Genomic DNA, 282,470 nt, shown 5'->3' on the forward strand with positions numbered 1-282,470 from the left:
TCTTCTCATCCCGTTCTCCCCCCACCCCCATCTGCAAACTTTCTGAAGTACTCTTGTGTAGCTTGGTTACCCTACGCCAATCATGGCAACTTGATTTTCCTGTGGCAAGTCGCTGGGAGGTGCACAGGCGACCCCACTCTGAAGGCTAAGAGTTAAGGGAAATCTTGCAAAGAATTCTGGGAAGCCATTCCGTGCTGGTAAGAGGAGTCTTACTTGTCTGCCTCCGTGCACTTTCAGCATGGAGACTCATGTCTGACTGTGAGGACAAACCCCCGCAGTGGGCCAAGAGCAGCTGAGTTGAGGTCATAGTGAACCATCAAATGTCCCTGGGGAACGCCTGCCTGGGCCTCTTCCTGCACTGTCCGTGTTCTCAGGTGCAGACCACGCGTCGGCCTGTTTAGTGCCATCCTGACCAGCGGGGCACGTGTGCACCAAGCATCGCTGGCTTGGCCTGTTTTCCAAGGAGCTCTGTTGGTGACCGGCCTGCACGGGGCTTGGAAGTAGTAGTTCTTTAACAAGTGACAACGCAAGTCCGAGCAGTCTGGGGGTTTGGCTGTCCTGGATGATCCAAGCTCAGGAGCGTGGTCCAGTCCTCGTTTGTGCGTGCCCGAGTGGTGCTCTCAGCTCCCTGGGGCCGTTGTCACAGTGGGGTCTGGTGTCTGCAGGGGGCCCCTGGAGCTACCTAGGTCTGGACTTCCCTCCAGGTCTCCACCAGCACCCCAGGGTGTGGTTTCTCCAATGACAGTGCAGCCAGCAAAGCTGCAGCCACGGCCTGCAGCTCCCGCTCCTCTTCCTGACTGCAACCATGTGAGCAGAGGGGGCTTCGGGCAGAAGTCCCAAAGAGGCCAGGAAGCCCCCGGCCCCATCACGGGCAGCAGCCCCCACCAGGTAAGCCAGGGCCCCGGCTCGGAGGCCTGCGTCTCGGGGCTACCTGTGCGTTTGCTTCCCTCGCGCTCTCCGGAGCAGTCGTTACGATTTCCAGATGGGCCTTGTTTTTCTTCTGGTTTTGGATTTCGCAAACCGTGTTTTGTTCCTTTTATGTCTGTGGGCTCCAGAAAAGGCCTCAGGAATGCGGTCTGCAGTTTTCCTTGGCCTCCTCTCTCCTTGTCGGGGAGTGCAGTGTCTTGACATCGTATAAGTGCAGGTTTCTTGGAGATGTATTAAGAAATATCACAATTATTGTGGCACTTCTCTGGTTGTTAGAAAATCTGTTCACATAATTTCACTAGAGCCAAACATGCTATTTGGATCGGTGCTGTCCTTTTGTGCTCCCTGGACTGTGTGTGTGTGTGTGTGTTTTGTTTTTGTTTTTTGTTTTTGTTTTTGTGTGTGTGTGTGTTTTTTTTTGTTTTGTTTTGTTTTTTACCTTGTTAAGAAGAGACAAATACACAAAACTTGGCTCCTGCAATTACCTAATTTGGTCCCGGTAGCTGCTTTAAACATTGCCACTAAAAGCAGTTCCGCTGCTTGTTAGCCAAATACAAGTTTTTCCCTAAATGGTCCAAATGAATCTTGATCAAAATAACTTCCTATCTTTAACGTGTGTGATCCTGTTCTAATTTGCTTGGTAGGATTTGGGTAGTGACTGGCACGAGGTGTTCGCGGCTTTGCTCCGCCTTCTAGTCTACAGTCAGATAGTTAGGCTGCCGCTACGACGAGTTCTGTTGCGATCCAGCACTGTGAGTTCTTCGCATTCTTTCTTAGATTTATGCCTTGAGCTAGGAGAGAGTGAACAACCACAGCAAAAGAAAAATAAATCCGTCTGCTGCTGCCCATCGTCCCGTAAACCGACTAACGACCCACGCTCTCACAGTAGAATGACGACCCCACTGTTGGATTGATTGTGGCTTTTCTTTGTTGTTGGAGCATCGCTCTTCTTCCAACCCTGGAAACACCTGTGGGGGGGGGGGTGGGCAGGGGAGGGTGGCCACGTGGGAGTGAGCAGCTCCCTGAACTACTTGGTTGCTCCGTGTCTTGTGCAAACCCTCACTTGCTTTGTTGCTGCGAGGCTTGGGGTAAATGAAGGCCCTCGGCCAGGGTGTGCCGGGCGGCCAGCGGTGCACCCGTGGCTGTCTTCTCCCGGTGTGCCTCCGCACTGCTCCCTGGAAGTGCACTTCCCCATGGAAACCAGGCGAAGAGAAGCTCCCGGGCTTCCAGGTGAAGTCATAAAAGCCAACTCACCCAGAACGTAACCGCAACTCGGCGCTGCGGTGAGTAAGAGCAGTGTCCCGTGGTCATCCTGCTAACGCACGGAGCCAGGAGGGCAACGCAACAGAGCGAGAAAGCAGCTTGGGCAAGCAAGTGCTGACTGCCAAAGACAAATGGCTTAGATGAGGAAGCGGAGACAGACACGGGGACAGGGGACAGCCAATGACACTACTCGCGTTTACTGTCTTCTCTCTAAAGGAAAGATACACAGCTTGGCGTAGTCTCAAAATACTCTTCAGCAAGCAATTTGTGAAATTGGTAAAAGATGGTAATTTTGTAAAATGCAAAGGAGTAAGATGTCCTGGTGTTGTTGCTTGAGACTTGGATTCTCCACGTGGCTCCCCATCTCACAGCCCTTGGGCTCTTGACTGACTGCACAGGTGAGTCAGGACTGTCTGCTGGGTGAGGGTGCTGCTCCAGCTCTGGGGAGCAGGTGTCCGACCTCGCGTCCCACAGCGCGGGGCCTGGGCTCAGTGCCCGGCCTTGGCTCCTGACTCCAGCTTCCTGCCCCTGTGGCTCTGCGAGGCAGCTCTTGGCTTCCTGCCGCCACCTGGGGGACCTGCATTGCGTTCCCAGCCCGGCTCCTGCCCTGGCCCTAGCCAGCCGCCGCCATTGTAGGCATGTGGGGAGAGAACCAGCAGATGGGAGTCCCTTATTCCTTCTATGCCTCTCAGATAAATTACATAGTTATCAAAAGTTCTGGTGAAAATGGAATGGAAAGATAGATTTGTAGACTTGGGGGAGGTATCTCGGTTGGTTTATAGATGAATGAACCTTAGGGCAGATGTCTGGTGCAGTGGGTTAAGATGCCTTTGGGGCGCCTGCATCCTGTATTGGAGAGCCTAGGGTGCCATCCTGCCTCTGCTTCCAATCCAGCTCCTTGCTGATGGACCCAGGAGGCAGCAGATGATGGTCCAATTTCTTGGGTCCCTACTATGCATGTTTGAGACCTGGATAGGGTTCAGACTTTCGGGTTTGGGCTCGATCAAGTGCTGGCTGTTGGGGGCATTTAGGAGAATGAGAGTGTGGAAGATCTCTATTTCAAATAAATGAAAATAAATTTTTAAAAAGGAATGAACAGTGTCCACAGGGGAGGTGGACGAGGGTGGGGAAGGAGTGGGTATCACTAAAGACGTGGCTGGGAGGAAGCACTGGGCATGGGAGGGGGGAGGGGTCGGCAGGCAGCTTGGGTGCTCACTGGGGAAGAGAGGAGAGTGCGGGTGGGACGGAGGTTGGGTCAGACTGCAGCTGTCCAGACCTGGAGGCCACCCTGCAGGGGTGTGCAGGGCTGGGGGTGATGTCAGCCCAGGAACAGGAAGGGGCAGCACTGCCTCAGAACCATGGGAAGTGAAGCCGGGGGGAGAGGGGCACGTCTCTTACAGTGTGACAGTGTGGTGCTGTGTGGTTACACTGCGTTGGGTGCTGGGGCTCTTGGGGAGAGAGAGGCACCCTGCAGGTCGTGGGGGGTGCAGCTCCCAGACCCCCTCCTGTCCCTGCTCCCTTGACTTGCACGCATGTGAGGGCGGGTCCTCGTCCTCTCCGTGAAGAGCTCGTGACACGGGTCCTGAGTGCATTGCAGGGAGCGCAGTTTCTCCCGGCTGGACTTGGATGCTGTCCGCACACCGCTGGGAGAGGACCTGGTCAGGTGTAATTCGCTTAGAAGGCCAGAGGGGCACAGAGAGGAGAATCAGAATTGAGCCAGGACACGTGGACTGCAGTCCGGACTCAAGTTACACAGCGTTTTCCTGTATGTGTTACTAAATTGACCAATTGTAGAGCAACAGTGCAGAGATGGCTTACGTGTGCTTATTTCAGAGACAGAGCCACTGGTTCACTCTCCAAATGTCCATGATGGTCAGGACTGGGCCAGGTGGAAGCTGGGAGTTGGGCAGTCAATCTGAGTTGGCCCCATAGGTGGAAACTATTTAGGGGGGAGAATCACGGGTAGCATGGTGGACATCGAAGAGATCCCCCCATCAAATTTAGGGGAGGGGGGGCGGTCGGGGAAAGCAGAAACTACTCTGCAGCAAAGGGACCGGAGAGGGGAGGAAGCAAGCGGGCTGGACGCCGGGGGTGGGGGTGGGAGTGGCCGCTGGTGCGGGCGGGGTCCACGGAGCGAGTGGAGCAGGCGAGGACTTGGGAAGTCAGCAGGGAGAGTTACTAAAATCCGTCAGCCGGGGTTGGTGCTGTGGCAGAGCAGGCAAAGCTGCCTCCTATGACATCGGCATCCCACATGGGCGCAGATTCGTGTCCTGGCTGCTCTGCTTCCGATCCAGCTCCCTGCTAATGCACCTGGGAAAGCAGTGGAAGATGGCCCAAGTGCTTGGGCCCTGCACCTACGGGCTCCTGGCTCCTGGTTTTGTCCTGGCTCAGCCTTGGCCATTGAAGCCATCTGGGGAGTGAACCAGTGGTTGGAAGATTTCTCCTTCTCTCCCCTCCCCCTCCCCCCTCGCCTCCCCCCCGCCTCGCTTCCCCCCCCGCCTTGCCTCCCCCCCCGCCTCGCCTCCCCCCTCTCTCCTCCTCTCCCCTCTCTCTTCTCCTCTCCCTCTCTCTGTAACTCTGACTTTGAAATAAAAAAATCCTAAGAAGAAACAGCCAGCAGCTGCACTGAGGGGCAGTGTGCTCCAGCAGACTGGGAGTGGGGCAGAGCCAGGAAAGCAGAACCGGGTGCGGCACACACACGCACCAGGCAGGCTCCGGCTGCTGCCCAGGTGGCCGCGGGTCAGCACCATGGATAGTCCCGGCGGTGCTTCCTGTGCAGACTCCCAGAGAAGCAGGTAGGCTCAGGTTTGGTTTTCATCTGTGCCCCTGAGGCAAGGCCTTCTGGGCTCTGTATTCAGAAAGAACACTTATGGAGCACCTACTGTGTGCAGGCACACAGGAGAACGATGAAGGGAATGGGACAGATCTTTCTGCCCTCAGGAAGCTGGCTGCCTTCCGGGGAAGCTGGGGCTGTTGGGAGAGAACAGGTGCAGCGGCTGAGGTTTGCTGCGTGCCGGGTGCACGGTGCCAGCTGCCACACGTAAGTGACCTCACTAAGTAAGTTTTCCCCACAACTTCACGAAAGGGGTTTTACAATCCTTACGTGATAGATGCTGAACCCGAGAAACTCCTTCACTCCCCAAGTGGCTCAAGCCAGGAGCCCAGAACTCCCCCTGGGTCTCCCAAGCACTTGGGCCATCTTCCACTGCTCTCACAGGCGCATGAGCAGGGAGCTGGATTAGAAGTGGAGCAGCTGGGGCTGAAACCATTGCTCCAGCCAGGGACGCTAGCATACGTGCAGTGGCTTGACCCACTGTTCCACAGTGCCAGCCCCAGAAAGCCGGACACTGACTCGGATGTCCACGCTCTCCATGACTGCGTGGCACCGCCTGCACATCACAGCACTGCCATAGAGCAGGGGTCATCTGGGACGGATAACACAAAGCTGAGAAGGAGCAAAGCAGGAGACGAACTGAGTCGGAGCTGGGTTGGGCACAGGGGAGTGTGCAGGGGTGTTGAACAGCGACGTTGGGACTCTGATCCGAGTAGGACATGGAGAACACTCAGCAGGACGCCCCCTGCTCCCTCAAGGAACTCGGTGAGAACCTGAGAACCATGGTGTGAGCCATGGCTGGCTCCTCCCAGAGCATGGGGCCCCTTGCTGGAACTTTGGGAATACAGCCTCGAGATGGCCAGGAGCCCTAGCCCTAGCCCTAGCCCGAGCCCGAGCCCTAAGCCATGCTGCTGTTGCTTTCCTGTACCTCAGACAAGAAAGAATCGATCAGTGCCGTTTCTGGATAGCAGGTCAATATTCAATAAGCAAGACCTCTTAGACCTTCTGTTTGCCTGTCGGGCCTGCAGCCTTCATTAGGCATCTTCTGTCTGTGTGTGCCAGCAGCACCGGTGGCCTTCCCTGGGTTTAAACACGACCTTCTACATCTTGCACTGTCCCTCTTCCAGCTTGGAGGAAATAAAGTTTCCTTTATTATTATTGTTATTATTTCTCCTTCTCCTCCCCTCCGTTGTTTTTTTGGTTCCCTGACTGCCATGCAAGTGCTGTTGGAACAGAGTCCTCCAGGCATGGGGGAGGGGGAGGGGACTGGCAGTGCAGGTGCGCCCGCTACCTGAGACCGGCGACAGTGACCCATTACTGGGAAACATCACTGATGCTTTCACTTGGCTCCCTCTCCCCCTCAAACACCAATGGGGCTCAAACAAAAGCAACACGGTGGCTGAAGGAAAAGCTTCCCAAGGGAGTTAGTGTCGCTGAGGGATCCCGTGCCACTACCATAGCACAGAGAAGTGCATTATTTTAAAGGATCCTTTTTAGTATCTATCACGTATTCCTAGGTAGAAGATTTTTTTCCCCCAAAGAAACCTTTTATTTAAGGAGTACAAATTTCATAAGTATAACTTTAGGAATACAGTGATTCTTCCCACCACCCCCGCCCTCCCACCCACACTCTCACCCCTCCTCCTCCTCCCTCTCCCATTCCCACTCCCGTTCTCCATTAAGAAAAAATAGACTGTTCAACAGTGAAGACAGGGGCTGTTCAAGTCATTGCTTCTCAATATCAAGTTCACTTCTACAGATTACCTTTAGGTGCTCCAGATAGAAGATGATGAGTGATGTTTTTATTCTGTCCTTTATATCTGTGGGACTGTCTGATTTTTTTTGTTTGCTTATTTTTACAATGAAGATCTACTTTTTGGTGATTGTGTTGAAGTATACTGAACACCAGCTTTGGTAACTGGATACATTAAACCATTTCTATTTTGGAATAATTGAAGGGAGAATCTTTTTTTTCTAATATTTATTTATTTGAAAGTCAAAGTTACACAGAGTAGGAGAGGCAGAGAGAGAGAGAGAGAGAGAGAGGTCTTCCATCTGCTTGTTGACTCCCCAGTTGAATGCAATGGCTAGAGCTGTGCAATCTGAAGCCAGGAGCTTCTTCCAGGTCTCCCATGTGGGTGCAGGGGCCTAAGGACTTGGGCCATCTTCCACTGCTTTCCCATAGCAGAGAGCTGGATCAGAAGTGGAGCAGCTGGGATTCGAACCGGCACCCATATAAGATGCCAGCACTGCAGTTGGCAGCTTTATCCACTATGCCACAGCACTACCCCCTCTTTTTTTTTTTTTTTTAAGACTTAGAGAATCTTTAGGCAAAATGGATTAAACATAAACTAACTTAAGATGCCATGACTTGGAGGTTATTGTTTTTAAGATTTATTTATTTGAAAGAGTTTTAGGGAGGGAGAGGCAGAGGCAGGGGAGGGGATGGTCTTCTATCCACTGGTTCACCCCCAAATGGCTGCATTGGCCAAGGCGGGGCCAGGCCAAAGCTCGAGAGCTTCATCCGCATCTCCTGGGGTGCCGGGGCCCAGGGACTTGAGCCATTTTCTACCTTTTTTCCCAGGCCATCAGCAGGGATCTGGACTGGAAGTGGAGCAGCTGGGACTCGAACCAGTGCCCATATGGGATGCCAGCATCACCAGCGGTGGCTTTCCCTCTGTGCCCCGGCACCGGCCCAGCTGTTGTGGACGAGCATCCCTGCTGGGCGCTCATGGGCTCTCTCCCTGCGCACCGGAGTCGCCCTCAGGGGTTCGCCCACTCCCTGGGGGTCAGTGTCCTAGTCTGCAGGATGGAGCGATCCCTGCTGTGTTGGGAGGTCTGAAGCACACGGTGGGGGCGAGGGCTGTCCTAGTGGACACAGGGAAGGGAGCAATGAACTTCTCACCGCATGCGCCCAGCTCTCTTGCTCACCTACCTCTGTGGCCCTGATGCGGAATTCTCTCTGCGATGTTGGATGCCAGGCATTGCTCCTTCCTGTACCGAGTGTTGCTAAAAGCTCCCAGTTTGCCTAGAGAACCTCTTTGGAGGGTCATCACAGCCGCGGTGTTAAAACAAGGAAGTCAGTGTGGGATCCGGATGACAGGGGAGCGACTCCCTCAGTGGAGACACACGGGCGTGGCTGGGCTCTGTGCCAGTGGGGACTGAGGGACCTCAGAGCCCGAGCGACAGACAGCTTTGGTTGTCCCCGGGCTGCACAGTGCCTGGGCTTCCTGGTCCCGACGAGGGCTTGCTGGTCCCAGTGTCACGTGGTCCAGGGCCAGGCAGGTGACCTCTGGCAAAAGTCGAGTAACGAGGGGGGGTGCTGCAGGCCTTGTGGGAAGAGGGGGCACAGTGTACATGGGAGGAAGCCAGGCGAGGACAAAGCACGTGCACCAACCCCCACGCGCTGACTGGTGCTGGCGGCTTAGAGACCTACAAAGGAAGGATCGAGACAACGTCCTATTTGAAGAAGGTCATCAGGTGGGCACCGAGGACCAGGCGGGAATCAGAACCAGAGCTTGGGCAGCTGGGGTGTGCGGTGGCCGCCACTGTGTGCCCATGAGGAAAGAGCGATCCTTGCGCTGGTGGCGGGAAGAGCAAAGCTGGGAGGGGGTGGCGCAGAGCTGGCAGGAGAGCAGTGGCTCTGCTGGAGGTTGGGGCCTGTCCTTTTCCTTGGTGCTGACCTGCGGGTGACACCTCGCCCTCAAGAGGGGGTCTGTGAGCCTGGGAGGGCGAGCAGGGAAGATGTGTGCCCTCCTGGGCCTCCACCTGGAAAGGCTAAGCCCGCGGACGGCTCCCTGACTGCCAGGGCTCCCTCCGCCCCTCCTGCTGCCTGCGGGCTTCCTTGTGGTCCTCCTGGCAGCAACACCCCTGCCTGCCAGGGTTCCGGGGTGGAAGTGTGTGGAGCGGAGTCGGGTGCAGAGAGAGGATTTCAGACAGGTAGGTGCCGGTCTTGCCTCTGCCCAGCCCCCTCCCTCGAGGGACGCTGCCACCTCCCGGCTTCCACTGGATGGGCAGAGAGGGGTTACCAGGTCCACACACCCCCTTCAGGACCCAGCCCTGCAGCTCAGAGGCTGGCCCTGCATCCCAGGCAGAGAGCATGCTGGGAGCTGGGGGGACGGCCTGGCACACACCAGCCCCGTTGCTGAGGCTGTGCCATGTCCCATGGCTTGTGGGTGAAGAATCCAAGCTCCCCTAGACTTCAGAGCTTCGTGTACAAACGACAGAGCCAGGAACTCCCCCTGACTCGCTGCTCCATATCTCTTTCCACGCCGTGTCACTGTGAGAACCAAAGCTCGTGGAGTGTGTTACCGTGGAAAACCCAGCGCCTTACACCTCCTGGGAGATGTTCTTATGGTGAGTGGACTTTGCTTCTCAGGCACTGAACAAGCACTCATTTTTCACCTGCCGTCTTCCAAGTGCCAAACACTGTCGAGAAAATCGAAGGACAAAGTTGAGGGAGGCGTGGCTGTGCCCACGAGTGAGCGGCCGGCACAGCAGAGGAGCGTGCGTGCCCTGACGTAGCTGCACACAAGGCAGCTTGCAGCGAGCACACAGCAAAGGAGACTGGAGTTCACTTTTAAAGATTTATTTATTTACTTGAAAAGTGGACTTAGAGGGAGAGTTGGTGAGAGTGAGCTTGATCTTCCTCCTGATGGTTCACTCCCCAAATGGCTGTGATGATGGGTGCTGGGCCAGCGGAAGCCAGGAGCCTGGAACTCTATGTGGGTCTCCTTCAAGGGTGCAGGGGCCTGAGCACTTGAGCCATCCTCCACTGCTTTCCCAGGCACGCCAGCAGAGAGCTGGATCGGAAGTGGAACAGCCGGGACTCAAACTGGTGCCCACGATGAATGCTGGCGTTGCAGGCGGCGGCCTTGCCCGCTGCACCACTGCACCAGCCCCTGGGATTCTGTTTTGTTTTGGGAGTTGAGGAGTAGAGGACTTGGGGTGCCCATTCTTCATTTTGCTGAGGACATTTTTTGAAACCCTGTGGTCTTCAATCACCATCATTTCATGTAAAAATATTATTTTAGCTCATGAAACAGGGAAGGCAGCAATTTGAGAGCAAAAGAGGGTCCTTTAAGTCTTGGCCAATGTGGTTATATAATACTTGTCCTTATTTCTTCACTTCACAGAAGAGCAGTGAAACTGTTTGGAAGCCAGTGTTCTGAGAACCGCGGCCTGAGCGACTTCCCGCAGGTCATCCCTGTGGGAGTGCATTCGGCCCCCCATTGCGCTGCTCTGGGAAAGGAGGCCCCAGGCACTCGGGGAGCACCCTGGGCCCTTGCTGGGTCCCGGCAGGCACCGTCTCATGCGCCAGGCTTCTGAGTGCCGTGGCTCTTGGGGAGGGGCTGGGAATGGTGCCAGGGAGGAAGTTGGGCGTGGCCCGGAGCCGGCAAGCTGCTCCCTGCAGGGCCAGGTTGAAGGTGACCAGGGCGGTGCCTTGATGAAGGACATCTAGGGGTTGGGGTTGTGGCCCAGCGCATGAAGCCTCTGCTGGCGACACCAGCATCCCATATCTGAGCTGTTGGAGTCCCGGCTGCCTTGGTCCTGATGCTGCTCCTTGTTAATGTGTCTGGGAAGGCAGCTGACAAGAGCCCAAGTACCAAGGCCCTGCTGCCCATCTGGGAGACCTGGGAGGAGTTCCCGGCCCAGCCCTGCCCATTTCGGCCATTTGGGGAGTGGATGGAGGTCTGATATCTCTCTGTCTCTCCCCTACACCCCTGCCAACACTGTCTTTTAAATAAATAAATATTTTATTTTATAGTTTTTTACAAAAAGGACTTTTTTTTTTTTTTTTGACAGGCAGAGTGGACAGAGAGAGAGACAGAGAGAAAGGTCTTCCTTTACCGTTGGTTCACCCTCCAATGGCTGCTGCGGCTGGCACACTGCGCTGATCCAAAGCCAGGAGCCAGGTGCTTCTCCTGGTCTCCCATGGGGTGCAGGGCCCAAGCACTTGGGCCATCCTCCACTGCCCTCCCGGGCCACAGCAGAGAGCTGGACTGGAAGAGGGGCAACTGGGACAGAATCTGGTGCCCTGACCAGGACTAGAACCCAGTGTGCCGGCGCTGCAAGGCGGAGGATTAGCCTAGTGAGCCACGGCACTGGCCTACAAAAAGGACTTTCAAAACTAGCATTTTTCACCCTTTTTCTTGATCACTACAGCAATTTAGAAAGGAAAACGCTCTAGAGGATATGCTTACGTCATGGCAGAAGATGGGTGGAGGGTCTCCCAGGGGGTCCCAGTAGAGATCCCCAGGTTCCCAACACGCGCCCTCGGGGCTGGCAAGGCCCAGGGCACCCCGTGGGGCCCTGCACCGTGCAGCCTTTCCTCTGTGTTGGTTTCAAGGTCATTATGATATTCATTTTGATTCTCTGAAAAAAGCGCATTCCTCACCACTAAGGCAAGTTCCCTTGAGCCTTCAGGTTGGTCCCACAGTGACCTGACAAACCATGGCAACAGCCCAGGTGACAGGAACGGCAGGTCAAGAGCCCAGAGTCGGCTCCCGGTGGGGGCGGGTGGCAGCGCTGTCCCAGTCCCGACTGGGCGGCCCATAAAAACCCCGGGTTCGTTCTGCCAGCCCTGGAGGCCACACGTTGGAGTGCCAGTGTTCTGGTGGTGGCCGGACAGACGGCGACCCTGTCACCCCGCTCACAGGGCAGGTCCCATGTGGCCTGGTCACGCCCCAGAGCTGGTGCCAGGCGCTCGCGGTTTTGCGCTGCGCCTGGTGAATTCGGAACGTCTCCGTTTTCCTCCGATGCTATTAAAAGCACAGGATGCGAGCGTTCCCGGGACGTTTGGTTTTCCGCAGTGGCAATCTGGACTCCAGCTTCCTTCCACAGTCACGACGCTTGCCAATTTGTGTTTGAGAGAAAAATCGCATAAACATAGACGGACTCTGCGAGCGAAAGCCTGCTAGGCTTACCCACGGGAGAGAATCTTGCCATCGGTTCTGTCACGGCGGTAGGTATCAGCAGCTACAACCCTGGGAGAGTTGTGCAAATAGACGCACTGACAGCTCACTTCACATGAGCCACGCGTGCACAGGCAGAGCCCGGGAGATGCAATGCACGCCGCTGGCCAGTGCCCGGCTCTGGGCGTGACCTCTCTGGAGTCGGTTCTCGGCTCTGCCGGGCACACAGGTGCAGCTGAGGCTCCTCTCTGACCACTCGGCTCCTCGGTGCCTTCTCAGTGCGTTATCAGCGTTTACGTGCCGAATCAAGACCGACAGGCTGCGGCCACGTGGAGAGCACAGTTTTGGAAAGAGAACGTGCACTTTCGCGTTGGAGGCCAGCACGGGAGGGGAGCAGAGGTGTGACTTGAACGTGGTCTGACTGTTCACTCCTCCAGGAGAAAACGAGCCGGACTCCAGGAGCTTGCACACGTCCATCTTCACAGTGCCCTTGTGAGGTTATCATCACCATCATCACCATCACCATAGTTACGGTGCGGAAACCAAGGGACCAGCTCAGAGAACTGCCCGCAGTCTTTGGATGGGTGGCAGTTGGGCTGGGTGCCTGTTGGTGGGTCTGGGATCCCTCTCCCCCAGCCCAGCACCGCGACGGCATTCATGGAAAGCGAGGCTGCCCCAGATGTGCCGTCTTGGGTGACGGGCAGCTGCTGTGGTCTGACAGTGCTCAGGGCCTGCCCGGGGGCATCCCTGGCCGGCTGACGGTGACTCTGGTGTGTCATCCTGACTGTGCGGCTGTCCGAGTGCCCTGCCCCCTTTCCTGAATACCCAGTGAGGAGCACTGTCAGGAGAGCAAGGGCCCGGCGTGACCAGCCGCACGGCGGTCTGTACGTTGTCTCTTGAGTGAGAGCCGAGGATACGTGGAGCCAGGGCAAGCGGCCAGGCCCGGGGTCTGCTCGGCCCCTCGGCCTCAGGACGCTCCCTTCCTGCTGCTGGCCTGGGCCCTCGGGTGCACCTTGTTCCTGCCACGCTGGCGGTGACCCCGGGGCTCAGGCACCGAGGCTCTGGGCAGCTGAGCCACGGCCACACTTTGGCCACCTGCATGTCCCCACGGGGACCAGGCACGACTGTGGAGTTATTCCTTCCGGAGAAGTGCGAGTCACCTGCGACCCACTGTCGTTAGAAGGAGCTTGTCACAAAGCGTGCAGCCAGGGAGTTGCTGAGCAGGAAGGCGCCCCGGAGACTTGACCTCCCTCTCTTCTTGCCCTCCACCTCCCCTTGAACTCGCGTCCCAGAGCTTACGTCCGTCCAGGATCCTTGGATCCCATGACACACGCTCCGGTCTCTGCTGACACCAGGCTCACGCCCCTCCGTCAGCACTGCCAAGTGGCGGCGCTGGCATCCGCTTCTCCTCCATGGAAACAGCCTTTTCACTTTCAAGCTGCCATAGATGGGCCGCGGCTAAGCTCTGTTGTTCAGACGACTGAATTCCTGCACAAACTCAGGGGTGAGAGGCGGGATGCGACTTGGAGTGCTCAGTGCAGGGCCTGGAGGGGCAGACGGACTCAGTGGAGCCACAGCCCCTTGCCCTTGACCCTTCCCCTGGCTAAGTTCTCCTCCCATGTCCAAAGTCCGGCTCCCCGTCTTTCTGGTCTGAAACCAGTGCTGAATGCTTACTAAGTGCTCCCAAGTACAATCCAGGAACAGGAGAACACCGCCTGTGGCCTGGTGTGCTGAGGCAGGAGCGTGCGAGTTGCCCTGAGCAGTGGAGCTTCTCCCTGTACTTCATAGCTGGCAAGTGGCAGAGGTGGGATTTGAACTTGGAGCCTTGAACATGAACCTGCTGCTTGAGTCTAAAAGCAGCCACAGGCTGTCTCCTTGGGGCAGGAAGCTGCTGGGACTGTTAGGATCGCTCGAAAAAGGTCCCGTGTGGCTGAAGACGTAGAACATAAACACAGAGCAGTGACTGGCCGCAGAAGAGCTGCCACCTTGGCGTCTCCAGGTGCGTCTCACCCTGATTGCAGCGGGAGTTCAGAGGGGCAGGGCAGGTGAGCACAGCTGTGGGGTTGGGGCGGGACTGGGGCGTCTCTTGCAGGGCAGGTGACAGGGCTCCGTTACTACCTCAGTCCATTTCTGTGGCTGAGACAGAGTACCTGGGCCCAGGTCAGCTGTAATGGAGAGCAGCCTCCTTGGCTCACTGTTCTGGTGGCTGAAGTCCAAGATCCAGTGACCACTTGCAGGGAGAGCCTCGTGCAGCACTGTAGCACGTGGATAGGCGGAGAGGAGAGCAGGTGTGGACGGGAGAGGGGAAGCCCTGGGGACCCCTCTCAGCCCCAGGAGAGCAGGGCGTCCTCCTTGGAAATCAGCCCTCATTCCCACAGGAGGCAGAGCCGCAGGGACCCAGGCACTCCCTACAGCTCCCTGCGCCGTTCCCTGCGGGGCCCCCTTCCCACATGAGTACGGGAAGGGCCGCAGAGGAGCAGGCGTGTCTCCAGCTCACCGAGAAGTGCTGGTGCTTTTGAGCAGGAGGGGAGCATGAGCAGAGGGAGTTATTTGCCATCGGGCCAGGCTGAGGCCAGGAGTCGGGTGTGCAATAGAAGTCTCCCATCAGGGTAGCAGGGACCCGAGTGCCTGAGCCAATCAGCTCTGCCTCCCAGGGTGCACGTTAGCAGAAAGCTGGAATTGGAACCAGAGCTGGGCCTCGGGCTCTGATAAAGAGTAGGGGGTCCAAGTGGCATTGTAACAGCTGCCCCGACCAGCAGGTCTTACGTCTGTGAACTCGGATGCTCGACCAGCCCAGCTGAGTGACAGCCCTGAGTTCCTGAGCCCAGTTGTGCAGGGGCCAGGACTGTCAAAGATGCCCGCAGCCCAGGTACACCCTGGGGGGGATTCATACCCCGAGGAGGGGGTTGGAGAAGCAGGCCAGGAGCTGCGGTGCAAAGTGGAGGCAGCGAGCGCTGGGCCTGGGCCGGACGTGTCTCGCCCACACCTGAGCACTGGGTGGCTTCTGTAGTGCTGACCTCACGCTTAATTCCAGAGATATAGCTCTTCCCTCCTGTGTCACCTGCACCCACTGGAGGCTGCCGTCCACCATGCTGGCTTGTCCCGGGTGTGCAGCACTGTCTTCCCAGCACTGTCCTCCCCCCTGGACAACTTCTCCCCGTGGGGACCAGATGGCTGCCGAGTTCCGGAGGCTTCTTGGTTTTCATCCACATCTCAGAGGAGGAAGGAAGCCGCAGAACTCGGAGCCAGAGTCCCCAGTCCCTGGGACTGCCCTGGCTGAGCTCATGTGTCTGTTCTGGGCAGGAGGAATGGGATGTGTGGCTGGCTTGAGCAAAGGGAGCCGCTCCTGGAAACATGGCCCTTAGGGTGTGGTTGAGAAGCGAAGAGAAGGAAGCGGAGCAGCAGGGAGCCCGGTTGCTATTGGCCAGGTTCAGCGGTGCAGCCGAACGGGGCCCTCGGCTGGCCGCGGGAGCAGACGGTCCATCCTCAGTGGCAGATGTGTCAACAGTGCCTTAAGCAGTGAGAGAAATGAGCTAACCCAGGGATAATAGAATCAGAGCCCCTAGAGAGACTCAACGCACAGAAGCTCAGCAGAGTGTCCCGGGAGGCACTGCTGGCCACACCACGCTTGCGCTGGCCAGGGAGACGACTCCTTGCACAGGAAGAGCTAGAACTAGAAGCACAAAGCATCCACTCCCTCCGCAGACCCTTTTGGGTGGAGTGCAGGTTGAGATGCGCCAGCAGCCTGGGGTGTGGGGAACTCAGCGTGAGCAGTAGCTGGTGGTGGCGATGAGACGCATCTGAAGAGAGGCAGACCCCAGGCCCTGTGCCTGGCAGGGAGCCCGGTGCCCTCCCCTTGGAGGGGTGGTGTTTGTACCAGGACTGCTGCTGTGCACGACGCCAGAGAACCTCGCACGGTCAGCTTCCACACATGTCTTCCCTGGTCCATCTGACCACATCTCAGCAGCGTAAGGAGCACCGACTACAGACTGTGGCTTGGCGCCCTGGTCTCCTGGTTGGTTGTCCGGCTCAACCACGTGGCTGTTGCGCAGGCATTCTGTGTCACCTGGCGCATACCTGTGTGTGCATGTGAGCCCCTCCCACCGCACAGGGCTCGCGCAGGCACTGGGGTTTCCTAACGTTCGTTCCCAGCATTGCCGCCATCATTAGAAGGAATTCGTTATCTGTTTGTGGATCCAGGCGACAGCAGGAATTCCGCCAGCTCGCAGCAGTTCCTTTTGCTTTCTCAGAAGCCACCCGAGTGCTTCCTTGCAGCGCAGACACATGCCTGCTGCACCAGCCTGCTCCGCGGGTTCCCAGGCCCAGGGGTCTCTGTCATCGCCCTGCGGCTGGGGCAGCATCTGTGTAGCTCACGGCTGGCAGAGCACGTGCCGAAGCTCCCCGTGGATGCCAACTCGGGTTGCCTGCTGCTGGCAAGAGTGACTCCCTTCATGCCAAGACTTTCTTTTGCAGCTCTTAGACGCCACCTGCCCTTAGGGAGGATGGGTTTCTCTCATCAGGGAGCCAGTCCCTGCCCCTGGGGCTGTGAGCCTGCGAGGGGCTTCCTAGTCCAACCGGCGCCTCCTGTGGTCCTCGGTGCTGAGTAACCACAGGTAGGGGCCAGCGCTGTGGTGCAGTAGGTAAGGTCATGGCCTATGAAGCCAGCATCTCATATGGGCGCTGGTTCGAGTCCTGGCTGCTCCACTTCTGATCCAGCTCCTTGCTGGATGTGCCTGGGAAAACCAGCAGAGCACAGCCCAGGTACTTGGGCCCCTGCCACCCACATGGGAGATCTGGACGAAGCTCCCTACTTCTGGCTTTGACCTGGCCGAGCCCTGTGCACAAGGAGCCAGGGGCCTGGAACTCCATCAGGTCACCCATGTGGGTGCCTGGGGTGCAAGTGCTTGAGCCATGTTCGGCTTTCCTGGGTGCGTGGGCGGGGAGCTGGATCAGAAGTGGAGCAGCAGAACTGGAGCTGGCACTTACGTGGGATGTGTGTCACAGGTGTTGGCTCAATCCCCTGAGCCACGCTGCTGGGCCCCATGCTTCCCCTTCCAGGAGCAGTTATCAAATAACCTCTCCAGACCACAGACACAGCTCCTGCTCCTTGTTGTAAGCAATTAAAAAGCAAGACAAAATCTATGAAGCAGTGGCTTCCAGATGAGGGACAATGGCAGCCAAGCACTGTGGCCCTCGAGTGAGGCGGCAGAGGACCTGAGCCCCAGCTCACCTGTACAGAGAGTGGCCAGGCAGCAGCACTGGGCCCCAGCACCACCAGGCCCTGCTGGCCTCCAGGGCTGGAGAGTCAGAGGTCAGAGTTCATGGAGGCGGGGCCTGGATGCTGCAGAGGAGAGCGCTCCAGGTCTTTGGAAGGTCTAGATTTCAGCGCGTGAGAAACGCACTAAGGCCAGAGAGAGGCCGGAGGCCGGAGCTCCAGAGTTCACTCCGCTTCTGATGGAAGGCAAAGGCCCCCTCCCATGGCGTGTCTCATGCGTGGACCAAGTTGACCTCGACCAAGGCTACTGTGGGGCTGCCTAGAAATGCTTAGGAGCAAGCATCAAGTGGATCAAACCCCCTCCAAGTTAGAGGGCTCAGAATCCCTCCCAGGAACTGGCTTGCTCCATATTTCTGCTCAAAAGAGCCTGCGCCAGGGGAGGCAGTGGGAGACAGCCCAATGCTAGGAGCCCTGCACCCACGTGGGAGACTAGGCGGGGGCTCCTGGCTTCAGCCTGGCTCAACCCCCCGCTGTTTGTGGCCATTTAAGAAGTCAACCAGTAGTGGATGGAAGATCTCTGTCTTTCCCTCTCTCTAACTCTGCTTTTCAAATAAATAAAACAAATCTTTTTTTTTATTTTTATTTTTTGACAGAGTGGACAGTGAGAGAGAGAGACAGAGAGAAAGGTCTTCCTTTGCCATTGATTCACCCTCCAATGGCCGCCGTGGCCGGCGCACTGCGCTGATCCGATGGCAGGAGCCAGGTGCTTCTCCTGGTCTCCCATGCGGCTGCAGGGCCCAAGTACTTGGGCCATCCTCCACTGCACTCCCTGGCCACAGCAAAGAGCTGGACTGGAAGAGGGGCAACCGGGACAGAATCCGGCGCCCAGACCGGGACTAGAACCCGGTGTGCAGGCGCTGCAAGGCGGAGGATTAACCTAGTGAGCCGCGGCTACAATTCTTAAAAAGCCGGTGTCAGAGTGGCTCCTCCTGGAGGGTGCAGCTTCTGCATTGGTGGGGACGCCTTGGACACAGTGAGTGGCGACAGCTTCCCAACCACACCCACTGCCTCCCCCTCCCTGTCCTCTTCCACTCCCAGGTTTCCAAAGTGACAGGGCCCATTGTGAGCTAAGGCTTCCAGCTCTGCACCTCTGGGGGCTGCATCTCCGTGTGCAGCCCGAGGGGAAGCCAAGTCCGGCACCGTGGCCTCCTGGGTGCATAGTAGCAGGTTGGAGGGCCTCGCTGCGGCCAGCTGGCCTGGGGAGCAGGCAGCGACGGGGAGAAGCGGATCCTGGCACTCGGCCGCCAGTTGTGTCACCCTGGGCAGAAGTCCTTCTGGCTTTGTGTCTTCCTTGAGTCCAGACAAGGGAGGGTTACAAAGTATCAAAGTCGGTTAGATACAGTCACTGACTGCAGGGAGAAATAAGAATGATTTATCAGAAAACTGTGGCTCTGGGGCTCCCCAGCCTGAGCCCCTGGAGCGACTCACCCAGATGCCTGGGTCTGATCCGATCCGCCTCAGGGGGCAGCTGCGAGGTCCGATAGCACTGGGCTCAGACTGACCACCGAGTGCTGCCCTCCCCCGACTACAGCGTGCGTGAGATGTGGATGTTTCTAGATTGCCCATGTCTTCCTGGGTGTCTGGCGTCAGTCTCCTCTGGCTTGTGGTTCTCACGCTTCCATGGATCAGAATAATTACCACATTTAAAGGGAGACACAATTTAATGATCCGTTCTCCTTAGTGGTATTACTGATGGCGGGCTTCGAAATACTCCGGAAAAGAATCTGTGTTTCACGGGAAGCCACAAAGCCAGGGGAAAGGATTGACCTAGGTCTAGGATTCTGTGCAGGAAGGGCACTGTTGTTCAGAGATTTATTGTAGAACTAGAAGAGAAGGCGGCCAGCGCGGTGAAGGAGCTGATGCCCGGTCTCTCCCCCTGCGGCAGCCCCATTGAGCGCCTACACCTGCACCTGCTGCGCCCAGCCACACCCATGTTTGCCGTCATCCATTTTCTTTTTTTTTTTTTTTTTTTTTAAATTTTTGACAGGCAGAGTGGACAGTGAGAGAGAGAGACAGAGAGAGAAAGGTCTTCCTTTGCCGTTGGTTCACCCTCCAATGGCCGCCGCTGCAGCCGGCGCACCGCGCTGATCCGATGGCAGGAGCCAGGATCCAGGTGCTTTTCCTGGTCTCCCATGGGGTGCAGGGCCCAAGCACCTGGGCCATCCTCCACTGCACTCCCTGGCCATAGCAGAGAGCTGGCCTGGAAGAGGGGCAACCGGGACAGAATCCGGCGCCCCAACCGGGACTAGAACCCGGTGTGCCGGCGCCGCAAGGTGGAGGATTAGCCTATTGAGCCACGGCGCCGGCCCCGCCGTCATCCATTTTCATTCTCGTGGTTTGCGTTCCCTGGTCTCCCTTTCTGTCTGTCACTTAACTCCGCACCCTCAGGACCCTTTATTGGAAAGAAGCCTTTGTGGGCCTGGCAGGAAGTGGTCCTCTCCCCCAGGCTGCGGGGATGTCCTGAGTTGGGGTGACGGGCCTGGGCTCTTTACAGTCAGGAAGGAGCGTGACGTAGCCGAGGTGGCATCTTTTGCCTGGGTGGCGCCAGAGACAGCTGAGGCCGGTGGAGCTCCTAGCAGCGGGATTGCGCTGATGGGGCAGGCGGGGAGCAGGAGTCACGCAGAGTGGAAGGAGGAGGCAGCCTGTGCTGCCCTTCAGCCTCCATCACACCCAGGAGTCACAGGGACTCCAAGGAAAGTTCTGGATTTCTTCAGAGGCTGAACTTGGCAGAGGGTGTGTTGAAATCCCACAAGGAAAGGGACGGCAGGAAGTCCAGGGGTAGGGTGGACAGGATGGGAGCCGGTCCCAGAAAGACCACGGCTAAGGTATGCAGAGAAACTACTTCAGTTGAGGGGGAATGAGCTATCCCTGTGACGTCATTCCTTCCTGGTATTCATTCAGCAGACGGTCAGTGCTGCCAGTCAGGAATGTTCTAGGTGCTGGCAAGGCAGGAAAACAAGCTGAGCCGTGCGTGCACTGGGATATCAGCAAGTGGTAAATGCTACAGAGAGAAGGCTGGTCACCAAAGCGGGGTCTCAGCGGGGCGGTGCAGATGCCAGGGGAGGCTGGGGGGCGCAGGAGGTGGGGCCATGGTTGGAGTTCATGCCTCCAAGGCTGCTGCTGCCCCTCCACAACACCAGCCAGGTGAACAAGACAAAGGCTCAGCACGTGTGTTAATTCCAAGTTTATTGTGACCCCGCTGCCTTCAGAAGTGAGGACCCACAGCCGGGGGCCCAAGGAGGAGCGGCCAGCCACGGTGAAGTTGATTGGATGCGAGGGCCTCATGGTTACAGAGCTGGGGCACCAGAGCTGGGGCACTCTCTGGCGGGTTCTTCCTGGCCGGTGGGGATGGGGGCGGTGGGGAGGGGCCTCCAGGGATGAGCTCTGCAGAGAGGAGGGGAGGGTGACTGTGCCAGCGTCTGTGACTGGCTTTGGGAGAGAAAGAGGGTGGGAGCAGGAAGACAGAGTCAGGACCTGACCTCTGCGGCCTTTCCGGACACACAGAAACACCAAGGCACCCCACATCAGGGTGCGGGGTTCCGGGCCCCGACAGTACGTTTGAACAGAAGTAACTTTAGTCTTTCTGACGGTTTCATTCTAGCTTTCTTAACCTGACAGCAGTCAGTGGGGTCCCTCACACTCTCTGCATTCCCCACCCCACAGCTCCCCTGCAGGAGGCTGGGGCTGGGAGGCCACTCCGCCCTGTGAGCGCCTCTGTGGTGGGGTGCAGTTGTGTGCCTTTTCTCCAGCGACTCTGTCTTTGTCAGTTTGTTCCTGCGGGGTCTGGGCATGCTTCCCATCACCCCATCTCGAACCCTGTTCAGGGGGCCTGTGCTGAGGCACTTCTGAATTCTGGAAATGGAGGGAAACTGAGGCAGCCCATTCGGATGCAGGTGGAACAGCATTTCGGGAAGGGATGAAAAAATGAAAACCTACCTTGTGTCTGTAAGATAAGGCAGGGGGTTGGCATCTGCTTTCAAAACGGCAAATTCCCTGTTAGTTTTTAATAGTGAGGGTTGTGTGTGTGTGTGTGTGTGTGTGTACCCCATGACCCCACAGACTGTGGGCAGCCCAGACAAAATGCCCCCTCCCTCCTCTTCTCACCCCCTCCCCTCCTCTTCTGTTGCAGAGTAATCCCCCTAGCCCGAAAGCCAACCACTGAGCCCATGCAGGCGGCAGAATGTTGGTGTTCATTTGAAAAGCACAGAGCAAGGAGCCAGGCAGCTATGGCTTCATTCCTGGCTCCCCAAGGGGCTAGGGCTTGAACCTGGGGCTGAGAGCTGGCAGCCAAGTTCCTCGCTGGTCGGGGACTCATGACCTTCCTGGGATTGGGTGTCGATCTTATGCTCTCTAGGGAGTTTTTATAGTGGCCAAATGGGCTTCCGTGTGTATGTGTGTGTGTGTGTGTGTGTGTGTGAGTGTGTGATTACATGCTCTCAGGCACACCTGAGTAGGGGTTCAGTTCTGAAAAATCGACCAAAATGTCCTCCAGGAAGGAATGCATGATTGCAAGAGGGACAAAGCATTCACAGAAGTGCTCCTGCCCACTCACGGGAGCACAGTCCCTTTTGCCAACCTGTTTGCTCACCTGCGGGGAACACCCGCATTTGCATAACCCTCACCTCTTTCTTGTTTGGGTCCAGGGACACGGCTGCTGGCTCCCCAAGGTAGCCCCTCTGGATTACCCCGGGATTTCTGGTTGCCTTCCCTAATGATCCCTCTAATGATCTAAGGATCAAGTGTTTGCAAACGTCTCTGCCACACCGCTGTTCATGTACGAAGTCCTTGTGACTCACCTGTGTGCCCGCGGCAGATGGGCTCCCCTGCGGCATGCTGGGCGGGGCGTGGAGGGGCTGGTGGACCAGGAACCAGAGCAGAGGCTGCTGTCTCAGTCACCCAACAGTGGGAGGCCAGGAAGTCACAACCCCTGACCGCTCCCAGCGGGGACTTTCCATAAGTAAAGCCCACAGTTGTCACCAGGCAGGGTTTGGAGAAATGGAGAGCTCTAAGGGCCATACCACCTTCCTGGGGAGAGGGGTCGGGCGGGAGGTGTGTGGCTCTGTGACAAGGACAGCTAAGGTAGTCCCAAAGGACAGGCAAGCACAGGTGACATACCAGGGACTTTGCCCATGGGAGAAGAGGACGCTTCATACCTGCAGAGCCTCAGATGGAAGAGGACATTCAGATAGGCACTGCCAAATGGTTCTTTTTCTGGTTTCACACTCGGCAGCGGTTTCTTCTGTACAATGAAGCTCACGGGCTACGCGAGTGTCTAGCGGCCGGCGGCTCGCAGGCTGGGGCCGGACCACAAAGATGTTCGAGGCCTCCGCAGGCAGTGGCTGTCTGCCGTGCCTCCGGGATCTGGCTCAGGAAGCGCTGTCCACAGCTCTGCCTGCTCTCCACGCTTGGACCTCTCTGCGGAGCCGTGCAAGCCTCTGCTTGCAGAGTTCAACCCCGCTGAGCCAGCGCTGTCCTGTGACTCTCCGGGGACTTGTAAGAGACGTGACCTCTGTTCTCACGCTGTGCTTTCAAAATGGCAAATTCCCTGTTAGTTTTTAATAGTGAGGGTTGTGTGTGTGTGTGTGTGTGTGAGTTTTAAGTGGAGAAAACCTCAGCTGCTCAGTGAGGTGGAATCAAAATATTCCGCAAAAGCAGCACTCACAGGCAGGCAGCACCCCCGGAGCTACAGATCCGTGCACACGCCACTGGCGCTAGCTACAAGGCAGGTGGACTGGCGCCCGTTCGCTGCCCAGAAAGCATCCTCTTATTTGTCATTTTTAACAGCCTATGTTTCATGGCAAGCCACCTCCGTGGAGTGGCTAAGGTGCACTGAGAAATGGGTGCTGCGGGTGAGACGCCCGCCGGTGTCCCTGACTCCCGGGGCCACCGCTGGTGCTGCGGCTGAGTCCTTCCTTTCTGCCTGTGTTTTACAGGGTGGGGGGCCCTCCGGGCTCTGGCTATACCCAGAGATTTGCTAACCAAATGAACCCCACTCCAGGACAAGGCTCTCTGGAGAGCCTGGGGCAGCCTGGCCGCTGGGGATCGCCGTGCTCCGGGACGCACGCCTCCCTGTGGGTACTTTTCCCAGATGGAAAACTCCAGGCTTGAAGTGACTTTCTTTTACCTTGATCTTGTGAAATGATTGGCAGCCGGAAGAAAGCCACAGCCCCCAGGGAACACAGGGCGACTCTCACTAAGCTTCACTGCCCGTTTGAAACAGCACCAGTGAGGCTCTGCAGAGCCACCCTGAGGCTCCACCCTCTGCCACAGGCTGTGAGTGTGTGTGAGTGTGTATGACTCGGTCTGTGGAAGTGTGTGGGTTTCTGTGCATAAGGATCTGTGTGGGGTGCTTGTGTCTGGTTCATGTGTCTCTGGGGTGAATGCGTTTGTATATTTGTATGTGAGTGTGTGTGTGTATCAGTGTGGGACCGTGCAAGCTGATATGTGTATGTGTGCATGCATGAATGAGTACCCGTTGTGTGAGTTGCCTAGGACTGTGTGTGTGTGAGTGTGCCAGTGTCGTGGCCCGTGCATTTGTGTCTGCGTGCGGGAAGGTGCCTTGTGAAGGGAGCTGTCTGTAGGCGAGTGTCTCCTGTGTGACAGTATCTGCGCGCTCTGGATCAGAGTGCGCGTGGTGTGTCTGCCTGTGTGCGTGTGTAGGCTGCGTGCATGCGGATGCGTACTTTGGGGCGCGGTGTAAGTGTGTGCATCTGCGCGCGCCTGTGTGAGGTGCGCGCCTCGCGCCGTGGGGGCCGCGCGCCTGCACTGCACCGCGACCCGCCCGTTTCCCCCAGCGCCAGAGCGGCGGCGGCCGCCGGGAGGGCGGGCGCGGGAGGGCGGCGCGCCGGGCTGAGCTGGTGCGCCGCACCGCGCCGCCTGCGCCCTTTAAACAGTCTCCAAGCCGATTACAGCTGATCTCCCACGTGACGTTTACCTTCTGTCTCCCGGAGCGCGTGGCCCGAGGACGGCGCTGCTCCGGCGGCCGCGCGTCTGCCGCCCCAGCCCGCCGCGGGCGCTGCACTGCCCAACTTTGGGCACCGAGGCTGCGGTCGACGCCGGCGCCCTCGCGGGGCCACTCTCCCAGCGGGCGTCCGGGGCTCGGGTCGGGGGGCATCCGCTCGGCCCTGGGGTGGTGGTGGGGTGCGGCGATCGGGGCAGACAACACGCTCAGTCCGTGCCCGGCGCCCTTGGACCCGCGCACGGCGGGGCCGGGGTGCCCTTCGCGCCGCAGCGGCAAAGGGGGCGCCCTTGGCCAGCGGCGCCGGAGCGGGCGCGCCCTCGGGGAGCCGGCCGGCCGATGGCGGCGGGGCGGGGGTGAGGCGGCGGCCAGCAGAGCACCCGGGGGCCCTCGCCATGCAGAAGAGCGTGCGCTACAACGAGGGGCACGCGCTGTACCTCGCTTTCCTGGCGCGCAAGGAGGGCACCAAGCGTGGCTTCCTCAGCAAGAAGGCGGCCGAGGCGAGCCGCTGGCACGAGAAGTGGTTCGCGCTCTACCAGAATGTGCTCTTCTACTTCGAGGGCGAGCAGAGCGGCCGCCCGGCGGGCATGTACCTCCTGGAAGGCTGCAGCTGCGAGCGCACGCCCGCGCCCCCCAGAGCCGGCGCGGGGCCCGGAGGCGCCCGGGACGCGCTGGACAAGCAGGTACCGTGCGCCCTTCCTCTGCGGCTGCGCGCCTGGCGGGGCTGACCCGGGGCGGGGGGAAGGGGGTCTGCGGCGGGGCTTGACTGAGCGCGGGGCCGGGGCTGCGAGACCGGCTGCGGTGTCCTCCACGCGCCTACCCGTGCGTGCCCCGGGTCCGCAGCTCCAGTCCCTGCCGCCCCAGTGGCCTAGGGGCACAGCGTCCCTGCCTCCGCCGCCCGGATGGAGGCCCCTCTGCTCTCGGTCCACCCTACGGAGGCCTCGCCGGGCAGGATCTGTACGCGGACGCGGGCTGACACCTGTTGGCTGTCGGTCGGGAAGACGAAGCAAACTTATTTTGGGAAAGTTCGGCTTCTCTCGGGTGTGCATTTCTGTGCCCGCTACTGTGTGGCCCGGGCTGGGCAGGGGCTGGGCGGGCCGGGCGCTGTCTGCGCGTCCTTTCCAGCCTTTTAGGGCCGAGCGGGTTTGCCTTGCCAGCCCCTGACCTGCGGGGTCTGACTGGCGTGAGTGCGCGTGTGTCCCTGCGCCTGGGGATTAAGGCTCGGCACACCTTCTTGCTATGTTTAAATATGTGGGCTTCTGGACTTTTTAATGAATGCTTTGCAGATGAATGCGCCCTTTTAATTCAGGGGGACAGTTGTGTGAGTTTTGCTGTGTGCACACAGGGGCGGGGTCAGGAGAAAACCCCTGTAGGTTTTTTTTCTGCAAACCTCGCCCCACCCCCCCGCCCTCCGCACCACCACCATTGCTGCAAATAGGAAATTTGTATTTTTCCCCCAAGCACTGTTTGGTTGTTCAAGTGAAAGCAGATTCGTGTGTGCTCCCAAATGCCTTCCCTGTGCGTCCCGATTCCCGCCTTGAGAAAAAACAAGCAAACAGAAAGCGAGGCTTCTCTGTGCCCCTGCGTGAGAATAGCTGACAGCTGAATTCTGCAGCCGCACAGGCTGCGGGGGGCCAGCGATGGCACCGGCACAAGATGCGCCTGGCCCCCTCGAGGCTCCTAAAACAAGTGTAAAATGGAGAGGAGTTAAAACTGGATCAGCCAGAACCGTTTTTTTTTTTTTTTTTTTCCCTCTTTGATTTCTCTAAGTCATTAACAGCCTTGACTGACTGGACTTGCTGTAAGGTGCAGAATCTGAAATTGAAAGCTAAGCCCCGTGCGTCCAGAGTTGTTCGAAATGTGGTTTCTTATGTGGTAGACACGGGCCCTGGAGGTGCAGACACACGTGTCAAGGCATGCGCTTGACAGCTTGAATTGGGAGAAGAATTTCAAGGAAATTGGTTTTCCAGGATAGATAGGCGTGCATATTTTCTATTGGGATTAAAAGAATGATTTATAAGTTCCAGGGCTGCACAGGAACTCAAATGAATAGGCTTTTATTTTTATTTTACAAGATCTGTTTCATTTTTTGAAAAGCAGAGTTAGAGCGTGAGAGAGAGAGAGCTGTCTTCCATCTGCTGGTTCACTCCCCAAATGGCTACAACAGCCAGGACTGGGCCAAACCAAAGCCAGGAGCCAGGAGCTTCTTCAAGGTCTCCCATATGGGTGGCAGAGGCCCAAACCCTTGGGCCAACTTCCGCTGCTCTCCCAGGCCATTAGCAGGGAGCTGGGTTGGAAGTGGAGCAGCCAGGACTCGAACTGGTGCCCATATGGGATGCCTGTGCCGCAGGTGGTGGCTTAGTCTGCTATACCACATTGCAGGCCCCAAATGAATAGTTTTTTTAAGTGCAATAAATAGAATATTTTAAATTTGACTATATAATGGGATCAATCCCAAATGACTTGCGTTCTTTGTCTTTACATTAATGCCATGAGCCAACCACATTTTTGTGTGTAGGGGAAGGGAATTGAGGGTGGGGACTTGTCACCTGCTATGCGTTCTGTGGCTGTCTGACCTGCTAACGTTATATGGAAAGTGGTTGCACCTAGAAAACATCTGGATTTCACGACAGTTTTGTATCCCACTTTAATCAGGAAATGTAACTCCAAGTAGTTTGACTTTTATGCTCTTTCTGATGGAGTCCTTTTACGAAATATTTTTCCCTGCGGGGGTTGTACACGTTGCAGGTAGTTCTTGGTCACTTTATGCCCAGATGCAGAGAAGCAAGCATTGCGGAGTGGAGAGGCCCCCAGCGGTGGCCCGAGGTCACACACGGGTCTGTGACTTACGGGAGTAGCAGGTGGGCTTTTCTCTGCTCCCGCCTGTGTGGGTGTGGGAGGAAGGTAGGGAAGATTGGGCAGCGTTCTGCGGGAACTCTGCAGTTCATGCATCTGATTAGTGTTAACGCCCCAACACCAAGACCAGTGAGCCTGTGAGACCCCTGGTGGGGGAGGGGGAGGCGCGGGGTTGGGGGGCAGCCTGCGGAGCTTCCTGCAAATGTCTCCCAGGACAGCATCCTTTGTCTCTGAGGTCCTAACAGGTGCTGTGAGCTTTCTGCCTGCAGGGGGTGGGAGAGACAATTCCACAAGGCTCCATGGTGGCCAGGGGCTGAGGAGGATGTGGGCATTCTGATGAGTCAGGTCCGCAGACCCCCTCACTGACTGCAACCTGTGGCCTGAGGCAGGGACATGCTCACCACACTCCCCCAGCGACCACGGATTGCACGGCTCAATCTCTCGGTCCGGTCCCCGGATTGCTGGCTGTCCACCGCCTCTGTTCCTTCCCGAGAGTTTAAATTCCGCCTCTCCCCGCACACAACTTTCCCTTCCAATTATTTTTAACTCTATTGCAAGAAGACAACGCCCACTGGCTGGCTTCATCTAAATAATAATTGGATGTCGGTTGGGTGACAACAGAAAGAAGTGACTTCTTGCAGCACTGTGTCTTCAGCGGTTCCCAGCTGAGCTGGAGAGAAGGGTGCCCCTCGGCCCACTTTCCCAGGGGGCCCCAGAATCTTCAACGCCCCCTTGACCATGCTCAGTGGCTGCTGCCTTGGGTTTGCAGTGGTGGAAAAACGCAGTTGAGCGCAATTTATATTTTGATACAAGGTTTTGAATCCCATGCCTGGTTATTTTATATACATTTTCCGTGAACTTCTCGAAGACCCCTCCTTTACTAATGAAAACGAGTCTGGGGGCCGGCGCCATGGCTCACTTGGGTAATCCTCCGCCTGCGGCGCCAGCATCCCATATGGGCCCTGGGTTCTAGTCCCGGTTGCTCCTCTTCCAGTCCAGCTCTCTGCTGTGGCCCAAGTGCTTGGGCCCTGCACCTGCGTGGGAGACCAGGAGGAAGCACCTGGCTCCTGGCTTCAGATCAGCATATTTCCGGCCGTGGCAGCCATTTGGGGGGGTGAACCAATGGAAGGAAGGCCTTTCTCTCTGTCTCTCTCTCTCACTGTCTAACTCTGTCAAATAAATTTAAAAAAAATAAAAATTTTAAAAAATAATAATAATAAAAAGGATAGTAAAAAAGAAAAAAAAAAAAACCCGAGTCTGGTGAATCTTTTTTTTTTCCCCAAAAGCCTTTTTTTTCCCCCAAAAGCGTCTTTGGTTTCCTTGGAAATGTTTTCTGGGGCACGTTTCCCGCCACGGCTCCTTCTGTGGAAAATGCAGTTTCCCTTTCCTGCAAATGGGGCGTCCTGGGGTCCTCGCCCGACGCGTGCCAACTGGTCGCCAAGCCCAGGGTGGACAGGGGAAGGAGTGTAGCTTGCAGTGCACCGAGCCAGGGGCGCGGCTGTCACTCCGTTCCCCGACTCCCTGACGGATTAGGGAGCTTGCAGATTAAAGCTGGGGCTGAGCCGTGCGGGGTCAGCTCGAGGGCCGTCTCTGGTTGGTCCCCTGTGCTCAGGGCCTTCCTGCGATTGGTCAGCGGCCAGACGGCGTGTTCTGAAGATACAGTGATGGCCAGGTGTGCTCTGGGCTGTGGGGTGTGTGTGGGGGGTGGGTTGTCTCTGTTAAATATCTCAGACCGGAGTCCGGCGTTAGGAAGTGAGCCGTGGGGGTGAGCGTGGACCTCTGAGTCTCACCACCTGGGGATACCTGCTCCCGTCCGTCCGCGGGGAGTTGACCCTGGCAGTGAAGGCGGAGGTGTGCGAGGCCCAGAGGGGAGACCTGAGAGAGCCTGCGTCCAGGGTGCGGGCTGGGACTGGGCTTTGGCAGTGTGGAAGCGGAGCGAGCAGCAGCCTCCCTGCATTGCCTCGTCGGCTTTGAACTGCACGGGGACCTGTGTCTTCGTTTCCCCTGTGCACGCGCAGGCGCCAGGAGCGTGAAGACCCGGGAACGGGACACCTGCCTTGCCTGGGTTCGGGGCCTTGAGGATCTGGGGGGCTGGGCTGGGAGGCGGAGCCGTAAGAGGCGCTGCTTTGCTGATCTTAGTGCCTTTAAGAACCGTGCACGTGGCTGCTGTAATTCTAGACAAACAGCTGCAGACCACGTGTGTTCAGCGGAAAACCGGATTGCTTATCACACAAGCGGTTTTCCCGGCCTCCCTTCCCTTCCGTGGGGGACCCTTAGCCCTCTCGGCACTTGGGGTGCCAGTCCCCTGCTCTGTGGGGGTGGCCGCGCCTGGTCGCCTGCAGCAGCAGAGGTGTGTGGCCACCAGGCGTCTCTATCTTATTTTCCTGGAAACGTTAAGGGTCCCGTTCGGCCTGATTTCAGCTGTTAGGAGGAGGGGTGTGTTTCCGGATACTTTCTGGAGGTTTAGAGCAGATATTTGTTGTATTTTTGCCAAATCAAATACATTGATTTGGTATTAAGGGGTCCAAGTCCCTTTAATTGGATTATTGCTTATGACTGCACAGCATTTTAGCGTCCCGACCTGACCATCATTCCTCAAAGGGCGGAGCTGTTTGCGGTCCCTAAGAGTGGAAAGGGTGGGCGGGGCTTCGTTCTCGCTCATGTTGCTTAATTGATGCATCAAGGATAACTCGAGCTCTGCTTGCTAAACACAAATAAAAGAAAAATGGAAGAAAAAATATTTGCTAAAACTTTTTTTTAAAAAAAGATTTATTTGGAAGGTAGAGTTAGAGAAAGAAGGAGAGGGAGAGTGATCTTCCATCCGCTGGTTCACTCTCCAAATGGCTGCAATGGCCAGGGCTGGGCCAGGCTGAAACCAGGAGCTTTTTCTGGGTCTCCCACATGGGTGCAGGGGCTCAGGGACTTGGGTCATCTGCGGCTGCTTTCCCAGGTGCATTAGGAGGGAGCTGAATCAGAGGTGGAGCAGCTAGGACTCGAACTGGCTCCGATATGGGATGCCGGCACTGCAGACAGTGGCTTAACCCACAGTGCCACAGCACCGGCCCCTTGCTAAGTCTTTTAAAACATTAAGAAATACAGTTTAGGGAGCAGAAGTGACTTATTACTTGAACTCTATAATCATTCTTCCATTTAAAGTTAAAGGAAGGAAAGTAACTGATGGATTAGCAAAATACAGTTTGCTTTAATTTTGGTTGGACTGAACCATACTATTTAGATGATTGTACTGTTGAGAATTAATCGCAGGGGCTGGCCCTGTGGCATAGTGGCTAAGCCTCCACCTGCAGCGGTGGCATCCCACATGGGCGCTGGTTCATGTCCTGGCTGCTCCTCTTCTGATCCAGATCTGCTATGGCCTGGGAAAGCCATAGAAGAGGTAGAAGATGGCCCAAACTCTTCGGCCCCTGTACCCACGTGGGAGACCTGGAAGAAGCTCATGGCTTTGTGGCTTCCGATGGGCTTAGCTCTGGCCGTTGCAGCCATTTGGGGAGTGAATCAGCTGGTAGAAGACCTTCTCTCTGTTTCTGCCTCTGTCTGTAACTCTGCCTCTCAACTAAATTTAAAAAAAAACTTAAAGAAGATTCATAGAAAGATCCATTTTTTATGTGACCAGTGCACAGAAAAGTGAGTCTTTCTGTGACAAATATTCTGTGGGTTTTAATAAGGATCAGTTGAGTGCACTTTTGAGTGGTGAGAAATACTTGTAGTGTGATAGCACAGTTTTCCCTTTCTTCTGCGGATTAAAAAATAGCCCCCTTCCCCCTTACACAGGTGATGGTAAGAAGCACGCGATGGACAAACGTTTCTGGTTTTGTTAAAGCCGCTGTCGACATTGCTGTCTGTTTAGTGCCGGCGACACTTGTCCATGTTTTCCAGAACCACATAAACATGGATGCCACAGTCCATGCAGCTCTTATCTTGTGGAATGGAAAAGCCTTCTCTTTAAGGTTATTGTGTAAGTTGGAAGTCGGAGTGACAACCAGTACGGGTTTACTGAGGTCTGAATTCCTGATTTTCACAATTTTAAAGTGGTCTTGTGTTTTTGTGCCTGTTCACTCATCCCACAGGAAAGAAACATGTGTGTGATGTGTGTATTAAGTTTGTTATTTTTAGCACTGCATATTCAGTATTTGTTACACAGTTATATGAGCAGTCTTCAAAGAGTTCATGGAAAATAAAGATAAGGGAAAAATATGTACTTGGATTTAAAATTGTTATACCAAAATAAACTTACCTTTTTTGTTTGTTTGTTTTGAGATTTACTTATTTTATTTGAAAGGCAGAGTTACAGAGAGAGAGATTGAGAGAGCAATCTTCTATCTACTGGTTCACTCCCCAAATGCCCGTAACAGCTGAGGCTGGGCCAGGCCAAAGCCAGGAGTCTTAAAGTCCATCCGGGTTTCCCACGTGGATGCAGAGGCCTGAGAACTAGGCCGTCTTCCACTTCCTTCCCAGGTACATAGGCAGACAGTTGGATCTGAAATAGCGTATCCAGGACTCAAACTTGGCACCCATATTGGGATGCCAGCATTGCAGGTGGTGGCTTAATCTGCTACGCCATGATGCTGGCCCCAAACTCACCTCTTCCCTTTTCTATGAACTTCTGGGAGCAATGCCTGACTGACCAGTAAACTCCTAGTTAATATTTAAATCAAAATGGAAATAATACTGAACTGTCAACATAGCACTGTGGTACATGTCTAATTATTTTACTACACTTGGCCCTTCTAAAAAGGAACCATCACCCCACGTTATTAATGATATTTTCATTGGTGTGACTTTCAAATTTTAGCTGACTGAGAACTGATGACTACGTTAATTTGACTTCAGCACATGGTATACGTTAGCGTTTTTGCCCGAGGAGTTCAGATGAGATGGTTGGGTTTTACTCTAAATAGCCACACGGCAACAGGAGCAGGGTTTGCTGTTGGTGTTGCAGACACATGGGTGTTAGGTGTTGCAGAGGGGCAGTTGCCCTTCCGACTGATCCTTGAAAAACAGGATTCGATGAAAAATGAGGACTCGGGTCATTTTCCCTGAAACCCCTGAGAGGGACTGCAAAGCACTGCTAATGTGCTCTTGGGGAACAGCCTGCAAGTCTGAGTTGATCTGCGTGTATTTAAATAATACGTGCGCACTACCGCATTTACTTTTTGGACCACAAAGGAGGAAAGGAGACGGAAAGTTGGGAGGCCGAGATCAGAGCCGCTCACAGCGCAGAGGCCGTGATGCGTCACAGTTCTCTGAGACCTGAGCAGATGCAAGCAAACGTGTATAAAAAAGAAAAGAAAAAAGCTATGCTCGAAAGTAAAAGGTACTGACCCTCCTGTGCCTGACTGTCAGCAGTGGAGCCTGTTGCCAGGCCCCTGGGGTATTTTGTCATCGTCTGATTGGCTTCAGACAGTGCCTGATTGATTTCCTGGCCTGGGGGCCCGCTTGTAGACACAGGGTTAGTCCTCTCCCACGGAGGAACTCTGACAGTCATGGCTCTCCCGGGTGAGCCGCGTGGGAATGGGAGTGACAGCGGGGTGCTGGGCTCAGGACCCTTTGCCAGGGAAACTGTGATTGGCGGACACAGGGGCCTGCTCTCACCCACTGAGCACTTGTGGGTTTCATGGGGGCGACCAGACAGTGTGGCTGAGGCCTCGGCGTCGGGATGGCTCAGTTCCCGCATGCTGGGGCTCCGTCTCACTCGCTCTGAGCCTGGATCCCTGCCTGGCCAGGGGTTTCAGGGCAGCGCCTGCTTCACGGGGCCATCGGGACGCTCCTGGTGACGAGCCAGGCGTGCACCTCGCACAGGGCCTGGCTCCGGGCGAGCCTCAATGTGCCTGTCACGGGCACTTTGCCTACTCCCTCCTGACAGTCTCCTCGGATGCTCCTCTCTTCACTGTGGGGACCCCGAGGAGGCTCCCCCTTCTCTTTAGCACACACAAGTAGGATAGTTTGGGGGACCCCCCCATCTACCCATCATCCGGCACCGACAGCTCCCTCCGGAGTGCTGTCTCCCACCTCTGTGCCGCTCCGTGCACACATTGTATTTTTCCCCCTCTTAGGCTACTTTAAAACAAGTCCCAGAGGTGGCATTGTTGCCCTTACGGCTCAGGAGGATTTTTCCCCAGGCACAGCCTTGGTTTGGCACCGAGGATCGCGCTCACTGTAGCTCCGGAAGGAGCCGTCTCGGGGAGCGCGCATGGCTTGTGGCTGAGGGAGTGCGGGCTGTGAACATGACAGTCAACTCGCCGCGTGTCTTTGCTGTGCTCACAGGGGGACAGGCTGTGAAGGCGGGTGGTGGTGGGGGCGGCTGTTGACGTTCCAGCGCAGACCCTGGAGAAGAACGGGTGTGAGGTCAGCAGATTGGCTGTGGTCAGGGTGGCGGGATGGTTTCGTGGTTGGCCCCAGTCTGGGGGAAGTGATTGCCACGAGGGAGCTCCCTGCGGTGGGTGGTGACCTATGGAGTCCAGGGTGGGTGCTTTCTGTCATGTGTCTTTTTTTTTTTTAAGATTTATTTATTTATTTGAAAGTCAGAGTTACACACAGAGAGAAGGAAAGGCAGAGAGAGAGAGAGAGGTCTTGCATCCACTGGTTCACTCCCCAATTTGCCACAATGGCCAGAGCTGTGCCCATCTGAAGTCAGGAGCCAGGAGCTTGTTTGAGGTCTGGCATGCGGGTGCAGGGACCCAAGGACTTGGGCCATCTTCTTCTGCTTTCCCAAGACATGGTAGAGAGCTGGATTGGAAGTGGAGCAGCAGGACTCGAACCGGTACCCACATGGGATGCCGGCACTGCAGGCGGCAGCTTTACGGGCTCCGCCACAGCGCCGGCCCCACCATGTGTCCCTTTGGACAGCAAGGGAGGGAGAGGAGTTCAAGCTGTCCTGAAGCCTGGCTGCGTCTGACCGCGGAGGGCGAGCAGTGCCCTGCCGGGTCTCCGCCGCTGGCTGGGATTTCGGCTGCTCACTGCTGCTCCCCCTCGGAGCGTCCCTGTGCCTCTCTTGGGCTCTCCTTGCCCGCTGTGGGCCTGACTCACTGCGCTGGTGCCAGCCTTTCTGCGTCCGTTCTCACCGCCTTGCCTCCCCCTCCCCCTCCCTCACACCCAGGAGTGAGTCTGCGCTCAGATTCTTGTGCGACAGGGACGCTGGTCTCAGTTCATATCTGGGGCCCGGATCGTTGGTCTCTCAGGGCAGTCTGTCTGTGCATCGGCTGCCAGCCAGCAGGGCCTGTGCACAAGAGAGTGTTCTGGGAAGTTTGAGGTGGGGGGGAGGGGCAGGTGACAGACGCATTCTTAGGGACCCATTTCATGCGTTCGTCACGCTGGTTACTATTTCCCCCGACTTCTGTGTGTTTGCTACCCTAAGCTGCATTCCCTTCCTTGAGTATCCATTTCACACCTTGCTTTATCCATATGACCTCTCCGTTAGAGCAGTCTCTCTGCTCCGCTCCTACTGCCCAGGGCTCCTGTTCACAATTTTCTGCTGCTTTTTAACGAACTTAAAAGTCACAGACATGCTGTTCTGTAACAGTAACAAACCTCTCTTCGGAAGCGTGGCCTGCGTGCCCGTGGCCCCTGGTGAGTGAATACGCCTGGGTTCAGCAGGGAGATCAAGCGGATGACACCATCAGCCCACCTGAGACCATCCTTGCGTGTGCCTCCTCGCTGCCCTGGCCGTGGGCGGCCACGCCCTTCCTGATGCCACTAGTGGCTCGTGCCTCTTGTGACCCTCCCACCGTGGACTCCCTCTGTCAGCACTTGTCCGGCTGCGCTTCCTTCTCACTCCTGTGAGGCTGCCACCTGCTGTTGCATGCTGTGGCTCACTGCTTGCCACGACTTCCTAGGCTCCACTCCCAGTGTACACACTTTGTATCCATTTGACTGTGGGGCAACAGCTGGGTTGTTTCCCTTGTGCAGCTGTTACAAACAATACTGGAAGTTCTTACCCCATTCTTTTGATGCAAATACAAGTGTGCATTTCTGTTGGGGACACTCAGGATTGAGATTGCGTATAGGGCCAGCAAGAATTCTAATCTCTCCACCACAACTTGTCAGCTGTTGGTGTTACCTGTCTGCCTAGTTTCGGGCATTTTATTTTATTTACAATTTTTGCTTAAATGAGAAAGAGAGAAAGGGAGGGAGGGAGAGAGGCAGGGAGGTACCATCTACAGGTTCATTTCCAAAATGCCTGCAATAGCTGGGGCTGGCCAGGGCTGAAGCCAGGAGCCAGGAACTCAGTGCAGGCCTCCCATGTGGGTGGCAGGAACCCAAGTACCAAGTCATGGCTGGTGACCCCCAAGGGCGTGCACTAGCAGGAAGCTGGAGTCAGGCACGGAGCCAGGCCTGGAACCCAAGCTCTGCATACCCAGGTACTCCGATATGAGCACAGGCATCGGCTTCACCAGCACCTTAAACACTGGGTCAGACATGTGCCCAAGTGCCAAGCGTCTTGCTGCGTGTAGTGGTGCCTCATCTTGTCTTTGTTTTCATTTCCCTGGTAAGTAACGAGGTGAAGCACTCTTTCAGGTTCTTATTGACCATCTGATGGTTCGTTGTTTTGGAATAGTTGCTCAATCTTTACCATTTTGAGTTGTAGACATTATAAATATTAAGTTAAACTCTATGAATCATCATTGCTATACCTCAAAGTTGGCTGCATATCAGGACTTCATGTTGCTCATCTTAACACTGATGAAAATAGGGATTGTCACTTACATTTTCTTCTGTGGCTTATCTCTCATCCTCTTTTTTTTTTTTTTTTAAGATTTTATTTATTTATCTGAGAGACAGAGGGAGGTCTTCCATCTGCTGGTTCACGCCCCAGATGGCCACAACAGCCAGAGTTGGGCTGATCTGAAGCCAGGAGCCCAAAGCTTCTGCTGGGCCTCCCATGCGAGTGCAGGGGCCCAAGCCCTTGGGCCATCCTCTGCTGCTTTCCCAGACCATTAGCAGAGAGCCGGATCAGAAGAGGAGCAGCTGGGACTTGAGCCGATGCCCATATAGGATGCTGGTGCTGCAGTCAGAAGCTTGGCCCCATCTTTCAGTCTCTTAATGGTGTCGGGGTGAACAGGAATTACACACTTCCGTCTTCCTGGGTCTGATGGCTCTCTGTCTGGCCAGCCATCATTTGTTTTAGCTGGTGAGCACTTAATTTTAAGCAACTGCTTTTCTGCAGGCGCGAGTGGGCTCTTTTATTGTTGAAAAGCAAGTGGAAAGGAGATGTTCAAGATGAGGCTCTCATTGAGGATGCGATGCTGCTGGCTATCTGCGAGTGCCGCTTCGGATCAGGCAGCTGGCAGAGCGGCTGACTCCTGGCAGCCCGCGCTGAGCCGTGCCCTCTCTGTCCAGTCTCACTGAGTCCTCACACCACCTCGCGATGGCCACATCCTGGTGACTTTGCAGCCCAGGGTACTGTGGTCTAGACTGCTGTGTCATTTACCCATGGCAAACCCTTACCAAAGACCAAGCTGGTTACTAGAACCAGGCTTAGTGACTTAGCATGGTTGACTCTGGCCTTTAGCTCGGAGCTAGAAACACGTGACCGGAAGGGAAGACTGTTTAGTCTCGTTCTCCATCTGAACTCGGCATGTGTACAGGCTGAGTGGAAAGCAGTCTGCCGTGGACACTTCCTTAAAGACCCACGGGGCAGGTGTCTTTCTCATACTCCAAGGAGTGTGTGCGTGATGGGCAAGGAGAGGCTGGGAGAGCGCAGGGTGTGGGAGCAGGGTGTGTGGCTGTACCCTGTGCCTTGGCCTGTGGCTCTGGCCTTCAGGACAGTGGAGAAGGGTGCTCACTCCCTGCCCCACCCACCTACACGCGCATACTTGAGAAGCGGCTGTCATACCGGCATAGTCCTTCTGTGTGGGCCCAAAGCATCCTTCCGTGCCTGCTTTTTGTCTGGAATTGTGCAGGGAGACCGTGAGCGGCCGCAGCCTGTGGTTTTCACCCATGAACATTCTCACGTGAAGTCATGGGAAGTGTGGCAGTCTGAGTGCAGCTGACCCTCCCTCCTGCTGCCCTGTCCCATCCTTGTGCTACACCGGGAAGAGGCAGTGGCGTTCCTTCTGGGTGCAAGGTGCCCAATGCCCAGTTTCTGCAGGCCGGGCCCTCAGGTTCCAGTTCTGGATCCACACTGAGCCAGTTGTTGCTCCTGAAGCTTCCATATTTCTTCCTCTGGAAATGGGCGTGATACTCCCGACATGTAAAGTGGGGTTCTTCCATGGACTGAAGAATATGTGGAAAGAGCTTTGTAGACTGTAAAATGCTATGAAAATGTTTTTTTTTAAAGATTTATTTATTATTTATTTGAAAGTCAGAGTTACACAGAGAGGAGAGGCAGAGAGAGAGAGAGAGAGAGAGGTCTTCTATCCGAGGGTTCACCCCCTAATTGGCCCCAGTGGCTGGAGCTGAGCTGATCTGAAGCCAGGAGCCAGGAGCTTCTTGTGGGTCTCCCACGTGGATGCAGAGGTCCAAGGACTTGGGCCATCTTCTATTGCTATCCCAGGCCATAGAAGAGAGCTGGAGTGGAAGCGGAGCTGCTGGGTCTCGAACCGGCACCCATATGGGATGCCAGTGCTTCAGGCCAGGGTGTTAACCCACCGCGCCACAGCACCAGCCCCCAAAAATCTTATTTTAATGCTTCCCAAATTACATTTTTGGTTGCTGTTTAGGCAAGGGCAGTTGAAACAGTTGAAAGTTTGCTTACTATAAACGTGTTCTCTTCGCTCTGTGGTCCATTTTGGAAATCAAAGGCTCATCTGTCTCGTTTGTAGGCTTCTTTGGGTATCCGAGCTTTCTACATGCTGTGCAGATTATTGAGTACATGGTAAATTGCTCAAGAAATGGTCGCAAGATTACTTTTGCTAACCACAGGAAAATGTTCTTTAAAGGATAGGCCAGTGGGGGTTGGGTTTTGTTTTGTTTTGGTTTTTTTTTTTTTTTTGCATGTAAATTCTTTCTGGTATGCACACCCTTCTGACTATCATAAATACAGTAAAGTAAGAATAATAACTATTTTTGAAGAAAATTAGCATTTGTGCTCTAAAAGTACAGCATTTTATTTGTCTAAAAGTTTTATTTATTTGAAAGAGATGCAGACAGAGAGGAAGAGAGAGAGAGAGAGAGAGAGATCTTCCATCCATGGGTTCATTACTCAAATGGCTGGAGCCAGGAGCCCGAGACTCCATCCGGGTCTTCCGCATGGGTAGCAGGGGTCCAAGCACTTGAGCCAACTTCTGCTGCCTTCCCAGGCCATCAGCAGGGAGCTGGATTGAAACTGGAGCAGCTGGGACTCAAACTGGTGTCCATATGGGGTGCTGGCATCATGGGTGGTGGCTGCACTGCTGTGCCACAACGCTGGCCCAAAGCTTTTATGTTTTCACAGAGAACACATGGAGAGTGTACCAGCGGGGACACTCTGCAAGTCCACGATTTACTCATTTTTCTTCCTTGGTAATGTAAAAGGACCATCTTAACATTTTTTAAAGCAACAGTTTACGTATCAAAATAATGTGTATTGGGTAAAAGAAGAAAATTAAAAGGTCCTGAAGTCTCACGCCCAGGGACAGCTGTGTGTTGAGTTGAGGGATGACGTCTTACGGTCGTTTTGTCTCTAAGAGTGCACAGGTCATAGATGTTTGGAAAGGTGACATCGTGGGGGTTGTATTGTATGAGTCTGTAGAATTTGGATGCTGATTCTTTTATTTTTTTTTTTTTTACTGCATATAGTATTGTGAGCATTTTGCTTACCAGTAAAATAGTCTTTACAATTTTGTTCCTAACATTGTGGAGCGTTGTTTGTGTCACCCAGACTTGCAAGCCCCATTCCCCTTCTGTTGGACATCTAGGTAGCTTTACTTTTCTGTTGTAAGACGAGAACCTCAGGGTGGCAGCCGGGGGTGGGCAGGTGGGGCCCACGCAAAGCATGGAAGGAGGGAGGGAGAGTCTCTCTGGCTGCCACAGGAATGGCAGTTTCTCTACTTCTTCACCTTAATGACAAGCTATTTTCTTTAACAGACACTCCCCTTGCATATCGAAGTAATCGTGCAAATGGTTGGACATCCAACATGAAGTCTGAATTTCTGGAATGACAATCCAAGCTCATCTGACAGTACACAGAAAGAAGCATGACCACATATTGAATGATAATTTCTAGAAGTAAAAGTCAGCTACGAATGCTTTTTGGTGGAATTTATCCTTTCTGGGTCGGGCATTTACTATGATTAGTTAGAATGCCCAAGACTAGTATCAGTGAGCTCCATTTGAAGGCACAAAGTGGGAATGATTATAATTATGCCATATGCATTGTTTCTAAGAATACTTGCATTTGAATATGTTTTCTGAAATTAGGTTATGCAATTATCATATACATTTGACTGTTGTGTTAAAACACTTTTGAAGATTAAAACCTTTTTAAAAGATTTATTTTATTTATTTGAAAGTCAGGTTTACAGAGAGGGAGGGAGGAAGGGACCGGGGAGAGAGGGAGGGAGAGAGAGAGATAGATCTTCCACCTGCTAATTCACTCCCTTCGTAAACCACAATGGCTGGGCCAGACTGAATCCAGGAGCTTACTCCAGGTCTCCCATGAGGGTGCAGGAGCCCAAGGACTTGGGCCATCTTCTTCTGCTTTTCCCAGGCCACAGCAGGGAGCTGGGTTGGAAGTGGAGCAGCCGGGACATGAACCGGCATCCATACAGGCTGTTGGCTCCACAGGCTGCAGCTTTACCTACTATACCACAGTGCCGGCCCTCCTAATATCTTTTACTAATTTATGTTGCATTTTACAATATCATCTTAGAAACAATGAGATGTGGGGGTGAACAGGGTTAGGACACCACTAGGGGTCCCCCATCCTGTATCAGGGTGCCTGGTTCCGGTCTTGGTTCATCTGCTTCTGGTGCAGCTTCCTGCTAACGCACACCCTGGGAGGCAGCAGGTGATGGCTCAAGTCCTTGGGTCCCTGCCACCCACCTGGGAGGCCCAGATGATGTTCAGGCTCCTGGCTTCCACCTGGCCCAGCCCTGGCTGTTGTGGGGCATCTGGGGAGTGAACCAGTGGATGGAAGATCTCTATTTGCCTTTCAGATAAAATGAAAATAAATAAAAGCTAGAGGAAAAAAAGAAGCAATGAAGCAGGCCGCCTTCTAGACAAGAGGTGACTTGGCGACTGGGTGTGTTTTCTAGAATGCTTACTGCACCTGCCCTGGAGGGCATACACATGTGAGGACGTGCCTGTGATACCCTGCGTGCTGAGCTTTGGCCTTCCATAATGAGGACCAGATCTCAGAGGAGGGCAGTAGTCAGAAAGGGAAAACCAGCACATGGCACCTGAGGTGTCGGTACCAGCCCACCTGGACTGCCCCCCACCCCAGGGGCGGCCACAAGTCTTCTGCCCCCTTGAGGGTGCGAGATCCCTCTGTGGCTGCAGTGTTGTTTGCTAAGCAGGCATTGGGCCCTCCTTCCTTTCCTCTTCTTCGCCTGTGGTTTGACGGTTGGGTGGTTTTAGATCATTCTTTCAAACTTGACCGCGTTTGTGATTTTTGCGTAGAGCTCCGAGGAAGCCGGGTGCAGGCCAGCCGCTGCGCCTGGGGGCGTGGCAGAGAGAGCCAGTGCCTGCCCTGCGGAGGGACTAAGCCGCTGCAGCTCGCGGATTACGGGGAGGGGGGGGGGCCTGTGGGCTCGGCTCGTGGCCAGTCTCTGGTTGGTCCACGGTGCTCAGGGCCTTCCTTGGATTGGTCGGCCACCGAGGCCGTGTGTTCTCCCGGGGGTGTGGCGACGGCCAAGTAGGCTACAGCTCAGCTGGGGTGTCCGGGGAGGTCGGTTATTGCTTTATTTGGCCAGGGGCTGGCGTTTCTGCAACAGAGCTCAGAGCAGCGTCCAGCTCTAGGTATACTAAATCTCGTGACCCAGGTCTAGCCAAGCGCCCGCCCCGCCTGCAGAGCGCTCCCTCAAGTCAGTGGGTTAATCTTCAGTAATCCCCACGGTGAACACGGGGCCCGCACGGGAGGGGGCCGGGCCCTGACAGAGTCCACGTCAGCGGTGTCAGCGGCAGGGCCTCTGTCACGTGATTTAGCAAGACCCGTGTGAAACCATGAATGCCTCCGCGCTTCGGGCACTCCTTCTTTGCCACCTTTAACGCTGATGACAGCCGTCCCGGGCTCACCGGTTCTGAAATGACTTTGGGGTCCTGGAAGGAGGTGCATTTCTGTCATGTTGGGTACAGGAGGTCAGCCCAGGGGCTTTGCACCTGCTACGGCGAAGGATGGGACTCCTCGTGAGCCCGCCCACCACCCCTCCTGTGTGCTCCCTTTCCCCGCTCCTCAGGGTGGCTGCCAAGACTTCAGCATTTTCTAGGTACTAGGTACTTTGAAAACTGCTGAGTGTTCTGGAGCTGTGTACCTGTTGCCAGTGTGTCTGTAGTCCCAGTAAAATGATGCTCATTGCAGAGTGGCTGGGAGCTGTGGCAGCCCTCTGCTTTAGGTTTTCGTATGAGTTTGTGCTTGTCACTGTTCATGCCGTTGGCCCTTCATTGCTTAGCTGACACCACAGCATGGGGTCTACATTTTCCGGGGCAGACTCGCTGAAAAATACTCCATCTCTATCATCCCATGCGTGCGTGTGGGTTTTCAGGTCAGATCGTCGTGCCCTGTACCGCTTGGTAGCTCAGATCCGTGGCTGGAATCCCAAGTGGCGTTTGCAGCGTCGGTGCAACACAGCTGAGATGGAAAGAGGCTGTCCATCTGCAAGGCTGTGTTTGCTGTTGCTGAGGTCTGGGAGCACTCACATGTGAGCGTGAGCAAGTGCAAGCGTGTGCACACATGTATGCATGCGTGCGTGCTTGCACAAGTGCACGTGTGTGTGAGAGAGCACACGCACACACTATGGATGCATGCGTGTGTGTGTGTGCATGTATGCATGCTTTTGTGGCATGCAGAGTAGTGCGTTAGTGACTGGTGTTCCAGATATTTGCTTTACAAGCGGAGCATCTCGTTTTTTTTTTTTTTTTTTGACAGGCAGAGTGGACAGTGAGAGAGAGAGACAGAGAGAAAGGTCTTCCTTTGCCGTTGGTTCACCCTCCAATGGCCACCGCGGCTGGCGCACTGCGGCCGGCGCACCGCGCTGATCCGATGGCAGGAGCCAGGTGCTTCTCCTGGTCTCCCATGGGGTGCAGGGCCCAGGCACTTGGGCCATCCTCCACTGCACTCCCTGGCCACAGCAGAGAGCTGGCCTGGAAGAGGGGCAACCGGGACAGAATCCGGCGCCCTGACCGGGACTAGAACCCGGTGTACCGGCGCCACAAGGCGGAGGATTAGCCTGGTGAGCCGCGGTGCCGGCCCAGGGCATCTCGTTCTAATGGGGAAAATTGCAGTGTGTTAATTTACCTTTAAAGAAACATGAAATAAAAGATTAAGTGTGTTGCAAAGGGAATGCGACTTTAACCTCAATGCAGGTCCATAATGGGGACCCACTGCAGTTTTAGGGCTGGTGTCCTGGAACCTCCACTCAGGATGGGGTTCGCAGACCCTCAGCCCGGGAAGGCTGGGATGCGCGCCCTCCCAGGCTCTGCCTTGTTGGTCGGCTTGGCAGAGCTGAGAGATGCTCTACTGAGGGCGAGCATGGCAGCCCCAAGGCCTCTGCTCTGCAGCCCAAGGGGCCCCAGCCACGGAGGAGGCAGGCTGGGCACCTGAAGGCCCGGGCTCTTGGCTTTGTGGCCGGGCAGGGCTTCAGGATCGTGTCAGGTCAGCCTGGACAGGGGAAGCAGACATAGCTCGTAGTAGGAAGGGAGAGCTGGATCATTTTGGCTTAATAGGAGCTCTTGGTTCATGCTGGATGATACTGTTGGGGCCAGGCCGGAGGGCAGGTGGGGCTGGGGATACAGGGTGGGACGGGCCCTGGGCCCCATTGCCAAGGTGGTGCACTGTGGGGGACTTTGCCGACATCAAGTAGGGCTGCAGGGCTCTCTGTGAGCTTGGCGCCATCTCCCTCAAAGTGAGCCACGTGTCAGGGGGAGTGTCCACCCGCGTGCAGGCTCTGGTACCACTGCTACAGGTGGAAGGAGAGGGGGACACTGTCTTGTTGAGGACAGGCTTTCACAGACCTTCCTGTTTGTTAACGTTCCCTCTCTGCCTGCACCGGGCTGGGCTGGAGGTGGGGGCAGCAGAGCAGAGCTGTGGCCTCCCCTTTGCCCTGCTTGCTGGGCCTCCAGCCCCCGTCTCTCTGGCCAGTGGCCTGCTCTGGTCTCCAGCAACACCTGGGGGTTTCTGCTGGCGCTGAATGCTGGAGTCTCCATGTACCTGGGAGACTCTGCCTACACTGCGATGACCTTGGCTTTCAGGGCTTGCTGGGATCCAGGTGGAACTGACAGCTGTGCTGCTACCCATCCCTGGGCCTGTGGCTCTCCATCCCGGGATGGTCTCCATCTGAGGACCCCTGGGCACACAGCTGCCCTGCACCCTGGATGGCCCACCCCAAGCCAACAGTGCTATGTAAGTACCTGCAGAAAAGCCTAGATTTTGCCCCTGGGTTTGTCAAGCCTAAAATATTTTCGATCTGGTTCTTTACTGAAAAAAAAAATGGCCAGGCACTGCCCTACACCTGCCCTGTACATTGCGGTAGCCATCAGCCACGTGTGGCTTTTCAGCACTTAGAGTGTGGCCATTTCAAAAGGAGGTGTGCCATAGTGTTTATACTTACCCAGGCTGGAATCTGAAGACCCGATCTCTCCCCCACCTCCCAAAAAAGGGAGCATATAAGATCTCAGTACATTGTTAATTTGGTTACATGTTGAAAGGGTATTTTTGGCATACTGAGTGACGGATGATGTGTAATATGTAATTAAAGTTAATGTTGCCTGTTTCTCTCTATTTTTTCATGTGGCTGTTAGCTGATTAAAAGTTACACATGTGGCTTGCAGTGTGGGTGCATGTCATACATACAGCACATCCATTTATTATGTGTGGAATAAATCATTTAGCTTTTCAGGGGCACACGTTTAGCATACGTGAGCCTTCAGCATATTCTGTTTTGGAGCTTATGTTTGGTTGACAGCTAAGCTATACATCATAGATGAATGAGCTAATAGACATAAGTAGCTAAGCCAAAGGGTAGCAGATGGAAACTCGTATTTAAATAGATATATCCTTTCCTTTGTGGTTGTCATACACAGGTGCAATTATTATCTAGTTTAAGTTTTAGGTGCTCCTTCACTATTCTTCTGTTGTGCGTGTTTTAAACAGTCTGTGAGCTCTGCTTCCCAGATGCTGTCCTCAGGGAGGCCCTGGAGGTGTGTAAGTGCGCTCATCATGGCCTTGTCACTGACAAGGAGAAACTGATGTCCAGTTGTAAAGACCAAGGGCTTCTGGAGCTTCTATGTCACGTTTGCATTTCTGAATGAATGGTGACAGTGCGTTGTTGAAGAGTGTTTACAGAACAGATGTTTGGCTCAGTGGCAAAGTTACTGCTTGGGATGCCCGTACCTCATTACCATAGCCTCTAGGACCAAGACCTGGCTCTGCTTCCAACCTGTTCTCCTGCTAATACACATCCGGGGAAGCAGCAGGTGCTGGCTCACGTGCCTGGGTCTCTGCCATGAACATGGGAGGCGCTGGTTGTTTTGGGCACCTGACTTTGGACAGGCCCAGCTCTGGCTACTGGAAGAATTTTGGGAATGAGCCAGCAGATGGAAGACTTTTTTCCTCTCTCTCTCTCTCTCCCTCCCTCCCTCCTTCTCCTCAAAGGATTTTATTTTATTTATTTGAGAGGTAGAATTACAGACAAAGGGAGGGAGAGACAGAGGGAAAGGTCTTCCATCTGCTGGTTCACTCCCCAAACGCCCACAATGGTCAAAGCTGAGCCAACCTGAAGCCAGGAACCAGGAGCCTCTTTCAGTTCTCCCACGCGGGTACAGGGACCCAAGCACGTGGGCCATCTTCTACTGCTTTCCCAGGCCATAACAGAGAGCTGGATGGCAAGAGGAGCAGCCGGGACTCCAACTGGTGCCCACATGGGATGCCGGCACTGCAGGTGGCGTGCACCTGTTGCACCACAGTGCTGGTCTCCACTCCCTGAACTTCAAAAACAAACAAATGAATAACAATTATAGAAAGAACTAGAATTGTTTGTGAAACACATTTTAAAAAGAGTATTTACAGGGGCTGGCACCGTGGTGCACTTGGTTAATCCTCCGCCTGCGGCGCCGGCCTCCCATATGGGTGCCGGGTTCTAGTCCCGGTTGCTCCTCTTCCAGTCCAGCTCTCTGCTGTGGCCCGGGAAGGCAATGGAGGATGGCCCAAGTGCTTGGGCTCCTGTATCCATGTGGGAGACCAGGAGGAAGCACCTGGCCCCTGGCTTCAGATTGGCGCAGCTCCGACTGAGGCGGTCATTTGGGGGATGAACCAACGGAAGGAAGACCTTTCTCTGTCTCTCATTCTCATTGTCTATAACTCTACCTGTCAAAATAAAATAAATAAATACATTAATTAAAAAAGAGTATTTACAAATAATCAGTATTTTAAAGAGAAATATGTGAATTTATAGTTTAAACGTTGCAAAGAAACAGATTCTAACAGTTCATACTGATTGTTATGTGGAAATTTGGGGTTATTTTAATTTTCTTCATGCTTATATACAAGTATAGGATCTAACTTTCTGTAATAGGCTTGTATAGTTGAATAAAATAATTATTTAACCACTTAGAAACTGACATGAAGTAGCTACATGAAAAGTTCAAAATCCTAAGTGCAGACAGTTTTGACATGGGAAGTCACAGAAACATATATTTTTTTTTGACAGGCAGAGTAGACAGTGAGAGAGAGAGACAGAGAGAAAGGTCTTCCTTTGCCGTTGGTTCACCCCCTAAATGGCCGCTATGGCCGGCGCACCGCGCTGATCCGAAGGCAGGAGCCAGGTGCTTCCTCCTGGTCTCCCATGGGGTGCAGGGCCCAAGCACTTGGGCCATCCTCCACTGCCTTCCTGGGCCACAGCAGAGAGCTGGACTGGAAGAGGGGCAACCGGGACAGAACCCAGCGCCCCGACCGGGACTAGAACCCGGTGTGCCGGCGCCACAGGCGGAGGATTAGCCTAGTGAGCCGCGGCGCCGGCCAGAAACATATTTTATCGTCACATAATCGGGGATGTTAGGTGGGGACTGTTTTCCTCAGGTTGGTCACAGTTTGCAAACGAGTTGTTCTGGAGGTAAAGAGTCCTCGGCACGAGTCGTGGTGTCTGCACCATCTCGAAGTTCTTCTCTGACAGCCGTGCAGGGTGATCTCACCCCAGACGCTCCACAGTTGTGATGCCCAGTGATTTTCTCCTCTGAAACACTTTCCTGAAGTTTCCGATACTTCACGGCTGGTTATTTTTAAGCGAGCCAGCACAGGAAGGATGTGGAGGGTGGGGAACCGTGGGAACACCGCCAGTTAGTGGGAAAATTGTTTGAGAATGTTCTGAAGAGAGCGTGATGTGTGAGGCTGGGTTTTTATCGTGGCAGTAAACACCTGTGCCCTCAGGTCACTGTGGGGCTTTGCATACATTTTTGCTTTTTTTTCTTTTGTTTCTGTGATAAAATTCATTACTAAGAATCAGTCTAACAGTTGAAAATATAAAACAAATGGCTTTGATCATAGTAGTTAACAGGAGATCTCCAGCATACAAACACAGCTCTACGATGGACTGACCGTTAAGATTCATAATATTAAATAAAATTTAAGCAAAATTTCATGGAACCCATTACACAGTGTATCTCTGAAACTTGTGTTTTGTACATTCTATGTACAGCTCCAGCTAAGTCTCTGGGAAACTTCCCTGGTGCAAAATAACCCATCACCGCTTCTGTGACTTCAAGTGCTGTGCGACCCATGTTCTGTTCCCACCTGCCACCTCCATCTCCATGAACTTCTGCCCTTTTGCCTCCTTTATGTTCACAAAGGATAAATAGTGATTATTTGCCAGTACTCTTTTTATGTTATTTTATTTTTAAAGATGTGTTTATTTATTTATTTGAAAGGCAGAGAGAGGCAGAGACAGAAAGAAAGGTCTTCCATCCACTGGCTCACTCCCCAAATGGCCACAATGGCCGGAGCTGGGCTGATCCGAAGCCAGGAGCCAGGAGCTTCCTCCAGGTCTCCCACATGGGTGCAGGGGCCCAAAGACTTGGGCCATCTTCTACTGCTTTCCCAGGCCACAGCAGAGAGCTGGATCAGAAGTGGAGCAGCTGGGACTCGAAGCAGCATCCATAAGGGATGCTGGCACTACAGGTGGCGGCTTTACCTGCTATGCCACAGCAGTGGCTCCAAGTATTCTTTTTAAATAACTGAAACTTGTCACAGATAATATATTTAATTTTACTAAGTAACTTTTTTTTTGTTTTAAAAATAAAAACATTCTCATGGAAGAAAGCTCAGAATACATATGAAGAAAAGATATATACTTTATTTGAGAAGTTCGGGTGCTTTGAAACAAACACACAGCTGCCGTCCTCTGGGTCACTCCCCAAATGGCTACACTGGCTGGGGCTCTGCTGAGGCTGGAGCTAGGTGCTAAGAACACAGTCCAGGTCTCCCACAGGGATGGCAAGGACCCAGGAACTTGAGCCTTTACTTGCTGCCCCCAGGGTCTGCATTAGGGGGATGGAGTCAGGGACTGGAGCTGGGCGATGGACCCAGGCGCTCTGGTATGGGGCGCAGGGTTCTTAGCCACTGAGCTATCTGTGATCACGGTGGCCCTCCTGCCGTCATCTTGCAGGTCCACGCTGTGGGTCACCTCAGGGTTCCGCCTCCAGTGTTTCCTGGGGCAGCTGTTATCTTTCCCTTTAAGCTTACCACATTATCATCTGTCCTTACATGTAACTTTATTTTAGGTATGTACTCTTGTCTTTGTAATTCGTCTGTAAAGTCCTTGTAGCCAAGGACTGTATCCTGCCTTTCTTCTAATTTACCCAGAGTCCTTCATACCATTCTCCCAAGGTTGTTAGCAAGTGTTGGTCTGAAATAAGTCAGGGTGAAACGTTTGCAATCTCAGTGAATGCTTAGGGTCAGGGGTCTGATGGAAACATTTTAGTCCTTGGCTAGTAGCATTCAAGGGAGACACATAGTGTCTTGCTTCAGAAACGGAGCTTGCCACATAGTAGCGGCTCAACCTTTGTGCGCTTCTGTTTTGCATCTCTTGATGAGGCCAAAGTAACATCTGCCTCCAAGGGCTGATGCACCATGATGTCGGGAGAGGCATATGTAAAATGTCTAACAATTCTGGTTCAAATAAATGCTTGATAAATAACAGCCATCATATATACTTGGCACATACAAACAAGCACAGAAAAATAAGGCATAATAAAATATGGATAGTATAAAAATACAATACACAATTTACTGTAATGATTGTAAAATTTACTTATGGCAGACATTAAAAACATTTAAGGCGCAGCAGACACAAGAAAAATGCTCAGGATAACTAATTATCATGTACATGCAAATGAAAACCTCAATGAGGTCATATACCACTCCAGTTAGATTGGGTATTACCCCCCCCCCCAAAATTAAAAATGCTACTGAGGTTGTGGAGAAAAAGGGTACGTTATGGGTGGGAATGCAAATTAGTACAACCATTATGAAAAACAAAATGCAAATTCCTCAAAACACTACAATCGGATCTGCTGTATGACCCAGCTGGCCCACTCCCGGGAACATCTTCCAAGGAAGTAGAATCAGCGTGTGGAAGAGATGTCTGCACCCATGTTTAGAGCAGCCCAGCTCACAACAGCAAAGCTATGAAATCAGCCTGGTTGTCCGTCCGCTGAAGGCTGGATACAGAGAACGTGGGATAGATCCAGGATGGAGTATGAATCAGCCGTGGAGAGAACGAAGTCCTGACGTCTGCAGCAAAACGGGAGGAACTGGAAATCATTTTCTTAAGTGAAATAAGTGAGTCCCAGAGAGACAGAGACCACGTGTTCTCCCTCACATGGGGAAGTTAATATAGAGAGCAAAAAAATTGCATGGGTGACATTGTATTTGGTGCATAGTTATAAATACTGTCTTCATGAATTACACCACATAGAACACACTATACTCTTCTCTATTCTCTTCATGATCATTGTCATGAGTCCCACAGCTGTGATAGAAAAGATAGAATAGAAGTATATGGATATAATACCTATGTATGAAGTGAATATGACAAATTAAAAAAAATTGCTGAGTCTTAAAAAATTCCAAAATTACAAATATCGCTGAAAACAAGGCACAAGAGCAAAAGGTAACATTTGAGATAAAACCATTCAAGTCCTATATTGTACATATTATTAAAAAAAAGCATAAGGTGACCTTGTAAATCAGAAGGTTGAACAGCATTCCTGTTGCTTTTTAAGAACTCTTCTGTGTTCAGAGTCTGGTGTTCAGAGTCATATTGTCATGCTAAGTCTGTTGTATGTGGGCACCTCAAGAAGTTCAGAGAAAAAAGTGAAATTGGAAGGTTTCTTGGGGACCGGCGCTGTGCTGTAGTGGGTAAAGATGCTGCCTGCAGTGCTGGCATCCCATGTGGGTGCTGGTTCATGTCCCGGCTGCTCCTCTTCCGATCCAGCTCTCTGCTGTGGCCTAGGAAAGCAGAAGATGGCCCAAGATCGTGGGAGACCCAGAAGAAGCTCCTGGCTCCTGGCTTTGGATTGGCACAGCTCCGGTTGCTGTGGCCATTTGGGGAGTGAACCAGTGGATGGAAGACCTCTCTTTCTCTCTCTCTCTCTCTCTCTCTCTCTGCCTCTCTGTAACTCTGCCTTTCAAAAAAATAAATACATAAATAAATCTTAAAAAAATGAAAAAGGTTTCTTTTGGAGCAAAATTTTGAAACCCATGAGTATTTTTTTCGTAGTATGTACCCCTTCCATGGGCGTTCTGACGACCTGCTCATCTGCATAGATGTCTACATTTTTTTTTTGCACCAAAATAAACCTGTGTTTGAATCCCAGCTTTCACGAGCTTCTTGAAGGAGCCGAGGCTAGAGGCTAGAGGCTAGCCTGGAGATGCCAGATGTGGGCAGAGCTGAGCTCGCACGCGCTTAGGGCAATGCTGGTGGGGATTCTGCTGCTTCTGTGCAGTCATTTTTAGACCTGACATTCTGCGCCAGTGGGGCTGCTACAGGCTCCTCTGTGTGAAATTCTATCTTGGAACAACCTTTATCTCTGGAACAACTAATAATGTTGTGGCAACGTCTGGATGCGACCGCAGAGTGAGGGAAACGTGTTTTCATAAAGCAGTGCCTGCCTGTAGCAGAGGGAGCCTGTGAGATGGAGCGGGGTCCAAGCACGTGGGGGGTCCCGCTCCCCGCTCCTGCTGCAGTCTGCAGCTCTGGCCTTGAAATGTGGGCTCTCACATGGCCTTGGCTTTGGAAATGCATCCTGCTTCAGCCAGTGCAATGCAGTAAGTTCCACCGCAGTTAATCAGCCTGCAGTCGATTTATACCTGCAATATGATCTTTCCGTGGTAAAACGCGATTATGATGAGAGTTGTAATGAGAGGAGAGCCACGGGAGACCCCGCGGGGAGCTATTTCTCCACTTCTGGAAAACCTGTTGATTGGATTCTGCATTCCCGGGGCTTCTGCCCCGTTTCCTGTTCTCTGCCACCCTCCCCAGAGGCTGTCCACATGGGCTGGGCGATGGCTTTTGCACACAGTTAGTGCTGGGAAACATTGGCACACAGCTGCCTTAGCTCTGCGCTCCCTTAGCCAAAGGAAGGGCGTCTGGCTAGCTGGACTGCCAGAGGGTTCTCTCCTTTTTGTTGGGGAGAACACCCTGGGGCGTCTTTGTCAAAAGTGCACAGAGGCACAGCCAGACCGGTGCTTCGTCTGCTGGCGCACGGTCCAGGTTCTGCAGGAAGTAGGTCACAGTTGCGTGGCTGATTCAGAGCAGACCGCTGGCACGCTGAGCGTCCCCTCCCCCACCTCCACCCACACCCCACGGCTCTTGCGTCGTGTTGCCAGTGCACCGTGTTGGGGGTGGGGCGCAGCTCTGGCAGAAGCAGCCGGGGTTCCCACGGCTGGGCCAAAGGCGTTCTGAGGTGGGAGCTTTCTGTCTGCTGGGGCATCGGCCTTCCCCAGCTGGCTTCTCTTAGCAGCTCTTGGTGGCAGTGGCGCATTCCAGTGAGCAGGGCTCTGTCCATGCCGGGCCTTCTCCATCCTCAGCGCCTCCCCACGTGCCCTCCGAGCACCCAGACCCTGTGGGCTCCCCGTGGGCTGTCGCCGTGTACCTGCCTGCCCTGGCTGGAATCGCTGGCTGGCCCAAGTCCGCCTTGTTCTGGTGTCTTCTCTACTCTGCAGGAGTCCCCTGAGACAGATGTAGGTGAGAGTGGAGGGTGGGGTGTTCAGTCCGCGTTGTCCGTTGCAGTACAGATGAGGGTCTAACGTGGTGAACCGTAGGAGCTCAGGCTGGTGGTTGAGCTTTTGTGGGCCACCAGCGCCTGGTAACTGGAGTTCACTGGAGTTCTAAGTTGCGCTCCTGCAGGAGAGCGTTTGCCCTTAGGATTGGCTCAGATGCATTTGTGCTTTGCTATAGATGTCCAGGCCCCTTGTGTCTCTCAGCTCTTAGCTTGCTTTCTTCTTCTTCTTCTTCTTCTTCTTCTTCTTCTTCTTCTTCTTCTTTTTTTTTTTTGGATTTATTTATTTATTGGAAAGACAATGTTAGAGAGAGAGAGAGAGAGAGAGAGATCTTTCATCCACTGGTTCACTCCCCCAAATGGCTGCAAAGGCCAGGGCTGGGCTGGGCTGAAGCCAGGAGCCAGGAGCTTCCTCTGGGTCTCCCACGTGGGTACTGGGGCCCAAGCACTGGGGCCATCCTGCACAGCTTTCCAAGGCCATCAGCAAGGAGCTGGATCAGAAGTGGAGCAGCTGGGACTCAAACCAATGCCCATATGGGATGCCGGCGCCCCAGGTTACCTCCTAGGCCACAGCACCAGCCCTTCTTCTTGGTTTCTGTGTTCACTGTCAGAATATCTCATCTTCGGGCTCCTAAGAGCAAGGCCTCTCAAACCTTACAGAGCTCGACAGCTCACCTGGCAGGGCGTGAGGCCTCCTGTTTCCAGAAAGCCCCAGAAGACTCCTGTGACCTTCTCTGTCTCTGTGGGACCCTGGCCTTTCCCGCCGTTTCCCCGTTTTTCCTGAGTCCAACCTCTCACACTCCTTTTCATATTTGTTGTATTTTGTGAGCAGCGCCTTGTCTGGTGGGCCTGTTGGTTTGCTATCACTGAGATGCAGATGGACACACACTAGCATTTTTCTAAACAGTTGCTGTGTGTCCAAGATCATACAGGACAAACATTCAGCGCTTTTATCATGCAGTGACTTCTTCTTTAAGCTCTGTCTGCATGTTCACAGTTTGCAGACATGTCCCGAGCACGTGCACATCACACAGGTCTGTTGCCAGAGAAGGTGACTTGTAACCCAGCTGACAATATGGATGTGAATTCTGCAGGAGGCGGCTGAGCCCCGCCCAGGGACATGAGTGACATCCACCTGCAGGTGCCTGCGTGGACACATGACATCCACCTGCAGGTGCACGCGTGGACATGTGACATCCACAGGTGCACGCGTGAGCTTCCGCAGGTCTGCGGTATACCGAGTGTGGTCTAGTTCTGCTGCTCTTTGTTTCTGATTAACAGAGTGAAAAGCGAGTGTGGTCCAGGAAGGAAATGGGTCTAGTACAAGCATCAGAGTAACTGGGGAGGCCGTCGTTCCGGCTGGCGTATGGTTTTAAGTTTAAGTTTTATTTGCTTGCTTTGCATTTTATTTGACAGAGACAGAGAGAGGCAGGAGGTGGGGGAGGGAGAGAGAGAGAGAAATGTCAGGATCTTCCATCCGTTGGTTCACTCCCCAGATGCCCACAGCAGCCCGGGCTGTCAGGCTGGAAGTCAGCATCCTGAAACTCCAGCCAAGTGTCTCCCATTGGCGGCAGTGACCCGACTGCTTGGACCATCACCTGCTGCCTCCTACTGTGTGAGCAGGAAGCTGGAGTCAGGGCGGAGCCACGACTTGAACCAGGTACTTCGAGGTGGGATGCCGGTGTCCCAGGCAGTGTGTTAAATGCTACTCCGGTTTTCTGGCCCTGCTGGTGGTTTTAATGACATTTAAAGTGTAGCTGAAGTTTCATGTCACCATTCTCAGCCTTTTTTTAAAGATCTGTACTGAATTAGCTCCATCTCTGCCTCATTTTAAGAGGAGTTGACACAGCCCACAAAGAGACACCCACAAAGACTAAAAAATAAAACACAACACACGGGGAAGGTAGCTGGCGTACGGCCCACACATGGCACCTTTTCAGAACCTGCTGCTTGCTCGTGAGAGGTGAGCCACTGCGGATCCAGCTGGGAGCTTCCAGACTCCTGGAGCTGTGACAGGACTCACGGTGTCCCAGAGCTCAGGGTGGCTCCGTTTTCCTGTGCTGAGACTTGACAGCAACAGCCAGTAATGGGAGAATTGTGTGCAGAGAGCGTGATTCCTCAGTGCCGTTCCTGGGGGGAGTGGGGTTGAGCATTCAACGAGCTGGTGATCACAAGGTCATCATTCAGTATGCCTGCCCCTGGGCCCCAGGTGAGGCAGCCTCCAGTGACCACATCTCTCGGGATGGACAGGCCCCGGGCTGTCACATGGTTCTCCGTGGGAATTGTCATCTCTTCCAAGCTGTGTTTTGCAATATCTTACAACTGGGCAACAGCTCAGATAAAGAAGGGTTTCAAACTCCTCCATGGAAAATGCATGCTTTCCTTAGTAGACAGTCGTCAGTTGTCCCCTGACGTCCTCTGTGGTCGCCAGGGCCTTGGCAGGTGCGAGCTGACATTCTCCAACAAGGTCAGCGTGGGACTCTCACTGCTCATAAAGGTGTCACCAGGGCAAGAGTGGAGGGAGAGGGAGTGGCTGTTGGAGCTCTCAGTGTGACAAGAGCTAGGGAGGATGCAAGGACCCTGGTGTGGAGTGGCACTGGAGCTCCTCTCCCTCCGCCGGTCATCTCCTGGTGGCCCCCTTGGGACACAGCCTGTCGCAGCCAGAGGGCTCCCCCCTCCTCAGCCTCCAGGGCAGCAGTGAGGTGAAGAGAGAGAGGGGCACTGAGGTCATGGAAGTCATCAGCACCTTCCCGAACTTCGTGTTCCTGACCCATTGCTTTGAGCGTTCCTCCAGGTGGGAAAATTCTGACTTCCTGATGGCTCCCGAGGGCTGCATCCCTGCGGCTTACAGTGGGAGCCCCAGGCTCATCTCTGCTGGAGTCCATGGGGTAAGGGGCTGCTGGGCAGCAGGGGGTGCCTTGAGACGAAGGCCATGGGTCAAGGCTGGAGCCGTCAAATGGGAGTGCTGCACTTTGACAGGTTCCTTCCAGTTGTTGTGGTCTTTGTCCCAACAAAATCTGTGCAAGAGCCACTTTGAGACTGTGGGACAAAAAGGAAACCTGAGGTGTCCATCTTTGTGGTGTTGGAGAAACCCCCATTTCCTAAGCCACGAATCTTGCAGATGCGTGATAAGATGTCCCACGTGACAGCCTCTGTGGCTGGGAATGACCCTCTTAGCTGCTGTTCATTGCTGTGACAGCGACAACAGGATTCACTGTGCTTGAAATCCAGCATGGGCCCCTCCCCTTTGGAGAGAAGAACACTGCATTTCCCCTCGGCTTCTCAAGCAATCGGTGTGCTTTTTTTCAAGATGTTGAACTGGGGTATAGCCTCCATGCAGCAAAACGAGTCTATTTCCCGTATGCATTTCCAGGAAATGGCATGCACGTGTATGCCGCTGTGCCGTCACCACCACAACCGAAGTACAGCACATTTCTCCACTCCCCACAGATGTTCCTTGGTCTCCTTTCCGGTCCCCTGCCTCACTCCTGGCTCTACTCCAGGCTAGCTCTCGCCTGATCTTTTTGCTCAGGTTAGGATTTCATACAAATGCAGTGGCATATACCTGTTGTGGTATTTACACTTTTAGACGTGACTTGGGTAGAAGGTTCTATTTATCCAAGAATCTGCACGTGGTAAAAGTGATCTGGAGGGTCTGGAGGTGAAGATGGGTCTACTCCACTCCCCCTCACTGCTGAGCCCTCTCCTCACAGCCAACAGCGCCTCACGGGCTGGGTCTTCTGGGACCTTCAGTTAACAGCCAAATCTCGGCTGTGCCCTGCCGTGAGAGCCCCCGTTTTGCCCATTCCATCCCTCCCACTCCCCACCTCCTCTCTGCCTCCACAGTGTGGTTTCGCTTACGTCACCATTGTTGGTGCCTCTGTTTCTCACCTTTGAGCCTTAAATGTTTATTCTTGATTGCGTACTTTCTCTTGAACCAGCGCCTTGCGGAGGCACAGAATCACAGAGTATTCTCTGTATGAAATAACCACATAAGGTGTAGCTTTCAGGAGTGGGGATCGGGCCGTTTGGTGTGTTTGGTAATTTTTTATGCGCTTGCATTTCTCTCCTGTAAGTTTCAGAACAGTTAAGTTAGACCTCTGCTGTTAAAACTTCATTTGTTTTGTTGTTGTGCTGTGTGGTCGAGTGACGTCAGCAAGAGTGACGTCAGCAAGCTTCTAAAAGCTTGAGGCACGGGATAAAAATTAGCGTCCAATGAAGACTTCAGCGCTACAGGACTCACTCGGCACTTAACCGAGTTAAAACACCCTCAACGAGACGAAAATAAACTTTGAGAGGCCTGTTTAGGAACGCAGCCCGCTTTCTGCGCATGCGTTTCCATAAACAGGCGTGTAGCACCCGAGCCTGCTTTCCCAGGGAGGCCTTCCCGCCGGCTGCGGATGACGTCAGTGTGTGGCGTCATCACTGGGCGCCGGGCGCCCGCCGGCCCTGCCATCTTGGAGGCGGTGGAGAGGCCTGGCGGCTCTGGCGGCGCTCGCGGGCACGGGTGCCCTCCATGCTTTTGCCTGAGGCCCGTGCGAGAAGAGGCCTCTCGTGCCATGACGACAGTCACAAGGAGCTGGTGTAGGGAAATCCAGCACGAGAGAGCACTGGTGTTATGACGGTGACGTGTTCTGTAATAATTAATAATAATAATAATAATAATAATAATACTGTGTTCTTCCTGGGCCCGACGCCGTGTGTCGCTCTTGGTGCGTTGATGCAGGCCAGCAGGCGGAAGCCGGATTCGCTGACTGCCGCAGGTTCAGGGTTCCGTTACAGGTGCAGCAGGTTCTGACGTTTGTGCAAAAGCGAGACCAAAGCATAGACCGGAGGGGTCCCCTTGGATGTCGTCAAGGCTTTGCTCCCTTGGCGACAGCTGCGTCTTCGATTGCTACTTCTCTTTCTCCGTCTGCTGGTTCACTCCCCGATGGCTGCAGTGGCTGAGGCCGGGCTGTGGCCGAATCCACCAGCGAGGAACTTGGTCCAGGGCTCCAACATGGGTGGCAGGGACCCAACTACATGAGCCATTACTGCTGCCCCCGGGCCTGCACTGGAGGAAGGGGGAGTCGGGAAGAGGAGACGGAAACCAGAGCCGAGCACTCTGAGGGGGCACACAGATGCTAGGCTCCATGCCCCTCCCCCGTCCCCAAGCCTAGTCTTTAAAGTGGGGGGAAGAAAGGGACAGGGGGACACAGGACAGGCGCTGGAGGAGGGCTGGGCGCAGCCAGCACCGTGTTCACTGAGCTGTTCTGTCGGGTGCTCAGGCAGGGCTGAAGGGCCCTCCACGGGGCTCCCACTTCCCAGTTCCACAGCTCCTCGTGATCCTTGCATATTTCTCTTTTTTTCCTTCCTTCCTTCCTTCCTTCCTTCCTTCCTTCCTTCCTTCCTTTTTTTTTTTTTTTTTTGACAGGCAGAGTGGACAGTGAGAGAGAGAGACAGAGAGAAAGGTCTTCCTTTGCTGTTAGTTCACTCTCCAATGGCTGCCGCGGCCAGTGCACTGCGGCCAGCGCACTGTGCTGATCTGAAGGCAGGAGCCAGGTACTTCTCCTGGTCTCCCATGTGGGTGCAGGGCCCAAGGACTTGGGCCATCCTCCACTGCACTCCCTGGCCACAGCAAAGAGCTGGCCTGGAAGAGGGGCAACCGGGACAGAATCCGGCACCCCGACCGGGACTAGAACCCGGTGTGCCGGCGCCGCAGGTGGAGGATTAGCCTAGTGAGTCGCGGTGCCGGCCCTACCCTCCTCTTCCCCCAGTGTCTGCTGTGTAAGGGTTATGATTGGTACCTACTTAAGTGACCAACTGTGGTTGAGTTTTGAAAGACCCAAGTTGAAAGTAGGCTTCCTTGCTGCCACCGGGGTACCCTCTGACTAGACTTCTCTGTGGTCCTGGTGACCTGGCTTCTTTATTTCAGGAAGTCTGTTCGGCTAAACTTCTCTTTCCGAGGGCTCACTTTGTGTGCGGCCACATTGTGCGGGCTTCGCATCCGCCCTGTGACTTTGTTCTGTGTTTTCGTTATTGCCTTTGGGTTTTCTCAGAGATACATAGCCTGTCTTCCATGCCTGTCTGTGCCCATCCTACATCCGCTTTGCACCTGCTGTCTGCCCCGTAGGGTGTGTCAGCAGGCTGTCCTGTGGCTTTTGGTGGGGTTCAGCCAAAAAGGATCCCGTGGGAGAGGAGGAGGAGCCAGTCTGCCTCCACCAGGAGGTAGATGTTGCTGAAGGCCGCTTCCCCCCTCAGGTAGCACTTGGCAGACTGGTGGCCACTCCCCTTTGCCCTTCAGGCTTGGAGGGGTGACCATTCCTCTGCTGCAAGTCCCCAGTACTGCATTATTGTTTTTCCTCACACTTGTGTAAGTAGATCCTGAATTATGCTAACACAAGGGTGCTCCTGCTTTCCTGTTGGGAACTTGACTGAATAAGGGGTTTGAGGAGACAGCAGGATTTACCCAGAGATGGAGTTTGGTTCACCTGTTCCTTTGCAGATGGGAACCAGGAGTGGTGATGTGGTAGGGGTGGTTTTCGCTGTGGAGCCATTGGGAGAGGGGTCTCTACCATGCACTTTTCTTGCCACCCCGCAGTTCTCACTCCCCAAAGCCAGAGTGGCAACAGTCCTCAAGCTGGGGTGACCGTGCAGGGGGCTCTTCAAGTGTATCTTGGCCACATATCCGTGTCCGTGTCAGCTGCTTCAGTTCTCAGTTCAGTGCCTCTCCAGAGGAGCCTTCTGTGTTTTGCTTTGCTTTGCTAGGTGTGCTGATGGACTGCTAGTGCTGCGTGTCTTGGGGGGAGGAGCAGAGGGTGTTGTTTTCTAACAGCACAGACCCACTCTCCATGCCCCAAATCCTGGCAGCGTGAAAACACCCGTCATTTTCTTAGGCTCACAGATGCCGTGGCTACAGAAGTCAGAAAGGCACGACGGGGGAGGCTCGTCTCTGTTCTTGATGTATGTGGGCTCCCCTGGGACGGCCAGGCTGGAGGAGCTGGGCATGGCGTGGCTGGGATTGTAGCAGGGGCTGCGGGGGCCACAGGGGGCTGGAGGAAGGCCCTGGACACTGAGCCACCCTGTACGAACTCCACCTGCCCTGCTGACTCCGTGCTTGAGAGCTCTGACCTTGGCTTTCCGTGCTCGATGGAAAAGCAGAATGCTGCTCGCTCTTCTGAACAATTTACTTAAAACCAGTAATTTCAGTCACTTAGGCTCTCCCGTTAAGTCATTGCCAATGGCCTGTGACTGCTTCCCCCCAGTAAACACCCAAGCATCACGGGCTCAGCTGACTTGAGCCAGTGCTGCTGCAGCCAGCTCTGGGGGTGGTGCTGATGTCCAGAGACAGCAAGTTTGAGGGTGCACACTGCCGCTATTGTGTTCTGTGCCTCTGCAGGCCAAGGGTGCTGGCAGAGAAAGGCCGCGTTCAGGGCCAGTGTCCTTAGAGGGCTGTGTGTGACTGGCCTGGCGGCTTTGCTACTGCTCGGAGCCTCCTTAACTCTGGAGCTGCGTTCTTCAGAAACGAGAATCTGAGTTCTGGGGGTGTTGAATCGCTGCCCACCTGAGCTAGCACCTGCCGTGCTGGCTCGGTTACTTTATGTTTCCTTATTTGCTGTTGAGTGGATGCGTGTGTCTCCCCAACTCCATGGTGCGTGCAGCCTTGGTGGAGGAAGGGAAGGGGCACCGTTGCAGAGCGATGGAGGTGGTGTTGGCGATCTTGTGGGTTGCCCCTTTCCTTCCCAGACAGCAGCCTTCCTGCAGCCCTCTGTCCTGTTAGATTTAGGGACGACTGGGTACTCCTGAGGGCAGTTTTCCCCAAGGCTGAGGTGCTGTGGGCTGGTGATGGGCTAGGGCTGCGAGGTACCTGCCTTGCACTCTCCACTGGGCTTCACTGCCAAGGCCCTGGGTTCCCACAGACTCGGGTGCACGATTTGGGATCCCTGTGTGGTTTTTGCACTTCATCATTTTGTCTGTGAGCATCTCAAGTCCACTGCCACCGTGGGGCCTTTGGTTCCTATCACTTTTCCCTTGGGAGCGTGCTGTTTTGAACACAGATCCAACTCTTGGGCCACTGGAAGGGCCTGCTATGAAGTTCTCAGGCCCAGAGAGCTGACTCACAGATAGGCACCGTGCTCTTCTCTCTGGAAAGCCCACACACTCAGTAGTATGTGCCTTGTATCTACTTCACTAGTGTCTTGGCTGAGCTTTGCTGCAGGGTTGTGACCCCGTAAGGGCTTGGAGGAAGGCATTTCTCGCCGTGGTAGGCAGACTGCCCAGCGTGGTCTCCGTGTGGGACAGCACTCCGTGGGGTGCTTCTCGTGCACCTGCTCCAACAAGGTCATCGTCTGTGCCTGTGGTCGGTGACAGGAGGGTGGCCTCTGGGGACTGTGGAGATGGTTCCTTAGGCGATGTCTTCATCCACCGGTCTGACTATGAAGTGGTATCTGTGTAGAGAATGCGATACTTTGGTTGTCACTGTCGTTTTTCAGCAAATGGCTTTGCATCCGTAGTCTAGTTGGTTAAGTTCTGTGTTTATTCGGCGAAAAGCCTGTTTTGAAATGAATGTCAGAACATTGCCTTCCTCTGGGTTTGCTTTGCTGGAGGAAGTCAAGATGGCATTTTTAGCATCAACATCCATTCTCGTTTATAGAGGGAGCAGTTACCTAATCTGTCAGCCTTATTTTCGCGTCTTTTTTCTTCCCGATAGAACATGTAATTACTTATTTGCTTTTGTTCCCGCACTGTGTTCTGGATATCAGGTTTAGTGTTGTGTTTTGATCAAAGTATTTACTAGACTGTCTAGATGCCGATTAGGATGTCGTTCCTTTTCTACCTGTTTTATTTTTTAAGTTTTTATTTATTTGTTTCTCTGATCTACTGGGGGGAGGAAGGGGGAGGGAGGGAGGGTAGGAGGAAGAGAGAGAGAAGCGTGCCAGTGTTCCCTCTGCTGGTTGACACCTCAGATGCCCGTAAGAGTCTTGGCTGGGCAGACCGAGGTTGAGGGCTGGGAACTCCATCCAGGTCTCCCGTGCTAGGCAGAAATCCGGTTCCATGGGCCATGACCACTGCCTCTCAGGGTCTGCATTAGTAGGAAATTGGAATCCAGAGCTGAAGCTACTCATCTGGTAATTGTTTTAAAGATTAGTGGTGAATTAAAGAAATGACACGACTGTAAACCTTGCTCAGAGGCAGTCTGTCTGTTCTTAGTGTTTTCTGTGGCTCGGAGGATGTGGATTCTGTCATTGTGGAGAAGTGACCATTCTATTAAAGTGAAGGACCTAGATTACTCTGGGCGAATTTACATCTCTGCAAGAAACAGAACAGGAAAGACACCTGTACTGTATCTTCACTTGGTACTGGTCTGGGCTTTAAAACGCATCTGTACTTGCTGAGTATCATCTGTGTTGAGTGGATCTGGAAGCTTTGTTATGAAGCCGTCTCCTCGGACAGAGTGAAGTGGGATACCTGGCAAGAGGACTGTCATTTTCCCTGACAGTAAGATGCCAGCATGACACTGTGTTTGTTTGGACAGGTTTGGCAAGCAGAATGGCTTTGGTCATTGGGCAGCTTATGGAGAAAAATGCCTTTTTTGGATGTCTTCAGACTGATAGAGCTGTCACTGAGGGCCTTGAACTCCTTTATCAAGTTGACATGAACTTGAGCAGAGTAATTGACTGTTTGCCAGAGCAGAGTGGCTATGGAGTCTCAGTATTGTTTTTTTTTTTTTTTTTTTTTTTTTTTTGACAGGCAGAGTGGACAGTGAGAGAGAGAGACAGAGAGAAAGGTCTTCCTTTGCCGTTGGTTCACCCTCCAATGGCCGCCGCGGCCGGCGCGCTGCGCTGATCCGATGGCAGGAGCCAGGAGCCAGGTGCTTTTCCTGGTCTCCCATGGGGTGCAGGGCCCAAGCACCTGGGCCATCCTCCACTGCACTCCCGGGCCACAGCAGAGGGCTGGCCTGGAAGAGGGGCAACCGGGACAGAATCCGGCGCCCCGACCGGGACTAGAACCCCAGTGTGCCGGCGCCGCTAGGCGGAGGATTAGCCTAGTGAGCCGCGGCGCCGGCCAGTATTGTTATTTTTTAATATCACAAAGAGGAAAGAGTTGGGGCTGGTGCCGTGGCTCACTAGGCTAATCCTCTGCCTATGGCACTGGCACCCCAGGTTCTAGTCCCGATTGGGGCACCGGATTCTGTCCCGGTTGCTCCTCTTCCAGTCCAGCTCTCTACTGTGGCTCAGGAAGGCAGTGGAGGGTGGCCCAAGTGCTTGTGCCCTGCACCCACATGGGAGACCAGGAGGAAGCACCTGGCTCCTGGCTTTGGATTGGTGTAGTTCCAGCTGCAGCGGCCATTTTGGGGGTGAACCAACGGAAGGAAGACCTTTCTCTCTGTCTCTCTCTCTCACTGTCTAACTCTTAAAAAAAAAAAAAAAAGGAGCAAAGAGTCAGACAATTTGGGAATAATAAAGGGAAAGTAAGTTGGTTTGAATTTTAAGGTTTATTCTTTTTTCATTTTTTAAGATTTATTTTGTTTGAAAGGGAGAAATAGAGAGATTGAGATTTTTCATCATCTGATTCACTTGCCACAATGGCTGCAACTGCCAGGGTTGGGTCAGGCCGAAGCCAGGAGCCTGGAACTTCATCCAGGTCTCCCGTGTGGGGCACTTGGGCCATCCTCTGCTGCTTACCCAGGCACATTAGCAGGGAACTGGATGGGAAGTGAACTGGCTGGGACTCAAAGCAGCAGTCATATGGGATGCCAGGGTCAAAGGCTGTGGCTTAACCCTCTGGGCCTTGATACCGGCCCCAAGTTTATTCTTAAAAAACAAAAAGCCGAAGGCCCCAAAGATACAGAATGGTGACTTTGCATTATTTAGGGACCAGGAACCATGCAGGGGTCCCCAGACTGGCGACCTGAGCTGTCTGGGACTTTACCCGTGAACATCACAATCGGGCTCTGACCCTAGGGCTCATTTCACTTCACACTGGTGGTGCCCGCCCTGCCCGGAAGCAGGGTGCCTGTCCCAGAGCCGGTGGGGGAGTGTGAGTGGGGCTTGGCGTGCCTGTGGGTGTTGGCAGGTGCGTCTGATCCCAGCCAGAGCATTGTGGTTCTCGGGAGTGCTTGGGCCCTGCAGCCAGAACAGAGTTCTCGCCTGCTGCTGACCTCCGAGCACAGGCAGCAGCTTCCTGTCACTGACCAGGGGAGAAAAGAAAGCCCGCTGCTGACCTCTGCTGCACTTAGGGTGTCCGTCTGGGCCAGGGTTTGAGTGGGAGAGGAGGGGGCACGCACTGTTGCCCTCCTCCTCCTCTCTGGGCAGCGGCTGGTCCAGATGGAAGCTTGCCTGGAGGCCCCAGGGCTGCCCGTCCAGCAGCAGCACGCCCTGGCTTGCTCATGAGAGGCAGTCCCTGTGTACCAGGTTCCCGGGTTGGACTTGCTCGGCAGCATTTACTGCCTGTGCCTTAACAACGCACCATTCTTCCCAGCGTGCGCACTCTCTCTGCCAGTCCGGCTTGTTCTGTGACAGGTGCACGACTGACTGATCTGACAGTCTCGTCCGTGGTGATGGCTCTGGGCAGGTTCCCAACCAGACTGAAGCAGGGAGAGAGTGGGCAGCTTGCCCAGGGACCTCTGGCCTCATCAGGGCCGTTCCGGGGACTTGAACCCAGGGAGGCTGGTGTTAGCATCAGAAAATTAATCATTCCAGGACAGAAGCAGGAGACCTGTAGCCTGCATCACACAACCAGATGCACGGCGGCAGGCATGGGATGGGCGGAGAGGCTCTGGCTGACGCTGCCGTCTGTGTGGCTGCTGGTGACGTCATTGGTATTGTTCTTTTCTGAAAACAGAGGTGTGCTGTGTGCTGATACGTTAGTGCTACTTGTTTACTGCTGTTAGTCTTCATTACCCCAAGAAAGAAACCCTTTGTGCCTCACCCATCACCCCGTTACCTTCCGACCTTGCCTTAGCCAACCACCGAGCCGCCTTGTGTAGGATTTGTCTGCTCTCTCGTTTCACGTCAGTGGCATCACACAGCGTGCGGTCCTTGTGGCTGACTTCGGTTCTGCACTCATCATGCACAGTGGCCCCCATAGCCCTTTCCACGGCCACGGCCATCCGTGCCTCAGCCAGTGGACATCAGCAGGGTCTGTACTGTCTGGCCACTGTGAGCGCTCCGAGTTTGTGCATGGACGTGGCTCTGCCTGTCTCGGGAGTGGACAGAGGTTCTGTTGCAGCCCCTTTCCCTTCCCATCTGGAAACGGAAGGGGTGCTTCCCTTGGTGGTGCGGGTGGGGAAGCCCGAGGGAGGCGGGATCGGGGGCTGGAGGACACTTGCCGCGTGTCGGGGAGGTCACTCGGTCTCCCCCACTGCAGGATGGCACGTTCACGTCCTGCCCGGGTGAGAATGTCCTCGAGGGCAAGTGAAAGGCTTTGAGGGAATGAAGGGGAGCGCTTCACAGACCACCCGCCCCGCCAAGGCCTGGAAACGCGTGGACCCCATTGCTTGCTTATTTTGTTGAATTTGCTGTGTTTCGTTAGTGAAAATTGATAAATGCTCTAAGAAACTGAATGACTGCAGTGTGTGGTACCCCGAGGCCTGTGGGCTGACACCTTGGAGTATTTCCTACCTTCGGGTTGTGCGGGGTCTCCCAAGCCGGCGCCTCACTCCCTGGGTGGGTTTCCTTGTCCAAGCTGTTTTGTTTGCCCCACAGTGGGTCTTGATTTCCCTCGAAAGCTTCTCTTTCTCACTGAAGGCCTTTGGCAGTGGAAAGACCTTTGGTTTTGGTGGCTTTGGGGAAGCCACGGCGGTTTCACAGGTGTCAAGGTGTTTCCACAAGGATGTTACCGCCTAAGGCCGTCAGTTTGGACAGCAGAGATGGGGCTGTAAATGAGCTAAAATCCACTAAGCCATTTCCTTCTCCTGTACTTGAAGCGACTTAGAGACATCAGAATCCTTATTTATTCATAACATAATCGATTCAACATTCCTGACTGTGGCTCCACACGGACCACGCCTTCCCAGGAAACTCGCTCCCAAGACTGTCTTGTGTCGGGAGATAGGCTGGCCTTGGCTTTCCTCTGGCGAGTTGCTGCTTTTCCCACAGCCTGAGAATTTACAGGAATGCTTTTGGGATCCCAGGGAGCTCTCTGAAGGGCAGCAGGCTTCCGGCCCTGGGGACAGGGTCCACTCCTTCTCGGGGCCTCTCCCAGCGCGACCCTGAGCTGGTGCATCTGCAGAGGCCCTCGAGGGAGCTCCACAGTCAAGTCTCCTGGGATGTCACTGCTACCTTCTGTGGCGGGAGTCGGCTGGTCATACGCTCCCTCACTTTTCTTTGACTCGTGCCCCTAGCTTCCCCTGTCGTCGTGGAGAGGTGGTTTCGTGGTTATTCAGTCAGCAGTATGAACGCTCACTATGTGTTAGGCACTGCCACACACGGGGATTAGAGATGCAGTGTTGGTCTTGCTTTAATGACACTCAGTGCTATGTGCAGGAGTCCTTGAAAATCCGGCTGGAGGGTTGGTGGTGTGGTGCAGTGGTTAGAAGCTGCGTGGCACACTGGCATCCCGTACCAGAGTGCCAGGGTTTGCGTCCTCCCTCTGCTTCCAATCTAGCTTCTTGCTAATGTGCATCCGGGGAGGCAGCAGGTGATGGCCCAAGTGCCGGGGTCCCTACACCCCTGTGGCAGGCCCAGGTGGAATTCCTGGCTCCTGGCTTAGCCTGACCCAGTCCTGGCTATTGTGGGCATTTAGAGAGGGAACCAGAGGATGAAAGATTTCAGTCTCTCTCTGTCTCTTTCTTTTTTTTTCCTTCTGCCTTTAATATCAAGAAAATTTTTTAAATGGCTGGAAAATGTGAAAGAATACATAAATGCTAGGGTATTTTTTGTTTTTTAAGCTTAGAAATCCCGGGTTTGAAAGAACATGGAGATTTCCTGCAGAGGGTGGGGTACGGCTGTCAGACCAGGCCTCTGGGACACACCTTTCCTTATCTCGTGCGCCCAGCTCAAGAAAATAATGTCACTCTTGCCTGTAGGAGAACATTTATTTATTTCCAGTGATTTTTTTGCAACTCTTTAAAGTCAGATAAATGAGGCAGACCTGGGTTGTTCTCTTAGGGGTTCGGGCCCATTTTCTCCTCTGGGGCTCTGAGCTTTGGGCTCTGTGTAAGAGGTGCATCCTGGTTACCCCGTGTCTGGAGCTACACCTGTCCCCTGAGGCCTGTGGGCACAGGAGGAGGCTGGGGCAGACCCACGGGGACAGAAGGCTTCACGAGCAAGGGTGGACCCAGTCCTCACGGGCACTCTGGAGTCGGTGTGACCGTTGCTTACATTGCGTGATGAGAAGACTGGAGCAGGGAGAGAGTAGGCCGCTGGCCCAGGGACCTCTGGCCTAATCATGGCTGTTCCGGGGACTTCAACCCAGGGAGGCTGGTGTTAGCATCAGAAAATTAGCCATTCGTATCAGCTGCCTTTCCACGATGCGTACTTTCCTTCCTCAGTTCATAGCATGTGCACTAGAGAGAGGAGGTGGGCCAGAGTGTGTTCTCTAGCAGAGACCCCGCCCAGGGGAGACTCACCCAGTGAATGCGGAACATGAGCAGCAGATGCAGCTCCTCGTTCGGGAGGAAGTGAGCAGAGGGTGAGGTGGGAGTGGGGAGGCAGTGGCGGTGGTGGCCATGGAGAGAGCTCCAACCTTCCCAGCTCCAAGAGACCCCTGCCTCAGAGATGCCAGTCTTCCCACTGCGCCCACCCTGGGCCGCACCAGCCTTTATGTAGGGTGCTCCGGTGCCCTGGGACCCAGCCGTCTGATCTGCGTGTGCATTGGACTCCGATAGCACTTACTGTCACCCTCGATAACAGACTCTGTCTGATGGGCCAGAATCGGGGTGCGTGGTCTGATACACAGAACCAGCTCTCAGTGTGTGATGACTGGAGAAAAATGAACAATGAGGGCTACAATTTTTCTTTATTTCTTTTTTTAAATTATTTATTTGACAGATAGAGTGAGACAGTGAGAGAGAGAGAGACAGAGAGAAAGGTCTTCCTTCTGTTGGTTCACCCCCCAAATGGCTGCCATGGCCAGAGCTACACTGATGTGAAGCCAGTAGCCAGGTGCTTCCTCCTGGTCTCCCAAGCGGATGCAGGGCCCAAGCACTTGGGCCATCCTCCACTGCCTTCCTGAGCCAGAGCAGAGAGCTGGACTGGAAGAGGAGCAACCAGGACTAGAACCCAGTGCACATATGGGATGCCAGCACCACAGGTGGAGAATTAACTGAGTGAGCCACAGCACCGGCCTTTCTTTCTTTCTTTCTTTCTTTCTTTCTTTCTTTCTTTCTTTCTTTCTTTCTTTCTTTCTTTCTTTCTTTCTTTCTTTCTTTTTTTCTTTTTCTTTTTTCTTTTTTCTTTTTTCTTTTTTCTTTTTTCTCTTTCTTTTTCTTTCTTCCTTTCTTCCTTTTAGGTTTATTTATTTATCTTTCTTTCTTTCTTTTTTTAAGGTTTATTTATTTATTTGAAAGGCAGAGTTACAGAGAGGCAGAGGCATGGAGAGAGAGAAAGAGAGAGAGAGATCAGCTTTCCATCTGCTGGTTCACTCCCCAGATGGCTACAATGGCCAGAGTTGAGCCAATCCGAAGCCAGGAGCCAGGAGCTTCTTTCAGGTCTCCCATGTGGGTGTAGGGGCCCAAGGACTTGGGCCGTCTTCTACTGCTTTCCCAGGCCATGGCAGAGAGCTGGATCAGAAGTGGAGCAGCCAAGACTTGACTTGGCACCCATATGGGATGCAGCACTGCCGCCACCGGCTTTACCTGCTGTGCCACAGCACCGGCCCCAGCTACATTTTTCGTATAGTTTATTTTAGCACTGTGACACATCTTGCACTGTTATTTAACTCATATGAGTATCTTACTTAGCTCTTAAATTACAATATCTTTAATATCTGTGTGTTGTGTATGAAACACACATATAGGCATGATGCTCTTAAAAATAAGGTAATTGATAAATATTGAGTGAATTTTTCTTTTTGCTCTCTCTCCCTCCTTTCCTCTTTCTAGTACTTCCTGTGTCTTAGGCTGCTGATGGGAAGATCGGAGATGAGGGGAGAGATGACCACTGTGGCGTCTGGGCAGAAGAGAGCTGTGCAGGACTGATGGTTGTGGACATTTATTTGCTGGACATACGTGACTGTTGAGGTTCCCGTCCAACTGTGCCTCTCTGTGTGGTCCATCCACTTGTGGTTGGTTGGGTCAGCAGAGTAGATTTCTATGTCAGAGTCCTGAGTCTTGGACCCGGATGACCTGTTGGCTGGTGCACATGCATTCACAAGGGAGACCAGGGAACAGAGCGTGGGTGGACCACTGAGAGTCCACTTACTCTTGGGCGGCAGCTTAGTGCCCTGGAGGAGGACTGCTGTGGCTGTGTGAGCTAGTTTCCTCGTCTGTAAAATGGGCATGAATGTCATTATTTTCATGCCTAGATGTGTTCATATGGACACTGTAATAGGCCCCCCAGGCTAATGGTGCACTCCTGGGTAGGGTGTGGACCACTCAGTGGTTGTGGTGCTGGGTGGGGTGCTAGTCAGTTGCTGGCTCTGTGATCTGAGTGTTCTTTGGGAGCCAGTGGGCACAGCTGCCAGAGGCAGCATCTCGGCAACACTGAGAAACAGGAGGAGCCGGGGTCCCTGGGGAACTGCAGTAGGCGCTCCCGTCACACCCAGCTGTTCGTGCCCTCAGCTTCTCCTGAGAATCTGCACTGACACAGTAGCCTGGAAGTCAAGGAAGCATCTTCCTGTTCTAGCAGGTTATGAGGAATGGTTGAACACTTTCGGAATTTTTCCAAAACAAGCAGGGACATTTTAAGTGGACATTGAAGTTGTAGTTCTTCACGCAGTGTTTCACAGGCTTTATAAATGCTTATTGCATTTTAAGACACATGGGAAATCCTTAGGTTATCATACAGCCTGTAAAACCCTGCGATGACATCGCGTGTGTGGTGTGACCTCAGTATATTAAAGTGGTTTGAGGGGCCGGCACCGTGGCACAGTAGGTTAATCTTCCGCCTGCGGTGCCGGCATCCCATGTGGGCACCAGTTCTAGTCCCAGCTGCCCCTCATCCAATCCAGCTCTCTGCTTGGCCCAGGAGGGCAGTGGAGGATGGCCCAAGTCTTTGGGCCCCTGCACCCATGTCAGAGACCAGGAAGAAGCTCCTGGCTCCTGGCTTCAGATCGGCACAGCTCTGGTGGTTGCGGCCAATTGGGGAGTGAACCAGTGAATGGAAGACCTCTCTCTCTCTCTGCCTCTCCTTCTCTCTGTGTGTAACTGACTTTCAATTAAAATAAATAAATCTTAAGAGAAAGTAGATGGGATTGATAGGCATCAAAATTTAACAGCGGCTTTCTTTGGTTGATGATGGAACAAAGGTGAATTTCCCCTTTAATTTTGTTTTTCTGTATTTTATACACTTATATATATGTGTACTATTTTCTTGGACAGTAAAAATAAGCTCTCTCCTAACAGGTAAATAAAAAGCCATGGGATTTGGTTTGTGCTTTTACAATAGAAAAACCAGTCAGACGCAGGAGGCCCAGCACTGAATCGTGTTAGGCATTCCCGGGAGAGGAATGAAAGTGTGCATGGGAAATTAAGAACACACGAACACACTCCCTGGGGTGTGAGACGCTTCAGCTCGGGGGGGCAGAGAGGGTTGGAGAAGCAGCAGCTAGTGGAGCCGCCTCATGGCTCTCTTTCCGGCACTGGAGGTTAGTATTCTTGGCTGTTCCGACTGTTGAGATTTGAGACTGTCATTTTCTTCTGCAAGTCTGACAGCTCTGAGCCCTCAGCTATCCGCAAATGAGGTGAAAATGTATTTTTAATATTAAAAGTCTCTGTGGGGAAGAGGCCCAGCAAAACCATCATTACTAGCTCACATTCAGGCACCCGTTTAAGCTCCCTCCTAATCCTGCTCCTATGGTACTTAGCAGCCAGGCACATCCACCAGATGTGCGCCAGTCCTCTTATTTACACAGCGTTTCCAGCAATCCAGTGTACATTTCCCTACTTAGAAATGCAAACCAAGCAGCCCTGTCTTCCACATTGCTCTGCCGCAGCGTCATATGTTTGTTTTAGAGCAGGACAGTTTCTAATAGGCCCTGAGCGCTCTGCATGTCTTCGCCACACGTAGGACTGTTCGTGTTTCTGTCTTTAAAAGCGCATATTGTGGGGCCGGCTTTTAGCCTGGCTGTTAGGAGGCCTGCATCCCGAGTCGGAGTGCCTGCATTTGAGTCCCGGCTCTGGCTCCTGACCCCAGCTTCCTGCCAAAGCAGACCCTGGCAGACTTTGGCCTCGTCCAGGCCATTGCAACCATCTGGGCAGTGAACCAGCAGATGGGAGCTTCCTCTCCCTGTCTCTGTCTCTCTTTGCCTCTCAAATAAATAAATAGGGAAATATTTTGAAAAGTCTATGTCCGTTTGACTAACTTGGCAAGTGTATAAGTGTATGAGAGATGAAGATAACAGTCAGTCTGCACCAGCGGCCGTTGACGTTCGGGTACATGTCCTTCCACTTGTGTTGAGTGATGCTCTTTCATTAAGGGTGCCAGTGCCCCGTGTGTCCGCTGGCTGGCCTTTGTCACCTGTCCTGCTCCTCTTGGTAGACGTTGGTCTGCTGCGTTCTTTCTACCTGCAACTGTGCTGTTGGTGACTTCAGTGTACTCTGCGATAGGCACGTGGGTGGCTGCCCCACTGTGTCCTGCTGTTAGGACCGTACTGGGAGCGTGCGACCCTGTGGTGGGGTCTGTCTTGTCATTTCCTTCAGCTGGGATGTGTTCTCTGCATATTTCCTTACCTGTTACAAGCATGCCCCTTACATACACACAGATGCTGGGTGTGTTTTTCCATCGGAGGGAAGAGTCAGTTGCATTGCCCTTGTTGCCCAGAACTTACTGACATCGTTTCGACCCCCAGTCCTGCCACATGGACAAGAGCGGAGTGGTGTTGTGTGTGGTCACATCTGCACACACGAGTCGAAAATCCTCTCATTTTGTTAGTGCAAAATGCAGGAAAAGTGCAAGGGTTGTCCTGAGTGTGCACCGGGAGGTCTGTGCTTGGTGGCTGAGTGAACCGCCATGTGGCCTGTGGTCCACAGAGGAATCTCATATCGAGTTCTCTTCCAACAGCCAAATCCCTCTGTAAATTCTGTTGTCCCATAGTTATATATGTGTTATACATACTATGTGTCTCATGATATCTATGACATATAACATGTGCTATAGATAATGTTATATATAACACACCACTAATGGTATGGATGATATGCTATCTATAGCATATAACATGTTTTAACATAGAACATGTTATAACACACGTTACAGATAACATGCGTGCACATATAGTTGTGTTGTATATGTTGTTCTAAATTTATAATTGTTCTCTGCTGAGATGGTGAGTTTGAGGAAAGCTACTCTGCCATTACTAGGACCTGAAACTCATTTGAAACTTTTGTTGTTGTTGTTGAAGGTTTTTATTTGATGCAAACAAATTTTCACATGTACCGCTTTTAGGGATGTAATAGTTCTTCCCCCCATCCCGCCCTCCTACCCGCACTCCCATCCCACCTCCCACTCCCTCTCCCATTCCATTTTCCATTAAGATTCATTTTCGGGGCCAGCACTGTGGCACAGCAGGTTAACGCTCTGGCCTGAAGCGCCAACATCCCATATAGGCACCGGTTCAAGACCCAGCTGCTCTACTTCCAATCCAGCTCTCTGCTATGGCCTGGGAAAGCAGTAGAAGATGGCCCAAGTCCTTGGGCCCTTGCACCCGCGTGGGAGACCTGGAAGAAGCTCCTGGTTCCTGGCTTCGGATCGGCACAGCTCTAGCTGTTGCGGCCATCTGGGGAGTGAACCAGCAGATGGAAGATCTCTCTCTCTCTCTGTGTGTGTAACTCTGACTTTCAAATAAACAAATAAATCTTAAAAAAAAAAAGATTCATTTTCAATTGACTTTACATACAGAAGACCAACTCTTTACTAAGGAGAGATTCCAACTATTTGCAACCACACAGACATACAAAGTATAAAGTACAGTTGAAGACAAGTTTTACCATTAATTCTCATAGTACAACTCATTAAGAACAGAGGTCCAGCATGGGGAGCAAGTGCACAGTGACTCCTGTTGTTGATTTAACAATTGACACTCTTATTTATGACATTGGTGATCACCCGAGGCTCTTGACATGAGCTGCCAAGGCTGTGGAAGCCTTTTGAGTTCACAAACTCTGTCAATTTTTAGACAGGGCCATTTGCAAAGTGGAAGTTCTCTCCTCCCTTCAGAGAAAAGTACATCCTTCAATGATGGCCCCTTCTTTCATTTGAAACTTTTTAAAAAAGATTTTATTTATTTATTTGAAAGAGTTATGGTGGGGGCAAGGGAGAGGGAAAGAGGAGGAGAAGGAGGGAGGGAGGTTTTCCATCCAATGGTTCCCTCCCCAGATGGCCTCAATGGCCAGGGCTGGGCCAGGCTGAAGCCAGGAGCCAGGAGCTTATTCTGGATCTCCCATGTGCATGCAGGGGCCCAAACACTGGACATCTTCCACTGCTTTCCCAGGTGTATTAGCAGGGTATTGGATCAGAAGTGGAGCAGCTGGGACTTGAACTGATGCCCGCATGGGATGCTGGCACTGCAGGCAGCAGCTTTACCCACCGTGCTACAGTGATAGCCCCTCATTTGGAAGTTTAACAGATACTGTCAGATGAGCCTCCATGGTAGGTTTTTTTTATCAAGCTTCTTACACCCAAGCCTTATCAGTGCTCCCGTTTCCCTCCATGTTCAGTGAAAATTTCTTGACGCTTTCATTGTGCCTTGTTTGATGGGTCACAGTTACATTAGTGCTCTAGTTCCCGGCATGCTGTGAGGTCTGGAGAACTTTCCCTGTGTCCTGGACAGCTCGTTTGCCAACCCCCTGTTTACAGCCTTGCCCGTGTCCTGGTGGGCCGCACATTCTGAAGAGCTGCAGGCGTGGGTTCTAATCACCTGACAGCTACTGCCCTGCAGATAGCGTCTCGCAGTCTGGTGTGTCTTTGCTCATGGTGCGTTTGGTCCCACACAGCTTTAAATTCCTGTGTAAAGTTGATGTTTTCTGTCCATGGTGGGCAGTACTTAGAATGTACTAGCTTATTGCCTGCTTTCTGATGTGTTGTTGAAAAGAAGCGGTACAGGAGCATTCCTGAAGATATTCTGAGGGAGTATGGTTATTTATTTAATTATGCAAAGTATCACAGCTTAAATATCCCATAATTTATTGAACTTTTCCTCTATTGCTGGATTTTTTTTTACAAGATTTTATTTATTTGAGAAGTAGAGTTATAGATAGTGAGAGGGAGAGACAGTGAGAGAGAGGTCTTCGATCTGCTGGTTCACTCCCCAAATGGCCGCAATGGCTGGAGCTGTGCCGATCCAAAGCCAGGAGCCAGGGGATTCCTCCGGGTCTCCCACACAGGTGCAGGGGCCCAAGGACTTGGGCCATCTTCTACTGCTTTCCCAGGCTATCGCAGAGAACTGGATGGGAAGAGGAGCAGCCGGGACTAGAACCGGTCCCCACATGGATGCCAGTGCTGCAGGCAGAGGATTAACTTACTGCGCCACGATGCCGGGCTCCATGGATATTTTTATTATTAGCGAAGCTACATTCAGGCACAGAAGCCTTGGTGTATATTTCTAATTATTTCATTGAGGTAGATTCTTATATAGAAATGGGAATGTCTTAAAATCTGCGGTAAAGTAGCTAATTATTGTCATGAAGATTACATCTGTTTTTATTTGAACCAGCACACCACACTTTCCAACTCCACATTTTAGTATTATGACTTAGATTCTTGTTTATTTTGAGAGGCAGAGAAACAGAGACAGAGGGAGCGCCTGTCTGCTCGTTCACTCCGCAGGTGCTCACAGCAACCAAGAATGTGCTGAGCTGAAGCTGGCAACTGGGCACCCCAGCTGGGTCTCCCACGTGGCTGGCAGGAGCCCCAGGCCTGCCTCCCAGGCTCTGCAGTCGCCATGAGTCAGAGGCATGGGCTGAAGCTGAGTAGCAAACCCAGGCACTCTGGTGTGGGTCGGGGCATCTTAACTGATGTGTTGATCACTGAACTGAGCACCCACCACTGGTTGTTTTTCAGAAGTTATAATTTGTAAGAGTGAGTAGTGTGCTAATGCACACTTCTTTGATTATCAGTAATATTTTTCATGCTTGCATGTCTTTGTGCAAGCTTTTAGGGGGTCATGTGGCTAGTTCCTTTTCCAGCATTCCGGAATATTGGCATATGTGGCTTATTCTTACTGATTTAGAAAACCCCTTTGTATATTAAACTCACCAGTTAGTCCTTGTGTTACTTAGTTGTTGCTTCATGAACATACATCATTTCAGATTATTATGGGATCATGTGAATATTATTTGATCATCGTTAGGTCTTCCATCTTCAAAGGCAGCTCCATGAAGTTAAGTGTTAATAATTATTGCACTTAAATTCATTAAGTGGTTGACACTTCAAATGTAAGAAATGAAGCAATGTTTTAAAGGATTCTTCCACTTTTGCGGCATCATGAACCCTGTGCTCTGATTATAACTCTCAGTGCAAGTGTTAATTTGCTAAGAATAACTGCTGATTGCCCATGTAAACCAGACATGTCATAAAAGACTTTCCTCCTAAAAGCACTAATTAGTCCTTTCCTTAGGTACGGGTCTTCTTTCATTCCCGTTTTGGTGGGAGTCATGCAGTAGGAATTGGGATATTGAACACCAAAAGCTTATTTAAGTGCATGCTTTATGGCACACCTTAAAGATAAGATTCTAAACTGCGTTGCAGGTACTGAGGGATTTGACAGGGCATCTGGTCCTGTCTTCCAAGGGCAGGATTCCCTTCCTGAATGTCACTGAGGCACTGAGGCGATCCCTGGTCCAGGCACCCATGGAGAGTCCGGGAAGGTCTTGCCAGGCTCCGACTTTGACGCGCCATGCCTCCTCGGCCCAGCCTGCAGGGAGAGGCCGAGCTCGCTCTCCTGTGGTTCAGTTCTCACACACGCACCTGGCTTTGTGGATTTTCCCTCCACGTGGGAGCACATGAGTTCATGGCTTTGCTGTAGACTTGGGTAGGAATGATGGGGACACAGGCTAAACCTGAACTTCAGCCCTTGGTCCACGCTTCACTGTGCTCCCTGTTGGAATGAGCACCCAAGAATTTGCCTCAGTTTCCGGGGATCCATCTTCCGCCTTGCATTCTCTCCCGTGCTAAGGGCTGCTGACTGCCCCAGGGCTTAACAGCAGACATTTCAGCACGCTGCTTGTCTATGTGGATGAGGATGTGATTGGCGACTGAAAAATAAGGAAAACCAGCGGTTGAAAGAAGAAAGAGATGAAGATGGCGTGAGGGGAAAGGGTTTGCAGGATTCGCTCTGGGAGCCCTGGGGGTGGAGGTTCCCTTAGTTGAGGAGAGGCCGGGGGCATTGGGATGGTGATGACGCTTAGGTTCCTGACCCAGGAGACTGTGACGCTAGTGCTTGGGCTCATGAGCGTGCTCAGTCAGTGCACTGAGGCTGACCGGACCTGATAACAACCACAGAAACAGTAGGTGTTGCTTAAAAAGAAGTAAATGAGGGGAGGCCATTTTGCCTAGCAGTCTAGAACACCAGTGTTCCTGAGTTGGATTCCCGATCCCTGGCTCTGGCTCCTGCTTCCAGCTTCCTGCTACTGCAGACCGCGGGAGGCAGCTGCGATGGCTCAGGTGGTTGGGTTCCTGCCGCCCATGTGGGAGACCCGGATGGGGTTTGTGTCAGTCCAGCCCCAGCCCGTGTGGGCATCTGGAGAGTGAACCAGCACCGTGTGTCTGTGCCTCTGCCTCCTAAGTAAGTAAATGCAGATGGGAGATGGAAGTGAAGCTAAAGTGTGGGGCAGACGGGAAGTCCTTGCAGACCAGGCATTATCCTCCAGGGCATCTGTCCCCACTGGAGTGGTGATGCGAGCACGAGAACTCGCCCCGATGCCGAGAGGACCCGCCTGAGTTCCCGCAGGCCAGGGTGGCTTCCCTGGCCCTGCTGGTTCCCGGGGCTTCAGATCCCTGGCTGGTGAGCATTTCTCTGTTGCAGTATTTTATCTGGGAGCCATTCCAGGAGTGGGAGAGCTTAAGACATAAGTGGGGCCATCGTTGTGTTCTTATTTATTTATTTATTTATTTGAGAGGTAGAGTTACAGACAGTGAGAGAGAGAGACAGAGAGAAAGGTCTTCCTTCCATTGGTTCACCCCCCAAATGGCCGCTGTGGCTGGAGCTACACCGACCCATAACCAGGAGCCAGTTGCTTCCTCCTGGTCTCCCATGCAGGTGCAGGGGCCCAAGCACTTGGGCCATCCTCCACTGCCCCCCTGGGCCACAGCAGAGAGCTGGATGGGAAGAGGAGCAACAGGGACTAGAACCCGGCGCCCATATGGGATGCTGGCACTGCAGGCGGAGGATTAACCAAGTGAGCCACGGTGCCAGCCCCAATTGTTGTGTTCTGATTCTGCTGCTCCCTTCCCAGCTCCTCAGTGCTTTGTGATTCCTATAGTGGGACAGACTGGGGCACAAGATCCCTTCCAGGTGGCGGCTGCTAGTTTGGATACCCCTGGTGACCTGTCTGAGTCCCGGGTCCCTGGAGCACTGTGTACATTTTACAAGGAGGCCAGACGACACACCCAGTACCCTGATGAGTGGCTAAGAGTGGAGGATTTGTAGGCATGTACAGAGACAGGGCTTAATTCCATGTGGTTGAGTGGAGTTTGTGAAACACACTCGTGGCATGGAAAATGTACCTCTCACAACTCTCCCCAGCGTTGTTATGCCAGAGCCTGGGTTAGCCTTCGGGGGTGCTCTGACTTGGAGCTGCCTGGCTGTTGGTGGCCTTTGCTGGGGTCCCCACCCAGCGGCTGCTGTGGCGCACCTGTGCAGCCCTGGGTATAGTGGGCGCATTCATGAAGTACCTCCCTCTGGACTGGGCGTTTGGGCTCCGATGGTTGCCCGCAGTGCTGGGGGTGTTGCCCTGGAAGCCATGGATTTCCTCCTCTGTTGAATTTGGGCTCCTTCCCTCTCAGTTGTTGCGAGTTGTGTTGAATGTGGTGCTTGCCTCGGTACTCCCCATTGGGCGTTCCTGCCTGGTTTCCCGTATTCAGTCCCCTGCTGGGCCAGAGGGTGAGGCTCTGCCCTTGAGGAGGGGTTGGGGTCACCTCCCGGCCTGGCCTGGCTGCCTCAGTCGCTCCTGGCAGGTGCAGGTAGCCTGAGAAGTCTCTTAACCAGGGTTTTCCTTTTTTGCTAAAATTGTGCTGAAAACTCCAGGACTTGGAAGTTTTTCGTTTGCTTGGAGAAATTGAACTTAGTTCATTCCCAAGAGTTTTGTATGCGCAGGGTGGAACCAACTACAGATGGAAGATTCTCAGAGCAATCATTGCGTCGGTACTGCTCACGTGGTCTTCGATAGGGCGTTATTCCCAGCGGACTGTTGTAGCTACTCTTGACCCAGCACGGGCGTGCTGTTGGGTGCTGTCCGTCACCTAGGGATGACTGAAGTATGTGAGACGAGTTCGTAGATTGTGTGCAAATGCAGTGCTGTTTTGTATAGGACACCAGGGAATTCGTGGGTTTCATCACCCAAGGGGTGTACTGGGCACCGTCTCCTGGGGAGTCCCCCGAGTGGCTGATGACTGAGTGTGCGGACCTGGGTGGAGCAGGGTCAGCAGGGAGAAGCCGGCCGTGGCCTCGAGGCTCCCCTGTCTGCTCCCCTGCAGCTCTGGGGAGCCTATCTTCCCAGGCCCCGGGCGAGGTCTCAGGAGCCCTGCTGTATTGTCCGGTCAGTCACTCTACCACCCTAAGGCTTTCTTCTTTCACTTTGTCCTCCCAGACGTCCTACCCTGTGATGAGTGTGTGCAGCCCCAGGTCGTATGAAGGAAAGTCCTCCTGTCCTTGGCTAGAGCTGTGGAGGGAAGACACACGGCCCCCTCTGATTTGCCTCTGGTGGGAGTGGGTTTCCTGACAGCTCCTTCTGCTCATGGGCACCCAGCGGGCAGCTCCCGGGAGTCAGTGTTCTACATGGTTACACTTGGCCGGCGGAACCTGGGAGAAGACAGCAGGTGCCCCGAGCAAGCTCCTGGGCTTGAGGTGTGTGGAGGGCAGTACCTGGGGGAGGACTCAGCACACGCAGTCCATGGGCAGAAATCTCGTCTCCAGGAGCGTGGCCGTGGGCAGAAATCTCGTCTCCAGGAGCGTGGCCGTTCCAGGTGGGACCCTTGTGGCGCCCTTGGCTGAATAAAGCTCCATTTTGCCACCTCCGCCTGCCGTACCAGCCTGGCGTGGTGTCCCCGCCTCACCCTGTCACAGGGCTGTTTCTTGCTGCTCTAAGGCAAACACCAAGTCCATGCTAACGTGCACTCGCCTGGGAGGCTGCTCCTGCCAGCGCAGCTGGGGCAGCAGAGTGCAGAGGGCCCCGGAGTCCTGGTGGTCTCAGCCGAGGCAGAAGTGGGTTCCTTCTATCCCACCAAGTTACCTGTGGGTCTGCCCGTCGGCGGCTTCTTTGCAAGACTAAACAAACTCCCTCCCTCCCTCGCTGCCTGCCTGCCTGCCTGCCTGCCTTCTTGTTCTCCACTTCCTTTCTTCCTCTCCTCTCTTTTCTCTTCCTCTCAAGCTCTATTCTGTCTTCGGTTCTCTCCCTTTCTCACCGAGGGAGACCGTTCTTTTCTGTGCGTAAGCTCCCCCATGGACTCCTTAGGGCCAAGGACTCCTTCACCACCCCAGCCCCCTAACCCCACCCCCCACCCCGCTTGGCTGATTGGGAAAGGAAATGCTGCCCTGGGTTTGTACACAGAGCACACCCCCAGTGTGCCCAGTCCCCGCTCAGCACCCGAGCCGTCCACACACACACAGGAAGAAGGAGGCGGAGGGCAGGGTGGAGAATGGGGGGACGGTGCAGGGGCACCCACTGGGTGCTGCGCAGCTCCTGGCCACCTCGGCAATGGAACTAATGCAGGCAGGAAGTCCAGATAGAGTAATAAGAAGTTAGGACCACAGCGTGATGTGGAACAGCTGTGTGTGTTTTTAAGGGCTACAGGGCAGTTTTTATGAGGTAGAGGGCAGCTTGAATTAACTTTTTAAAAAATCCTTCAAAGGCCTAAGGCAGTGTTTTATCAGTAGCAACATTTGTTGAATAAAGAATGGTTGAGAGCACACCAGCCTGTTTAAGCCGAATGGATAAGAAAGGCTAGAGATTAGTAAACCAAAGAATTCACACATAAATGTCCCCACTTCCAGCAACTGCTGCTAACTTTTCCCCACTTTTAAGAACGGAGATGTAGATCACATAAAAGTCACCAGTTCTGGAACTCTGTAGTTCGGTGGTTTTTAGTGTATACTCAAGGTTGTAAAACTTGCAGCCACAGATGGCTGCAACACAGAGTAACAGTAAAACTTAAATAACCAATTAGAAAGAATAGCCAATTAGAAAGAAAGTCCATTGGTCAAAGACTAATCTTCATACAGAGATGGCACCCCCGTCAGCAGGCAGCCCCACTCTTCCTGTCCTAGCCATGGCTGCCCTCACCCTCTCACGGAGAGAGACAGGGCAGCTGTTGGCTGGTGCGTGTGGTGGAGCTGGTGCCGAGAGCCCCTGCTCCACAGGAGCACAGCACCTTCCGCTGCACAGAACCGGAGCTCCAGCTCTGTGAGCTCTGCGGCAGGCAGAGGTGATGGGGAGTTTGACAGCTGTGGGCAGAGTCCCTGGGAAGCGTGACAAGAACAGCCTGGGTTCAGAGTCAGGCGCCGTGCCCTGGGCTGGGGGCTGAGGTGGGATCCCTGCAGCCACATGAACTTGGTGGTTTCTGTGTCGTAGCTAAGCATCAGGGCAAGCCACAGAGGGACAGGGGTGGTGGGGCATCGTCTGCGGCATCACCGTAGGCGGGCAGTGCCGCCTGCCAACCCACAGCTGGCTCAGGTCTGGGTGTCTCGAGAGGCCGGACGGACAGAGCTGAAGGCAAACTCGTGTTCGGTTCCAATAGGATGATGCACTTCTCCTTGTGTTCCATTCGGTGCTTTATGTATTTTAATGCTACGTTATTAGTTGTGTACAAGTTAAGGACTGCTACACGTTCTCGTGAATTGGATCTTTTATTGAAATAGTGACCTTTATCACATTGCCATCATTATATTCTGATTTTTTCTTTTGGTTAGTGTTTACTGGTGTATTTTATTTCCAGTTTGCTGCATGTCTATGCATTGTTTACAGTTTTGCTATTCAGACTTTTATTTTTATGTAGCCAGATTGTCTTCTATTTTGATGTTTATTTATTTTTTTGAGTTACTGTTAGCTTAGCTTTTCTCAGAGGTACAGTGGCATTCACCCATTTTATTTTAAATACTTGTGTGGCTTAATTTTTTTTAATAAAAATCTGATGTATTTGGGAATTACTCCAGGGTGTGGTGGGTTGGGAATGGGGTTTTCTGGTCTCTGGCGCAGGGGGGTAGAACCCTGCACGTGTCCTGGAGTTAGCGCGTGCATCTTATTACCACCTGGTGCCCTGTGGAGGCCCCAGACCCTGTGTTGACCCCCTCAGATGGCAGGGGCCCAATGTGGAGCCCCTCACTTCCTGCGGCCTTTCACCTTTGTTTCTAGCACTGGGGAATTCCTTTTTTTTTCTGTTTTTCCACTTTTTTTCCCTTTTTCTGTGTGTGTGTGTGTGGTTCGGTTTGGGATCTTTCCCAGCTTGGGCTACAGCTCTGCCATGGATCTGTCCATGGTGGTCAAGAAACAGAAGGCATTGACTACGGGGCTTGGAAATACAGTGAGTTGGAGATGAGAATTTACTGTGCATACTGATCATTTTACTGGGCCCAACAGCTTGCTTTTTAAAGCATTAAAATTTTTTGAGTGCTTGTTTTTCCTTATTTGAAAGGCTAGAGCAGATCTCAAGGTGTCCCACTGGTTCAGTTAGAACTTAACAATTTCCGAGATTGTACTGAGTCACTGTGGTCTCCTGGGTGTGTTGTACTGAATCTCTGTGATCCCCCTGGGTATGCTGTACTGATTCTCTGTGATCCCCCTGGATGTTGTACTGCATCTGGGTAATCTACTGGGTGTGTTGTACTGAATCTCGGTGATCTGGTGGGTGTGTTGTACTGTATCTCTGTGATCCCCCTGGGTGTTGTACTGCATCTGGGTAATCTACTGGGTATGTTGTACTGAATCTTGGTGATCTGGTGGGTGTGTTGTACTGTATCTCTGTGATCCCCCTGGGTGTTGTACTGCATCTGGGTAATCTACTGGGTGTGTTGTACTGAATCTTGGTGATCTGGTGGATGTGTTGTACTGAATCTCTGTGATCCCCCTGGGTATGCTGTACTGATTCTCTGTGTTGTACTGCATCTGGGTAATCTACTGGGTGTGTTGTACTGAATCTCTGTGATCTGGTGGGTGTGTTGGACTGACTCTCTGTGATCCCCATGGAGTGCTCTCCTGAATCTGTGTGATCTCCTAGGTGTGTTGTACTGAGAACAGTTGAAGGACAATGTGTGCCCAACTTAGGATGTGTTACTTTAATTCAGAGCAGACCAAAGCAGACATGTGCATATGTTTCTGTGGGTTGTACATGAGAATTCTCTACAGCTTAACAGAGGAGTCCAGGTTTATTTATTGGAATGTCTACTTTATAACTGTTGTCTGCGAGCTGTGTGTGTTGTTGCAGTTTCCCTTTTGGTGTCTGCCCTTGCTGGCTTTGGGTGGGTCCATGGATCAGCGCGAGTTTGGGAGTACATGGACCATGGCGTTCTGTCTTCTGCAGTCCTCATGAGCACCTTGAGAAACCATTGGGAGTTTTTAACATTTGTATCAGCAGTATAAAATTGACCTGTCTTTGGTAGACAGTTCCGTGAATGTAAGCCCACATTTCCATAATCGGGATGCAGAAGTGTTCTGTTACCCCGCCAGTCCCTCACGCTCCCCTTTATAACCTCACATTCCCACTCCTGACCGTGGTGACCGCGGACCTGAGCGTGCTACCTGAGATGGCCTTCTGTACCAGCACGCTGCTTCGAGAGCCGTCCAGGTTGTCGGATTTATGGAGCGTTTGTTCTTTCTCATTGCTGGGTAGTACTCTCTTTTATTTTTTTTTTTATTTTTTAACAGGCAGAGTGGACAGTGAGAGAGAGAGACAGAGAGAAAGGTCTTCCTTTGCCGTTGGTTCACCCTCCAATGGCCGCCGCGGCCGGCGCACCGCGCTGATCCGATGGCAGGAGCCAGGTGCTTCTCCTGGTCTCCCATGGGGTGCAGGGCCCAAGCACCTGGGCCATCCTCCACTGCCTTCCCTGGCCACAGCAGAGAGCTGGCCTGGAAGAGGGGCAACCGGGACAGAATCCGGCGCCCTGACCGGGACTAGAACCCCAGTGTGCCGGCGCCGCTAGGCGGAGGATTAGCCTAGTGAGCCGCGGCGCTGGCCTGGGTAGTACTCTCTTACGTGGACTGACCATCAACTATTTAAACTCTTGGTAAAGAATATGTGGGTTGTTTCCAGGTTTTGGCGATTATGGACAGAGCTCGTATGACAGAAACACCTTTCATCAGTCTCAATCTTCTCCCTACCTGACCCGTTTCTTGTATCCAGTAACTCGGACGGCACCTCCACTGAGAAGCAGTTCTGCCCCTGTCTTGGCCCCCAGCTGGGTTGGGTTTCCTGGCACGTGGCAGGTGGAGCCCCGTGTCTGTGGCAGTGTGTCTGTGGTGTTGAGGCTGGCTGTTAGGGTAAGAGGGCAAAAGCCCCTGGTGATGTCTGCCAAGGCTGCAGGAGAGGCCAAAGGCAGCAACCGCAGGTGACCGTAGACACTGAGCCCTGGGGTAGAAGAGGGGTGGGGATTTGCCAGTGTGCTGGTGCGGACTCGTGACTCCCCGCAGCTTTAGCAAACCTAAAAGAGAAAAAGTGCGTGCACGCGAATTTATGTGCGCAGCAGATCTGTGCAGTGCCCTGTTTTGTGTGTGTAAAAAGGTGCACCTGCTACAGGGCTGGGGGTTGACGTTTCCTGAAGGGCTTAGAGTGCGGCCAGAGCACCCTCCAGGTGTGGAGCCGCTGCCAGGCCCAGCTTGGCTGGCGGGAGGCCCTGGTGCGCACAGACCCCCACCCCCACCCCCACCCCCACCCCCACCCCCACCCCCACCCCCACCCCCACCCCCGCGCGCAGGCGCAGGCGCACGCGTGCTCTGCGGCTCTGATGCTGGCGACAACTCAACCTCCATGTCTGTTCTTCTTTCCAGTATTACTTCACTGTTCTTTTTGGCCACGAGGGGCAGAAGCCGCTGGAGCTGCGCTGCGAGGAGGAGCAGGACGGCAGAGAGTGGACGGAGGCCATCCACCGGGCCAGGTGGGCCCCGCTGGCTCGCTCCCCGGGCTCCTCACTGCTGGTGGCGGCTTTGGCACAGCCTGCAGTCCCAAGATGGGCCCCTCGTCCCTAATCACGCGTGAGATAATCAGCCGGGTTTTCTGCGGCTGTATGCCAGGCGCAGAGGAAGGGGCCCGGATGTGAGGATGATGTGAACAGGACCAGAGGCTTCCCGTGGGGGTCTCTTCCTGTGGGCCAGGCACTGCTGCGCATGCTCCTGGGGAAGGCGTTGCTACCAGCGTTGTCTGGGTTATTCTCTCCGCTGTCGGCGAGAGAGCAAACCCAGACCCAGGAGGTGTGTTCGCTCTCCCAAGGTTGCACAGCTGAGTGGCGGAGCTGGGCCGTGGACCCGGCCCAGCCGTGTTGGTGCAGCCCGGCTGATGGAAGAGGTGGTGTCAGCTGGGGGTGGGGAGAGGCGGAAGAGTACACTTCACCCCTGCCTCGGAAGCCCTGGAGGGGTGGAAGGGCACACGCGCGGCCTGAAGGGGCGCACACAGACCCCTCCCACATTTTCTCTCCAGCTCCTGAGGCCAGGCTAGTTTGCTCCCAGTGGCTCCGTGCTGCCTGCTCCTTGCCTTCGACTCCACAGTCCTGGCTCCCATCCTGCCTTCCCTCAGAGCTCAGGGGCCCGCGTTTCCTTCCCTTCACCTGCAAGCCCACCCTGCCCCAGTGCCTGCCAGGCTCTCCACCACCTGTCCCCAAGGCCGCCCCTCCCCACGCCCCCCAGCAGCGAGGGGAGGGAGGAGGGAGGAGGTTGTGGATTCCCTGTTGGTGATTCTGTTTCCTGACCTTGAGAAGGGAGCGAGCAGGAGGATGGGGGTGTACTGGGTATTGAATGAAGCCGCTGCTAATCACGTTGTAGGTGATGGGGAGAATCTTCAGATCCATGACAACAAGAGTGAGGCGTTTATCCTCGGTGAATTCAGGCTGCTCTTTGAACCTTGAGACTTCTCTGAAAATCCCCCTTCATCTCCCCTCCTGGGTTCTCGCTTCCCTCCCTTCTCTCCAGCTCCTGAAAAATAATTAATTATTGGAAAGAGAGAGAGATGATGATGATGATGAGAGAGAGAGATGTCTTCTGTCCTCTAGCTTACTCCACAAATGCCTGCAACAGCTAGGACTGGACCAGGCTGAAGCCAGGAGCCCCCGACACGACCTGGGTCTCCCACATGGGTGGCAGGGGGACCCCACTTGAGCCATCACCGCGGGTGACACATGTGGTAGCAGGGAGCTGGAAGGGAAGTGGAGTGGCCAGGACGGGGGCTGGCTCTCCCATAGACGATGTGGAGTCTGAAGTGGCAGCTTCGTTCTCTGACGAGCATGCCGGCCCCTCTAACGCTCCTGTTTGTTTGCAGCTTCTCCGTGATGGGCAGTGTGAGTTTAGCTTTTCTGTCCCTCACAGCACCCTGGAGGGCATGGTGCACCTCATTTTGGAGATGGGCAAACACACCCTGAGGGCGATCACGCAGACTGGCCGAGATCCAGTGCAGCCTCGGAAGCTGCGCAGAGCGACTCCCAGCCGGGTCCGCGGGCTCCCGGGTGCGCAGCCAGAGCCCGGGCACCCTTCTCTCGGTCGTCTGCTCTCTCTTCAGTCTCTTTTCCTTCTTTTTTTTTTTTTTTTGACAGACAGAGTGGACAGTGAGAGAGAGAGACAGAGAGGAAGGTCTTCCTTTGCCGTTGGTTCACCCTCCAATGGCCGCCTCGGCCAGCGCGCTGCGGCTGGCGCACCGCGCTGATCCGATGGCAGGAGCCAGGTGCTTCTCCTGGTCTCCCATGGGGTGCAGGGCCCAAGCACTTGGGCCATCCTCCACTGCCCTCCCTGACCATAGCAGAGAGCTGGCCTGGAAGAGGGGCAACCGGGACAGAATCCAGCGCCCCGACTGGGACTAGAACCCGGTGTGCCGGCACCGCAGGCAGAGGATTAGCCTAGTGAGCCGCGGCGCCGGCCAGTCTCTTTTCCTTCTATGACTTTTTTTCTTTCTCTGTTCAGAGATGAAAATGGATCCCTGTGAGGTCAGTATCGAGAGGCCAAGATGTAATTTGCAAAATAGTTAGACTCTTTCGCTGTGGTTTCTTCTAAAATGTTTCCATGACGTGCCCGGGGTTGGTGAGCGAAGGCAGCTCCAGGTTGCCCAGGGCAGCCCTGCCCGCCGTGTGTGCTGGCTGCTCTCTGAGCGTTCCGCTCGAGCCTGGGCCTAATACAGAGTAACTTGCCGTAGAAAGAGGCTCAGCTCTTCAAATGCGACCGATGCATCGAGCTGGCAAGGTGGAGCCCTGGGGTCCTTTCCAGACACAGTCTCTGTGGCCATTTCCCTTGTTTTCTACCTGGGATGAAAATACATTTTAAATGTGTGTTTGCCCGTCCTTTTCACTGTGTGAGAGTAGGTAGGATCAGCAGCCGCCAGGCCGACATCTCGGTGAGCCCAGCACGAGCTGCGTGTGCATTAAAGATGGTCAGATTCGAGTGCGAAGTCCTTCCTCTACACTGCAAAGGCATTCTGCCACACGTGAGGGTGTCTCAGGGCCTCTGGAAGAGGGAATTAAACCGATTACTTTATCCAAAACACGGAAGCCCATGCGTAGTTCTTTCATAGCTGTATTTTTCATGAAGATTCCTCCTATGGATTTCAATTTACTTTGCATCAGAATCAACTTATCTTTTAATTCCCTTTTTCCCCGTGAGCGTTTTGCAGTTCTCTTGTGTGCAGAAGTGGTCAGGAGCTACTTGGCGTCGTTTGATCCAAACCAGGGTGTGTGTGATTTGTTGGGAGACAGATCTGAGAGGCCGCTTAAATGGCTTAGGCAATGACAGGATGAAAAATTCACTTTTGGATTTGAAGATTTGGTTAATAATTGATGGATTTTTTCTTGATGTCCTGACTTTTTGGTCTGCGGGAGTTGCTTTTCCTCAGCCCTGCCCGGCCTGGGCCTGCCTTCTTTGATGGGTCCCTTTAATCCAGCCGCTTCATAGCTGAGTTCTTCTGTTTGACTGTGCATGGACATGCTGCCTAACTGTTTTCTAATCAAGGAAGACAAGGACTTTTCCATGTAACTTTCTGCTGTAAACGTAGATGGGTGAAATTCGACCTAACTTGGTTTGTACAGGCACAACACCAGGCAGTTGATGCAGCCAATTCAGAAGTGTTCCTGGGCAGCCCGTTGTGCCCGGCTCTGTGTGAATGAAGCCCAGCTGCCTCGCCGGGACTGGCTGATGACCGTTCCGCCCTGCATGTGGTCTGGTGACATGAATTGAATCCTCCTTCCCTCTCAATAGCTCGAGACAGGCAATAGCGATGGTGTGATTGATCCGTCTTTTACAAAGGTTTGATTGCCTGGTGACTGTGGTAGTGTGAGACTGTTGTGAGCCACAGATCTTCCTGTAGCTGAAACGGAAGCAGAGCCGGCTTGGAACCAGCCCTCCCCGCTGCTGGCTCCTCCTGGGTGGCTGTCCAGCACCAGCCTGGCTGTGCCGACGGTGTGCGCCATGGCCTTGGTGCACTGGCGTGTCTGTCTCCGAGCGGTTGTATCTGCTTGGCCTGGTTTGGAAGCATTCGGCTAGTGCAGGATGTTCGTGGCATGGTGTGCTCGCCACTGGCCACTCCTCCATTTCTAGCACACTGGTGCATTTCAGATCCTGCTCTGTCACCTGCCGCGGCCCCAGCTCGCAGGAAGCTGCTGGCTGGACTTGGTGCTGTTGTCATCTGGAGGAGTTGACGCCAGAGCTTCTGACCGAGTCGATGCTGATTTCATAAATGGTTTGCTTCTTGGGGATGGCACGCTGAGCACTGCTGGTGTTTCTTTGTTCGCTTGCCCGTATCTGTGTGCCATGACTGATTTGATCGCAAGCACTGGAACAGTGGAAAGCACTGGCTTGTTGGCTGAAAAGGCCTTTTCAGTGTTGCGCCTGCTGGACCACTGACAAGTGAGCTCTCAGGTGTGGCCTGGAAGAGGACCCGGGAGACACTTCCAGGGTTCCTCCCACCCTGGCCGAAACACAAGACCCACGAGTCGTGGCCTGCAGAGGGGAATACAGGAGGAAGGTGTTCCAGAGAAGCAGGCGTCCACGCCCAAGGACCTCGTCTCTACCAGGATGAGGGCACAGGTAGGCCAGGCTGGTGGCTCACAGCTGCCGGCCCCCTGGCTTGCAGGGTGTCGCTCACCGGGAGAAGCAGGTGGATGAGGGCAGGTCTGAGCTGCAAAGACGGTGAGCACTGGCCAGAAGGGGCTTCGGTGAGAAGCAGCAGGGGGCAGCTGACACGCTGATGTGCTCTTCCTGCCTCTGACTGGGAAGGTGGTGGAGAACGAGTCCCCAGGGGCTGCTGGAGCGGTCAGGTGCACCCCGAGCAAAGAGCTGGGTATGGCTCACTACCAAGGCTGAGGTTGGGCAGCGTCTAAAAACCTGGAGATACTGAGAATTCCGTGCCTGGACCACAGTCCTCCCCCCGCACCCCTGCGTGCTCTGCCCACCTGCACATGGGCCCGTGGTCAGTGGCCTGCTCCAGCCATTCCCTGGGCAAACCCCGCCTCGGTTCCCTCCTCTCGCGTCTCCTGCAGTGTTTCTCAGGCCTTTGGTTCTAAGAGGGGAGGAACCGGGCATTTGCAGCTGTCCCGTATGGCTCAGGGTGGATGGAGTTTGGCACGGCTTGACGGAGCCGTCTTCCCTGTCAGTCTGTGACTTGATGAGCCGGGAGACTTCACCCTCCAGTTACATCTTCGATGAAAACTTTCTCTGCCCCAGCCTCTGGGGTCTGCTCTGTCGGTCGGTCTCTTGAGTACACGTTCCTGAGACAGCCTGTTGTCCTCTTTCTATCTCCCCTTGCATCCCTCTGGCTTCCCCCAGCACTCAGGTGCACACACAGTAGCACCTGGTGCTTGTCACCTCGTTCTGTGTTCCTGGTCAGAGGCTTCCGTTGGAGCCACGTGCAGCCCCAAGGGCGTGGCCAGCTGTGCAGCTGTGTGTGCATCCCCTGCGCATGAAGTCGGCCCTTTCTGGGGTGCGCGGGCAAAACCCTGTAGTGGTCAGAATGGAGCGATTCCATGCCACAGTGCCTCATGCGTTCTGTGCCGCGATGGAACCACAGGCCTGTGAGGCCGAGGCCAGCAGAGGTGGCAGGGCGGCCTGGATCCAGCCGCACCTCGTGTTCCTCCGCGGACAGCGAGGCTCTCGCCCCTCGGAAGGAAGCCGGGAGTGTGGATTTTGTTCGTGTGAGCCATTGTGATTGTGTTTCCAAAGCTCTGAGCTTTGCCGCCCTGGAGGAGCGGTGGGAGTTTGCTCTCTGAGGGTGGCAGCGAACCGTGTGGGATTTCGGAGGATCCCTGCGGCAGCCTGCTGGCCGTGGGGAGAAGCCGGACCCAGTGGTCTGATTCCCTGCCCTGGTTCTGCTCTGCCTGTCGGCTGTCTGTCCTGCTCCTCACAGAGGTGGTGCTTCTCAGCCTTGCCTTGGCTCCCTCGAGTGTGTGTTCACAGAGTGGGGGTCCCTGCCCTGAGCCCGCCAGCTCACTGCAGGGAGACCCTCCCTGCCCAGGAGACGTGGCACTACCTGCCTGAGGCTTCCCTCTCTGATGGCGCACTGCACTCGCCTTGTTTCTCCCCTTTCCAGTTTCTTTCTCCCGCATGTCTCATCCCCGCCTTCGGCTTCTTCCCTGTAGCCTTTGCCTCTTTCGAAATCTCTCACTGTCCAGCAGGCGTTGAAGGGCTTTGCCTGATTCTGTCCTGGTTGCTCCTCTTCCAGGCCAGCTCTCTGCTGTGGCCCAGGAGTGCAGTGGAGAATGGCCCAAGTGCTTGGGCCCTGCACCCGCATGGGAGACCAGGAGGAAGCACCTGGCTCCTGGCTTCCGATCAGTGCAGCGTGCCAGCCGCAACATGCCAGCCGTAGCGGGCACTTGGGGGTGAACCAACGGAAGGAAGACCTTTCTCTCTGTCTCTCTCTCTGTCACTGTCTAACTCTGCCTGTCAAAGAACAGCAACAACAACAACAAAATACAAATAAAGGACTTAGCCTGGTCCAGGACCCTCCCTTGCGTGTGCAGCCAGGGCTCGAGGAGAGCCCTGGGAGCGCAGCTGCTGCTCTCTGGGCAGCTGTGCTGGGGCACTCTTGTCCCCCTCCAGAGAGACACTGTAGCCTGGGTTATTCCTTGGTTATGCCAACGTCAGGTTTAGGTGTCAATTTACTTTTGAGTTTCCAATAATACATAAATGCAACTTCCCTATCTCTCTCAAAAAAAAAAAAAAAAAAAAAAAAAAAAAAAGGAATTGTGAACCATGCAAAAGTCTACAGGGTGAGAAGTTAGGGTTCCCAGCTCCATTCTTATCCCCACGCCCCCTTTTTCTCCAAGCCGTTTTTGACTGAAGGTGTTTACTGGTCAGAGTTTGGAGTGCAGCCATCTGGACTTCTCCTATACATTTGCAGATGGATGAATGGACGCATGGATGGATAGAATGACAATATAATACAGGTTCTGTATTCATTTATTTTTGTTATTGTCATCCTTTTTTTTATACTAATCTTAGGGTTTTAAAAGAGATGTATCTTTATTTATTTATTTGAAAGGCAGAGTACAGAGTGGGCTTCCATTTATTGATTTACTGCCCAAATGGTTGCAACAGCTGGATCTGGGCCAGGAATCAAGAACTACATCCAGGTCTCCCGCATGGGTGGCAGGGCCCAAGCACTTACGCCGTCATCTGCTGCCTTCCTGGTGTGTTAGCATGGAGTTGGACCAGAAATGGGGTAGCCAGGACTCTAACTGGTACTCCGATAGGAAATGCTGGTTCAAAGATGGCAGCTTAACCCGCTGTGCCACCACACCCTTCTCTGGAGGGCTTTGTGAAAACACCAGTGTGTGCAGATCTAAGGCTGACCTTAAGATTCTCATTCCTTTTGCTTCTGCAACCCCATTCGCTCCTGATTCTCCGTCCTCTCCTTTGATAAGCTTTTCTTACCTTGTGGCTGCTATGCGGGGCCTCCTCCTGCTCCTCTCTCTGCTCTGGGCATCCACTCCCGGGACTCCCACCACCCTTTCTCAGTGCCTCCTCTGCACGGCCCGGTGCCAGGTGCACCTCCTGCCTCTGTTTATCCCTCATAGCAACCCAGCAAATAGGTATGGCCACCCCACTGACCTGCGTCTCAGGGGCGGTGACCCCTGAAGGCCACTGATCCAGTAAGTGCTGGAGCTGGAGCTCAAGTACAAGCCAGGCGGACTCCGTGGCCCATGCACTTGGCCACCAACCTTCATTGTCCTCAGTATCTGGAGAAACCTCCCATTGTGTTTTTCTGTGTTGAACCGTCCTGGGTTCCCAGGGTTGCTGGAGCCTCAGCAAGTCCAAATCCAAGCCTGTGTTTTCCTCTGAGACAGTTCTCGTCCTGGGTGCCCAGCCCCTCAGGCCCTCAAGATGTCCCCCTGTCCCTGCCCGTCCCTGCTTAGCCCCCTGCAGTCACTCCCGCCCCACCCCACACATGACCTGTCTCTGTTGTCTGTGGAGTGTCACTGTCAGTTGCTGGATGATCCCGTCTGCCCACCTGTCTCTCCCCAGTTGGCCCCTCTGGTCTGTGCACACGGCCGCCCCCAGCCCTTCTAAGAACGTCCGAGCTGCTGACAGCACTGCAGGGTTCCCGTTGCTTTGAGTTACTGCATTCTGCATTCGGAGTGGGATAACGGATTCTGCGTGTTGCTTTATGCAAAGAAAGCGTTCACTTAGCTGACGTCTGTGACTTCCCTACCAGCCGCCCTGAGTTCTGGGGCCCAGGGAAGCAGTCTGGCAAGCTCCCCGCTGGGCTGGCCTCTGAACTTCCGGTGCCACCGCCTCCCCTTGGGCACAGGAATGTTAATGTGCTTGGCTCTCCCTTCCAGTCCAGCCTGAGCCACCCTGCCCCGATCCCTTTCTCTCTGCAGGAAGGACTGACCATTCCCACTCAGCCCCCCGCCGTAGCCCCTGCAGGCACCTGGGAGATGACTGCACTCCTGTCGTCCTGTGTGCTCTGCTCCGTCAGCCGGGATGTCAGCCGGGACGCTTCAGAGCCGGCTGTGTACCATGGATCTCTGGCTTCCTGCTGCTGGCACAGGGCCTGGGTGTTTTCCAGAAGCATGTGTCCCAGTGGAGCCTCCTTGCTCGGGGGCAGGGGCAGGCTGGAATCCCGATGGGGGAAAGGTGGCATCTCGTTGCAGTGAGCGTCTCCTTGATTATCAGAGAGTTGGCCCGTTTGGGGCTATCATGGGTCCATATTTTCTTTATGAATTCTTGTGTCCTTTTCCCATTTTTTCTTCCTCTATTTTACTGTCTTCTCTCAGTCTTTTTGTGAATTCTTTGGATGACAATAGCATTCTCTGTTTGTGTTTTACATTTGTTGTAAATTGCTTATGCCGTTTTTTGTCGTGTAATTATATCTATGGGACTTTTTTGACAAAGGGTTTTTGATTTATACAGTGAAAATATAATTGCTTCGGGGAGAAGTTGTTTCATTGCTTTTTAAAAATTTATTTATTTTTTGGGTAGAGATGCACTTCACACACCACAAAAACCCATCATTTTTTTTTTTTAATTTGACAGGTAGAGTTATAGACAGAGAGAGACAGGACAGAGAGAAAGGTCTTCTTTCCGTTGGTTCACTCCCCAAATGGCCACTACGGCCGGCGCTGTACCAATCTGAAGCCAGGAGCCAGGTGCTTCTTTCTGGTCTGCCATGCGGGTGCAGGGCCCAAGCACTTGGGCCATCCTCCACTGCCTTCCCGGGCCACAGCAGAGAGCTGGACTGGAAGAGGAGCCAGCCGGGATTAGAACCCGGCGCCCATATGGGATGCTGGCACCGCAGGCAGAGGATTAACCAAGTGCAGTGTTTTTCGAGTATACCCACAAGGTTATGCAACCATCCCCACTATTCCAGGGTGTTTTCAACAATAAAGACGAATCTCTGTGTCCTTTAGCAGTCGCTCTGTTCCCCATGCTCCCGGCCCTAGCCAAGCACTGACAGGCTTTCTGTCTCTGGATTTACCCGTTCTGGGTATTTCACAGGAGCGGGATCATGCAGCCCCGTCTTTCACCTAACACGTTTTCAAGGCTCTTCCCTTGCTGCTGAGTCAGTTTCCAGGGTACGGACAGACCCTGCCTTGTTATCAGTGTCTCAGCTGGTGGGTTTTGGGGTCATTCCCGCTTTAACCTGCTATGCTTGTAGCCATGTGTCTGTGTGAACATAGCCTTCAGTTCTCTGGGACACGTGTCTGGGCATGGAACTGCCAGGTTGTACGGCAGCTCTGCATCTAAATTTGTTTTAATTTCGAAGGCAGAGAGAAAGATACACGGAGAGTTCCCATTAGCGGGTCACTCCCCTAATGCTGTGCAGCAGGGACTGAGCCGCGAGCAAGGAGCACAGTCCAGGTCTGTCACACCGGTGGAAGCAGCACCGCTACCTGAGCCATCCCCACTCCTGCCAGGGACACCGCTACCTGAGCCATCCCCACTCCTGCCAGGGTCTGCGTTAGCAGGAAGCTGGGCTCGGGAGCCAGCACTGGGTCCGGAGCCAGGTCCTCCAGTGCGGTCTCAGGCCTCCTGCTGTGCGCCTTCCTGTTGGGCTGCACCTGCCACACCTGCTTTCTCGGGGCGCCAGGCTGCTTGGCCCGCTGCTTGGCTTTTGCGGCAGTGGTGAGAGTCCCGCTTTCTCCACGTCCTCGCCAACACTTGTTTCCACTGTTCTTAGGCTTAGAGTCCTTGTAGGACGTTAAATATGATAATTTATAAACCCTTTTATCCTGGCTTAACTAGTATAGTTATAAATACGGAAAATCTTTGGTTGGTCATAAAGAGAATTCTACCAATGTCTGTTTATGGACATTTGAAAAGACAAAAAAAGCTTAATATTAGGAATTTTTTACATTAATATTTTTTACTACATGAAACATTTCCCCAGCTTTGTAATACAGCACTCTAACATATATTCGTGTTAGGAGATGCCCCTCAGGGCCAGCATTGTGGTATAATGGGTCAAGCTGCTGCTGGCAACATTGGCATCCCATCTGGGCACTGGTTCGAGTCTTGCTGCTCCACTTCTGATCCAGCTCCCTGCTTTTATGTCTGGGAAAGCAGTGGAAGATGGCCCAAGTGCTTGGGTCCCTGTACCTATTTGGGAGACCTCGATGAAGCTCCTGGCTTCAGCCTGGCCTATTCTTGGTCATTCTAGCAATTTGTGAGTGACCCAGCAGCTGGAGGATCTCTCTGTCTCTCCTCTCTAACTCTGCTTTTCAGAAAGCAAATAATATATTTTTAAAAAAATATATAGGGCTGGCCGGTACTGCAGCTCACTAGGCTAATCCTCCACCTGCAGCACCTGCACACCAGGTTCTAGTCCTGGTCAGGGCGCCGGTTCTGTCCCGGTTGCTCCTCTTCCAGTCCAGCTCTCTGCTGTGGCCTGGGAGTACAGTGGAGGATGGCCCAAGTGCTTGGGCCCTGCACCCCATGGGAGACCAGGAGAAGCACCTGGCTCCCGCCATTGGATCAGCATGGTGTGCCGGCTGCAGCGCGCCAGCCGCAGCGGCCATCAGGGGGTGAACCAACGGAGAAAGGAAGACCTTTCTCTCTGTCTCTCTGTCTCTCTCTCTCTCTCACTGTCCACTCTGCCTGTCAAAAACAAAAACAAAATATAGGGCCGGCACCGTGGCCACAACAGCTGGAGCTGCGCTGATCCAAAGCCAGGAGTTAAGCACTTCTTCCTAGTCTCCCATGCGGGTGCAGGGGCCCAAGCACTTGGGCCATCTTCTGCTGCTATCCCAGGCCACAGCAGAGAGCTGGACTGGAAGTGGAGCAGCCGGGACTAGAACCGGTGCCCATGTGGGATGCCAGCGCTGCAGGCGGAGGATTAACCTGTGCCACGGCACCAGCCTCCATTATGCTGATTTTTATGGCTTGGTTTCATTATTTCCCTTAGCAGTGAGAAAGCTTCCTCTCTCTCGCTCGCTCTCTCTCTCGGAGTTGGACTAAAAAGCAAGGGAGAAGAAAGGAAATAGTGGGTAGATGAAGCAAAACTTCTTAAACTTGACCGGTGTTTAGCACACGGAGGCTCGCATGAGATGAAGGCAGAGCAGGCATCCAGGGATCCTGGCGGATGCCGGCGGGCGGCGGTGCAGCACATCCACTCGGCTCGGCGCCGTGGCCGGGCAGGGCCCCACTGCCTGGACTGAGGGTCAGTCCCAGGAGGCCCCGCTGAGATCAGCTGCACGGCTTGGCGGCTGTGAAGTGAAGAGGAAGAAACCGCACCGCCTGACTTTCCCCTCGGGCAGTGCCTGTTCGTACACGCGCTTTCTCTGAAGCTGGGCCAGCCTCTGAGATTTTTGCCTGGGGTACCGCAGCAGCCCCCCCACTGTCTCCCTGCTCACCTGTGCCCCCTGCTGCCCTCCCAGCACAGCAGCCGGCCTGATTGTGTGGAACGCTCAGATCTTATCACACCCTGATGGGAACTCCGGCTCCCAGAGCAGAACCTGAGACTATCTGGGTCCCTGTGCTTTAGAACCCGGTTCCCCCTTGTACCTGTCACCCCCCCCCCCCAGGAGACCACTGCCCTGTCGGTCCTCAGGCCAGGCCCGCGTGCACCACAGGGCCTTGGTGCTCGCTCTTCTTGCTGCCTGGAGAGCTGCACAGCTCCGCCTTCTCAGAGGGCCTCTCACACCAGGGCTACGTGCTGACCCCTCCCCAGAACACCCCCTTCATCTCTCCCTCTGCACACCAACCCCAGGTAACTCCACTGCTTCATTCCGTTGTCCTCGTCTGTTCTCTGTAAGCTCCATGAGAGCACAGATTTATTTTGTCTATTTTGTTTTCTTCTGTGCCCAGTGCTTTGAACAATTTTTTTAAATATGTTTTTGTTTGAAAGGTGGAATGACACAGAGATTGATAGATGGCTGGATCAATCAATCTACCGCCTATTGCCTTAGTACCCAAACAGCCATGACAGCCAGCCCTGGGCCAGGCTGAAGCCAGGAACTCCCACATGGGTGACAGGAGCCCATACACTTGGGCCATCTTCTGCTGCTTTCCCAGGTGTGTTAGCAGAGAGCTGGATTGGAAGTGGAGCAGCCGGGACACAAACTGGCGCCCATGTGGGATGCCGGTGTTGCCTTTCCCCATTGTGCCGCAAAGCCGGGCCCCCACTGTGTTCCAGCTTCTCTTTAAGAGAGGATTTCAGATTCCTTGTTGCATTCCGTTGTGTGCATGTGTTCTGAGGCTGGCCACTTCATATGACATGTGGAGATACGTGTGTGGTCTCAGCTCTCACGTTTGTGCTCATGAATGAACGCCTTGTTTCTTTGTGCACCTTGGATGCTCCTCTTGAACTGTGTCATTAGAAGTGGAGGCTGTGGTGGAGGTGGCCTTTCCGTATCCTGACATATCCTGACATCTCCCAGACTGCTCGTCCAGGCACCGTGGGGCGGTTCCCCTGGAGCCCTGAGTTTGTTAATAACCTGAGCCAATTGAGAACACTTTTAAAAATGGATTTATTTTAAGGCAGAGAGAGAGAGAGAGAGAAGGGGAGGGAGGGATGGAAGGAGCGGAGCTGGGCAGGGGAGAAGACGGAAGCTGAGGGGGTGGGAGGAGAGGAGAATGAATATCCCCCACCTGCTCATTCACTTCCCAGTGCCCAGACAGCCAGGGCTGGGTCGGGTCTCCCGTGTGGGTGGCAGAGACCCAGATCCTTGAGGCGTCACTGCTGCTCCCAGCTTACGCATTAGCAGGGAGCTGGAGTCGAAGCAGAGCTGGGACTCAGACCCAGGCACTCTGCTGGGATGTGGGCGTCCACATGGCTTCATAGCTGCTGTGCCAAACGCTCATTCCGTAGCCAGTTTTGCTAATTTCTACATGCTCAAGTGGGACCTTTTTGCATGCATTTATTGGCTATTCATGTGTTATGTTTTATGAACCCTCCATCTATTTCTTGGCCAGTTAACTTTAGGATATGCTTCCTGCTGTACAGGTGAAAAACTTAACACCCTTAAACACTACTCATGGCTGTTGTTTGCACTGTCTATTTTTGTACTAACACGTTTTGACTCTTTGTTTAGTTGACTTTATGTCCTAAACTAATATAATTAAACCTCTATTGATCCATCAACTTTAGACAGTATGTATTAACTTCCTTCTAGGAAAGATAAGTAAATTAAGACATTAAGCGTGTTTGTATTTTGTTTTCTCTCCTCCAGCCCTGAGGTTTTACAGCTTTCATTATGATTTATTCTCACTGTATAAACTTTTGAACATTTATATCCTGCTCTCTAAGTTCAATTAAGCCTCTGTATTTTTGCCAGAGGTTGACTGTGAAAGTTAAAAACTAGTAAGGGGCCTTTGCATCGTGGTTACCATAAATATTATGTGCCAAAGCATTGAGGTTGGTGTTGATCCAAGAGAATGGCATGTGGGCTTTGCAAGTGAAGGTTTGCTCCTCCCCAGAGAGCAGTGCTTGTGTCCTGGTTTCCTGCCAGCTTCTTGCACTTTCTCTGGGTTGGTTTCTTCTGTTCTGCGCCGTTTTGTTATTTCTGTTTCGTTGGGTTGGGTAGTATTTCCCTGTGCGAGTTTGATCAGCTCAGCAAACCTTTTCCATCCTGACCTAGCCCTTGGTTACACTGGCTGCCTGGGTCTAGGAATTTAGGCTCAAATATTTTCTCTGGGGCTGGCAGTTGTGGCATAGCAGATTGCCACGTGTGGTGCCTACATCCCATAGAAATGCGGGTTCGAATTCCTGCTGCTTCACTCCCAATCCAGCTCCCTCCTGATGTCCCTGGGAAAGCCACAGAAGATGGCCCAAGTGCTTGGACGCATGCCACCCACATGGGAGACCCAGATGTGGTTCCTGGCATTGGCCTGGCCATTTGGGGAGTGAACCAGCAAATGGATGATTTCTTTCTCCTGTCTCCCTCTCTGCCGCTCTTTCAGATGAATGAATGAAGCTTTATTTAAGCACTCAGTTTCTTTGCAGTTCTCTGCTGTCCTGAGAATCCTGGGTTGTGATGAGCAGTGTGCAGTGTGCGTTCAGCCCGACTCTCTCTTCCTGCAGAGGGGCTGTTTTTCCTGGGACTCTGATCGCTTGCTGGGGTGAGCCGCTGACGCTGCCTGGCCTGGGCACTGTGCTGTGTTTGGTTCGGGGGGGATCTTGCATTTCTTGCTTTCCTCCTCCTCCTCGGGGGCCCTGTCTCTTCCCCTTCCGGAACCCCCTCCGTAGTCACTCTCAGATCTGTGCTCCCTTGTCACTTAAGGTCTTTCCTACTTGCAGTCTCTGAGTTTGGTCAGCGTTCTGCGCTATCTCTGTGATCTCTGGCGTACGGCCCGGTGCTTCCATTGACAAATAGAACTGCAGCCATTACTGTTTGTTCCCAAGGACCCCCTTGTTACCTGATGACTTCTTTTCCATGGCGTTCTCCTCTTGCCTTATGGTTCCAACATTCCGCCATGTCTTTCTGAGTGTAGTGAGTCTCATTGCCTGAATTATCCTGGTTTCCTGTGGGGTCTTGGTGCATTGAGAGCCGTGTTTGTTTCCCACGCACAGTGCTGCTTGCGACTGACTCCATCTTGCGTCAGGCAATACGCAGCTGTCTACTCCCGCAGCTTCTGTGGGTCAGGAACCCCGGCCTGGCTGTGCTGGGGCCTTTGCCCCAGTCTCTCCTATGGCAGTGATCACAGCCAGACTTGCGGTGTCATCCAGGGTGCGGTCAGCGTGTGGGCCCACTCAGCTGTTGCTGCAAGGACGCAGCCCCTCCCCAGTGCTGGGTCCACCTCAGCTGCTAGGTGGCGTTGGTGCAAGGACACAGCCCCTCCCCAGTGCTGGGGTCGACCTCAGCTGCTAGGTGGCGTTGGCGCGACCTCGCTCAGTGTATGTGGGCCCTGAGCAGCGACTCACAGCTGGAAGCCTGCTTTCCTCTGAGAAGACAGCGGGAGGCAGGTGGGAGAGAAGCGGGGCCCTCTCATCAGCTGGCCTGGAAAGGCTGCCCCCCGCTCTGCCAAACCTGATTCCTTCTAAGGGGGTCATTAGGTCCAGCTCCCACAAGGGGGTCGGAGTCCACACAGGGCGTGGGAACCAAAGGCAGGGGTCATGGGCCATCCGCTGCCCGCTGCAGGGGCCTCTTTTGGGGGTGGGGAGGCTTGGTGTTCTCAGTTGTCTAAGTGAAGCACTGTGTGGGCTGTGATGGGGAGCTGGCCTAGGCTAAGTCTGCGACTGTGAATGCAGGTTTCTGCAACACCTGTCAGCTGTCTCTCCAGGTGTGTGGGTAGACAGCAGGGAGGCAGGTGGGAGTCTTCCTTGTGTGATTCCATACCGAGCCCACGGGGTTGGGACCTGTGCTTGCTGCTGGCTGCTAGGCTCCGCTAGGCACCATGGGAGCCTCAGTCTCTGATTAGATGACGTCCTGTGGCCGAGGAGAGGCATGTGTGAAGATGCATGGCAGACTGAAGTCAAGAGGGAGATCCTTCTGCGTGCCTGACCTCACCAGATGCAGGCTTCAGGGAGGACAGAGAGGCCAGCAGGGCTGGCGCTGGGGCATAGTGGGAAAAGCCACCGTCTGCAATACCAGCATCCCATGGGGGCACTGGTTCAAGTCCTGGCTGCTCCACTTTCCATCCAGTTCCCTGTTAATGTGCCTGGGAAAGCAACAGAGGACAGCAAGTGCTTGGGCCCCTGCATCCACGTGGGAGATCCTGATGAAGCTCCTGGCTCCTGCCTTTGGCCTGGCCTAGCCCTGACCATTGTGGCCATTTGGGGAATGAACCAGCAGATAGAAGGTCTCTCTCCCTCTCTGCCTCTGCCTCTCCTCTGTAACTTGACTTCCAAATAAATAAGTCTTAAAAAAAAAAAAAAAAAGCAGGGCCGGCGCTGTGGCACAGTGGGTTAATGTCCTGGCTTAAGGTACCGGCATCCCATTTGGGCACTGGTTTGAGACCCGGCTGCTCCACTTCCAATCCAACTCTCTGCTATGGCTGGGAAAGCAGTGGAAGATGGCCCGAGTCCTTGGGCCCCTGCACCTGCGTGGGAGACCCAGTGGAAGCTCCTGGCTCCTGGCTTCGGATTGGCGCAGCTCCAGCCGTTGCGGCCAACTGGGGAGTGAACCATCAGGTGGAAGACCTCTCTCTCTCTGTCTGCTTCCCCTCTCTGTGTGTAACTGTGACTTTCAAATAAATAAATAAATCTTAAGAAATGAAACAAAACAAAACAAACAACAACAAGAACAAAAAGGTAGCAGCAGGCAGTGGCTACGCAGTCCTTAATGCAGGGAAACAGGTTTCTCCTGCAGTGGGAATGTGTTTGCAGGAAGGTCCTCCCCCAGCTGAGACTCGGCCAGCAGCTGCATCGTGGCCACGGGAGACCCTGAGTAGGGCCCTCACCAGAGTCGGCCTGGACTCCTGGCCCCAGAGCTGAGGAGACGATGAATATGTACTGTTGCAAGCCTCTGCACTTGGGAGAATTGGTTACACAGCAGAAAAATAGCCTTTGCTTTTTTGTTTCATGGTTGTGTCTGCAGAGGCTGTCTGGAGTTGAGCTTTGCCGTGTCTTGGAGTCTGACTCCCTTATTAAGAGCCTTTAAAGATTATTTATTTATTGATGTGAAAGAATTTCAGAGAAAGGGAGAAATCCTCCATCCACTGTCCACTCCCCAAATGACTGCAGTGGCCAGGGCTGGGTGAGGCTGAAGCTGGGAGCCAAAAGCTCCATCCGGGTCTCCCACATGGACATAGGGGCCCAAGGACCGGGGCTGTCGTCCAGCGCCTTCTCACGCCATCAGCAGGGAGCTGGGTGGGAAGCAGGTCCTCAGACTGGCTCCCCTGTGGGGGCAGCGTCACAGGCGGCAGCTTCTGCTGCGCCTTCACAAGCCTTTCTCGGGCAGGTGGCTCCCTCTTCCACACAGCAGATCTTGGATCGTGCCCTGGGGGACGTCATGGCGCCAGCGGTGCTTTCTGCTGCCTTCGGGGGGGGGGGGGGGCGGTGTGAAAGACACCTGGCTTCCAGATGTGCTGGACGCTTCTGCGTTTGGCCTCCTGTCACCTCCCGTGCCCTGTGGCCATCGGCTGCCCTGGGCTGTCTTGGTGGGGACCCCAAGAGGAGCCTCTGAGAGTGTCTGTGCCCATCATGTCTGTGGCCCTCGTCCCCCCCCCCCCCCCACGTGAGTTCAGCTTGGGTGCTCTCTTCCTGGAGTTTATAAACCATCTGGCACACTCTCCTGTCTCGTAGTGCTGTCATCGGTCCCTCTTCGCACAGAAAGCACTCCCCTAGCCTGTCAGCGGGACCCTGGAGGTGAAGGGAGGCAGACCCTGGCGTCCCGTCTGCATCCATGCAGCTCGCGTCCTGGATTGCATTTGTCTTCTGCCTCTCTCCTGGCGTGCAGAGAACACAAAGTGCTGCTTTGCTTCCGAGTGCCAAGCTAAGCACACTTGTAACCCAGCTGGTGCGTTTCTCCAAAGACTGACGAGCAAGCACAGAAGTGTTGAAACCATTCGGCTCAGCTTGGGCTGCCGATCTCCTCCAGGCTGGCTGCCCCGGCCTTGAGGGCAGGTTTTTGGTGGCAACTCAGCCACGATGGCTCAAGCTCTCAGAGAAGAGGCCTGGGCGGCCATCTGACCGTCTCAGCACGCCTCTGCGGCAGCACTCCTGTTTATACCCAGGGCGCTGTTTCTCATCACAGAGACAGTTCAGCTGTGGTTGAGAACGCTGGTGCGGGGTCAGACAGACCTTGGGTGGAAGGCCAGCCGTGCCACCCACTCGCTGTGCTGTCTGAGGCCAGTGTGTGATCTGTGAGATCAGATCCTTTCTCTGTGTTGAGGATCAGAAATCGCACCTCCTGGGCTTGCTGGCTGGGAGATGAGATGATCGATGTACGTGCTATGCCCCGGGTGGATAGTAACCATTAACCTTAATTACTGTTATCATACCATTATATGGATGAAGGCACAGGCAATTCGGCACGCTGACCAGCGCGAGAAGACCTGGGGCAGAGCTGCAGGTGCCACACCACTGCCTTGCCAACGGGAATCTCAGAGCAAATTGTGTCTTTGCTGCCCTCAGGCAGAGAAGTGGACACCAGCTTGTGCTGGAGTCTGGGTCCCCATAATTGAACCTGTTTCTAGAATGGAAGTGTTGCTCCTTTTGGTTCTAGAAAGAGAGCCGTGTGTGTTCTCGCCACCCTGAGCTAGCTGAGCTGGCGGTCCCGGCAGAGTCTTGAGTTTTCCAATGTTGTGCAGTCTTCTTGCGGCAGCTCCCCTGTGATTGGCACGTGCCTCCTCCTGAAGCACCCTGGATAGCGCCCCTGGGAGCCGCGTGCTGCTGAGCCACAAGACCACCCTTTCTTTGTTAAAGGAGACACTGCTTCCTTTTTCAAACTATTTTGACTTTGGCCTTTTCCTCACTTATTTGATAGTATTTTTGTTACGATAAACTCTTAGAACATGTGAAGCGATGATAGCTCAGATTTTTTAAAAAAGATTTGTTTATTTGAAAGAATTACAGAGAGAAGAAGAGACAGAGAGATATCAGTCTTCTGTCCACTGGTTCACTCCCCAAATAGTCACCACGGCTGGGCTGGGCCAGGATGAAGCCATGAGGCAGGAACTCCTTCTGGGTCTCCCGCGCAGGTGCAAGGGCCCAAGGTCCTGGGCTATCTTCCACTGCTTTCCCAGATGCATTAGCAGGGAGCTGGATCAGACGTGCAGCAACAGGGACTCGAACCGGCACCCATCTGAGATGCTGGCATTGTGGGCAGCAGCTTCACCTGCTGCACCATGACGTTGACCCTCACATTCTGCGTTGTTGAGGGATCACAAATGCAAGCTGGAATCGGTGTTTCTAGAGCTTGCCAGCAAACGTGTTGGCGAGTGCTTCTCTCAGTGTGGTGTGTGCTGCTGACGTGGAGCTGTGGTGGACGATTCCTCCGTGACTAACTGTGCCATTTTCTCTCAAGCTACTCAGACATTCTGATCGAGAGGGAAGTTCTGATGCAAAAGTATATTCATCTAGTTCAGATTGTGGAGACAGAAAAGATTGCAGCTAACCAGCTTCGCCATCAACTTGAAGACCAAGACACGGAAATCGAAAGGCTGAAGTCAGAGGTATTCCCCGCGGGAGATCCCTTCCCTGTTTCTCGCACGCGCTCGTCTCCTGAGATCACGTGTGGCAGAGCAGGCAGAGTGTCCACCGCAGCCTGCGTTCCTCTGCCATCAGCACTTGCCCGCTGGGCTCCCGACCCCGACCTGACTCCGTGGTCCCTGTGGGCGTTAGGTCAATGTGCGATGAGAACTTAGCAGGATGGCGTGTGCTCCTGATGTCCTCGGCTGAGTCGGAAATTCAGGAGCTGGCCAAACTGGGTAGCTGTGACCACTTTGGCAATCGCAACCCTGGCATAGATGCAGTAAAGTCCGAAACGACAAGTCAGGGGGCGCCAGAAGTGAGTTCAGAAAACGTTGCTTCCTGCAGATCAAAGGGGTCCAGCTCCCCCCTCTGTAGAAAGCGCATTTGGGTTGAACTGAAAGACAGTTGCTAGGGTGCCCCTTGCCTGGTCTCCTCCCCTGTGCTGACTGTCACCTCGTCCCAGCTGTGACCCTCCCGGGTCCTGCACCCCCAGCACCTGAGGCTGATGTCCAGGAGAACAGGAGGGGTGGTGGAGCCATGGTCACCCAGCTGCTCAGGCATCTGCTTGCTGGTGGTCCTGAGTGGTCCCCCTGGTTGACCGGGACCAAATCCTGGCTCCGAGCTTCCCCTGGTGGTCACCGTCTCCCCCAGGATGCCTATGAGGGCTGCTCCGTGTGTCCTGAGAAGGACACTGGCTGGTTCTGGGAACAGGAGCTGTGGTTGGGTGTCCCTGTGTTTAGAGACCTCGTGGCAACATGGGTACCACGTCCCTGAGCTCCCAAGGAGGCCTTGGCACTGGGTGCCGAGTCTAGGGCTGGCATTTCTCCTGACCCAGGCCCCAGGTCACTGTCCAGTCCCTCTGTGAGCGCTCTTGTGCGTAACCCCAGTTAGGAGTAGTGCGTGGGGCCCTCCACATCAGCACAAGGAAGAGAGTGCAGAGAGTGTGAGAGCCCGGGGGGCCTTGCCCAGTATTTCCCAGATCACCACTCGGACTGATTCTGTGTTGCAGATCATCGCTCTCAATAAAACCAAGGAGCGGATGCGCCCTTACCACAGCAACCAAGAAGATGAGGACCCGGACATCAAGAAGATCAAAAAGGTGGGTGTGGTGGAGGCGGTGTGCAGCCCCGAGCTCTGAGCTGGGCAGCCGGGGCTGTCCTGCTGAGGGCTCCTGGCCTCCCCCGCCCCGAGCAGGCTCCATCCTCGGCTTCTCCAGAGAACGGCGGCTTGTAGGTTCTTTCCAGTTTTGGGCATCTGCTTGGGGCTGTGTGGGAAGGAGGCCAGGACCTGCCGTGACGTCAGTTGTGTTCCCTGGCTGGGTTCACCGAGGGCTGTGGAGCCTCCTGGCTTTGTGCTGCTGTCATGTGTAGGGGGAATAGTTCTTTCAGTTTTACGTCCAAGATCTTTCTTGCGGCTTTGATCCTCAGTGCTATTTGGGGAGAATTGTTCATTCTGGACATGTGGGGTGACTGGTAGGCACATCAATACACGTGTTCAGGGTTGCTTTATTGTGGTTTCTCGTCTGACATCTGCAGTCACCGGTCTTTCCATCCTGCTGCCATCTGCGGCTGCTCACCTTTTGCAAAGACTTGGGCATGGCCACCCACTCTAGCCCACCCTGCTTTGATTTCTGTGGTCTGGGTTTTGAGTCCATAATCTTAACATTCTGCAAAAAGCGTCACATTGAAAGAGCTTGTCCTGCACGCATGTCTTCAGTCTTCACTTCTTCTTACTCCTACTTTCTACATGAAATACTTGTTAACTTAAGTTCAGTAGTTTATCTGTCATAAAACTTTAAATGTTGATCAAGACTTAAAGTAGAAATGATTCTTAGGGCTAAGGTGCGTGTTTTCAGTTTTCAAAAGATGGAAAGAAACCAGAGTGGCACCATTCCTTTAGGATTGAAAGAATTTTATTTGGGTCTTGTTTGTGTTGCAAGAGCAGTGCTAAGGCTTTTCTTTTATTAGTATGCAGTTACATGTAAACGAAGATATTAATAACAGCGAGTTTTCAGTTCTGTTGTGGAAGCTGTCAGTAAAGATGTGGACAGCCAGCAACATCTGCCCAAAGATATAGAAAGGTTTGATGAAGCAAATAGAAAGGTTTGATGAAGCAAAAAGTTCCACTTAGTTTTTTTTGTTTTTTTTGTTTTTTTTTTTTGACAGGCAGAGTGGACAGTGAGAGAGAGAGAGACAGAGAGAAAGGTCTCCCTTTGCCGTTGGTTCACCCTCCAATGGCTGCCGCGGCCGGCGCACCGCGCTGATCCGATGGCAGGAGCCAGGTGCTTCTCCTGGTCTCCCATGGGGTGCAGGGCCCAAGGACTTGGGCCATCCTCCACTGCACTCCCTGGCCACAGCAGAGAGCTGGCCTGGAAGAGGGGCAACCGGGACAGAATGCGGCGCCCCGACTGGGACTAGAACCTGGTGTGCCGGCGCCACAAGGTGGAGGATTAGCCTAGTGAGCCGCGGCGCCAGCCACTTAGTTGGTTTTGAAAATAGTTCTGTTAAATGGAAGAATCATGGTATAATACCTTTCTTTTTTTTAAATGTTTTTCTCACCTTTCTATTTCTTAAATCATTTTAAACTATTTTTGAATTTATTCAATTGGTTATAAAATTAACTTTTTATCCTTTAAATCTCAAATTAATGTCTTTGTGGAGAAGAATGTTTTTAAGTGAGTTGTTTCACTATTTTTCAAATATTTTAATTAGATTTGTTCATGAACTTATTTTTTTAAAGATTTCTTTCTTTATTTATTTGAAAGGCAGAGTTACAGAGAGGGCAGAGACAAGGAGAGAGAGAGGTCTTCCATCTGCTGGTTCACTGCCCAAATGGCCGCAATGGCTGGAGCTGTGTTGATCCAAAGCCAGAAGCTGGGAGCTTCTTCTGGATCTCCCATGTGGGTACAGGGGCCCAAGCTCTTGGGCCATCTTCTCCTGCTTTCCCGGGCCATAGCAGAGGGCTGGATTGGAAGTGGAGCAGCAGGGGCTCAAACTGGCTCCCATGTGAGATGCTGGCACCACAGGTGGCAGCTTTACCCACTATGCCACAGCGCTGGCCCCATTGCTTCTCTATTCTGATCTAGACAAATATAAGTGTAATTTTTTAATTTCAAGAGATCGAAACTTGAAATTGGTTATAGTTCATGAAAATTATTCACTAGAGTTCCCCAAATAATATGTATATTATTCACCCTGCAGAGTTTGCATATTTTGCCCCCACATCATTATATTAAAATTTGCTGAATGTTCATCATTTGAAGTGCAGCAGTCTTAACCCTTGAATGGGAATTGGTAGTATGGTGACAGCATCAGGAGCATTGCAAAATTAAGGGTTGTTCTTTAAGTACATGGTGATTTAGACCACAAGCATGACATATATGGAAGAAATAAGAAGTTTTGGGAGGCCTTGACTCAATAACAGTGCTTCCCGAGAAAGAAGAGTCGGCGGTGGTCTAATGCGTTCAGTTATGGTCAGCTTGCAGTCTGCTACGTTGCTGTGTCCACCACATCTCACGCTGTCTCATATATTTTATCACATGGTAGTTTATGTTGAGAAAAGACTCTTTAATTTTTGGTCAGTTGTTTTATGAATGAGGAGAGGATGAGAGTTCAAGGTTCCCCCAGCTGGTTAGAGGTGGAGCCTTTAGGTTAAGGATTATGTCTGCTCAGGACCCAGCTTTTACCTGAACATTTGAAAGATGTTCAAGGCAGGCACTGGCACAGCAGTTAGAATGCTGCTTGGGCTACCCAGCTCCCACGTGAGTACCTGAGCTCGATACCTGGGTTCGAGCCCTGGCTCTGCTTCTGCCTCCAGTTTCCTGTTGATGTGCACTCTGCTGGCTCAAGTAGTTGAGTCCCTGCCACCCGCGTTGGAGATGTGGGTGGAGTTATGGGCTCCTGGCTGTTTCAGGCTCTGGAGGATTGAACCAGTAGATGAGTGACTTCTCCTCCTGTGATCCAATTTGTCTCTTTCTCTGCATTTCAAAATAAATGAAAACAACAGATGTTCAATACATGTTTATTGTTTGGTTGAAGCACACAGGCCCATGCACTTTCTCAGGTTTGTCTGTTTTTCAAATCATACCTAGGGAGTTCAGATCAATATTAGAGCCTATTTTGTTTTATACAAAATTGACTTCATATTAAATTATATTCCATTTTTCCATAAAACAATTTCTGTTGCAAATAGTTCATGTTTATCTTGCCTCTGTGGCTTGGAAAGTATTGTAGCAATGAAAGGTAAGTGAAAAATAGAACCTTGTAGCGTTGCTAGCTCTGTGACTTACTGTGGAATTCAGCTTGCTTGTTCCTCAAGGAAGGGGTTGGAAGAACTGATCTCTGACACTCATAGTATAAGCTTAGCAGAAACAAAACAGAATTCAGCAACAAAAAAATCAGATGACCTGTTTTAAAATGGGCAATGAGTCATCCATTGTTCAAAAACAATGTGCAGATGGCCAAGAAGCCTGTGAAAAGATGCTTTGCATCACTGGGCATCAGAGAAATGCCAGTCAAAAGTACAGTGAGATCTGATCTCACAACTTTTAGGAGAGTTAACATGAAAGCAAACAAACAAAACAAACAGAAGCCAGAACAAGTGTTGTCGAGGGCGTGGAGAAGTGGAACAGTTGTCCACTTAGACTGTCAAATGGTGCAGTGCCTGTGAAAAACATCAAGGAAGTTCCTCAAAAAAGTTAAAAGTAAAAATATGATCCTGCAATCCCTCTTTTGTGTGTATGACCAAAAAACCTGAAAACTGGACTAGAATCTTGAAGAGATATTTGCACACTCAGGTTCACAGTAGCCCAGACTTGGGAGCAACCAGAATGTCCGTGGACACAGACAGAATCGCAAAATGTGGTATCCGTGTACAGTGGATGTGCACATGTGGGAGAAGGCTCTGGCACCTGCTTCAGCTGGGCACAGCCACGAGGACAGGGTGCTAAGTGGAGTCAGCCAGTCCTGGAAAGGCTGTGCCTGGGAAGTGCCTGGGCCTGGAGGTGCACAGAGCTCACAGGAACATGCAGTTAAAAGATACATTCGCTTTGGTGCAAAAACTTCAAGCATGGGTTTTTCTTTTCTTTTTTTTAAAATTTTATTTGAAGAATACAAACTTCATGTATTTCATATATACAAATTTGGGAACATGGTGATTCTTCCCACCCTAGATCCCTCCTGCCTATACTCCCACCCTTCTTCCACCTCATTCTCCCATTCCCATTCTTACTTTTTTTAAGATTTATTTATTTATTTGAAAGGCAGAGTTACAGAGATGCAGAGAGAGAAAGAGAGAGAGAGAGAGAGAGAGAGAGAGAGGTCTTCCATACACTGCTTCACTTCGTAGATGGCTACAATGGCCAGAGCCGCACCATTCCAAAGCTAGGAGCGTCTCCCATGTGGGTGCAGGGGCCCAAGGACTTGGGCCATTTTCCACTGCTTTCTCAGGCCATAGCAGAGAGCTGGATTGGAAATGGAGCAGCCAGGATTCGAACTGGTGCCCATATGGGATGCCTGCATTGCAGGCAGCAGCTTTACCCACTATACCACAGCACCAGCTCCTCTCATTTTTTAAAAAGATGTATTTTCAGTTAATTTTATACTCAGAAGATTAACCCTACACTAAATAGAGTTCCCTGAATAGTATGAAGTAGAAAGAAACAAAAGCAAAAACAAGCAAACAAAAAAACGTTGTTCCTCAACAGTCAAGACAAGGGCTGTTCAAAATACTTGCATCACAAAGTGTCAGTTTTGCTCCTGTAGATTACTGTTGTAGGTACTCTATTAGTTACCGCAGTTCAGAGAGACCGTATGGTCTTTGTCTTTTTGTGACTGGCTTATTTCACTAAGTATAATGGTTTCCAGTTGCAAAGGACAGGATTTCATTTTTTTTACTGCTGTGTAGTGTTCCATAGTGTGTGTGTGTGTGTGTGTGTGTGTCATAATTTCTTCATCCAGTCTTCAGTTGATGGACATCTGGGTTGATTCCATATCTTAGCTATTGTGAATCGAGCTGTAATAAACATGGGGGTGCAGATAACTCTTTCATATACTGATTTCATTTCCTTTGGGGAAATTTCAGAGTGGGGTGACTGGGTCCTATGGTAGGTCTACATTCAGATTTCTGAGGATTCTCCATACTGTCTTCCACAGTGGCTTTAACAGTTTACATTCCCACCAACAGTGGATTAGGGTACTCTTTTCTCCATATCCTTGGCAGCATTTGTTTGTTGACTTCTGTATGAGAGCCATTCTGACTGCGGTGAGGTGAAACCTCATTGTGGTTTTGATTTGCATTTGCCTGATGGCTAGTGATCCTAAGCATTTTTCATGTGTCTGCCATTTGAAATTCCTCTCTAGAAAAATGTCTGTTCAGGTCCATTGCCCATTTCTTAACTGGATTGCTTGTTTTGTTGTTGTCGAGTTTCTTCAGCTTTTTATATATTTTGGTTATTAATCCTTTATCAGTTGTATAGTTTGCAAATATTTTCTTCCATTCTGTCAGTTGCCTCTTCACTTTGCTGAGTGGTTTTGCAGTGTAGAAGCTTCTTGGTTTGATGTAATCCCATTTGTTAATTTTAGCTTTGATTGCCTGTGTTTCTGGAGTCTTTTCCAAGAAGTCTTCCCCTATGCCAATGTCTTGTAGGATTCCTCAAGCGTTCTCTAGTAATTTGATGGTATCAGGTCATAGAGTTAGGTTACTGATCCATTTTGAGTGGATTTTTGTGTAAAGTGTAAAGTAGGGGTCTTGTTTCATACTTCTGTGTGTAGAGATCCAGTTTTCCCAGTACCACTTGTTGAAGAGACTTTGCTCTGGGGATTGATATTTGCTCCTTTGTCAAAGATAAGTTGGTTATAGATTCATGGATTGATTTCAGAAGTGTATATTCTGTTTCAATTGTCTACATGTCTATTTTTGTACCAGTACTGGGCTCTTTTAATTATAATTGTTCTGTAGTATGTCTTTTTTTTTTTTTTTGCTTCAATTATTTTCTTTTTTTTTTTTTAACTTTTATTTAATGAATATACGTTTCCAAAGTACGAATAATGGATTACTATGGCTTCCCCCCCATACCGTCCCTCCCACCCACAACCCTCCCCTTTCCCACTCCCTCTCCCCTTCCATTCACATCAAGATTCATTTTCGATTATCTTAATATACAGAAGATCAGCTTAGTATACATTAAGTAAGGATTTCAACAGTTTGCTCCCACACAGAAACATAAAGTGAAAAATAATAGATGATTTTTTTTAATGATGATGAAATCAGATCAGACCTATTGTCATGTTTAATCCCAGTGAGAGTCAAGTTGGGAGTTGATAGTTTCTTTTTTTTTTTTTTTTTTTTACAGAGGATCAGTTTAGTATGCATTAAGTAAAGATTTCAACAGTTTGCACCCCCATAGAAACACAAAGTGAAATATATTATTTGAGTACTCGTTATAGCATTAAATCTCAATGCACAGCACATTAAGGACAGAGATCCTACATGAGGAGTAAGTGCACAGTGACTCCTGTTGTTGACTTTACCAATTGACACTCCTGTCTATGGCATCAGTAATCTCCCTATGCTCCAGTCATGAGTTTCCAAGGCTATGGAAGCCCCTTGAGTTCTCCGACTCTTATCTTGTTTAGACAAGGTCATAGTCAAAGTGGAGGTTCTCTCCTCCCTTCAGAGAAAGGTACCTCCTTCTTTGAAGACCTGTTCTTTCCACTGAGATCTCACTCACAGAGATCTTTTGCCAGAGTGTCTTGGCTTTCCATGCCTGAAATACTCTCATGGGCTTTTCAGCCAGATCTGAATGCCTTTAGGGCTGATTCTGAGGCCAGAATGCTATTTAGGGCATCTGCCATTCTATGAGTCTGCTGAGTATCTCACTTCCCATGTTGGATCACTCTCCCCTTTATTTATTCTATCGGTTAGTGTTAGCAGGTACTAGACTTGCTTATGTGCTCCCTTTGACTCTTAGTCCTTTCATTATGATCAATTGCGAACTGAAATTGATCACTTGGACTAGTGAGATGGCATTGGTACATGCCACCTTGATGGGATTAAATTGGAGTCCCCTGGTATGTTTCTAACTCTACCATTTGGGGCAAGTCAGCTTGAGCATGTCCCAAATTATATATCTCTTCCCTCTCTTATTCCCACTCTTATGTTTAACAGGGATCACATTTCAGTTAAATTTCAACACTTAAGAATAACTGTGTATTAATTACAGAATTAAATCAGTCATATTAAGTAGAACAGACAAAAAAACTACTAAGAGGGATAATGTATTAAGTTGTTCATTAACAGTCAGGGCTATGCTGATCAAGTCACCGTTTCCCATAGTGTCCCTTTCACTTCAACAAGTTTCCTTTTTGGTGTTCAGTCAGTTGTCACCGATCAGGGAGAACATATGGTATTTGTCCCTTTGGGACTGGCTTATTTCACTCAGCATGATGTGTTCCAGATTCCTCCATTTTGTTGCAAATGACTGGATTTCGTTGTTTCTTACTGCAGTATAGTATTCTAAAGAGTACATATCCCATAATTTCTTTATCCAGTCTACCGTTGATGGGCATTTAGGTTGGTTCCAGGTCTTAGCTATTGTGAATTGTGCTGCAATAAACATTAGGCTGCAGACCGCTTTTTTGTTTGCCAATTTAAATTCCTTTGGGTAAATTCCAAGGAGTGGGATGGCTGGGTCGAACGGTAGGGTTATCTTCAGGTTTCTGAGGAATCTCCAGACTGATTTCCATAGTGGCTTAACCAGTTTGCATTCCCACCAACAGTGGGTTAGTGTCCCTTTTTCCCCACATCCTCGCCAGCATCTGTTGTTGGTAGATTTCTGAATGTGAGCCATTCTAACCGGGGTGAGGTGGAACCTCATTGTGGTTTTGATTTGCATTTCTCTGATTGCTAATGACCTTGAACATTTTTTCATGTGCCTGTTGGCCATTTGGATTTCCTCTTTTGAAAAATGTCTATTGAGGTCCTTGGCCCATCTCTTAATTGGGTTGTTGGTTTTGTTTTTGTGGAGTTTCTTGATCTCTTTGTAGATTCTGGTTATTAACCCTTTATCTGTTGCATAGTTTGCAAATATTTTTTCCCATTCTGACGGTTGGCTCTTCACTCTCCTGACTGTTTCTTTTGCAGTACAGAAACTTCTCAATTTGATGCAATCCCAATAGTTGATTTTGGCTTTGACTGCCTGTGCCTCCCGGGTCTTTTCCAGAAACTCTTTGCCTGTGCCAATATCTTGAAGGGTTTCTCCAATGTTCTCTAGTAACTTGATGGTGTCAGGTCGTAGATTTAGGTCTTTAATCCATGTTGAGTGGATTTTTGTGTAAGGTGTAAGGTAGGGGTCTTGCTTCATGATTCTGCACGTGGAAATCCAATTTTCCCAGCACCATTTATTGAATAGACTGTCCTTGCTCAAGGAATTAGTTTTAGATCCTTGATCAAATATAAGTTGGCTGTAGATGTTTGGGTTGATTTCTGGTATTTCAATTCTGTTCCATTGGTCTATCCTTCTGTTTCTGTACCAGTACCATGCTGTTTTGATTACAACTGCCCTGTAGTATGTCCTGAAATCTGGTATTGTGATGCCTCCGGCTTTGTTTTTGTTGTACAAGATTGCTTTAGCTATTCGAGGTCTCTTGTGCCTCCATATAAATTTCAGCACCAATTTTTCCAGATCTGAGAAGAAGGTCTTCGGTATCTTGATTGGTATTGCATTGAATCTATAAATTGCTTTTGGGAGAATGGACATTTTGATGATATTGATTCTTCCAATCCATGAGCATGGAAGATTTTTCCATTTCTTGGTATCCTCTTCTATTTCTTTCTTTAAGGTTTTGTAATTTTCATCGTAGAGATCTTTAACGTCCTTGGTTAAGTTTATTCCAAGGTATTTGATTGTTTTTGTAGCTATTGTGAATGGGATTGATCTTAGAATTTCTTCCTCAGCCATGGCATTGTCTGTGTATACAAAGGCTGTTGATTTTTGTGCATTGATTTTATACCCTGCTACTTTGCCAAACTCTTCTATGAGTTCCAATAGTCTCTTGGTAGAGTTCTTTGGGTCCCCTAAATAAAGAATCATGTCATCTGCAAAGAGGGATAGTTTGAGTTCTTCCTTCCCAATTTGTATCCCTTTAATTTCTTTTTCTTGCCTAATAGCTCTGGCTAGAACCTCCAGAACAATATTGAATAGCAGTGGTGAGAGTGGACATCCCTGTCTGGTCCCAGATCTCAGTGGAAATGCTTCCAACTTTTCCCCATTCAATAGGATGTTGGCTGTGGGTTTTTCATAGATTGCTTTGATTGTATTGAGGAATGTTCCTTCCAAACCCAGTTTGCTTAGAGTTTTCATCATGAACGGGTGTTGTATTTTATCAAATGCTTTCTCGGCATCTATTGAGAGAATCATATGGTTTTTCTTCTGCAGTCTGTTAATGTGGTGTATCACATTGATTGTCTTGCGCACATTAAACCATCCCTGCATACCAGGGATAAATCCCACTTGGTCTGGGTGGATGATCTTTCTGATGTGTTGTTGCATTCTATTGGCCAGAATTTTATTGAGGATTTTTGCATCTATGTTCATCAGGGATATTGGTCTGTAATTCTCTTTCAGTGCTGCATCTTTTCCCGGCTTAGGAATTAAGGTGATGCTGGCTTCATAGAAAGAATTTGGGAGGATTCCCTCTTCTTCAATTGTTCTGAATAGTTTGAGAAGAATTGGAGTTAGTTCTTCTTTAAATGTCTGGTAGAATTCAGCAGTGAATCCATCTGGTCCTGGGCTTTTCTTTGTTGGGAGGGCCTTTATTACTGTTTCAATTTCTGTCTCAGTTATGGGTCTGTTTAGGTTTTCGATGTCTTCCTGGTTCAATTTAGGTAGGTTGCATGTGTCCAGGAATCTATCCATTTCTGATAGGTTTCCCTGTTTGCTGGCATACAAGTCCTTGTAGTAATTTCTGATGATTCTTTTTATTTCTGTGGTGTCTGTTGTTACATTTCCTTTTTCATCTCTGATTTTATTGATTTGGGTCTTTTCTCTTCTTTTTTTAGTTAGTTGGGCCAATGGGGTGTCAATTTTGTTTATTTTTTCAAAAAACCAGCTCCTCGTTTGGCTGATTTTTTGTAATGTTTTTCTTAATTCAATCCTGTTGATTTCTTCTCTGATTTTAATTATTTCTCTTCTCCTACTAGATTTGGGTCTGGTTTGCTGTAGGTTTTCTAGATCCTTGAGGTGAATAGAAAGCTCATCTATTTGGTGCCTTTCCAATTTCTTGATGTAGGCACCTATTGATATAAACTTTCCTCTTAACACTGCTTTTGCTGCGTCCCATAAGTTTTGGTATGTTGTGCTGTTATCCTCATTTACTTCCAGAAAGTTTTTGATTTCTCTTTTGATTTCTTCTATGACCCATTGTTCATTCAGGAGCATGTTGTTCAATCTCCATGTGTTTGCGTATGCTCTAGGGATTCCTGAGTTGTTCATTTCCAACTTCATTCCTTTATGGTCTGAGAAGCTGCATGGTATGATTCTAATTCTTTTGAATTTGCTGAGACTTGCTTTATGGCCTAGTATGTGGTCAATCCTAGAGAAGGTTCCATGTACTGCTGAGAAGAATGTATAATCTTTAGCTGTAGGATTGAAAGTTCTGTATATATCTGTTAGATCCATTTGGGCTATAGTGTCGTTTAAATCTACTGTATCCTTGTTGATCTTCTGTCCTATTGATCTGTCTATTTCTGAGAGTGGAGTATTGAAGTCCCCCAGTACTATTGTATTGGGGTCTAAGTCTCCCTTTAAGTCCGTTAACAAATCTTTTAGATAAACCGGTGCCCTGTAGTTAGGTGCATATACATTGATAATTGTTATATCTTCCTGTTGAATTGATCCCTTAATCATTATGTAGTGTCCCTCTTTGTCTCTCTTAATGGTTTTTGTGGTAAAGTTTATGGTGTCTGATATTAAGATGGCTACGCCCGCTCTTTTTTCATTTCTGTTGGCATGGTATATCTTTTTCCAGCCTTTCACTTTCAGTCTGTATGGATCTTTGTTGGAAAGATGTGTTTCTTGTAAGCAGCAAATAGATGGGTTTTGTTTTTTAACCCAATCAGCCAAACGGTGTCTTTTAACTGGACAGTTCAGGCCATTCACGTTCAATGTGACTAATGATAAGTGGTAACTTTGCCCTGCCATTTGCCAAAGATAAGTTCTAATATATGCTTTGAATTCCCTGTGATCTTTTGCTGTGAGCTTTCCTTCCTTGGTTTCCTTCCTTTACCTTCTTTCATATTGATGACCGTGTTTCTTTGTTTCTGTGTGTAACACATCTTTAAGCATCTTTTGCAGGGCTGGACGAGTGGCAACAAATTCTTTCAATTTCTGTTTGTTATGAAAAGTCTTTATTTCACCTTCATTCACAAATGATAGCTTTGCAGGATATAATATTCTGGGCTGGCAGTTGTTCTCTCTTAGTACCTGGGCTATATCTTGCCATTCCCTCCTAGCTTGTAGAGTTTCTGATGAGAAGTCAGCTGTGAGTCTGATTGGAGATCCTCTGAGAGTAATCTGACGTTTCTCTCTTGCACATTTTAGGATCTTTTCTTTATGTTTCACTGTGGAGAGTTTAATTACAACGTGCCGTGGTGAGGGTCTCTTTTGGTCGTGTTTATTAGGGGTTCTGTGAGCTTCCTGTACTAGGATTTCTCTGTCCTTCTCCAAACCTGGGAAATTTTCTGCTAATATCTCACTAAAAAGGCCTTCTAATCCTTTCTCCCTCTCCATGCCTTCAGGAACTCCTAGAACCCGAATGTTGGGTTTTTTAATAGTATCCTGAAGATTCCCGACAATATGTTTTAGATTCCTAATTTCCTCTTCTTTTCTTTGGTCTGACTGTATCCTTTCCTGTTCTCTGTCTTCTAAGTCCGATATTCTCTCTTCTGCTTCTCCCATTCTGTTTGTAAGGCTCTCTGTTGTGTTTTTCATTTGATCTATTGAATTCTTCACTTCAGTCACTATCCCAGTTTCCTGTTGTACTAGTTGTTTCGTTTCATTTTGATTCCTCCTTAATATTTCATTTTCACGAGAGAGATTTTCTATCTTGTCCATTAAGGATTTCTGTAGTTCAAGAATTTGTTTTTGAGAACTTCTTAATGTTCTTATCAATTTTTTGAGATCTGCTTCTTGCATTTCTTCTATGTCATCATCCTCATAATCTTGAATTGGGGTGTCTTTTTCATTTGAGGGCTTCATGGTGACTTCCTTGTTTTTATTACCTTGGTTTTTGCGTTTGTTATTTGTCATATTGGAGATATTTGGTTTCTTCACTGTGGTGCTTTTTCTTGTTATACTATGACTCTAGATTAAGTGGACTATCTGTTTTTGATGGAGCCTTAGGGCTTGAGATGGGTGTGGCCTGAGAGCTCTGTTTGGTGTGCCAAAGGTGACACTCCCAGGTTAGGCGTGGTAAACCTCTCTCTCTCTCTCTCTCTCTCTCTTTTTTTTTTGATTCAACAGGGAAGTTATTCTGCACAGCTGAACAAAGTTGGAGGTAGTTAGCAGGCAAATGATATACCCACAGGAGCCAGAGATCAGAAGCTCTTTCCCAAGGACCACACAGGGAATCTGTTCGGCCCTTAGAGTGGGCTCAAATTCTCCTTCAGTCTCCCACTGGGTTGCCAAAGTTACGGAATTGTAGCGTCTCTGGAGAGTGCTCACGTGAATTCCGTGAGTTCTCTCCCCCACCGTCTCTTTTTTCACAGTCTCCGTTCAGTAGCACCATAAATTTACTAAGTCCTAATCTCCTGTTAATTCGCCCCACCCAGAGTCAGGTTTTACTGCTAGGCTCAGGGCCGGTGCAGACCTGAGGTCGCTCTGCTTATGACGTATGTCCAAGATGGCGCCTGCTCTTTGTCTTGCTCGCCCTTGAGAGGTGAGCGGAGAGAGAGAAACCCGTGTCCATACCAGTCACCTTTTTTTTTTTTTCCCTCTCTCTCTCTTCCAGTTAGCTTGGTGAAGTCCCCCCCGCCCCGGGGGTCGTTCCCTCTAGTCTCCTCTCTCCGCTTGCCTGCCGGTGTCTCGGGTTATTGAGGTTCGGCTCACCTCGCGTTCCAGCGCTGGTGTGTTGAGTCTGCCGCTGATGTCCCGAACTGTGGGCTCCCACGCTCTCCACGCAGGTCTGCTCCCCTTCCAGCGCCGATGTGTGGACTCGGAGCCCTGGACTTCCCAAGTCTCCCCGCTGTTGCACTCCCCTTCGAGCACTTGCGCGCAGACCCTGCAGCTTGCGCAGCTCAGTCCCGCGGCTCGGCTTCCGCGGCTCAGTCCCGCGGCTCGGTCCTGCGGTTCGGCTTTCGCGCGCGGTGGGCGACCTTGTTCTCCCAGTAGGTCCTCCGATTCACGCCCACTGGATCCAGAAGAGTTTTGTCTGCAATATTTTCCTGGTTCTTTTTTCTGAGGCTACCGTAACTCCCCTTTTATTAAACTAAATTTTCCCGGACTATCGGTGCGCGCCCTCACTATTCCGCCATCTTGGCTCCGCCCCCGTCTTTTTTTTTTAAGATTTATTTATTTACTGGAAAGTCAGAGTTACACAGAGAAAGTAGGAGAGACAGAGAGAGAGAGAGAGGCTTTCTGTCCACTGGCTCACTCCCCAACTGGCCGCAACAGCCAGAGCTGTGCTGATACGAAGCCAGGAGCCTCCTCCAGTCTCCCATGTGGGTACAGGGGCCCAAGGACCTGGGCCATTCTCTACTGCTTTTCCAGGCCATGGCAGAGAGCTGGATTGGAAGCAGAACAGCTGGGACATGAACTGGTGCCCATATAGGATGCCTGCACTACAGGCAGCAGCTTCACCTGCCATGCCACCATGCTGGCCCCCTGTAGTATGTCTTGCCATCTGGTATTGTAATGCCTCCAGCTTTGTTTTCGTTGTTTAAGATGTTTTAGCTATTTGGGGTTTTATGTGTTTCCATATGAATTTTAACAGCATTTTTTTCTAAATCTGAGAACAATGTTGGTATTTTGATTGGGATTGCTTTGAATCTATAAATTGCTTTTGTTAGTATGGACATTTTGATAGTATTGATTCTTCCAATCCATGAACATGGAAGATTTTTACACATTTTTTTTTATTTTTTGACAGGCAGAGTGGACAGTGAGAGAGAGAGAGAGAGAGAGAGAGAAAGGTCTTCCTTTTTGCCGTTGGTTCACCCTTCAGTGGCCGCCGCGGCCAGCGCATTGCACTGATCCGAAGGCAGGAGCCAGGTACTTTTCCTGGTCTCCCATGCAGGTGCAGGGCCCAAGCACTTGGGCCATCCTCCACTGCACTCCCGGGCCACAGCAGAGAGCTGGCCTGGAAGGGGGCAACCGGGACAGAATCCAGCACCCCGACCGGGACTAGAACCCGGTGTGCTGGCGCCACTAGGTGGAGGATTAGCGTAGTGAGCCACGGTGCCGGCCGATTTTTACACATTTTTACATCTTCTTCTGTTTCTTTCTTTAATGTTTGGTAGTTTTCATTGCAGAGATATTAGACATCTTTGTTTAAATTTATTCCAAGGTGTTTAAATTATTTGGAGGATATTATGAATAGAATTGATCTTAGAAGTTCTTTCTCAGCTATGGTATTGTCTGTGTATACAAAGGCTACTGATTTTTGTGTGTTGATTTTATATTCTGCTAGTTTGCCAAACTCTTATGAGTTCTAGTTGACTCTTGGTGGAGTCTTTTGGATCCCCTATATGTAGAATCATGTCCTCTGCAAATAAGGATCATGTTCCTTCCTGCTTCCCAATTTGTACCCCTTTGATTTCTTTTTCTTGCTTAATGTCTCTGGCTAAAACTTCCATGACTGTTCTGAATAGCAATCCTTGTCTGGTTCTAGATCTTAGTGGGAATGCCTCCAATTTTTCCCCATTCAGTTAGATGCTGGGTATGGGTTTGCCATAAATTGCCTTGAATATGTTGAGGAATGTTCCTTCTTTACCCAATTTGTTTAAGGCTTTCATCATGAAAGGATGTTGTATTTTATTAAATGCTGTCTCTGTGTCTATTGAGATAACCATATGTTTTTTTGTTCTTCAGTTTGTTAATGTTATGTATCATATTTGTTGATATTCAGATGTTGAACCATCCCTGCATACCAGGGATAAATCCCACTTGGTCTGGGTGAATGATCTTTCTGATGTGTTGGATTCAATTGGCCAGAATTTTGTTGAGGATTTTTGCATCTGTGTTCATCAGGGAAATTGGTCTGTAATTCTTTTTCTGTTGTTTCTTTTTCTAGTTTAGGAATTAAGGTAATGCTGGCTTCAATGAAGGAGTTTGGGAGGATACCTTCCCTCTCAGCTGTTTTGAATAGCTTGAGAAGAATTGGAGTTAGTTCTTCTTTAAATGTCTGGTAGACTTCAGCAGTGAATTCATCCGGTCCTGGGCATTTCTTTGTTGGGAAGGGCTTTGTTACTGATTCAATTTCCCTCTTGCTTATGGGTCTGTTTAATTTTTTTTTTGTCTTCATGGCTGAATTTAGGTAGGTTTTGTGTGTCTAGGAATCTGTGCATTTCTTCTAGGTTTCCCAGTTTGTTGATATATACCTCTTTGTAGTAATTCCTGATGGTTCTTTTTATTTCTGTGGTATCTCTTGTTACATTTCATTTTTCATCTATGATTTTATTGATTTGGGTCATCTCTCTCTTTTTTTGGTTAGTTGGACCAGTGGTATGTCAACTTTATTCTTTTCAAAAAACCAGCTCTTAATTTCATTCATCTTTTGTATTGCTTTTTTTTTTGTTCCATTTTTTTGTTTGTTCTCTCATTTTAATTATTTCTTTCTTCCTACTAATTTGAGGTTTGGTTTATTGTTGTTTTTCTAGGTTCTTGAGATGCCTTGATAGCTCATTTATTTGGTGACTTTCCCGTTTTTTCATGTAGGCACCAACTGCTATAAATTTCTCTCTTAACACTGCTTTTTCTATATCCCATAAATTTTTCTATGATGTATTGTCTTCATTCGTTTCCAGGAATTTTTTTATTTTTCTTTTTTTAAAAAAGATTTATTTTTTTTATTTGAAAGACAGAGTTAGAGAGAGAGAGAGAGAGAGAGAGAGAGAGAGAGGGAGAGAGGTGTCTTCTATCTGCTGGTTCACTCTCCAGATGGCCACAATGGCCGGAGCTCTGCTGGTCTGAAGTCAGGAACCAGGAGCTTCTTCCTGGTCTCCCATGTGGGTGCAGGGCCCAAGGATTTGGGCCATCTTCTACTGCTTTCCCAGGCCGTAGCAGAGAGCTGGATCTGAAGAAGAGCAGTCAGGACTACAACCGGCGCCCATGTGGGATGCCGGCACTTCAGGCCAGATCTTCAACTTGCTGCTCCATACCACTGGCCCCTATTTTTCTTTTGATTTCTTCTCTGACCCACTGTTCATTAAGGAGCATGTTGTTTAGTCTCCATGTGTCTGCACATGTTCTATAGATTATTGAGTTGTTTATTTCCAGCTCAATCCATTGTGATCACAGAAGATGCGTGGTATGATTTTGAATTTTTTGAATTTCCAGAGACTTGCATTATGGCCTAGTATATGGTCTTTCCTAGAGAAAGTTCTGTGCGCCAAGAAGAATGGGTATTCTGCAACTGTGGGATGCAAAGTTCTGTAGGTATTGATTGGGTCCATTTGGTCTGTAGTTTATATTAGCTCTGTTGTTTCTTTGTTGATTTTCTGTCTGATTGATCTATCCATTGATGAAAGTGGTGTGTTGAAGTCCCCCATTACAATTGTGTTGGAGTCTATGTCTTCCTTTGGTAGAATCTGTTAACAGTCCTTGTGAATAGCCAGGCTCCCTGTAATTGGGTGCATTTACATTATATATAGTTTATTTTCATGTTGAATTGATCCCTTATTACATAGTACCATTCTCTATGTCTTTTAACAGTTTTTGTGTTAAAGCCTATTTTGTCTGATATTAGGATACCTACACCTGCACTTTTTTGCCTTCTGTTAACATGGAATATCTTTTTCCATCCTTTGACTTGCAGTCTGCATGTATCTTTGTTAGTGAGATGTGTTTCTTGTAGGTACCAAATAGATGGGTTTTGTTTTTTTTTAATCCATTCAGCTGGTCTGTATGTTTTAACTAGAGAATTGAGGCCATTTACATTTAAGGTGTAGTGATAAGTAAAGACCTGGCTTTGCCATTTTTCCATGAATATTCCTATTATTTATTTTGGAATTCTTTTGGACTTTTACTGAGGGATTTTCTATCATTATTTCCTGATGATGGCTTTCTTGCTGTGTTTCTGTGTGTAGCACATCCTTTAGCATTTTTTTTTTTGTAAGGCTAGATGAGTGGTGACTAATTCTTTGAATTTCTGTTTGCTGTAGAAGATTTTTATTTCACCATCATTCATAAATGAGAGCTTTGCAGGGTACAGTATTCTGGGTTGACAATTTTTTTCTCTTAAGACTTATACTACATCTTGCCATTCTCTTCTAGCCTATTAGGTTTCTGATGAGAAGTCAACTGTGAGTCTAATTGGAGATCCTCTGAGAGTAATCTGGTGTTTCTCTTGTCCACATTTTAGAATCTTTTCTTCATGTTTTACTGTGGAGAGTTTGACTGCAGTGTGTCATGGTGAAAATCTTTTGTTATGTCTGTTAGGTCATGTCTGTTAGGAGTTCTATGTGCTTCCTTTACTTTCCTTTACTTGGATGTCCCTTTCTTTCTCCAAATTAGGGAAGTTTTCTGTAAGAATCTCTCTGAATAGGCCTCTAGTCCTTTCTCTTTTCACACCTCAGGAACTTCTAAGACTCATATGTTGGATTGTTTGATAGTATCCCATAAATATCCAATATTGTTTTTAAGTTTTCTAATTCTTCTTGGTTTTTCTGTTCTGACTGAATGATTTCCAGAAGACAAACGTCTTCCTAGCTCGGATATTCTTTATTCTGCCTTACCAAGTCTGTTGTTAAGGCTTTTCACCACATTTTATATTTGATCTATTGAATTCCTCATATATAATATTATTTTGATTTCTCTTTAAAATCTCAATTTCATGGGGAATATTTTCATTCATATCATGTATGGTTTTCTTTAGTTTGTGGATCTGCTTATGGTTGTGTTTGAGTAATCCTATGACTAATTTTTGAACTCCTTTTCTGGCATTTTCATCAATCTCTTATCTCCGCATACTAACATTGAAATATTGTGTTTCTTTGCAGGGGGTCATGGTGTCTTCCTTATTCTTGTTTTTGAATTTCTGCATTCATTTTTAGGCATTTGTGGAATTAATTGTTTTATTTTTTCTTCTGATGGCTTTTATCTTTGAGTTATGCCACTGTGACATAGTGGACTGTCTGCACTTTCAGTGAATATCAAGAGGTGTGTGGTGGGTGTGGCCAGGGAGCTCTGGTCAGTGCTCCAGCATGGGGTGAGTATCCAGACGACACTCAAGTTGAGGGTGGTAGCTCTCCTCTGGATAACAGGAGGGAGAGGAATGGTCACCTCTGTGGGTGTGATCACCCTCTTACCTCCTCTCCTCCAAGCTGAGCAATGCCTGGGTGTTAACACCCAGTGCGTTCAACACTCATCCGCAACCCCAGATGAACCTCACATATCTGTGCAGTCCTCACTGTGAGCATGGTTCCCCTGCAATGTGCTGCTCTAGACAACCAAGGAGCTCCGAGAGTGTGCGGCAGCACCCGTTGATGACCAGAGACCCAGCTACACCCTGCCTCCTCTCACGCAGTCACAGTGTTTTCAATCTCAGCACCCAGGGCTTCCATGGTCAAGGAGTGCAAGAGGGTCCACTCCATCCTGCTAGCCTGCCCTGTCTACAGAGATGGAAGGGGTCCCAGAGCCGCTGCCTGTGTGTGTTCCACCCTGGTGGATCGGGCCCGATCCTCCGAGCCAGACTCAAAGCCAGTAGGGAATGCAGGTTTTTCCCTCGATAAAAGCCCTGGATCACACACGTGCACACTGCCAGCCGGCCGCAGCCCCAGTCACTTTACAGTCGTGCTGGGCATGTACCAGGGTCCCCGCAGGCAGCACTTCCCTGCCATTGCAGTGGCTCCCCCTCCCCACCCCTGGCCGTGGGTGCAGCTGTGGAGGTGGAAACCATGGCTGCCTGTTGCTACTGAGCTGCCCTGGATGCCCCTGCTGACCAGGTGGGAGTGACCCTGCTAGTTTCTGGGTGTGCACACAAGAGCTGGAGCAGCTGCTACCTGCTTATGTCCAAAAGTGGCACCAGCCCTCACACAGCTGGACACAGGTCACTACTATGGGGGCGGAGGGGGCACGTTTGTTTCTTTAATCTGGGTGAGCAGTCACCCTGTTCACCTCAGGCTTCTAGGCCGGACTTGAAGGCAGTGGTGTCTACCAGGCTGTCCCCAGGGTAGCAGCAGTGTGGTCACCAGGCTGTCCTCAGGGTACCAGCAGTGTGGTGACCAGGCTGTCCCCAGGGTATCATCAGTGTGGTCACCAGGCTGTCCCCAGGGTAGCAGCAGTGTGGTCACCAGGCTGTCCCCAGGGTAGCAGCAGTGTGGTCACCAGGCTGTCCCCAGGGTGTCAGCAGTGTGGTCACCAGGCTGTCCCCAGGGTATCAGCAGTGTGGTCACCAGGCTGTCCCCAGGGTAGCAGCAGTGTGGTCACCAGGCTGTCCCCAGGGTATTAGCAGTGTGGTCACCAGGCTGTCCCCAGGGTATCAGCAGTGTGGTCACCAGGCTGTCCCCAGGGTGTCAGCAGTGTGGTCACCAGGCTGTCCCCAGGGTACCAGCAGTGTGGTCACCAGGCTGTCCCCAGGGTATCAGCAGTGTGGTCACCAGGCTGTCCCCAGGGTATCAGCAGTGTGGTCACCAGGCTGTCCCCAGGGTATCAGCAGTGTGGTCACCAGGCTGTCCCCAGGGTAGCAGCAGTGTGGTCACCAGACTGTCCCCAGAGTATCAGCAGTGTGGTGACCAGGCTGTCCCCAGAGCATCAGCAGTGTGGTCACCAGGCTGTCCCTAGGGTACCAGCAGTGTGGTCACCAGGCTGTCCCCAGGGTGTCAGCAGTGTGGTCACCAGACTGTCCCCAGGGTATCAGCAGTGTGGTCACCAGGCTGTCCCCAGGGTATCATCAGTGTAGTCACCAGGCTGTCCCCAGGGTAGCAGCAGTGTGGTCACCAGGCTGTCCCCAGGGTATTAGCAGTGTGGTCACCAGGCTGTCCCCAGGGTACCAGCAGTGTGGTCACCAGGCTGTCCCCAGGGTATTAGCAGTGTGGTCACCAGGCTGTCCCCAGGGTACCAGCAGTGTGGTCACCAGGCTGTCCCCAGGGTACCAGCAGTGTGGTCACCAGGCTGTCCCCAGGGTGTCAGCAGTGTGGTCACCAGGCTGTCCCCAGGGTATTAGCAGTGTGGTCACCAGGCTGTCCCCAGGGTATATCAGCAGTGTGGTCACCAGACTGTCCCCAGGGTAGCAGCAGTGTGGTCACCAGACTGTCTCCAGGGTAGCAGCAGTGTGGTCACTAGGCTGTCCCCAGGGTAGCAGCAGTATGGTCACCAGGCTGTCCCCAGGGTAGCAGCAGTGTGGTCACCAGGCTGTCCCCAGGGTACCAGCAGTGTGGTCACCAGGCTGTCCCCAGGGTATCAGCAGTGTGGTCACCAGGCTGTCCCCAGGGTATTAGCAGTGTGGTCACCAGGCTGTCCCCAGGGTAGCAGCAGTGTGGTCACCAGGCTGTCCCCAGGGTGTCAGCAGTGTGGTCACCAGGCTGTCCCCAGGGTAGCAGCAGTGTGGTCACCAGGCTGTCCCCAGGGTGTTAGCAGTGTGGTCACCAGGCTATCCCCAGTGTACCAGCAGTGTGGTCACCAGGCTGTCCGCAGGGTAGCAGCAGTGTGGTCACCAGGCTGTCCCCAGGGTAGCAGCAGTGTGGTTACCAGGCTGTCCCCAGGTTATCAGCAGTGTAGTCCACCAGGCTGTCCCCAGGGTACCAGCAGTGTGGTCACCAGGCTGTCCCCAGGGTACCAGCAGTGTGGTCACCAGGCTGTCCCCAGGGTATTAGCAGTATGGTCACCAGGCTGTCCCCAGGGTATATCAGCAGTGTGGTCACCAGACTGTCCCCAGGGTAGCAGCAGTGTGGTCACCAGGCTGTCCCCAGGGTAGCAGCAGTGTGGTCACCAGGCTGTCCCCAGGGTAGCAGCAGTGTGGTCACCAGGCTGTCCCCAGGGTATCAGCAGTGTGGTCACCAGGCTGTCCCCAGGGTATCAGCAGTGTGGTCACCAGACTGTCCCCAGGGTAGCAGCAGTGTGGTCACCAGGCTATCCCCAGTGTACCAGCAGTGTGGTCACCAGGCTGTCCCCAGGGTAGCAGCAGTGTGGTCACCAGGCTGTCCCCAGAGTATCAGCAGTGTAGTCCACCAGGCTGTCCCCAGGGTATCAGCAGTGTGGTCACCAGGCTGTCCCCAGGGTAGCAGCAGTGTGGTCACCAGGCTGTTCCCAGGGTAGCAGCAGTGTGGTCACCAGGCTGTCCCCAGGGTGTCAGCAGCGTGGTCACCAGGCTGTCCCCAGTGTATCATCAGTGTGGTCACCACCTGTCCTCTCACCTTGCTTGCCAGAGCAGCCGGTTTCTCTGGATCCAAGCTGCAGGGCCCTTCGTTGTGTGCTTGCTCTTTGCTGCGTGTCTGCACCTTCCACAGAGGCCCGGCTGTTTCCTCTGCCGTTGCAGGACCCCCACTGTGGCCTCCCTGCGGCTTTACCCTGAGAGTGTACTTTCTCTTCTTCGTGTACTGATTTTGCCTGTCGTAGGTCAGGCCACCCTGTCGCTGTTCTGCCTTCTTGGAACCATCGGATTTTCATAATGAGCGTTTTCTGTGACCTCATGTCTCTGCAGTAGTCAGATTCACAGACGGGGAGGGACCGTGGTGTTTGTGGAGGCTGGGGGCGGGGGAGTGATGGGACTGGCTCAGGAGTAGGGGTCCCAGTTTCTCAGTCTGAATGCGTCCTGAAGGTCTGCTGTGACTGAACTGCACACTTCAGCATCACTGTGATTAAAAGTTTTATCTTTTGACCAGAATTGAAGACAGTTATAAAAGCATATGGCTCTCTGTACCTTCAATGTATTCCCCTCTTGAAATGCTAGTAACTAAGTTCAGGTGTGTGGTGCTAGGTGTGGAATCCATACAGACGGGGTAAACATCTCCTAAATCATCCCTTTTTTCTGCTCTTTGGGAAACACCTGCTCTCCTTTTTCTTTTCTTAGGATTGATTTATTTATTTGAGAGGCAGAGTTACAGAGAGAGGGAGAGACAAGAGAGAGAGAGGTCTTCCTTCTGCTGGTTCACGCCCTGAGGGGCCAGAAAGGCTGACACTGGGTCAATCAGAAGCCAGGAGCTTCTTCCAGGTCTCCCAAGTGGGTGCAGCAACCCAAGCACTTAGTCCGTCCTCTGCTGCTTTCCAGACCATTAGCACAGAGCTGGATCCGAAGAGGAGCCGCCAGGACATGAACCAGTGCCCATATGGGACACTGGCACTGCAGGCGGAGGCTTAGCCCACTGCACCACAGTGCTGCCCCAGCCCACCGATACTTTGGTCACGGTGCAGTTCACCCCAGGCAAGAGCAGCGTGTTCTACAGTGCAGGAGGCCATGCCTGGACCACGGGCTCCTGCAGGCCGGCACCCACCCCGAGGGTCTGTTTGTTCTCGTCGTGCAGGTGCAGAGCTTCATGCGAGGGTGGCTGTGTCGCAGGAAGTGGAAGACCATCGTGCAGGATTACATCTGCTCCCCGCACGCCGAGAGCATGCGCAAGCGGAACCAGATCGTGTTTGCCATGGTGGAGGCGGAGTCCGAGTACGTCCATCAGCTGCATGTCCTGGTCAACGGCTTCCTCCGGCCCCTGCGCATGGCGGCCAGCTCCAAGAGGCCCCCCATCAGCCACGATGATGTCAGCAGTATTTTTCTCAACAGGTTTGTCTTTGTGGCATTAGTGACCTGGGTGACAGTCTCATTTGTAGTTTTGAAAAAAGATTTTTTTGACTTTACTCTTAAATATTAGGTCTCAAAAATCCATCTCACTTTATGCTGTCAAAGTCCGAAAGCCGTCATTGTGTTTCCTTGTTAGTCCACACTGGCGCATCCCATGAGTCTTTCCTTGTTTTTAACATTCATTTATTTATTTGAAAGAACTACATGGGGGGCCAGCGCTGTGGTGCAGTGGGTTGAAGCCCTGGCCTGGAACACTGGCAACTTCCCCCTTTCCCGCTACTATGGCAGTAGTTCAAGTCCTGGTTTCTCCACTTCTGATCCAGCTCCCTGCTTATGTGCCTGGGAAAGCAGTGGAAGATGGCCCAAGTGCTTGGGCCTGTGCACCCACATGGGAGACTCAGAAGACGCTTCTGGCTTCAGATTGGCTCAGCTCTGACTATTGTGGCCATTTGGGGAGTGAACCAGCAGATGGAAGACCTTTCTCTCTCTCTCTGTCTCTACCTCTCTCTGTAACTCTTTCAAACACAAAAAAAATGAATCTTTAAAAGAAAAAAGAGTTACATGGAGAGAGGGAGAGACAGAGATATTTCATCCACTGATTCACTCCCCAGATGGCTGCGACAGCCAGGACTGGGCTTGTCTGAAGGCAGGAGCTTCATCTGGGTCTCGCATGTGGATAGGGGGCCCAAGCAGTCGGGCCATCTTCCGCTGCTTTCCCAGGCCATCGGCCGGGAGTTGGGTCAGAAGTGGAATGGCCAGGACTCGAACTCAGTGGTCCCATATGGGATGCTGGTGCTGTGGACAGTGGCTTAACCCAACACCAGCCCCGTCTCTTGAGTCTTGAGATCTAATTTTCTCCTCTATATGGTGTGTGCTTTCTTGCCGTGGTCTGTGAGTGCCTTTACTGGGGACGGGAGTCGCCCTCGTAAATGGGGGTGGTGAGTGGATGTTCACAGAGGATGATTCACAGGAAGCCCACAAGTGTGTTAGGAGGAGCAGGGATGAGGACAGGCCTGAACACCCGCTAAGCTGATTCACTTAATAGTCAGAGTGTCCACGCTGTTGAGGAGCAGTGGGTACACAAAGCAGAAAATTCCACCTCCCTGGAACTCGAATGTTGATGTGGGAAGACTGACAACAGTGACTGAGTGGAACATGTGGTATTTTATGGCAATCAGGGCTATGGGGAGAAATAAAGGAGGGGAGGGGAAAATGGAGCAGACAGAGGACTTGGGTGTTTCACCTCAAGGTTTAGCACTCTGATTTCGAGTAGCTGATACACACACGATTCAGAAGTCAAAACAGCGTGAAATATCATTGAGATACTGCACCATCATCTTATCTGTCCACACCACCCCTCAGTCCTTACGCGTAACCAGTTTGATTTCTCTTAAACATGTATTGATTTTTGTATTTACTTATTTATTTATATTTGAAAGACAGTCACACACACACACACACACACACAGAATGAGAGAGAGAGAGAGAGAGAGAGAGATCTTCCATGTGCCGACTCACTCCCCTAATGCCTGCAGTGGCCGGGGCTGGGCCAGGCTGAAGCGAGGAACCAGGAACTCAGTCTGGGTCTCCCATGCGGCTGGCAGGGACCCAGCTTGGGCCGGCGCCCGCTGCCTCAGATTGGGCACCAGCAGGGGGCTGGGGTGAAGAAGCAGCTGCGACTGAACCCAGGCACTCTGCTGGGGAATGTGGGTTTCTTCAGCTGCTGGCCTGATGCCTGGCTCTTCAGTCACTTTGTAGAATCCTTGCCGTGTCCTGGATTGAGCGCCAAGCACATACGAAGAGTCTTGTATTCCCTGCCTTCTTACACACAGGTCATGTCCTTTAACATACACTGGATTTTTTTTTTTTCACTTCACAACATTTCCTGGTGATTTTTTCCACATTGATACTTAAAGGATATTCTATCTTTTTTGTTTGTTTGTTTTATAAACAAAAAATCACTTTGTGGGGTTACAGTCTGTGGATGTGCCGTGGTCTTTTTAATTGCTAGTCTCTAGAAAGGGCTAAAAGATAGGCCACCATTTGAATAAAGTGCAGTTGGTGAGGAAGCAGCCAGGGGGGTTCTGTGGCCAAGTGATGCCAACAGGGGCAGGCTGTACAGTGCAGGGGGCTGGGGCAGCAGGGAGACCAGGCTGCTAGCAACTCCCGTACACCGTGGCAGAGCAGTCCCCTGAGTGGCTATTCCAGTAATCCTAGCAAGAAGTGGTTATAATGGAGGCAGCAAGAAGTGGTTGGGTTTGGGGTCTATTTTAAGACAGAGCCCATAGGATTTGGCATGAGTTTTGAGAGAAAGCAAAATGACAGGACAGGCCGGCGCCGCGGCTCACTAGGCTAATCCTCCGCCTAGCGGCGCCGGCACACCGGGTTCTAGTCCCGGTCGGGGCGCCAGATTCTGTCCCGGTTGCCCCTCTTCCAGGCCAGCCCTCTGCTGTGGCCAGGGAGTGCAGTGGAGGATGGCCCAGGTGCTTGGGCCCTGCACCTCATGGGAGACCAGGAAAAGCACCTGGCTCCTGGCTCCTGCCATCGGATCAGCGCGGTGCGCCGGCCGCAGCGCGCCGGCCGCGGCGGCCATTGGAGGGTGAACCAACGGCAAAGGAAGACCTTTCTCTCTGTCTCTCTCACTATCCACTCTGCCTGTCAAAAATAAAAAAAAAAAAATGACAGGACAGATTGTAATGTTTCTGGCGTGAACTACTAGAAGAAGGGAGTTGCTGTTTGGTAAATGGAGAAGGCTGACCCAGGAGCAGGCTCAGGGGAACAGGACGGGTGCTGTCTTGGATCTGCTGAGCAGCAGATGCCATTGGCTGTCCCATTGTCTGGACGTGAGTGTGGGGCTCAGGGTGGGACCCCAGGCTGGCAACAGCACTTGGAGAGTCCAGTTCCATGGGGGTAGCAGTTAAAGTGGCTGCTCTCAGTGATGTTACCGTAGGAAGGAGTACAGGCTGGTGAGAGAAGGGGCGTGCGTCCTGATGCCTGAGCTGCTAAGAGGAGCCTGCAAAGAAGAGCGAAGGGGATGAGGTGGAGTTGTAGGCTGATAGTGCCAAGAACAGGCTGTGCTAGGAGCCAAGGCCAGAGGGCTATGAGTAACCATGCCCCAAAGGGTCAGGGTTAGGGTTAGGGTCAGGGTCAGGGTTAGGGTTAGGGTTAGGGTTAGGGTTAGGGTAGTAGCAGACAGTAGCAGAACTGGCATGGATGTAAGAACAGGGAGCTTGTTGGTGACTTTGGTGAGGAGTGAAAGTGTAATCTGAAGGGGCTTAGGAGAGAATGAAAGGAAAGCTAGGAATTGGAGCAGGTGGATACAAAGGCTCTTCCAAGGAGGGTTGCTATGAAGATGAGCAGAGAATGATGCAGGAGAGAGTGGGGAGAATGGCGGGGCCATCAAGTGTGTGTAGACTAGAGGGACAGGCTGTGTTACACAAGTCAGGGATCCGTGCTAGGTAGGGGCACACACAGGAAGACGAGGACGTGGACGCGTGGAGTTAGGAATCAAGGGCTTGAGCCAGCACTGGGAGTGTCTGGGACGGAGCTGGAGAGGAGAGTAGGAGGTGAGTGACTGGATCATCCCAGGGCAGTGTTGTGAGCCCAGTTAGCCTATTAGGATGCGTGGTCATGGTTGTCCAGTGAGACCACCGGAAGGGCTGCCTGCCCGGCTACTTGCAGCTGTGTGGATGCAGGTGAGTGAAGAGTGGAGTGGGCTGGGTTTAACTGGGATTGGTGTTGTGTGAGGTTAATTGGGTGATGTAAGAGAAGACTAAGGGAGTTGAAGGTGCACACAAGGAAAAGATCATGATAATGAGCCGTGGAACCTAAAGGGCAGAGAGGGAAAAGCTGGTTTGGGGAGGCTTGGTCATGAGAAGGTGTGGGATCTGGATGTCGGCTCTGCTGGTGGGAGTGGATGTTTGAGTTGGGGTTCTAAGGCCAGTGAGCTGTGAGACTGTGGGGACGGTGAGCTGGAAGCTGAGAGAACACAGTGACGGGTGCAGGCAATGACAGTGATGAGGTCAAGGGACTCCCGGTGGAGGACAAGAGCTGCGGAGACGTGTGAAGGCCTGAGAATGCCGTTTGTGTGCATGCTGCAGTCTCCAGGCCTGTGTCAGGAGCAGTGCTGGAGGAAGGCCCGGCAGCGAGCGCAGAGCTGAGATCTCGGGCGTTAGGAAGGTGCCTGGGGGTCTGTGATGACTGAAGGGACACGGCTGACATGGAGAGCCATGGTTCTGTCGCGGGGAAGTGGGAGATTGTCCCACTTGAGTGGCAGTGGCCATGGCTCTACGTAAGCGTGTGAGCAGCTCTGGATTCCAGTGCGCTGGAGCTATCAGTCACCCGAGTGTGCAGTGTTCCTCAGTTTGGATGACAGCGGGTAGGGCTGTGAGCTGCTGTCGCCGACAGTGCTGCCTCCGTCTCCTGCTGCCACCGTTTCCTGTCACCGTCTCCTGCTGCCACCATCTCCTGCTGCCACCGTCTCCTGTCTTTGACAGTGCTGTCACCATCTCCTGCTGCCTCCATCTCCTGCTGTCACCGTCTCCTGTCACCTTCTGCTGTCACCATCTCCTGCTGTCTCTGACAGTGCTGTCACCATCTCCTGCTGTCACCATCTCCTGCTGCCACCATCTCCTGTCGTCACCATATCCTGCTGTCACCATCTCCTGCTGTCTCTGACAGTGCTGTCACCATCTCCTGCTGCCACCATCTCCTGTCATCACCATATCCTGCTGTCACCATCTCCTGCTGTCTCTGACAGTGCTGTCACCATCTTCTGCTGTCACCATCTCCTGCTGTCACCATCTCCTGTCGTCACCATCTCCTGTCACCATATCCTGCTGTCACCATCTCCTGCTGTCACCATCTCCTGTCGTCACCATCTCCTGTCACCATCTCCTGCTGTCACCATCTCCTGCTGTCACCATCTCCTGTCGTCACCATCTCCTGCTGTCACCATCTCCTGCTGCCACCATCTCCTGATGCCACCATCTCCTGCTGTCACCGTCTCCTGTCACCATCTCCTGCTGCCACCGTCTCCTGCCGTCACTGTCTCCTGTCACCATCTCCTGCTGTCACCATCTCCTGCTGTCACCATCTCCTGCTGTCACCATATCCTGCTGTCACCATCTCCTGTCGTCACCATCTCCTGCTGTCACCATCTCCTGCTGCCACCATCTCCTGCTGCCACCATCTCCTGCTGTCACCGTCTCCTGTCACCATCTCCTGCTGCCACCGTCTCCTGCCGTCACTGTCTCCTGCTGTCACCGTCTCCTGTCACCATCTCCTGCTGCCACCGTCTCCTGCCGTCACTATCTCCTGCTGTCACCATCTCCTGTCACCATCTCCTGCTGTCACCGTCTCCTGCTGCCACCATCTCTTGCTGCCTCCATCTCCTGCTGTCACCGTCTCCTGCCACCGTCTCCTGCCGTCACTGTCTCCTGCTGTCACCGTCTCCTGCTGTCACCATCTCCTGCTGCCACCATCTCCTGCTGCCACCATCTCCTGCTGCCACCGTCTCCTGCCACCGTCTCCTGCCGTCACTGTCTCCTGCCGTCACCGTCTCCTGCTGCCACCATCTCCTGCTGCCACCGTCTCCTGCCACCGTCTCCTGCCGTCACTGTCTCCTGCCGTCACCGTCTCCTGCTGCCACCATCTCCTGCTGCCACCGTCTCCTGCCACCGTCTCCTGCCGTCACTGTCTCCTGCCGTCACCGTCTCCTGCTGCCACCATCTCCTGCTGCCACCGTCTCCTGCCACCGTCTCCTGCCGTCACTGTCTCCTGCCACCATCTCCTGCTGCCACCATCTCCTGCTGTCACCGTCTCCTGTCACCGTCTCCTGCTGCCACCATCTCCTGCTGCCACCGTCTCCTGCCACCGTCTCCTGCCGTCACTGTCTCCTGCCACCATCTCTTGCTGCCTCCAGCTCCTGCTGTCACTGTCTCCTGTCACCGTCTCCTGCTGCCACACTGGTTTAGAGCTGCCTCTGGTGATTTGCTTTCTCTGGGTTTCCAGAAGGCCAGGTTTCTGCTATTGATTGAATTCACAATCAAGGTGTGGAGCTTTTTCCGGATGGTGAGGCCTTCGCGCTCATGAGACTGGCAGTCGTGTGCCACACTTAGTTCTAGACTGGGTTTGAAGAAGTGTGGGTTGAAGAGACTCTAATGGTGATGCTGTCATCACTGTTGTTGCCTTTGAAATAGGAACTCTAGGCAGGTCAGTTATTTTTTATTGCAGTACAAGTTTTATCAGTGAAAATCTCCCTGTTTTTATTGTAGTATTATATTGGGTAAATATATACAGAAATTGCTGCCACTGCCACAGCTGCCATAGCTGTCCCTATAACCCATGAAGCTGGTTCCTAGAAACCAAGTCTGGGGCTGACTGCGTGTGGAAATCACCCTAAGACTCACATCTGCATGGCTGGCTCTCAGGAGCAGGAGATGGCCTCTTCGGCCCTCCATGGCTTGCCAAGTGCATCTGTTGCTGGAATGGGATTTACATTCAGACCATAGCTGCAAAGGAGTCTGGGAAATGTAGCTGTAGCTGTTCACCCTCTCCACCTGGAAGGAGGGTGGCGTGCAGATGGATGGACTGATGTGTAACACCTACCAAACTAGAGCTGGTTGAAACCCTTGAATCATAAGTACTGCGTAGCTGCTTTTCTAAGAAAGATAAACAAATTGCAGTCCCCAAGCAATGCCTTTTATCTCGTGGACCACTGGGGAGTAGTAAGGAATTCTTGTTGATGATTTTTTTAATGAAATTTGACTGACAGTGAACCAAAGCATGTCAGTGAGGTGAATAAATCTGTATTTGACGGTGCCCATGTGTAGTCCACAAGAGACTTCAAAGGCTCATTGCAATCAGTTCATTCTAATAAGGAGAAAGCAGAAGATATTTTGACTTTGGCAGCTACCATTATAACCCTTTTACAAACTGATTTCTCTAATTTACACATAGCCCTCATTTTGGTATCTCTTTGTTTTTAAAGATTTATATATATATATTATATATATATATATATTTTCAGCATGACACAGAGGGAAAGAGAAAGGGGGGTAATGAAAGGAGTGGGGGAGAGGGAGAGCGAGAGGGAGAATGGTTGAATGTGAATCTTCCCTCTGCTGGTTCACTCTGCAAATGGCTGCAACAGCCAGTCTGGGCCATGGGGAAGCCAGGAGCCAGGAACCCCACCAGGGTCTTCGGTGTGAGGTGCAGGTGCCCAACGACTTGGGCCATCATCCGCTGTTTCCCAGGACGCTAGATAGAAACAGAACAGCCTGGCCTGGAACCAGCGCTCCGATATGAGATGCAAACATTGTTTGTAAACAGTGCTTTAACCCATCATGCCACATTGCCAGCCCCTTCGCATCTCTCTAAAGAAGATTCTTGGACATGTCTGCCTTGAAATGAGGGATAATTGTAGAGCCCTGTCAACATGTTGCTCTCATGTCCTCCCAACTCTTGTGTCAAAACTCATTTTGGTGAAAGAACTTCTCTCACTGAGTTGTCTGCGATGAGGTTTGAAAAGAAAAGGAATCCTGCGTTAGCCTTCTTCCCGGCAGCTGAAGTGCACACTGGGACAGAACACCCTCCTGGACACTGATGGGGAGGGTTTAGGACCGTGATCTGATGCTCTCCAACATGGGAAGCTCGTCTGAGAGGTTTCTGGGCTCTGTAGCAGCTACGCTATTTTATGGAGGTTAGCCTAACCCGTGTTGTCACCAGGGTACGGGTTGGAGGCCCTGAGATGTGTCTGTCGTGTGTGTTCAGGCTATGAGCAGTCAGTGAACTGATTCTACAAAGTCAGCGCTGTACGGTGACTAAAGCATGTCTTCCGTTTTCTGTAGTGAGACGATCATGTTTCTCCATGAAATCTTTCACCAAGGCCTGAAGGCAAGGATCTCCAACTGGCCCACTTTAATCTTGGGTGAGTGCGTTCTTCTGAGAGTCAGTGTCCACCCCCCCCCCCGCCCCCAAGAAAGGCTGCATTGAGGAGTAAGATGAGGACTGCGTCATTCAGCCTTCACTGTCTGCATGGCCGCTGCCCCGAGTGCTGCCTTCGCCTCTGGGAATCTGCCCTTCTGTCCTCTGGGTCCCACTCTGCTGCTCACCTGTCCCCTCTTCTGGGTCGTCACAGTTGGCTTGGGGCTGGAGGGAAGGAGTCGGCTTACCAGCCCATCATTCGGGCAACAGGCTGGTGGCCCCGTGTGTGTGTGTGGCACCGGGTCCTGTGTGTGTGTGGTGCCACTCTTAGCTGTCCCTGTGGAGTGTGGATAATTTACCAGTTACCAAGGAAAACGGCCATTCTTGCTTCTTTTTTTCCCCCCAGCTGATCTGTTTGATATTTTGCTCCCCATGCTGAATATTTATCAAGAATTTGTGCGCAATCACCAGTACAGCCTCCAAGTCCTTGCCAACTGTAAGCAGAACAGAGACTTTGACAAACTCCTGAAGCAGTACGAAGCCAACCCTGCCTGCGAGGGGAGGATGCTGGAGACCTTCCTCACCTACCCCATGTTCCAGGTGAGGCAGCCCCGGCGCGTGTCCTGAGCTCGTGGCTGCCACCTGGGCTCCATGAGGGTCACGGCACAGATGCATCATGGGTGGCTTGTGTGTGGCCCTGGGCTGCCATGTGTTGTCCCAGGGCCCAGTACAGGTAGGCAGACCGGGCACTTTTGAGATCACGCAGGAATGATTTTTTAAAAGCACCATGGTTCTCTCTTTTAGAAAGATTCCACGCAGACCTCTCTCATGGAGTCTCCTCCTCTAGCAGGTGTACAAATTAGGGGGTTTGCAGAAATAGGGTCACTCTGGTGACCGCACAGTCTGGAACTGAGCTGTAGAGTCAGGTACCGACGGGTGTTGCTGGCTTCTGCAGGCCCCAGCTTGGAAGAGCCATTGTTCCGGGAGCAACCTCTTCTCTCTGCCTCTTCTCTTGGCATCACTCCCTCCTGCCTTTGCCTGAGAAATCATGGACGCCTTGGGGGTGGGGGAGGTTGCCCTTTCTAGAAACCTGAGGGTTTCCTTCCACGGTTCGCCCTCTCCTGCTTCCCTTGTGGTCCTTTGACCAGTGGGGTGAGGTAGTCCTGACGGCGTCTGCTGCCTCAGCAGGTGTGGGATGCACCTGTCTGCTTCCCTCTGCAGACAGTGCCATCAGGGCCACCTCTGCCCCTCTTGTGTCTCCCTGGGGTGAGGCCAGGACACTCCACATCCTTGCCATAGGCCACAGTGGAAGAAGTGGCCCTAGTTTACACTGCTGAGGGGCTTCTAGCCTGGAGTTTTGCTTGTGCCTGGATACTGGGGCAGAGGTGGGTCTAGAGGCAGAAGAGGAGAGGTGCCTGGCAGCTGGGGGGGGGGGGAGGGAGAGAAAAGGTGAATGTGTTCTTACTCCTGCTGCGTCTTGAGGAGATGGATTGCTGCTGTGCTGGGATGTGTTGAACTCTGGAAACATGGAAGAATGTCGTGTTACGGACGATGTAGTGAAATGATCCCCAGCCAGGCTATCGGACCAGTTCAGGGCAAGTGTTGCCAAGAAGTTTCCTTTGAGAATGAATGTGGTCATGAACCAAACTTTTAAAAAATATTTTTAAAATATATTTATTTATGTTTGGAGGGCAGAGAGAGAGAGAAAGACAGCAAGGAAGGTCTTCCATCTGCTGGTTTACTCCCCAAATGGCCACAAGAGCTGGGGCCAGGCCAGCCTGAATCCAGGAGCCAGGAACTCCCTCTGAGCCTCCCTTCTGGGTGTAGGGGCCCAAGCGCTTGGCCGTCTTCTGCTGCCTTCCCAGGCCCATCAGCAGGGAGCTGGATCAGAAGCAGAGTGGCGCTCCCACATGCGACGCTGGCGCCATAGGCAGTGGCTTAACCCAGGGGGCCACCACGCTGGCCTAGTGTTTGTTCGGCTCTGACGGTAGCTTGGCCAGTGGTGTTGAAACTGGCTGTGTAAGCCGTGAAGTCCGCAGGTGAGCCGGGCACGGATCCGTCCCTGAGCAGACAGCAGGAGGAAGTGCTCCTTCCCTTGGTAGGCTGCAGTTGACCAGTGTCCAGTCCACTCCCACGACAGTGGCCAGGTTCCACCCGTCCCTGGAGGCAGAAGCGTGGCTCCTCCACGCAGTTGCTCTGAGCCTTAGGATTTGGGGCCAGACTCACCGTCAGCATCTGGACGTGGATCTGCGCTCTGAAGGGCTGTCTGCTGCCTGCAGAGCTTCCTCGGCCTGCTTTTCGGGAGGTTTTGTCCTGGTTCATTCCTGCACTGGTTCCTGTATTCGAATCCAGCGTCCCGAATGCCAGCCCGGAGCTCTTTCCAGCCAAACTCAGTCATGCGGGAGGGTCCTGACACCGCTGACCCGCCTGGGTTCTGCGGGTTCTCTGTGCCTTGTCAGCAGTCCTGTGCTGCCTCTCCTGCCCCCTCTGTAATGGAGAACCAAGGGCCTCCTGTTGGTTGCTTGGCTTTGCTTTGCTTTGCTTGTGGAACTAACTTGGAGGCGAACTTTTATTGCTATGGGGTTGTGCCAACCAAAGGAATATTTATGAGCACATCTGTGTCTGGAATCTTTGCCAAATGGGGTGGCCCTAAAGGCTGTGTCACTGAGAGGTTTACGGGATGAAGAGCCAGGGGAGAGAGGGCTTGTGACCCTGCCTAGGAGGCAGTGCGAGGGTAGGCGCCGCAGCTCGCACCATTCCTCAGTGGATATTAGCAAGTGGCCCGCCTGTGGGAGAGCCCGAGCAGCCAGTAGGCAGAGTCACCACCCCTCCAGGGTGGAACAGATTTATTTAGTGAATTCAAAGTCTGAATTACAGAGAGAGGCAGAGATCTGACGTTTGCTGGGTTTCTCCCCGGATGGCTGCAATGGCTGGGCCTGGGACAGGAGCTTCATCCGGGTCTCCCACACGGGTGGCAGGGGCCCAAACATTTTGACTTCTGCTGCTGCTTTTCCCAGACCATTGGCAGGGAGCTAGATCAGAAGTGGAACAGTCAGGGCTTGAACTAGTGCCCATATGGGATGCCGGAGTCACAGGCAGCGACTTTCCCTGCTGAGCCACAGTGCGGGCCTCAAGTAGTTGGACTTTCACTGTCCTCAGTCCTCGTTCTGAGAGCCTTGCAGGTGCTGGGTGAGATGCTGGTCTCCACATGGGAGACCTGGCAGGTGGGCTGCAAGGCAGGTCAGGGCCTGGCATCTACTGGGAGGCCACCTTGGGCGAGCTCCTGAGCCTAGGCACTCTATTTCCTTACCTCAATGGAGAGGCAAGCAGCTGCGTTAGCACTGGGCTCGTGGTGGGCCAAGCCCCAGTGCTCTCCGGCCCACAGGGGCAGTGCTGCAGCAGCTGCTGTCCATGTGTGTCCTTGGTAAACCAGACCCACAGATCCTGCTTTCTACACAGCACTGCTTGGTGAGTCAGGAGAAAATGCACGTGCCGGATCCCTGTAACTCACGGTCAGTATCTGCCATCGTCAGTTCCTGTAAAACAGTCAGAGCCGCCAGGGGAGCCGCTTCTGGGCGTGAGGTGGCGCTGCGCGACGTCCCGTGCTGCCCATCCTGGCCTGTGGCTCACGCCACTGCCGTGTGCTTCAGATCCCCAGGTACATCATCACGCTGCACGAGCTGCTGGCCCACACGCCCCACGAACACGTGGAGAGGAAGAGTCTTGAGTTCGCCAAGTCGAAGCTGGAGGAGCTGTCCAGGTAAGCGGAGGACTTGCCATCCAGGCCCGGGGCGGGGGGAGGGAGCCAGCCAGTCTCTGTGGACGCCTCGTGTAGACGCCCAGGCGACGAGGAGCAGGACCAAAGCCCAGCTCCTCGGGTGCCAGGTGGAGAGAGGCCGAGTCGCCATTCACAGTGATTTGATCCTAGAAAACGTGTTGTGAACAACAGTGTGCATGGATCGCACAGGTTCCCTTGCCTTCAGATATGCGTATCCTTTAATTCCACTCATCCACAAACCTGAAGCAGAAGTTGAGCAAAGCCAAGTGTCCAGTGGAGCTCGTCTGCCTACCCCGCTAGGGCGATGCACCCGCCCCTCTGATCCTCGTGTGTCCTGTGTGCAGGGTCATGCACGATGAGGTGAGTGACACCGAGAACATCAGGAAGAACCTTGCCATAGAGAGGATGATCGTGGAGGGCTGTGACATTTTGCTGGACACCAGCCAGACCTTCATCCGCCAAGGTAAGTCCGCGTCTAACAGGCTGCGGCCTCGGCGACCTGTGCAGGCGCTCCGCAGCAGGCCTGGTCAGCCACGCGACTGGGGCTGTCCACGCAGGCCCCCACGGCCTTGGCCCACGCTGTGGTTGAGGGCCACCTCTGTGCTGTTTCTTTCCAGGGGCCATGAAACACAGCCACACACTCATAGTGCAGCACAAGGCGCCCTCCGGCTGGACCCTCCTCCTCAGCGGAGCCGACATCCTCTGCAGTGCCCGGGAGGATGGGTCCGTCTGGCCGGTGGGAGTGGCAGTGCAGGGAGGTGACGACGTCCAGGCAAAGGCCCGGGACAAGCTTGCACTCCTCACCGCCCTCTCACATAAGCACGGGGACCATGTCCGCAGTGAGAGCAGCTGCCTCCTCTTCCCATTTTTCATCAGCACTTCCGGCTCGGCCCCCCACGAGACGGTGTGATTCCTAGGTGACACGGTTACCGGGGGCCTGGCCTCCCATCACGGCGCCTGGGCTGTGCTCTGGGGCCTTGGACAAGACGTGCACCGGGAGCTGCGCAGAGCGACCACCCCACAGTGCACAGGGCAAGAAGCAGAGGCAGCCCAAGTGCATCTCGAGTGCTCGACACCCCCCGGACGGGGACAGCCCGGACCACTGATCCGAGGCAGTCCCCAGCCCACGGTGCAGCCTCCAGTGAGTCACCCGAGCCACTGCTGTGTCGGGTGCCGCAGTCGTCAGTGGCCAGCTGCTCACGATCCGCCGGGGCCTCGGCAGACATCATCTGCAGCAGGCTGCGAAGGAGGCTGACGCGGGCCGTGCTAGTTTGCAAGGAGAGAAGCCACCCGTGTGCCGAAGTTGGGAAGGCATTTTGGGAAACGATGTCCCTCCTCGATTCCGCCTTAGGTGGTGACTTCTGGGAATCGAAGTGGCTTCTCTGCTTAGCACGGGCTTTGGTGTCCCACTGCTCCCCGCCGCAGACCCCAGCCCCACGTGGGCTCCCAGCCCGCAGCTGCCTCCCCCGGGCCTTCACCTGGGCTGCCCCGGCCTGGGGCCAGATGCCTTTGTTCACCTCCTCTGTGCCTGTCGCAGCCTGCTTGTCCCCCTGGGCTCTGACCCCGCCTCCCAGCAGGCTTTCCACATGTCCTCTTGCCCCCACCCATGCCCATGGAGTAGAGTGGCCTTGCTCAGGTGTCCAGGGTGCCCGCTCCCCTGCCTGGAGCTCCCCCGCCCCCACAGGGCAGCTGCCTGCACGCCGTGCCTGCCAGTCACCGCCAGCCCTGCAGGGCAGCCTTTGTGCCGTCTCTCCCCGCCTTGTCCGGTATGATGCTGTCCATCACAGATGCCCGGAAAACGGGCATTGAGTTCAGCTGGGTTATTTGTTGGATTGCCATTACAAGTGTATCTTATTTTGTATTTTTCTTGTATTGCCCACTAATAGACTTGCAGCGTATAGCCTGTAAGAACAGAAGCAAACACTCCTATAAGCAGCAGAGTTTCTGAAAGGATTTTCATTAAAAAGTGTTGTCACCTATAAGCATTTAATGTGTCTAAAAACTGAGGCTGTTTGGTCTGAGTTTGAACAGATATTCAGAATGAAGAACACCGCAAGGTCAGTTACATTGAATAACTCATGTTTCCATTGCGCTTGAAGAGAACAGACTTGAGCCAGTCCCCCTTCCCGTCACATGCGCTCGCTGTTTCCTCCCTGTTGTGCACCGCATGTTCACAGCGCCCCTCAGTTGTTTACATCTCTGATGCAGTTACTATAGTGACATGATGAAATGATTTGTCTTCAGCAGTGTGTCTCCGCATGTTTGTTGTGCTTACACTGTTTAGGAATTATGCAATAAAGGTGGTTTCTGAAAATCCTACCTGATCTCTCTCTCTCTCTGTCTCCTCTTTCTCTGTCCTTCCATCTTTCAAATCAATCATTCAATCTTAAAAAAAAAAAAAAATCAGAGCACGGGGCCAGCATCATGGTGTAGTGAGTGAAGCCACTGCCCGTGATGCCAGCATCCCATAGGGGCACCAGTTCTTGTCCTGGCTGCTCCACTTCTGGTCTAGCTCTCTGCTAATGGCCTGGGAAAGCAGTAGAAGGTGGCCCAAGTGCTTGGGGCCCTGCCAACCACGTGGGAGACCTGGAGGAAGCTTGTGACTCCTGGCATCATCCTGGCTCAGCTGTGGCTCCTGTGGCCATCGGGGGAGTGAACCATCAGATGGAAGATCTCTGTCTCTTCCTCTCTCAATTTTAACTCTCACTTTCAAGCAAATAGATAAATGTTGATTTAAAAAAATCATAACTTAATCTAAAAATAAAAAACAATCCAAATACAGACAAATCAGCATGTTCACATGGATTTGCTTTTGTTGAAAAATAACCTTTACTAAATAAAACCTTTAACTATTGAAGTGTTCTGAAAATTGTTAACTCCAAATTTTTGAAGGATTCTATTTTCTATGAAGTGGCCCACCTCCTGTCTCTCATGATATGATAATCTTCGCATTAATTACTTTCAAGGGTGATAGATCTATTTCAGTGTGTGTGAGTGTGCATGGTTTCAATCTTCAGAAGTTGATTTATTTATTTGTTTGAAGAGGGGGAGAGAAAGCGCTCTCCCACCTGCTGGTTCAGTTCTCAGATGCCTCCGGTGGCTGGGGCTGGCCGGGGCTCAGCGAGTGATGGAGACCCAGTGCCTGAGCCCACACTGCTGCCTCCCGGGGTCTGCATTAGCAAGGAGCCAGAGCCAGAGCCCGGTACCAGATGCAGGGCATCTGCTAGGGACCCGGGCGTCCTGGCCAGCACTTCAAGTGCTCAGCTAAATGCCCACACCTAAACATTTATTCTGAGGTCCGGAAAAAATGTCTCCAAAGTCCTCTGAGAGTGTCCTCAGAATGAGGACTCTTTTTTTTTTTTTTAAGATTTATTTATTTATTCGAGAGCTAGAGTTATAGACAGAGAAGGAGGGAGGGAGGGAGGGGTTGGTCGATCTTCTGTCTGCTGGTTCACTCCGCAAGTGGCCACAACGGCCAGAGCTGAGTCAATCCAAAGTCAGGAGCCAGGAGCTTCCTCCAGGTCTCACATGTCAGCCACTCTTGGATGTCATTTGGTGGGGATTTGGGGATAGAAATCACAGAAGTTTTATTATAAACTGATTCCAAGTATTAGCCCACTGAGCAGAGCACAGGGGATGGCATCTGGCAGTGGACTGTTGTGTAGTTTCTGAAATCCAGGTTTGCTGAATGAGTGTGTCCGTGCCTGTGGACACAGCTGAAAGAAAGGCCTGACCCTGGCCCCCGACCCTGGCCCCCGCTCCTGGCCCCCGTTCCTGGCCCTGCGGTGCTGGGCAGTTCACGTAACCTCTCTGTGTCTCCCGTTCTCCTCTGGAAACCAAGCAGCAGTGCCTGTGCGTCTGGATGGCACGAAGAGTCAGCCAGCCAGCCGTGGCTCTGAGAGCTCCTGAGCCAGTGTCTGCGAGCTTATAACTCAGACTTCAAGGCCAAGACCCGAACTTTGGATAGAGTTTCTATATCCTATAGCACAAGCCGTGCGTGAACATTTGTTAGGTGGTGAAGGCTCTCCAACTCAACGTCGTCTACAAACCCGGTCATGCGTTGTCCGTTTTGTATCTGAAACGTTCGATAAAGGTGACACATGCAGAGGAAGACGCTGGCCTGTCTGGTGCTTTGTCTTTGCAGTCTAAATCTCGCACTGTCAGCACGCCGGTGTTCTTCAGAGTTGTAAGGCGGGGTCTGGAAATTGCTGCGTCTTCCCCAGCGCCCACCCCCGCAGCCTGGAAATTACCCTGCCTCTTTTCCCCCTTCACTGAGGAGTGGAATTAATAACAAGAGTATTTCCTGGTCTCAGACGCCTTTCCATGGGTTCAGCGATTGAAATGACAAAGTTTGGTTGTAAGTGGACTGCAGTGATGAGACAGACTGATGCCTGGGCTGCGAGGCCCCTGCCGTGGCGGCCGTCTGGTACCGGGGGACCACTGCTGGGTGCGGGTCCTGGCTCCACTCTGTGTTCACTGGGGCAGCATCTTTTCTCTGAGGCCCGTGCCCTGTTGTAATGTCGGGTCAAATGTACCATGACATGGGGGAAAAAAAAAACCTTCTTAAATTGCTTTTTTCCAAATACGATTTTATAAATCAAACCATAGTGTTGAAATTCCCCTTGTTTGGTGTGTAGATTTCTGCGCATTGAGGGACGTAGTCTCCTGCTTGGATCTGAGGTGAACGGTTATAAATTAATGAAATTAGCGTATGGTTGCCAAGGAGACTTAGTCGTTTGCCTGGATGCTGAAATTCACAGTGATTGCTGATACATGAGCTAACAATGCCTTCTGTAATTTCTGACTTAGAAGATCACCAAATTGCTGGAAGCATTTACCAGTGAATGGGTTATTAAGTTTTCACAGCCATGGGCAGACCCACGTGCCCAGCAAGACCTGTGTGCCGTCCCCACGTCCTCTGCCTGCCCCCTCCATGGTGAAGCTGACGCCTGCCGTCCTGACCCCTCCTCTCCCTGTCCCTCCCTGTCCGAGCCTCAGTTTGTCTGTGGCTGAATCCACTGCTGCCCAGCCGCTCTGCCCCTCACTCAGGTGACGGGAGAGCTAAGCCTCCTCTGGCTTTAAGTGTATCCCTGTGGGTCCCATGAGTGAACATTCTGCTGCTGTCCCTTGCTAATTTTTCTTCTTCCCACCCTCCACTGCCTCTTACTCCTGAGGTTAATCCCTTGCTGCCAGGGCTGTCGGCCAGCTTGCTCCCACCCGCCCCACCTCCTCTGTTCACTCTCCTATGCCCTGTCCTGAAACTGAGCCCCCCCTGGCCCTTGGTTCCCCAACCCCACCAAGCCTCCCCTAGGATTGCCTCCTTGCTATTCTGTAGGCCCAAAACAGCTGCCTACTCTCTGTCAAGCATCCCACCTAAACACTCCCCTAAATTGGTGGTGTTAGACCAGGGTGTGGCAGCCTGGGTCCGTCCCACCCTGTGCAGCTTTCCACCTGTGTTAAAAAGCAGATGCGATGTGGAACGTTCACACGTTAAACAGTTGGGGAGCAAGTATAGTTTTATTGTCTGCTATATTTGTATGTTATTTGTATTAAGAAATGTAGTGTTTCCCCCTCACTTACAGAAGCGATCCGTGTGCATTGAGAAGTAAAATCAGGAAGCCCAGAGAGTGTCTGAGGAGGCAAGCAGGGCCTTCTGTTGGTGATGGCCACAGGGGCTGCTTCCGGGCTCCCTGTGCGTGCGCTCGCTCCCTCGGCCCGAGCTGGGCTGCAGGTGCAGGGGGTGCTGGAGGTGAGAACCGCTCTGGCCCAGGGCAGTCAGAACCAAGGCGTTCCTAGAGTCGTCTTTGGCACTTCCAGCTTGATTTTTTAAACTTTCATTTAATAAATATAAATTTCCAAAGTACAACTTTTAGATTATAATGGCTTTTTCGCTCCATAACCACCCTCCCACCCGCAACCATCCCATCTTCCGCTCCCTCTCCCATCCCATTCACATCAAGATTCATTTTCAATTATCTTTATATACAGAAGATCAATTTAGTATATACTAAGTAAAGATTTCAACAGTTTGCACCCACACAGAAACACAAAGTGTAAAGTACTGTTTGAGTACTAGTTATACCACTAATTCACATAGTACAACACATTAAGGACAGAGATCCTATATGGGGGTAAGTGCACAGTGACTCCTGTTGTTGATTTAACAATTGACGCTTTTGTTTATGGCATCAGTAATTACCCGAGGCTCTTGTCATGAGCTGCCAAGGCTATGGAAGCCTCTTGAGTTCGCCAACTCTGATCTTATTTAGACAAGGCCATGGTCAAAGTGGAAGTTCTCTCCTCCCTTCAGAGAAAGGTACCTCCTTTTTGATAGCCTCTTCTTTCCATTGGGATCTCACAGAGATCTTTCATTTAGGTGTTTTGTTTTGTTTGTTTTTTGTTTTTTGTTTTTTGTTTTTGCCACAGTGTCTTGGCTTTCCATGCCTGAAATACTCTCATGGGCTTTTTAGCCAGATCTGAATGCCTTAAAGACTGATTCTGAGGCCAGAGTGCTGTTTGGGACATCTGCCATTCTGTGAGTCTACTCTGTATCCCACTTCCTATGTTGGATCATTCTCTCCTTTTTAGTTCTATCAGTTAGTATTAGCAGACACTAGTCTCATTTATGTGATCCCTTTGACACTTAATCCTATCATTATGATCAATTATGAACTGAAACTGATCACTTTGACTAATGAGATGGCATTGGTACATGCCACCTTGATGGGATTGAATTGTAATCTCCTGGCACGTTTCTAACTCTACCATTAGGGGTAAGTCCGATTGAGCATGTGCCCAACTGTTCATCTCCCTCTCTTATACCCACTCTTATATTTAACAGGGATCACTTTTCAGTTAAATTTAAACACCTAAGAATAATTGTGTGTTAATTAAAGAGTTCAACCTATGGTATTAAGTAGAACCAAAAAATGCTAAAAGGAATAAAGTAGTAAGTTGTTCCTTGACATGATAAGGGTTCATCAAGTCACCGTTTCTCATAGTGTCATTTCACTTAAACAGGTTTCCTTTTAGGTGCTCAGTTAGTTGTCACCGATCAGGGAGAACATATGATATTTGTCCCTTTGGGACTAGCTTATTTTACGCAGCATGATGTGTTCCAGATTCCTCCATTCTGTTGCAAATGATCGGATTTCATTGTTTTTACTGCTGTATCGTATTCTATAGAGTACATGTCCCATAATTTCTTTATGCAGTCTACTGTTGATGGACATTTGGATTGATTCCATGTCTTAGCTATTGTGAATTGAGCTGCAATAAACATTAAGGTGCAGACAGCTCTATTATTTGCCAATTTAATTTCCTTTGGGTAAATCCCAAGGAGTGGTATGGCTGGGTTGTATGGTAGGGTTATATTCAGGTTTCTGAGGAATCTCCAAACTGACTTCCATAGGGGCTTTACCAGCTTGCATTCCCACCAACAGTGGGTTAGTGTGCCTTTTTCCCCACATCCTCACCAGCATCTGTTGTTGGTAGATTTCTGAATGTGAGCCATTCTAACCGTGGTGAGGTGAAACCACATTGTGGTTTTGATTTGCATTTCCCTGATTGCTAGTGATCCTGAAAATTTTTTCATGTGTCTGTTAGCCATTTGGATTTCCTTTCTTGAAAAATGTCTATTGAGGTCTTTGACCCATCTCTTAAGTGCGTTGTTTGTTTTGTTGTTGTGGAGTTTCTTGATCTCATTGTAGATTCTGGTTATTAATCCTTTATCTGTTGCATAGTTTGCAAATATTTTTTCCCATTCTGTTGGTTGCCTCTTCACTTTCCTGTTTCTTTTGCAGTACAGAAACTTCTCAATTTGATGTAATCCCAGTTGTTAATTTTGGCTTTGACTGCCTGTGCCTCCAGGAATCTTTTCCAAGAATTCTTTGCCTGTGCCTATATCTTGCAGGGTTTCTCCGATGTTCTTTAATAATTTGATGGTTTCGGGTTGTAGATTTAAATCTTTAATCCATGTTGAGTGGATTTTTATGTAAGGTGTAAGGTATGGGTCTTGCTTCATGCTTCTGCATATGGAAATCCAGTTTTACCAGCACCATTTGTTGAATAGACTGTCCTTGCTCCAGGAATTGGTTTTGGATACTTGATCAAATAGAAGTTGGCTGTAGATGTTTGGATTGATTTCTGGTGTTTCTATTCTGTTCCATTGGTCTGCCCATCTGTTTCTGTACCAGTACCATGCTGTTTTGATTACAACTGCCCTGTAGTATGTCCTGAAATCTGGTATTGTGATGCCTCCAACAAGATTGCTTTAGCTATTCGAGGTCTCCTGTGTCTCCATATGAATTTCAGTATCATTTTTTCCAGATCTGAGAAGAATGTGTTTGGTATTTTGATTGGGATTGCATTGAATCTATAAATTGCTTTTGGGAGAATGGATATTTTGATGATATTGTTTCTTCCAATCCATGAACATGGAAGATTTTCCATTTTTTGGTATCCTCTTCTATTTCTTTCTTTAAGACTTTGTAATTCTCATCGTAGAGATCTTCAACGTCCTTGTTTAAGTTTATTCCATGGTATTTGATTGTTTTTGTAGCTATTGTGAAAGGGATTGATCTTAGCAGTTCTTTCTCAGCCGTGGCATTGCCTGTGTATACAAAGGCTGTTGATTTTTGTGCATTGATCTTATATCCTGCTACTTTGCCAAACTCTTCTGAGTTCAATCGTCTCTTAGTAGAGTTCTTTGGATCCCCTAAATAAAGAATCATATCATCTGCAAAGAGGGAGAGTTTGATTTCTTCCTTCCCAATTTGTATCCCTTTAATTTCTTTTTCTTGCCTAATGGCTCTGGCTAAAACTTCCAGAACTATATTGAATAGCAGTGGTGAGAGTGGGCATCCCTGTCTGGTACCAGATCTCAGTGGAAATGCTTCCAACTTTTCCCCATTTGCTATGATGCTGGCTGTGGGTTTTTCATAAATTGCAATGATTGTATTGAGGAATGCTCCTTCTATACCCAGTTTGCTTAGAGCTTTCATCATGAAATGGTGTTATATTTTATCAAATGTTTTCTCTGCATCTATTGAGATAATCATGGTTTTTCTTCTGCAGTCTGTTAATGTGGTGTATCACGTTGATTGATTTGCGAATGTTGAACCATCCCTGCATACCAGGGATAAATCTCACTTGGTCTGGATGGATGATCTTTCTGATGTGTTGTTGCATTCTATTGGCCAGAATTTTATTGAGGATTTTTGCATCTATGTTCATCAGGGATGTTGGTCTGTAATTCTCTTTCAATGCTGCATCTTTTTCAGATTTAGGAATTAAGGTGATGCTGGCTTCATAGAAAAAATTTGAGAGGATTCCCTCTTTTTCGATTGTTCTGAATGGTTTGAGAAGAAATGGAGTTAGTTCTTTTTTTTTTTAAACTTTTATTTAATGAATATAAATTTCCAAAGTACATTTATGGATTACAATGGCTTCCCCCCCATACAATGTCTGGTAGAATTCAGTAGTGAATCCATCCGGTCCTGGGCTTTTCTTTGTTGGGAGGGCCTTTATTACTGATTCAATTTCTGACTCGGTTATGTTTAGGTTTTCTATGTCTTCCTGGTTCAATTTAGGTAGGTTGTATGTGTCCAGAAATCTATCTATTTCAAATAGATTTCCCTGTTTGCTGGCATACAACGCTTTGTAGTAATTTCTGATGACTCTTTTTATTTCTGTGGTGTCTGTTGTTATATTCCCTTTTTCATCTCTGAATTTCATTGATTTGGGTCCTTTCTCTTTTTTTTAGTTAGTTGGGCCAATGGGGTGTCAATTTTGTTTATTTTTTCAAAAAACCAGCTCTTTGATTTGCTGATCTTTTGGAATTTTTTTGGGGTTCAATTCTGTTGATTTATTCTCTAATTTTAATTATTTCTCCTACTAGTTTCAGGTCTGGTTTGCTGCAGTTTTTCTAGATCCTTGAGATGCATTGATAGCTCATTTGTTTGGTGCCTTTCCTATTTCTTGATTTAGGCACCTATTGCTATAAACTTTCCTCTTAACACTGTTTTTTGCTGTATCCCATAAGTTTTGATATGTTGTATTGTTATCCTCATTTACTTCCAGAAAGTTTTTGATTTCTCTTTTGATTTCTTTCATGATCCATTGTTCATTCAGGAGCATGTTGTTCAGTCTCCATGTGTTTGCATATGCTCTAGGGATTCCTGAGTTGCTAATTTCCAGCTTTATTCCACTGTGGTCTGAGAAGATGTATGGTATGATTCTAACTCTTTTAAATTTGCTGAGACTTGCTTTATGGCCTAGTATGTGGTCAATCCTAGAGAAGGTTCCATGCACTGCTGAGAAGAATGTAAATTCTTTAAATGTAGGATTCAAAGTTCTGTAGATATCTGTTAGATCCATTTGGACTATAGTGTCATTTAAATCTGCTGTTTCCTTTTTGATCTTCTGTCTGGTTGATCTGTCTATTTCTGAGAGTGGAGTATTGAAGTCCCCTAGTACTATTGTATTGGAGTCTAAGTCTCCCTCTAAGTCCCTTAACATATCTTTTAAATAAACTGGTGCCCTTTAATTAAGTGCATATATGTTTATAATAGTTACATCTTCCTGTTGAATTGATCCCTTAATCATTACATAGTGCCCCTCTTTGTCTTTCTTAACAGTTTTGGTGTTCAAGTTTATTTTGTCTGATATTAAGATGGCTACGCCAGCTCTTTTTTGGTTTCTGTTGGCATGGAATATCTTTTTCCAACCTTTCACTTTCAGTCTGCATGCATCTTTGTTGGAAAGATGTGTTTCTTGTAAGCAACAAATAGATGGATTCTGGTTTTTAATTCATTCAGCCAGTCTGTTGTCTTTTAACTGGAGAGTTGAGACCCAGAGGAAGCTGCTTGCTCCCGGCTTCAACTTGGCTCAGCCCTGGCCGTTGCGTCCATCTGGCGAGTGAACCAGCAGGTGGAAGACCTCTCTCGGTTTCTCTCTCTCTTTCACTCTGCCTTTCAAATAAATAAATAAATCTTAAAACAAAACCAGTCATCCTTAATGAAGTGTTGAATTGTATAATGTATGTGTTTTTACAACATGGATTGCACATTCTATTTTTTAAATTCAAAGAAAACTGTAACAGTATGCTACTGATATGCCTTCGATGCTTCAGGATGAATCCATTGTGTTTGCTTTTCTGTCGTGTTACTGTAATGCTGTATGTCATTACATGACGTGTATATTGTTATTCAGTAAACAAATGGGTTGAGATCCGAAGGCCAAGGCCGGGTGGCAGAAGGGCCGTCTCCTTTAGGTGTGGTGGAGCCTCTCGCAGACTCCCCTTGCAGAGAGCAGACCGAGCGTGGCGTCTGAAGCCTTTCACAGGGGTACAGGGATCATGTCTGCCCTTGAGAGACCGTGCGTCCCTCCCTGCCCGAGGGTGGGGCATCTAAGCCCGGTGGCGCTCCGGTCAGTCCCTGGTGCTCGGGAGACAGGGCCTGCGTTTGCGATGGTGACCCCGCCTGGTTCTCCAGGGTTTTCATCGTGTGTATTCTTCACTTGTGTCATCACCAGGCTCTCTCATTCAAGTACCTTCCGTTGAGCGGGGCAAGCTGAGCAAAGTGCGTCTGGGGTCGCTGTCTCTGAAGAAGGAAGGCGAGAGGCAGTGCTTCCTGTTCACCAAGCACTTCCTGATTTGCACCAGGAGCTCCGGGGGAAAGCTGCACCTGCTCAAGGTACCCAGCCCCTTCCCGGCCCGAGCTCTGCAGAGGGACCCAGGCTCCTCCCACTGTGCCCTCCCTGCGTCTGGCCCACCATCAGGCAGCGGATGAGGGAAGCGGCAGCTGCCAGCTCTGACGGCGGCTTTGTTGCCCTTTGCATTCAGAGTGCTGGAAATGTTTTCTAATCATTAGATCTATCATGTAATTATACATATAATAGCCAATGTCTAGCTAAAGACAATGTCTAGCTGAAGCCTTGGCCTAGAGACGGTCACCGCTGGCTGATGAATACAGAGCTTCAGAAACCACGTGCCATGTCCCCAGCGCCCTGAGGCCGTGTGTCTAAGGGCCGCTTTATCTTGCACAGCACCAGAGCCCAAGCGTGTTGTCTGTGTTTGTTAATAAAGTTTTATTGGAACACAGCCCCCTTTCTGTGTTTCCGATTGCAGCTGCTCGCTGCTTAAAAGTGGCAGATTTGAGTAGCTGTGATGGAAGCTCTGTGGCTTGCAAAGCCTGAAATCTTGACTGCCTGGCCCTGTACAGGAAGTTTGCCTACCCGTGCCTTCCGTGATTGTTGTCCAGCACTGTGCTGCAGCGCCATGATGACGCCGCTTCGGTGTAGAGCCGAGTTTTCACTCTGCAGCCTGTGCGGCACCATCTCGTCTCCCGGATTTGCTAAATTCTATAGCCCTGGGAGCAAGACTGGGGTGGGGAAGAAGGACTTAGTAAAGCTCATTGAATTGAAATCCTTTTTCACATCCAAGTTTAGTTTTGGATGATTTGAAAAAGTACACGTGGTACGGAATGGTTGTGCCTTCCTCTTTGGCAACTTGGGCGTGAAATGCACGAATCAGAGTGTAGCTCTCAGCGGGCCCCTGGCTTGTTTGCAGACGGGCGGGGTGCTGTCGCTCATGGAGTGCACACTCATCGAGGAGCCCGATGCCAGCGACGATGACGGTAAGTCCCTGTCTGTCACTTGGCGCTGCCCCGGAATAGAACAAAAGGTTTCATGGGTGGATGCGTTAAAGAGCTCTGTTGAACCACTTGACCTGGGAGCCCTGTTAGGCCACTTTAGGCATTCAGATGGTATTGAATTTCTGTCAGAACCGTGATTTCTTAGTGGCAGGCAGGGTGTTCGTCTCTTTTCCTTTGCTGCAACAAAGCACCCTAGGCTGGGCTCTTTATAAAGCAGAGACGTTTGCTCAGCTCACAGCCCTGGAGGCTCAGGGGAGGGTACGGGCACTGGCTCAGCTCCTGTGGGATGGCATACCTGTGGCAGGAGGGAGGGAGGGAGGGAGAGACTGATTACATGGCGAGATAGGAGGCAGAGAGTAGGGAGTCAACAGCCTTGCTCCCCGAGAACTGCCTGGGGTCCCAGGAACGCTAGGGCAGTGGCGCATGCGACCCACCGCCCAGCAGCGCCAGTCTGGGGCCCACCTCCTTCGCCACGAGCCCTGGGGCGCAGACCACAGCCAAGCTGCAGCGGGCAGTCAGCAGGTTATAGAAACAGAGAAAATGGGAAGTGAGAGGTGGCCGCGGTCCTGGGCTTGGGGACCCTCGAGACCCCCGCATGCGCAGAAGCGCGATGCTGCTGCGGTGAGAAGCCGGCCCTAGCGCGCTGTGACTGTGTGAATCGGGACTGAACGCAGCGTCGCTCACGTTCCCGCGCGTTTGTCTCGTTTGATTGGCGTGTGTTGAAGCCAAAGGCTCCGGACAAGTGTTTGGACACCTGGACTTTAAAATCGTGGTGGAGCCGCCGGAAGCCGCCCCTTTCACCGTGGTCTTGCTCGCGCCCTCGCGCCAGGAGAAGGCGGCCTGGATGAGCGACATAAGCCAGGTAAGCCGGCCCTGGCCACGTTTTCTCTCCCGATGTCACAGCGCAGGCTTCCCGACAGGGCTTCTCGAGCTCTTATTCTTTTGGACGAATGACGTCTGGAGGTGGCCCCACTGCCACACCTGCGCCTCCGTTGTCGGCTCATTTTTCCTCTTGAGGTTAGAATTTCCTTGAAAGGTGGTGATCGCATTGTAGTTCCTGGGCATCTGGTCACTTGGCTGAATTGTGTTGAAATTGCCTTGCTAGCAGCACTTTGTCCAGTGGGGACTCCAGTGGGGTTTTGTTTGTTTAGTTCTGACCAGGAGAACGCGGAGAGATGCAGCTATCAAGCTGTGGTTAATGCGGGCGATGATGAGAGTCTCAGGTTAAGCAATCAGGAGAGACCCTGTCTACAGTAAAAAAGCTGACAGTGAGCAACTGTATGTCAGATAGGAAAAAGTATGGGGCCAGCAGTGTGGCTCAGCAGGGGAAGCCGCTGCCTGCAACACCAGCGTCCCATGTGGGTGCCTGTCCCAGTGCCAGCTGCTCTGTGTCAGGTCCAGCTCCCTGCTCATGTGCCTGGGAAGGCAGGGGAAGATGGCTGATTCTTGGAATAAAACAAACAAAACTGATAGAGCACTGCCCCAGCTAACACTCCTGCCCCATGAAAGGAGATCTGAAGTCATAAAGTCAGAGATGGAAAAGGAGGTGTTACAACAGATACCGTAGAAATAAAAAAACATCAGGAATTACTACAGACACCTTTATGCCAACAAGTTGGACTATCTAGAAGAAATGGATAGATTTCTAGACACACACAGTTTACAAAAATTGAAGCACGAAGACATAGAAAACCTAAATCAACCAGTAACCAAGACACAGGTTGAATTGGTAACAAAAACCGTCGCAATAAAGAAGCACTTGGGGTTGGCTGCTTCACTGCTGAAATCTGTCCGACTTTAAGGAAAATTATTCTCAGTACTTCTTGAACTGTTCAGAACAACTGAAAGGGGAGAATCCAAACTCCTTCTATGAGGCCAACACCACCTTAATTCCAAAACCAGAAAAAGATACAACAAAGAAAGAAAACTACAGACCAGTATCTCAGATGAACATAAATGCAAAAATCCTCAACAAAATGCTAGCTAGTTGAATCCAGCAACACATCAGAAAGATCATTTACCTGGACCAAGTAGGATTTATCCCTGGTATTCAGGGATGGTTCAACATCTGCAAATCAATAAATGTGATCATCACATTAACAAATTGAAGAATAAAAACCATATGATTATCTCAGTAGCTGCAGAGGAAGTATTTGATAAAGAACAACATCCTTTCATGATGAAAACCTTAAGCAAATTGGAAATAGAAGGATCAGTTCCTCAAAACAATAAAGAAAATGTATGGCATACCCATAGCCAGCATCATATTGAATGGGGAAAAGCTGGAAGTGTTTCTGCTAAGATCTGGAACCAGACAAGAATGCCTACTATGGACACTGTTATTCAGTATATCTCTGGAAGTTTCAGCCAGAGCCATTAGGCAAGAATAAGAAGTCAAAGGGATACCACTGGGAAAGGAGGAAGCCAAGTTCTCCCTGTTGGCAGATGATACGATTCTACGTAGGGAAACCAAAAGATGCACTAAGACACTATTGCAACTTACAGTGTGACAAAGTGGCAGGTATAAAATCAACACACAAAAATCAGTAGGCTTTGTAAACACAGAGAATGCCATGGCTGAGAAAGAACTTCTAAGATCTGTCCCATTCATAATAACTATAAAAATGTAAATACTTCAGGATAAATTTACACAAAAACATGAAAGAACTCTACAATGACAGTTAGAAAACATTAAGGAAAGAAATAAAATGGAAAATGAAAAAGTCTCCCATGTTCATGGATTGGAAGAATCAATATCGAAGTATCCATATTCCCCAAAGCAATTTACAGATTCAGTGCTAACCCAATCAAAGTACCAATGACATTCTTGTCAAATCTAGCGAAAACAACCGTAAAATTCATATGGAAACATAACAGACCTCAGATAGCTAAAGCAATCTTAAACAACAAAAACAAAGCTGGAGGCATCACATACTAGATTTCAAGACTTACAACAAGACAATTATAATCAAAACAGCCTGGAACTGGCACAAGAAGAGACATGTGGACCAATGAGACATAATAGAAACCCCAGAAATTATTTCACCCATCTATAACCATCTATAATCTTTGACTGATGAGCTAAAATAAATAAATTTTAAAAGAAAAAGCAGGGACAGAAACCGTTTGCCTTTCTAGTTTTTCTTTTTAAAGATTTATTTAATGTTTAAAAGGCAGAGCAATAGAGAGGCTGGGTTGGGGGAGGAGGGGGAGAGAGAGAGGAGTGGGGAGAGAGAGTAGGGGGGAGAGAGAGGTTTTCCATCCACTGGTTGACTCCCCACGTGGCTGCAAAGGCCAGGGCTGAGCCTGAGGACAAGGGCCCTTCGGAGGCTCCACCTGTGTTTCCCACGTGAGTGGTGGGGTCCACACTCTTGGGCCGTCATCTGCTGCCTCTGTATCTGCATCAGGAGGGAGCTGATAGGAAGTAGAGCAGCCAGGACTTGAACCAGCGCTGTGATGGTGGGATGCTGGCTGCGGCTGAGCCTGCTGCCCCACAACACTGGCCCTGCCTGCCTCTCCCTGAGCAGCAAATGCCCTGTGCAGGACCTGCAGCGTCTATCCAGGCAGTGCTGCGGTTTGGAAATACGTCACAACTAACGGTGGTCAGACCCCAGCATTCCTAAAGGCAAGCTCCACATGAATTTTGGCAATGTTTGCTAATGTGGGAGAAGGTGGTGGCAGGTAAGTAGTGTTGGAAGGAGTGTGGTGATTATCTTCCAGGTCGCTAGCTGTGGGAAGATGCAGTGCGCGGAAAAGGCACGTGTTATAGACCCCTTTGCCTCCTTTATTCTGAGGAATGCACAGTACTTTATATGTAAGACAGGTCCAGGCACCAGATCGTAGTTCTTCAGATACTTACACTTCTTTTTAATGGCTGAAAATGGAGGGGAAATGAAGAATGAGTGGCGGCAATAATAGTTTTAAAATTTTTATTAATTCAATTGAGAGAGAGAAAGAGAGACCCCAAGAGAACTCCTATCCTCTGGTTCATGCCCCACATGTCCGTAATGGCTGGAGCTGGACCAGGGCTGCAAGCTGGGAGCTGGGAGCCCAGTCCAGGTCTCCCACATGGTGGTAAGAACTCAGTCATTTGGGTCTGAAGTGCGGCTTCCTAGGGTCTGTGTCAGCCAGAGCCGACAGGAGGTGGAGTGAGGGGCCAGGTGGATGTGGAACCCAGCACTTCAATATGGAACAACAATTGCTTTTTTTTTATTTATCTTTTTTAAAAAATTTATTTATTTGAAAGAGTTACACAGAGAGGAGAGAGAGAGAGAGGTCTTCCATCTGCTGGTTCACCCTCAACTGGCTGCAAAGGCCAGAGCTGCATTGATCTGAAGCCAGGAGCCAGGAGCTTCTTCTGGATCTCCCACACGGGTGCAGGCGCCCAAGGACTTGGGCCATCTTCCACTACTTTCCCAGGCCACAGCAGAGAGCTGCACTGGAAGTGGAGCAGCCGGGACTCGAACCAGCGCCCATGTGGGATGCTGGCACTGCAGGCAGCGGCTTTGCCCGCTACACCACACATTTGCTTTTCCTTGGTCAAAGAGGTTCTCATTTGGCCCTTAGAATAGTATTCTGAAGGTAAACAGAGAGAAACAGCATTAATCCCCTGCGAGAGGTGAGAATGCTGAGGTTTGGACACTGGGTGTTTGTCGGAAGACACAGGACTCAAGCCTAAGCCATTTCTTTGCTGGCTAACAAAGGAATGAACATGTGGAATCTCCCGTGCTTGTATAATTCTTTTCTTGTGGTAACTTGTTAATACTTTGCATGAACTGTGCTGCGTCGATCAGTACTTGATTGGATTCCTCCCTGTCTGTGGTGTGTCCCTCAGCCTGCACACTGCGGGTCCCGCACTGACCTTGCAGACGTTTGCGGAGGAGTCCGCACGCGCTGCCAGCAGCTCCCTGGGCTGTGGCGACGGTGCCTGCTCTCAGCAAGAACAGGCAGGCAACAGCGTCACGCAGCTGTGTTGTAGGTGTTGTGAGCCCAAGACGCGTGGGAAGAAGAGGGCACGGCGTAGGCAGCGCCTTCACCTGCTACCTTCCAGGGTGCTCCCCACATGGGAACACAAGACCCCCGGGTGCACGGATGATTCTGTGGCCCTTCGGAGAGCACCCACGGGCGTCTCTCTCGCTTTGCGACGCCTTGCTGCAGAAGTCCACAGCTTCCTCCTCCCTGCCCCAGTAAGCTGCTTCCAAAGACTTGTGCCAGATCGTACGGCAGTCAGGGAAGCTCATGGCAGTGTGCGCTTCTGAGCGACGATGGTATCATTACACGAAGACTGTTGATTAGAGCCCTGCCATTGTGTGGCTGTGCCGTGGTGTGACTTTGCTCATCCGGCATCCACTGGGACTCAGTGCCAGGCGCAGCGCCAGGCCCTCTGTGGGTATCTCCATCCAGAGAGGCAAGAAGGGCCCTAAGCGTCATTGTCACAGTCTCTCCCGGAGAAGACCAAAACCAAACAGCAAGCTAACGACAAGCACTTTCTTACCTTAGGAGGTGGAAGGGCGGGGGCAGAGGTGGGGCGCTCAGTGTGTATTTTTTCTTTATCTCACTTGCTGTATGTGGGGAGCAACTGGGAGCAACTCGGACTAGACTAAGTTACTGGAATTAAGACTTATTCTATGCATCTGCTCTCCCACAATATGGCGCTGGGAGAGGAGAAAACAGCTTCTACACAGCTGCCTCCAGTTCAACCAATAAACTGTAGGACCTGCTCCTGATTGGAGGAGAGCAGCGTACTCAGCGTGTGGGTAGCAGAGTTGGGATTGGTGGAAGAGGACTATAAAGGAGGAGAGAGACAACATGCACCAGGAACATCTAAGAGGATCATCTATCTGAAGGAACACCTGTGCAGCCCCCGAGAGAGCTGGCCGGCGGTGTGCCGCTCCCCCGCGGAAGTGGGGAAAGTGGCAGGGGGAACCGCCCTTCCATGGAGGTGGAAGGGACGGTAGCCAACCCGGGAAGAACCAGCAGCAAACCCGGGGAGGGCCGAGCAGACAAAAGAACAACGCAGGGTCCTGTGTCGTTCCTCCACGAAGAGGGGGAGCGACACTGTATCCTACAAGTTCTTCTCTATCTCACTGTGTTCCTACGAGTTCTTCATATTGACTCCTTCTAGTAACTACACACACATACATACAGTGTTCAAAATTTCACGGACAGTGTGTGCTATAAAAAATGAGGTTGGGGCCGGTGCTGCGGCACAGTAGATTAAATATCCACCCGTGGTGTCAGCATCCCATGTAGGTTCTGGTTTGAGTCCTGGCTGCTCCACTTCTAATCCTACTCTCTGCTGTGGCCTGGGAAAGCAGTAGAAGATGGCCCAAGTCCTTGGGCCCCTGAGCCCAGGTGGGAGACCTGGAGGAAGCTCCTGGCTCCTGGCTTTGGATTGGCCCAGCTCTGGCTGTTATGGCCATTTAGGGAGTGAACCAGCGGATAAAAGACTCTCTCTCTGTCTCTCCCTCTCTGTCTATAACTATGCCTCTCAAGTAAATGAATAAATCTTAAGGAAAAGAAAAGAGAAGAGGAGAGAAGAGGAGAGGAGAGGAGAGGAGAGGAGAGGAGAGGAGAGGAGAGGAGAGGAGAGGAGAGGAGAGGAGAGGAGAGGAGAGGAGAAGAGAAGAGGGGAAGAGAGAAAAAGCTGCATTCAGAAGCCCGTGTCCCGCACTCTAACCCCAGGGTTTCATACCCTGTCTCAGCTCTCAGTTCCAGCTTCTTGCTGCTGCAGACCCTGGAAGGCAGTGGTGCTGGCTGGGTCACTGGGTTCCTGCCGCCCACATGGGAGACCTGGACTGAGCTCCTGGAATGGGGCTTCAGTACCGGCCCACCCCTGGTTGTTGCGAGAATCTGGGGAGTGAGCGGCGCATAGGAGCTCTGTCTGTCTGTCTGTCCCCCTGCTGCTGAAGTGCATACACGTAACTTTTACAAAGCTATCTTGTGATTGCATTTGCATGAACTCCTGCAGTGCGGCTGTATCCTCTCCCACGTGAAGCCTCACCCTCACAGCTTCTCCCAGGGAGCCGAGCACTGGGGGTCAGGCTCGTGGCCAGGTTTTAGGGTTGAAACGTGGTGTGCTGCTGTCAGCTTGTTCCGACTCTTTCCTCCTGTCGCTGTCCCTCGCTGGGGTGGATGCCCACAGAGGGTCAGGCCCTTGTGCAGGGCCTGACTGCCCTCAGGATGTCTGAGTCGTGACTTGACGGAGTGCCACACTTCAGAGCACAGTAACCACTTTTGCTTCATCCTTGCGTCACTTCCTCCCAGGTCCTGCGGGCGCTGAGTTTCGTCACCTTTGTCACATTTCCTTATTCAGTGGGGACACATTCTGACTCTGATAGTTTTGGTCTAGGGGTCTATAACTCCTGGCAAGACGAACATGTCCCACTGTTTCTTGTGTTGTATACTAGATGTACATAAACTCACTGAAGCCATTCTTACCACGAGAGAAGTGAACGCTTTCACTGCAGGTCGTGAATGTGTCTTCCATTATTTTGTCTTTGAAACGCTCATCACTTCGGAGGGAGGGAAGTATCATTGCATTCTTAGAATTGTGTCTAGCAACTACACTGAATCTGCTCTGTTGGTATTCTTGTTACGTTAGCAAGAACAAATAAAACATCAGAAAGTATTAAATTCTTATCACTCCTTATTAGTTAAAATCTTAATTTTATTGTAACTTAATTTGAAGCCGTCTTGCTAAGCCATGATGCAATATTATACTAACCGTGTGCAGATCTTAGTTATAATGAAGTGGTTCTTTTTTTTTTTTTAAAAAAGCTGCTTCTCTCTCTCTCTCTCTCTCAAGATTTATTTATTTATTTGAAAGTCAGAGTTACACAGAGAGAGGAGAGGGAGAGAAGAGAGCGAGGTCTTCCATCCACTGGTTCACTCCCCAATTGGCCGCAATGGCCGGAGCTTCGTTGATCCAGAGCCAGGAGCTTCTTCCCAGTCTCCCACGCAGGTGCAGGGGCCCAAGCATTTGGGCCATCTTCCACTGCTTTCCCAGGCCATAGCAGAGAGCTGGATGGGAAGTGGAGCAGCCGGGACTCTAAGCAGTGCCTGTATGGGATGCCAGCACTGCAGGAGTTGGCTTCACCTGCTATGCCATAGCGCCAGCCCTAAAATGGTTCTTGAGTGTTGACACATTCAGAGTTTCATATTAAAGAGCTATATACAAAATTTAAGATTTTTAGCTTTTTGTAAACTCTACAATTTTTGTAAATTTAAAACTATTCTAAGATTAAAAAGTTAAAAATGGGAGAGAAAGATTTGCAGTTTCGCCAGGTCTCTCTGGAGTGAACATTTTTTAGAAGGAACAATGGCTTGAACGATTAATGACGCCTTTAGTTACACCACCAAGGCCATAATTAACTGTTGGCGCCTCCGACAAAACATGCAAGTGGCTAATGGTCTCAAGCAATGATTCTTTTTCTTTTTCATCTATTTATAGGGGAAGATTTGAGGCTGAAGATTTGATCATTCATTTCAATATAGTGCGTTCATTTGTCTCACTGTCATACATAATGGTTTATTCAACATTTCCCTATAATTATGGACATTAATTAAAATGCAGAATTAAAATTCACCTCTGAACTTCTGGGTTTGGGCAGGACTTTTATATCTTGTGACAAAATGTAGACCTGGGCAGACAGATTTGTAGCATGTAGATATGTTTTCTTCCCTTAAAATAACTTCTCTGGAATCAACATAGAAATTTCTACTTTAACCTAGAAACTGAATTAAAAGAAAAATTGAACCTAATCTTTCTTCTTGATACTTCTTTTTATTTTTAAAGATTTATTTATTTATTTATTTGAAAGTCAGAGTTACAGAGAGAGAGGAGAGGCGGGGTGGGAGGAGGTCTTCCATCCACTGGTCCACTCCCCAGATAGCCAGAACGGCCGGAGCTGTGCTGATCTGAAGCCAGGAGCCAGGAGCTTCTTCCAGGTCTCCCATGTGGGTGCAAGGGCCCAAGGACTTGGGCCATCTTCTACTGCTTTCCCAGGCCATAGCAGAGAGCTGAATCAGAGTGGAGCAGCCGGGTCTCGAACCGGTGCCCATATGGGATGCCGGCACTTCAGGCCATGGCGTTAACCCACTGCACCACACTTCTGGCCCCTCTTGCTACTTCTTAGTAGTGACAAGGTAAAAACAGCCCAGTAGACCTTGACCTTAAGCAAGACACAAAAAACCCATGCTGTAGAAGTCATTGTCAGCAGTTGTCCAAGACCAGTTGAATCAAAGTCACTAGGGTTTTGGGTAATGTTCCTAGTTCCAGACCCACTGTAGTCATTTGAAACTGAACTCACTCTCTGTGGCTCAAGAATCTGATTTTGTAGTTCTATCTATGTCAGGAGTTCCTGCAGCTCACATAAATTCAGTATGACACAGAAGGTGTCTGACACATTGCCTATTCTCATGAATTTCATTTTAACTGAGGGAAACGTATTCATTTTTCCAGAGCTCCATCCACTTCTGAACAATCAAGATACATTTTTATATAAGCATTGATTTTTTTAAAAAATATTTATTTATTTATTTGAAAGGAAGAGTTAGAGGGATAGATCTTCCATCTGGTGGTTCACTCCCTCAAATGGCCAGGCCACAGCCAGGAGCCTACATGGGTGGCAGGACCCCAAGCACTTGGGCCATCCTCTGCTGCTTTCCCAGGTGTGTTAGCAGGGCACTGAATTGGAAGTGGAGCAGCCAAGATATGAACCAGCACTCACATCAGATGTGGCACTGCAGGTGGCTAAACCCGCTCTACCACAGTGCCGGCCCCTACAACCAGGAGATTATGCCACACCTTCTGTAAGCAGATTCGTACACACACTCATATATAGTTGCTATTAGATTTTTAATGTTTTCTAGATCCCTTTGTTCAAAGCATCATTGCTTGAAATCCTAAGTGGAAATGAAATGGAAGCAGAACACTGGCTGAAGTGGAGTTGATGGAGCTTTTTTGACACCTGTGTTGTCACTGAAGCCTGTCTGGGGATGAGAAACCTGTTTTGAAAACCACTCCTCTAATATAGATTCGTCATGATATCTATGTATCTATCCATTTTTCTAATCTGTCATCTACCTACTACCTACCTGTTATCTGTCATCTATTTAGTCATATACCCACGTAACCTATCATCAGTCCATCTATTTAGTCTGTCACCATCTGTCTGTCATCTGTCTACTCTTTTTCTCCATCCACCCATCCGTCCATCCATCCATCCATTCATCTGTCCATCCGTCCATCCATCCTAAGGACGATGGAAAGATCATGTGTCAGTTATGAAAGACCTTTAGTGTAACCAGAGCACTTTTCATTACAAACTGTTTTCATTTCAAACTTTTCACTCCATGGTCTTTGGAGCTGTGATTCAGATTGCATGTGTATTTCGCTTCTCTAATTTCTTTCTATTCCCATTGAAGATGATTTTAGTGCTTCACAGGATGAACCAGAAAGATTTATGAATGAGAACTGACATTGGGTAATAAGATGTGCAAAAATGTTCACATAAATCTGTTCTTTTGGAGAGGAAACATTTATCTAAAGTTCCAATTCTGGCAGTGTGGAGGACTGAGCTGATTTAGCTATTAAACATCTAGCTACAAAAACAGAATCAGGAAAATTTAAAAACTTTAAAAAATTGAATACATAGGTGGTATTTACCTATAGCAGGGGAAACCCCTGGTTGTAACTTACAGCCAGAGCAGCTGTGTCAGCTGAAGACTTAGAGGCGTGGCAGTGATTTGGGTTTGGGCATAGGTCCAAAGCTCTGGGGGTCTTAACACATAAAGGGGCTAGAGCTGGCCTGGGTCTCCCCAAATCATTGAGGTCCCTACTTAAAGTTTAGACATTGGAAGGCTGTTCCTTTTATGAAATAAGAATGGTACCATTGGCCCACGGAGAGCGACAAGGAAGATCTTCTTTGTCCTGGATTCTGACTTTTTAAAAACCTTATTTTAAAAAAAAAATGAGTGTTAGGCTGGCGCCGCGGCTCAATAGGCTAATCCTCCACCTAGCGGCGCCGGCACACCGGGTTCTAGTCCCGGTCGGGGCGCCGGATTCTTTACCGGTTGCCCCTCTTCCAGTCCAGCTCTCTGCTGTGGCCCAGGAAGGCAGTGGAGGATGGCCCAAGTGCTTGGGCCCTACCCCCCATGGGAGACCAGGAGAAGTACCTGGCTCCTGCCTTCGGATCAGCGCAGTGCGCTGGCCGCAGCGCACCAGCTGTGGCGACCATCGGAGGGTGAACCAACGGCAAAAGGAAGACCTTTCTCTCTGTCTCTCTGGTTCTCTCCATCCACTGGTTCACTCCCCAATTGGCCGCAACGGCCGGAGCTTCGCTGATCCAGAGCCAGGAGCTTCTTCCCAGTCTCCCACGCAGGTGCAGGGGCCCAAGCATTTGGGCCATCTTCCACTGCTTTCCCAGGCCATAGCAGAGAGCTATCCACTCTGCCTGTCACAAAAAAAAAAAAAAAAAGAAAGAAAAAAAGAGTGTTATAGCATGTAGGTTGAAATTGAGATCTGTGATCTTCACATGGTGTGAAAAAATTGCAAGCTGAGAAGTTGCTGTAGAAGAACTTTTTTGCCCCTTGAGACCCCGGGCAGGTGTCGAGCGCAGCTACAAAGCCACTCTGGGAGCCAGCACTCCTGTATACAGGACGCACGGTGAGAGCCGAAATCAGAGTCCACATCTTGGGAGTGAATCGTCTGCCTTGATGGAGGGGTCACAGACACAGGGAACAGTGCAGTTAGCCCTGCGACAGCTTGAGAGAGTGGCGGGCTAACTTAGAAAAAATTATAAAAATAAACAGCTTTAAGACAGAAAAACTGTAAATGAAGCAAAGAAGAAAGAAAGAAGCCATAAAGATAGATCACCGTGTGAAAAGGAGCAACCTGATTCGTCAAAGAATCAAATAGAAAAATCTAAAAATGGAAACTACAGACATCAGAGTCACTGACTTACTGGAGATTCATTAAGATGATGAACCAACCACAGCTGATGAGAAGATTAAGAATCTGATAATAGATCTGTGGAGAAATTACCTGGAATAGATCAAAGTGCAGTTTGGAAAAAATGTCAAATCTGAGTGAGCAGTTAGATGTAGAGAGCTAGCAGGTTCAACAGGCATCCAGTGGGAATTCCAGAAAGAAGGATTTGAGAGCATATGGACGCTGAAGTCTTCAAAGAGAAAATGAGTAGGAGTGTTCAAAACAGATGAAGAATATGAGCCCTCACATCAAAGGGGCATACTGAGTTCCAGGCCGTAAATAATCAAGTAAAACCTTGAGATAAATTATAGAAGACCAAACACAAGGAAGTCTGAAAAAGAGAGACAGATTCCCTGTGGAAAGTTAAGACAGAGAGGTAGAAAGTTACAAGGAGAAATATGTAAGAATAGTCACTGTAGGTGTGTACATGAGATGGGATACAGAAACTGTAATGTGTATGTTTATACCATAGAATGGGTAAAGTGAATGAATGATCTGTACATGCAAACAATAAATAAATAATTCAAAAACAGTGTTGGGGGAAACAATATGAACATCTGTAGATTTTTTATGAAATAGTATTGTATATTGCTATGGGCAAATACATGCACATATGGTAAAATCAGAAGCAGGCAAAGAAGGACAGAGGATGCCCATCGGCTTCGGAATGGAGGGGTTTCTGGGGTGGCATGGGTGTTCTAGAGTGGAGGAAGGGGCTTTAGCCGTGTCCCAGTGTTCTGTGGCCTTGAAAGAAAAGGGCTGATCCATGGCAAGCTTGGCCAAGGTAAGGGCCACATTAGCTCAGGTGAGGTGGCTCGTATGTGACTGTCTCACCTGTGTATTTGAAGTATTTCATAATTTAAAATAGTAACATTAAAATTCTATATCTATTCCCTTTTTTAAAAAATAAGGATTCTTTCTTAAATGGTGGATCCAAAGCCAGGAGCCAGGAGCTTTTTCCAGTCTCCCAGGTGGGTGCCAGGGCCTAAGTTCTTGGGCCATCCTCCACTGCTTTCCCAGGCCATAGCAGAGAGCTGGATGGGAAGTGGAGCAGCCGGGACTGGAACCGGCGTCCACATGGGATGCCGGCGCTTCAGGCAGAGGCTTAGCTCACTGCACCACAGTGCCAGCCCTCTATTCCCTTTTTCCCTATCCTTGAACTCCACATTGTGAGTCTCCATATTTATGAAGGCAGAGAGGTAAGATAACATGATGCCCTCGAGGCGCCATGGTATTTCTGAGATGGCTGAGGATTGATTTAAGAAGCAAAAGGATTGATACTGTTACATTCTTAGTTTTTCATGTCTCGTGTGTGTGTGTGTGTGTGTGTGTGTGTGTGTGTCTGTGTGTGTCTGTGTGTGAGAGAGAGAGAGGGAGAGAGAGAGAGACTTACTTTCCCTGTGTAGTTCTCTTTTCCATAACTTCATGCCTGAAGTTACAGAATACTACCTCAGCTGCCGTAGTATACTTCCCACGAGGTTAATTTTTCATGTCCTCTCCCGCCTCGTGTGCAGTGCCGTGGCCGTGGCACTGTGTCTGATCAGAGGTCTCTGGGAGCCACAGCAGGGGAGCGGGAGGAGGACCGTGCCTGCTGCTCACATTGGAAACAGGAGAGTCTGGGCCGGCGGAGGGGCCTGTCTCCCAACCCTTGGCACCCGGATCACACTTCCAGGCTCCTCTTGGGGCCCGTGGGAGCACACTAGCAGTGTGGCAGGATCCCTAGGAAGCCGGGATCCGAGCCCCCTTCCTCTCGGTTCCCTTTTTGAAAAGGTGAGAGTCACTTCTCTGCTGGTCTCCAGCAGGATGGGCGTGGGCCCAGGCAGCCTGCGGGAACGTGGGTGCCCTGTGGTGGGCCGTCTGTGGGCGTGCGGGGTGCTGCCGGCTCGGGCTGTGACGTGCCTGCTTGCATCCCCTCCCGGTGTGCGGTTCCCAGCCAGGTGCCGTGTTCCCCAGGGGCTTGGGCTCTGAGTCCCGGGAGGCTGCCGAGTGAGGCCCAGTTCTGAGCAGGCACAGCTCAGACACCCGGCTTGTCCTTTTGGAGCCCGGCAGGAGCTCCACGTTGGGGTCCTCACTGAAGGCTGTTGGCCCTGCGCTTGTGTGTCTGTTGGGAGTTACAGCACGTGAAGGGGCGGTGACCATCTTCCAAAGCCCCCATCGCCATGTCTGTGTGGTCGCCCTGCTCTGCTTTGGGAACGTGAGAGTGCAGGAAGTGTGTGGGTAGCGAGGAGGCCGTGGGAATGGAGGTCTCCTACCCCTCTCCTCCCTGCCTGTGTGCATCCACTGTCCTTGTCCCGGCCGCCTGGAGGAGTAAGAACTGGGGTCCCCTGATCCACTTCTCCAGTGGAGTTGGGGGCGAGGTTGTGAGCGGCTGGCCTCGTCCTGGGAGCTCCCTCAATGGCCTGCCCCTCCTCTCCCTCCTCCGCGCAGCCCGCTGTCTCACACAGGAAGTGCCTAATAAATGCACGTGTGAGACACCCACCTAGAAACACCTCATTGCGTGTGTCCGGTGCGTGTTCGCGGTGCTCGTGAGGACTCAGAAGGTGATTGGTGCCGGCTAACTCTGCATCCTTCCACGCCTGCTTGGCTGTGCTGTACCGCTTCTAAGACTTCTGTCTCGGGAAGTGTGAGAGTTTCTCACGGCAGTGGTTCTCTTGGCTTTTTACCTAAATTTCCCCCATCTTGGATTTATTCAGTGCCTCCTGAGTTTCTGTTATGCCGTCCTCAGAGCGCTTGTGTCCAAGCTTCCTCCTTGTCGCGGCTCCACGCCTCGGGAGACAGGAGCCGTTCCCCTGCCGACTCACGAGGGGCATCCTGAGGACCCTCGAGTCTGCCCTGTTGTCCCCTCCTGCCGAGAGCCTCTGCAGCGCCAGGGTGGACTTCTCCACACAGAGGAGCCTTCTGTGGCTTCCCGTGAGCCTTTGGGGTGCACGCCAACTCCAGGTTCCTCTCCCGTGGGCCGGCCCAGCCAGCTCGTCTGTCCATCATGGACTCGTGCGCCAGCCCGCCCCGTCTCTTCTTCCATGTGTGTCCCTGGTTAGCCGTGGGGACGCTGTGGTGCTCCGGCCCTGACCAGGAGGCAGGTCTCCCCTAGAGGAGGCTCAGGACGCCACCTCGCTGGTGGGAACGCTGGGCGCACAGACTGTGGCGCACGGGTGTGCTGGGAGGACACCATTTACAACTTCCTGCTGCTCCAGGCCTGCATGCACGGGGGTGACAGGCCTGCGTGTGGCGCTCTGAAGCCTGGCCTGTGCCTGGACCCCGGGCAGCAGAGGGAGGCCGGGCCCCCATGGCATCCTTGGGGCCATCGCTGGCTTGCTCTTTGGGGTCTGTCTCCGCCAGGTTGACACAAGCAGTTGGGTAAATCTTGTGGTTACTTTAACGATATTGTGCGCGTACACTGTTGACTACATTATTCAATATACCTTTAAACAGAAATCCAGGATTTTTCTCTGGTCTCAGACTGGAAGCCACTGCACGTTCATTACCCTGTGTGTGTCGTAGCTTCTGGCGTGTCCCTCCTTGAGTTGGCTACGCCATAGCCCAGCTGACTGGAGGCCCACGCGTAGCCGATGGTCTCAACCTGAAGTGCACGTGGCGGCCCGGTCCCAGGCTTCTTGTCATTCCCCACCTTCGTCCCGCCTCCCTGATAGCGTCTCTCCTCTTGACTTTCGTCGTCTTGTACGGGCTTTTCAGCCACCTTGGGAAAATAGGATGGAGTGCAAATTCACACATGAGTACATATAACCAGACTGGATAACCATGATTATTCCTGTAGAAAGATAATCCCGCAGGCGCCGCGGCTCACTAGGCTAATCCTCCGCCTTGCGGCGCTGGCACACCGGGTTCTAGTCCTGGTAGGGGTGCCGGATTCTGTCCCGGTTGCCCCTCGTCCAGGCCAGCTCTCTGCTGTGGCCCAGGAAGGCAGTGGAGGATGGCCCAAGTGCTTGGGCCCTGCACCCCACAGGAGACCAGGATAAGCACCTGGCTCCTGCCATCGGATCAGCGCGATGCGCCGGCCACAGCGCGCCAGCCGCGGTGGCCATTGGAGGATGAACCAACGGCAAAGGAAGACCTTTGTCTCTGTCTCTCTCTCTCACTGTCCACTCTGCCTGTCAAAAAAAAAAAAAAAAAAAAAAAGAGAGAGAAAGAAAGAAAGACAATCCCAAATTATTTCCAGAAAAATGTATGGAATGGCAGCTTTCAGAGGCTCCACTTTATTCCTCTAGGTTGGAATCCATAATGCCTCCGGTAGTTGAAATGTTGGTACAAGACATGAGAAAAACAAATTTTTAAGGAAAAATAAATATGAAAATGTCTGATATGTGAAGTAGACATCAACAGGGAATTCCGGTGATCCACTTTCTCATCTACACGTGGTGGGAATTAGAACGTTCATGGAAAATGAATGGGAAGGTGTTTTATTCTGCTGCAAAAATCTTGAAATTCGTGCATATAAGAACCTTCAAATAGTTCATGCAAAGAGCGTATTATGGATCTGGCTTTGTGGTGTAGCAGATAAGGCCACCGCCTGCAGTGCCGGTATCCCATATGGATGCCAGTTCGAGTCCCAGATGCTCCACTTCTGATCCAGCTCTCTGCCATGGCCTGGGAGGGCCCCTCACCCATGTGGGAGACCTGGAAGAAGCTCCTGGTTCCTGACTTCAGATCGGCGTAGCTCTGGCTGTTGTGGCCATCTGGGAGTGAACCAGCGGATGGAAGACCTCTCTCTGCCTCTGCCTCTCTGTGACTTCCTTTCAAATAATAAATAAAAAATCTTTTTAAAAATATATTATGAAAAATCTTTATGAATTGCAAAATTACACACTACCGTCCCCAAACCAACATGTGCCAGTAGACACTGCCAGAGAAAGTAGCAAAATGTGGGGTTCTGCTGCTTCCCAAAAAGCACCGGAGAAGCAGGCTTAGAGGTTCTCTGTGACAAAGTGGATTCCATTCATGGGAGCCCTAAACTCTGGTCTGGGTACTCCATACCACCCCCTGGTGGCGGTAAGTGAAAATAGCAGGAGCAGTCAGGGCTGGAAGGTCCAGAGTGCTAGCATTGCAAATAGTGCTGGGACCGGAGAATTGTGACACGGTGACCTGTGGTCAGCACTCCTGAGGGACAGTGCAGACCTTGGGTCGTTGCTCAGGTACTTGTCACGCATTTGGTGGGTGCACGGTTTTGGGATCTGTTTACAGAATCTGTTCAACAGCGGATGATATTTCCCTGCGCATCTGTGCGTGGGTACGCGTGAGTGAGTGGCAGAGGGAGGGAGGGCCACACACAGGTGAGAGGATAAATTTTGGAGGGGCTACAGATGATTCTGGGGGTGCATGGTCATGTACCTGTCTGTTGTTTGATTTCGCAGTGTGTGGACAACATCCGATGTAACGGCTTGATGACCATAGTGTTTGAAGAGAATTCCAAAGTCACCGTGCCACACATGATCAAGTGAGTGTGACCCCTCGTTCCCTTACGTTTCAGTCCAGACCAGAGCGGCAGAGGGTGGAAAACCTGGGCCCGCGTCGTCAGCCTTGGGAGCGTGCCCCGATCACGGGAAACTTCCTGTGTGCCACCACGAAAAGTGACATACCACGACGTCTTTCAGGCTCGTGGTGCACCTTGCTGCCTCGCGGCACACACGGCGGGTTTTTCATCCTGACACACACGCCTTCACTCTGGACAAAACCTGTAAGGGTGTTCAAGTTCAGTATAAAGCAGTAGAGGAGTGGCTGTCACGTGTGTCCCAGGTCGGAGGGTAGACCAAGGTATGGCAGGGGGAATGTGTCGCATCCCCCAGTTTGGCCACACAGTTGCGTCTGGAGTTTTATACACCTAGCATGGGTAGCTGGCTGCGCCCTGGGGCCCGCTGCCCCTGTGTATATGTGCACTTGTGTGCGCGCTCACGCGTGTATGTGTCCTCAGAGGCTGTTTGCCTGGGGCGGCCGTCCTGCTGTCTGCGTTTTAGGGAAACAGGTTAGGGCCTAGTGCTGTCCCGTATCAGACGGCTGGTTCGAGTCTCTGCTGCTCCACTTACAATCCAGCTCCCTGCTAGAGCAACCTGAAAGGCAGCCAAAAAGTGAGACCAGTGCTTGGGGCCCTGCCGCCCATTCTATCCAGGGAGACTTGGATAGCATTCTGGGCTCCTGATTCTGGCCTGGCCCAGCCCTGGGTGTTACAGCCATTAGGAGAGTGAATCAGGGGAAGAAAGAGCTTGTGCTCTCTCTCTCTCTCGCTCTCTCACTCTCTCTCTGCCTGTCACATAAATAATTAAAATTTTAAAAAAGAAAGAAAATACTGTTGAAGTGATGAGTAGGGGAGCCACAGTTTAAAACAAGGAATTCCGTCAGCAGCTGTGCGCTGGGGCTCTAAATGTCAGTGCTTCTGTTTCCAGATGTTTGTTTGTTTTCAAGTTCAGGAATTGTCTTGGGGGCATTTGGAAGCTGACCAACTTGCTCTCTACTCTCATTTTCTTGATCGCTTGCATTATCAATTCTAAGAGTAAAATGTTTTTTTTTTAAAGACAGGTTTTGTTATGCCTTTCAAAAAAAGAAGTTTTTTGAAAAAAAAAAAAAAAAACAAAACTGTCTTCCATTCGTTTCCTGTGACATTTTAACGCCTGCACCGCTGATGTAGAGGCGGTGGTAGTGTTGCGTTTAAGAGGACAGCTCCTCTTTAGAGAGGCCTTAACTGCAGTTAGCCTCGTCCCACGGCGCAAGGGGTGCCATTGATTCATCCACGTGTGAGACGAAGGCCAAGCACGTGGTGCTAATGCCCTGGAACGTGCCAGTTATAAAATAATGGCCGTGTTTTCATGAGTGACTCAAACTGAAAATATTCTGAGTCGGGCCATTTTTAAACCCAAGGTCAAGGAATCCTTTCACACTCTGTTATCTGGGTTTTTAAATTTAGTATCGTTCAGAAGAAACAAATGTGCACAGATGATGCCAAGACTCAGAGCAGGTCTGGGTGTTGAGTCGAAGGTCCACATTGTGGCTTCAGTTCTAAGGTCACGGGACTGGAGTAGAGTCGCCCTATTTGCTGCCGTGAGATGCTTATCTCAGTATTTTACAAAATGATATGTATTTTAGTATTTTTTCAGTATTTTACAAAATGATATGGTGATGTTCAGTCTTCTTGAAAAGTACTTCCCTGAAGCCTGGACAGCCACGGAGGCCCGTCTGCTCAGAGCTAGCCATGTGCGTCAGCTGAGGCTGTCAGTCGTCAGCCCTGCTGCGCCCCCTTCTGTTGACTTTAAAGATGGACATTGCTTAAGATGGTCATCCTGTGCCTGCCCAGTTTTGGCAGGTACTCGGAGCATCTTCTGCCCCTAACTGTGGCCATCTGAGCAGTGGCCCTGACCGTGGCCATTTGAACAGTGGCCCTGGCCACCTGAGAGGTGGCTCTGACTGTGGCAGTCTCAGCAGTGGCTCTGACTACCGTGGCCATCTGAGCAGTGGCCCTGTCCCTACAGTCTCAGCTGTGGCCCTGACTGCCATGCCATCTGAGCAGTGGCCCTGACCCTGACCACCTGAGAAGTGGCTCTGACTGTGGCCGTCTGAGCAGTGGCCCGGACCCTGTAGTCTCAGCCATTGCCCCTGACCGCCATGCCATCTGAGCAGTGGCCCTCACCATGGCCATTTGAGCAGTAGCCCTGACCCTGACCACCTGAGAAGTGGCTCTGACTGTGGCAGTCTCAGCAGTGGCTCTGACCACCGTGGCCTTCTGAGCAGTGGCCGTCTGAGCAGTGGCCCTGACCAGTCACACACACATCAACACAGGAACCCCGCTGGTGCAAACCTGTGTCGTGGGCTGTGAGGATTGTCGGGGGAAGCCAGTGCGTGTGCACTGCACCGGCTGTGGCCCGTGGGCAGGGTGACGTTCGTTTGCCCCTGCTCACCCCTCTCAGAGTGAGGTTCTCGCCAGTCGGGAGCGAGCGCCGTCCTGCAGTGCCTGTCCCTCCTGTTGCTCCCGCTCTGCCCTGGGGCCGGGTCTCCCGGGTGTGTGCTGGGGGTGTGGAAGCTGCCTTTCCCAGAGTGGCAAGAACACCCCATCCCGTCGCAGCTGTGTCCTGTTCCAAGGAAGGCTGCACCTCGGAAGCACTCCCTTCCTCCGGAAGCCTACCAGTTAGCACGGATGATTGCGGTTCACCCTCTTGGGATTGCTTTTGAAGCGTTTATCAAGCGCTTGCCTGGTCAGAGGAGGCCCGGTAACCATTCCAGCGCTCTTGAAAGCCCCTTGGGACATGAAAGAAGATCCTGTTTGGTGTAATCAAAGCCATCAGCTAATTTCACGTGAATTTCCTTCCCCAGCCTGCAGTCAGGTTTGGGAGGAGGGCGGGCAGGGAGCTGGTGAGACTCATTCCTCCGTGTATCAGAGAAACCAGCTGTCATCAGGAGGTGCCACGCTCCAGGCTGGGGTAGGAGGCGAGCTCACTGCATTCGGGTGAACGCATCCCCAGGGCGGGGGCGGGGGCGGGGGCGGGCAGCAGCCGGCTCTCGTCTCAGGGGGCCTGGTCTCAGCTCAGGAGGCACAGAGTCACGGCGGGCGATGCTGGCAGAGAAGGTGACTGTGTCACTGTCCTCGGACGGCCTGGCAGAGTCATGGGCACTGACCAGGTTCTTCGACGCGCAAAGAGCTGCAGGACCAGGGGAGCTGCTGCACACAGGGAGAGGTGGGGACAGGGCCGCACCCTCTTCAGAGGCTCTGAGCCCTCCTTGTCTGTGTCCGGCGAGGCTGCCCAGGTCAGGCCTCGGCAGGGGCCGGCTGCTCGCTGAAGATGCCCAGTCAGGCCCAAAGTTAGAAGCTGTGTCCTCCCACCCCCCAAGTGTGCTCAGAATGCTACTGATTGCTTTTTATCCTACAGAAAATAAGCATATGATTTACGGTCCCTTGAAAGGCTCAAAATGCTGATTCGGGACATGCACAGTGAGCTGGCGGGTTCCGGGCCAGCAATCGCTCACAGGAGGCCTGGTGCTGCAGCGCCATGTCCCTCAGCCAAGGGCGAAGGCCTGGGCTGCAGCCAGGGCTCCTTCTGAGATGCCCAGTGAAGGGGGCGAGCAAAGACTCCCGTGGTCCTGCTGGAGCTGAGGGGGAGGGCTGTGGACAGCTGGACGGAGTGGGGTCCTCTGGGGGCGTGGTGATGTGGGCGGTCCTGCTTCAGGGGACGGTGTTGTTTCCCCCCTGGGTTATTCAAATGAAGACATCTGAATGGTGCAGAACAGTGAAGGCAGGGGTTAGGTTACGTGTAGAAAATGCATAGCAGAGGTACTTGTGAGCCAGGAAGAATGAGATGAATGAATCGAGGAGTTAGAAAAGGATGAGCACGGCAGCTGTCGGAGCGGATGGCAGTGATGAGCGCAGATGGTAGTCCTGGAAGACCCAGACGGGCAGCGAGAGCCAGCGTCCGAGGGGCTCTGGGGGCCGCCTGCCTGAGCACGCTGTCCGTGCAGTCAGGAAGGCAGGAGCGCGCGCAGGTACACAGCACGAGGGGTGGAACGGGAGCCCCACTCTGAGCCCAGGGAAGGGGCTGCCCTCTCCCAGCTCCTGAGGCTGACCTCACCACGCGAGCGAGGCTCTGTCCACCTCCGAATGGGAGCTTTTGGCTTCAGTTCCCTAATGAAACCGGAGAAGTGAAACCTTGGCGCTGCCCACGGTGAACCCTGGCCTTCCCACGCTGTGGTGGACACGTGGGTGCGCGTGCTGTGCTGTGTCACTGTGTGGCGTCCATCCTGAGGTTCTGGGCTGCGGGTGGGCACCGTCCTGGCGTCGTGACCCAGGGCTGCTTTGCACGTAGGTCGGACGCCCGTCTGCACAAGGACGACACGGACATCTGCTTCAGCAAGACGCTCAACTCCTGCAAGGTGCCGCAGATCCGCTACGCCAGCGTGGAGCGCCTGCTGGAGCGGCTCACGGACCTGCGCTTCCTGAGCATTGACTTCCTGAACACCTTCCTGCACACCTACCGCATCTTCACCACGGCCGCCGTGGTGCTGGGCACGCTGGCCGACGTCTACAAGAGGCCCTTCACCTCCATCCCCGCCAGGTGGGCACCCGCCCCACACAGTCCCGGCTCAGCAGGTGGACGCAGCTCACTGGTCTCCGCCAGCGAGGGCGGCACAGGGCGCCCAGGGGAAGTTGAGACCCTGACGTCTCCGAGCAGTCTTTGCTCGCTCTGGGATTATTGGAAATTATTTTGGTGTTTCTTTTTCCTCCTTCCCTCCCTGCCTTCGCCTTCTTGTTTTCTTGTTGCTCGGATGTGCTTTTCACACTCTGCCGTGTCTGAGGGTCAGCCACGGGGGCGGGGTGTCCTGTGTACCGGGGGCTCGGCCCCAGTCCGGAGCCTGAGTCCTGGGGTGTGGGTGGCGCCTGCGTGGTGAGTGCTCGCTGTTGGGCTTCACAGCACAGCCGAGTGGCTGGGGGTGGCGCGTGGTCTGAGGCGTGCCTGTTCCTTGAGTGAGCCGTGTGCTGCGTGGGCCTTCGAGGGAGGACAGCCCAGCGCCATGGTCTCAGTTCCTGAGTGACTTCGGGGAGGTTCACGGCACCCGCTCTTGTCTCCAGGTCCCTGGAGCTATTCTTTGCCACCAGCCAGGGCAGCAGAGGGGAACACCTGGTGGATGGCAAATCCCCCCGGCTGTGCCGCAAGTTCTCCTCGCCACCGCCGCTGGCTGCGTCCAGGACATCCTCCCCGGTGAGGGCCAGGAAGCTGTCTTTGACGTCGCCCTTGAACTCCAGGATCGGGGCCTTGGACCTGACTCCTTCCTCGGCATCCAGCAGCCCGACCGCCACCCACAGCCCCACGGCGTCCCCACCACCGCACACGGGTAAGGTGCCCCGTGTGTCCTCGCCAAGGCTTCTGGAGGAGGGCGCGGGGTCGGGCTGGCGAGTGGAGGCCAGCGCTGCAGAGGGCCCTCCGCACCCAGCGCTGCCCCTCTCCTCTTCTGGGATCCTCGTTCCATTTCCCGGCACCTGTGTAGCAGGAGCCACGTGAGCTGTCCTCATGCCCTGGAGGTAAAAGCCGGCCAGAGTCAGTTGTCCGTGGAAAGAGCACATGCGATGGTCTTTCTGGAAGGTTCTCGACACTGGTAGAGGCTGGTTGGCCCAGAAGCCTAGCACGGGGGTGGCTAGGGCTGGGCTGGGGCCGGGCAGGGAGCAAGCTTGTGTTTGATGAATGAACCAAGTGAGGCACTGAATGAATGGCCACTCTGGGGCGGGAGTCAGGCCTCGAGCCCCTCCCCCACTGCCTGCCGTGGGCACCTGCTGAGGGCAGCCTGGCCTGGAAGCTCCCTCAGCTTCACGTTACCACAGAGGCACAGGGACAGAATCCGAGTGGAGCCCGGCAGTGCTCACTGTCCGAAAGGCAGCCAGCGTGGTTCGGGTGATCGGACCAGACGGGCTGGTTTTCTGCTTACATTCTCTGTTGCTTCCCATGACCCTGAGAAGGAACACATTCCTGTCTCCACGGCCTTTGGAGCCCGGGGGCCTTGGTGCTGCCGCTGTCTCCCACCTGTGCTCCTGCTGTGCCCCCACCCACCAGGGCGCAGTCAACGGCTTCACCCTTTGTGTCTCAGAAACACCCGGTCCTTCCAGGCGCTCTGCCCGGACAGCGCCCTGAGAGCCGTGACCTTGTCTCCTGTCCACATCTGTGTCCTCAGGCCTGGGCTGGTGCGGGGCAGGGAGCAAGCTTGTGTGTGATGAATGAATGAAGTGAGGCACGTGAATGAATGAAGGGCCCTTGGGCTCTTGCATTCCCTTCTCCGGCGTGGTGCAGTGTAGAGGTCAGCAGAGATGACCCCACGTATCTGTAATGAAAACTATGATGGTCTCACAGTCAGATTAGCCGAGGGCTTTTCTTTTTACTGTAGATGAGCTGATTTACTTATCGGCAATGACTATCGGACAGTGAGTCCGAGTGGTCGACTTCAAGGAGGCCGCCGTGGTGGGAGCTCAGACCCCTGGTGTTCTCCCGCCTGCGGCTGCGCTCTGCTGCCCCGAGCAAGGCACGTAGTGGAATCTTAACCGGCGTGGTTGTCCTCAGCGAAAGCAGCCCCGTGTTCAGCAAGAAGTCCCGTAGATGGACGTGTCAGCAGCTCAGGAGGGCAGTGAAGTGGTCGTTGAAACCGCAGGCCTCGGCCGGATGGGAATCAGGACGCTGACGTGCGTCTGGGGCCCCGCGGAGGCAGGCTCGTCTCACACCCGCCTCCAGGCGCTGCGGCCTGGGGAGTACAGGCCCCCCAGTACCGGAAGCCCTTTCTTCTCTTGCACTGGTTGTGCACGTAGGAGAGGAGGAAGCTGGAGATGCGGCTGGCCGTTCTGTGCTTTTCCAGGAGGGAGAGCTGGGAAGCCGCGTGGTGGTGTCAGGGCTGCTGGCACAGGACAGGGACACGCCGGGGTCTCTCAGGGCACCACGTGTGCCATGGAGCCTGTCACCGTAGGGCAGGAGTGGTGGGTGGCACCCTCACCCCTCCTGCTCCAGGTATGGCAGTCGTGAGAACGCAACGCAGTGCTGAGGGCAGACGCACGAGAGGTGCTGGTCCACACCAGGAGGTCTGGGAGCTGCAGGGCAGGGGGAGTCGCAAGTGGCCAAGCCAGGGAAGGCAGAGACAGGCCCACTTCCGGGCAGGGGGCTAGAGGGAACTCCGCTCTGGGAGCCAGAGCTGTGGCTGCTTCCCAAGGGAGGCTGCGCCCTGTTTTACCGCCACGCGCAGCCCTGAGGGTAGATCCTGTCACTCGTCTTCCTGGGGCTCCCCAGCCTGGAGTCGGCTCACAAACCTCTCCGCCTCTCCAGAGCAGTCTTCCTTCTCCTCCACACCTCATTCTCAGCAGCATTAAGCACATTCACGTTGTTCTAGAATTTTCCATCTGCAGAACTGGAACGCTGTCCCCTTGGAACTCCATATCCTATTTCCTCTTCTCCCTGCCCCTGGTGCCCGCCTCCTGCTTTGTGTCCCTGTGAGTTTGACTGCTTACAGAGCTCACGGAGGGGACGAGACAGTGGGTGCCCTGTCCTGGCTGAGCTGTCACTCCCCGTGGTGTCTCAGGGTTGTCCACGTGACAGCACGGCACGGGCCAGATGTCCTCCTTTGGAGAGGCTGAACAGTGTTCTGGGCACGGAAGCCACACCCTCCTCATCGCTGGTCAGCGGGCGGGCACTGAGGGGGTCTCCACGTCCTGGCTACTCTGAGCAGTGCTGCAGGAAGCGGGCAGTGCAGGTGTCTCCCTGACAGACGGCCTCCGCTTCCTGGCGTACGTATCCCGAGTAGCACTGCTGGATCCCGCGGTCACTGTGGTTTAGTGTTTTGAGCAACCTCCGTCCTGTTCCCTATGCGGCTCTACTAAGTCAGGTCCCCACCAACAGCGGCAAGGATTCGCCACGCTCACCAACACTTGTTATTTTCCATTTTTTGATACTGGGCATGCTAATGGGTGTGAGGTAAGAACCTTCACCCCCTCCTTGTTTTTGATATTTCCCATAAGTTGCATTTTACTTTGGCTAAGCTCTGAGAGTATGGATGTTGATTGCTTTCTCTGATAGAAAAGCAAAATTGCACCTTTCCTCATCACAGCCTAAGCAGCGTCACTGTTTCTGTGGTCCCGGTCAGGTTCTCTGTGCCCATTGGTTGCACAGGGCACCTGCGGGCACCGGTTTCCTGGAGCCCAGTGGTCTCAGGGTGAGCCCATCCAGCCAGAGCCCAGCGCCAGGCGGGACGGAGCAGGACTCAGCAGCTGTTCCTGGAAGACGGAAGGTGAGGGAGTTTGGTCCGTCTTGTGCTGCTGTAATGGGGTGCCTGAGCCCCGGGCGGTTTCCAGTGAACGGAAACACGTCTCTCAGTTCCGGAGGCTAGGATGTCCCAGAGGGAGGCAGAAGCATCGGTGGGGGAGGAGGGTGGGATGGGGGCCTCCCAGCCGTGTCATAGTGCAGCGGAAGTGGGTGAGAGAGAAGGAAGGAGGCTGGAGCCATCGCCTGTGCATCCCTGCTGCTGCCGTGACCAGCCCGCTCCCATGACAGCACCCGTGCGGTCCTGAAAGACGAGCTTCCATGACGTAACCCCTCCCAGGGGTCCCTCTGCCCACCACCACCGTGCTGGGGCCAAGTTTCCAGTGCGCTGTGAGCCGTGGGAGCTGCCTTGAACCTTGACAGAGGGAGATTGGATAAGCGAGGGAGGCCTGGGTCAGCACCCAGGGCTGAAAAGACCCATCAGTGCAGGCACTGGGCAGAGAGGGATCCCGCCTGCCGGGCGGAGGGCATCGTGGTGGCCGCAGCTGCTGGCACCTGCGACTCTGGCGGGGACAGCACGTTGGCTCCCACACGAGGGAGCTGGCTGAAGGTGGGGCCTGTGTTGCGTGTACGTGTGCATGTGCACTGTGCACACGTGGGTGTCAGCATGTGTGTGTGTGGTGTCTGTAGAAGCCAGGAGCACGGCTCTGTGGACCCTGCCACACAGCTAACAAGGCAAGGGGAGCCGCTGCTCTGGCTTGACACGGAGACACTGGTGCACGTCACACGGTGTCGACACCTGGAGCAGTTGGCCGACTTGGAGAATTCCATGCCAGGAGCTGCGTCTGCCTGCTCCTCTCCTGGGAGCAGCCCCGCGCAGTCTCTGCACCTTCCTCCAGCTCTCCCTCGCCTGCAGGTGTCTCCCTCCTCCTCGCAGGCCCCTCCCCGCTCCAGCGCACACCTCCGGGAACATGGTAGTGAACTTTGTCCAGTTCTGCCTTGCGGTATGTCCCGGCACCCGAACGTCAGATGGCCTGAAGGGGAGGGAGAGAGGCGGGAGGAATCCCTGCACACACGTGCAGCAGTGCACTGCTGAGGGAAAAGCGCTGTGGTTGGATTGCCCCAGCCCGGGCCTGGAATCTGTTCCAGGCTCACCCAGCGTTCGCCAGGGCCCTCCCTTCCTAATGCCAGGGCCGGGCCGGGACCCCTCATGCCCCAGGGGCTTCCAGGGATCACGGATGCCCCCTGGCTTGGAATCTGCCCCATGGTGGGTTCTCAGTGAACATCAAACCAGCGCCAGGTAAGGGAAGAGAGGCTGTCAGCAGCCCATGAGCAAGTCCCGAGCCGCCCAGAGGCACCGCGCAGCCCCAGCCGCCTGCGGCCTTTGTTTGGAAATTGCCCCCCTGTGGGCTGCAAGTGCTGCTGATTTTCACGTTTGTTTTGGGTCTGAATCTGCCCGCTGGTCCTACAGGCCATGCCGCGTGCCTGGAGCCGCTGCAGGTGCACGCCTGGTGGGAACGGCTCCTTGACCCCTAGGTGCCCGCTAGCTCGCCATCCTCCCGGCCCTGGGGCCCGCCAGCCCTCTCCCGTGGAGGTTCTGGGTTCACTGTCATTGCTGATGGCCTTTCTCTCTCTGTGGGCTGAGCGCGCGGTGACTCAGACGGAGGACACGTGCCTGACACCCTGCTTGCCCGGCCTGGCAGATGCTCTTCATTACTGAATTCCGAGGGAGCTAGTTAGGAAACAATGAAACTAACAGCTAAGCGCTGGTTTTTCTGTCCTGCCGGCTTTGCTGTAATTAAGTCATTCAGGGAAGGATTCTAACCGCGTGCCTTTCCGGGCCCTCTGTATTTCAGAGCGACAGCGTGGCCCTATTTCTAAGGGGCCGAATCAATGCCAGTATGCAGATGGCTTCGTACGAAGTCACTAGGGGTTTTGTAAAGTGTGTGCGTCTGTGGGGGGGGGGGTGTCTCTGGGACGCAGTGGCACAGGGAGCGGCTCTCCTGGTGCTGGATGTAGGATGAGAGAAGCTTTTGTCCGTGAGCGGTAAGGACTGTTGGAAGCGTGCTATGCTTTCCCATTCTGTTTTTCTTGAAAGAGGATACGTGAAGTCATGGTTTTGCTTGGTTGATAATCAGTGGGAGGGGCTTGGAGACAGCAGCAGCTGGAGCCCACAGTCCTAGGCTACCGGTCCTTAAGTCTTGGGATGCCAGCTGCAGTAAAGGGGTTCCAGTGCCCTCACTCCCTGCGTTCCCTCTTGCTTCCTGCCAGCCTGCACCTGTAGCTCTGAGCTGCCCAGGGGGACTGTGGAGGTGCCCCTGTTCTGTTCCCTACAGCACTGGGGCCAGCAGCAACTCATGGCCACCCAAACCTTGGGAAGCAGCAACTGAGCGTTCGTTAGCGTCTGTCGGTAGCCATGTTGGGCTGGTGTTGGGCTCCTGTTCGGGACCGTGCCCTGCTAGATTCCTAGGTGTGCTGGGAGCCTCCTTCGGGCCACGTGGATGGACAGTCAACTCTGATTGGTATAAGGGGCACCCCAGGCAGAGAACCGGCGAAGTCTTGTTTTGCTCCCAATCTGGCTTATAATCTGGAAAAGTCCGACTTTCCGCACTCCAGGAAAGCAGTAACTGTGTGGAGGGGGAGGGAATCTATGACACAGCCCCCTCTTTGCAGCATCGACTGTTGCCCTGGACTGGCGAGGTCAGCCAGGCTCAACAGGCTCAGCACGGCAGGCCTGGAGCAGATCTGTGTGGGAGTTAGCATCCTCTGTGCTCTGCTGGGGGAGCAGCTCCACGTCACATGAAAGCCCTCTGGAAATGGGACTGGTGGGACGTGCGCTTGGTTTTCTCACGCGCGGCCCTGACAAGAGGCTCCTGCACCCGCACCCCAGTTGTTGAAATGCCTGGTGTCTTGCAGCAGCGGCTCTGGAGTGTGCACCTGCGCCCGCGCCCACGCCAGCACCGGCACCGGCACCGGCACCAGCACCGGCATCAGCGGAGCGAGCAGGCGCTGACGGCTGCCCGGCTCCCGCGGACACTGTGGGGCTCTCCCCTTGCCGATCGCCCTGCACCCCGCGGCACATGCGCTACCGCCAGCCTGGAGGTGAGAGCTGGAGAGCTGGCTTCCACACCTGGCTCCTGACTGCGCTTTACTGTTCTGCTCTCGGCATTTCCTGGTTATGAAAATTAACTGGAAAGAAAATAATGTCGCTGTAGGGCCAAGCGGCGGGGCTGTACATGAGCAGCCAGCCGGGGCTGGCTCCCGCGTTGCCTGGTGGGACCTGTCTTAGATGTCCGATCATGGAAGAGTCTCCGGGCTGGCCTTCCCAAGATGGCCCCAGACCCCAGTCCTGCACTGGAGTCCCAGCATGCTCCAGACTAGTAGTCCTTCTGGGACACCACAGTTTGGGGGAAACTTACTAACAACACGATTTCTTGTGTAATAAGGTCATTTATCACCATTGCTGGTTGCAAGAACTGGTATTTTTTTTTTAAGATTTATTTGAAGGCAATGTTAGAGAGAGAAAGAAAGAGAGAGAGAGAGAGAGAGAGAGAGAGAGAGAGAAGAGAGACCTTCCATCTGCTGGTTCACTCCCCGAAGGCCAGGACTGCGCCAGCTAGGAGCTTCATCTGAGTCTCCCACACGGGTGCAGGGGTCCCAGCACTTGGGCTGCACGACCACTATTTAATTCCAGAAGCTTTCCACCTCTTGAAAAGGAGGGAAGCCCCCCTCAGCGGTCGTACCCCACCCCCCACAGCCCTGGCAATCCAGAATCTACCTTCTCTCTGTGTAGATGGCCCGGCCACACGTTTACCGTGTTTCTGCGAGCACACGTTCTGTGGCCCTCGCTGTCCGGCTCCTTTCCCTCGGCGATGCTTTCCGGCGTGGCCATCTGCAGCCAGGGTCAGAAGGGCCTCCCTCTTCCCTGCGTGGGAATCCCTCCTTCGGGATGACCCGTCCAGCCATGCGGGCCATGCGGCTGCTTGGGTGAATGGTAGTGCACACGTGTGTGTGAGCGTGTGTGTGTGCTTCTCATGGTCGTGTGCCTGGCGTGGAGCTGCTGCCTGTCAAAAGGGCTAGCACCAGGCCTGTGGCCCAGCCCTTCATCCAGTGCAGGAGTAACAGAGAGAATTTTCCTTGCACAGCAAGATCCGTCTGCCTCACTGCCCCCTTTCCTTTCTCTTTAAATGACAGGACAGCCCGCTGACAGTGCCTACTGCTCCGTGTCGCCCGCCTCTGCTTTTGCCATTGCCACAGCTGCAGCAGGACACGGGAGTCCACCAGGTGAGGAGGGAAGGGCTGGGTCGGACTAAGCCAGCGCCCTTGACCTACAGAGTCTGGGCTGCTTACCAGGAACGCAGGTGCCCGGCGCCCGTCCTGGGCCCTGCTGTGTCTGGGGAGAGAACTCCCTTTTAAGGCAGAAACCTTGTCATTTGCAGGCACATGGTGAGGCTCAAAGACATTATGCTAAGGGAAGTGAGCCAGGCACAGAGAGACAGACGCTGCAGGGTCTCCCACAGGTGGGACCTACGGAGGTTGAACTCAGAGACGAGGAGAGAAGAGCGGTGGCTGGGAGGGGCTGCAGGCAGGGTGGGGACGGGGTGCGGCGTTCCCCTTGGATGAGAGGTGCAGTCCCGGGGCTGGGGCAGGTCGCCGTGGTGAATGACAAAGTGCCGTGTGATTGAACCTTGCTGAGGGAGGAGATTTCAGTGTTCTTACCAGGCACAGAAAGCAGGAGCCTGGGAGTGATGGGTGTGTTCCTTAGCTTGACTTCACCTTCCCACAGCGTGTGTGTGTCTCGAGACATCACGTTGAGTTCTATAAATACGTACAGTAGTTCAGGCACTCTGTCGGTCCCTCGGGGGCGGGGGTCGCACGCGTGGTCTTCGGTTTCACTCTGAGAAGCTCTGTGTGGGAGAAGCACGCGTGGCGTCTCTGTTGTCCCGGGGAGTTCCCAGCCTTTCTGGCTCGGTGACTGGGAGCACATTTCTACTTCGCTGGAGGGTGGAGTGGGCGGGCAGGGCTGTAGCTGCGGCTGACCCCTGGCTCGTCTCCAGCACCCATGCCCCCGGCTCTGAGGGCAGAGGAGACATGCTTAAAGTCACAGCACAGCGTTTTCATGGGTGACACTGGGATCCGGTATTTCTGGCCCCTCACGTGCAAGGGTACGACGTGAAAATCAAGCTGTGGTTTGTAAATAGCCTGGCGCTGTATCTTCATGCGTTCACTGGGGCATGAACAGGGAGCTGGATTGGAAACAGAGTCGCTCGGACCAAAGCAGGCACTCTGTTGTGGGATAACAGCATCCCAAGCGACATCCCAACACCTCTACCAAATGCCTACCCCCACCCTAAATATTCTAAACACCTTCCCCGCCGAGTCCCGCTGGTGTAACCCAGGACAGTCCACGCTGGTGACAGCGTCCTTACCCTCCAGTTGGCTCCTGTTCCTGACCACATTCCCGAATAATGGGCTTTCTGGGTGAGGTGCTGGGGCCGTCTGTGCCATGCTTTGGGCAGCCTGAGTTGCCGCGGGGCCCTCCCCTGCACTCAGAGCCACGGGACTCCATCTTAGGAGCAGATGCAGTGAGGATTTAGGGCAGGGGTCGCACTTGGATCAGTTTTAGTGGTGGTGGTGACAGAGTGGGGACCGTGTGACCACAGGGATTCTGCCTGCCTGGGCAGAGAGCTGGGTCCTGGCAGACTTAGGGAGGTGGGCTGGAGCAGAGAGAGGGAAGTGCTAACAAGGTGACCTGGCCTCTTGGGCGGCTGGGAGATGTACATGTTCGTCCAGCTGCAGGGACAGGTGTGCAGGAGGAGGGAGTGCTGGGCAGGTCAACTCTGAAGGAGCCCTTGTGTCTGCCCGCTGGGTCAGGGTCATGGTCACGGAGGTGAAAGTGCCCTAGAATGGGGCGAGATGCCCTGGCCAGCAGAGGGAAGTTTGCCTGGGCAGGTGGCTCCTCACAGCCTCCACTGGCTCCTCCTGTCAGCGTGGCCGGCGCGGGCGGCACCTGGGCTGTGTCCTGGCCCCTAACAGGAGCCAGGCACTGCTCGGCCACACCGCTGCCCCGGGAGGTGGCTCTCCTTGCTTCGGCTTCCTCTGCAGCTGCCTCCCGCTTTCACTCCCTCCTTCCCTCCACCTGCCTCCTTCAGAAAGCACAGCACCTCTGGGCTCTGACTGCCAGTTAAGGACTGTGCTCCCCAGACTTTCCTCCAGACACCCAGACGTTCACGTGGTGCCCTGGCTCTGCTCGGAGCTGCCCGCCCAGCTGCCCAGGTCCACCCCGACTGGGAAAGTCCACGGTTTCCCTGTACTGTTTCTGCTTGGTTTTGCTGTTGGATCCCACCTCTTGACCCTTGGCTTACCTGAGTCCATGTCTCCTGTCCAGAGAACACAGATCTTGTGCCCCAGCTCAACACGCAGACTTGATGCTTTCTCTGGCTGGGGAGACAGTGACCCCTCGGGGAGATGCCCATGTCCAGGCCCCTCCTTGTGCTTCCGGCATGACGTCTCCCCTGTGTGTGACGCTTCGCTGACAAAGGCCTGCATCCCAGAAAGGTGCCTGTAAGCAGAACTATTCCTGTCCTGTCTAAAAAAAATAGTTTACTTATTTATTTCCATCTACTCAAAAGTCAGTGAGAGAGAGAGAGAGAGAGAGAGAGAGAGATCTTCCATTCACTCCACAGATACCCACAACAGCCAGGGCTGGGCCAGCCAAAGCCAGGAGCCTGGAGATCCATCCAGGTCTCTCACATGGGTGCAGGGGCCCAGGTTCTCTGCCGCCTCCCGGGATGCATTGGCAGGGAGCTGGTAACACATGGTAATGCTGGCAATGCAGGAAGCCGGGGAGCCTGGGCTGGAACCATTGCCCTGACGGGGATGCGGGCGTCCCGGTGGGGGCTTCACCCACTGCACCACCGGTGCCTGCACCTGTTGCTGTCTTGTGTTCCCTGATTAACTCCCCACATTCCTGTCCCTGCTTTGCTCTCTTCCTCAACACGCATCCCTGTTAGACTTCCTATGTGTTTTGCTAATTTATCTTGCTTGTAGTCTACTTCCCCATTAAGTGAAAGACCCATGAGCGCAGGGGCTTTTGGACTGTTTTATATTCTGCAGGATCCCCAATATCTGCAGTAGTACTGCCCACACAGTGAACGATGGATCAATGCTTTTTGAATTAATGAATCAGCAAATGATCCCTGTATTTGCAACACAATCAGTTCAGCACACAAAGGCAATGCTTGTGCATGCCTGTGCCTAACAGCGTTGTGGGGTTTGTAAGTCTGGAAGTGTGGCTGATGCTACTCTTTTCTAAGGGAAAAGAAGGGTTCTGGGGCCAGTGCTGTGGCGCAGAGGGTTAAAGCCCTGGGCTGTGGTCCAGCATCCTACATGGCTGCCGATTCAAGTCTCAGCTGCTCCACTTCTAACCCAGCTCCCTGCCGATGTGCCTGGGAAAGCAGTGGAAGATAACGCAAGTGCATGGGTCCCTGTACCCTCACAGGAGACCCAGAAGAAGCTCCTGGCTCCTGGATTTGGATTGGTCCAGCTCTGGCTGTTGTGGCCATTTAGAGAGTGAACCAGTGGAAGGATGACCTCTCTCCCTCCCTCTCTGTCTCTCCTTCTCTATAACTCTGTTTCAAATAAATAAAATAAATCTTAAAAGGTCTTGTCTGGTTGTGCAGCTCACTGGGGAAGCCATGTCAGCCGTCCTGGTCAGTGAGCAGCTTCTGGGGGTCTGGTGTGCTCAGGGTGGCCTCTCTGCACACTCACAGGCCGGAGCTTAGCGTGTGCTGGGCTCCTGAGTGAGCCTTGCTGACTCCATTTCCACCCAGTGTGAGCTTCCTTCCGCTCCACACACACACCTGTGGTTGGGAGATCTTGCGCCATGCCTGGGTCCGAGCCCAGAGGCCCCTGAAATGTTTGCCACAAGAGAGGGACCTCTGCTGATCTGCAAGCTGCATCAGGCCCTGGAGCTGGGGACCGGGTGCTGGGGTAGCTGACACCTCAAGGGAAAGAAGGAGCCACCTCCCAGGGCTTTGGAAACTGTGGGGCCCTGGCACTTAAACCTCATCACCTTTGGGGTCAGTCTGCCTCTGAGTCCAATCCAGACAGTTCTTGGGGTGAGAGCAGCTACAGGAGCTGTTTTATGTCTGCCACCAGAGTGCAGACACCATGGTCAGTTGGCCAGTGACTGTCTTGCTTTTCATACAGCCCCAAATTAAATGGTTCCGTGGCTGACAGCAGCAAATGCCGTTAACGAGAAATGAGCAGGATTCATTGGCCATGGGGCTCGAGCAGAATGTGGACATTTTGCCTTTACTCTTTCCATCGGGTCTCAGATAAGCCCCCTTTCCATAGGGGCAGAGTGAGGGACCTCTGATGGAGGGGGTCACGTGGGCTCGGCGCTGGCCCCAGTGCGTCTGCAGGCATCTGTGCAGACCCCCAAGCTCCGAATCAAGCCGGAATCACAGTGCGTGCGTTCGCGTGGCTGCTGACACAGGGAATCTGCAGGTGCAGCTGGGAGACAGGGAGCGCTGCATAGAAATGCAAATCCAGTGAATCAGCCCATCAAGGCGTCGCGCGGCACTTACTGCACACCTGGATCTCTAGTGCTAATTACAGAGTTGGGAGATGATCTCAGATGGAGTAGCGTGAGATGGCTTGTTTCCATGGGGGTGGAAATCAGAATAGTGCAGGTTCTCTAAGCAGCTCTTGGTTGTCTGTGAGCAGGTGACACGTTCTACAGCTCTGTGCAGCCAAGTCAAATTAATGAAGTGGAGGGATGGTTGACTGTACTTACAGGAAAATGGCACGGTGACAGAGACTTAGAGGAACAGGGGCTTTCACTGGAGATTCCCTGGTACTTGTAAATTAGATAATTCACGATCTGCTTTATTTTAAGTAAATCCAGCTAAGTCATGTGTAGTTAGTGCCACTGTCTGCGCTTGGTGACCATTAGGGCTTGGACAAAATTTTTTTAAAAACTTTTATTTAGTAAATATAAATTTCCAAAGTACAGTTTATAGATTACAATGGCTTCCCCCCCATAACTTCCCTCCCACCCACACCCCTCCCATCTCTCACTCCCTCTCCCATTCCATTCACATCAAGATTCATTTTCAATTATCTTTATATACAGAAGATCAATTTAATATATATTAAGTATAGATTTCATCAGTTTTCACCCACACAGAACATAAAGTGTAAAATATTGTTTGAGTACTAGTTATAGCATTGCTTCACATTGGACAACACATTAAAGACAGAGATCCTACATAAGGAGTAAGTACACAGTGACTCCTGTTGTTGACTTAACAATTTGACACTCTTGTTTATGGCGTCAGAAATCTCCCTAGGCTCTTGTCATGAGTTTCCAAGGCTATGGAAGCCTCTTGAGTTTGTGGACTTCGATCTTATTTAGACAAGGTCATATTCAAAGTGGAGGTTCTCTCCTCCCTTCAGAAAAAGGTACCTCCTTCTTTGAAGACCTGTTCTTTCTATTGGGATCTCACTCGCAGAGACCTTTCATTTAGGTTTTTTTTTTTTTTTTTTTTGCCAGAGTGTCTTGGCTTTCCATGCCTAAAGTACTCTCATGGGCTCTTCAGCCAGATCCGAGTGCCTTAAGGGCTGATTCTGAGGCCAGAGTGCTGTTTAGGACATCTGCCATTCTATGGGTCTGCTGTGTATCCCACTTCCCATGTTGGATTGTTCTCTCCCATTTTTATTCTATCAGTTAGTATTCGCAGACACTAGTCTTGTTTGTATGATCCCTTTGACTCTTAGACCTATCAGTGTGATCAATTGTGAATTGAAATTGATCACTTGGACTAGTGAGATGGCATTGGCACTTGCAATCTTGATAGGATTGTATTGGAATCCCCTGGCACATTTCTAACTCCACCATTTGGGGCAAGTCCAATTGAGCATGTTGGACAAATTTTTAAAAGTAAGGGACAGACGGGTTGTGGCACAGTGGGTTAAGATTCCCACATCTCCTACCAGAGTGCCACTCAAGTCCTGGCTCCTCCCAATTCTACCAGAGTGCCATTCAAGTCCTGGCTCCTCCCACATCTCCTACCAGAGTGCCATTCAAGTCCTGGCTCCTCCCACATCTCACAGTTCAGTGTTAACTTGTGGCTCAGTGTTTTAGGTGTTGTATTGTGGCAGGCTGGTGGGCTGGAGGTGAGGAGCTGGACCGTGTCCTTGCTGAGTCACCTGGGACAGCGCATTTGATCTCTCTGTGGGTGATGGCTCCTGATTGAAGGCTGAGGGTTGAGCCAGTCCAGTGAGCTCTAACTGAGGTACCTGGAGCTGCAGCCACAGCGTCACCTGGGAGCTTGTTAGCGCTATGATTTCTCACACCATGCCCTGTCCTACTGAGTCCACAGCTCTGGGGTGGCCCCCGCACCTGCATCTCCCCACATCTGAGCCCACTTACCCACTGTAGTCTGTACCCATAATCTTTGCAGTGCGCTATAAATGGAAACCCAACTACTTTTTCTCTTCCCAAGCCTTAGATACAATTCTGCCTTTATCTTTCCCCAGGATTGTTTGCAGGGCGTACATAGTTGTTCAGCTGTGAATTGAAATGTCACTTTATTACAAAAAAGTATGAATGATTGCCTAGAGTTCTGTATCATTTTAGAAACTGTATCTTTCCCATCTCAAATATAAATCATGGTGGTAATTTTTCTCCGGTTACATTTTTATAAACAGCTTTATTGAGGCATGGTTCACGTACCGCACAATTGACCCATTTAAAGTCTGTAATACAGTAGATTTTGCAGTTTTCCCTCTGAAAAGAAGCCCTGCACCTCTTAGTCATCATTTCCTTGTGCGTTCACCAGCCCCTCGAAACTGCCGGTCTCTTTCTGTCTCCATAGATGGGTCTATTCTGGACACTGGACAGAAATGGAATTGTGCAATAATTGGTCTCTTGTAGGCAGCTTCTTTTACTTCGCGTAATTATTTTGAGATCCAGCCATCTTTGTCACATCTTTCAGTCACTTGATCCTTTTGACAGCAGAGAATGTTCCGTGGTAGGGATAGCCCACCCTGCCTCTGTTCACCCGTGGTAAGGACAGCCCCCTCTCTCTGCCTGTGCACCTGTGGTAAGGACAGTCCACCCTGTCTGCCTGTTCACCAGCTGGTGGACATTTGGCTTAGTTCTACTTCTTGGCTGCCGTAAAGTGTGCTGCTGTCACTGTTGACATATGCGTTTTTGTGCCGATGTTTGTTTTCATTTTTGTCGAGTACGTTCCTGAGAGTGAACTGCTGCATGATGTGATGAGCGTGTGTTTAATAAGCTGTGACAGTTTCTGAAAGTGGCTGTCCCATTTTACATTACTATCAACAGTATATGTATGTATGTATATATGTATTATATATAAATATTTCTACTTGTTTATTTGAAAGGTCTGGGGGCCGGGGAAGAGAGAAAGAGATCTTCCATCTGCTGGTTCACTCCCCAAGTGGCCACAATGGCAGGGGCTGGGCCAGGCCAAAGCCAGGAGCCAGGAGCTCCACCAGGGTTTCCCACGTGGGTGGCAGGAGCCCACCATCTGCTGCTTGCCCAGGGGCGTCAGCAGGGAGTTGGATCAGAAGCAGAGCAGCTGGGGCTTGAGCCAGCGCCCATATGCAGTGCCAACATCTCAAACCCACTGCACCACGACACTGTTTTACCTTTGTTACCTTTTACCTTTGTTTATTCCTTTTCTGACGCTCTTCTTCTCTTTGTAACACGTCCAAATTTCCTTCTGCCTTGAAGCCTTGGCTTAACATTTCTTGCAAGGCAGGTCTGCTGGCGAAGAATTCCTTCCATGTTCATTGCCTGGACAGACAGTTAGCTCCTTCACTGCGGAGGGCTTCTCACTGGGTCTGCAGCTCCAGCTGGGCGGGTTTTCTCCCACCCCTGGGATGGTTCGCTCTGCTTTCTCCCTGCGTGGCTCCGTCTCACTCGGTGCTGGGTCTTCCCCTCGTCCCTGTGTAGGTAAGGTCTTTATTTTCTCCAGCTTCTTCCCAGAGTTCCTCTTCGTCCCAGGCTCTCTAGGGGTCGTCTCACTGTGGCCCCTCTGCCCTGTATTCGGCATGCTCATCTCGAAGAGTCTTGGACGTGGGTTCCGTGTCTGCTGTGCGTTTTGGAAAGTGCTGCGTATCTCTCTTCTAGTCGTCTCTGGTGTGCGGTCACTTCGGTGCTAGACCTTTTGAAATCGTCCCCTGTTCCTGCAGGTTGTGTTCTGGTTCCTGCCCCACCCCCAAGCCTGTTCTGTCTGTGCTTTGGTTTGGAAGTTTGTGTGATCTTCACGCCCGTGGCTCTTCTCCCAGCTGTGACAAGATCAGGAAGGCAGTCTCCGTCTCTGTGTCAGGTTCCTGATCCCCAACACTTCCCTGTGAGTCCTGGTTTCCTGTGTGCATTTCCTGTCTGTTCTTGCCTGTTGTCAGCTTTCTCCATCGCAGCCCTGAGCATATCAGTCTTGTTGTTCTAAAGTCCCTGCCCAACATTGCAAGGTCTGCATCGCATCTGTGGTTGCTTTGAGAGCTTGCTTTGTCGCCACTGCGGGAAGACGTGAGTTTCCCCTTCCCCAAGCTCACATGTTGTAGTCTGTCGTGGAGGTGGGGTCTTTTGGGGGTCGCAGGGGCAGGCCCTGATCTGACGTGACAGGTCAGAGAGAGAGGAGACAGAGAGGTGATCTGGGGACATGGCCAGGATGGAACCAGTGCCAACTTCCCCCCATCTTTGTCTTGGAGTCTGAAGCTATAAGGATGCGAATTTTGTTTGTTTGGGTTGCCCTGGCTCATGGTGTTTTACCACGGAGGCCTGGCCAGACTGTCGCCATCTCTTCAGATTGCTTGTTTTCCTTTGTCATTTTGTGCTGAGACCCGGACCTGTGGTGACAGGTGACAGCCTCCTGTGGGAAGGCTTGTGTTAGCCTGGCCAGGACTGGGGTGGACTTGCTGTCTGCTGGAGCCGTGAGAGCCGGGCGCTTCAGATTCCTTCCGTGTGCTGCGCTCTGTTCCTGCTGCTGACTTTGGGGCTCTCTCAGCAGTTCTCAGAGAGAGAGAGAGAGAGAGAGAGAGAGTCTTCCGGCTCTCACTGCCCTGCTCTGCTATTACCTTGGGGGTGCCCTGCTGCTAAGGTGGCAGGGAGGTGAGCAGGTGCCATCCTTCTGGGAAATCTTAGCACTGCAAGGGACCCGGGTCTTGTAGCTTGAGCCCCACAATTGGGTGGCTGCCGACTCACATGGGAAGCAGTTGCTACGATTGTACCTCCTTGCCACTGGAGGAAATGGAGAGACAGAGTTGTGTGACCACCCCAGGTCGCACAGGCGGTAGGTGGCACACTGGACTCCCATCTTCTGGCCTACCTTGCTTGGGTCTCCCCAGCACTGTGCTGCCTTGGCCTGGAGGGTTCTCTATGTTTAAAATAATCAGTGGGGGGGGGGGGGGTAAGCCTTTGGCACAGTGGCTAAGCCACCTGTTCAGAGCACCTGTGTTCCATCCCCACCTGCAGCTCCTGACTCCAGCCTTGTGCTGGTACACACCTTGGGAGGCAGCCGTGACAGCTCAGGTGGCGAGGTCCCTGCTGCCCAATGGGACCCAGATTGGGTTCTTGGGCTGCTGGCTTTGGTCCAGCCCAGCCTTGACCACCGTGGGCATCTGGGTAGTGAAACAGTGGATGAAAGCCCTGTTTCTTTCTCTCCCCCTCCCCCGTCTCTCTCTAATGAATACATTTAAAAATGTTTTAATGTGTAAAGAAATGCAGAAAGGGCCCCAAGGACCTGTGACCAGCCCCAGCCTCCGCCTTCCCTGCGCCAGGCACAGCGGGGACCAGGTCCTTTTTCTGTGGTTTTCTGTGGGGCCCCCACTTGGCTGCTGGGTGGCCTGGTGGTTTTAGAACTGTGCCCTTAGGTTCTTTCAAGAAGTAGAACTGAATCCCCCAGCCCTGTAGCGTGGGCTGGGCTCGGTGACTCTACCAACAGATCACACGAAGCAGAAGTGATCACGTGTGCCTGGGGCCGGAGCCATCAGAGGCATGGCGGGCGGCTTCTTGCTCAGTCTGGGGGAGCCAGCTGCCGTGGAGTGGGAGGCCACAGGCTCGGTCTGAGGAAGCCAGCTGCCGTGGGGTGGAAGGCCACGGGCTCGGTCTGGGGAAGCCATTACCGTGGAGTGAGAGGCCACGGGCTCTGTCTGGGGGCAGCCAGTTGCCATGGAGTGAGAGGCCACGGGCTCAGTCTGGGGGAGCCACTGCCGTGGAGTGAGAGGCCACGGGCTGAGAGAGGAAGGACGTCTCCTTAGGGCAGCTGCATATGTGAGCTGGGATGGCCCTTGGGTGCCTGCAGGCCTGCCAGACTGCTGGGGACGGTGGGCCCACGAGAACCAGGGCCAGAGCCCCCAGCCGAGTGTCTGAATTCTTCTCCTGACCAAGCATTTGTTGTCTGAGTCTCCAAGCAGTGTTTCTTAGGGAGTTTCTCAGGCAGCAGGCGGCAGCGGGCACGGGTGCAGCATCAGGGGCGGTCACCTGTGGCGAAGCTACCCAGTATCAGACTGAATTCAGGGAGCAGGCTTTCGTTTGGACAGAGAAGGAAGTCTGGGTCCAATCCCCGGGCTTCTGCTCTCCCCAAGCTTTTGGAACCCGAGAGGGTATTTCTGAAGCTGACGTTGCTCACATCCGCCTTGTTCTTCAAGGTCCCTGCACAGCCTCTGTCTCCTCCCTTCACCTGCTGCGCTGGCTTGAACGGACTCGTTCTGTCATCCGAGGGCTGAGAACAGCTTGGATTTCATACAGCTGTTGCTTAGCAATAAGAAGTCCTGCTCGCTCCTGCAAACCGGGTGGCGCCTCTCGCGTCACTGTCATCTGTCTGCAGGGTCCAGCACTGTGTTGTGGCCACCCTTTTAAGGGACAGCTGCAGCCAGCCCCTGTGTCACCTTGTGCTTCCCCTGGCGGGTGGGAGGGGCGCGGCGTGGGACCCCGTGCGGGAAAGCCTGTCCGTTGACATTAGCGGATGTTCAGAATTCTGTGACAAAGCCGGGAAGAAGTTGCTAAGTTCCTCACTGGGAGAAAAGCCGACAGTTTGTGTTTGCTGTATACTCTGTGAGTCTGGGTCTGAAAACTTGGCTGTCGCTATGCTGTGATGAGAAACTGGGGAGGAGGCTGGAGAGAGGCGGGGATTCCAGAAACTGGAGGGAGGAGGTGGCGGGGACATGCAGGCGCCACAGCCCCCCTACCCAGATGGGTCAGCTGCCAGGAATTGGCAAGCACAGGATGTAAACGTGATTGCCCACCAGGAAGTGGGTACCAGGACCCCAGAGTCTCCGCCGGAATCGACAGCATCCGCCTTTCCCACCCTGGGGTCTCAGTGTGTGCTCCTGGTCGCCTTGTTGGATAGGTTGCAGGGGTCAGGCTGGCCGTCCCTTTGCCACACCGGGCACAGTGGAGAGAGGAGCCCACGGCAGCTGGCACCCTGTGCAGGATGGCTGGGAATAGCACCCGTGATCTGGCCGTCAGCTCCAGCACACGGAGGGCAGGCAGCATCCTCGCTGGCTGTGCGTTCAGCTCCAGACTTGAAAGCCAGGAGAAGCTGACACATGAGCAGAGTGGCGCGTGCACAGCCTGAGGGCAGAGGCCGCTGTGGCACCCACGCCAGTCACCTGCTCTTGCTGTCACGCGGCTCTTGCATGCACACGTGTGTCTCCCAGCTTGAGGCAGTTTGCGTTGTGCACCCACAGGTCACTCTTTACAGGTGCACGGCCCCTGGGCTATGACCCAGTGCAAGGTGTTTGGAGCGATGCGGGCAGTGTCCGTCCTGCTGGCCCAAGTGGGCATCTGGGCGACCTCCCCTGGCCCAGCACGACAGTGACACAATGAGAAGTGTTGGAAGATCTAGGTGGAGACACACTGTGCTTCTCTGGGCTTGAGAATCAGGCAGAAAACCCTGCAGAAAACCCACAGACAGACTAGGTGAAAAACAGGCTAAGTGAGGCAGAGTCAGCAGTCCTGGGATGTGTGTGCATGTGTGTGCATGTGTGTTGTGTGTGTGTCCACGCGTGTGCATGCATGAGATCAGTGTCACAGAGGGCCACGAGGGACAAAGCCCTCCTCCGTCGCGGTCAGGCATCAGCTGTGCAGTCCGAGGCCGGGCGGCCTATGATGCATCCCCCTGAGTGGCATCCGTGCGTCTGCCCCTTGCCTGCAACCTGCCCACACTTGAGAGGCTTCTCTTTGTGTTTCCTTCTCATCTCCAAGCTCCTGCCACAATTCACACTTACTTAAGAACTTACTTAAGTCGAGCGTCTTAGTCTGGATAAATCTTCATCTGGCAGATCATGGCAGCGATTCCCTGCGAGAGCTGTTGTCTCACTTCCAGTGGGTTGGGTGTAGAGCAGGCCGCGAGGAGCAGGCTGAATGCAGGCGGTCCCTGCAAAGCCTGGCCTCTCTGCTCCCACCCTCCCATCGCTGCCACAGTGGCAAACGTCAGCAGGTGATGCTGGCCTTCCCTGTGTCCGGCCTTAGGCAGACCCGATGCCGTGCCTTTCCCTTGTACACGGCCTGACCCTTGCAGTCGCAAAGTCTGTTCCTAAGCAGTAGTATGTGTCTGTCACAGCCAGCCTGGGAAGACTGTCACATGAGCCATGGAGAGAACCTGTGTGTCCCCTGGTAGGCAAAGCGCCGGGCCCAGCAGGAGGTGGTGTTGTCAAGGGCACGCTGGACTCCAAGGCCAGTGCTGTGATTTGCTCTAGAGCCAAGTGCCTGGATACTGGCAGGGTCGGTGGAGACACTGATTGGTGCACACCTCCTATCCAGGGATCCCTCTGGCTGACCGGCTTCAGCGTGAGTCTCAGCCTCCCTGGCCAGATTCAGTCCCTGCCCGCACAGAGGAAGGCGCAGGGCTGGACCCTTCGTGAGTCTCACCATGCAGGTCCTGTGTCCCAGCAGGGCTTAGGGCTTTCTGCGGATGGACACACACGAAAGCCGTCATAGGGATTCACACCTGTTTCTTTATTTCGTAAATGTCCTTCAGGTAAGCCTAAAATAGAAGTTGTGTGGCTAGCAGGAGAATCCTCCCACCTGCCGGCCAGGTGAGACTTCTTTGCTTTGTCCTTTTAAAATCCACCTGCCCTGCGTGGCTCTGGACCACGTGCTGCACGCCCAGCATCTTCTCTCTGTGACCCAGAGATACAGCCCCTCGTTCTCCAAGGCCATCGACTCTGCCCGTTGCAATTCCACTCAGCACACGACAGCCCCTTGAGAACAGTTGCTGGTTTCTGGTGCTGCGCTCTGGCGCCCACAGGCTGCCCATGGTGAGGTTTGAAAATCTGTGGGAAGCGACTCACGTGGAGGACAGGGTTAGGAAGCCCCTGGGCTCGGGGCCTGCAGTCCAGTCCTGAGAGTTTCCACCTGCGTTCCTTTTGATCGAGGGTGGGCGAGAGGCTGTGCCTCTTCCCCAGGCCAGGGATCTGGCCAAGGGAGGGAAGTGACAGCCAATGGGGGCATCAGGGTGGAGGTGGCCACCAGAGCGCGTTGAGGGGTCAGGGAAGCCCAGGTGTGCGCTCCGAAGCTCACAGAGCTCGGTGACCCCGGGCAGCCTCTCCCAGTCTCTCTCCTGTCGCTCAAGCGAGGTTAATGACTGCGGCAGACTCTGCCTGCATCCTCGCGAGGCCTGAGCAGGGAGCCGTCTCCGCGGCGCACTGCTCCCTGCACTCCTGTTGGCTGCCTCCTCCTGTTTCAGGACAGACCGGGGCATGCTCGTCGCTGCCTCTCCCGCCCCTGTCATCCCCACAGACCAGAGCGCTGAATGGACACAAATGCATGTCCCACCTCCCGTGAATTCCCACCCTCTCCTCCTGACTCACTGTGTGCCTCTGGGAGTGTGCAGGCATGGGAGTGCATGTGTGCTTGTGCACGTGTGAGTGCATACATGTGAGTGTGCATGCGTGTTGGTGTGCACGTATGAGTGTGCATATGGAGTGCACGTGTATGTGTGCTTGTGCATGTGTGAGTGTGCAGGCATGGGAGTGCATGTGTGTGTGCTTGTGCATGTGTGAGTGCATACATGTGAGTGTGCATGCATGTGGGTGTGCACGTGTGGGTGTGCATGCATGTGGGTGTGCACGTGTATGTGTGCTTGTGCACGTGTGAGTGTGCAGGCATGGGAGTGCATGTGTGTGTGCTTGTGCATATGTGAGTGCATACATGTGAGTGTGCACGCATGTGGGTGTGCACATGTGAGTGTGCATGTGGAGTGCGCATGTATGTGTGCTTGTGCACGTGTGAGTGTGCATGTGGAGTGCACGTGTATGTGTGCTTGTGCATGTGTGAGTGCATACATGTGAGTGTGTACACATGTGGGTGTGCACATGTGAGTGTGCATGTGGAGTGCACGTGTATGTGTGCTTGTGCATGTGAGTGTGCAGGCATGTGGGTGTGCAGGCATGGGAGTGCATGTGTGTGTGCTTGTGCATGTGTGAGTGTGCAGGCATGTGGGTGTGCACTGTGAGTGTGCATGTGGAGTGTGTGTGTGCTTGTGCACGTGTGGGTGTGCAGGCATGTGGGTGTGCACGTGTGAGTGTGCATGTGGAGTGCGTGCATGTGTGTGCTTGTGCATGTGTGAGTGTGCAAGCATGGGAGTGCATGTGTGTGTGCTTGTGCATGTGTGAGTGTGCAGGCATGTGGGCGTGCACGTGTGAATGTGCATGTGGAGTGCGTGCGTGTGTGTGCTTGTGCATGTGTGAGTGTGCAAGCATGGGAGTGCATGTGTGTGTGCTTGTGCACATGTGGGTGTGCAGGCATGTGGGTGTGCACGTGTGAGTGTGCATGGGGAGTGCGTGCGTGTGTGTGCTTGTGCACGTGTGAGTGTGCACGCATGTGGGTGTGCACATGTGTGCACACGGGTGTGTGTATGCACAAGTGCACACACATACATTCATACTCCATCCCCCACTGACTGGTACTTGGGCAAGAATTTGCAGAATAACTGCAAAGAAAGAGTGTGATTGTGCATCGCTACCCCGTGGTCCGTAATTTCTAGGCACAGTCGAGAGACCTCAGGATCCCTTTGTTAAATGAGGCAGTGGTCCATGGTGATTTCCCCACAGTGGACTCTGGGAAGACTGAGGAGGGAGGAGGGAGGAGATGGAGGCTGTAGCTTCCCGCAGCATCAGGGTAGGAGACGCACCCCTGCGGGCCTGCTTAGGGAGGGAAGAGTCCCAGGTGTGTGGTGTGCGCCTTTTTATGGGCTATATTTAGGACATGGTGAAAAAAGCAATAAGGACGATTAAATTGTCCTGAGGCCTTGAAATCCTAAGCTAATAATACAAGAATGACCTCAGCTCACAATTAGCTAAGTGTCGTGTGCCATCCAGGAGCAGGCACCAGGGTACGGCAGCCCCTCCCGGGAGCGCAGCCTCAGGCCCACGATGCTGCTGGTGTTCCCTAGCTCCCCCTGTGGGCCACCTGCACCTGCTGATATATGCCTCACATTGCCCTGCGGAGGGCTTGAGGGCCCCCCACCCCCCTCCCCCCGGCTCGGCCACACATCAGCAGGCACTGTCTGGCCCCCAAGGGGACCAGGTTTGTGCTTCTCGGGGAAATTGGTGTATTAGTGAGAAGAGTGCTCTCACCTCCCATCCTGAGAGTGCTGCACACCTAGGGAGCCAGGCGGGGCCCTGGCACGGGGCTGGCGTTCAAGCACTGGCTGTAACTTCAGCAGACGGGGCCCTGCTCGGAGCCCCACGTTCTAGACTAAGTTCTCACCAATGACTTCAGTGTAGATCAGTATAGATAGTATAGTAGTATCAGTATAGATCAGTATAGATAGAAGTATGGCTTTCCGTATCTGAAGAAAGAAAAGGCTGTCCGAGTTTACAAGTTTGTTTTTCCTTTAATGTAGGTGGGTTGTTAGGCGTTGTGGGTGGGGTTCTACCCCCTTCTCTCTACAAAGCTCGTGGGTTCTGAGAACTTCATCTACTCCAGGTGAAGGTTCTCTGATGCAGTATTTGCTGATATTTTTAAATGGTGAAAAATAATACAGAACGATAGAGTAAGGAATTGGCCCGTTCTTCACGAGCACAATGATAAAATTGAAGAACATTATGAAAATCACCCATTTGTGGGCTCCTGAAATCAGCCACAGGCACGCACAGAACAGAAGCCTCTGTTCAAGGCCGAGTACCAAAGGCATTTGAGTGGGAGGCCGCCCTCCCTCCGGCCCCAGCTCCTTCAGTGTGCAGCAGGCTGTGAGCCGCAGCAGGGCCGTGTGGGCGTGGCAACCCCAGCTCCTGGTCCCAGGGCGCCATCCTGGACCGCAAGAATGTGTGGTTGTAGCAATCCCAGCTCCTGGTCCCAGGGCGCCATCCTGGACCGCAACAGGGCACATGTGGGTGTGGGCGTGGCAACCCCAGCTCCTGGTCCCAGGGTGTTGTCCTGGACCACAGCAGAGCTCGTGTGGGCGTGGCAACCCCAGCTTCTGGTCCCAGGACTCCGTCCTGGACTGCAGCAGGGCGCATGTGGGTGGCCCCAGGGTGCTGGGTGAGGTCAGAAGCGTCAGCAGTATCAGAGGCCAGCAGCACTGATGTTGTCGTCCCAGAAACAACAGAGATTAAAGGACTAAAATGGCGCGCCAGAAAAGATTTAACCCAGAAGGGGAGTGTGTTTAGTGTAGACCCGGCTTGAGACACTGGCATCTGACACCTGAGCGCTTAGGTCTGAGTATCAGGGGGCCTGGGTTTGAGTATCGGAGGGCCTAGGTTTGAGTATCAGGGGGCCTGGGTTTGAGTATTGGGGGGCCTGGGTTTGAGTATCGGGGGGCCGGGGTTTGAGTATTGGGGGGCCTGGGTTTGTGTATCGGGGGCCTGGGTTGAGTCCCAGGTCTGTTCACTCCAGCTTCTGGCTAATGTGCACCCTAGGGGGCCACGGCAATGGCTGAAGGCCCTGGGTCCCTGCTATCCACATGGGAGACCCAGAGGGGATTCTGGGCTCCTGAATTGAGCCTGGCCCAACTCTGGCTGTTGTGGACATTTGGGGAATGAATTGGTTGATGGGCAGATTCATTCTCTCTCTCCCTCCCTCCCTTCCTCCCTCCCTCTCTTCTTCTCTCCCTCTCTCCCTCTCCTTCCCTCCCCTCCCCCTTCCAACTAGATAAAATAAACAAATACTTTTCAAAAACTGGGACCAAGAAAGCCAGAAAAGAATGAGCCAGGGAGAAGAAGTGACCTTAGACCCCGTGGCGGCTCCCTGAGAGCCCGGCGTCCTGCCTGGGGGCGTCTGTGAGTTCCCTCACGCGGCACAGGGAGCAGAGGCTGCACTAGGAACTAAGTTGCTGTGAGCAGACCTTTTGGGGGGCAGATGAACCTGAATTATCCAGGGGCCAGTCTGCTCACGGGGTCTGTGAGAGTGGACGGGAGGTGGAAAGTCGGCGTCCATGCGAGCAGCCTGGGACCGATGTGCTTGCCCGGGGCTGGCTTTGCAGGGAGCCCTGAGCAGCCTCCGGAAGCAAGGGGAGGCAGAAGGCAGACTCTCCCCTGGCGTCTCCAGAGAGGTGCGGTCTTCCCGGCGCGTAGCTGTCAGCCCAGCGAGAGCTGCCTCCACCTTTGGTCTCCAGGAGTATGAGGTTACCAAGTTTGTGGCAGTAGGTCACAACAGCAACAGAAAACCAACAAAGAACAAATAGAAAGCAATTGGCAAAATGGCAGGTGTAAGTCCAACCAAATCAAATTCCATTAAATACGAGTTGACAGAACATGCAAATCAGAAAATAGATATCGTCGAGCCATATCAAGCAATGAAACCTCACATGTGCTGAATAGGCAGCACAGTTTCACTTACAGTAAAAGGGTAGGAGAAGATATTCCATGCACAGAGTAACCCGAGCTGACCGGGGTAGCTCCGTCAACATCAGGCAGAATAGAGTATCAGACCCCAAAAATGTGTGTGCGTGTGCAGAGAGGGGTGTTCTGTAGTGAAAACATAGTCTTCAGGAATACATTTTATTTATTTATTTATTTTTGACAGGCAGAGTTAGTGAGAGAGAGACAGAGAGAAAGGTCTTCCTTCCGTTGGTTCACCCCCCAAATGGTGGCTACAGCTGGCACGCTGCACCGATCCGAAGCCAGGAGCTGGGTGCTTCCTCCTGGTCTCCCATGCGGGTGCAGGGCCCAAGCACTTGGGCCATCCTTCACTGCACTCCCGGGCCACAGCAGAGAGCTGGCCTGGAAGAGGAACAACCGGGACAGAATCCGGCACCCCAACTGGGACTAGAACCCGGGGTGCCGGTGCGGCAGGCGGAGGATTAGCCTAGTGAGCTGTGGCGCTGGCTGTCTTGATGGGTTTTAAAAGATTGAAATTGCAAATAGAATCTTAGAATTCAACAGGAAAAAAAAAACAAAAACCAGAAAATCCCAAAAGTGAGAGGCAGTGAGAACGTGGATCCTCGTGTCTGGCCGATGGGGATGTGAATGACAGCACCACCTGGAACCAGTTTCCGGTTCCGCCACCTCTCCCGCTCTCTGCCCGGTGGTGCTGAAGCTATGAGAGAGGGTCCCTGTGTGAGCGAATCGGTGTGACTGGTCCAGCATAACTTTACCTGCAAGAACGGGCAGCGAGTAGTTAGCTCACTTCCGGGAGAAGGAAAGCAGGTCAGAAGACCACGTGGGTGGGATTCCTTTGTATGAGACGCACAGAAGGTGAGCGTTACAGACGCAGGGCAGTGCCTGGTGCCGGGGGGGACGCGGGCACGCAGCACGCTGGCGCTGGGGGCCCATCTGGGAGGTGGGACTGTCCTGCCTGTCTGGGGCCTGTCTGGGAGGTGGGAATGTCCTGCCTGTCTGGGGCCCGTCTGGGAGGTGGGAATGACCTGCCTGTCTGGGGCCCGTCTGGGAGGTGGGACTGGCCTGTCTGGAGCCTGTCTGGGAGGTGGGACTGTCCTGTCTGGAGCCTGTCTGGGAGGTGGGACTGTCCTGTCTGGGGCCCGTCTGGGAGGTGGGACTGTCCTGCCTGTCTGGGGCCTGTCTGGGAGGTGGGACTGTCCTGTCTGGAGCCTGTCTGGGAGGTGGGACTGTCCTGTCTGGGGCCCGTCTGGGAGGTGGGACTGTCCTGCCTGTCTGGGGCCCGTCTGGGAGGTGGGAATGACCTGCCTGTCTGGGGCCCGTCTGGGAGGTGGGACTGTCCTGTCTGGAGCCTGTCTGGGAGGTGGGACTGTCCTGTCTGGAGCCTGTCTGGGAGGTGGGACTGTCCTGTCTGGGGCCCGTCTGGGAGGTGGGACTGTCCTGTCTGGAGCCTGTCTGGGAGGTGGGACTGTCCTGCCTGTCTGGGGCCTGTCTGGGAGGTGGGACTGTCCTGTCTGGGGCCCGTGTGGGAGGTGAGACTCTCCTGTCTGGGGCCCGTCTGGGAGGTGGGACTGTCCTGTCTGGGGCCTGTCTGGGAGGTGGGACTGTCCTGTCTGGGGCCCGTCTGGGAGGTGGGACTGTCCTGTCTGGGGCCTGTCTGGGAGGTGGGAATGCCCTATCGTTGCAATGCAGCGGTGGCTGCACAACCCTGCACGTTTTCTGGGCATCAGTGAACCATGCGCTTACTGTGGGTGAATTTCCCGGCGTGTCCATGGTACCTCGGTCATCTGCTACAAGTAACACCCGCGTGGACTTGCTCTGGTGCCTGCTGTGTCACTGGCTGCACAGTTGTATGCTCACTTCATTCTCCTCATCCCTGTCACCTTGAGGGAGAAGCCTACTTTATTAGTGACCCGAGCGTCTGGGCTAAGAGCAGGGCCGAGCGAGTTTTATCAGCGTCGTGGAACTCGGAAGGAAGCTGAGCAGTGCCCTCACTGCACAAAGCCTGCATCCAAGTGGCAGGGACTGGGGTTTGGGGTGGATACGAAGGGAGATTCCCACCTGGACGTCCTTTTCCTGCTACGAGGAGTTCACTAACAGCCAGCCCAGAGCAGAGCGGTTGGGTGATCTGATGCTTAGGGGGTTGTCTGTGCCCTGTGCGGCTCACTTTGTGCTAAGAAGGGCGTGTGTGGGTGCCCGGGGTCTGCCCTCATCACAGCGTTCTTTCCATGTGGTCTGAGCCCCAGTTCAAGTTCAGCTCGCGTTCCGTCTCGGGATCGCTGAGCAGTAGAGCGCGGAGCCATGGGCGTTCCTGGAAACACGTGTGCTCTGGAGCCAGGCATTGCCCCGCTGCTGACGGCCTGGGTCGGGCTGACCGGGAGGCGGCCTTGTCGTGGCTGGTCTGGTGGCAGTGTCCTCGTCAGAGAGCCAAGGCCTTTGGCCTCATCTTAGCTGACGATGGGGAATCTGACAGCTGATCCCCCTGGGGGCCTGGGAGGCTGTCGAACCCTTGCCCTCGGCCCTGAGAGCCAGAGCCCGTGCGTGGACGCCTCCTCTAGTAGATGTGCTGGTTACTGGTCTGTTGTTTGCCAAGGGCACTGGACAGAGGACCCTTCAGAGAGCACGTGAACGTTGCCTGTGCCTCCTGTGGCCTCCCTCCCCCTGCCACACCGAGGTCCCCGCGTGCAGACGGCTGGCTGCCTGGTTGACACCCTCATAGTGCAGATATCACTGTAAGCACCGCTGGCCGATGTCCTAACCCGCGTGCATCGTCGGCGGCCACTCCGATTCCTCCCTTTGGTCTATCCATCCTTTTCTCCGTCAGAGGAGTGCTCCTCGGCTGTGGATCGGCTCAGTTCCACCAGGCCTGGGTGGCCTCTCACCCCCTCGCCGTCTCCTAAGGACGGCTTCAGACCACCCGGCTGTCAAAGACCTGTGCTCACGGTTCGGAGTCTCTGCTGGGATCTCGTTTCCTTTCTCTTCTTTTGAGGGTCGGTGGCGGGAAGCTGAGGGTGAGAAGGATGAGTGGAGTGAGGGAGCTCTCCGGAGGCAGGCTGCGACAGAGAATGGGAGGACTGTCCAGGCTCGGACGTGTGCACGCAGGACGTGCTGCCTCGCCACCGGCTCTCATCCACTGCTGCATCTCAGAGCGGGCTGGGGCCTGGGCCCTTGGCATCGGCAGTTGCTGGCTGTTCCGGTACAGTTTGGTTTCAGGGAACATGTTGGCTGTGTCCTTGGAAAGAGATTTATGACAGGGAATTAGGGCCACCGGAAGGAGCACGCTCCAGGCTGGCTTCCAGGAATCACTTCTACAGTGTCACACATTGGCCACCCAGGGGGCTCCTGTCTCTGCTGTGGGCACAGGCGACACAGGACAGCCTTGCTCCAAGTGCCCGGGCCTCCAGGAGACCTCAGAGACCAGGAAACTGCTGCCTCTGGATGCCACGCCGGGTGCTGTGGCCGCAGCAGGCACCCAGGTCTCCGCAACCCCACCTGCAGCCGCCTCCATCCCCCTGCTCTACCCCACTTTGTGCAGTCTGGGAAACGCGAGTGTTAGCTTTGGAGCCCCAAGGCAGTTCACCCACATTCACTCCTTTACCCCCCACAACAGCCTCATGGGGTTGCATGGGCTTTGCACCCACAATGCCAGCAGGTGCCACACACATTAACTGTGGACAACATGACAACAGCCGCAGGTTGCAAGTTCCCAGTGCCAGGTGTGTAATAACTCTGAGTAAATCATATTATTGTCTTCTGTAAAGCGACGGTAACTCTGACTTACAGGGTCCTTGTAGAACTGAAATGAGCTGAGCCCCTCGCGTAGCTAAGCAGTGAGTGATGGAAGCTGTCAACTGTTAACAACCCTAGCTTTCAACTCCCACAAAAGGGGTGCTTTCCTTGTAGGATATTCCCTAGCCAGGGGGCTCCCACCTCTGAGGAGGGAGCCAGGGCTGCTGACTTGGCTTTGGGAGGGGAGCACAGAGGCCATTTTCATTCCCCAGGGCTGTTCGTGCTGTCTGCCACCTGCGTGTCCCCTCCTCGGGTTAGCAAAGCTGGAGCCCTTCACAGTCTCCCCCAGGGCCTCAAGGCCAAGACGCCAGTCCACTTTTATTTTTTATAGATTTATTTATTTGAAAGAGTTGCAGAAACAGAGAGAGAGAGAGAGATCTTCCATCTCTGTTTCACTCCCCAAGTAGCCAGAACAGCTAGGGCCAAACCAGGCTGAAGCCAGGAGCCAGGAGCTTCTTTCCTGTCTCCCGCACAGGTTGCGGGGACCCAAGCACTTGAGCCATCTCCTACTGCTCTCCCAGGCCATTCGCAGAGAGCTGCATGGGAGGTGGGGCTGCCGAACTTGAACCGGCGCCCATGTGGGATGCCGGCATCACGGGTGGTGACTTTACCCGCTGTGTCACAGCACCGGCCCTGCAAGTTCACTTTTGCAAAGTTATTTTACTGGTCAAAATGACTCCTGTTAACTATGGTGTTAAGGTCTCTGTCCTGTAAATTTTACTAGGTTTGATTTAAAAAAAAAAGAATAAAGAAAAGCCAAGTCCATCCTCATGACATTTAGCAATCAGTATTACTCGTTGCTCCATATTTAAGTTAGCCGAGCACTTTGACTTGGTTTGGGAGTAAATATTTTGTGCAGCAGTACAGTAAACTGTTGAATGATTTTGGGGGAAGCTAAACAGGAAATCCCGAAAGAGTTTGTGATTTTATGAAAGGACTTTCTCTGGCCTGAGGAGCAGTGCAGTAAGGCAGGGTGGCAGGCATCTGTGCACGGAGGGCTGAGGTTCCCCAGCCTTGCCCCTGCCCCTGTCTGAGCCCTCCGTGGCTACGTTGAAAGGATCTGCAGTACCTCCGTCTGTGGGTCCAGACCCTGGGGAGGGTGGGCTGGGAGGAGCAGCATGGCGAGTAACACAGCAGGAGCTTCGGGAAGATGCTGACTCAGAAATGCCAACGTTGGCTGATGAACGGAGCAGTCTGCGCAGGTGTCGTAGCCCCGGTGAGAACGTGAACCAGACAGCCTGGATTTCCTTCCTTACTTGTATTGTTTCACAGATTTATTTGTTTAGTTGAAAGGCAAGGTTCAACTTGGAGAGGGAGAAACAGAGAGAAAGGTCTTCCATCTACTGGTTCACTCCCTAGGTGGCTGCAACAGCCAGAGCTGAGCCGATCTGAAGCCAAGAGCCAGGGGTTTTTTCCAAGTTGCCTCTGTGAGCACAGGGGCCCAAGCACTTGGGCCATCTTCTGCTGCTTTCCCAGGCCATAGCAGAGAGTTGGATCAGAAGAGGAGCAGCTGGGACTTGAACCAGTGCCCATATCGGATGCCGGTGCTGCAGGTGGAGGCTTAGCCTGCTGCCCCACAGCGCTGGCCATGGAATTCACATATTTAAAAAATTTACTTTTAATTAACAAGTAATTGAATATGTTATATATCGGTGGAGTACAATGAAGTACTTTGTGTTTACATTTTGCATGATTGAATCAAACTAACAAATTTATCTTCTAACATGCTTTTTTGTGGTGAAAACATTTACGATCTCTTCTTTGAGTAATTGTGAAACACACTCTGACCTGCTGTATGATCCTGCTCTTTGATCTGTGGGTGTACCATAAATTATTTATGTCATCTGGGAGCCAAAACCTGGGCTCATCCATGTGCAAATACTGAAAACATGACTGGGGGTATAATCGCTCCTGTTAAAATTCCTCCCTAGCCTTACAGTACAGAAGAAGGAGGCAGAGTGGGCCGTGTCACTGGGGCAGCGCTCTCTCTGAGCGGTGGCCGTTAGTACGTGTGGGACCCCACACGGCTGCACCTGCCGTGGGCGGGGTCAGCTCTCTGCTGATGGTGTCTGGGGGAAGCGGATGGCACACAAAGCCTCACGCTCTCCTGCCAGGAGGTCATTTGTGGGTTTCGTTCCGCAACGTCCTGGACCTGCCGACCTCCGCTAGGTCCCTGGGGGAGGCCGTTTGCTACAACACACACCAGGTGCGTTTCTTCTCCCTCAGGCTTTAACAACACTGAGAGAACCTGCGACAAAGAGTTCATCATTCGCAGAACAGCCACCAACCGGGTCCTGAACGTCCTCCGGCACTGGGTCTCCAAGCACGCGCAGGTACCGCGGGGCTCTGGGGTCACCGGCCGCGGGGCTTCCGGTCTGAAACACTGACGCTGGAGAGCAGGAAGGGGAGCTGGCCCTGGCACGCCCAGGCGTGTGGCCAGCATCGCCCGCCGCAGGTGGGGTGGTGGACCAGGGACCCTGCCTCCTTCATGCTCCCGGGCAGAGGCGCCCACCACGCTGGGGCCTTGCTGGGGATGCTTCGCCCGGTGCCTCCCCAGGCTGCTCCTTGTACGGGGTGAGCTCTCTCCCTGCAGCAGGTGGTCCACAGAGGTAAACAGCAGGCGCCCCTGAGGTAAGCAGCACCTGGTGCAGCAGCACTGGGCTCTGGTCAGGGAGTGCTTCCTCTCCTTGCCAGGGCTGTCCTTTGCCTCTGCCCTGGCTGGTTTACTTCCGTGCCTACGTAGGTGTCTGCCCATGCCAGGGCCAGTGCCATCCCCGGGTACAGAACAGAGCCAGACCCCTCGCCCTGTGGGCCCTGTGCCTGCACAGCGCCGCTCTCAGCCCTGGGTAGCAGTGGACACATTGTGGGCCAGCTCCCTGCGGGAGAGGATGGAGAAGAACCGGCCATGTGGGGCTCAGCCCCGAGGCTGTGAGCCACGTGCTGTGGACGAGCTGAGGAGCGTCAGACACGCCGAGAGCGGGCAGCCTGTCGGTATGGCTCTCCCAGGGGCTGGCCAGCTCGGCCGTGCGGTCTTGGTCATGACAGCACGTCCGACAGGGTCGCCACAGGGGCAGGCTCCTGAGGTCCCCCAGGCGACAGGATTTACTAATTGGAAAGAGTGGACATGAGCCAGCAGACTTTCTTACACACTCAGTAAAGTAGAAGCAGTGAACACGGCTCACTCAGAGAGGGTGTGAGAATTCTACCCTCATGCTGGAGTGTACGTGAAAGTGACCACGCGTGCTGCGAGTGCAGGCGCCGTCCCAGGGCCGGGACGTGGCGGGGGCCTCCTGCCTGTCAGCCCACGCTGCCTCAGTGGGTGGAACGCCGCACTGAGGTCTCCTCCTGTCCCATCTGGCTCCTGGGGCCCCCAGTGGTGTGGGAGGAGCAGCACAGCTGCGGTGGGCCGTGACCATTGGGCATCTGGGGTGGGGGGGTTCTGATGTCCTGGAATGACCTCATCCCAGGCACATGCATCCCCCCTGCGGGTCACCTCCCTTATGTGTCCCCTGGCCGGCACCTGCTCGGGGGTCTGTCTGCTGGCTTCAGTGCCCAGCTTCCTGCTTTGCCTGTAGTGGCTCGCTGCTGGCCCTCTGCCAGGCGTTCGGCCCCCATGGAGCACTTGCCATGAGCAAGTGGAAGCAGGCTCTTAGGAGTGAGCTGGTAAACAGCTTGGGTCCTGCTCCCAGCCACTGGCGCTGGAGGCCACAGCGTGTGCCTGCTGCGTGCTGCACCAACTGTGGCCACAGCCCGAGCTGTGTCACTTCAGAGGGGGTGTGCCTGTGGCCCCTGACTCCCTGGACCCCGGGCAAGCTGACCACTGCAGTGCCGGAAGAAGGTGCATCTCGGCGCCTTTTCCAGGGCCGTCTGAAGCTCTCGGCTCTGCTCAGGCACCGTCTAGCCATAGGAAGGATGCTGCGCTGTGGGGCTGAGCCCTGGGTCGTGACCCCACCGATGCCAGCAGCCGGCATGGTCAGGTGTGGGAGAGCCCGGTGCACGGGTGCTCCCGCTGGTAACGGAGAGATTAATGGTCAGTGTCTCCTCTGACCTGCCCACCAGGGTGCATGCTGTGACGTGAGGGGCTTGGACAGGACCAGGATGTGGGTCTGTCCCCAGAAAATCAAGAAAGCGCATGTGCTTATCTCTCATTTCTTATCAAAAATGACTGCAGCAATCAGACACTACCAGGACACGTAATCAGAAGAGGTAGAAAGTGGTAAAAGAACAGGCATGGTCTCCAGAGATACAGCATTTTGCCAGTGGTCACCCCACCTCGCATGTGGGGCATGATGGCATTTCTTCCCCTGGGACCCTGCTATTCTGCTCCTCAGTAGACATGGGGCGGGGGGGGGGGGGTGCTGTGATGCCTCACTGCTTCTCGTTCTGCCACCTTCATGGGGTCCCACATGCTGGCCGGGTTTCTGCTTCTGTGCCCAGTCCTCGCACTCATTGGTGGTGTCTCAGATTGAACCTCAGCCCCCTCCCCACCTGCCCGTGCCCCTCCATGCTGGGTTCCCCCACGCCTCCACCTACAGCTGGCACAGCCAGCAGCCCAGGGCCCAGGGTCCCGTGTTCTCCTTCCAGCCACCGTGTCTGCTGAGGGGACCGGCCCCCTCTCCTCGCTTCTCTGGCTGAGGGGTCCTACTCCTCTTTCAGACCGAGAACGGCTGTCCACACATCAGCTCCCCACGCACGGGAAGAGAAGTTAGCAGACGGCGCAGAAGGGAAGCGTGTGACCGAGCCCCTTGCAGGGGGTTTGTGCCCGGGGCAGTGCTCGGGACTGGGGTCCAGCACAGCCACCTCTGCACCCAGGGACTGGTCCCTGGAGGCGGAGCCAGCGGGTGGCTGCACCACAGAAGTCTTGGTGCCAGGTACCTTGATGCCGTGGATTGGCTGCCTGTGACTAAGAAGTCAGCAGGGTACAGGCCCTGCACCCAGAACCCGCTGTACTTGCCTTGCTCTGAGCCAGGGGACTGGCGGGGGTCTCCAGGACGGTACCTGCCTGTGTTAGGGCCCTGGGGAGGAAAGCAAACCCCTCAGATAACTCCGGAGCATGTGGTGGCGCCTGCCCCGTAGAGAACCAGCCGTCACGTGGTCGTCCCACGGAGTGTGAACCGTCACCCGGTCATCCCACGGAGTTTGAGCCTGGGCCTGCAGCCCGGCCAGGGCCGACAGACGGCGGTGCACGAGTGAGTGCGGTGTGGCGGCTCCAGACATTCCCAAATGCAAGTTCACCCAGTTCCTCTCCCCACCGTGTTATTTTGACCGAGGACAGAGCCCTCTCTCTCACTTTTTATGACTTGGCAGTTCTTGGCAAAAGCACCAGGCCCCGTGTCAAACTGGAGCATGCAGCTCACTTTTAGTCTGCGCTCCAAACCCAAAGCGGAGGCTGAGCCAGGACCAGCAGAGCCCAGAGCGCCCGCCTGCTGTGGGCGGGCCGGGCGAGCTGGGCGAGCGGAGTCACCTCTGCTGGCAGCTCCTGGTCTCGCCCAGCCCCCACTGCCAGCCACGGGCACTTTTCCGTCCTCACATCAGTGCGAGTGAGTCATTGTAAGAGCCAGCCTGGGCCAGCGCCGCGGCTCACTAGGCTAATCCTCTGCCTTGCGGCGCCGGCACACCGGGTTCTAGTCTCGGTCAGGGCGCCGGATTCTGTCCCGGTTGCCCCTCTTCCAGGCCAGCTCTCTGCTGTGGCCAGGGAGTGCAGTGGAGGATGGCCCAAGTGCTTGGGCCCTGCACCCCATGGGAGACCAGGAGAAGCACCTGGCTCCTGCCATGGGATCAGCTTGGTGCGCCGGCCGCAGCGCGCCAGCCGTGGCGGCCATTGGAGGGTGAACCAACGGCAAAAAGGAAGACCTTTCTCTCTGTCTCTCTCTCTCTCACTGTCCACTCTGCCTGTCAAAAAAATAAAAAATTAAAAAAAATTTTAAAAAAGAGCCAGCCTGACCCCCGTCTCGCCCCGAGACGCCCCCTGCACTCGTGTTCCTGCAGTGCCGTGACCCAGCCACAGAGATCCTCCCCATGGTCTGAACTCGCGGGGCCGTCGATCTTGCATCTTCCGCCTCCCGAGTTGTGTGCGAAATCCTCAGGTGTTTTGCTGTAGCAACAGAAGGTAGACTACCTCAGTTGCCAACTCAAAAGAACAAGATTATGTCAGTCGTCTTGAAAGGCAGTTACAGAGAGAGAGAGACAGAGAGGTCTTCCATCTGCTGGTCCATTCCACAAATGGCTGCAATGGCTGGGCTGGGCCAGGTCAAAGCCAGGAGCCAGGAGCTTCTTCTGGGTCTCCCATGTGGGTGCAGGGGCCCGAGGACCTGGGCCATCTTAACACTGCTTTCCCAGGCACAGTAGCAGGGAGCTGAATTGGAAGTGGAGCAGCCGGGACTCGAACTGGTACCCATGTGGGATGTCAGCCCTGTAAGTGGAGGCTTAACCCTCTGCACCACAGCACCAGCCTCAAGCTATGCACCCCTGTGTTAGTATTTTCTCATGAATCAGTGCCCACTCATCTCTTCTCATCCACACCACTTCCTGCCGGCCTCTGCCTGTCTCAGCTGAGACACCCCAGACTTGCACAAGTGCAAACCAGGCTTGGTTCACAGGCTCACCCATCCCCGCAGTGAGCTAGGGATGCTCCATCTGACTTACGAGGCCAACGGCGCCGCCCCTCTGGCGCCCTTATCCCGGGTCTCAGACCCCACGGTGCCACTTCACCGAGCCCCCCACACCCCACCCTGAGGCAGCGATTTTACCTGGGCGGAGAGAAATCTGGAATCCTGTCGTAGGCCCGCTCGCATCCTCACTTCGGAAACTGGCAGTGATCTCGCGGAAGTGTTTGTTGAATTCCTCTGGCAAATCAGGAGGGGAGGCAATCAGAGCAGCACCGGTTTTCAGTGTCTAAGCCGTTCTGTCGGTCCAGGCAGGCGGCCAGCAAGGCTGATGCCCCCAGAACCCCGAACGTCTTGCCCGCCAGCGCTGGCCTGTCTCTGCAGCAGGGTTTAGAGAGTCACCCAGACCAGTGCTGCCCGCACCTCACAGCTGTGTCGGGAGGCCCAGCCAGTGCCACCTGTGTGCCCGTCCAGTCTCCTGGGCCCCGTGGTTCAACTCCATATGCTGCCCCCCAACCTTCTTTAAAGCTTTATTTATTTGCAAGGCGGAATTACACAGAGAGGGAGAGAGAGAGGCAGACCCAGAGACACAGGGGGAGATCTTCCATCTGCTGGTTCACTCCCCAAAAGGCTGCCATGGCCAGGGCTGGGCCAGGTCCGAGCCAGGAGCCAGGAGCTTCATCTGGATCTCCCTGTGGGTGCAGGGGCCCAGGCCCTTGGGCCATCCTCCACTGCTTCCCCGGGGAGCTGGAAGGGAAGTAGAACGGCTGGGTCTCAGACGGGGGCTCTGGTTTGGAGCGTGGACATTGCAGGTGGCGGCTTAACCCCATGGCCACGGTGCCGGCCCCTGCCCTTCTGTTTGTTTTCTCTGCACTACCCCCACCCCGTTCCTGATGCCACCACCCTGCCATTCCCAGTCTCTGCTCCAGGTCTCCCGCTGCAGGAACGTGGAAGGTGCGCCTTCCACCACGTCCCTGTAACTCCCTGTCCTCCGGGGAGGGGCAGTGCCGGGCATTCGCCTGCAGCTGTCTGGGTCACACTTTGCCCCTTGGACAACTCAGAAGAGGCAGACAGAAAGCAAAAGTGACAGGCCGGCCTTTTCCGGGGCTTCTGGGAGGGGTGAACCCGGAGGCCACTGTGTTGGCAGGTGGCATTGCTGGAGCAGGATGCAAAGCAGGCCCTTCAGCTCAGGTCCTTGTCCTTGGTTTCAAAGCTATGCTACACATGATTGAACCACCATGGAGCCCCCTCGTGGGACCCAGGAGCCCCAGGAGAGCTCTCACCGCCTCCCTCCAGGGCACGCTATGGCAGCTCGGGCGCTGGGAGCACAGCGGGCACTAGAGGCTGAGGCTCCGCAGGTCCCTGGCGCAGCTCCACTCTCCGAAGCCAGTCGCAGAGATGGTTTTCTGGGCTGGGCTTTCCTTCTGGCAGGGTTGCTGCCGTTCCCTGGTCCCTTGCTATTGGCCTCTTCCTGGCACCCTCTCTGTGTGGCTTGGTGCCTTCTCCATACTGGCTCCCACCCCGCATCCGCAGGTTCCCCACACCAGCACTGTAAGAGCCAGCAAGCTCGTTAGCGCTGTCTCAGCGTCAGGGGCCCACCCCGAGGACTTGTGTCCGTGCCTTCAGCAAACGCTGGACAAGGCGTGGTGCTTGCCAAGCGTCGGCTGTCATTGAGTCTGGGCTCTACCACCCACAGGGCCAGCTCCTGGGTGACAGTCAGCCCCACATTGCCTCTGAATTCTCTCCCTCCTTGAAGACCCAGGCAGCTGGTGGGGGCGGGCAGTGGTCGGCCGGGGTTGCCTGTGCACTGAGAGTGAGTTACTGAGGCATTGCTTTGCTGGGCTTCACAGTAGACGCGCGGCCCTCTCGTGCCTCTTGGGGTGGACACGTGAGAAAGGAGGGCTTCACACATTTCTGTGGTTCGCTGATGGCAAGTGCCGGGAGGCCTGCCCTTCCTTTTCGCCAACGAGAAGCCCTGATTAGAGTGCTGGCTCAGAGGCCGTGGCGGGTGGGCGGGCAGGCAGGTGCCCGAGGGGTGTCTCACCCTGGCCGACGCGGGCACAGCCTCCCCTTGGGTGGAGGATCGACACTCTGGCCCCGGGGGGGGAGCCCCGATACAGCTGGAGCGGCTGTTTTCTCTGGTTGTGATGGCGAGGGACACAGGTGTGTGTCCCAGACCTCTGCAGGTGGGTCTGCACGTGTCCTCAGATGAGACTCAGCATCCGTAGCTCGGCTCCTGGTTAGCAAAGTGACCCCAATGCAACCTGCGTCCCCACCACAGCTTCAACGAAACTCTACGTCGCGCCACCAAAGAAGACGGGAAACAGTGCGGTTTTTCCGTGTTCGTGAAGGTCAAGGTGAACGCCAGTCCCTCGTTGTTGTGCCCGACCCATCCCGAGCCTGGAGCGGAGCCCTGCGTCCTGATGACCCTCCTCTCGGCAGGATTTCCTGTTAAACACCCTGGGCTCCGTGGGGCGTACGCCCTGTGGTCACTCGGAGGAAGCTACTCTCCTGAGCGGGTGCTTTCTCACGCATTTGCTGACTCACAGTGGCCCCGTCCTGGCGTGCCCTTGACCTCGGGTGGTACGTTGGTGACTGCTGCTGCCCTCAGGGAAGGGTGTGGCTTCCTCTGTGCCTCAGTGGTCAGTGGAGATCCGTTCTCAAGCCCTGGGGGTCTGATTTGGCCTCCCTGATTGCTTTTCCATGTGCCGCCCGGCCTCACCAGTGCAAGCCGGTGGACTGAGACCGGGAAGGCGTCAGTACAGGCGGGAAGGAGCGCCGGCCGTCCCTGCCAGCCGGTGCCGCAGTGGGAGACGCGGGCTTGGGCCAAGACGGGCTGGTCTGAGTCCTGGGCCGCTGCTTGCTGCCTGCGTGAGCCTTGGCTTCTCCGTGTGTATGGTGGGAACGAGGATGGCACGCTGTGCGGGACCGCGGCTGAGGGTCACGGGAGGTAACAAAGCGATCCAGACGTTGCCTGGCCCGGGTCTGGGTGGCGATGGTGATTACCCAGGGCTTCCCAGCCCCGCACGAGTGCACTGCAGCCAGGAGTCCTCCGAGCCCTGGCACAGCCCCCGCGTCCTCGCACGCACACTTCCTGCTCCCCCAGGGCCCCAGCACAGCACGGAGGCTTCACTCTGGGGCATCGCTCAGCTCCTTGACCTGGCCCCAGCCACACCTCCAGGCGGGCCCCTGCTGAGACCCCGAGGCCGTCCGAAGCTCTCCCCTCGCCTGGATGTCCCCCCAGCCCTCTCCTGCTGGTCACTCTTGTTAGGTTTAGGATTTTTCTAGAGTTCCAAGAAGGCGAGGAGGCGGCCATTTAAAAGCAGAGAAGAATTTTGTTAGGAGGGCTGGAGGGTAAAGTAAGGTTGCAGCCCATGTGGACAGCAGGCAGGGAGCAGGGTGGGAGAGGGACAGGGTGGGTGTCTGGTCTGAGATTCAGCCCCCGGCGGTGGGCAGCAGCCCGGTTTGTTGGGAGGGCCCATGCGTACGTGCAGAGCCCCGTGTCCACCATGCTCAGGTGGGTGTGAACTGGCAGAAGAGCCCTGACTTAACCGTGTAAGCGTGGGTCAGTTTGCTGTGCGGGAGGGGCACCTTTGCAGGGGGAGCTGCCCCAGCAGGTACCAGGCGGTGAAGTGGTCAGGGCTGGGATGACATCTCTGTGCCCCATTTCACCAGGGACTTTGGAGTTAACTGTTTGTGTGCCAGTGGCCTAGTAGGTCCTGTCAGCACCCCTTCTGCTGTCCTTGGCCCTGTCCCCTGAGCTTTCCAAATGCAGTCGTCAGGAACTGGTGAGTGGGAGCTGTCTCCCATTTCCTGGGCTCTCCACCCTGGAAAGCGGGCTGGGTCCTTTATCGAAAGCTGTCTGCTTGTCCTTGGTTTGGGAACTGGAAACTGAACGTTGCAGTAAATACGATTGCACCCACAGGTGGCTCTCAGTGCCCGGGAAGCTTTGTGCGACCTTCCCTTCCCAGGTCCAGCCCTGGCTGCAGGCTCCTCAGGACACAGCCGACCCAGCAGCGCCCTCTTGTGGGCATCCGTGCTCCCCGCAACCAGCCAGCATTCTTGTGGGCTCCAGGACTTGGGGAAAATGCGGCGAAAAATGACACTCTGGGTAATTACGAAAGGGCTGTCGGCCACACTTAGAGGAATAATTTGTCTCTGCTCTTAAACAGGACAAGTGTCTTCCCTGCCTCGTGTTTCTTTTTGTTGAGTAGCAGCTACTATAGTTTTAAGAGGGACTTCTGAATGGCCAAGTCTGTATTTTCTATACATTTGTAAAAATCAAAATTACACACTTTTGATAGCACATCAGAGGATTCTGAATTTTTTAAAAAATCCCTCGAGGCCTTTAAGTTATTTATTTATTTATTTATTTATATTAAAGGCAGAGAGACAGAAAGAGAGAGGCCTGCCCTGTGGCGCAGTGGTCTAAGCCTCCACCTACAGGGCCGGCATCCCACATGGGCACCACTTCTTGTCCTGGCTGTTCCTCTTCCAATCCAGCTCTCTGTAATGGCCTGGGAAAGCAGTAGAAGGTGGCCAAGGTGTTTGGGCCCCTGTACCCACATGGGAAACCCAGAAGAAGCTCCTGGCTCCTGGCTTTGGATCAGCCCAGCCGTGGCTGTTGCAGCCATTTGGGGAGTGAACCAGCAGATGGTTCTCTCTTTTACTCTTGCTGTCTGTAACTCTCCCTCTCAAATAAATACATGAGATCTTTAAAGAGAGGAAGAGAGAGAGATTCCATCAACTGCTTCATTCACCCAGTCCCTGCAACACCCAGGGCTGGGAGAGACAGAGGCCGGGAGCCCAGCACGTGGGTGTCCCGTGTGTGTGGAAGGAACCCACTGCTTGAGCCGTCGCCTGCTGCCTCCAGGATACACATCAGCAGGACGCTGGAAGCAGAAACAGACCCAGAACTTGAACTCAGGCCCTCTGATGTGGGATGCGGTCAGCAGCTGAACGACTTTGCCAAATGCTGGCCCCAAGGGGTCTCTCTCTGCGTGACTGTTTTTTTTTTTTTTAAAATAGTGAATGACTTAAGGTCTTGCCAGTCAGTGTCAGCGTCCCCAGGAGCCCGTGAGAAACGCAGAGTCTGAAGCCCTGTGCCAGACCCCCGTAAGGATCTGCCTCGCAGCCGGAGCCCCCCGGTGCTGTGCAGGCATCCAGGCTCCTGTGCTGGGATCCTATACAGGAGGTCAGTCTGTCAGGGCCAGCTGTGCGTGGACACACGGACAGACACCTTGTGGGCAGCGGGGGGCAGGCAGTGCCCCTGCTCCTTGTGCCCCCGCGGTGCTCGGCAGACCTCAGCATGTCTTCCCAGAGCTCGTGTGATCCAGTCGTGTTCTGTTTTCCTCGTGTCTGCTGCAGGGCGCAGCAGGTGCACAGTGACGAGCCCTCAGCAAGGTCCACACTGCGGCCTGCCACCCGCTGTGGACTCAGAATCGGATTTGCACCATCAGGGGCTCAGTGGAGTGCCCCGAGGACTCTCAGATGCCCACCAGGGAAACAGGCCCGGGCCGTGGGTTGGTGGGCATGCAGGTTGAAGTCACGGGAGCCGTCCCCTGCCCACAGACAGCCCTGTGCCCCCAGAGGAGGGAGCAGCGGCCTGGAGGAAAGCCACCAGCTCCATAGCGCCATCTCCTCCTCGTGCAATTTTAAACAAAAATGACCCGCACAAACTTGGTTGACAGGGAGGTTACATTTTAGGAAAATCCTCATCTAAAGCCCCAGGGTGGATGAGAGAGATTTGCGTCTCTTGCCATGTGGGCCCCAGTGGCTCTGGCCCAAAGAACTGGCGCTTTGTCAGCTGGCGCAGTATTGAGGATAATTGATCACTGTTCAGTGGTACCAGTCAGCTCGGGACAGCGTAGACTCCGCGATGTCTACAGGCTGTGAAATTCGGGCTTTTTGCTCCCTGTGAGACACGCGGGTGTCACTTAACAGCAGGGATACTTTCTGACACATGTGTGGTTAGGCGGCCTTGTTACCGTGTCGTGGGGAGCAACTGAGACTAGACTAAGTTACTGGAATTAAGACTTATTCTATGCATCTGCTCTCCCACAATATGGCGCTGGGAGAGGAGTAAACAACTTCTACCCAGCTGCCTCTCACCAACTTGACAAGCTGCAGGAGCTGCTCCTGATTGGAGGAGAGCAGCGTGCTCGGCGTGTGGGCAGCAGAGTTGGGATTGGTGGAAGAGGACTATAAAGGAGGAGAGAGACGGCATGCACCAGGAACATCTGAAGGAACACCTGTGCAGCCCCCGAGAGAGCCGGCCGGCGGTGTGCCGCTCCCCTGCGGAAGTGGGGAAAGTGGCAGGGGAACCACCCTTCCACGGAGGTGGAAGGGTCGGTAGCCAACCCGGGAAGAACCAGCAGTAAACCCGGGGAGGGCCGAGCAGACAAAAAAACAGCGCAGGGTCCTGTGTCGTTCCTCCACAAATGGGGGAGCGACACCATGTGACCCTCACAGGGGGTGTGCAGCGGCCGCTGTGGCCGGGCGTCCACGGCTCACAGAAGTGTTGCGAAGCAGCGCTCGGCCGCGCAGGAAAACCCCTCCATTCTCCTCCGTCGTCCACAGTGCTCGTGCTGGTCATTTAAAAGCACTCAGCGCGTTGGTGCTTCCACGCCACTTTCCTGCAGAGTGCTTATGCTGGGTAGTTCCGCAAGGGGAACGGCAGCACACGGCCCTGCCCGCATGCATGTGTGCGCAGCGTGGCCGAGAGCCCGCGTGACCGGCAGGTGCAGCCGGCCCCCTGTGAGCATGAGAATACCCCTAGAAAACAGGCAAGGAGACCCTGGCCCTCGCCTTCCCACTCTACTCTCCCCAGTGCTTTTCCTGGAAATATTACCTTGGAGAGAAAAATTGCCAGAGGTGATGTATTCCGTGAGGGTGATGTGGGAGGAGGTGCAGTATTCCATGAGGGTGACGTGGGAGGAGGTGCGGTATTCCATGAGAGGGTGACGTGGAGGAGGTGAGGTATTCCATGAGGGTGAGGTGGGAGGAGGTGAGGTATTCCATGAGGGTGACGGAGGAGGTGAGGTATTCCATGAGGGGGTGACATGGGAGGAGGTGAGGTATTCCATGAGGGTGACGTGGAGGAGGTGAGGTAATCCATGAGGGTGAGGTGGGAGGATGTGAGGTATTCCATGAGGGTGATGTGGGAGGAGGTGAGGTATTCCATGAGGGTGAGGTGGGAGGATGTGAGGTATTCCATGAGGGTGAGGTGGGAGGAGGTGAGGTAATCCATGAGGGTGAGGTGGGAGGAGGTGAGGTATTCCATGAGGGTGAGGTGGGAGGATGTGAGGTATTCCATGAGGGTGATGTGGGAGGAGGTGAGGTATTCCATGAGGGTGAGGTGGGAGGAGGTGAGGTATTCCATGAGGGTGAGGTGGGAGGAGGTGAGGTATTCCATGAGGGTGATGTGGGAGGAGGTGAGGTATTCCCTGAGGGGGTGACATGGGAGGAGGTGATGTATTCCTTGAGTGGGGTGCTGTGGGAAGGAGGTGATATATTCCCTGAGAGGGTGAGGTGGGAGGAGGTGAGGTATTCCATGAGGGTGAGGTGGGAGGAGGTGAGGTAATCCATGAGGGTGAGGTGGGAGGAGGTGAGGTATTCCATGAGGGTGAGGTGGGAGGATGTGAGGTATTCCATGAGGGTGAGGTGGGAGGAGGTGAGGTATTCCATGAGGGTGAGGTGGGAGGAGGTGAGGTATTCCCTGAGGGGGTGACATGGGAGGAGGTGATGTATTCCTTGAGTGGGGTGCTGTGGGAAGGAGGTGATATATTCCCTGAGAGGGTGAGGTGGGAGGAGGTGAGGTATTTCCTGAGATGCTGGTGTAGGAGGGGGTGATGTATTCCATGAGGGTGACATGGGAGGAGGTGATGTATTCCCTGAGAGGGTAGTGTGGGAGGAGGTGATGTATTCCATCACAGACAGTGTCGTTTGAAGGAGGTGATGTGTGTCACAGGCAGTGTCGTGGGAAGGAGGTGATGTGTGTCACAGGCAGTGTCGTGGGAAGGAGGTGATGTATTCTGTCACACACAATGACATGGAAGGGACCTGTTGTCACAGAGTGTGGTGTTGTTGGGCCCATGGGGTGGCTGAGTACCCTCCTTGGAGTTGGTCACTTTGATCCATCAGTTACCGTGCTGTCTCCCGGACTCCCCCTTGTCACTCGTAAGCTGTCTCCAGGAGGGGACTCTGAGGTCACACCCTGTGTCCCAGGGCATCTGTCCCCAGCCCCGTTCCTATCCAATCACCATCCTTGCTGGAATCGGCTATTACTGTGTGGTCTGCGAAAGGTTCTTATCTGACTCATTTGTTCCTCTGCATTTACTGCTTGAAATTCTATTATAAAGAATAGTTGTACTGGGGCTGGCGCTGGTGCACAGTAGGTTAATACTCTGCCTGTGGCACTGGCATCCCATATGGGCACCGGTTCAAGTCCCGACTGCTCCTCTTCCAATCCAGCTCTCTGCTGTGGCCTGGGAAAGCAGTAGAAGATGGCCCAAGTCCTTAGGCCCCTTCACCTACATGGGAGACCCCGAAGAAGCTCCGGGCTCCTGGCTTCAGATCGGCACAGCTCCAGCCATTGCGGCCATCTGGGAGTGAGCCAGTGGATGCAAGACCTCTCTCTCTGTCTCTACCTCTCTCTGTAACTCTGTCTTTCAAATAAATACGTCTTTAAAAAAAAAAAAAAAGAATAGTTGTATGGTCTACCCCGCTTTATATATGTATGAATGTGCTTCAACAAGTTTGTGGAAAATGGAATTACAAAATAAGTTTATTATGGTGCAAAAAATTGAAATCTATGCATATGAGGGATCTTCAAATGGTTCATGAAAAATGTGTATTATGAAAAAACCATGCATGCATTTCCATTTTTTTGCATCAAAATGCACATCTTTTCATGCTATCTATCTTCCCACAACCTTTTTGAATTACCTGTACGTTGTCCCAGCTCTGCCCAGTGGCTGCCTCTTCAGCCCCTCACCTGTGTTCACTGGGTGTGGTCCCATCACTCCGTGAGGCTCCTTTATCCTGTAGCTCTTCCCAGCTCTGTGTTGACGGAGATGCCGATGCTGATGCTGGTGGAGACACTGATGCTGATGCTGGTGGAGACACTGATGCTGGTGGAGATACTGATGCTAATAGCCTTCCAGGCCTCCCCAGATGACAGCTTGATTATTTCAATGGCTCTTTTATTGTTGGTGGCCATGTTTCTGGTCTTACTCATAGTTTAATGGAAAACCAGGCAATTCAGTTGGCCCTTAGAGTATACCACAGGGTGTTCCTGCAGAAGGGAGTGGGTGTCCCATGGCATAAAGGACAGGCTCTGGACCCCACTGTGCGGTCAAGGATGATCCAGGCAGAGTCTGTCACCTCTTAGACTCAAAGCTGGAGAGACAGAAACGCAGCCCAAGGCAGTGTCCCAGGCTGCAGGGTTCTCTCTGAGGAACTGCGGGATTTTGGCGTGAGTGAATATGCCTGCGTTGTGCACGGGGGTGTGTGTGAGAAGCCCTGCCTGGAGGGGCCAGCAGGGGCCTCGTGAGCTCTAGGAAGGTCCCTGCCCAGTCGCTGTGCCTGTTCTATATGGTTTCCTGGAAGCTGCCCGGCGGGTCATGGGAATAATGCCGCCACATCGCCAGTCGGCATAGTTTATGGTCGGAACTACGACAGTATCTGATCGTCTTCGAACCTCTGACTTTCGTTCTTGGTTAATGAAAACATTCTTGGCAAATGCTTTCGCTCTGGTCCATCTTGCGCCGGTCCAAGAATTTCACCTCTAGCGGTGCAATACGAATGCCCCCGGGCGTCCCTCTTAATCATGACCTCAGTTCGGAAAACCAACAAGATAGAACCGCGGTCCTATTCCATTATTCCTAGGTGGGTGGCATTAGAAATCCCAGCGACGGGGGCCCCTCCCAGACCAACTGAATCGGGGAAGGGGGAGGGATTTCCAAGGGCTGTGTGCTGTGATTTGCACTCCAGCTTCTGGACAGTGTCCCACGAGTCCCGGAGCTCGGCCCTTCGCAGCCGTGCTCTGCAGGGATTCGTTGTGTTTCCTAGGACTTCGAGCTCAACAATGAGCTGAAGATGAATGTGCTGAACCTGCTGGAGGAAGTCCTCCGTGACCCCGACCTCCTTCCCCAGGAGAGGAAAGCGACAGCCAACATCCTGAGGTGAGGGGCGGGGGGCGGGAGGGGCTGCGTCAGCTCCTTGGTTCACAGGAGACATGAGCCCCTCGGGTCAGGAGGGTAAACTGGAGCATCCTGGGGCAGCCGGGGCCAGACGCTCACTTGTATAGTATTCTCTCTCCTCTCCTCCTTCCTGGGTGCTGTGGGGTCCGCCTGGTGTTGTCAGGGAGGAAAGCAGGCGCCGTGTGTGGGGGTGGGGAGGAGGGTCCCACTGCAGACCCCACCCCATCCACAAAGCTTCAAGAGCTGGGCTGCAGGTGCAGCTGGCGCTGCTGAGGGGCTCTGTGCACCTGCCTTGTGGGTGTACCGCAAGAGGGCGTCCGCGGTCCCGCTGGCTCTAGACCAGTGTTTCTGTCACCTTCTCCGCCTGGTTGTGCTGATGCAGGCCTGAAGCGTGGGTGTCCCCCCAGAGACCTCGTGTTTCCATGGCCGTTACACTGGGCATCCAGGCAGGCGCTGGTCTTCCTCCGAGCTTCTGCTGGCGGTGGGGGGCTTCCTTCCGGTCCCCTCCCTGTGGGTGAGCCATCAGCCCCAGTCTTTCATGGCTGCTGCTTCCGTCCCCATCTGGGGTGGGAAGCCCAGCCCCCACCTCTGGGCCTGGGTCTCCTTTGCCTTTCTGACTTCTAGCTCCCTCCTCGTTTGCAACCTTGGGAAGTAATCCTCCACCTAGGCTAATCCTCCGCCTAGGCTAATCCTCTGCCTAGGCTAATCCTCCACCTAGGCTAATCCTCTGCCTTGCAGCGCCGGCACACCTGGTTCTAGTCCCGGTCGGGGCGCCGGAGTCTGTCCCGGTTGCCCCTCTTCCAGGCCAGCTCTCTGCTGTGGCCAGGGAAGGCAGTGGACTACTTCCCACTCTGTGTGTGGTGTTTGTGGGACGCTTAGAGGGGCAGTCGTCACTCAGTCCACCCTGTGGCCACGTCTCAGTGCGCTTCCCAACTGTAACCGTGCGTCTGCTTCAGATTTAAGATTGTGAACACAGAGCTGGTGGAGCCTGGCTCCAGTGGGCTGAGTGACTCTCCTGTTCTCTTCCTGGCAACAGTTTGTCATTACTTCCTGCAGCTTCTTGTCACGAACCAAATGCCTGGCCCCGCTGTTGAGGAGGGAAGGAGCTTTATTTTGGCTACAGTTGTAGAGCTTCATGCCCGAGACCAGGCCGTCCCATTGGTTCAGCCATCAGGGGAGGCTGGGGGCCGCAGCGGCAGGGCATGTATGTGTGTGTGTGTGTGTGGTGGGGGGATGACCACCTGGTGAGCCAGGAAGCAGCGGGACAGGGAACACACTGTCTTCTGCGTCTGTGTGGCCTCCCCTTACCAAGCCATCATGATTGGATCATGTGTCTTCACCCTAACAACCTCATCCAATCTGATCACTTCCCAGCCACGTAATGAGACCAAGTTTCCGCCCTTGACCCAGCAACCATGAACATAGGTCAGGCGTGGGGACCCAGCCTGTCTCACATGGGCCATCGGGAAACACCCAAACCTTGGTGGTCATGCTCTTAGCCTAAACGAAAAATTTAGTTACTTTCCTACACTAGGTTTGCCTTATTTATTTAAAATTTTTTATTAAAAAAGATATATTTTTATATTATGTATAATGTATATATAATATGTATTATATTGTATAATATATAGTATATAACATATTATAATGTATAATATATATTACAATGTATAATACATAATATTAAGATAATGTATAATATTATATAATATATACATTATACATTATATTGTATTATATATTATGTATATAATATATTGTGGTATTATATATTATGTATAATATAATAATGTGCAATGTTATTATAATGTATAATATATAATAACATTATATAATGTCCAATCAGGGTAAACATTTAACATGTTTTTATGCACGTATCTTGTATGTTTTTATTATTAGAGAAATATACAACACATGAAGATTATCTGTCGTCATCCTGCTATGTGGTGAACCCCAACACCTCTCACGCTCATTTGGCGATAACTTTGTACCGTTAGTCCACCTTTCCCACACAGCCTCCGGTCTCCACTGTTGAACTTTCAACTGCAATGAGCTCCCTTTTCTTTTTGCTGTCGACTCCATGTATGCATGGGATCATACGGTCCTCGTCTCTCCGTGTCTGCCTGTTTCCCCTAACATGATGGCCTCCACTTGCACCCTGCTGTTGTGAATGGCACGACGTCAGCGTGGTGTGACTGACGTTGCCTTTCCTCCTCCCTGCCGCGCTGGCCGCACACTTGGGTTGTCCCGTTCTTGGCTGCAGGCGTCAGGCGTGTGCGCGTGTCTCGCCAGGGACTGGTTGCCTTTCCTCTGGGTTCACACCCACCAGTGGGCGTGCAGAGTTCCGTGGTGGTTCCGTTCTTAGCTTCCTGTGGGACAGCCGCGCTGGACTCGGCAGTGGCTGTGCTGACCTTCGTTCCCACCGGCACGGTGCAGGGGCCCTTTGCCCTGCATCCAAATTGGCATCTGTGACCTCATGTCTCGTGTGACAGCTGGTCTACCTGCACGCCGTGATGCCTGATCTGGGTTTTGCTTTGTATTTCCTGGCGATTAGGGATGTTGCGCGTTTTTTCACAGACCTGTTGGCCATGTGATGTCCTCCTTTGAGAAATATCTGGGTCTATGGTCCATTTTTAATGGACTATTTAGTTTTTCACTGTTGAGTTGCTTGGTTGCTTGCGCATTCTGGTTATTAACCCCTTGTCAGGTGCGTAGTTTGCAAACATTTTCTCCCATTCTGTAAGTTGTCTTTTCCACCCTGTTGATTGTTGCCTTTGCTGTGCAGAAACTCTTTCGTTTGAAGAAATCCAGTTTCTCTATTTGGCTTTTGTTTCCTGTACTTTTGGGGTCTGAACCAAAAAAAAAAAAAAAAAAAAAACCTCCCTTTTTTTTAAAGGTTTATTTATTTATTTGAAAGGCAGAATTACAGAGAAGCAGAGGCAGAGAGACACAGAGAGGCCTTCCATCTGCTGGTTCACTCTCCAAATGGCTGCAACGGCCGGAGCTGGGCTAATCTGAAGCCAGGATTCAGGAGCAGGTGCAGGGGCCCAAGGACTTGGGCCGTCTTCTACTGCTTTCCCAGGCCACAGCAGAGAGCTGGATCGGAAGTGAGCAGCTGGGACTCCAGCTGGCGCCCGTATGGGATGCCGGCAGGACAGGCAGTAGCCTCACCCACTACGCCACAGCGCCGGCCTCCAGAAAACCTCTCTGCCCATTACCGTGTCCAGAAGCATTTCCCCCATGATTTCTTCTAGTTGTCTCAAAGTTTCACGTCTTAGTTTTAGGCCTTTAACCCATTTTGAGTTGATTTTTGTGCATAATGAGAGACACGGGTCTAGCTTCATGCTCGTGCGTGTGGACATCTAATTTTCCCAGCACCACTGATGGAAAAGACTGTCCTTTCCCAGCGACTGTTCTTGGTACATTAACAATCACTGTGTGCGGCCGGATAGGCTTACTTTAGGGCCTCTATTCTGTTCCGTTGGACTACATGCCAGTACCATATTGTTGCAATAATTGTAGATTTGTAAAATGTCTTATTCAAGAAGGGGAGGGGGAGAGGGAGGGAAAGAGAGAGAGAGAGAGAGAGAGAGAGAGAGGGAATGAGAGCACCTACTCTTGTCTGCTGGTTCGCCCCGCGTCTCCCTGCAGCTTGCAGTCTTCCCCAGCTAGAGTCGGGAAGCAGAAATGCGATCCAGGTCTGTCTCCCGCCTGGGCGACCAGGTCTCAGGTTCTTGAGCCGTGACTGCTGCCTTCTAGCGTCTGTGTTAGCAGGGAGTTGGAGTCAGGGGCCAGGGCCGGGGCTGGCCTGGCAGCACCGGGACAGTGCTCGCCCTCTAGGGCACCGCCGGGTGGTGTAACGCCGCCGGCTCTGCTCTGCCCTGCTCAAGACTGCTGTGGCTGTTGGGGACCCTTTGGGGTTCCACGCACATTTTTAGTGGCATTTTCCTAGTTCTGTGAAGGGATTTCAGTAGGGATTGCACTGCCGAGCAGGTCCCTTGGTTGGAGCGCGCAGTTAGCGGAGTTGGTTCTCGGGGTCCACGAACATGGGAGTCCTTCCATGCCCTGTGTCCTTAAAGGTCTCTCTGTAAACATCTTTCACCTCTGAGGTTAAACTTATTATTATGTTTTTTTTTTTTGTATCTTTTGGAAATGTGGTTACCTTCTTGGTTTCTTTTTCAGGTAATTTGGGTTTATCTGCTGATTTTTGCACTTTCCTTTCTTTCCCACAACTCTGCTCATTGATTGATTAGTTCCAGTAGGTTTTCCGTGGACTGTGTGGGTGGGGGCAGCTTCTACACACAGTCACGTCATCCGCACACAGTGATAACGTGACTTTCTCCTCTCCGACTGAGGTGTGCTTTATTTCTTTCTCTTGCCTAGTTGTGCTGGCTATGACTTCTGGCACTATGTGAATAAGAGAGGGGAGAGTGGCATCTTGTCTTGTTCCAAATCTTAGAACGCCTCAGCTCTTCCCCATTCAGTATGATGTTAGCTGTTGGCTTGTTATATCTGACCTTTATTATATTGGGGTACATTCCTTGTATACCTAGTTTGTTCATAGTTTTTTTAATCATGAAAGATACTGGATTTTATCAAATACCTTTTCTGCATCTTTTGAGGTGATCATATGATTTTTGTCCCTTCTGTTCAGGTGGATCATGTTTGCTAATTTGCATATGTTGAACCATCCTTGCATTTCTAGGAAAACTCCCACTTGATCATAATGAATCATCTTTTTGCCGTGTGGTTGGATTTTATTTGCTGGTATTTAGTTGAGGATTTTTACATCTGTGTTCATCCAGGATACTGGCTTATAGTTTTGTGTGTGTGTGTGTGTTTTTGTGTGTGTGTGTGTGGTTATTATATCCTTGTCTGGTTTTGGTATCAGGATAAGGCAGAGTTTGGAAGATCTCCCTTTTCTTCTATTTTTTGGAATATTTAAGAAGACTTTGGTGTTAATTGTCTTCAGTTGTTTGGTGAATCTCTTCAGTGATGCCATCTGGTCCCAGACTTTTCTTTGATGGGCGACTTTTAAATTAGTGGTTCATCTCACTCCCTGTTGTTGGTCTGCTTAAGTATTCTGTTTCTCTATGACTCAGTCTTGATAAGGAGTAGATGTGAAAGAATTTGTCCTTTTCTTCTGGGTTATAAATTTTGTTGCTGTATAATTGTTCATAGAAAACTCCAACAGCTGTATACATTTCTGTGGTGCCGTTGTATTTTCTCCTGCTCTGTGTATTTAAAACACTGATATTTAGAAATCACTTTCTGGAAGTTACTTCCCATAGGGACATTTGACTAAAAGACACCAGGGCAATGAGGGTTTGTAGATCGAGAAAAGCTGTCAAGATCAGCCAATGGGAGGCCCTCTTGCTGCCAGTACCTCAAGGCACCACGTCAGACATGACCAGTCCATCCTGAGAGTTTTCCATCTACAGCAGGAAGTGACCTCGGAAGCCATTCGTTGGAGCTGGCACTTGGGATGAGCCCTATTTCCCGCTCCAGGTCGTTACTGATCATCAGGCATACGATGTGCCAGTCCTGGTTGCTGAATAATGACCCGAGAGTTAGGAGTTTAAGACTGACAGGGAATAGCAAGGCTCACTTGCTGGTGGCTGTTTTGTTTATGACATCACATGTGACAGCTGGCTCCTTGCCCTAATTCATCTCTGTTGATGACTGTTGTGTGCCCGTCACACCTGTGTTTCTGTTTCAGCCACAGCTCTGCCCAGGGACCGTGCTCCCCGAGCCCTCAGGCGTCCCACCCAGGGCGCTCGGCTGCATTCTGTGGTGTGGGTTCCGAAATGTCTGTCTGTTCTTCGTTGAGGATGTTTTGTTTTTCTTCTTTTCAGGGCCCTTTCGCAAGACGATCAAGACGACGTCCACCTAAAGCTGGAGGATATAATTCAGACGGTAAGTTCAGCCGGCACGGAGCATGCTCGGGGCTGGGGCTGTGGGGTGTTGCCTGGGTCCTGTCTGTGCAGCTCTGTGAACTGGGCCACCTTGGGGGGCGGTGTGGAGATCTTTGAGCCTTCCAACCAAAGCTAGAACCTCAGGACGGGCTTCTAGCATCTGCAGACAGCGCCGTCTGCTGCCCTGCCCTGCCCTGCCATGGGTGACGGATGCCCCACTCCGGTGGTCTCACGTCCCTCCCTTGTCTCACCCAGGCGGACTGTCCGAAGGCCGAGTGCTTTGAGACCCTGTCGGCCATGGAGCTGGCTGAGCAGATCACGCTGCTGGACCACGTCATCTTCAGGAGCATCCCCTACGAGTGAGTGCCGCCCCCGCGGCCGCTGTGCACCTGGGTGTGACGGGTGCGCCTGTGTGTGTGTGCCTATCTGTGTGTGTGCTGTTCCTAAGGCGGATGTGCCCATGAGTGTGAGTGTATGCGTGTGTACCCGTGTGTGTGCGCGTGTGTGTGCTGTTCCTAAGACAGATGAGGATGAGTATGTGTGCACGTTGGGGGCGGGGGTGGGTATGCACAGAGATGTGAATCCTAATAGCAAAGTGATCTGGCCCCACTTGAAAATCTCTTGGTCCCAGTGGACGTGGGGAACCCCGACTTGGGGACTCAAGACTGCTTCTTGTGTTTGTATCTGTGCTGGGGTCACCAAAGAAGCCGAGGTGCAGCCGTGGTTCTCAAACCTGTTTTTGGCCCAGGAACCACTGGGAAACTTAAAAGTTTGTTCCTGCAGGCTCCCGGGAGTTCTCATTCTGGTCGACTTGACTGAGGCCTAAGAAACTAGATTCTTTTTAAGATGAATGAATGAATGAATTTATTTATTTATTTATTTATGGCCATAGCCAGGAGCCTGGAACTCCATCTGGGTCTCCAAAGTGGTTGTCAGGGCCGCAGTACTTGAGCCGTCCTCCACTGCTTTCCTGGTTGCATTAGCAGGGAGCTGGATCGGAAGCGGAGCAGCCGGGACTTGAACCGGTGCTCATATGGGATGCTGGCACTGCTGGTGGTAGCTTAACCTGCCGAAGCAGAACTCTGGCCATGGAAGGCGTGATTGCAGCGAGAACCCTAGATGATTCTGGGTGATCCATAAGCACGCTCTGGGGAACCCCGCTCCGGGGTAGACAGTGTGACCCCTGTGACCAGGCGCTCGCCCGAGCCTTGCCATGTTCTCAGTGCAGAAGGGGACAGGCTCGTAAGTCCCCCTCCGGCTGACACTCTGGGGCTCCTTTGTTGGGACACAGAGCAGGTGTTGGCGCGAGTCCCTGCTGAACCAGTCTCAGCTGGAAAGAGTGGACGCACGGGGCAGAGAGACCGCTGTGTCGGTGACGGTGGCCAGCGGGTCGGAGCTGCAGGCCTGGTGCTGGAGCACGCACCTGCAGGCTCTCTTCTGGGCACTTTGTCGTCCTGTGCTCCCTGTCGCAACACTCAGAGACCCGTCTGTGGACGTGCGACAAAAATAATCAGGGCCGGAGCCACCGGCTGTTCTGAAGAGTTGAGTTAGGGACAGTGGATCTTTTCCCACCCACTTGTGCCACTGCCCCCCCCCCACCAGGTGCAGTGAGGACAGGGGGAGGGGCCATGACTTGTGTGGAGGAGGGTGAGGGTGGTTGCCCTCGGCCTGGTCTTGTCCTGGGAGCCCCGACCCCTGCTGCTGTCCCCCAGGCCTGTGTGAGCGTCTGCTGCCCATTTCTGTCTGTGGGCTGGGCATACCCCCTGCGGGATGCAGGCAGCTCTGACCCCAGGCCTAAGGCTCCCACGGGGACTCAGCCCCCATCTGTGTGGCGCAGCCTCTTGTAAGATTCTTGCCAAACGCCCATACGAAACAGCTCCTGCCGGTCACACGCCTGCTTGATCCAGGGCCCCGCTCGCAAAGGGGCTGGACGAGCAGGACACGTGGGCAAGACAGGTCTTGCTCCAGCTGGGTCCCTGGGCCACCACTGGCCCCGGCCACGAGGGCAGGCTGCACGTGGGCACTGAGACGCACTCTTCGGCCGCTGTTCTGAGTTAGGGGCAGAACAAAGCCGAGTCCATGCCCTGGTGAGCTGCCTTCTCCAGCCCAGGTCAGAGCAAAGCGCAGGAAACACTGGTTCTTCGTTAGCGTGTTTTGGCGGCGGCGGGGGGTGGGGGGTGGGGGTGGGGGCTCACACCCATTGCTCAGAGCATCCTGGGAAAGTAGTCTGGGCGTCTGACGTGGTGCTCAGCGCCCGCGTTACTCTTGTGTTGGCTGGTGCTTTCCACCTTCACAGAGCCTTTATGAGGTCCCAGGAGCGGCAGAGTTGCCGGCATTCGTCAGAGAAAGCTGGACACCGAAAGCTCCCTTTTCTTTTGGGTGCTGAGTGGTGAGATGCAAGCGCCGGGCTGTGTCTGACAGGCGTCGGGCACCGTTCCGGAGAGGCCGGATCTAACGCGTCTGATCAGGGGGTGGTGGCTGCAAACGTAAAGCGGTTTGTGTTTCCCTTGGAACTTGCAGGGAGTTCCTCGGGCAGGGCTGGATGAAGCTGGATAAGAACGAGAGAACCCCGTACATCGTGAGAACCAGCCAGCACTTCAATGACGTGAGTGGCCCGCGGCCGGCCGGAGCGCAGGTGCCCTGGGACCAGGGGACTGGCGTCTGCGGCCCCGCCCCTTAGAGAAGCACCTGCGCCGTCCCTTAGCTGTTTGTTTATTTTTAAAGATTTATTTGTTTATTTGAAAGGCTGAGCTGGAAAGACAGAAACAGAGCTTCCAGACAGAGCTGGTTACTCCCTAAATGGCCACAACAGGCAAGGCTGGGCCAGGCTGAAGCCAGGAGCCAGGAGCTTCACCCGGGTCTCCCACGTGGGTGCAGGGGCCTCTGCTGCTTTCCCAGGCGCATTAGCAGGGAGCGGGTTCAGAGCGGAGCAGCAGGGACTTGAACCGGCGCCCGTATGGGATGCTGGCATCACGGGAGATGACTTAACCGGGTACACAGCGCTGGCCCCTACAACCCACTCTTTAAACAGAACGGATGGAGGGCTCTCAGAGCTCAGAGGTGTGGTCATCTCCAGGCCTGCGAGGCTCCCTCTGGGGACCCACATCTGATGGCTGCCGCTCAGCGGGTGGACGGCTGCCGCTGTCTTCATCAGTGTTTCGTGGGCGCAGCACGGAGCTCCCACAGCAGGAGCCGCGTGGGCCCTGGTGGTGGCGATGGTGAGCGTGGCGTGCACTCCTCCTCATTATGGCCATTCCAGGGTTGGCAGGGGCCCCTCAGGGCGCAAGCACCTTGTTGGCTGCAGCCGAGCAGCAGTGACCGCCCGCCCGCAGTCCGCCGGCCGCAGTAACGTCAGGGGTTCCCTTACACCCGAGAGCTCTCCCCTGGCTCTGTCCTGAGGGTCTGGGTCCCAGAGCCGGGAGCAGATGTGAAAGTGTCTTCAGGCTGACGCGCAGAGGGGAGGCTCCCATTTCCAGCCAAAAGGAATAGTGGTGGAGTTTAAAAAATACCAGGAGGCCGGCGCTGTGGCTCAATAGGCATACGGTGCTGGCACACGGCGAGCTGCAAGGCCACTGCCGAGGGAGGGTGGGGAGGGGCCCATCCGGGCCGCTCGGAGAAGCAGAGCCCCTCTGTGGGGAGGAACCTCCACCACCTGTGCTGAGCCTGCACTTGGGGTCTAAGGGACCCTCACCGGCTGCCCATCGCCGCCTGCATGCCCCCTGCATTGCACCTGCCACCTGCTCTGCAGCCCCCAGACCACGCAGGCCCACTCACTCCCCCAGGACGGCACCCAGAGGCCATTGCGAGTCCTTCCTCCCACTCAGCTGCCCTTACCACCCCCACGCCATCAGGAACGAAATCCACAAACATCTCAGACTCCTCTTCACCAGCCCACCCCGCGTGACCTGCGTCTCCTCGTTCCCGCCCCGCTGCCCCCCACCTCTCCGCCCCGACCTGCCCCTCACACGGCATCTCGGGAATGCTGCCCTGAAAAGTCAGTCCAGGCCTGTCCTCTGGCAGCAGATGTCAAGGACTCCCCCCAACACACACTCCCAGGCCACGTCCCAGCGGTTCACCCAGGCACCCTGCCCGTACAGCCGCCCTGGGCCGCACAGGAGCCGCTGGGGCTTGTCCCTGAAGTCTTGGCTCTGCACGGCTGCTGCCTGCCTGTGTGCGGCTTCCCCTGAGTCCCGCCAGTCAGGGATGCAGGAGGGCGTTCCCAGCCCCTGGCACAATGCGGTGCCTGCTGTGCCTCCGTCCCCGGGCAGCAAGCTCTGTATCCAGGTCACTCGTTACCAGAACCACTGGGGCCGGCGCCGTGGCGCACTAGGTTAGTCCTCCACCTGCAGCGCCAGCATCCCGTGTGGGCACTGGTTCTAGACCCGGCTGCTCCTCTTCCAACCCAGCTCTCTGCTATGGCCTGGGAAAGCAGTGGAAGATGGCGCAAGTGATTGGGCCCTTGCACCCATGTGGGAGACCCAGAAGAAGCTCCTGGCTCCTGGCTTTGGATCAGCCCAGCTCTGGCCATTGCAGCCATATGGGGAATGAACCAGCAGAAGGAAGTCTCTCTCTCTCTCTGCCTCGCAAATAAATAAATAAAATCCTTAAAGTCACCTCTTCCCCCCACCAACTGGATTCCAGTGCCTGCTGCTCTTGGTGCCGAGGGCGGCTGGAGTCCTCACGCTGGCAGCCTCTGTAGGAATCTGATAGGGAGCCAGGCGGCACCTGCCTCCTGAGAGGCTGCAGGGGATGCAGGTGCGCTGCTGAGCGCGCGGCGCCGGCTCTTAGACGCCTCGTCGGCCTTCTGGTTTCCCAGATGAGTAACCTGGTGGCCTCCCAGATCATGAATTACGCCGACATCAGCTCCCGCGCCAACGCCATCGAGAAGTGGGTGGCGGTGGCCGACATTTGCCGATGCCTGCACAACTACAACGGCGTGCTGGAGATCAGCTCTGCCTTAAACAGGAGCGCCATCTACCGGCTGAAGAAGACCTGGGCCAAGGTGTCCAAGCAGGTGAGTGCGGCTGCGAGCCCTCCCGCTGCTGGAGTCCGCGGCGCCTGTGCCGGGAGAGGGCCCCTGCCCCTCGTCCGCTCCTGTCACGGGCACTTCCAGAACTTTCCCTCGTGTTCTGGGGGCAGCCGTCCTGCCCCTGTCAGTCAGGAACACTCCCAGAACTGAGGCGGGGGAGGGGGAGGCGTGTAGACCCCCTGAGTGGGGGACGCTCCGTCCTGGGGGGGAGCATGTAGACCCCCTGAGTGCAGGACGCCCGTCCTGGGGGGGAGGGGGAGGCTTGTAGACCCCCTGAATGCGGGACGCCCCGTCCTAGGGGGGGAGGGGGAGGCATGTAGACCCCCTGAGTGCCAGACCCCGTCCTGGGGGGGGAGGGGGAGGGGGAGGCGTGTAGACTACCTGAGTGCGGGACCCCTAGACCCCCTGAGTGCGGGTCGCCCGGTTCTGGGGGGAGGGGGAGACATGTAGACCCCTTGAGTGCGGGACACCCCGTCCTGGGGGTGGAGGGAGAGGCATGTAGACCCCCTGAGTGCGGGGACGCCCCGTCCTGGGGGGTGGGGGAGGCGTGTAGACCCCCTGAGTGCAGGACACCCCGTCCTGGGGGGGGGAAGGGGGAGGCGTGTAGACTACCTGAGTGCGGGACGCCCTGTCCTTCACTCCCCTCCTTCCTCCCCCAGACTGAGGGCAGAGGTCAGGACCCAGGGCCCCAGGGCCCCGCATCCACCTTGCTCGTTGTGGTCCAGTCATGGATTTGGAGTTGGGGACGGTGACCCCTATGAGCAGAAACAGTACTTCCATGGCCCTCTTTCATGGAACCCAGCTTGCCCCGCCTGTCATTTCCATCCTATAATTTCTTTTTTAAAAAAAAAATTTAGGTTTATTTGAAAGGTATAATTACAGAGAGAGAGAGGTCTTCCATCCGCTGGTTCACTCCTCAGATGGCTGCAACAGCCAGAGCTGGGTGTCTTCCAGCTCTCCCATGGGGTGCAGGGGCGCTGCACCCCCTGCTGCTTTCCCTTATGTGTTAGCAGGGAGCTGGATCAGAAGTGGAGCAGCCGGGACTCGAACCGGCACCCATACGGGATGGTGGCACTGCGGGCAGCAGCTTTACTCATTACACCACAGTGCCGCCCCATCGCTCCATGATTTCAAGGTTGCATGGAACTGCCATTCCCACCCCCGCCCCCGCCCTCTGCTCTGGGCCCCTAGGCTCCCTGGCCTGCTCCGTGCTCCGTGGTCGCTCCGCACAAGCCCACACAGTCTGCCTTCCTCGTGTGGGTGATGGCTGGGAGCTTGCATCCTTGGGCTTGCCCTGCCCCTCGGTGCTCCCAGGTGGGCACCAGAAGCCTTCACCACAGGACAAGTGCCCACCCTTTGCTGCCTCATCCATGTGTTATGGGTGCCTGTGGCCAGGGGGTCCCCATCAGGCCTCTGCTTAGTGTCCTCAATGTGCCCACCCAGAGTGGGGGAGGGGCGTGGCAGGGGGCCCACCTGGAGGGCCCAGGCCTCAGGAGGAGCTCGGGTGTCCTTCGGGGTTCCTCCCCCCACTCTGTGTTCCCGCACAGTGCTTCAAGCCCCTTCAAGGCCTCAGCATGGCTCCTCCCTGGCCCCCAGCCTGCGCCTCCCCTCGGCTAGGGGTGCCTGCACTGACCGTAGGGTGGGGATGGTTAGATGAACATCGGAGTCATTGTTGCGGATTCTGACGGGTCACCTGTAGAGATGCCGTAGGCTGGCCGTCTCCGCCACACCTGTGTGCAGCCTGTCCTCGGGGGGGGGGGGAGGCTGCAGGTGCGACCTGCCCACACCTATGCCTGCCGTGGACACCTCTGTGGTTCCTCGTGCTCAGGACCGGAGCTGGGAGGGGTGCGGCAGGCCCAGCAGGGTCTGCACACTCGGAACCCTGCAGGTGTCTGTCCCTGGCTGTCACCGCCAGGCTGACTGTGCTTGTGCAGCTTCTTGGAGGCAGGACGGGCCCCGCACCAGGCAGGGGTCTCCCAGAGCCCCCCCCTGGTGTCGGTAGCAAGGCTCCCCTTCGGGTTGTTCTGAAAACCCCTGAAGTTGTGCGGCTCCCACCAGGCCGGGGCACAGTGGTCTGAGGACGCTCACCCTGGGCCTTCCCAGGGAGCTGGAAGCTGGAGGCACTGCCGAGCTGTCACCAGGACAGGGTCACCGTGCCCTGGGGCCACGGCCCGCTGCCCTGTGTCCGTGGAAGAAACCACAGACGGCCTTGCGCAGCAGCGTGTGTCTGGGTTGGCGTCACCTGGGCTGCTCTCACAAACCGTGAAGGTGGTCATGGCAGCAAGGGGGTGGAGCGGAGGACAGGCTCGGGCAGCAGCAGGGCGGTGCCCTGTGTGCCGGGGTGCTGCCCATCGGTGCTGCAGATTCCCTGGAAGAGCCCCTCCCGGAGCCCTCCCGTAAGCCTCTCTCCCACACGCCTTCCAGTCCTCCACGCCCTTTGGCTCCCCGAGTTGCAGTTCTCCTGCTCTGAGCCCCGTGCGCTCGTTCCCGCTAAGTGTGTGGCTGTAGCCAACTTTCCTTTCACAAATGTGAACACAGTGTCCCCCCTGCCCGTGGTGAGAACCGTGCAACACAGTGTCCCCCCTGCCCGTAGTGAGAACCGTGCGCCGGCCCTGCCGCCGTGGAGGGAGCTGCACATCTGTTGGCAGCTTTATCAGGTCCCGCGGGAAAGGCTGTACCCACCAAGCCCGTCTCTTTTGTTTGCAGACGAAGGCTCTAATGGACAAGCTACAGAAGACGGTCTCATCGGAAGGAAGATTTAAAAACCTCAGGGAAACCCTGAAGAAGTAGGTCTATCTCGGTGTTACTGAAAGTGCGGAGTTGCGTTTAGATGATTTGTGTAGCGAACCAATCACGGGTGACTTCCTGCTTTGAAAAGGAAAGCGAAGGGGAGGTAGCCATGGAGACCAGGTGCGCGGCGGCCAGCCGTGGTCGGCTCAGGACCGTGTCCGAGTGTTTACCGAACGGCGGGCTCCGTGCTCAGACCCCACGTGTCTTCCTTAGGCCCCTCTGCAAACTAACAGGAGAAGCTGTGTTACCTCTGTTTTACCAACAAGGAGGCCATGGCTCACTTGATAACTGATGGAGTTGGGATTCAGGTTCAGATCTTTCTCACTCAAGTTCATGTTCTCAACCTCTGGCCTCTGGCTGGCCCCAGAACACCAAGCAGAGAGTGAACACTCCAGAGCTCTGGGCACGTCAATTTCCCCTTCCGGCTCTTTAATAAGCTGAGGCCATGGAGGCTTTCTTCATCCTTGTCCCCTCAGAGCAGCCTGGCCAGCCCACCAGCGCTGCACACAGTGACCGATAGGTAGTGCCTGTCTGTGTGCCTCTGAGACAGACTGTGGCCGGACACGCCGTCGGTGCGAACACGCCGGGAGCAGGGGATGCTGGTTTGTGCTGGTTCTGTGTGAGGTGTGTGAGCTCTGCGTGTCGCCAGGCTGCTTCTGAAGTGAGGGGCGAAGGCGTTGGTGTCCGGGAGGTAGCGCTCGGTGCGAACGCGCGTGCGAACATGCGCCCTGCTCTTGCAGCTGTAACCCGCCCGCAGTGCCCTACCTCGGGATGTACCTGACGGACCTGGCCTTCATCGAGGAAGGGACCCCCGACTTCACTGAGGAAGGCCTCGTCAACTTCTCCAAGATGAGAATGGTAGGCGGGAGCCGGGGCTGGCTGCTCACTGCAGCGTGGGCCAGGCGGCGAGCACAGGGCCCTGGCCCGATGCTGGCTGGAGCCGCACGCTCTCGGCTCACGGCCTGGGTGTCTTCCTAAGACACACAGTGACAGACAGGCTAGAAGCTCCTTGCAAGTTAGCAGCGAGGAGCCCGTGGCCGAGAGCGCCCAGCACTTGCCCCTGCAGGCCTGAGCCCCCCTCTGACGGCCATTCCCTGACTGTGCACTGAGCTCCCTCTCGCTCCCGGTGTTCCACGTGCCGTCTAGAAGGGCAGGAGAGCCGTGGGCGTAGAGCATGACCAGGCCAGGGTCACCGAGGCCCTTGGGGGCAGGGCTGCGCTCCCCTGGGCGGGGCCCAGGAATGGGCTGGACTTGGGGAAATGCGTTTGCTTTCTTTTGCCGTTGCTCCTGTAGATCTCACACATCATCCGAGAGATACGCCAGTTCCAGCAGACTTCCTACCGGATAGACCATCAGCCAAAGGTACCGTCGTGTGCGTGCGTGGGAGTTCACCAAGAGGGTAGCGAATTAGAAAGCAGTGGTAGGCTTGAACCGCAGTGCGGAGAGCTGGCACACGGCACACAGATTCAGACAGTAGAAGATCTCAGTGCGTCTGACCAGGAAGAGAAGCAAGAAGGCAAAAGGGAGATGGATTCCACTTTGCCTTCCTTCAGTTTTACATCCTCTGTGTCTGCGCCCCGTGGCCCTGCCCCTCCTCCTCCCCTCCCCCTCCCCTTCCTCTTCCCCCTGCCTACCACTGTCCACTGCTGATCTGCTTACGTCCAGCAGAGTCCCGTCCCCGAGTGCCAGGCACACAGAGCTCCCTGAAGCCCTGCAGTGTACACGTCACACGGCCCATGTCCATTTCCTTCAGAGTAACCTGTACACTCATGACATTGAACCTGAAATCTACGTCTTTTTGTGAGTGGAACGTGATAGAGTTGTTCTAAAGCTCAAAAGGGAGGGTGGGTAGGAAAGAGGAAGGAAACAGACCGCCGAGAGCGTGCTGGGAGATAGGAACAGCACAGGAGGCGTCCCATGGCGTGCCCTGGAGCTGGAATCCACAGCCCGGGGCCGCACGGCACAGAGCTGCAGCGGCGGTGGAGCAGAGCCAAGTGCAGGCGCAGACACCAGCCGTGTGGGCCTCGGATGCGGGATCACGAGGCGCCGGAGAGCGGCAGGAGGGAGCCGACCACTGGCTGAGCGGGAGCGAGGCTGGAGCTGCCCCTCTGTGCCGTTCACAGGGACGAGTGCACATGAGCTCCTTCCCCAAGCCTAGAAGGGAAGAGGTGCGTCTGATCTGAATTCAGTAGGGGGGGGGGGGACTCAGGACTCCCGGGGTTCAAAAGCCTTCTGAAGTGCAGAACGCCAAAGCCGTGGAAGACGAGCCTGGTCACCCACACGGAGAGCTGTCGCTCCCCCTCTTCGTGGAGGAACGACACAGGACCCTGCGCTGTTCTTTCGTCTGCTCGGCCCTCCCCGGGTTTGCTGCTGGTTCTTCCCGGGTTGGCTGCCGACCCCTCCACCTCCGTGGAAGGGCGGTTCCCCCTGCCACTTTCCCCACTTCCGCGGGGGAGCGGCACACCGCCGGCCGGCTCTCTTGGGGGCTGCTCAGGTGTTCCTTCAGATAGATGTTCCTGGTGCATGTTGTCTCTCTCCTCCTTTATAGTCCTCTTCCACCAATCCCAACTCTGCTACCCACACGCAGAGCACGCTGCTCTCCTCCAATCAGGAGCAGGTCCTGCAGCTTATTGGTTGAACTGGAGGCAGCTGTGTAGAAGCTGTTGACTCCTCTCCCAGCGCCATATTGTGGGAGAGCAGATGCATAGAATAAGTCTTAATTCCAGTAACTTAGTCTAGTCCGAGTTGCTCCCCACAGAGAGCTTCCTGTGACAACAGTCAGGTACTCAAACTCCAAATACCAGCAGCGGCTAGGAAGCAGCAAGGGAGACAACGGAAGTGCATACGGATACACCTGTGAGAGAGCAGACAGAACTCAGGTCACAGAGAGACAGAAATGGCCTGTGGGAAATGTCAGCCTCACCAGTGAAAAGAAAAATGCAGATATGGTGAGAACCCCCTCATGCGTCAGACTGACACAAGTGGAAGACGAGGTGCGGTGGTAGTAAGGCTGTGGGAGAACAGGCGTCCCGGAGGCAGCGCCCACGGGCTCAGAGCCCTTGCTTGCTTTTCATCCTTCACGTTGTCCCCTGCAAGGACACACGGGGACGCGGAGCACCTGGGACCCTTGCGGGGAGAATGCAGCGGTGCAGCCACGCTGGGAACACGTGCCCCTTGGAGGTTGCTGGAAGCGCTGACTGTGCATCTAGCTTGCAACCCAGCGACTTCTCTTCAGAACGTGCCCCTGGAAAGCCTCGTGGAGAACAGTTAAACATTTTGCAATACTGATCGCCAGAATTTAGGAACAGCTGGCCTCCCGAGCGGCTGGGTGGTCCCAGCGTCCACAGAGGAGTGTCACTGTGCAGGGAGGGGCAGCAGAGTACTGACCCCTCCCACAGGGAGCGCCCTGTGCCGAGTGCAGGGAGCCGGGCACAGCAGACTGCCCGCTCTGCGCTTCACGGAACGTTCTAGACCAGGCAGAGTTAACACCTGGTAGCAGTCTGTTTTGGGAGGCAGATTGATCAAAGAGGTGCACCAGGCGACCTAACGGGGGAATGCAGTACAAGGATACTTCCAAAAGTTGGTGGGAAATGGAATTAATTGGTGCAAAACTTGTAGAATCCGTGCCTGGCTTTTTTGGTAACATGAATTTTCTGTGAGCCTCTTCTGCGCTTGGATTTCAGTAACTGTTTTTGCACCAAAATAAGTTCATCTTTTCATTCCACGTCCCAGCAGCTTGTCATGGCATCTTAGTATATACGTAAGTCACGTGAGGGCAGGCGCTGGTCAACAGGGGCCAAACCAATCATTGCACACACGTACCCTGTCTCTCAGCAGAGTGACATTTTCGTGGAAACACTTCACGCCCCCAGAGCCTCCTTCCTAGGGTCCTCTCCTCCCGTTTCCCCGCCGCTGTCTCCCCTGGCAGAGGCTTCCCACGTGAGCACTGGGGAGCAGGCAGGCGCCGTGCAGCAGCAGCCGCGTTAGGGGCCTCTGCTGTCCCGCGCTGTGGGTACTGCAGCAGTGAGCGCTGTGCACAGCCCACAGTCAGGAGAGCAGAGCCGGATGCAGTGTAAGGACGAGACCCTGTGTGACTGGGGGCGGGGCAATTTCTGAAAGTGCGTGCTCAGACGTCTGGGTGGGGGGCACACGGAATGACGGTGGCATCCCGGAGGGAGGGGGCCAGAGTTGGGGGAGCGGAATGGGAGGAGACTAGAGACATTCTGTCTGTTTTGTTCTGGGTTTTACATTGACAATACAAGGGGACTTTGGAAAGTTCATGGAGAGTGGGATTAACAGACACGTTCATTTTGGTGCAAAAAAATTGTGAGGCCAGCGCCGCAGCTCACTAGGCTAATCCTCTGCCTGCGGCGGTGGCACTCGGGGTTCTAGTCCCGGTCGGGGCGCCGGATTCTGTCCTGGCTGCTCCTCTTCCAAGCCAGCTCTCTGCTGTGGCCCGGGAGTGCAGTGGAGGATGGCCCAAGTGCTTGGGCCCTGCACCCCATGGGAGACCAGGAGAAGCACCTGGCTCCTGCCTTCGGATCAGTGTGGTGCACCGGCCGCAGCGGCCACTTAGGGGGTGAACCAACAGAAGGAAGACCTTTCTCTCTGTCTCTCTCTCTCACTCACTGTCTAACTCTGCCTGTCAAAAAAAAAAAGTTTGAAAAAAGTTTGAAAGCCACGTATAGTTTTCGCATAACGCACCACATTTGCCATGAAGTTTTGAAGACTCCTTGTGCGTTCATGGTTAGTTAGATAAAAGCTGTGGGTGCTTGAGAGATGTCGCAGCGCTCAGATTCCAGCGAGAAAACCTGTGTCCAGGCAGAAGTCAAAGCTGGGCTCTTCCCTTCCCAGGTCACTCAGTACTTGCTGGACAAAGCGCTCGTCATAGACGAAGAGACGCTGTACGAGCTGTCACTCAAGATTGAGCCTCGACTCCCTGCTTGAAGACCTGGCCTTGCCCCCGATGCCCCAGCGTTGTCACGGAGGGCGGGACGGACAGATCTACGCATGCACACGGCACGCCAGGCAGCGGGCACGGGGAGACGCTGCCAGTCTCCCACTGCACCCACAGAGATGCAGCCAGGCTGGGGTTCTGCCTCCAGCCAGAGAGAAACGCAGCCATCTGGGTTACAGACAGACTCGGGGTGGGGAGGCGCAGAGACGGGTATGGTGGGTGTTGATTGGTGGCATGTCTGACCCGGGGAGGCGCCAGCAGCTGTCGTGCTGCAGCCGGTGACAATGTGAATTCCACCCTGTCCCGAGCTCTGTTAGACCCCGGGGCTGAGGACCGTGGGAAAGATGCGCAGTGTTTTTCCCGGCACTTTCCTGGCCTGGGTGCACCTGCCAGCGCTCCAGGACCGACGGCTGCCGTCACAGTTGCTTTGCTGCGAGCTTCCCAGCAGTGCCGAGGCTTCGGCAGTGGGGGCGGCCGGCCCACGCATGTGCATGGCGCTCGGTGCATGGCCAGTCTTCACAGCCGAGCCGGCCTGTTCTGAAGCTGCCTTCCGGTCTCTGGGCAGCGAGACAGGAAGGAGACGCTGGAAAACAGGTGGATCCATCGGTGTGGCTCATTCTTAAATACAAACGGCCGACCCCAGAGGGTTGCAGCCAGAGCCGTGGTGGGGCAAAGGCGGGGTGGGGCCTCTTCCTGAGTCTGCCAGTCCCAAAGAAGCCGACCTCCTTGGGGAGGCAGCTGCACGCTCAGCCCCACCCACAAGACTGTGGCCCAAGAGAGCAGGCCACAGGGTGCTGCGGGTGCACTGGGTCTCCAGGCGGAGCGGCAGACGCTACTGGGGTCGCCTCTGACCTGGCTCTGCGGGTTTCCTCTCGCCCTTCCAGTAGGACGGGGCCTTGTTCGATTTACACAGACCTCTCTAGGTCCACGGTCAGTGTTTCCTCTGTGTGTGTGTGTGTGTGTGTGTGAGAGAGAGAGAGAGAGAGAGAATAAAACTGCTAGTGGGATTTCCCCGAGTGCTCACTCGTCCACGTGTTGCTGGGGATCAGCGCTCCCCGACCCAGGCCCCATGGTTTGAGAGGACGCCGAGGTGTGTCTGAGCGGGAACACTGCATGTGCGAGGAGAAGGGGTGCCGCTGCCCCACAGCTCTACCTGCCGAGCGCCAGGCACAGGGGCTCCTCCCGCTCCCTGGAGCCCGGGAAGTGGCCTTAGCTTTCCCGAGAGTGGCAGGTGTTGAAGAAATAGGGCTATGTCCCCCTTCACCTCCCTCCTCTCTTCTCAGGGAGACTGCTGCTCTCAAAGGAGGAAGAGAGAGCGGAGCTCTTGTTAGCCGAGCCTGCCGCACCTGGCCTCTCGTCTCAGAAGCAGCACGGCGCTCGCTGACCTGACCTGGGCACAGGGTCTCCACGGCTGTTCCCCCTCCTTGCACTTTAGCAATGCTGTCAGGACTGACGGCCGACTGGCAGAGTTCACTGCTGGCTCTCGAGAGCCGGTGGAAAGCCGGCCTCAGCGGCCATCTGTACATAGCTTCTGCAGAGGGGCCCTCTCCGAACACAGCTATCTACTGAACTACCACATCAGTCACCGAAATAGTCATCGCAGTCTAAGGACTCGGAAATATTTTCAGTAGATTCTGTTATCCAACAACACAGCACCGAGCCCGCGACGGGCTCCTTACTGATACCTGATGTTCTTTTTAAGGTTGCTTGTTTCTCTTTGGCTTCCAATAAGAGGTTGATGCATCCTGATGCATGATGACAAGGGCAGGGGCTTCCCGGATTCTACCCATGCCTAACTTTCTCTGCTCAGTGCTCAGAAACTGCGGGTTGGAGATGGCAGACGCCACTCACACCAAACACCGCCACGTCTGGCAGGGATCAGTGTTCCTGGGAGGTGAGCTGAAACCAAGAGAAACCCGTGTAAGGACCACGCACCGAGTGCGTTTGACAGCCACAGGGTCACCATGGGGTCACCGCCACCTGTAAGTGGGGGGGGGGGGGGCAGCTGTGAGTTTGGATTCTGCTTCTCCCTTGCAAATGTTCCAGGGGCACTGCAGCCATTCCTGTGGGAGAAAAACAGGAAAGGGAAGAATTCTCAGATGTGCCTCCCCTTTGGGAATGCAGCTTTTCCAAGGACAAAGCTTTTGCCCTGTTCCGCATGGGGCCTTGGAGGCGCCGCCCAGTGGTCAGCTGTGGGCACTGCCAGCTGCTCTGCCACCGTGCAGCATTTGACAGCGCTGCTTCCTGGGGCTGAGCCCAGAGCACCCCAGCTCCCCCTGGGTCAAGGCCCTTTATGGACCTGTGTCTTCTGTGGGCCACGGGTTCTGAAGGCTCCATCTGGTCACATTTAAATTCCCCGGGAGCAGCGTGTGGTGTTTTTATTTCTCCCTGACGAGGTGCCCAGCCCCTCCCGCCCTCTCAGCATGTGCCTGCGGCACCCAGTGGGTGCACTCCTGGGGTGTCTCCTCCATTCTGGTCTGCGAGGCCCGATTCCAGGAGGGGATGGGAGGCCAGCCCGTGGCAGCCGAGAGCCAGTGTGCGTACTGCACCGCACCACTGACCCAGAAACCTGGAGGTCAAATCGCATTTCATGCTGTGAGGGCGAGATGGATACACGGATTTTGCACCATCAGTGGGATGCCCTGAGCACCCCTGCAGGATGCCTTTGGTCCAGGGTGGCTACAGGCCAGAGCTCTCACCCGAGCCGACTCAGGGGTGAGGTGGAACGCTGAACGTTGTGCTTCTCCTTGGGGCCCCTCGAGGGGGGGATTCAGAGAGGGAAGCGTGGCCGCGGCTGCGAGGCTCCCAGGTGCCCTGGCACCAAGCCTGCCTTCACTGCTGGTTAAACTCCAGTGCATCCTAAGCACTCCTCACGCACCAGTGGGGTCCTCCTGTTGCCACGTGGACTGAGATGCGCAGGTGTCCCTCCTGCTGCTGCGGGAGACGAGGCCCGGGGCCAGCAGTGAGCGGGAGGTACGAAGTTCCTAGAAGAGTCTCCCTGGGAGACTGCCATCTCGGGGAAACCAATGTTTATTTACAAGCACAGCATTTTCTTTTGCATTTCTTTTCAAAGTTGGATGGCATTTCCCCCTTGAAAATAAGTTTTCCCCTTGCTAGAAAGCATAAAATGTTTTCAACCCAACCTGCAAAGTTTATGATTTTTACTACTATTGAAATGGCATAAAAGATAATACACCCTTTATGACGGAGGGCCAGAAGGGATCTCCAAATAGCCCCCGTCTCCACTGCTGTGAGAGATCGGACTTGACCGTGGAGCTTGACTTCAAGCGAAGGCAGGGCAGAACCGGCGTGGAAAGCAGCCGTGGCTTCTTGTAGGCGTGATCACGAGTGATTGAGAGAGTGACTTGGGGCAGCCGCCACCCAGCACGCCCCCGACATCGGTTGCACTTGACCTGATGGCTCCACGGTGTCTGGTGCACCCCAGGGTGTTGTGTGCAGGAGCAGGTTCTGAAGGGGCGCTGAGCATCCCTGCCTGGAGCTGGCCCGGGTCACCGCCCACCGCCCAAGGCCTGGGGCTGGTGCCTGCCTCAGCGGCCGAGTGGGCAGAGCGGTCACCTCCCAGGGCTGCTGGACACCTGGGGTCGGACGGGGACGCGCTGACCTCACAGGTGACTTGGTCACTCTCGCAGAAGATGTAAGCGTATTTCTTGAGTATCTGTGTGTGTGGCAGACACGTGTCAGTCTGAGACACATACCGTGTGTCCAGTACCCTGCACATGTGTGCTTCCAGCAGAGGGGTCTGTCCTGTGGCCCAACACTTGCCCAGGGAGGTGTGGGTTATGCCTGTATGCAGATTAAACTTCGCCTTCGTGACTGCTTGGAACGCGCACCGGTGTCTTTCTTTCCCCTGCCCGCGTGTCTCCGCACCGTCTCCCTCACAGCCGCCAGCTGTGCCGATGCTTTTTCTGTTCAAGTTCGCGGGAAAAGCAGCTCAGAAGGAAATTAATTGCACTAAGTGCGCCTCCACCCAAGAACCTTCCCGCCCTCCCCCACAACCCTCCGCGCGCCCTCCGACCAGCTCCTCAGGCCCAGGTCGAGTATAAAATTTTGCCATGGGTTTATAGGGCACGAGCGAGGTGGGCGCTGCATTATTGGCTCCACCTGCGCCGCCCCAGCCACCGGCCCACGGGCGGGCGAACTCGCGGTGTGTGGTGCTCGGGCTATTTTTAAGCAGGGATGTGACCTGGCTGGCCTCCCGGAGGCCGAGCGAGGCGGTCCCTGTCCCCGCATCCAGCCGCAGCCCGCAGCCAGGGGCTTTGGACCTAGGGCGGCCGGCGAGGGGCACTGCAGACCCCCCCTCCCCGCCCCCTCCTGCCGGGCCTCCGCGGCCTGCAGAGCTGAGCCGAGCCCCGGGACTGCGCTCCCGACGGGAGGAGCAACAACTCCCCCTCCAGCCCTCCCGGAAGCCAGGGGGAAGGGAACGCCCCAGAGACGGCGCAGGTGCTCCCGAGAGCCCAGGCCAGGCCGCAGACTCGCCTGGGTCCGACCTTCAAGGGCGCGGCGGGCGCAGCAGGTGCGCCCGGGGGCCGGGCCCGGATTGGCTGAGCCCGGCCGCTCGCCCCGCCCCGTCCCGAGCCTTTTTTAGGCCGGGCTGTAGGCTCGAGTTACACTTGGGCAGGACGACGCCCAGAGACTCCGGCTTCAAGGTCAGTGGCTCCGTGAGGCTGCTTAAGGGTGGTGGGCGGCTTGCTGGAGCCCGGGAGAGGGGCCCGGGGGTCGGGGCCGCGGGGCGCAGCGGGTGAGGGCCTGGGGGAGGGTGGCGGGGCGCAGCCGGCGAGGGGCAGTCGTGGGCGGAGGACCCCGCCCTGCGCCCGCTCTGACGGCGCTTGCTTCCTGCCTTGGGGCTGGCTTGGCTCTCCCTTGCGACTTCCGAGGGAAGAAGGTCTTTGCGGCACATCACCCAAAGAGGTGCGAGGAAAAACTCGCAAGGAACCAACCGGGAAAGTAAAATGCGAGGCCTTCCTTAGGAGCGGGTTAATTACTGAGGCCCGTCAGCTGGACCTGGGTGAACGCGCCAGCAGTGCTGGGAGCGGCCGCAGCCCACCCCCACTCAGGGGGCCAGTGGCCTGCTGGTGGCTCTCAGGGGGTCCCTGCCCGGCCTCTCCCGAACCCTGGCCGCCTGGGATGCTTTGCTTTGTGCGGAGTGACCTGGGCCAAAGGAGCGCCTCAGGGCTGCCCGCGACCGTTGGCTGCTCTGAGACCGCGGCCACACCACGTGAACGGGCATCTGCACAAGGAAGCTCGGCCTTGCCCGTGGGGAACATGTGTCCTTGGCGTGTTCTCTGCCCTGGCTCGAGGGGAGGGAGTCCACCTCCCCCAGGAGGCAGCCCCGGGCATCACCGGGTGGGCAAGCACACTCCGCCTCTGCCAAGGCACCCGAGTGCAAGGCAGCTATGAGCCGGGCCCCAGGAGGGCCATGGGCACCCCGTGGGCTCTGCTGCTCACGTGCCCAGCGAATGGGCCCTGGGCAAGGTCAGTGTCCCTAAGGGGGGGGGGGCTTGGAAAGTGGGACACAAAGTGGTGGCCTAAGCCACAAAGGCTCTTGGACAGGTGTGGCCCGGCTATGCCGAAGCCACGGGGCCTCAGCTATCCCCCAAAGGGAGTGGCAGGGAGCGAGCTGAGGGCCGGCTGTGGGTGACTGTTGGAGGGCACACCTGCCCCTGCCTGGGGGCCCTGGGCTGGGGAAGGGGCAGCCGGAAAGGCTGCGAGACCCCCGGCTCCTGTGGTCTCCAAGGTCATGGTTGACCCTTGAGAGCTGCACCTGCCGTGGTCCTGAGTCTACCCCAAGGAAACCCAGGAAGGGCGGACTCGCAACATCTCCTGGCCCTGCACGACGGACAAGTCACAGGTGCCCTTACGGCTGCCCGGGTGCCCAGCGGTCACAGAGTCACTTGAGCCTTTTGCTGCCCGAGAACGGGGAGGGCACAGCTGCTCTCCCTGGGCCCGGGAGGTTGGCACCGCAGGAATCTGCTGTGTCCCGTGGATCTGGGCCAGCCCCAAGGACGTCCCGTGTTGGGGTGGCGCTCTGGTTGGGAAGCTGACACGGGTCCTCCTCCTGCTTGCCATGTGCCCTTTGGGCCCGCGGACGCCAGGCTGGAGCAGCTGGACCAGAAATAACTTTGAATCAGCAGAAAGGCACACCTGGCTCTGTGTCCCGGACGTGCAGGGCGCCACGGAGGCTCGGCCTGGGGCGGTGGCAGGAGGTGGCAGAGCGGTGGAAGCCCTCGGGCTGGGACCAGACCCCCAGGGTGCCTGCCTGCCTGGGGCAGACAGCTGTGTGTGCCTCAGGGACCTGACAGGCTGCCCTTGGCTCTCGGCGGAGGGCAGGTGTGGGACGCTCACGGCCCCGTTGCCTTTGACCGCATCAGGCTGTGCCCTTGCGTATCCGCATCTCCTTGGCTTGCGGTCCAGGAATTCTGCAGGGTCTCAGCCCTAATACTGCCAAGAGTGCTTCACAACTGGGGAGTCATGGAGGTGACTTAGGGAAACTGAGGCAGGCGGCTTCTGTGGTGTGAGAGCCGGGGCTGCTTCGATACTTCTGCACAGCAGGAGTCAGGGAGAGGAGGAGGGAGGAAGCTTGCCTGGGCCATGTCCACAGGGGCCGGCGGGCAGGCTTGCTCCCGGGCACGCGGCGCCCGCCCTGGCATCCTGCTCGCGTCAGCAGAGCCTGGCCATGGCGAGGGAGGACCAGCCTAGAATAGTCTGGGGCCCTGGGAGGAGTCACATGGTCTGAGACAGTCTGGCAGCCCCGCGCCCAGGAGCTGCTGCAAGGCCCAGCTGGGGTTTAACTGGGCGGGGCCCCTGTGGCTCTCCCAGGTCCTAAGCTGCGAGGCTGGGCTCCCTCCCACTGCTGGTCAGCACGCGGCTGCCGGTGCCGAGGCCGACCCGGGCTCAGACGCCAGCCCTGCGAACGTGCCGGCACTGATGCTTGGGGCAGGCGACGACTCCTGGTCCCGGTGTTCCCGGGCAGACACTAAGGCCGGCTCGGCGGGATTGTCATCAAGACGCAAGATAGCAGGACGGGCAGCTCGGGAAGAGACAGGAAGTTGGACAGGTGCAGGGGCGGGCCTGTCCCCGGAAGACAGGAAGTTGCTGGAGACGCTGTTGGGAGGGGTCTGGGAGCCCTGGTGCTGGTTGTCCGGGGGTGCTGAAGGGTGTGACCGGCACCTGGCACCTCGGGTGGCGAAATGCAATTCAGAGGAAGTTAGCAAAAATGCCAAACCCACAAGCTTTGGGGGGTGGGGGGGAGGGAGGCTGATGAGCCCCGGGGCTGGAGTCCTTACGGGACTTGGATTTATGCGTCCCTTCCTCCTCACAACCCCGAGAGCCTGCCTCCTTGCTGGGGCTCAGGTGGACCGTGCAGGGTCCCACACCCAGCTGGCCTCGGCTCTGACCTGTGGGTGACCGCCCCATTTCTGGCAGATAGCGAGAAACCTGGAGTTTGCACACTTCACGATGGCTGTTTTCCTCTTACTCATCAGGGAATGATCACGTGCTTACTTTACAAGTGAGACAGAGTTCCCTGAAAACTCATAATCTCGCCCCAAATCTATCTTTTTGATGTTGTTTATGCAAATGTATGCAAACATGTACAGTACACATGCAGGCTTGTTACCAAATTGGAGCCACTCATTCTCTCCTGGGCAAGAAGGCGGCGTCTGTTAACCTGAGCAGGTGTCCCAGGTTCACCCAGGTAGGTGGAGGCAGCTGGGCGTCTTCCTGGAACAGCTGTGGGGTGATGGGCCATGGGTGATCCAGCCGCTGACAGGCCAGGCCAGGCCAGGCAGGCGAGGCCTCTCCCCGGATCCCTGCGGCCCTGACGCCCAACTTCCACAGCACAGACAGTGTCCCCGCAGGCTCCCTGCTGCCTCCCTCCTGTATCCCGCCAGCCTGACTTCTGCAGAATACATTTCCGAAGTGTGCTGTCCGGTGGGCAGGGCGCCTCAAATGTCCATCACCATTCCCTAGCACCTGTTCCACAACGCTTGGAGCAGTTCCGAGCGCAGCCCGGGGGATTCCCGCCCAGACAAGAGGATACAGAAGCCTGAGGGCGGAGCTCTGGAGTCCGCCCACCCATCTGTCCATATACCCCTCTCCCCGTATCCGTCTGTCTGCCCGTCCAGTCCAGCCTTTGGTCCATCCGTCCTCCCATCCATCTGCCCACATACCCATCTTGCTATAGCCATCTGCTCCTGTCCCCTTCTGCCCGTGCATCCGTCTGTCCACCCATCTGTCCCCCAGTCTATCCATCTGCCTATCCATCAACCCCACCCCCATGCAGCGCGTGTCAGACAGGGGATGCCCTCGTGGAGCTGCACGGGACTCGGTACCCTCTGTCGGGGCAGACAGATCGCTGTAGAAAGGATCATTAAACAGAACTAGGGCAGAAATAGTAGAGAAGACCCAGATCCACCTGGCAGATCAGGGAGCGCTTTGTGGAGGTGAGGAATCTGGGGATGTCACCCTCCCTGGGGGGACAGGGGGTGGGCTTTCCAGGAGAGGTGGGGCTAGAGGAGGGAGGGTCCAGGAGAGGCGGAGCTAGAGGAGGGGTTTCCAGGAGAGGCAGCTCCGCCCCTGACCAGAAGAGGGCGCCAGTGAGCCTTGAGTCCACAGCCAGTGACAGGTGACAACAGGAGGTTTAGCAGAAGTGGGGTTTCACTGGGTTAAGGGGGGAGGTTGGCCCAGGACGATGCTGTCACATGGTCTGCGGGCGACCTAAGCGTGGAGATGGACAGTAGGCCTTCAGAACGCTCACAGCACTTGGGTGAGGTAAATTTTAGAAACGTACCCTGGTACCGCAAAGGTTTGTTCCAGAAAAGTCATGATCACCATTGTTACTGTCGGCAGTGGGGCGACCCCCAACAGGGCGGATATTTAAGGAGGGCCGGGGAGAAGGAAGTCCTGTGTCTGTCCACTGTGCCAGGTCCCTGTGCCACTTCGCTCGCCGTCTTGTGCAGGGCAGTGGCCCTGAAGCAGGATGGAGTGAGCCCGTCTGCCCTAGGTTGTCGGGTCTTCGGAGTGTGGGATTGGTCCCCAGCCATCACCTGCCCTTCCTGCTGAGTTCACACATGGACCTGTCCAGCACCCGGGGAGGGGAGGGAAGCCGTGGTCCCTGGCGACAGTCGGGCAACTTGGTGCTGTGGTGTCCTCTGCCCCTTGTGGTGTCCATCTTCGTAACGTCTGAGCGAGTCTCCCTCCAGTTGGCCACGCAGCGCTGTTTTCTCTGCTGGGCTGGGAGCCATCGCTCTGTCCTCAGGGCAGCCTGCGCTGGCACTGCCCACTCTCAGGGAGGCCAGGGTTGACCTGGGCACCTGGCTACTGTGCAAACCTCCGGGCTGACACAGAGCTGCGGGACCTTGATTCTGCTTGTGCATAAAGGAAACTAACTGGAATGGCCGCCTTTGTGACCAGGTGGACCGGGGGTGACTTTTGCGTGACAGATGGCGCTGTCCCCTGCGACCCAAGCTCCCCAGAGCAGGTGTGCGTTGGGCTGGGCTGAGACTCCTCCCCGTCGCCTGTGGTGCACGCCACGCTCTGGTGTTGCGGTGACTCGGGAAGGAGACGGCTCTTTCTTGGCTGTTTGGACAGGAACTTCCGGGGTGGCAGGAGGCTGTATCTCCCCAGCGTCCAGCTCTCGTTACCACATCCCGTCTTCCCTCGCAGCTCACTCTGAGAGGGGCCCTACATTAAAAGGAAGGGCGTGCTCACTTTGGCCTTGGCCCTGCCTGGGGGCTTCCCCCCTCTCTCCTGGGCCCCTGTGCAAACCCCTGAGGGCACAGCGGGTGCCCAGGGTCCACACCACCAGGGCTGCAGGTCGGAGCTGCGCTGGCCGGCCCCGCGCAGGAGGGGCTGGGAGGTGCTGAGAACCAAACCTGGGGCTCCCTTGGTTGCCGTCCGGGGTGGGCCTTGAGCATCCGGCAGGAGCTGTTTTTATGAAGTTGGGATCCAGCGAGGGGGCTCACACGGGGACTCTGGATGCAGCCGGGGACTCGGCAGCAGATCCACGAGGGCGAAGGAGGCAGAGGTGCTGGGGAAGGGTCACGCATACGGGCACCCTTGCAGCCCAGCTCTGGTAAGGGGCAGCCTGGCAACCGGAAGTCAGCCACAGCGCTGCTCACCGTTGGGGGGAGGCTTGGGGAACAGCCACACCGCACAGGGAGCTGTGGCAGGGGTTCCTTGAGTGGGAACACGGAGAGGAAAGGGCCGGCAGGGCTCTGGGCGAGGAGGGACCAGACCAGGCAGGGACCACGCCAGGCCGTGGCGAGGGAGGCAGGGAAAGATGGCCGTAGGCGTCGCAGCTGCAGGGGCCGTGAGATGGGAGAACCAGGAACGCTTTTGCCACAGAGCCCGGAAGTACCCACGGCGAAGCAGTGCTTTTAAATAGATACGAATGCTTTGAGACCGATGCGTGGGCTAGAGATTACAGACGGAGAGCGCCGGACAGGTGATTGACAGAGGGATGGACGAATGACAGAGGGCGGGACAGACTCGCCTGGCTTTCCGGGTTGGATCAGGCAGGACTGGACAGCTGGATGCCAGGCTGGCCCCCTGTCTGGGGTGTCCTGGACCCCCTGTCAATCCCCGACGCCCGATCTGCGCTTGCAATGAGCTCCCTAACGCAGCCTGGTTCGGCTGATTTCCGCTCTTTGGCAGAACTCGATCAGAGGAGAGCATTCTGTCTTGTTGCTCACGGCGTGGGCTGCAGTGGAAGGAGGGTCTCTGCGGGGCTGAGGCGCCCCCAAGGCCTCCATAGCGTGGGCCGGAGTCGGGAGCCAAGGGGCGGCCAGTCTCCCAGCATGGCGCTCGCTGTGCTTGGAAATCACAGAAACTGGCCGGCCATGGGGCCATGGTAGCATCGCTGGGCCGCCCCCGCAAAGCCTGGGGGTTCCCTGCCATGGGCCGCAGGGATCCGGGGAGAGGCCTCGCCTGCCTGGCCTGGCCTGAGCGGTCCAGGCTGGCTGTGCAACCAACTAGGATGGGGTGCGGAGGTCACCGGCGCAGGGCTTCCCACAAGAGCACCCTGGAGCCTCTGCATGACGGACACCCCATGCCAGGCCACCTCACCAAGTCCAGGGAAAAGTGCACTTGAGAGAAGGTTGGCCAGCCCCGTGGCTCACTAGGCTAATCCTCCACCTAGCGGCGCCGGCACACCGGGTTCTAGTCCCGGTCCGGGCGCCGGATTCTGTCCCGGTTGCCCCTCTTCCAGGCCAGCTCTCTGCTGTGGCCCGGGAGTGCAGTGGAGGATGGCCCAAGTGCTTGGGCCCTGCACCCCATGGGAGACCAGGAGAAGCACCTGGCTTCGGATCAGTGCGGTGCGCCGGCCGCAGTGACCAGTGGAGGGTGAACCAACGGCAAAGGAAGACCTTTCTCTCTGTCTCTCTCACTGTCCACTCTGGCTGTCAAAAAAAAAAAAAAAAAAAAAAAAGGTTGAGTGCAGGAAATGGAGCAAAGACGATTTTTAAGTTGCAGTTTGCGTGGACTTGCTATGCCTTCAGGGTGCCACACGAGGGCGCTAGCAGCTGCCCGAGGCACGCTCCCTCCTCTACCCATCCTCCCAAGGGCTCCTCCATCCGGGCACGGTTTCATCAGGCACCCTGCAGACAGGAGGCGGGACGCTCCTCTCCACGGAAACCCAACGACTGCCTGCCCTGCCCTGTCTCCCACCCCGCAAACTCCAAGTGCCTGTACAAAATGGAATTCAAAGATGAGTTTGTTTTCATGCAAACATTTCTTGAAATTCATCCTTATGAGCAGTCTTGAGAAAGCTCGTGAAATGAGTGTAGTATGAAAAAACTATGCATGGTCCCAAAACTTTTTGCACCAAAAAAATCATGTTTAATTCTATTTTTTTAAAAAACTTGTAGAAGTTCCCTGTGGTGTTTGGGTCCTTGGCTGCCTTCCCTCTTTGTCCGCCCTTTAGATCAAGGCATCCCATGCCAGGGAGAGCGTGAGTGACGTCGGCACGTGACGAGGGTCCCCAGGGCGCCTGTGCCAGGCTGTGCCGTCAGCTGTAGCTGCCTCTGACAGCTTGGGGAGGGTGAGGGGGTCGCCTGTCATCTACAGCGGAGGCAGAGGGGACCTGGCTGGAGCTGGGGCAGGGGTGCCCCCAGATCCCACGTGTCTCTCTTAGGAGACGGGTCGGCAGCACACAGTGTGCCTGCGGCAGCAGGTGCCCATGGCTGCCCCTCCCCGCCGCCTCCTGAGGATCCTGCTGCTGTCAGATGTGGCAGGCCCGAGAGAGCAGCTGCAGCTGTCGGGAGGGGACCTGGAGGAGCCCTGAGGGCATCACCATGGGGCAGGGCACAACCCGGGCCTTCTGCTCTTGGACTTGGGAAGAATCCGAGAGTCTTAGGAGCCAGCGGCAGGGGACAGCAGAGGCTGGACAGCAGCGTCAGGTCCCCCAGGGGGCGGCTGCTTCCACAACCAGCTCCCCCTACTCAGCCCCAGCCTGGGGGCCTTGCTGGCACCCAGCTGTGCAGACCAGAGTCGCAGGATTGTTCAGGTCCATCTGTTCTGCCCAGACCAGAGGGCAGACACCTCTCCCTGACTCCCCTGGGCACCAGGTTCTCCCCAGGGCCATGTCCAGCACTGACAGATCACCGGGCTCCCGCCTGCCCACGCCCTGGAAGCCATTCTGCACGCACGCAGGCAGCAGCCCGCCGGCCTGCGGTCCACTCTGCTGGGCCGTCTCCCCGCCCCTGCCCACCCCTCCCGCAGGCCCCTCCCCTTTGCTCCTGCGCCGCAGCCCCGCCCACCTCTGTCCAGGACAAGGCTTCGCTCTGCTCTCACTGCCGGACTACTAAGCTGTGGACAAGCAGGCGCCACTCCGGGTCTCGCCCCGCCCACCTCTGTCCAGGACAAGGCTTCGCTCTGCTCTCACTGCCGGACTACTAAGCTGTGGACAAGCAGGCGCCACTCCGGGTCTCGCCCCGCCCACCTCTGTCCAGGACAAGGCTTCGCTCTGCTCTCACTGCCGGACGAAGCTGCGGACAAGCAGGCGCACTCCCACTCTCTGAGCGCCTCCCCGCTCGCCTGCTGCTTTGCATCCCTCCGTGCTGTGGTGATGGATTTTATTGTTCACCTTGTCCCACAGTGATGATGCTGGCCCCTACAGGAGGGCGTTGCGTGTCTTTGGCCGGCTGCCTGGCGTGGGGCACGCTCTGAGCCACGGGCTACTTGGCTACTAATGGCAGCCCACAGCTGGCCTCAGGCTGTCTGAGCTGGGGGCCGTGAGACCAGAGAGCCAGGTGCAGAGTGGCAGGGTGCACACAGGTGGCCGTGAAGTTGGACGCCCACGTACCACAGCCTCGTGTGCTGATGGGGGGCTGGACCAGCTGGCCGAGGCGAGCTCTGGGAACAAACGGGAGCAGCCACGCCCTCTGGCTGTGGGGGTGGAACCCTCAGAGGGGGTGTCTGGATGTGGGGCCCTCGCCCCCATCCCAGTGACCCCGGGACAGGGCGCCTCAGTAGGCTCAAGGCTTTGCAGGCGGCCTCGGGCTTCTCTGCATCAGGTATGAGTAGTGTAACAGGTGCATCTCCTGAAGCCGGGCAAAGCCCGAGGCGGGGGCTGCAGCACGCAGAGCTCACCTCTCGCGTCCACACAGCCACCCCGCTTTGCCCGTTTCTGTCATCTGTCATCCCCTGGGCTCTTCCGAGCAGGGCGTGCGGCTGCAGCTGGTGCTTGTGTAGCATCGGGGGCCTGGCGGTGTGCAGCTGTTCACGGACTGAGGCCACGGAGAGCGCGCTGAGTCACAGGGGCAGTGACGCCACCGCGGGCTTGGCCCTGGTCTCGGGCGTTCACCCCTCTATGCAAGGAGACCCTCGCTTTGGTCTCGCACAGGGTGCAGTGGCGGGATTCCACATGTGTCTGTGTGCCTTGCACACAGACAGGGGCTCAGAGCAGCAGGAACGCGTCACGCCGCCACATCCCGGCGCTGTGTCAGTCGCCTACGAGGCATCGAGGTGGGGTGCTGATGAGGGTCAGTCCCAGGATGGCCTGCCTGGTAGAACAATCTTCCCAGCATCATCAGCGTGAATCGCACCTGCACCCCCACGGAGACCCCGGTCCACCCTGAAGCAACTCGGCTTCTTTACAGCAACTACACCGATAACTTAAGCAAAAAAAATTGTTTTTAATCTATTTGGAAGAAGGCAGGAAAGAGGTCTTCCGTCTGCTGATTCACACCCCAGGTGGCTGCGGCTGCCAGGCCTGGGCCAGGCTGAGCCAGGAGCTTCGGTGGCAGGGCCCCAAGCACTTGGGCCATCTTCTGCTGCCTTGCCAGGAGCATGAGTAGGGGGCCAGATTGGACGTGGAGCAGTCGGGAAGGGAAGCAGTGCCCCTCTGGGGAGCCGGTGTTGCAGGCAGCAGCCCCCACCCTCGCATCAGGCTCCCGGGGGAGCAGCCCTCCGTAGACGGCAGTGGGCGCTGGGCTGCACGTGGGGACTGACCCCTCCCTCCCTCCTCCGCTTCCTAAAGTTGATGATCTCGAGCACACTTGGATGCAGACTTGTCAGCGCGCAGACAATGAAAGGAGAGAAGACTCAAGCCAGACGTGCTGTGTTGCATCTCCCTTTGGCTTTGGCACGCTGTGTCCTGCGTACCGTCAGCCCCGTGCCGCTGACAGGGGCCCAGGCCAAAGCTTATCTTCCTTTGCTGAGGGTACAGCGAGCCTCGGAGGGGGCAGCCGCGGGGCGTGGCAGCCGCGAGTCAGCCTGGAAGCTGTGTGTGCCGGCGGCATGCTGCCGAGGGCGGAGCGCTGGTGCAGCTCTCAGGAGCTGCCTACCTCGGAGCAGCATGAAGTCCAGCAGGGGGCAGAGCGGAGGCGGTGATGAGGTTGGTGATGAGGCCACCATGGGTCCCCAGGATGACCGAGAATGGCTCACGCGGCTTCTCTGTTTCTGGCAATTCTTGCTGTCTTGAGGATTAAGAAAACTGTACATAGACATCAGCACGGAAGACAGGCTGGCTGGTTGCCCCCTTTCCTGGGGTATTGTAGAACGACTTGTGGAGTGCTTTTAGGCCTTTGATGGCTTCCAGTGGAGATCTTCAAGGTTAGAGACTGGGCAGGCGGGAAGTTCCCAGATGCAATCCAGGAGGACAGCCAACCCCCGAGGAGGCTCCTAGTCGTGTGCGTGGCCAGGAGGGCTCGCCCTGCCAGGTGGGGCTTAGCCATCACAGATGCACACATCAGCCAGCTCCTGGGAGCGACCTGTCCACCTGAGCTGGGGGCATCTTGCAGCACAGTCCCAGGAGACGCTCCCGTGTGGCGGGGGTGCACACTGTCTGCCGGGTCGTCACGGGGAGCACGGAGCGCTGCCCTGCTGTGTCTTCTACTCGAAGCCCCTCGTTACGCAGCTCCCTGCCCAGCAGAGCCCAGGGCTTGCTGGCCCCGCTGACGCCCGGGCAGGAGCGGCCCCGGCAGGGTGTGTGTCCGTGCGCTTCATCGTGGTTTCAGACTTAGACATGCGAGGCCATCTTTGAAAAGTTCACGGTGAGGCTGTGTTGTGAAAAGCATGGATTTCACGAATAGTTTGCAACAAGATACACTTGCCTCTCATCACGTCGTCCTCCAACTCTGTGAAGCGCCTCCATGTTCCGGCATGTTCTGTGCAGTCTGGGTGCTTCCTGCTGTCGCTCAGGTATGTCGCGGGTAGCTTTAATGATTGACCTGTTTTATCTTTTTCACTGTCATTTTGACGAAGGCTAGACAAGATCTCCGCGTTTAGGTCGATACCGCTTCCTCTCTGCTTCCGAACCTCCTGCGCTGGCCCCGCTGTGCAAACTCGGCAGTGTTCGCTGGACGCCCACCCCGCCTCGCGGACGGCTGTCACACCTCTGTCGGTGACGTTCTGCAGCTGCACCAGCGCCGTCTGGCTGTCAGGTTCCTTGCTGGTTTGTGGCTTGTGCTGTGCCTCTTGATTCATGGTTCCTTGGCTTCTCTCAGTTCTGGAGAATTCTGTCAATTCTCTTCAAATGTGACTTCCCTTTTTCCACCTCTGAGACTTGGATTAGTTGTGGATTTGACCTTGACACCTCACTTTCCTGGTTCTCTGGCCGGCATTCCCGGTACTTAAGATGTGTGTTCCATGTCACTTATCCTCCTCCAGCTACGCCACACTAATTCCATGTGGGTCCCTTTCAAATCAGTTTCGTCTGGTTTCTTTCTTCCAGTTACGACTCTTACACTTATTCTTGATCCATTGAGAGCTGATCTGTATCCTTGACAATTCTGCTGCCTCCATCCGCTGGAGGTCTAACTCTGGTCACGTGTTCTGTTGATGCGCACGTGTCGTACCTCTTCCTGGGTTCGGCGCCTCACAGGGCCTGTTGCCGGCTGTTGTCTACAAGGATCCAGGGCCTGAATGGAGCATAACTTACTCCGAGAGGTGCTGGGTCTGCTGCTGCCGAGCCAGGGGTTGGGGTCTGCAGACTTTGGACCACGGCAGCATTTTCAAGGGTGCTGGCTCCATGGGGGAGTCCCAGACAGCCCCGCGCTGATGGCTGGCATCCTGCCTTCGCGTCCAGGTGGGCACGGCCCTCCCACACTGCCGGGCTTGTCACTCCCAGCTCAGACACCAGCTGACCTGGGGGTGTGGGGGTCTGATTTTTCCCTGCCTCTTGGAAGCCCAGGAATCTTCCTCGTCTGTGCCTGCTTGGGCAGAAGCAGTGTCCCAAGAGCACCTGGTCTGCCCGGCAGGTGGAGGAAGAAACTGTGGTTGGGTTTTCTTGCTCCTACGGCTGGAGTCAATGGCAGGGACTTAGATACCTGCAGCATCTAAACCACCTCGATTCCCCTAAGCCGTGTAAGGAAGAGAAACAAGGCCCGCCAAGGAAGCGGGAGGGGCCGCAGCTCCGCAGGGCTGGCTCTGGCCTGCGCCGTCCTGCTGGTGAACCCGTCTCACTGCCGCCTTCGCCTTGCAGACTCTGACCCGAGGAAGGATGGCCAGCACCTTCTCGAAGTTGCTCACTGGCCGCAATGCTTCTCTGCTGTTCGCCACCCTGGGCACCAGCGCCCTGACCACTGGCTACCTGGTGAACCGGCAGAAGGTGTGTGCCGAGGCCCGGGATCAGCACAAGCTGTTCCCCCCAAGGTGAGTCCTGGTGGCTCCAGGGTAACTGTGTCGCTAGCCGAGGATTTGCTGTGCGGCACCGCAGCTCACCACAGGGCTCCTTTGCTTGCCAGGAGGGTGACAAGGTCACCCTGACAGTCAGCTTTGAGACAGAGGCCCGGGGCCTGGGGTGAGTAGGAGGCAGTGTCGCATCTGCATTCTGCCCAGAGCGCACACTGCTGCAGTCAGAAGCAGCTGTGACGGGGAGCAGACCCAGAGCACCTGGCGTGTGCCGTCTGCCACTCGCCGAGTGGTGCCCAAGTTCACACAGCCAGAGCCGCCACCGCCGTGCAAATCCAGGCAACCCCGGGAGTGCACACCTGCCGCACTCACCGCTCGGCCGTCCCCTGGAAGATGTGCTGTCACGGTACCACGGCAGGCGTGAGCTTCTCCGGGCGCTGCCGTGGGAAGCAGGGTGGGGGTGGGGGGGCGCGTGACGAGCAGGTGCATCCTGTCAGTGTGGGGGCCCCGCCCTCCCGGCAGCTGGAGCTGAGTGACCGGAGCCCACTGCCTCTTTCTTGGGGGTCTCGCTCTCTGTCGCTGAGGCAGACGCTGGGGTTTGCTCAGAGCACTCTGGTCTTCGCCCAGTGCACGCCCCTGGGTGGGAGAGCACCCACCTCGCACCTCCCTGTGTGTGACAGCGACAGGTCCCTGCTGGGCGCCGTCCTCCACAGGGCAAAATCCCACTCTCGGGGAGCAGCGCTGTGGACAGAAGATGACGGCGGAAACGAATTTCCATGTTGTCCCACTCACAGGGCCCCTGGCCTCTCTGCACCACTGACCTAGGGGACAGACTGTGCTATTGGATTCCCACACCTTTTCCAGTGGCTTCCACTCAATCCCCCGTCCCTGAGCACCGGGCCGGGCCAGCACCTTTCCTTCGGCACTCCCTGGGCAGTTAGTTTTTCTAGTTCCTGAGTTACTTGAGAACAGAGGAAGGGAGTGAGCTCCCCTCAGTCATTTACTCCCCAAATGCCCCCCACAGCCTGGGCTGGGCCAGGCGGAGCGAGGAGCCAGGAACTCAACCCAGTTCTGCTATGTGGGTGGGATGACTTGAGCCATCACTGGTGTCTCACAGGGTCCACGTGAGCAGGAAGCAGGCGCTCGGGTTTGGAATGTGGCTGTCCTGAGAGGTGTCTGCATGGCTGCACCAAACACCCCTCTGGGAATGTTGCATGTAGAGCCACTTCCCGAAGCCATGGTTCCTGGGCGGCTACAGCCACATAGCCCACGCCCAGTGGCTGATGCGAGCCCGGGGGGCGGGGAGGGGGCAGGAGCCAGGTCCTTCCAGGCTCCTCCCGCGCTGGGCTGCTGGCTGACGGCTGTCCCCTCGCAGTGCGGACTACCCGGACCTGCGCAAGCACAACAACTGCATGGCCGAGTGCCTCACCCCCTCCATCTACGCCAAGCTCCGTAACAAGGTGACGCCCAACGGCTACACCCTGGACCAGTGCATCCAGACCGGAGTGGACAACCCCGGCCACCCCTTCATCAAGACCGTGGGCATGGTGGCAGGCGACGAAGAGTCCTACGAGGTAGTGGGGGGTGGCTGCTTCCCCAGGAGGGCGCTCTGGTTTTGGGGAGCTCAGTCCCCGAGTCCTCGTCCCTGTGGGGCCGGCTTTGCGCCTTCTCGGGAAGCGTGCCCATAAAGGGAAATCGGTTCCCACGGAACCATCTGGAACACTTCCTGGCGCCACACAGCCTGTGACTTTCCGGCCACCAGCTGCCTTTGCTGCTGCCCTCGTATCTGTCCCCACAGAGCAGTGAGATGTACGGCCAGGGCTGAGCTGGCACAGTGGGGTGTGGAGGTCCGGGGAGCTGATGCGGCTGCAAGCCTGTGGCTTAGCTTGAGAACTTCCAGCTATGACCAGTTAGCCCGCAGGGCCCAGACGCCTGAGTTGACCAAACCCTACGGTGTCGCCTTGTCAGGGACAGCACGGAAGCCAGCAGCGTGCAGCTCCCCGACCCCCGCAGCCTCTTGCTAAAGGCCCACAGCCCACCCCCCTCACGGCTCCTCTGTCCCCCTATGCTGCCGGAGGCTGAAGGCATCGCCCAGGCGGGCAGCCAGGGCACAGCAGTGTCTCACCTGGGCTTCCACAGCCTGGACCAGCTGGCCCCCCGGACCCAGACCCCACAGGGCCCAGGGTGGGGTGCTCCTCCTGTGATTGCACCAAGGGCCCTGCCGGAAGCGGTTACTTACAGAGTGGAGTCTGACAAAACCCAGCGGCCCTCTCGGGCTGAGGTCCTGCTCTGGTTACTTCCTGGGCAGCCCGGTCCTGGGAGCCCATGTTGCAGCCTGACTTGGGAGGGTGAAACTGCTTCTCTAGCGGCTGGCGGCTTCTCTGGCCCCACAGAGCTGAGGCCCTCTGGCCACCCCTTCCAGTTGTTAGCCCCAGGGGTTTCTTGCCCAGCCTGATGGCGGGGCTGGGCAGGATGGCCTCGAGAGGTGCCCTCTGGTCCCAGCCCACTGTGGTCCTCGTCCCCCCGGGCCCCCTCTGATCCCCCCTGAGCACGGCCTGTGGATGGCTGGTGGGGACCTCGGGGGAACCGTAGTGCCTTCTGCCCGCAGGTGTTCGCTGACCTGTTTGACCCCGTCATCAAACTGAGGCACAACGGCTACGACCCCCGGGTGATGAAGCACCCCACCGACCTGGACGCGTCCAAGGTGGGCCCCCGACCGTGAAGCCGGCACCCTAGAGAGCCGGAGACCTGGGAGAAGGGAGGGGCTACTCGCCCAGTCCAGCGCCCAGCGCGGGTCCTCCGGGGAGGGCGGCAGGGAATGTCTCGGGTGGGGGTGGGGGAGACCTTGCATCTCTCCGGAGGCCACGCCCTTCCTGCCGCAAACCAGGGGTGCGGGAGCGTCTGTCCCCGTGCACACCGAGGGCACGGGGCTGCGCGGCCGCAGGGCCCCCGGGACGCCCACCTGAGCCCCCGCTGCCCGCAGATCACCCAGGGCCAGTTCGACGAGCGCTACGTGCTGTCGTCACGCGTGCGCACCGGCCGCAGCATCCGCGGCCTGAGCCTGCCGCCCGCCTGCAGCCGCGCCGAGCGCAGGGAGGTGGAGAACGTGGCCATCACCGCCCTGGAGGGCCTCAAGGGGGACCTGGCCGGCCGCTACTACAGGCTGTCCGAGATGACGGAGCAGGACCAGCAGCGGCTCATCGACGTGAGTGGCGGGCACGGGCAGTCGGGGGTTCCGGGGAGGGGGAGCCTGACCCCTCCTGGTTGAGCCCAGGGGTCCTCCGCGGCTGCGGCCGGTGCAGAACACCCGGATCGGGCTGGCGAGCTGGGAGCCCGGACGCCTTGCCTGTGCGCCGCCCCCAGGGTGCTCTCCCAGACCCCGGAAACCCAGTCTCCCGCAGGACTCCTTAGTGAAGGTGAAACCAGATGGTGTTTTGAAAAGTAACTCGGGTTCTAAACGAGAGCAGAGGTAGAACCCTGACATCCCGATGATGTGAGTGCCACGGGACCCCCAGCTCCACACCTGGCGGGCAGCGAGGCCTCCTGCCCCCGGTTCTGGCTCTGCCCGGCCACCGTGCTGTGCGCCGTGACAGAACAGGCCCGCTCAGCTCGGAGGGCCACCCTGGCCCGAGGGCTGGGCCGTGTGGCGGTCACTGGCCAGCTCGTCTTCAGCAGACGCCCGTTAACCGCACTTGAGTGAGCGGCATCTGACCGCCGCGGGGAGTCGCAGACCCACAGCAGGGACACCGGCTTCGCCTGTGGGCTGGAGGGTGCCGGTGACAAGGCCCAAGGCTGGGCGTCCCGGGAGCCTGCTCCTCCCTCGGTGTGACGCTGTGTGGTGGTTGGGTCCCTCCGCATCTCCTCCCCTGACCTCCAGAGCTGTGTCACAGCTCTGTGATGCCAGGGGACAGCCGTGAGCAGTGAGGGTGGCTACTGTGACTGATGGATCACTGCTTGCCTGCCCGACCTCGGTAGGAAAGGAGGGAGCCGGCAGTGCAGGAGCGGCGTGTGGGGCTTCTCCAGACCCCGCGGCTCCTGCTAGTCTGCGCCGCCCTCTCACCGGCTGGGCAGTGGCCGGGCACACTCCGCAGCGGTCATTGTTAGGGATCTGTGCCTGGGCCAAGCGAGTGGTCTTGCAGCCTTAGCTACGCCCGACTGCCCTGCCCAGGACTGGCACCGAGGCAGGTCGGGATCTGGACGATGGGAAGCGGGTATTCCCGTTTCTCTCACCTGTTCTCGGGGCAGCCGTGCTGAGACCCCTGCCCACGAGGGCTCAGCCGTTACTGCTGAGATGAGGAATTGCTGGCCCTGGCCGACGCGTCTGACCTCCCTGGCGCCCCCTCTGGCCTGCAGGACCACTTTCTGTTTGACAAGCCAGTGTCCCCTTTGCTCACGTGCGCTGGGATGGCCCGCGACTGGCCCGATGCCCGGGGAATCTGGTACGGATGCGTTTCCCTGTGTGCCACGCGTGCAGAGCAGCGCCTTGCCCTAACCTCGGGGTGCCGTGAGCTGCAGCTGACAGCGTGCCTGGCTTCCGCTTCCTGGAGGGGGACAGGCGACTTGGGGGTGTGCACCTAGGCACTGCGAAGTTTGCAAGGCATGCAGCAGGGTGAACTTGTCTGCATGAGTTCCGTGAGGAGAAAGCAACACTCGGCTCCCAGAGCAGCTGTTTTGTTTGACAGCCTGAATGCTGAGGCGTTAAGGAACCAGGCAGGGGTGTGTGGCATGCACGTGCCGTCCTGGTGCACCCTGACTCTGCCGTGCTAGGTCATGAGTGCGCTGGCAGGAGCGGAGGGGACAGACGGGCAGGGTCTGCACAGCAGACACATCAAGCCTTGTGGGAAGTCTTTCCAGAAAAGTGCCGTGCGATGTTGAATCTGTGGACAAAATGGTGGCGGGAGTGTGCCAAGCCCACTCACCAAGGCCGATGCCCGCCGCCCGCCCTGAGGACGGGGCTGCCGTCCTTGTCCTTGTCCTTGTCGGGTGAGATGTGCCATCGCTAGGGCGGGTCCTCTTCCTTCTGCGGAGGCCCCACCATTTTCTGCTCTTGGTTCAGGCACAGTTGGAGGCTGACGGCGGCGGACATGCGGCGAAGCCGGAGGCCGTGGGGATGTCGGAGCGCTGAGTGCGCCTCGCCCTGTCTCTCTCCTCCCCAGGCACAACTACGACAAGACGTTCCTCATCTGGATCAACGAGGAGGACCACACCCGGGTCATCTCCATGGAGAAGGGAGGCAACATGAAGCGGGTCTTTGAGCGCTTCTGTCGTGGGCTCAAGGAAGTAAGACGCACAGTGTTCTTCCTCCCAGAAAGCAGGCCCGGCACGGGGGAGCGCCCCGTCGGGGGAGCCCTGCACTCCTGGGAAAGGCATTTGCAGCGGGGTGCGTCGTCATCAGAAAGCCCTGACGCTTGCCCCCAGAGTCCACTCTGCACTGGGCAAGTCTGGGGGTCACTGGCTGTCCGCCTTCCTTGCGTGTTGCCCTTGGCCATGTCGAGCAGAGACAGTCTCTGATAGGATCCGTCCACGTTCAGGTTCACACCAGCTGCCGCGCAGCGCTTCGTGTGTGCAAGGCCCTGTGTTCCAGGCCTCCAGGCAGCGTCCTGTTTAGTCGGGCCCTGTTGATGTGCTGACAGGGGCAGTGCCATGCTCTGTTCACAGCAAACAGGGTGCCCGGGGCTTTGCTGAGAGAATGGACCCCGGGACGCTCGGCCTTGTGTTCCCTGTTCCCCTGCAGGTGGAGCGGCTGATCCAGGAACGGGGCTGGGAGTTCATGTGGAACGAGCGCCTGGGCTACATTCTGACCTGCCCTTCGAACCTTGGCACGGGGCTACGGGCTGGAGTGCACGTGAGGATCCCCAAACTCAGCAAGGTGGGGCTCAGCCCTGGCTGCTGTGTGCACGGCGGCCTGTTCCTCAGCCCTGGGCTTTGTCCAATGATGGGGGTAGAGGAGAGAGTTCAGGGGCCTGGATCAAGGGATGATGGCTTCAAGAATGAGGCCTCTGAATGTTTCTAAGCTATGCTTTATTTTGCTTCAAAGGCAAAGAGACAGACACAGAGAGCATCTAGCTGCTGACACCCTCCCCGTAGGGCTGCAACAGCCAGGGTTGGGCCAGGCTGACACCGGGGGTTCCACTTTGGTCTCCCACATGAGAGGCAGAGGCCCAAATACTTGGACCATCACCTGCTACCTTTCTGGGTACATGAGCAGGGCGCTGGCTTGGAAGTGGAGCAGCTGGGGCGCTGAACCCACGTCGGATACTGGCATTGCTGCACAACACGGACCCCCAAATGAGACCTTTGGGGGGACCAGTCTGGACAGGGCGGCAGCCCGCTCCACGTGGCTCCTGGAGCGAGCAGGTTGCTAACACGAGCATGTGAGCAGCTCCTGGATGCTGTGGTCAGACAGACTCCGCGTCTCTCACTCAATGCTCGGTGACAGGCTGCTGCGCAGGGGACGCGTGAAGGGGCGTCGTCCTCACTTGCAAGGTCCCAGGTCGGGCCTGGGCGTGACCGCGTTACCTGCTGGTTCTGTAGCCAGTGGTTGCTGTCTTGACTCCAATGCTGGAAGAGGTACACGGTTCTGCCGCAGGACACCAAATGGTTTTTCCCTGGTGCTTTCTGAAAGAAAAAAACCAAACAAACAAAAAAAACCTCAAAATCCCAATGTTAAATTATGGGAAGTGATTTACTCCACAATTTGAATTCCAACAACGCCTGTAACACCAAAGCTGCTATCAGGATGTGAAAAGCAGTCAAGAGCACGAGTGGGAGTCGGGCCAGAGTCCCTCCTCGCTGCAGCTGGGTGACTTGAGCCAGTGTGTGCCAGGGAAGTTCCGTGCCTGATCCAGACTGGGCTTGGCCACGGCTGACTCGGTCCCAGTCCTCCAGTTCATGTGTTACTGGTGGTGGGAGGTGGGACCCTCGGGAAGGAATCAGGATGGGATGAGCTTAGGAAGGGGCTCCGTGGTGGCTTTGTACAGAGGACAGGAGCCCCAGGCTAGACGCTGGCTCTGTCTTCCAGGGGAGGCCTCTGCCCCCTCCCGGCCTCCTGGGCCTCAGTGAGCACAGGAACGCTCACTCCTTACAGCCACAGCAGACAAAGACGAAGGCAATACCCAGGTCACCAGCTGCAAGTGAGGCTCCACAGTGCCAGCACGGCGCCCTAGCCCGGAGCAAACACCGGCTCTCCTCTCATCCTGTGTCCTTCCCAGTGGATACACCAGTGATGGGGGACGGGTTCTGCTGCCCCGGCACTGAGTGTCGTCCTCATCCTAGGACCCACGCTTCTCCAAGATCCTGGAGAACCTGAGGCTGCAGAAGCGCGGCACGGGCGGTGTGGACACCGCGGCGGTGGCAGACGTGTATGACATTTCCAACATCGACCGGATCGGCAGGTCGGAGGTACTGCCCTTGCACGGCCCTATAAGAAGAGGTGCTAGGCAAACAGCCAACCAATCCTGGCATTTCAAGGCCACCTGTAACCTGTGGGTGTGTAGGCAAATCAGGTAGCTCCCCGGGAGTGAGAGCTGCTCCGCCCCCTCCAGCAGCAGGCACGGGGCAGACCTGGACGGAGGGAGGGGCTTCAAGGCCATGCCAGATCTGCAGGCCCAGCACACACCGACGGCAGGGGGTAGGCCAGGTTGGGAAGCCAAGAGTGATGGGGGCTGCCCACTGCCCCATGCGCATGGCAGTCAAGCTGTAACTTAGCAGTAAGCCAACAGGTAACCACTGTAAAGGCTGGAAACATGTCTCAAAAGACTCTTAGAACCCTAGCTACCACTCTGAACAGTATTCTAGACTGCTTTCCATAATTTAAGAATTATCTAAAAAGACCCCTTAAAGTAATCACAACACACATTGGGTACTGTAACACACACTGGAACACCTTCATTACTACATGCTCTGAGTGACAGCAGAGGACAGGTGATCCCTTCCCTCACGTTGTCCTGACCATCTCTGTACGTTCTTCTACTCCCAACTCACATACCTCACTAGGGTGCATTTTTAGAAGAATTCCTGGGATAAAAGCAAGGAGGCCCTTCTTCTGACCAGAAATTCTCTAGGCACTGACCAGGAGACCAAACCTCCAAAGACCCTGGGTCAACTGGCTAGGCAGAGAAAGTCTAACCAGCGTCCTGCACATGGAGACGACGGGCAGGGGAGTGCACTCCGTCATCCCCGATTGCTGTTCCAGCGCCAGTGTGCTGGGACCTCTGAGCCCTGCTCTTCGTTCATGATACCTTGGGTCAGCGCAGTCTGCTTGGGAGGTGATGAGAGGGGTGGGGCAAGCACAGGTACATGCGCTGTCATGTAAGCAAACACAGTGTGTAGAAACTTTAATTCTCACACTGTATTTGTCAAAAAAAAAAAAATTCTCTAAAATTCGTGCTTACAGAGTTAGAGAGAAAGGTCTTCCTTTTTTCATTGGTTCACCCCCCAAGTGGCTGCTATAGCTGGCACGCTGCACGGATCCGAAGCCAGATGCTTCCTCCTGGTCTCCCATGGGGTGCAGGGCCCAAGCACTTGGGCCATCCTCCACTGCCTTCCCCGGCCACGGAAGAGGGGCAACTGGGAGAGCGTTGTATCTTAACATACTTACTTGACGGTTTCCTTGAAGGACTATTTCCCTGGCACTGTGCCCGTGACTGAGTTGCCAAACACTGGATGTTAGCTAATGATCCCTTAACTACAGCACACTCCGTGCTCAGATCACTAAGAGGCAGGTCAGAATCAGATCCGGCCAACCCCCACCACGAGGGTACTCTCTGCGGTTTGCCTCGTAGACAAACGCGGGGGAGAAGGTATGAAACGAACGGTTTTTACTATATAAGTGCACACACAGTGGCGACCCCACGTTCACTAAGACCAGACAGGAGCCTGTGACAGCTCGGCCTTTGCTCCCCTATTCTGCGAGGGACAGTGAGAAGGAAGACACTACTGGGAAGTGCGGCAGGGGCTCAGCTCCCCAGCGTTCCCCTCGCTCACCCTCGATCCCTTCCTCCCAAAGGTGGAGCTTGTCCAGATCGTCATCGACGGCGTCAACTACCTGGTGGACTGTGAGAAGAAGCTGGAGAGAGGCCAAGACATCAAGGTGCCGCCGCCTCTGCCTCAGTTTGGCAAGAAGTGACCGTCCCTCCTCCCAGTTTATAAATAATCTGTCTGCTGGTACGACAGACATGAAGAAATCCCTACTCTGAGAGTTTTTGTAGACGTGGAAAAATGTACAATTGTAGGTCCTGCCTATCTTTACAATAAAACTCTCCTTAATACCTTTGGTGTGTTTGCCCGTTTAATCCAATGACAGCATCGGAAAGTGATCTAATAAAACCAGGCTTCTGGGGCGGGACCCAGAGAAGGCCGCAGTGTCGCCACACTGATAGCAGCTTTCGTTTGAGAAGTGGCAACGGAGCTCCGAGACGCTGGGAGCGGCTGCCTTCTCAGGTCAAGGTAGGAAGAAACTGCTGTGCCCCTGCCACCCAGCTTTAGGGGACAGAGGAAATCACAGTCACCTACTGGCTCTCACGCTAGCCAGGGGAGCTGAGGGTCTCAGCATCGGCTGGAATCTGCACCCCGCCCCCACCGAGTGCAGGAATCCGGTACTTTCTGGGCATACACCCTGGAACTGTGCTAATGCACCCCTCGTGATCCAGAGCCGTTCCCTCTTGGTTTAGGGGCTGCTGCTAGCCCCCGAAGCTTAGTCCTACCCTGGGACAGCTGGGTAATGACTCCATTGTACCCTATGACAATCAGTGCTACTTTCCTCAATCCCACTGGAATCCACCCAGCGGACCTAGGGAAGAACCTACGTGTGTTCCAACGTCTATGGATTCCAAACCTCCAGAATAACATCTGCCTACCGTGTAGCCGGGCTGGAGCAGGCTTCAGTTCGTGTCCCCCACCCTGGCATGTGGGCCACTGGTGTTAAAAGCCACAGCATCAGCTGCACTCTGCTGGCGAGACCTGAAGAAGGGCCCATCCACATCACACAGCCCCAACATCACTCAGGCTTGCAGTGGCACAGGGGACAGCCACCTTTGTCACCAGCACCAAGAACAAGGCCCTGGATGTCCCAGTCCCCAGTCTGTGGACTAAAGATTCACACCCTAGGAAGCCCGCGTTCGTGCAAGTCACAATTCTACCCCTGCAAACTGCAGCAGACCTGACCCTGTGTTACTCACATTAAAGCCAAAGACCTCAGACCACACTCCTGAGCCCACCCAGAGCCAAGTGGTACCCTGCGTTCCAGCTAAACCATAAACTGTTTTCCAATAAAACACTGTGTAAACAACACCAGATGCGCAGACGTCAATGTAGGGACACAACAGTTCTCCAGAATTAGATCATAAACTGAAGGAGATCTATCTAAAGAGATGATTTTAAGGAAATTCAACGCATTTTTCAACACAATAGAGAGAGCTTGAAGAAATGAGGAAAGCAATGAGTGACTTGAATGAAAATATTACTAAGGAGATAGAACTCATTAAGGAGGACCAAGTAGAATTTTGGAGGAGAAAACTTCAATCAGTGACAAAGAATATGAGCGCTTTACCAGCAGAACAGACCAAGTGTAGCAAACAATCTCTGACCACGAGGGTGAGCTTTTTGAAAGAACCCACTCGGACAAACACGAAAACAACTGAACGAAGAACGTCCATATGAGATATGGGATACAATTAAACAACCAAATATCCATATTACAGGTGCTCCTGAATGAGAAGAGCAAGAAAAACTCATTGAGAACCTGCTAAATAATAGTTGAAAATTTCCCAGATCTTGAAAGAGACATGGGCATCCAGATACAAGGAGCTCAAAGAATCCCAAGCAGACTCAAAAAGACCTCAAAAAGGACTGTGCCCAAGGCATACTGTAGTTAAACTGTCACAAGTTAAGGACAAGGGGAGAATCCTAAAGACAGTAGCGAAAAGCATCAAGTGGCATGTAAACGACAACCTGTATACTAACATCAGACTTCTCGGCAGAAACCCTACAGTACAGGAGACAATGGGATGATATAGTCAGGATTTTAAACTTTCAACCAAGAATATGATAGCCAGTGAAGCTATTCTTCAACAGTGAGGGAGCGGGACTGGCCTGACGGGAGTCCTGCATTAGAAGTAAACGTGGAGACACGCAACACTGCCAGATTCCCTATCAGAGCAGGTCCTAGTTCTTCTCCAGCTACACCAACCCCGAATGTAAATAGATTAAATTCTCCAACCAAAATATTTATGCTGTCTGAATGCACAAAAAAAAGATGCCATTATATGCCACCTACAAGAAACTCACTTCACACATGAATACACATATAGACAAAGTGAAGGGCTGGTAAAAGAAACATCAGACAAATACAAACCAAAAATAATCAGATAAAACAGACTTTACATCAAAAACCATGAAAACAGAGGCATTATATTTTGATAAAAGGTTTGATTCAGCAAGAAGATAAAACATCATAAATATATATGCACCCAATACAAGAACACCCAGATATATACAGCAAATGCTATTAGACCTAAAGGGATAGATCCCAACACAAAAACAGTAGGTGACTTCAACACCCGCTCATCAATGTGTAGATCATCCAGGCAAAAATCAACAAAGATGCATCAGAGTTGAAACACACTGTAGAGCAAATGGACCAGAACATTTCACCCAACAGCTACACAATACACACTGTTCTCACCAGCACATGCATCATCTGCTAAGACAGTCGTGTCTTAGGCCACAAATCAAGTCTCAGTAAGTTTAAAATGGCTGAAGTCACACCATCAAGTATTAAAACTAAACATCAACAATGGAACACTCACAAATACACTGAAATTAAACTTGCTACTGAATGATCACTGGGTCACTGAAGAAATTAAAGAGAATAAAAAACTTCCTTGAAACAAATGAAACTCAAAGCACCGTATCAACACCTGTGAGATACAGAATAAGCAGTATTAGAGGGACGTTGTAGCAGTTCCGTGCTGACATTCTAAGAAACAGGGGCTGTTGCTGTGGCATCCCAGGCATCCCATATGCACACAGGTTTGAGTCCAGCTGCTCCACTTCCGATCCAATTGTCTGCTAATGCGCCTAGTAAGGCAGCTGAGGCGGGCCCAAGCAGAGGCGCACGCACACACGGAGGGTGGGGGGACACTTCGATCCTCTGGTTCACTCCCCAGATGGCTATAACAGCCGGAGCTGTGCCGGTCAGGAGCCAGGAGCTTCTTCTGGGTCTCCCATGTGGGTACAGAGGTCCGAGGACTTGGGCCATCTTCTACTGCTTTCCCAGGCCATAGCAGAGAGCTGGATCAGCTGGGACTTGAACCAGTGCCCGTATGGGTTGCCAGCACCACAGACTGCAGCTTTAACTGCTACGCCACAGCGCAGGCCCCCAAATAAATAAATCCTTAAAACAGTAACAACAAAAACACCCAGAAATGTTTCAAATACAAGATTGTATGATGCATCTTTAAGACAGAAAAACAAGAACAAACCAAATCCAAAATAAGCAGGTGAGAATAAGGATCAGAGAGCAGAAATAAATGAAATTGAAACTAAACACAAAAGATCAACAAAACAAAAAACTGGCTTTTTGAGAAGAGAAACAAAATAGACAAATCTTTAGCCAGACTAACCAAAAAAAAAGAAAAACTCAACAAATCAGAGATTAAAAAGGAAACATTACAACCAACACCACTGAAATACAATGAATCTTAAGAAACTACTATGAACTGGAAAACCTCAGAAGCACATACATGTCTAGACACTTACAACCTACAAAGATTAAATCAAGAAGATATAAACAATTTAAACAGACCCATAACAAGCACTGAGATTGAAAGCAATTATCAAAAGTCTTCCATCAAGGAAATGTCCAAGACTTGGTGGTTTTACCACTGAATTCTACAAAACATTCAAACATGAAGTCTAATACTTTTCAGGCTATTCCAAAATATTGAACAGGATGGAACTTTGCCAAACTTACTATGAATCCAGTATCACTCTGATACCCAAACTGAACAAAGACATAACATGAAAACTGCAGACCTATGTTCTTTTTTCCTTTTATAAATTTTATTTGTTTGAAAGGCAGAGTTACAGAAAGAGAGGAGAGACACAGACAGAGAAATCTTCCATCCACTGGTTCACCCCACAATGACAGCAATGGCCAGAGCTGGGCCAGATGGAAGCCAGGAGCTTCCTCTGGGTCTCCCACGTAGGTGCAGGGGCCCAAGCACTTTGGCCATCTCCACTGTTTCCTATGTGCATCAACAGGGAGCTGGATCAGAAGTGGAGAAGCCAGGACTTGAACCAGCAGTCCTACATAATACAGGCAGTGGCTTTACTCGCTACACAACTGTGGCCCCAGACCTATATTCTTGATGAACAAAGACTGTCAACAAAATACTAGCAAGCAGACTCCAAAGCCACAAGTGAAAGATCACATCACCATCAAGTGGGATTTATCCCACTGAAGCAAGGGTGCTTCAGTATTTGCAGATCAAGAAACGTCATAAACCACATCAGTAGAATGAAGAACAAAAACTAAGGATCATTTCCAGAGATGCAGAGAAAGCACTTGTAATATTCCACATCCCCTCACGGTAGACACCGTTCACAAATGAGGTTTAAAATTAACATACCTAACATTATAAAGGCTACGTGTGCCAAACCAGCAGCCAAGAGAACACACAGCGGGGAAAAGCTGAAAGCAGATCAGATCTGGAACAAGACAAGGATGTCTACTTTCCCCACTCATATTCAACACAGTATTCAAGTTTTATCAAGAGCAATTAAGGAGGAGAAAGAGAGGGAACCAAAATAGGAAAAGAGGAGGTCAAACTAGCCAGGTTTGCAGATGACAGGATGTTGTACATGGAAAAACCAAACACTCCACCAAAAAGCTGTTAGAGTTGATAAACCAAGTCAATAAAGTTACAGGTCACGCAGCAGAAAACAAAAACCAGTAGTTTTTTTTAATATGCTATAATGAACTCACTGAAAGAGAAATCAAGAGAGAAATCCCATTCACAAAAGCCACAAAGAAAAATTTAAGAATTTACCAAAGAAGTGAAAGCTACCTAAATGAAAATTATAAAACACTGAACAAACAAATAAGGAAGGACACACACACACACACACACACACAAATGAAAAAAAAACCTTGCTCATGGACTGGAAGGATCAGTATCATTAAAATGTCTATATATACTACCAAAAGCAATCCACAGATTCAATGCAGTCACTATCGAAATACCAATGACATTCTTTAAAGAATTAGGAAAAAATATTCTGAAACTCATATGAAATCACAATAGACCAAAAACAGCCAAAGTTATCCTGAGTGGGGAAGAAAAAAATATCAAGCTAGGAGCATCACAATACCTGACTTCAAAGCATACTACAAAGCTACAGGAATCAAAACAGCTTGGTACTGCAATAAAAACTGACACATAGATCAACTGATCAGAACACAGCTCAGAAATTAATTCACATATACATCCCGCCAACTGATTTTTGACAAAAGTACCCAGACCACACACTGGAGTAAGAATGACCTCCTCAACAAACGATGCTTACAAAAACTGGATACATATATGAAGAAGAATAGAATTAGATTTCTCTCTCTCACCATACACAAAAATCAACTCAAGATGGATCAAAGACCTAAATTTAAGACCTGAGGCTATGAAGTTGCTGGGAAGCAATCCACAACATTGGTTTAGGGAACAACTTCTTGGATAAGACCAACAAAGCACCTGCAACAAAAGCAAAACTAAACAGGGGCCAGCGCTGTGGCGTAGTGGGTAAAGCTGCCACCTGCGGTGCCGGCATCCATATGGGTGCCGGTTTCCAGCTGCTCCAAAACATTAGTCTTCAAGTGCATACAATGGCTTTACATGTAAACACTTAGGTACTTTTTTTATTTTTTTATTTTTTTTAAACTTTTATTTAATGAATATAAATTTCCAAAGTACAGCTTATGGATTACAATGGCTTCCCCCATAACTAGTCCCTCCCACCCGCAACCCTCCCCTTTCCCACTCCCTCTCCCCTTCCATTCACATCAAGATTCATTTTCGATTCTCTTTATATACAGAAGATCAGTTTAGCATACATTAAGTAAAGATTTCAACAGTTTGCTCCCACACAGAAACATAAAGTGAAAAATACTGTTTGAGTACTAGTTATAGCTTTAAATCTCAATGTACAGCACACTAAGGACAAAGATCCTACATGAGGAGTAAGTGCACAGTGACTCCTGTTGTTGACTTAACAAATTGACACTCTTGTTTATGGCATCAGTAATCACCCTAGGCTCTTGTCATGAGCTGCCAAGGCTATGGAAGCCCCCTGAGTTCACTGACTCTGATCATATTTAAACAAGGCCATGGTCAAAGTGGAAGTTCTCTCCCCCCTTCAGAGAAAGGTACCTCCTTCTTTGATGACCCATTCTTTCCACTGGGATCTCACTCGCGGAGATCTTTCATTTAGGTTTTTTTTTTTTTTTTTTCCTCCAGAGTGTCTTGGCTTTCCATGCCTGAAATACTCTCATGGGCTTTTCAGCTGGATCCGCATGCCTTAAGGGCTGATTCTGAGGCCAGAGTGCTGTTTAGGACATCTGCCATTCTATGAGTCTGCTGTGTATTTCACTTCCCATGTTGGATCATTCTCTCCCTTTTTTATTCTATCAGCTAGTATTTGCAGACACTATTCTTGTTTATGTGATCCTTTTGGTTCTTAGTCCTATCATTATGATCAATTGTGAACAGAAATTGATCACTGGGACTAGTGAGATGGCATTGGTACATGCCACCTTGATGGGATTGAATTGGAATCCCCTGGTATGTTTCTAACTCTACCATTTGGGGCAAGTCAGCTTGAGCATGTCCCGAATTGCACATCTCTTCCCTCTCTTATTCCCACTCTTACATTTAACAAAGATCACTTTTCAGTTAAGTTTCAGCACTTAAGAAGAACTGTGTATTGATTACAGTATTCAACCAAAAGTATTAAGTAGAACAAACAAAAAAAATACTAAGAGGGATAACATATCAAGTTGCTCATCAACAGTCAGGGTGAGGGCTGATCAAGTCACCGTTTCTCAAAGTGTTCATTTCACTTTAACAGATTTCCTTTTTGGTGCTCAGTTAGTTGTCACCTATCAAGGAGAACAAGTGGTATTTGTCCCTTTGGGATTGGATTATTTCACTCAGCATAATGTTTTCCAAATTCCTAACGGGGATCACTTTTCAATTAAAATTTAAACACCTAAGAATAATTGTGTGTTACAGAGTTCAACCAATGGTACTAGAACAAAAAAAATACTAAAATGGATAAAGTATTACATTGTATATCAACCGTCAGGACAAGAGCTGATCAAGTCACTGTTTCTCATAGTGTCCATTTCATTTCAACAAGTTTCCCCTTTGGTGCTCAGTTAGTTGTCGCCAATCAGGGAGAACATATGATATTTGTCCCTTTGGGACTGGCTTAATTCACTCAGCATGATGTTTTCCAAATTCCTCCATCTTGTTGCAAATGACCGGGTTTCTTTTTTACTGCTATATAGTATTCTATAGAGTACATGTCCCATTATTTCTTTATCTAGTCTACTGTTGATGGGCATTTGGGTTGGTTCCAGGTCTTAGCTATTGTGAATTGAGCTGAAATAAACATTAATGTGCAGACAGCTTGTTTGTTTGCCAATTTAATTTCCTTTGGGTAAATTCCAAGGACTGGTATGGCTGGGTTGAATGGTAGTGTTATCTTCAGGTTTCTGAGGAATCTCCAGACTGACTTCCATAGTGGCTTGACCAGTTTGCATTCCCACCAACAGTGGGTTAGTGTCCCTTTTTCCCCACATCCTCTCCAGCATCTATTGTTGGTAGATTTCTGAATGTGAGCCATTCTAACTGGGGTGAGGTGAAACCTCATTGTGGTTTTGATTTGCATTTCCCTGATTGCTAGTGATCTTGAACATTTTTTCATGTGTCTGTTGGCCATTTGTATTTCCTCTTCTGAAAAATGTCTATTGAGGTCCTTGGCCCATCTCTTAAGTGGGTTGTTTGTTTTGATGTTGTGGAGTTTCTTGATCTCTTTGTAGATTCTGGTTATTAACCCTTTATCTGTTGCATAGTTTGCAAAAATTTTTTCCCATTCTGTCGGTTGTCTCTTCACTTTCCTGACTGTTTCTTTTGCAGTACAGAAACTTCTCAATTTGATGCAATCCCAAATGTTAATTTTGGCTTTGACTGCCTGTGCTTCTGGAGTATTTTCCAAGAAGTCATTGCCAGTACCTATATCTTGCAGGGTTTTTCCAATGCTCTCTAATAATTTGATGGTGTCAGGTCGTAGATTTAAGTCTTTAATCCATGTTGAGTGGATTTTTGTGTAAGGTGAAAGGTAGGGGTCTTGCTTCATGATTCTGCACGTGGAAATCCAATTTTCCCAGCACCATTTATTGAATAGACTGTCCTTATTCCAGGGATTGGTTTCGGATCCTTGATCAAATATGAGTTGGCTGTAGATGTTTGGATTGATTTCTGGTGTTTCAATTCTGTTCCATTGGTCTATCCATCTGTTTCTGTACCAGTACCATGCTGTTTTGATTACAACTGCCCTGTAGTATGTTCTGAAATCTGGCCTTGTGATGCCTCCAGCTTCGTTTTTGTTGTACAAGATTGCTTTAGCTTTTCAAGGTCTCCTGTGTCTCCATATTAATTTCAGCATCATTTTTTCCAGATCTGAGAAGAAGGTCTTCGGTATCTTGATTGGTATTGCATTGAATCTATAAATTGCTTTTGGGAGAATGGACATTTTGATGATATTGATTCTTCCAATCCATGAGCATGAAAGATTTTTCCATTTCTTGGTATCCTCTTCTATTTCCTTCTTTAAGACTTTGTAATTTTCATCGTAGAGATCTTGAACATCCTTGGTTAAGTTTATTCCAAGGTATTTGATTGTTTTTGTAGCTATTGTGAATGGGATTGATCTTAGAAGTTCTTCCTCAGCCATGGCATCGCCTGTGTATACAAAGGCTGTTGATTTTTCTGCATTGATTTTATACCCTGCTACTTTGCCAAAATCTTCTATGAGTTCCAATAATCTCTTAGTAGAGTTCTTTGGGTCCCCTAAATAAAGAATAGTATCATCTGCAAAGAGGGATAGTTTGAGTTCTTCCTTCCCACTTTGTATCCCTTTAATTTCTTTTTCTTGCCTAATAGCTCTGGCTAGAACACTTAGGTACTTAACACAGTTATAAACCCAACTTACATTATTTTACATTCAGGGATTTTTTAGGGTTGTTCTTCATTCCCATGCAGCTCTCTGCTATGGTCTGGGAAAGCAGTGGAGGATGGCTCAAGTCCTCGGGCCCCTGCACCCGCGTGGGAGACCCAGAAGAAGCTCCTGGCTCCTGGCTTCGGATCAGCGCAGCTCCGGCTGTTGTGGCCAATTGGGGAGTGAACCAGCAGATGGAAGACCTCTCTCTCTCTCTCTGCCTCTCCTTCACTGTGTGTGGCTCTGACTTTGAAATAAATACATAAATCTTAAAAAAAAAAATCACTAAACAAATGGGACCGTATTAAGCTGAGAAGCTTTTGCACAGCAAAGGAAACGATCAACAGAATGAAGACACAAACAGAATTGGGGAAAAAGACTTGCAGGCTTCCTCACAGAGAATCAACATCCAGAATATACCAGCAGCTCACAAAACTCAGCAACCAAAACATCCAGTAGGAAATGGGCAAAGGATCTCCCCAGACACTTCTCAAAAGAAGCAATGCAGATGACCAGCAAATACCGGAAAAAATGCTGCACATCACTAACCATCAGGGAAATGCTAACCAAAACCACAGTGAGATTCCCTACTTAGTGGAGGGTTAGTCTTATGATAATAAAATTAAAAAGTATGTCACTGCAAAAATTAAAAGAAAGTAAAGAGGATGGAGGGTGAGGGGGGGAGTCGGCGGGAAGTATCACTATGTTCCTAAATCTGTATATAAAAAATACGTGAAATTTGTTCACCTTACATAAATAATTAATTAAAAAACCCACAAATTATTACCACCTCATCCCTGTCAGAATGGCTACTATCCAAAAGCCAGATTAATAAATGCAGGCGTGGATGTGGATCAATGGACCACTTACATACACTGTTGGCAGGAATGTAAATTAGTGCAGCCACTGTGGACAACAGTGTGGAGAGTTCTTAGAAAACTAGAAATAGACCTGCCATATGATCCAGCAATATCACTGCTAGCTCTATGTCCAAAAGTCAAGAACATGTTCTACCAAAGATATCTGCACCACCATGTTTATAGCAGCACTGTTCACAACAGCCAAAATACGGAGTCAACCAAGATGCCCAACACAGTGGAATATTATTCAGCTATAAAAAAGAATTAAATTATACCATCTGCAACAAAACAGATACAACTGGAGGACATCATGTTGAGTGAAATAAGTCAGACCCAGAAAAACAGATACTGCATGTTCTCTTTTTTGGGGGGAGCTCAAGTTAAAAAATAAATAAATAAATAAATAAATAAAGCAAAAGAAAAAATATCAGTAATGCTACAAATATAGTTTTATCAAACTTTGTTTTTAAAAAATCAATTTTCCAGGGCACCAGATTCTGTCCTGGTTGCTCCTCTTCCAGGCCAGTGCTCTGCTGTGGCCAGGGAGTACAGTGGAGGATGACCCAAGTGCTTGGGCCCTGCACCCCATGGGAGACCAGGATAAGTACCTGGCTCCTGGCTTCAGATCGGTGCAGCTCCGGCCATTGCAGCCATTTGGGGAGTGAACCAATGGAAGGAAGACCTCTCTCTCTCTCTAACTCTGCCTGTGAGGGAAAAAATCAGCTTCCCGTGAAGAGAGCAGGAGGGAATCTTTCTATGAGCCGTGTGATCAGCCAAGACTGCACAGAGGAGGAACTTGTTCCAGCAGGAGTTAGCCACACCACTGGCGGGTGGCAGGATCGCGGGCAGCCAGGGGCTCACAGTGAAACAAGCAGTTTCAGGCGTCCTGGCGGAGGGCGGAGGCCCGGGGAAAGGGAGGCGAGCCCGGAGGGACGTGGCCTGCCTGGGTGATGCGGTCAAGAAGCGCATCTGGTTGTGTCGCTTGCTCCCGAGCTGGAAGCAGAGGCACACATCAGGGCAGCTGAGGTCACCGAGCAGTTCCCGACAGTCCGGGCCGCAGGCGGCAGGGGCTCTGGCCTGGCTTCCCGACCAGCCGCTCTAAGGCTGTGGCTGAGTTCTATTGCTGTATCTGGCCCTTGTCTATTTGTGTATTTGATGTCTCAAAAGCAATGAAACATCTGATGTCTGGAATACTCAGACTGTCTGCGGTATAACTGGAAAGGTGAATTCTTCCCTTAGCATGCACAGCCATATCCAGAAACTTCCACTCCCTTCCCATCCATCCTGTGATGTCCGTAACCTGAAGGGGCATGACAGGAGGTGGGGGCGATGGACTGTGTAACCACTTAGGAAACTGCTCCACGCGAGACAAGCACTGTCAGCTTGAATAACCGAGAAGAGGGAAGCAGTACTGCAGGTGCTGCAGTTAAACCAGCACCATCAGGTTAGCGCTCGTCTCCTCTCCTGCGGTATGCACAGCTGTGCCCGTCCTAACAGGCACTGCTCAGAGAGGAAACCACACCAGGACACCCGGGGACAGGGTCCTGCGCATCCTGCCTGCGATGAGCGAGGGGCCCCTCCGCCAGCCAACGTCTGGAGACCAAAGACAGATGACGGCCCCAGGCAGTGGCTGGTATTTTCTGGGGCCAGAGGGATAAAGGGCAGAGAAGATGGTGGGGTTTTGCTGAGAACACTGGTGCTGGGGCCACCCTGCTGGGGCCAAGTCTCCACTCCCGCGATGTGGCACTGAGTAACTCCCTGTCACATTCCTCAATTCCTCTGTACAAATGAAAATAACAACTATACCCATCCCATAGGGTTGTTGGGAGGGTAAAACAGTACTGGAGAAGCTCATTTACAAGTGCTCAACACCTGGCTGGCTTTGTGGTATGGTGGGTGAAGCCAAGACTTGCGACACCAGCACCTCATATGGGAGCACCGGTTCAAGTCTCAGCAGCTCTGCTTCTGAGCCAGGTCCCCACTAACATGCCTGCGAGCAGTGGAAAATGGTCCATGTACCTGGGACCCTGACGTCCATGTGGGAAACCTGGGAGGAGATTCTGGCTCCTGGCTTTGGCCTGGCTCAGCTCCCACTGTTGCGAATATCTGGGGAGTGAACCAGTGGATGACGACCACTCTGTCTCTCCTTCTGTCTCTGCCTTTCCAAGAAACAAAAAAAATTCTTTTTAACAAGAAGTGATCGATACATACTGAGGAGTATGTATTTGATAAATAAATATAAAGAAATCACTACGATACTGTCGCTCCCCCTCTTCGTGGAGGAACGACACAGGACCCTGCGCTGTTCTTTTGTCTGCTCGGCCCTCCCCGGGTTTGCTGCTGGTTCTGCCCGGGTTGGCTACCGACCCTTCCACCTCCGTGGAAGGGCGGTTCCCCCAGCCACTTTCCCCACTTCCGCGGGGGAGCGGCACACCGCCGGCCAGCTCTCTCAGGGGGCTGCTCAGGTGTTCCTTCAGCTAGATGTTCCTGGTGCATGTTGTCTCTCTCCTCCTTTATAGTCCTCTTCCACCAATCCCAACTCTGCTACCCACACGCTGAGTACGCTGCTCTCCTCCAATCAGGAGCAGGTCCTACAGTTTATTGGTTGAACTGGAGGCAGCTGTGTAGAAGTTGTTTACTCCTCTCCCAGCGCCATATTGTGGGAGAGCAGATGCATAGAATAAGTCTTAATTCCAGTAACTTAGTCTAGTCCGAGTTGCTCCCAGTTGCTCCCCACAGATACTACTACTCCATCTCTGAATACCCCTGACTAGGATCACTTAGGGCAAGTCATCAAGGCAGATGGTCCCTGTCTGTCGAGCTGAGTGGAAAAGGCAGGCCAGAGCACAGGGCTGTAGGAGCACAGCACACATGAGATGGAGAGAGGTACAGCACTGCATGGAAAATGGAATCCACAATTTTAGAGGAAAAGCTGAAAAATGCGCGCTGGCAGGAAACATGTGATTGCTGATGCAGGAAAGCAGGCCTAGTAATTCCTGCAGCTGAGTGAGACAGAGCACCCCACCAGGAGCCACACTGATGTAGGTACTCGGTGGTGACTTGCTCTCAGTCAGCATGTGACCTGAAGTTGCTCCTGACTCTTGACTTGCAGGGCTCTGTCACCACCAGTCTGCCACCAAGAACGCATTTGTGTGTGACGTCACTCTGAGAACAAAATATCCTAACTCTAACCACGTCTGGAACAGAGTCCTCGGCATTCACCCTGGCACCTTGTTTTTCTCAGAAATTCCCCATAGCCTTCAAGTACCCTTCCCTGACAGCTCTTCAGGCAGTTTTCCAATCATGTAGCAGCTCTTATGCTAGATTCACAAATAGCCTTTCCTCTCAAACACTGCCAAGCGCGTGTGTGGTAAGTCAGAATTTTGCCCAAAAAACAAGCACACAGGCAACGTTACAGAAAATAAAAGGTCTTTAGATGAAAGATGAGCTTAGTGGAAAAGGTAAAAGAGGCTTTTAAATATTAACTAAAATCCTAATTAAATGCTGTATCATCCAAAGTAGTCATAGCATGCAAACAGGAATTTTTAGTCTAATTCAATTGATATTCACAAAACAATGTTGTCAACAGTGCACGCTCTGGGTCATGGGGCCCTGTTTAGTCTGCTACTTTCCTCATATCTGAGGCAGAAAACAGAGTAATTTCTATGACGGGATCTCCTGAGGGCTCTTCTTACCACAGAGAGTCTGCTTATAGGGAGTGGCCATCTCCACTTGGACCAGACATAACTGAGAGGTTCTGAAGGAGCCAGAGAAAGTTATTCTGAGGTCAAGAGCTCTGCATTAAAATCAGGGTCCGTCAGTAACCTGGGTGGCCATAGGCAAATGACTTAAGAGTGTCTTGGTTTCTTTTGTAAAATGGAGGTAATTCCTGCCTTAACAAAATCTTTATCATCATATGCTGTAAGGTATTGACGACTTTTTATTTTTCTTTTGACAGGCAGAGTTAGACAGTGAGTGAGAGAGAGACAGGTCTTCCTTCCATCAGTTCACCCCCCAAATGGCCGCTATGGCTGGCGTGCTGCACCAATCCGAAGCCAGAAGCCAGGTCTCCCATGTGGATGCAGGGCCCAAGCACTTGGGCCATCCTCCACTGCCTTCCCAGGCCACAGCAGAGCTGGCCTGGAAGAGAAGCAACCGGGACAGGACTGGCGCCCCAACCGGGACTAGAACCCAGAGTACTGGCGCTGCAGGTGGAGGATTAGCCTAGTAAGCTGTGGCACCGGCTGACTTTTTTAACATATAGAAAAAATACATTTTGCATTACAACTCCAGTCACCTAAATGGGTGTGCAAGTGAACATATATCTGAAGGACCCCAAAAGCGGTGCCCTTTTTGTGACGACCCCAGAAACACAGACTTCAGACCAGGCGATGCAAAAAGCAAGAGGCAGTTTTATTTCATTTGCGCAAATGGGCCCTCTGCTGCCACAGGCGGCGAGAAAGAGAGGAGCCCTGAGCAGTCATCTCACACAGCTTTTAAAGGGCAAAACCACAAGATTAACATACCATAGGGTGGCGTAAGTTCATTGGGCAACTAGACAGTTGGGCAAAGTACATGGACAAGGGGGGTCATTTGAGGAAGAGAAGCGGGCTGCTACATGCCTTGTGTACCTTGCGGTTTTCTTTGTTAAGCTTGAGCAAGGGGAGGGGGCCCATGTACATAACAGGATGTTCTGTTGCCCATATCTCCAGGTAATATCTAACCGCTCCTCTGAGAACCAGTTTACTTCCCTATTTCCCAGGACCAGCACTATCTAGGGGAAAGGCTCTACTTAATGTGACCAGATTACTTAACTACTTGGCCTAATAGCCTAATATAACACACTTGTTAATATCACTGTTAGCAGTATTAATAACATTTTCTATTGTAACTTAAAGCTAACTTATATTTTATTTATTATAATTTTATTATGCTTTTTGCAGGGGTCTTACATTCCCTCCTCTTCTCTTGTACTGATTTTAATCTTAAAATCTACAGATCCTCCGTGGTTTTTAAGGCTCGGTATTGCTGGGCCAACACCAAGGCTTGTGTGATGGAGAGTCTGTCCCTTATGAATTGGAGTAACCTGTTGAAAATGCAAGGCCCGAAGGTCAAAATTAACAAGAGGATGATAACAGGTCCAGCAATTGTAGAGAGCAAAGTAGTCAACCAGGGGCATTTGTTAAACCATCCCTCAAACCAGCCCTGCTGTCCCTCTCGCTCACGGCGCCTTTTATTTATGCGTTCCCTTAGCTTGGCCATGGAGTCCTTAACGACTCCTGAGTGATCCGTGTAAAAACAACATTCTTCACCAAGCGCTGCACAGAGCCCCCCCTCCTTTAAGAATAGCAAGTCTAGTCCTCTCCTATTTTGTAACACTACCTCGGATAGTGAAGTTAAGGAGTCCTGTAGCCTTACACTATTTTGTTCCACTTCCAGTATATCATCTTCCACAATTCTTTGGAGTGTTGCAAGCCCATCATCTCCTCTAACTAAGGCAGCTGTTCCTGTCCCTATGCCTGTTGCCACCATCCCAAAGCTTAGCAGTACCGCCAGGGTGACAGATACCGGCTCCCTCCGGTACCGGGTAATGAGTGGGTCATAATGGTCCTCCAGGGTACCTGTTGGATGGTAAGTTATCTTAGGAAGCACTCTAACCATAACGCAAAAATCATTGGTGTGGTTTAACACAATCGAGGATACACAGGGAGTGAGGCCACGGGAGCATGCCCACCGCGTCCCGGGCGGTGGTACCAAGTACCTGTCACCTTGAGTCAAGGAGACCACCACGGAAGAGTTAACTGTGAAGCTGCAGAGGTGCCGGTAAGTGTAGGGTGGATTTCCTATACAGGTGCCTCGTCCCAAGACCTCAGTCAATGTCAACACAGGGTTAGGGGTGGAACATAACTCATGGGTCGGAGTGACATTATAAGTCCCATTTACAGCGACCCCTTCATAATAGGGAGGGCTGGCGGCTAGGCACAGCCAGCAAGAATCAGTCAGACTAGGGTCTGTTTGATTTAAAGCTGAAAAGGCACCCTGTATCAGACTGTACACCCTCTGCCCAGTGGAGGAGGGAGCATCTAATCTCGCCGTGGGGGGCGGTGTTACACCTTTAGGGGATGCCACTGGTCTCACCGAGGAAGTCGGTTTCTTCGGGGGAGTCGTGGGCCTGGACGGCTGGGGGGGCCCTGGTCTAAAAACAGAAGTCCCCGGTCTAAAGACAGGAGTTAACACCTTGTTAGGCCCCACCGGTAAAGGGTTAGGGGAGGTAATTTTTAGTCTTATTGTAAACACAAGTCCCGTGTCCATTCCTGAGACATACAGTCGTAGCCCCCAAGTTTTCCCCTGCAGCCAACCAGACCGTGAAGGGGAATCTTTCCCCTTAGTAGTGAAGGTGATGTTTAGGGGGCTGCACAGGTCCGTGTCCTTCTGACAAGGGGAAGTGGAGTTTCTGCCTACTGTAATGAGGTTCCCTGAAGACGAGGGTTTCCAGTGAACCGTCCCAGTGGCCTCGCACCCCCAGGCCCTACAATAAAAACTTTCCGTCCCACCACAACTGCGTCTCCAGGAATCGGTTCTATCTCGTTGGGGGCACACATAAAAGGGCTGGGCCTGGAGGGATTCTCGCAGGCCAGTTTTGGAGCACCCAGGTGGGTTGTCTGGAGTTCCCGGGACAGCCCCTACAAGGGAGAAGTCGGGGAGTTGCCATTCCTCCAAGTCTTGTCCTAGCTGACACAAGTCCGGGGTGAGGTTCGGCCACCACGTCCACGGGGGCGCTGTGTGGGAGACCGACCACACGACCTCACCAGCTGAGGATAGCACTTGCCACTCAAGTCTCTGAGGGGCATGTGGGTTGGAATTCAGGAGGAGAGGGTCGGGAGAAACTAAGTTGGGGAGTATTACAATCACTGTGAGCATTAGGCAGTTTTTAAAAGTCTTATCTTGAGGGGGTTTTGAGTGCGTTGGAGTGTCCATTTGGCTGAGTCATCCGTGGGGCCGCCTCCCTCTGGTGGTGCCCTCTTGATGTGAGAAGCGTGAACCCAAGCGGCAATCCCGTCGACTTTTCACTGCAGTGGGTGTCGTCAGCAGCACAGTGTAGGGTCCCTTCCAACGCGGCTCGAGGGTCCTGGACTGATGTCTGCGGACATACACTGAATCTCCGATCTGGAAAGGGCGTGGCACTGTAGGGCACTTGGATTGGTACACTGCCGCTAGAGGTTTCCACATGTGCCTCTGAATCAGCTGCAAAGCTCTCAGTCGGGTCTGCAAACTGGGGGAAGTGGCATAAGAGTCAATGCTGGGCCCCAACAAGTCAGCTATTGGGGGAGGGCCCCCATACAGTATCTCATACGGAGCCAACCCAAATGCGGAGGGAGTATTGCGTGCCCAAAACAAAGCCATCGGCAACAACTTGACCCAGTCTCTAGTGCCAGTCTCCATCATTAATTTGGTTAAGGTCTCTTTAATTGTCCTGTTCATACGCTCTACCTGTCCTGAACTCTGGGGTCTATAAGCACAATGTAATTTCCAATCAATCCCCAGCACCTTGGCCACCAACTGACTTACCCGGGAGACAAAGGCCGGCCCATTGTCGGACCGCAGTACCTTAGGTAGACCAAACCGTGGGAAGATTTCTTCCAAGATCTTCTTGACTACTACCCGCGCCGTTTCCTTCTTAACCGGGAAAGCCTCCGTCCAGCCAGAGAAAGTATCTACAAATACTAAGAGGTATTTAATTCCATGCCTGCCGGGACGAATCTCAGTGAAATCGACCTCCCAGTTTGTTCCAGGACGGGCCCCTCGCATCCTTCCCCCTTCCGGCATCTTGACACATTTTGGATTTACCTTTGCGCAGGGAACACACGATTCTGTTGCCTGTTTCACCAGTGAGTCCAACCCTATTATGAAGTGGGACTGCTCTTCTCTGTCCAATAGGGTTTTTAACTTTTTATGTCCCAAGTGAGTCCACCTATGGAGGTCCTTTACCAGATCTCTGGCTACCTTTCTTGGTAGTACTGTTTTCCCTCGAATCTCCCAAACCCTGTGTTGTTCATTATACCTGCCTCCCAATCTTCGGATGGCCGCCACGTCCTGTTCCGAATAAGTCCATCCTTGTTCATTGGAGGGGGCCTCAGATGACTGGGCCACCAAAGCGACACTATCTAGGGCACTGGCCCTGGCCACCTCGTCCGCCAGTCTGTTTCCTTTGGCCACTGGGTCATTTCCTTTTTGGTGGCCTAAACAATGGATAATGCTCACCCTCTTCGGGAGATGGAGGGCTTGCAGGAGGTCTAAGATTTCCTGCTTATTTTTAATGTCCTTGCCTCCAGAGGTCAGCAGTCCCCTCCTTCGGTATATTTCTCCATGTATATGCGCAGTGGCAAACCCATAGCGGCTATCAGTATAGATGTTTACCTTTTTATTTTTCGCCGCCCGGAGCGCTTGGGTGAGAGCCACCAGTTCAGCCTTCTGTGCCGAAGTCCCCGGGGGCAGAGCTGAGGCCCAGATGACAGTCTCCCTGTCCACTACAGCCGCCCCCGCCTTCCTCTCACCTTGGTGTAGGAAGCTGCTTCCGTCCATGTACCAGGTGCATTCTGCGTCTGGCAGGGGCAGGTTGGTCAGGTCCCCTCGGGTCCCGTGAACTTCGGCTAAGGCTTGATGACAGTCGTGATCGACCTGTGACTCGGACCCCGGCTCGGGGAGCAGGGTAGCTGGATTGAGCGAGGCAGCAGTTCCATACCGGATCCGTTCAGGGTTGAGCAACATTGCCGGTAGTGGGTGATCCTGGCATTCGACAGCCATCTATCTGGCGGCTGGCAGATAACAGCCTCGATAGCATGGGGCGCCACTATGGTGAGTGGCTGTCCCAAAGTCAGTTTGTCTGAGTCTTTTACCAGAACAGCCACTGCCACAATCATGTGGAGGCACAGGGGCCACCCCGAGGCGACACTGTCCAGTTTCTTTGAAAAGTACGCTACAGGTCTTTTCCAGGGTCCTAAATTTTGAGTCAAAACTCCCTTCGCCATTCCCCCTTTTTCATCCACATAAAGGGTGAAAGGTTTAGCAGGGTCCGGGAGGCTCAATGCAGGAGCCTCCAAGAGGGCCCGTTTTATCTTGTCGAATGCCAGCTGTTGTTCTTTTCCCCATACGAATGGGGAATTTGTCCTCGTGAGAGGGTACAGCGATGCTGCCATCTCTGCAAAACCCGGTATCCAGAGGCGGCAGAAGCCAGCGCTGCCCAAGAACTCCCTGA

General features: G+C 53.5%; 2 protein-coding genes across 5 annotated transcripts; both read left to right on the forward strand.

The window, feature by feature from the left end:
* The first annotated feature begins 24,013 nt into the window (after nt 1-24,013).
* On the forward strand, nt 24,014-240,834 carry RASGRF2 (Ras protein specific guanine nucleotide releasing factor 2). 4 transcript variants are annotated; one of them, XM_051854060.2, is made up of 27 exons: nt 24,014-24,853; nt 82,663-82,769; nt 101,706-101,853; nt 102,882-102,971; nt 125,546-125,799; nt 133,668-133,747; nt 134,150-134,343; nt 137,394-137,503; nt 137,866-137,984; nt 149,054-149,214; nt 150,090-150,156; nt 150,906-151,036; nt 167,536-167,618; nt 171,964-172,212; nt 172,728-172,990; nt 178,801-178,986; nt 180,079-180,168; nt 203,719-203,825; nt 218,169-218,281; nt 224,155-224,215; nt 224,470-224,573; nt 226,735-226,819; nt 229,031-229,228; nt 231,950-232,029; nt 232,774-232,891; nt 233,327-233,395; nt 236,888-240,834. In XM_051854060.2, exons 1-27 carry the CDS (start codon nt 24,566-24,568, stop codon nt 236,978-236,980), a joined length of 3,648 nt encoding a protein of 1,215 aa, XP_051710020.2. In that variant the 5' UTR covers nt 24,014-24,565; the 3' UTR covers nt 236,981-240,834. The 4 variants fall into 4 exon arrangements, with proteins under 4 accessions (XP_051710020.2, XP_051710019.2, XP_051710021.2 ...); XM_051854059.2 differs by having other exon boundaries at nt 24,015-24,853; nt 150,900-151,036; XM_008261879.4 differs by lacking the exon at nt 24,014-24,853 and adding an exon at nt 55,856-56,013 and having other exon boundaries at nt 150,900-151,036.
* Nucleotides 240,835-253,934: 13,100 nt separating this feature from the next.
* CKMT2 (creatine kinase, mitochondrial 2) lies at nt 253,935-263,348 on the forward strand (the record flags this gene model as incomplete). The annotated part of the gene is given in 9 exon segments (NM_001163070.1): nt 253,935-254,102; nt 255,457-255,655; nt 256,690-256,785; nt 257,065-257,286; nt 258,435-258,520; nt 259,238-259,361; nt 259,816-259,950; nt 261,357-261,482; nt 263,089-263,348. Coding segments are annotated over 9 exon segments (1,260 nt in total). The 5' UTR covers nt 253,935-253,950.
* Nucleotides 263,349-282,470: the final 19,122 nt, after the last annotated feature.

This window comes from Oryctolagus cuniculus, chromosome 14 (assembly GCF_964237555.1).
Source record: "Oryctolagus cuniculus chromosome 14, mOryCun1.1, whole genome shotgun sequence".
Taxonomy (NCBI): domain Eukaryota; kingdom Metazoa; phylum Chordata; class Mammalia; order Lagomorpha; family Leporidae; genus Oryctolagus; species Oryctolagus cuniculus.

Coding starts and splice junctions, on each gene's coding strand:
- RASGRF2 (XM_051854059.2), top strand. CDS start 24,566: ATGCAGAAGAGCGTGCGCTACAACGAGGGGCACGCGCTGTACCTCGCT. Junction 226,820..229,030: donor CCAGCCAGCACTTCAATGAC/GTGAGTGGCCCG, acceptor CTGGTTTCCCAG/ATGAGTAACCTGGTGGCCTC. Junction 232,030..232,773: donor CTCAGGGAAACCCTGAAGAA/GTAGGTCTATCT, acceptor CTGCTCTTGCAG/CTGTAACCCGCCCGCAGTGC.